The sequence below is a fragment of the Pituophis catenifer genome, unplaced genomic scaffold (assembly GCF_029215685.1).
Source record: "Pituophis catenifer annectens isolate HBS135680 unplaced genomic scaffold, rPitCat1.0.hap2 SCAF_3, whole genome shotgun sequence".
In the NCBI taxonomy this organism is placed as follows: Eukaryota; Metazoa; Chordata; class Lepidosauria; order Squamata; family Colubridae; genus Pituophis; species Pituophis catenifer.
The window spans coordinates 201,212,318-201,500,675 of record NW_027256883.1 but is presented as its reverse complement, the minus strand read 5'-3'; the positions used below and the strand labels follow the sequence as shown (position 1 = coordinate 201,500,675).

Below are 288,358 nucleotides of genomic sequence, written 5' to 3'. Positions count from 1 at the left end.
ATGGGCATTTAGGATTGGTTCAAGATTTGTTGCTAAAATTTGTTGCTAAGAATTTCTTTAAACACTGCTAAGTAGTTTGGATTGGATTCAGACATTACATGGAGAGCCAGTTGTGTACAGTAGATGGACTTAATACTGTGTTTTCCCCCAAATAAAACCGGGTCTTATATTAATTTTTGCTCGAAAAGACGCATTATGGCTTATTTTCCAGTTAGGTCTTATTTTGGGGGCGGGGGGGAATACAGTACTAAACGCCTCCGTCTGCTGATAATCTTAACTGGGGCTTATTTTTGGGGTAGGGCTTATATTATGAGCATCCTGAAAAATCATGCTAGGGTTTATTTTCCAGTTGGGTCTTATTTTTGGGGAAATAGGGTAGGTTAGTTATCTAACCTTCCTGAATGGCTGGGCTTGATGCAAAAGGAAATCTCTGGGATACAAGACAGTAATTTGCAATATTTCACATACAGTAGTGCCCAAAATTGTGGAAACCTTTTGGGAAAAGTGTATTTTCTAAAACTAGCTAATAATGCCACTTTCTTTTTAGTAGTACCATAAAATTATATATCAATGGAAAGATAATTTAATCAAGAATATAATGCAATAACTTTTATAAAGGATTTTTTTATTAGAATAGCACTTACATTATAAAGAAGAAAAGTGAAACATGTAGAAAAAAATGAGATAAAAAAATTATCACTATAGAAAAAACGAGATATACAAAAATTATCACCATGTCAGTTAATACTTAGTTGGGTAACCTTTCGCATGAATTACGGCCTTACAATATCTTCCCATGGAGTAAACCAAGTCTTTTAGTTCTGCAGCAGTTATAATGTGAAACCAAGATTGAATGATTGCTTCTATTAACTGGGTTTTATTGCTGGATCGTTTCTGACTAACAAGTTTCTTTATTCGGCTCCATAGACTTTCAATTGGGTTAAGATCTGGGCTATTCCCAGGCCATTCCAGCAGTGGAATATGATTATCTTGAAACTCAAAAAAAAAGTGGTGTTATTAGCCATCAAACCTCAAAAATACACTTTTCCCAAAAAGTTTCCACAATTTTGGCCACTACTGTATATATTGGGAACTGCTGAAAATCACCCAACTCTACATTGCTATACTAAATTGTTATACTTATCATACTACTGTACATTGTTAATGGCAGACTGTGCTGTGAGCAAATATTCAAATATTTTTGTTTCTAAGTAGCAAATCATTGACCAAACCTTTCCGTGGCCTTTTTACAGAGGTAGAACAGATACTTTTCTAAGAAAATGTCAAAATCCGCTTGCCTTCCTGATGTTTTCCAGGCAACAACAATAACAGCAGCAGCATTTGGAGAACTGCTGTCAGAAACGAGGGAAGAGAAGCATATGAAAAGCAAAACAAGCCAAAATGCACGGAGGTTGTACCAAATTAAGACTTGGACATGTGGACCATTGAGCCCTGTTCAAGAAATGTACAGGTAGTCCTCGACGTACAACAGTTCATTTAGTGACCGTTCAAAGCTACAACAGCATTGAAAAATGTGACTTATGATCATTTTTCAGTTATGACTATTGCAGTATCCCTATGATCACGTGATCAAAATTCAGTCGTTTGGCAACTGGTTCATTTTTATCACGGTTGCAGTGTCCTGGGGTCATGTGATCTCCTTTAGTGACCTTCTGACAAGCAAAGTCAATGGGGAAAAGCCAGATTCACTTAACAACTGGGTTATGAACTTATCAACTTCAGTGATTCATTTAATTAATTAATTAATTAATTTAATTAATTAAATTTATATGCCACCCCTCTCCGAAGACTCAGGGCGGCATTTAACAAGAAAAGTCGTAAAATGGGGCAAAACTCACTTAACTACACGAAATTTTGGCCTCGGTTGTCATAAGTCATAAGTCAAGGACTACCGGTAATTTCCTAGTAGGAAAATTCAGTTCCATGTTATTGTTGCCTACAGACACAGCATTGTTGCTGGGGGAAAATAGGAAGAAGATGTGCTGAATACGTTTGCCACCTTGAGTTATTTTTAAAAATAATAAAGGCAGGATACAAATAAAATCTAACAGCTCATCCTGCTGATATCTTTGTAAGTTAATAGTAATAGCACTTAGACTGTCCCATTTTTTTACAGCACTCTCTGGTCAGTTTGCAAAATCAGTAGGTCATTGTCTTCCAGCCTAACCCTCCTCTCAAGATAGAATAGAATAGAATAACAGAATTGGAAGGGACCTTGGAGGTCTTCTAGTCCAACCCCCTGATTAGGCAGGAAACCCTACACCACATCAGACCAATGGTTATCCAACATCTTCTTAAAAACTTCCAGTGTTGGAGCATTCACAACTTCTGGAGGCAAGTTGTTCCACTGATTAATTGTTCTAACTGTCAGGAAATTTCTCCTTAGTTCTAAGTTGCTTCTGTCCTTGATGAGTTTCCACCCATTGCTTCTTGTCCTGCCCTCAGGTATTTTGGAGAATAGCTTGACTCCCTCTTCTTTGTGGCAGCCCCTGAGATATTGGAAGATAGGGTTTCTCAAGTTCTTACCCACAGGCAATTATTCTTATGGAAAGGGCGAACCAGAAATATCAAGAAATATGCAGGCCAGGACTCAAAACATTGGGATATGTGGCTGCCTTTTCTATTGTTTCCCTACAAGATAATTCCCCAGGCATTAACAAAATTTAGCTCTTTTGAGTTACTACATAGGAGGCAACCTTCAAGAGTTTTAGGCATTATTAAAGGTGTGGTGTGAAAACTTAGATGGCCCGAAGAACTTAATCAAATATATATTAATGCAGAGGAACAAGTTAAAAGCCCTAGGACACATTGCCCAGGAATATTTAGAGATAGCCAGGGAAGGCTGGAAAGACACTATGATAAAGATAGTTTTGAGATTAAAATGTGTATGGAGTGTTAATAATAATTATAACAATAATACAGTCTTAGAAATTTGTAAGAGGAAATGCTAAGGGTTTTTTTTAATTTAGAGATTACCGTGGAACACGACAAATGAATCTAGAAAGCAACACATAGGAAGGATATATGAGTAACTGAACTAGCAACCACAAAATTAGCAGATTGTAGCCTTTTAATTCTAGGAGGAGATCTTGGGAAGGAGAGTAAACACAAATCTCCTTTCTTCTCTCTCTCTCTCTCTCTGCTTTTCTATTTGTCCGGCTGAAGTTGCTCAAGAGCTTATTAATTGGACCACATACTGCTTTTGGCACAGTCCCATTTCCACGGGTCACTTCAGGGAAGGGAAAGGGTTTGAAAAGCTGGGGAGGGGGAGAGCAGGAATGCTTCAGAAGTCTTGTCAGCGAGAGAAAAACAGAAGCTTCTCTTCTGCAGCCAGAAGCTGGAGGTACCTGGGTGGGTGTTGGCCTGGAACCATTGAGCAAATGCAGATGTTAGCACATGTAGGTATGCATAGCTCTGTGGAAGAAGATGCCCATGGATGACATAGCATGAGGGAGTGCACGAGTGGAAAAGAAAAACACGGAGAGCGTGTTAGATGCTTCATTTGGGACCTTTCAACTGGCAATGCCGTTCCAGATCAAAGGACGTTGATCTGACAAGGATCACTGCCTTGCTAGACAATATAGACAATCCAGCCATTCATTTTATGAGTCCTGGGGCTTGCAAGGCAAAACAATTACAACTTCAAAGTCCAACGTTTTCACTACTGAAGAGGGAACTAAAGGCCAAGTTTAGTGATGTCTAGACGGGGAATTCTGGGAGTTGCGGTCCATAAAACTTAAAACTTGCTGAGGTTGAAAAACACTGATCTAGTCTCTTACCTGCAGTTTTAGAAAACAATTAGCAAATTCATAACCAAACTATTCTTCTTCTTTGCAAAGCCAAGAAGCCAGGATTATTTAGCAGTTGCCCCAACTTTTGGGAACAATCTGTTTCCTAAGATTTAAAGGTGTAAAGGCCATCATTTTTTTCCATTGGAGCTTATGAATTCTTTAGCTGGGCTGATTTTCTAATTTTCAATCTATTTCATAGTTAATATCATGTTTATTTCGATTCTATTTTTTGGCACACTTTAATTGTTGACTACTATCATGTCAATGACCCACAGCCTGTTGAACTGCAGTGGGATATTTATTCATTAAATTCTTCTTTCTAGGAGATGAGAAATAAAATAGAGTCCTTTCTACAACGCAGCATATTCTTATTAGTCTTTAATTAGTATGCACTTTTGTGATTCACTTTTCTATATTAGTTAATGGTTTGATAATTAAATAGAAACCCTGAGGCTAAATTAAAAACAATTTTGGAATGTTACATCCCCAGTTCATTGGGATGGCACTAGGAAAGGTGTTTTGAGATCAAAGATAGCCCACCTCTGAATATTTTGAACAGATCTAATCAAGATCGATCCATCAAGATCCATTCCAACTCTAATTCTTGACCTCTTGGCATGTCTGTGAAAAGAACATGATGTGAGGCTTGACCTTTAAAGATGTGAAACTGGGTATTTAGCAGCTGGAGAAACACTGAAATGTTGTGTCTCACGAAACAGACAGTCCAAGGTGGGCAACTCAGTATCTTCCAGATGTTTTTGGATTCCAACTCTTACAAGTTTCTGGTAAGACGGTCACGGATTAAAGGATGCAAAATCCAAAACTTCAGTTAGGTGATTGCATTCTAGCCATGAACAAAGAAAAGGGAAAAATTCAGATCTGTGCAATGATTTTAAAAAAGAGAAATATTTTAGGGCAGAATTACCCAAATTCTGGTACCAAAATTACCCCAAATCATTCAAATTTAGCAGAGATGAGTCCTCAACTCATAGAATTTTCAGCTCACTGAAATGAAAGACCACATACCTAGGACCCAAACAATCAAGCCGAAAACAATGCCCTAAATATACCAATGACAAAATCACAGCCCTACCAACACTGGCAGGGTCTATATACAGCTACTGTATATAGACAGAAAGCAAATCCCACACTCACTAGCACTGATGAGGTTACCTAGTTGGGTAATGAAATGTTTGCAAAGAAACAACCAAGGTCAGAGAGTACCAAGGACTCCACAGCGCAACCCTGACCTATAGAAATTCTTTTCTATTAAAACTGTTTTTGATAAAATCTTTATTGGACCATTTCAAGGTCATAAACCATTGTGCAGGTTCTTCAGAAACCCTTAAAAGATGGACAAAACAAAACTAAAACAAGTGGCTGTGAGGAGGAAGATAAATCACTGATGTTTAAACCACTGGATAGACGTCTGCCTCATTTCAGTTTTTGTAAAGAATGTAAAAGTAAGTTATAGACATTCAAATTGTTTAACTTAAGTTCTGAGACAGTTTGCAGTTGCACTTAAGAAAGGATGCAGAGATAAATGATGTTTGTTGCCTTACTTTTGAAAATATCAGAACCAGTTGTTACTTGGCATTAAATTCTAGTTGGTTTTAAGTGTTACATGCAATTTTCCTGGTAGGAAGAAACAGAAATTGAGGAAAACTAAGACACCTGCCTTTTCTCAGATGGTGCCAGCCCTGCTTATCTATTTCACTTACTTAGGCTGCAAATTTATAACATTGCTCATCTGAGAAGTCCACTTTTAGGATCTTACTGTTAAATTAGACGTGTGAACCAGTGGTGGGTTTCAAAAATTTTTACTATCAGTTTTGTGGGTGTGGCTTAGTGGGCGTGGCATGGCTTGGTGGGCGTGGCTTGGTGGGTGTGGCAGGGGAAGGATACTGTAAAATCTCCATTCCCTCCCCAATCCAGGGGAAGGATACTGTTAAATCCCCATTTCCTCCCTATCAGCTGGGACTTGGGAGGTAGAGAATAGATGGGGGCGGGTCCAGTCAGAATTTTTACTACCGGTTCTCCGAACTACTCAAAATTTCCGCTACTGGTTCTCCAGAACTGGTCAGAACCTGGTGAAACCCACCTCTGGTGTGAACCTTGCTGATCATCATTTGATCCTTCTATCAGAAAAGTCACATGCCCTCACCCACAAGGGTGAGAGGAGTGGTCTTTTTCTTCCAAGTTCAATGATAGAGATGACCTTTGAAAGTCTCAAGCAGCCAAGCTGAACAGCAGAGGAGATGGAAGATTCAGGTTCTATTTACACAAACGATCACATTTCACATCCCACCCGTGGCAGGAACCAAGAGGGGAAGGGAAATAGTTGATGCCGTTTCACCTCTCCAATTTCATCTGTCTTCAAATGAAAAATAAAAGCATTGGGAAGGCATAGAGGCTAACAGATTACAAATTATTTTGTAACTGAATGCCTTTGCTGCGACCAGCACTTATGCTGGAAGAGGGAAACCCATAGGCTTATGATATAGTGGAAACAAAGATTGAAAATTTATCATTAGAGTACAGTAAAAGTCTGTAGAAAAAACAATTGCTACCAACCTGCCTTTCATTGAGGACCTGTATACTGCACGAGTCAAAAAGAGGGCTGAGAAAATATTTACAGACCCCTCGCATCCTGGACATAAACGGTTTCAACTCCTACCCTCAAAACGATGCTATAGAGCACTGCACACCAGAACTAGACACAGGAAGTGAACGCTATCACTCTGCTAAACAATTCCCTCAACACTGTCAAACTATTAACTAAGTCTGCACTTTTACTAATTTGTCATTGTTCCCATTACCCATCACCCATGAACATATCTTTTCTTTTATGTACACTGAGAGCATATGCACCAAGACAAATTCCTTGTATATCCAATCACAGTTGGTCAAAAAACCTATTCTATTCTATTCTATTCTATTCTATTCTATTCTATTCTATTCTATTCTATTCTATTCTATTCTATTCTACTCTACTCTACTCTACTCTACTCTACTCTACTCTACTCTACTCTAGAGAAAGCCAGTTTGGTGTGGTAGTTGAGGTGTCATCCTAGAAAACAGGAGATTCTAAAAGAATGCAAATGACCAGCTGTCTGCAAGGAATATAAATCCTTCCATTCCCCACCATCCAGTCAGAGCTGAAGAAGCGTCTTGGATGAGAAGCAAAACGTCTTCAAAGGAGAACAAGAAAATCCAGTTGCCTCTTAAAAAAGTATCTTTGGGACAACCATGACTTGGATGACTGAGAATCTCCATAGACAGGAGACTGAGTTCTAGTCCCACCTTAGGCTGGGTGATGTTGTGCCAGTCACTCTCTCTCTCTCAGCCCACCCTACCCCAACAGGAGTGGTTATGGGGAAAATAAGAGGAGGAAGGAGAGTATTAGGAATGTTTGCCATCTTCAGTTACTTATCAAATACAAGTAATGAAGGTGGGGTAAAAAAAAATCTAATAAAATTAATTGGGTTTGTGCCACATTTAGACTTGATGCACCTATGGTTTTGCTGTACGTCTTTGTGAGGAATAGCCTTCTTGACTACAACCAAAAGTTCTCTTTCTTAAGAGAAGAAAGCTAGCTATATCTCAGGAAATTTGACGAAGAAGGCTCCCTTCAACTGCCTTTCTTACAACATCTACTATTCAAAAATGGAGGTGATTAAAGCATGAGTGATGGTGAGCAGGATGGAGCCCCTTCACTTCATTCATTTGCTTGCGTAAAGAGAGTCCATCAATATTAAAACCCCATTCCCATTTAGAAGAAGTTATGGAGATAGGTCTTCCTTATTTCTTCTTCTTTACACTGCTGGCTAGCCAAAACATCTCCTTTATTGAAACATCTTAGTTAGGGATTGTTACACGATTTAAGACCTCGAAAAGCAATATCCAAGAATGATCTATTATGAAGAATTACCAAACGGAACAAAGGAGTAGCTAACTAACTTATCTGCATGAATGTAGCTTGACAAATTGTAGGGCAGCATCCATGCTAAGCTTGTGAAGATGTATTACTTGGAACTCATTTCTTTGCCCTCCTGGAAGGAAACAGGGGTGGTCTTGGGTGTATTTCTGGAAGGAAGCAACTTGTGTTTATTATTCTTCTCTGTAGAAGCTGAAATTAAAACGAGATTAATTTTTGTACCGTGGATGTGAAAAATCCAGCCGAGTGCTTGAGCTTAAATTGGAAACACTACATTCAAATTTTTATAAGGAGCTGGGAATTTTACTAGTTGTAGTTCTTTTATGAATTTATGAATGAATGAGAATTCTTTAAACAAGAGCATTTTGATCAAATATTTCAATGGGAATAGGGGAAGTCAACAGCAAACCAGAAGCAAGGAAATTGTTGAGCTCTTCCACACCATGGCCCTTTGGATTTTGAAAACTGTTGGAAGCTGTTTCCCAACAAAGGATGGGCTTCCTCCTCATCTTTTCACTAAGTGTGGCACGCAAATCACTTTCCAGTCAGAGCAGGGGTCTCCAACCTTGGCAACTTTAAGCCTGGTGGACTTCAACTCCCAGAATTCCCCAGCCAGCAAAGCTGGGAGTTGAAGTCCACCAGGCTTAAAGTTGCTAAGGTTGGAGACCCCTGTTTCAGAGGATACCAGGACAAGCTGTAAGGTAGGGGCCGTGATGAGGACACAGGCTTCTCCATTCCAAAACTAGAGCCAGGAGGTATGCTCACGTGTATCCTGTGGTTGCAGAGCAGCCAGAGGTTTGGGCTGCTTGTAAAGTCCCATCTCTAGATTGAACAGACAGCTGCTAATGCAGGAAGTGGGAAACTGTGAATGAGGAGAATTTCCTGTATCTGACAGACTCATTGAGCAAAAAGTGAGACCACATCAATGAGTTGGGAAATTCTCGAGTGTGTCCATTTAGTTCATTTTCAGTTAACAGTTTTCCCCATGGACAACTGACGGCTATGTGTGGGTTGAGAAAAATATGTATATCTTAAGAAGACTTGGAGAACAATAACACTCTTCCACTTGTTCTCTCCAGCAGATGGAATTTAAGCCACGTTCCCTGTGATTCAGAAGAACAGAATCAAATCTTGTTTAGTTGCCATTTGCAGCACAAAACTTCCATGCATTCATTTAGCTCAGGGGTCTGCAACCTTAAACACTCAAAGAGCCATTTGGACTCTTTTCCCACAGAAAACACCGGGCGCCACAAAACTTTTCCCGTGCCTATTTCTTGAGCGGCCACAAAACTAGCATATGTAGTTGAATTAAATCAGGGATGAAATCTAAAATTTTTCGCTACTGGTTCTGTGGGCATGGCTTAATTAGTGGGTGTGGCTTGGTGGTAAGGTGACTGGGTAGGCGTGGCTTGTTGGTAAGGTGGGCATGGCCAGGTCGATGTCACTTCTTTGCCCTTTTTTAACCTACAAAACACAACACAACACAACACAACACAACACAACACAACACAACTGGCTCACACAATGTAAAAGCAACTGTGCTAGACCCAAAATGGCCCCTGCAACAAGCAGGAACCTCACACAGACACAAAAAGTCCAAAAAACCAACTTTCACACTTTACACACACAAAATTCCACATACAGGTTTGTGAGATTTTATATGTTTGTGTAGTTTGAGTGAAACCCTACAGAAACACACAAAATCTCAGAAACCTGCACAAATATTATTTTATTTTAATTTTATTTTTATATAAAAGCAGCTAAATTTAAAACTTCCTAAACTTTAAATGGCTAGGTCTAAAAAAAGAACAACTAAAAAAAACCCCAATTAACTATTTTATTAAAGCTCCCAAAGGGGAAACAAACTTACCGGGACAAGGCAAGTAGGCAGGCAGGCAGATAGAGCTGCTCACCGATGAACTTGATTGCAGGTAGGGAGATTCAGTTGCTTGCTGATGCAATGGATTGCAGGGATTACAGCAAGCGAAGCAAAGCAGGCGTTGCGACCAGCAGTAAGGTAAGGAAGCTGGAAGCTGGGGGGAAGGGATTTTTGCTACCGGTTCTCCGAACTGCCCGCCATCGCTACCTACTCGCCTGAGCCGGTCCAAACCAGGAGCATTTCACCCCTGAATTAAATGTTCTGTTTTCTTCTGAAACTTTTCTTTTCTTGGATTTATTCATGGTTGGCCTACCGGGGGTTGAAAAGCTCAATAAATTGCGTGCCAGTGGGTGTTGCACATTGGCGGTTGTGACGCATATTTTAAATGACAGGAAGCCGCTGCAGAGGGGTGAAAGAGCCACATGTGGCTCCAGAGCCGCAGGTTGCTGACCCGATTTAGCTCTTTTTGAAGCTCTTTGAATGAATGCCCACCACCACTTGAGATGACAGCAGAATAAGGTATAATAAAAAGTATAATAATTTATTTTTATCAGTCTCAAATCCCTTCATCTTAGTTTAGATTTTTTTAGAATAGAATAGAATAGAATAGAATAGAATAGAATAGAATAGAATAGAATAGAATAGAATAGAATAGAATAGAATTCTTTATTGGCCAAGTGTGATTGGACACACAAGGAATTTGTCTTAGGTGTATATGCTCTCAGTGTACATAAGGAGAATAAAATACATTCATTAAGAATAAAAAGACACAACACTTAGTGGTAATAAGCTATCAACTCATACTCGGAAACAAATAAAAACAGTATAATTGAAAGATACAAGCAACATGGTTATAATAATAAGTAGGAAGAGATAGATACTAGTAAGGAAGAGAAGAATAATAGTAATACAGTTTTAGTAAATTATTTGACAGTGTTGTGGGAGTTAGTTGTTAGGCAGAGTGATGGCATTCGGGAAAAAACTGTCCTTGTGTCTAGTTGTTTGGTGTGCAGTGCCCTATAACGTCTTTTTGAGGGTAGAAGTTGAAAGAATTTATGTCCAGGATGTGAGGGGTCTGTAGATATTTATTTATATTTTCCACATGTGTGATTTTATACTTCTATATCACAGCACATCTAATTTGCACTTCCTCCATCTCATTTTCATGGAGTGTGATGGTGGCTTCACCACAAGCATTCTTTGTACTTAGGCGACATGTCAGAGTAAGTTAAGACACGAGCAGCCATGATTCCAAACCATGGTTCTGACATTTCTCCTTGATCCTAATTTAATCCACGGCCTGCCTCTGGATAACCCTGTCAACCAAACCACTGCATGACTTAGTGTGTTGTGCAAATATGCCATTGAAGGTAGAAGCTGTTTTTCAGCCTATTTGTCCTTGATTTTATTGCCCTGTACCGTCTGCCAGATGGTAATAGTTCAAAAAAAGGGTGCCCAGGATGAGATGGATCTTTAAGAATGTTTTGAACTTTCTTAAGGCAGCGGGAGCTATAAAGCTCTTCCAAAGAGGGGAGAGGGCAACCAGTGATCCTCTGGACAATGATGTTAATCCTCTGGAGTGCTGTCCTATCCGCCACTGTGCAATTGGCAAACCATACACAGGTGCAGTAAGTTAAAATACTCTCTATGGTGCAGCGGTAAAAGGTCACCAGCAGTTTTTCATTCAGTTGTTGTTTCCTGGGAAGTCTCCGGTAGTATAATCTCTGTTGGGCCCTTTTGACCAGTGCTGCAATGTGAGCACCCCAGGTCAAGTCCATTGAAGGAGAACTTTTAGGATGAGCAGGCAGAGGAGGTGGCTAGCAGAAAGAATCAGAGGCCGACAATGTTCCTCAAAGCACTGAGCACTTTTAATAGTCGTTTGGCCCGCTGAGAAGATGGCACTTAACCTAGCCCTGAACTGACATCATCTCTGCCTCTTCCCCAAAACCACAAATATATTTCTCATCCTCAGCTATAAAAAAGGACGCTTTGACTTTTGTGCTTGGAAAGATGTGATGAGCTCAAGAGGCAGGAAAAATCTGTCATTCAGAAGGAAAGCCAGGCCAGAGTTTTATTTTCACATGAGTTTTTAGAAGATTGATGGAGGGAGGAGTCAGAAGAAATACATATCTGATGCTCGCTGTGTCAGAATGGGGTGGGTGAACAAGCACCTCCAGCTTGGTGCACTCAAACCAGAAATATAGAGCTTATTTTCTGCAGCGGACATACATCTTTGGCTGCCTTGGGAATTTGTACTTTCTGTTACATCTCGGAGCTACGACGCCCATGATAGAGCACTTTCCAGCAGCACCAAGAAGATGTAACTGCAAGGTGAAGATGAGAGCGATGCCTTCAAATCAGTGGTGAAATCCAATTTTTTTTTACTGCCGGTTCTGTGGGCGTGGCGGGTGTGGCTTGGTGGGCGTGGCAGGAGAAAGATACTGCAAAATCTCCATTCCCACCCCACTCTGTGGCCACCCAGAGGTGGTATTTGCTAGTTCTCTGCACTGCTCTAAATTTTCGCTACCGGTTCTCCAGAACCTGTCAGAACCTGCTGGATTTCACCCCTGCTTCAAATTTTTATTTATTTATTTATTTTTCATATTTGTATACCGCCCTACTCCCGAAGGACTCAGGGCGGTGAACAGCCATAATAAATACAAATACATATAGAAGTTAAAAACTATTAAGAAACAGATTAAGTAATTTAGGCAAAAATTAAATAACCTGGGATGCCTTCATACTATTCAGCAAAACCCTCAGTATGTTTTTATCATGGGAAACATGCTAAGAGAGGACTGGGCAATTAATTTCTTTTACGTTCTCAGAAGTTATCCCTGGAGATGTTCGTGAGCAATGAATGTCATCTGTGAAGAGGCTGCCTTTTTCCTCCAATAATAAATGGTGCCCTTTAGAGAGGCAGGGAGGCACACCTTTCCTTTGTGTGCCTTTGTTCCCCTTCATTGCACTTACATCGGCCTTGAAGAGCTGCAACGTGATGCAGATGGCTTTCGGGTCTATAAATTCTTATTGAAACCATAAGGAGCCAAGGACAACCAGGAATTTGTCCAGACTTGTCTAAGACGGAATAATCTCCAGCTAAGCATGTTAACAATATTTTGAGTCCTTTTTAGTATCTAAACCAGTGTTTCTCAACTTCGCAGCTGCCATTGACTATTGTCAGCTGTTGGATGTTGTCATGGCATGTTTGTGCCATAGTTAGAGGTAGAATTGGTATACCTTAAGGTAGGGGTGTCAAACTCAAGGCCCAGGGGCTGGTGACCTGGCCTGTGGGGCTGCCCTGGAAACAGCGAAGGATTGGCCCACAGTCCCTCTAACAGAGCTTTGTTTTCTCTGGCAGAGGGTTGCAAGAGGCTGTCGCAGCCGAAAACGGAGCTTGTGAAGGCTGTGTGAAGCTCTCCCAATCTCCGTTTTCGCTGGCAGAGGGTTGCAGGAGGCTGTTGCAGCTGAAAACGGAGCTCGGGAGCCCTTTTCACTGGCAGAGCGCTTGGGCCACCAGAGGCGCCCCTGACATCTGTGGCGTCGAATTGGCCATGTCCACCCTGGCCACACCCACCCCGGGCCCCCAAGGTCAAACACAACCCTGATGTGGCCCTCAATGAAATCGAGTTTGACACCCCTGCCTTAAGGGCATTAAAGTGCAGGGCTGCAGCTAGAAAAAACTAGGCCCAAATCCTCCCTCTTCCAGCACTTGCTCACTCTTTCCCACCAAATGCTAGAAGAGTGTGGTGGATATTGTAGTGCAAAAAACGAGTTTGGTCTAGTGATTAAGACACCAAGCTAGAAAGCGGGAAACTGAGCTCAGGTTCTGCTTTAGCCATGAAAGCCAGCTAGGTGACCTTCGGCCAGCCATTCTCTCTCAGGCCAACTCACCTCACAGGCTTCTTGTTGTGGGGAAAATAGGAGGAAGAAGGCGTGTTAGATATCTAACATACCTTCCTCCTTCTATTTCCCCCACAACAAGCCTGTGAGGTGAGGCCTTTCCTGGAGGCTTCTGATGGCGAAACAGAGGCCAGGGGCGCTGCATGTGAGCGGCGGCAAAGAGCCGCAGAAGAAGTGGGCCGGCTTCTGCTGGGTGGGGCTATTGATGTCGCCGCAAGGTGAGATAGTGAAAGACATCCCTCGAAAATAAGACCTAATGCCTCTTTTTCCCTTGGTGGGGAAAAAATAAATAAGACCGGGTCTTATTTTCGGGGAAACGTGGTAGTAACCTCTGATCCAAAATTGCAGAATATATATAGTCTGAACCATCTTTTCTGGCATACACTCTTACACTTGTGAACTTGTGGCCTTCTTGATTTATCAGGAAAAAATGGTGGACCAGTCTATGTGAAATTAAGCAGAAGAGACTGACTGGACCAAACTTAGAGAAACCATCACGGATTGAAATCCTGTCAAAAATACAGAGATCATATCTTATCTGCAGTGTGGAATCAAGAACACAAAAATAATACCCTCATCTCCTCAAATTAATCAGATTTCACAAATTATAGTGGTTTAATTATGGACCAGTTTGGGCAAAACCATGTCTAATGAAATTCTGCATGCATCTGGAATATTTGAAGACACAGGAAAAAAACATTAAATTAAAATTAAAGCCATCTGAGTGACCTGGAAAAATATAATCTCTAGCAACTGTGAGTTCAGTGGTAGTCTGCAAGGAGGAGACACCATATACTTGTATCTTGATAGATTTCCAGCTTTATTCTCCCCACTTCAATTGGACATGGTCTTAACTGTTGTTGTGAGAAGTTACTATGTGTATAGCTGCTGTTCTTTAGCTTCGTCTATCCGCCCATCCATCCATCCATCCATCCACCCATCCTCCACAAAATGTGTATGAAGCTTTTTCTTCTTGTATGAATTTGTGAGCCCTTCTGAAACATTTGTGTTAAAACTAAATGCATACATTCTGATTCTCCATTAATAATAACCACAAAATAATCATAGTAATAAACGGAGGAAAATGGCTGCAAAACATCCCTAAGGAATTTCACTGCTGAGAAGCTCTATTAATTTCAGCTCACAGATATCATCGGGAAATGTTGCCTGGGAAGAATCAGATGCAAAACGTTGAAAGTTGTTACAAAATCATTTACTCTGTAATTTTTCATAGTTGATGTACTTAATTTCTGGATCTCATTAAAGTTTGGGAGGGCTCCAAAAGGAATAGATTATGTTTCCTTCTGAAAGTAACTTCATTTTCTAACCACATTTTGATGGGCATTTTTTTTTCAGGAGGAGAAGGAACAAGTAGTCTGAAGCCTAAATTTAATTACCTACTGTACGTGAATGGTTATAAGAAATTATTTCATTCCTGAACACTGTGAGGGTTTTTTTATACACTGTAATTCTCCATGAAGCATTTACAATTCTGCCGGATCAATAAAAGTAGGCTTAGTGACACATCTCAAAATGTAACTGAGAATGTGGGGTGGGCATTAAAATATCCAAGTTATTTTATCCTAGCTTTAATCCTTCATCTACCTGGAAGAACCTTGGGACATGAATGATTATAATGTTTCCTTTTATTGGAAGAAAAGAAAATTGCTTTCCATTCTCCTTTAGTCAATGCTGTATTTTTAGCTGGTGCCAATAAGCAATATGAGTGTGTCTGTCTTTCTATCTGGGCAGGAAGGCAAGAAAAACAAGCCAGATCCATTTAGTGTCATGTCAAGAACTGATGACATCTTTCTCAATGCGTTTTCTTTCCAATGAGGCCGATTTAGGTCTTTGATTCAGATAATTTTGCCTACTGAGAATGGCGTCAGACAGAATGAAACTTAATGGAGGAACCTGGAAGAGGCCACAGTGAGGAGACTTTTATTACAGTCTCAACTTCAATTTGGCTCACTCTTGAATTTATTGGCAGATATGGTCATAAAAGAGTTGCCAACCCATTACCAAGGTCAGAACAAACTAACTGGAAGATTTTCTGGGAGAGATGAAAATGTTTTTCTTTTTATATATATAGACACCACTGGAATGTATTGGTGCCTTCCAATTCATATTTCTAGCCAGCACCCAACCTTATATGGTTCATCTACTCTATTCTTCATGCCTTTCACTACATTTAGTGTCTACCATTGGTGATTTGAGTAAAACAACACGATTCATGAGAGAAGAACAATCAGAACTGGATCATGAGCAAGATGTTGTAGGTCCTAGGATATTTTCAAATGTTTTATTGAAAGATACTGGAGAAACTATGAGATGATTTGCTGCAGTAGAATATTCTGTTCTTGTAAAGTTGTGGGGAATGGGGGTGGGGGTGGAAGCTACCTCAATGCACTGTCAAAAATAAAAATATCACCTGACTCTGATCATCTAAGACAGGATGGGTGCTGCTTACATGTAAGGCAAAACATGAGATCTGGCCTAAATTGCTGCCATTTTCCTAATAGTCTGATATATCCCAGGGAAACTTACTTGTGTGAGCTCTATAATAGAAAATCTCTCCTAAGGATTGAGTTGCAATTGTACATGTAAACTAAGAAGTAGGCCGCCTTAGGTGAAGCCATGTAATTGTTGGAAGAAATGTCCATCTAGATTCAGTTCCAAGTGAGGAGAAAGACACTGGAAACATGGTGGCTGTTTGGAAAGATGGTTTAATGGTGGACAGGACCACATGGTTTTGAGGTCCTGGGCAAAAAGGGCAGAGATGTTGAGAGTGCCTGGATTTTATGCCCTATCTGGGCTTTTGAATTTGAGCTTCTAATCTGATTGGTTGTCAGACTCCCATGGGACCATGCAGGGGCAACTTTGTAGGTTGTTTGGGTCCCAGGCTTAGTTGAGCCTTGTTGGGTGATGATGATGTAATGAAGGGGCTTTGGGCAATTCCTATTATGGCTCTGCTTGAAGGAGGTAGATCTTTGTTATGTTGAATAGACTGGCCCAGGCCTTAATGGCCCATTGACAAAGGGCAGGGGGGGATACGTTTCTGCCTCCCTTTTAGGGGAAATATTCTGTCCTTTTAATATTTCCTAAAATATCTCATTTTCCTAGGAGAGGGACGGGTACTAACTTCCTACATTTTGCATACCTGGTGCCATCCAGATGCATTGGACTAATTTTATAATACTCAAACAACAAATCTGGCTTGAGTTTTGGGGGTTCACAATTCAGCCCAACTGGAAGGCACCAAGCTATGAAACACTGTTTTAAATCATCCCCTAGTTCTCGTGTGTAGGCAGCAGTAATATTTCTCTTTCATGGAAAGCCTTCTTTCCTTCCATTGCTTATCTCTGTAGCCTCTGGGCTTAGACCAGGGGGGAAATTCAGTAGGGTCTGACAGGTTCTGGAGAACCGGTAGCGGAAATTTTGAGTAGTTTGGAGAACCGGCAAATACCAGCTTTGGCTGGCCCCCGAGTGGGGTGGGAATGGAGATTTTGCAGTATCCTTCCCCTGCAATGCCCACCAAGCCACGCTCACAGAATTGGTAGGGAAAAATTTTGAATTTCACCCTTGTCTTATACACACTCTTCGTGCTGCTTCTAGATCAGCTCTATACTTCTCATACCCAAGACATTGGCCCATCTTCACAGCTTAGTTGTTTTTTTCTGGAACTGAAGCAAATCTGGGGGGTTCTTTTGGGAGGGGGTGGAGAGGGCAATGCTGTCTGTTTCTCTACTGACTTTTCTGATTCTATCCACTGCCCTCAGCAAGATAATCATGCTCTGAAAATAAGAACAGAATGGGGCTGAATTTGGATTGCTAGGTAAAACAATTACTGAGACAGAAAATGGACCGGTACCTTTGATGGCTGCTGCTGCTAAAAGCTTGAAAACAATTTCAAAACCCATCTTTTGGGTTTTTTTAAAAAGTTATTTAATCATAAGGAAGGCTGAGCGCCAAAAAATTGAGGCCTTTGAACGATGGTGCTGGAGAAGACTCCTGCGAGTCCCTTGGACTGCAAGGCGATCAAACTGGTCAGTCCTAGAGATCAACCCTGACTGATCTCTAGAAGACAAGATCCTGAAGATGAAACTCAACTACTTTGGTCACCTAATGAGAAGGAAGGACTCACTGGAGAAGAGCCTAATGCTGGGAACGATTGAGGGCAAAAGAAAGGGACGACAGAGAATGAGGTGTCTGGATGGAGTCACCGAAGCAGTAGGCATGAGCTTAAATGGACTCCAGAGCAGGGGTGAAATCCAGCAGATTCTGACAGGTTCTGGAGAACTGGTAGCGGAAATTTTGAGTAGTTCGGAGAACTGGCAAATACCACTTCTGGCTGGCCCAAGAGTGGGGTGGGAATGGAGATTTTGCAATATCCTGTGCCTGGAGTGGGGTGGGAATGGAGATTTTGCAGTATCCTTCCCCTGCCATGCCCACCAAGCCACACCCACAGAACCGGTAGTAAAAAATGTGGATTTCACCACTGCTCCAGAGGATGGTAGAGGACAACGTTGTCCATGGGGTTGTGATGAGTCGGACACGACTTGGCAACTAACAACAACAACAATAGTTATAAAATCATCCAACATAGCAAAACATCCAGGATAGGCATCCACCCTGCATTTCTCAGTGTACACATAGAGGCAAACATACACAGGCACATTTCTTGGTTACCCAGAAGGAAATATGGTACCTTTGATGGCCGCTACAGTTATTTATTTATTTTTAAAAAATTAAGGACCAATTATCCAACAAGTACAGAGTTCCTCCGTATGTTTTAGCCTCCAGTCCCCCTCATCATCCTGGTTGCTCTTCTCTGCACTTTTTCCTAGGAGTCTCAACGTCTTTTTATTATTATTATTATTGCGCGGTGACCAAAACTGGACGCAGTATTCTAAGTGTTTGGTCTTACTCAGGCTTTACTTACCAAGACCTGGCTGACCACATTCCCGCCTTTCGTGTGTGTGTGCGCGGGAAATCCGGCGGGACACTTTCCCCTTCTCCGCCTGCTGGCGTGGGGCTGGGGGGGGGTTGGGGGAGAGTTTTGGCGACGGCGGCTCCCCGCGCGCGTGGGGCGTGTGCAGCTGGGGGAGTCTCCACCTCTTCTGGCGCGGGCCCGGGGAACTGCCGGAGCCGCCGCCTTGGAGCTCTCCTCAGACGGGGCCGGAGGCGAAGGAGCGCGCTCTGCAAGCCGGACGAGGCGGCGGCGTTGGCGGTCTGCAATCGCTTTTTTCTCTCTCTGGGAGCAGCGTCCGAAAGAGCGACCCTCGGCGGCCTCTTTTGGTAGCGGCCTCGGCTCCATGGACGCCAGGTGGCTTTTCTGCCGAAGCAAAGCGCGCTGAGCGGCTGGGCTGCTCTCGCCCATCGGCCGATTTTTTTTTTTTTTTTTGGTGGTGGTGGTGGGGGGGGGAATCGGCTCGTTTAAAGAGAGGAGGCTCCGCTTTGGCCATGCTGCGATCGTGGGCGCTCGTCGGGGCGGCTTTCTTCTTAGGTGAGAGTTCCGCCCGGCTCGGCTGCTGGGTGAATTTGGGGAAGCGGGTGGGGACGGGAGTGCGGTGGTGGGACTTGGGTGGCTCGGCGTTCCCTGGCGCCGTCGAAGTTTCAGTCGGAGCTATTGAGGTCTTGCGGGAAAGCGACGTCCGCTCCCCAAGAATGGGGTCCCCCCCACCCCCAGCCTAGCGAGCTCCAGGAATGGAGCCTTGGATTTATTTGCCCCGGACAAACGTTAAAACGAGGGGTCCTTGATGCTCTCTCTGAACTTGCTTATTTGCTAGCACTGATGAGGTTACCTAATTTGGGTAGTGAAACGTCTGCAAGAAAACAAGCAAGCTCAGGGAGCACTAAGGACCCCCCCCTTCTTGTCCACCCAAATATTCTCCTTTATTGAAATGTGAAAGTCAAAATGTCAAACCGAGCGCTTCGCACACGCAGTTCGGGATAGATACGGGGCTGCCGTCGAAGAGACGGTGCAAATCGCGCTGCGGAAAACTCTTTCCTTTAACGCGGGATCGTTCAAAGTCAACCCTACGATGGACAACGCGCTGCCAGAAAAAGCAGCGCCGTCTATTTCTCGACCCGCTTCAAAAGTGAAGCCTCCGCTAGCTTGATTTGTACCCTGCGACGGGTTTGGAAATTTTTTGAGGTTCGAGGGTGTTATGAGAAACTAACCGCGGAATTACTCTTGGGTTGCAGGGGAAGGTGGTCAGTTAGCTGGAAATTAAAAAATAAAAATTAAAAAAAAATAAAAATCAGGAACAGCAGTACCGTAAAGGGCATGTTTAGTAGCTAATCCGTGAACGCTTCTGCTAAAATGTGTTGACCTTTTAAAGCTGCCGCAAAAGCTTTTACTAATTTTGTTTTGGTAAACTCGGAGGGCTCTCCTCAACAAAGAGAAGATCCACTCCCATCCGTGTTTTAATGTTGCGATCAGTAATAAAGATACGGTGCAGTTAAGGAAATAATTGGTTTTTCTTGATCAATTCAAAGGACTTTGTTCCATGTGGGGCAAAATGGCTCAGGAGATTCTCATTCATTCCAGCTCATAGTTGTCCCAAAGGAGCTTTTATTTTAAAGGCAACTGAACTGTCTGGTTTATTTGTTTGTTTTTTTTAAGTCGTTTCCCTTCTCACCCAAGAAGCTGAAGAAGAGCTGAAGAAGCTTCTTGGATGAGAAGTGAAACGTCTTGAAAGAAACATCCGACAGTTTGGTTGCCTTTAAAATAAAAGCACCTTTGAGACCTAATGCAGTCAGAAGTGGGAGAAACTGAATACACCTGTTTGCAAATAAAAAACCCCCTGAGTTAGCATATTGGCTTACATAAGGATGAACCAATTTGCATGTTTGGTATTCTTTTAATTAGCCTAAGAGGAGCAGTTCCCCTGGTTCAGTGTTTCTCAATCTGGGTATGTTTAGGATGTATGAACTTCAACTCCCAGGATTTCCCAGACACTAATATATATAAAGAAAGCGTGGGAAACTGCTGACTTTCTTGGCTTTTTGAAAAAAGTAAATTCTGCACAGAATGAAATAGCCAACGAGTGACTGTTGACCACTTTACATTGAGAATGTATAGAGAATGGAGAACCATTAATGGAGAACCATTAATGCAGTGTGAAAGTTAATCACAGGCTGCATTCTCAAGAGGCAATTCTGTTTGGAATAAACAGACTTTCCTTCACCAACTTTTTAAGAAGCCAAATTGTTTCTTGCTTTTTAGCACACTGTCTTTTTTTTTTTAAAGGATGCTTCTTCATAATATTACGCTCTGGAGAATATGGGGGAATTCTCTCCAAAAGTAGCATAACGTGTGAGACTTAATAAATCTGTTTCCTGTGTGGGCTGAACCACCTGGGCTCCTATTTGTAATGCAGGATGGACAAAAAACCAGGAAAAGCATCCAAATACTCCTGTCAGTTGCCCAGAATAGATGAGGCTTCCTGTGTCTCTTGTGCCCAAAATACCAGATGGTGAGGGTGTGTGTGTGTGTGCTAAATCTAAGACAATGTCATATTCAGAATCCTTCTGTTCTTTCTTCTCCCTTTCCATATTCTGGAATTGACAGCAGGCTCTGTGGGTAGCCTGGTTGAACCTTGGCTCATGCGTTAAGCCAAGTCTGTCCTAAGGCCAATTCCAGAAGAGTGGCCACAATAACCAATAGTAGCTAATATAGCAAAGAGTCTGGAGGTGGCATCAATACAAATCCTACTCCTCTATTTTTTTTTTTTTTTGTCTTGTTTTATAGAAAAGAACTTCTGTCACCAGATGGATATGTTGGCTGATTTTTTTAAAGTGGGAAAAATATTATTTTCTTGTGCTCTTTGGTCTTTTTCCTTTGAAATCACAAGTCACTGATCTCTTGGCTTGCAGATGTTAGACTGTAACAAAAGGGTTTCAGACACACGCAAATCATGTGTTAGGTTTCTGCTTCTGTTTGCTGGGACTGGGATGGGTTCAGAAAGCAGCTCCCTTCTCAAGCAAAACTAATAAAATATCAGATTCAGTAATGAAGAAGAGATGACTGCCGAGTTTATTAAAAACATCTAAAGTTTGCACGGAAGAATTTTCTGAATAAGAAGACCGTTTGGTGGGGGTGAATGGGATAAGGGACATTACTATCATCCTTTCCCATTATTGTATGATATTGAGCGGGTTTAACTGGATAAATGAGGATTTTTTAAGATTGGGGATTTGTCCTTCTCTTTGTGAAAGTTTTTCCCCTCGGTCACTTGCACACTCTTCCAGCGCTTGCTGCATTTGCGTTTTATAGCTTTCAACGGCATGCAAATATTCTTGGTACGATAGCAGAATATACAAAAGACATGCCAATCTATATAAAGAAGAATATTTGTGTGCACACAGTGGGCCTTCATGAAGCAGAGAAGAAGGATTGCTAGTTGCTCAAATGGTGATGAGAGTTGACATTCGTGTATATAAACATGACATTCCCTGGCAAGTTTTGTAAAATCTGAAGCCACCCAAAATCTGAAGCCATGGCTGACGTTCATTTACTTTATGGAAAAACATCTGGAAAGTCAGGTATAGTGAGTTCACTTGTTGAGATGGGTAGCCATACAGATTAAATTAATACATAAAATAAATCAAATGATAGACTTCTGCACCTGTGCAGAATGTGAAGCTACTGATATTCACATCCTACAATAGTGTTTCTCAACCTTAGCAACTTTTAAGATATGTGGACTTCAACTCCCAGGATTCCCTAGCCAGTCATATATGTACTGTTTGGGGAATTCTGGGAGTTGAAGTCCTTATATATCTTAAAATTGCCAAGGTTGAAAAACCTTAGAAGCTAGAGTTCAACACATTTGACCGATAGCTAAAAGCAAAACATTGATGGTGTAGTGGACTAGGAGTGCAGAAATCTAAGCTCTGCCCTCAGCCATGGAAGCTGAGTGGGTATCTTTGGGGCAGTCACACTTTTTCTACCCAGCCTACTTCACAGGGTTAGTGTTGTGGGGAAAAGTTGGAGCATAATGTAGATTTCATTGACTTCTGGTACAAAAGACCGGATATTAATTTAATATCACATGATTACCAAATGTCATATTAAATCCAAGTAGAAGGTTAAGATGGGCTGAGATTAAAAGGTCTTTGTTTTTAGGGTTATAATCCACAGTAGCAGATAAAGCAATAAATAATACAGCTCTGTCTTCTAGAATGCCTAATCTTCTGAGCGATCTGCTCAGTTTTTCAAGTATCAAAATGATTTTTTCAACAGCAGGGACTTGAAGCTATCAAAGCAGTTCAAAATCAGGTTTATATCCTCACACTCTTCTTTTTGCAATGTTTGGAAATGAAGAAATGAATTTGAAATGAAGCAGTGGCTTCATTTTCTTCCTTCTAAAATTAAATCTGGAACATCTCAATCCCTGCATATAGTTAACAGGTCTTCTGTTGTAAACCATGTCTACCTGTCATAGACTTCACCCTAACCTGTAAGCTTTCACCTTTTTAATTTTTGAAACAGAAAGCTTTTTTGTGTGCACTCTCAACTACATTAAGACAGGATCTCCGAGGGACTTGTTGGTAGACTCTTAAATGGCTAGGAACTTAAGCCGCTCAACTAAGTTGGGGCTATGCTTGGCTGGTCCCCAAATAGAGCAGACATTAAAATGCTGGTACTGAATGTGTTCAGTGCATAATTCCTTTTTGTCCTGGTTGAATGTATATGCTAAGCAATACTTCTGCTGGCTTTGTTGTACTGAGAGTGATAGATTTAAGGGCTTCCTGCTATACTTTGCTGGATAGATAGATATGTTCACTCATCACCCCTCTTAAGACTTAGAATAACTTTATTGTCACTCTGAATGTACACTAATCGGCATACAATTCATGGGTGTCAAACTGGCGGCCCACAGGCCGGATGTGTCACACACAGGCCATGCCCCCCCAGCTCCACGAAGAGAAAAAACATCGTGAAACACCTGTGGCATACATTAAAATGAAATTTCGTTGCATACAGCTCTCAAAGAGTCTCCACCTCCAATGTACACTACATAAACATGACAAAATAAATAAATAAATAAATACAAGATTATGCATATACCCACATATATTATATGACACGGAGAAACAACACAGTTTAGATCGGACATATACATGTACATGGCAAGAGAAACAAATCTTGCGAGTTTACTAGACGGATGGCCTTTATTTTATTTTTTTATTTTTTTTATTTTTTTTTATATGCCGCCCTTCTCCGGAGACTCAGGGCGGCTTACAATGCGTTAAGCAATAGCCTTCATATTTTTGTATATTTTATACAAAGTCATCTTATTGCCCCCACAAACCGGGTCCTCATTTTACCCACCTTAGAAAGGATGGAAGGCTGAGTCGACCTTGAGCCTGGTGAGAATTGAACTAGCAGTAATTGCAGGCAGCTGGATGTTAAATGCTGCCTTAGTAGGAGGCATTAGCCTCCTACGCCACTCAGGCTCCTCATTTGGGAACCCTCATTTATGGATGAGGGTTCCCATTTTCACTGGCAGAGGGCTAGCAAGACAAACTAAAAACAAAACAAAAGGAGAAATGTTTCCCCTTTTGCATTTGAGCATGCAAGAATGGACAGGAAAAGAGAAAGGGAAAGGGGGAAGGACAAAGAAAAAGAAGGGAAGATAGGAAGAGAGCAAGGAAGGAAAAATAAAGAAAGAGGGGAAGGAAGAAGAAAGGAGAATGAAGAGGGAAGGAAAAAGAAGAAAAGGGAGGGAGGGAGGGAGGGAGGAAGTGAGGAAGGAGATTATAATGAGAGTGAGGTAGGGTCTGAAGGAAGTTTTGTCTTAGCACTTGGCCAGCACAGGTGCCCCTGATACAAGTGACGTTGAGCTGGCCATTCCCACCCTGACAACCCCCCCCCAAGGTTAAACTCAACCCTGATGCTGCCCTCAATGAAATTGAGTTTGACACTCCTGGACTAGAAGACCCTTCCAACTCTGTTATACTGTTACTGTTTCCCTAGACCACCAAACCAACAAAGAATTTAGTCTCCAAAGTGCTTCAGGGGGTGCCTGAATGGCATATGAGTTGCTGAGGCTTAGTCTTCTAAGAGGAACTTTGAGGCATCAGGGCAAGAACAGAAAGTGATTGAAGAGAGTCATGCAGAAGACTAATGGGCAAAGTAATAGGCAGTCAGATATTTAATAGAACTTGATTTACAGGAGTTATTGCTGTTAAGGGTAACCCTTTTTTTAGGTTAAAGGTGGGCACTACCTTTTCTGTTGAGGCAGATGCATTGTATGCTACTGGTCAGGGTGGATTTGATTTAAATTGAATTGATTTAAATCACAATTTAAATCATGATTTAAATCACTAGTAAAAAGGCTTGATTTAAATCAACTCGATTTAAATCATAATTTTTAAAGAGCAACTGTCATCTCTGCTACTCCTTTGACCCACTGTTGACTCACCGATAGTCCCAGTGTTGCAGAATATACAGCCTCATGCTACATACAGTATCTAAGCTCCATTTCATGCTGAATAAACTAAATTATTTATGTATCTTAAATAGAAACTATCTTACGATAGATTTTTACCCCAAAAGTTTTTTATTAAAATAAATTCGATAAAAATCAAAAAAATCCAATTTAAATAAAAAAAAATCTGATTTTTTTTGATTTTTTTAAAAAAAATCATTGATTTTTATCCACCCTGCTACTGGTGAATGCAGCTGAAACAAGCAACTGGTTGTGTGCATCCATCTCACTGTTGCAGGACTGAGCCTCTGGTATATTACTGTAGACGAGAAAGCTAATCAAATCACTTGTTAATTTTCTTGGTCTATGCAAATGTAGACAACATGTTGAATTTTTAGGCTTCCTCTCCCCCAGCATGCAAAAATGTTGTTTGACATAAAAGATCCTTGAATATGTACCAGCCTTCAATGTGGGTTGTTTTAAAAATATGGGACCAATATTACGCTATGCAGTTTCTCTGCCTGCTGTCTGAAGGAGTATTAGCTTGTTTTCTTTTCTTAGCATCTATGTTGGGTCTTACTCCATGAAACTTTTTCATAAGGAGGTGTGTGGTTAACTCCTGGCATTCAGAAGGGCTTGGAAGAACCGTGTCTCTCAAATAGTTTTTAAGTGATGTGATTTTTATTCTACGTGCTGCTGTACGCTGCGGTTTGTGCTAATTATTTTGAGCTGGCTGAATGTTAAAATAGAAGTTCATTGTTTCAGGGTTTTTTAAAAAAACTCCTCCTTGTGTTCTTCAGCAATAGATGGAAGAAACAATGGCTTGTTTGGGTTGGGATAAAGTGCTGTGCTAAAGTTATTTGTATTGTGGATTGTGGTTCATTGTGTTGTAGGGCTCGGGTTTTGTCGTAGCATGTTATGTGAACCAAGTCATTGTCTTAAGCTATGATAGCGTGTTGAGTGATCATAGGAATTACTCTTTCATGAGCTGAATTTAAGAGTGTAGTGCAATATTTCTCAACCTCGACAGCTTTAAGCATGGCTGACCAGAGAATTATGGGAGTTGAAGTCCCCCCATCCTAAAGTTGCTGAGGTTGAAAAACACTGTTCTATAATGAAAAAAGGAGTCAACATAGGAGCAGAAGTCACAGTGTTGGTGACTGGTCCATTTGAAGCTCCTCTCCTTTCTATGTGACTCCTTGTTATGTGACCCAGTGCAGACCATATGCAAGCATCTTCTACTTCCCAGTACTCATATTGACATAAATATACATACATTAAGAGCCATGGTGGCGCAGTGCTTAGAATGCAGTACTTCAGGCTACTTCTGCTGACTGCCGGCTGCCTGCAATTTGGCAGTTCGAAGCTCACCAGGCTCAAGGTTGATTCAGCCTTCCATCCTTCCGTGGTGGGTAAAATGAGGACCCCGATTGTTGGGGGCAATATGCTGACTCTGTAAACTGCTTAGAGAGGGCTGTAAAGCATTGTGAAGCGGTATATAAGTCTAAGTACTATTGCTATTGCTACATGCAACACAAGGGAAACAAAAACAGACAGGAAACACCTATGCAAACTCCCTGATCAGAGCCCCTCCCCAACATGCAGAAGACACACAGAAAACACATGTACACCCACACTCTGATTAGACCCTGGGGAGGAAGTCTGTACACAAGCACATGTACACACACCACACACATGCATGCACAAAAAACATTTTGCTACATGAAACAGAAGCAAATGCAGAAGCCTCCTATGGTGGTTGCTGGTACAGAACATGCTCTGCAGACTTTCCTTGCCTTCCTTTAGGATTCATAGAGATTCAGTGGTGGAAGGGCTGGAGAAAATACCAAAATAAATGTACTTTAACCATTGAGATTTGCTGGTGGTAGGAAAAATCTCAGTCCTTTGTAAAATAAGTTTCATGGGGAGGAAGGAAGGAAGGAAAGGAAGGAAGGAAGGAGATGGGAAGAATGAAGGGATGGAGAAAGGTGGTGGATGGAAGGAGGGAGGGAGGGAGGGAGGGAAGGAAGGAAGGAAGGAAGGAAGGAAGGAAGGAAGGAAGGAAGGAAGGAAGGAAGGAAGGAAGGGATTCATTGTTTTTTCCAATGTAGCCCCCAAGGTATGTGGAGGCTAGCAATTCTTTGAAAAGAATCTGATTGTGGAAGGCTAATAACTCCCATTTTCCTCCATTTCACAAAGTTTGATATGTATCAGTCTGGAATCTCTTTAAAGCCACAATTCAAGTCCTACATGTGCTGTATATGCATTATAAAGAGGAACTCTTCTATTTTTCCATTTGGTATGTTTAAAGTTGGAGCCATACACCTGTCCTGGAATTCTCTGAGCCTGGGAATGGACATTTGGAAACTATTGCAGGCCCAGCAGAGATCTTTATTCCTTTGCTCTTTATCCAGCAAATGGCTAACAACATCTCCCCTGTGTCAAGAAGCAGTCAGGAGGAGGATCAGACTCATCAAGAAACCTGTGCCTTCACATACTCAGTGGAAAAAGGGAAGCTATCTGGTTTCCAAGATTTTGTAACTTAACTTGTTTTTCATGGCAATAAATCTGATTATTGGACAATGCAAAGAGTTTTCTCCAGATACAGGTGTTGTCACCGTATCGTAAATCATGGGAGAACTGGCATGAGATACTTCACCTTCTCTCCACCATTTTTAATCATGTCATTTTACCCCATTGCAAAAGTCCAGTCCTGGATAAATATTTCTAGGAGTTTCTACGGAGATTCTTGTTGTGGTTCACTAGCAGCCTGCGGAGCTGGCAGCGGATAGTGAGGAGGCTGGGAAGGACAATGGGCCAGTCCTGCAGTCAGGGGAAGGCCCGGACGAGGGCTCTGCGTCAGAGGCAGAGATGGGGCCAGGGCCATCTGGGAACGATGCGCGGACTCCGGAGCCTCCAGAGGCGGACAGCAGAGAGGCAGAGGAACAGGAGGAACCTGTTCCTAGTGCACACATGCGAAGAGCTGTCAGAAGGCAAGAGCAGCTAAAGCAAAAAGGACGACTCAGGAGCAAGGCCAGGAGATGATTGGCCCCTCCCAGAAGACTTAAAAGAACAGCAACGGCTCTTGGGATCTTTGTAGGAAAGCAACTTTGCTACATTTGTTTCTTGTCAGCGTCTCTTGCTTCTGAACTTTGTGGAGTTTTGCCAAGAAAAGCCTTTGGCAGGGTGCCAAGGAAGACAAAGGTTGATGATAAGACTGAAAGATTGTTTATGAAGAATTTGTTTTGGAATTAATTTGAACTAAGCTGAGAATGAAGCAGGGGTGAAATCCAGCAGGTTCTGACAGGTTCTGTAGAGGAAATTTTGGACAGTTCAGAGAACCGGTAGCGGAAATTTTGAGTAGTTCGGAGAACTGGCAAATACCACCTCTGGCTGACCCCAGAGTGGGGTGGGAATGGAGATTTTGCAATATCCTTCCCCCAAGAATGGGAAGGGAATGGGGATTTTGCAGTATCCTTCCCCTGGAGTGTGGTGGGAATGGAGATTTTGCAGTATCCTTCCCCTGCCTTGCCCACCAAGCCACGCCCACCAAGCCACATCACACCCACCAAGCCACGCCCATAGAACAGATTGTAAAAAAAATTAGATTTCACCACTGGTTGACACCCTCTTCTTTGGGGCACCCCCTCAAATATTGGAACACTCCTATCACCTTCATGGTGAAGCAGGAAAAGTCTTTCTTTTCACTAGACTGTATTTCACCAAACTTGGATTTTATGGTTTATCTTAATAGTAAGAGATTATAATTTGGTAATTATAATTGTTAACGTATATATGATAAATTTTTACATGTATAGTACCCATCTCTTTATTCACATAGTAGATCTTTTTTGCATACTCTACATTTTTTTTCTTTATATGCATCTTGGACTTATGTTAATGTAGTTACCTGCTATTGCTTGGGAAAAAACTACCTAGCTTGACTTAACTTGAAGGGCTCACAGTTTGGTTTTATATGTGAAGGCAATAGCAAAAGTTGGCCCAAACCTGACTATTTCAGGTTAGAATAGCACTATCTTAATTGAACCAATTGAACCCAGACAGCTCAACTTTACAGCTCGTTAATATGGATTACAGCAGAAAGTTGAACAAGAATATCAACTTAGCTAGGTAGCATCCTAGGTCAAAGATGTCATATGATTGGATCTGTGGAAAGCTCCACTCAAGACTTTCAGCCACTCTTACCAACATACCATTGTTGGCACTAGAAAGCTGAGCTGACTTGTGGCTGGATTGGGGTTTCCCACAAATTGCAAGATGTCCCTTTCACACATGGAAACACTGGAGCACCACATAGCTGAGGAACAGGCCATTCTCATTAGAAGGAATGCCTTCAAATTCCTACCTCCAACATTTTTGGCTTTCCTTTTTCCCTACAACTGCTAAACCTGTATGGCACCATGGTGTCCTTTGCACTAAGCTTCAGAACAGTATCAGGCAATTTGCAAATGAAGCGAACTTCCCCCACAACAAATGCAGCAAGGAAAAGATGAGGGCTCCCATTTTAGCACTCCCTGGAATAGGGATCCCTAACACCTGGGCAATGGACCAGAACAAGTCTGTAGCCAATTAGGAAAGCAAAGCTTCATCTGTGCATACACGGGATCTAGATCGGGTGAAATGCTCCCGGTTCGGACCAGATCGCCCGATCTGGTAGCGATGGTGGCGGGTGGTTCGGAGCACCGGTAGCAAAAATCCCTGCGCCCCCCCCCACCATGCTCAGCTGAGCCGCATGATCATCAGAGGCTTTTTTTTTTACTTTTAAAAGCCTTTTTTCTACAACCTCTTCCGACAAATAATGCTTTTAAAGGTAAAAAAAAAAAGCCTCTGATGATCGTGCGGCTCAGCTGGGATCGTCGGAAGCTTTTCAAAGCATTTTTTTCTGCAACCTCTTCGGCGGAAGAGGTGGTAAAAAAAATTCTTTGAAAAGTCTCTGACGATCCCAGCTGAGTTGCCTGATCGTCAGAGAGGCTTTTCAAAGCATTTTTTGGCAATCTCTTCAGCTGAAAAAATGCTTTGAAAAGTTAAAAAAAAAAGTTGGTCACGCCCATCCAGTCACATTACCCCCCCCCAAGCCACACCCACAGAACCAGTAGTAACAAATTTTACATTTCACCCCGATCTAGATAGTATATGAAACCACGCCCCCCCTCTCGTCTATGGAAAATTTTTTTCCACAGAATCAGTCCCTGGTGCCCAAAATGTTGAGGGGGAGGGGGGGTTACTGCCCTACACAACTCAATACCTTTGGAGTTACAAGTTACTAATTACAGGCTGAAGTGAAGTGTTTTGACAATAGTGCCTGCAGCTACGTAGATGTGCCCTATATAGGTAAGACAGAAATGAGATAAAAAACCAGGGGTTATCAAACTGGTGGCCCACGGGCAGGATGCATCACGCCAGGCCATGCCCACCCCAAAAATGTCGCAAAATGTAATGTGATGGCAACGTGACACCATGAGTTTGACCCCCGTGAGATAGATAGTGTTCTTCGTGTAGGAAATGTTCTAACTATTTAATTAATTAATTTAATTTAATTAATTAAATTTATATGCCCGCCTTATATTTATCACTTATGCCAGGAATAATAGCAACAATTCTCTGCAAACACAGATCACCTGACAGAAGACAATATCTGAGTCAACAGACCTCACCCTAGTCTTGCTTGCTCTGATCTTCTCTGTGTTGTGACCTAGGTTTACTGAGTCATTACAGTACAATACAATACACAATTAGTCCCCAAAAAATCTATTTTATTGTAACAGCTGAGAATTACGTTCATTCTCAGCTGAGTCCCAATTAGTTGCAAAACAAGTCCTTCGAAAGAAGTCCTTTGGGATAATCACCAACCTTTATCTTCTTTGACACCCTGCTAAAGGTCTTACTTGGCAAAGCCCCATGAAGTTCAGAAACAAACAAGAGATGCCGATTGGAAACAGAGTTAGCAACGTTGCTTTCCTGCAAAAGGCCCAAGTGCCTTTCTCTTTTAAGCCTTATGGGAGGGGCCAATCATCTCCTGGCCTTACTCCCGAGTCATCCCTTTTGCTTTAGCTGCTCTTGCCTTCTGGCAGCTCTGCGCATGCGTGCACTAGGAACAGACTCCTCCTGTTCCTCTGCCTCTCTGCTGTCCGACTCTGGGGGCTCCGGAGTCCGTGCATCACTCTCAGATGGCCCTGGCCCCATCACTGCCTCCAACACAGAGCTGTCCCCAGACTCCAGGACTGGCCCATGTTCCTCCCCAGCCTCCTCACTGTCCGACTCTGCTGCCAGCTCCACAGGCTGCTTTTTTTTTTTTTTATAAAGTCTTAGTTTGAATTACGAAAGAAGGCAAGTATATGTGTCCCAGAATAATGTTGCAGGATCTAATCTGGGTCAATCACCAGAAGAAGATGTTTAGCCTTCTGAGCTATCAGACACGTGCTAGAGCCCATCCTTAGGCAATTTTTCTCTGTCACTAGAAGTTACCAGAAGTTCTTAGTTTGACCCCTGGTAGGTGAATAAGAGGCTACACACTGGATTATTCTTTACCTGTCCTATCTGCTGAATTGCAAATCTATTTAGCCCTTCAAAAAAAATGCTAAGTGTTTTGGGCCAGCTTTCCCCAACCTGCTGTCTCCCAGTTCTTTAACGTTACAATTCATACCATCTTCAAAAAATCTTGACCGTGGTTGGAATAATGGTTGTAGCCATCTCATATACTTTCAGGGAATCAGACCAGTTCCAAGAAGGCTGGTTAGCCTCATCACCTTTCTGAAGCTAAAGGTTTCCAATACCTTTTTTTTTTTTTTAATTTGATTTAAAAGCCGCCCTTCTCCGGAGACTCAGGGCGGCTTACAATGTGCTCAGCAATAGCCTTCATCCTTTTGTATATTTTATACAAAGTCAGCTTATTGCCCCCACAACTGGGTCCTCAATTTACCTACCTTAGAAAGGATGGAAGGCTGAGTCAACCTTGAGCCTTGGCGAGATTCGAACCTGCAGTAATTTCAGGCAGCTGGTCTTAATAACCAGCTTAATAACAGGGTGCCTTAGACCACTGTACTACCAAGGCTCTTTGAGTTCTTGATCCTGTAGGGAGGTTTCAGATCAACCAAAGCACAAAACTCTTTTTTGGAAATAAGCCCAGTCTATTTCAAAAACCATTAACTTCTTTTTGAGTTGAATATATATCTGTACTATGTCTCCTTGAAATCCAAATACTCATTGATCAGTGACAATTTCCAAGTACCACCAGGGAAAACCCACAAAGAATGACAGAATCGTGCTATATTTCAGTGATGATGGATGGAAAAGCTATGTAAACATCCCACATAACAGCAATAACCACAGCTGGGCAACTTCTTAGAAAAGACGCTTTGCGATATGTGGGAGATCCCACAAAGTACTCCATTTTGAATCGTGAAAGCAGTTCCATCTTTTCCTGAGGTAACACATCTGTTTTATGGACTCTCTTTCTGTCTGTCTCTGTATGGGGTGTTCATGCACAGGAAAGCTGCTTAGCTGGGAGAGAAGTCAAGTTCCAAAACACCTATTTCATAGTATTTGTATAGCCCTAGTAATAACAACTCTAATGTCGCCAGTCTTCATTTCTTGTTCAGCACTTAACCACTCTTTGTTGGAAACATCACCAGAGACATGGCCAAAATTCTACCTACTCTTTCATTAAGTAGTGGAATTCCAGTGCACTATACCAACTATTTTTTTTTTTATGCAAGCCAGACCATCTTAATATAAAAGAATCCACACTGTTTATTTAATCCTTATAGTTTCGTGTCTGAAAAACATTGGCTAGGAACTGGGTTAAGAGGAACAGTTGTGCATAATTATTTCATGTGGAGAAGAATTAAACGAAACAACATTAAACAAACAAATCACATCTAATAAGTAAAACGCATACTTTCCAACTTCTGCTCATGTTTAATTTGGAAGCCTTTTCTATTCATCTACTCTACCTTTTAAAACAATATTTCATGTAGAGAAAAACATGAAATGATGAATGGACTTCCTCGGGATCTTCTGATCTGAAGCTGCTTGTTCTTCAAGTCTTCATCCCAAGAATAGAGATACAGGTTTGTTTGTTTTTTAAATAGTATTCCTATAAAGTAGATTGGGAGAAATGTGAATATATTGCGGTTTTTCTGTTTTCTCCCACAAATGTAGATCGATGAGTAAGTAGATTTTTAAAAACCAAAAATTGCTAGGGGGAAAAATACTAACACTGGAACCCTATTTAAGGAAGGCTACATCTGGCAGGACAAACGCTTGGAAACTGATTTGGCTCTTGCTGACTTCCTTAATTTCCCGAACAATACAGACCATATCATATTAATACTGAACTCATTATCTGCGTTTTTATCTCCATGTAGCCAAAACACCACTATTATAGACTGGAGGAGGTGTCAACATGCTGGATGGATGGGGGCAGTGGTGGGATTCAAATAATTTAACAACCAGTTCTCTGCCCTAATTATTTCTTCCAACAACCAGTTCACCAAACTGCTCAGAAAGTTAACAACTGGTTCTCCCGAAGTGGTGCGAACTGGCTGAATCCCACCACTGGATGGGGGCCATCTTTCTGCTTGGGGGGAAGAAAGATTGTGGAAAACTGATGACGGCCTGAGAAGCACAAAGGGGAGGGAAACTGGACAGCACAGTGTTTCTCAACCTTAGCAACTTTAAAATGGAAGGTCTTTGCTGGCTGGGGAATTTGGGGCGTTGAAATCTTAAGGGTGCCAAGATTCAGAAACACTGGTAGCATATTCTAGAAAAGAGCATGGTAATAAATTGGCATCCTGAGCAGAAGTGGGTTTCAACAGGTTCTGACCAGTTCTGGAGAACCACTAGCGGAAATTTTGAGTAGTTCGGAGAACCGGTAGTAAAAATTCTGACTGTCCCCGCACCCATCTATTCTTGCCTCCCAAGTCCCAGCTGATCGGAAGGAAATAGAGATTTTGCAGTATCCTTCCCCCGGAGTGGGGTGGGAATGGAGATTTTACAGTATCCTTCCCTTGCCACGCCCACCAAGCTACGCCTACCAAGCCATGCCATGCCCACCAAGCCACACCCACAGAACCGGTAGTAAAAAATTTTGAAATCCACCATTGATCTTGAGTATTGTATTCCCAGGAATATAAATAACCAAGCCAGGTATATTTGAAAAGCTGAGCCCTGCTTGGAATAAGAAAATGTGGATCAAATACAGGCAGGTTTGGTATTCACTTACCTTCCCTACCTGTTTGCAAATGTGAATCTTCCACACATGCGCAGGGCCTCGAAAATGTGGAAAAATGGGATGTCCAGGCGGGTGGGCAGGGCATCCCGCAGTCTCCCCTATCGGTTCGCCCGAACCGGATAGAACTGGTTGAATACCACTACTGAATACAGAATCCTCAACTTACAACAGGTTGTTTAGTAACTGTTCGAAGTTATAACGGCACTGAAAAGTACCATATGGTTATTTTTCACACTTTCGACCACTGCAGCATCCCGATGGCCACGTGCTCAAAATTCAGATGTTTTTGGCAACTGACTCATATTTATGACGGTTGCAGGGTACAAGGGTCATGTCACACCATTTTGCGACCTTCTGACAAGCAAAGTCAATGGGGAAGCCAGATGCACTTAACAACTACCGTATATTATTAACTTAAGAACTGCAGGGATTCACTTAATAACTGTGGCAAGAAAAATCATAATATGGAGCTAAATTCACTTAAAAACTATCTCGCTTGGCAACAGAAATTTTGGGCCCCATTGCAGTCGTAAGTTGAGGACTACCTGTAAAGGAAGAGCTATGAATTAGTACAGCCAACAAACTCACACAAACATTTTTCCCGGTCTTGTGGCACTTCAGCAACCAAATGGAAATGGCATCTTTCTGTCCCAACATTCCCTCTTTGTACCAAAAACTCACATTAAACTACTTAGTTCCCTCGTGTACGGCTTTACCGTTTCATTTTTGGTTGAATGTATTCTAATTGCTATCTTCATGTTTAGCTAAATAGGCAGCTTAGTTCATATTTACAAGTAAGGGTCATTTAATTGAAATCAGCCTGTGTACTCTGCTGTGGTTGAGCCACAGCCGGCATTAAAAAATCCAACATCTGTTCCAGCAATGGCAAAATGTCTATTTGTCTCTCAAGACTAGCCTCAAAAGTCTGAACAGTATTTCCACTTAATCCATGAGAGCCAGTATAGCAGTGTTTCTCATCCTTAGTAGCTTGAAGATGGGTGGACTTCAACTCCCAGAATCCCCCAGCCAGCAGCGCTGGCTGGGGGATTCTGGGAGTTGAAGTCCACCCATCTTCAAGCTTCCAAGGTTGAGAAACACTGCAGTATAGTATAGTGGTTAGAATGTTGGACTAGCTGCACAAGACCCAGGTCCTAATTCACCATCATTCACCGACAAATGGTTATCTGATCTCTTCTTAAAAACCTCCAGTGATGAAGCACCCACAAAGTCTGAAGGAAAGTTGTTCCACTGGTTAATTGTCCTCACCGTTAGGACGTTTCTCCTCAATTCCAGGTTGCTCCTCTCCTTGATTAGCTTCCATTCATTATTTCTTGTCCTGCCCTCAGGTGCTTTGGAAAATAAATTGACTCCCTCCCTCCTCTTTGTGGCAGCCTCTCAAATACTGGAATACTGCTATCATGTCCCCTCCAGTCCTTCTTTTCTCTAGACTAGCCAAACCCAAATCCTGCAACCGTTCTTCGTATGTTTTAGTCTCCAGGCCTTTGATCATGCTAGTTGCTCTTTTTGCACTTTTTCCAAAGTCTCAGCATCTTTTTTGTAACATGGTGACCAAAACTGGATGCAGGATTCCAGGTGTGGCCATATTAAGGCTTTATAAAGTAGTACTAATATTTCCCTTTGACAATCAATGATTGTATTAGCTTTTTTGGCGGCTGCTGCACCACACTGCTGGCTCATGTTTAAGTGATTGTCCACTAGGACTCCAAGGTCCCTCTCACAGTCACTGTTTCGGAGCCAGGTTTCACCTAATCTTTGTACCTTTGGTTTGTGCCTTGTGGAATATCTTTCAATCCTGCTGTTTTAGTCCAACTAGAGACCAGAAGTACTATTCCATATATAAGATAAAGAAAATGAGTACCACTGAAATATGAAACATTGAGAGAAGCATACAGGTAGTCCTCAGTTTACGACCACAATCGAGCCTAAAATTTTTGTTGCTAAGCAAGACAGTTGTTAAGTGAGTTTTGCTCCATTTTATGATCTTTTTGCCACGGTCGTAAAGCAAATCACTGCAATTGTCAAATGAAATGTGGTCATTAAGCGAATCCAGCTTCCTCCATTGGCTTTGCTTGTCAGAAGCCAGTTGGAAAGGTTACAAATGGTGATCACATCACCCTGGGACAGTGCAACTGTCATAAATACATGCCAGTTGCCAAGTGCCTGAATTTTGACTATGACTATGACTATGGGGCTGCTGCAACAATTATAATTGTGAACCAGTGGTGAAATTTAGCCGATTCTATCCGGCTCAGGCGAACTGGTAGTGCCGGCGGCGGGAGGCTCCGCCCACCCGCCCGGACGTCATCACGTCCCGTATTTGACCTGTGCATGTGCAGAGGTGTTGCGTGTGAGCATAGTGCGTCAGCGCCCATACTCACATTTGCGAACCAGTAGCGAAGGTAACTAAATTTCACCCCTGGTGTGAACTGTATAATATTCTGAAAACCATCCAGTTTTGGTTACCACATTATACAAAAGATATTGAGACACTGGAAAAAGTGCAGAGAAGCGCAACGAAGATGATTAGGGGCCTGGAAGCTAAAACATATGAAGAATGGTTGCAGGAATTGGGTATGTCTAGTCTAGTGAAAAGAAGGACTAGGGCTGACATGATAGCAATGTTCCAATATCTCAGGGGCTGCCACAAAGAAGAGGGAGTCAAGCTATTCTCCAAAGCACCTGAGGGTAGGACAAGAAGCAATGGACGGAAACTAAGGAGAGTTGCTTCTAAGGAGAGAAGCAACTTAGAACTAAGGAGAAACTTCCTAACAGTGAGGACAATTAACCAGTGGAACAGCTTGCCTTCAGAAGTTGTGGGTGCTCCATCACTGGAGGCTTTTAAGAAGAGACTGGACAGCCACTAGTCTGAAATGATATAGAGTCTCCTGCTTGAGCAGGAGGCTGGACTAGAAGACCTCCAAGGTTCCTTCCAGCTGTATTCTATCCTAAGTAACTCCAAAGTCCTTTCCAACTCTGTTATTCTGTTAACTGTTCTGTTCTGTTAACCCCATCCTCACAATCAAAGATGAGCCCTAAAAAAATGTACAGTTAAGATGAAAAAATTTATTCAGTTGTTCTGTTTCTATAATGTATTTCTATGTTCAGATTCCCAACCCTTGCGGTTAATAGCTTTGATGAAGCAGATCTCCAAGCCAGCTTGCAATGTGCGAGGGAAGTGGGACTCTGTGTTGAGTGCATATATAAGGGTGGGAAAGGATGGCTGTTTCCTTCTTTCTAGCTTGCCACTCTCTGATAATGTTATTTTTGAAACTTTCAGATAAAAATCTAGAGCTTGTAATGAAGTGCGAGGCAATAAGGTCCAGCGACCAACGATCCTGTTGGATGGGCGCATTCGGCTTAGTGTAAGCCTGTCTTTGATCTTGCCTTCACAAATGTTTCTCTTTGAATGCAGCCCAAAAAAAAAACCCAAAACCCCTTTAAATGTCAACTTGACAAGCCAGTTAAAGCTGAAAATTTACGGACTGCACTTGCCATCCATATTGTTTTCTAAACACCATTTCACTACTGCAGTTAACGCTTTCCAGAAAATAACTTCCAATGCAGATGTCTAAAGAAACCGAAATTCAAATATTACTTAAACTTAACCATTGCAAAGAAAGCAGTCACTTCGCCTCTTAGAAGAAGAGTGATTTCTCAGTAGTTTCTGCTGATAATTGCCATATCATCAGTTTCACATACATAAGGCAAAAGATGATGTCCACTTGCATAATGTGCTCTCCTAAAACCAGATTTTGGGAAGGATGGACAAGTCAGCTCATACCAATAGCTTGCTTCCCTGAAGGTACATCTCCATTCCTAGAAATCCCAAAGGTGGTTTTCCAAAATGCAACTGGACATCCTTGGTTTTTACTTTTTCCTTGAAAACATTTTACTTCTCATCTAAGAAGCTTCTTCAGTTTCTTCTTGGATGAGAAGCGAAATGCTTGCAAAGAAAAAAAAAAGCCAGTTGCTTTTTGGAAAACCACCTTTGGGACAACCATGACCTGGATGATGGAGAATTGTTGTGACCTAGGCCCAAGTAGTTATTACCAGATCAATCCTAAACAAACATATTTTATTAGAACAGCTGAGAATTACTTCATTCCAGTGGCGAAATCCAATTTTTTTTACTACTGGTTCTGTGGGCGTGGCTTGGGCGTGGTGTGGCTTGGTGGGCGTGGCAGGGGAAGGATACTGCAAAATCTCCATTCCCACCCCACTCTGGGACCAGCCAGAGGTGGTATTTGCCGGTTCTCTGAACTACTGAAAATTTCCGCTACCGGTTCTCCAGAACCTGTCAGAACCTGCTGGATTTCACCCCTGGTACGGTATAGTTGGATCACCTGACCACCAGAAATGTAAAAAAAAAACCCAACTCTTTTCTTACAACCTCTCCAGCATTTGGAAGAATAATTTTGGTATATCTGTGCCAATCTTAACAGGAATCAATTATGCCAATGATGCATAATTTTTCACTGCAGTTCTTGCATTGAAATTGAGGTGAACCCACCTGGTTTCATAACTGCCAATTTGTCTCCTGTATGAAATTACCAAGATCCATATTTCAAACTTCCTTTAATCCATATGGTGGATTTCCTATTACTATATTACTATATATTACCTATTTCTATATTTCCTATATATTACTATAATATCCTATACATTTTTGAGATTGTTCCTTTTGGTGGTTTTGAATAATGAAGCATTAAATGCTCAAAATTTATTACAAGGCTGTATTGCTGAAGCTCTAATATTTTATTGCCCAAAAGAGGTTAGAGTTGGTATTAAAAAAAACCCATAGGAGCTTATTGCTTATTTGTTGCTCTATTTCAAGGGTATCAAACTCAATTTCATTGAGAGCCGCATCAAGGTTGTGTTTGACCTCGCGGGGGGCAGGTGTGTGTGTGGGCACCTGTGTTGGGGGCACCTGTGGTGGCCAAGTGCTAAGGCAAGACTTCCCTCAGACCCTCCCTCACTCTCATTATAATCTTGTTCCTTCCTTCCTTCCTACCTTCCTTCCTTCCTTCCTTCCTTCCTTTTCTTCTTTTTCCTTCCCTCTTTCCTTATTTTTCCTTCCTTGCTGTTTCCAGTGCAGTCCCACAGGTCAGATCTAAGCACCCCGTGGGCTGGATCCGGCCCCCGGGCCTTGAGTTTGAAAGCCCTGCTCTATTTCATCTTTATTGAAAGGTTCATCATTATTAAAAACATATTTCAGTCCAAAAAATGATATGCTCTCAAAGATTTCATTTTAGTCAAACTGTAGTAATTATCCTGATGGAAATAGGTTATCAAAAGGGTTAAAGGAAAAATATCCTTTATTAATTATGTTAAATTAAAATTAAATTAAATTAAATTAAAGTTAAATTAAAATTATGTATTTATTCTTCCAAATTTGAAGCATTGTTTTAGTAAAACATTTTCAATATTATGTTTTGGAAAAATGTTTTGGATTTTAAAAAACCACTGGTTTATAAGCTTATTTGACTCAACATAGTTTCAATTTGAATCCATTGTTTAGAAGAGTCTTCATAATAAATGGAATCATATGTCCTAACTATGCTGCCTCATAACATATATATATATAAATTGGGCATGTTTATGAGGTTTATATAGAATCCTTCTATTTACTGTATTTTTTTTCATGAAAGCAAAAGCTTTCTATTCTTCCTCCCTCCCTCCCTCCTTCCTTCCTTCCTTCCCTCCCAATGCCTTTAAGCTTGTTCTAGAATTATCACTGGGATACATTGCAATAAAAAGTTAAGTTACACAAGAATTTTCATCTTTACTGCTGCAATTTGCTGTAATATACTGAAATGTTTTGAAGCCCAATTTTTCATTTCCTTATTTAATTTCTTTCATATTGGTATATAGTTATTTGTAAAGATTTTACTAATATTTTAGTAATAATACCTCTACACCGGAAGCAGTAAAAGCAGTAAAAGAAGTAAAGAACAAGAAAAAGAAGACCAAATATTTTAAAGATTTATATACTATTGGAATCCTTAAAATTATAGACATGTCCTTTTGAATTTTGAGGGGAGTATGAAAAAAAATATCAGATATGATTTGTGAAAATTGACTGATAGTTAATTCTGCAAATTCCTCTAACGCCTTAATATAGTTAACTTAATAAGAAACTTTCAAGAAAATTAAAAACATATCATTTTCCTCACACAAACCTGATCATTGGATGTAACTGTTATTCTTGACATCTCTATGGATGGGTTGAAAAGATAAAGGACAATTCTGTTTGCTACTGCTTAAAATCCTAAAGGGATTTGAATCATGTCTGTTAAATCGGATCTGGGTTTTAGTCGTTCCACAAATATGTTGAATCATCTTACAAAAATCAGCCCCAAATTTAAATTTAATTAATATTTGCTTTAAAAATAGCATTTCCTGAAAATCAAAAGCTTTAAATATATTTAAAGAAGAAATGGCTAGGGAAAATTTATTAATTTCATTAAATTATTTCCTATTTAATAATTTCCTGATAGGGATAGATATATTTCAATTTGGAATAAATCCAGATTGATACATATGAGTCATTTTACCTATAATCACTTATAGTCAATTAATTAACAGTGTAATATGCAGTTTAAACTCCATGTTAAGGCTATGTTCTTCACACGGCCAAGCCAGGAAATTGATACCACAAGAACTCTAGGGACTCTATTGATGTAGTGTTTCTCAACTTTAGCTTTAAAATGGGTAGACTTAAACTCTGAATATTAAACATATATTAAAATTGCTGAAGTTGAGAAACACTGCTGTAGCAATGGTGAAATCCATTTTTTTTTACTACTGGTTCTGTGGTCATGGCTTAGTGGGCGTGGTGTGGCTTGGTGGGCTTGGCAGGGGAAGGATACTGAAAAATCTTCATCCCCACCTCACTCCAAAGGAAGGATACTGCAAAATCCCCATTCCTGGAGGAAGAATATTGCAAAATCTCCATTCCCACCCCACTCCAAGGGAAGGATATTGCAAAATCCCCATTCCCTCCCCACTCCTGGAGGAAGGATATTGCAAAATCTCCATTCCCACCCCACTCTTGGGCCAGCCAGAGGTGTATTTGCCGGTTCTCCAAATTACTCAAAATTTCCACTGCCGGTTCTCTGAACTGCTCAAAATTTCCACTATCGGTTCTCCAGAACCTGTCAGAACCTGCTGGATTTCACCCCTGTGCTGTAGGGTATAATAACAGCATCTTGAAAGCCTGTGAAGAAATTGTGTTGCCTCTGCTTATACCAAAGAGAATGAAGGCAGGGTTATTTTGAGTCTCTTTCTCTTGCTTCTGCCTTTCCAGGGATTATGTTGTGATTTATATTCTTCCCTATTGTGTCTTAATGTTTCTCTGATGCTTCTCGCATTCTTTTTCAACTTTATCTCTGCATTCCACTACACTGAGGGAAGATTTACTGATGGCATGGAGTTGTTCTTCAGGGAATAGTGAGCCACATGAACCACAATTGCTGAGTTTAAGTCAGTTAAGCCAAAACCACACATGTCACAACAGAGAACTTGTTAGTTTAAGTGGGAAGGCAACATATCATACACACAGCTTGTTTAAATAACTGTTGCCCAACACTCTTCCTTGTTGCCACCCATCTTTGTAGAGCTGGTCTGGTGGACTCTTTGTGCTGATCCTGACTGATGAAATCATTAACCTTTTCAAACTACTTTGAATCTCTCTATGATGCAGACTGTCAGTACTTGCACTGGATATTAGGACAGTGCCTTACCTGACGATCAGTCTGTGGTGGAATATAATCTGGATTTCCAGGAGGGAGGGTGTGCATTGATGTCAGGTTCTGAGAACCAAGAAAGACATGTTGAGGTTCTTCTAAGCAGTTTACTTTTTTGGAAATTTATAGATACAAATCCTGCCAAACTAAAACAGAATATTTGCACCAATAAACATTTACTGTGAGAATTCCTGTGGGAAGTTGTCTTAACTCTCTTTCTTCCATACAAACTAACTATACTTTGCTGTCTTTTGCTTCTCTGGAATTCCCTCCCTCCCACTTAGAAATCCAGACTAATTCCACCACACAGACCTCTAAGGAAGATAAACATCAAAACCAAAGATACTAATACTATTTTATTATACAGATATAATTATTATTAATCATAATAATAATGAGAGAATCCATAGTCTGAATGTGCTTCTATCCTCCTTTATCTTTATGAGAACTAAGGAAGGTCATATCTGAGCCAATTTCTCAAATTGCATTTCTGCCCTGGGCTCAAATCCCTGACTATTGTCTTGATTGTGACTTCCCCCACATTCCTCAAGGTTATTCATTCTTCCCATTACATCTACATGTTTTATATGCATACATTTTGTGAATTTGAAGTAACCATGATTGCAAGGAAATTAAGGTCCATTAAAATAAAGCATCATTTTTTTTCCTACTCAAATAAATGAAATTTAATCCTTTGTTGTAGATTGTTTCATATGGTATGTACAAGTACCCTATCTATACATTGCTGAGAATCCTTAAGGATTTGGCAGTCTGCATTAACAGCTACAACAACTCCTTTGAATTCTGAGATTCTAAGATGTTCCAAGGTGTTCCATGAATTATTATGAGATTTTTCTTTGCTTGGATAGTTTAGGCTTTTTGTCCTTGAGTGTTTCCCCAAAGTTGTTCACAATGTTTAATTATATGGTGTCTAGAGAGACTGTTCCTTTTAGCAGTGGTTCTTAATTTGTCTCGAATAATTACTCTTACACAAAAATGAGAGTCTTTCGTTTCACACAAGTATCTCAGCAGCAGCATCAACTCTGCCTAACTTGACTTACAAACAAGCAATTATACCAATTGCTCCTTACCCCCAGGATATGCCCAAGTTAATATCTATTTAAGAAGCACTGGCTTACAAGTTAGCATCTTGTATATTCTTTGATAGGAAGAAAGTAAGGTCAGTAGAGTGAATCACTTGATGTGCATGCTAAGATCTCACTTTCAATTTTGGGACTTTTTAAGCAGGGATGAGAAAAACATGTTGATTAAATTCTGGATAATTTCTTCCAAGCAGTATAGACAATACTAAGATACCTGGACCAAGATCTGATTTGTTAAATGGTAGGAATCTGTGTGTTCTACATAGAAGAGAATAGAGCTGGAAGGGACCTTGGAAGTCTTCTAGTCCAGCCCCCTGCTCAAACAGGAGAACCTGTACCATCTCAGACAAGTGACTGTACAGTCTCTTCTTAAAAACCTCCAGTGATGGAGCGCCCATGTTTTCTGGAGGCAAGCTGTTCCACTGGTTAATTGTCCTCACTGTTAGGGAGTTTCTCCTTAATTCCAGGTTGGAATACATAGCGTGGAATATCAAGTAATAGGAAATGATTCATTTATAATTTATGTAGGGGCAAGTAAACTTCAGGTTAATAAGGCTGCCTTTAGAAAGAACAACCATCCAAATTCCTACACTTCAACAGATGGTCCTTGATTTACAACCATTCATTTAACAACTATTCGAAGTTGCAACAACACTGAAAAAAGTATTTTGACTGGTCCTTCCACTTACGGCTCTGACAGCATCCCTGTGGTCACATGATCAAACTTTGGGTGCTTTGCAACCACTATGTATTTAAAGATGGTTGCAGCATCCTGGGATCACGGGATTGCCGTTTGCAACCTTCCCAACAAGGAAAGTCAATGGGGGAAGCTGGATTCACTTAATGACTGTGTGATTCATTTAAGAAACACAGTGATTCACTTAACAGCCATGACAAAAACTGTAGTAAAATTGGACACAACTCATTTTAACCATTGCCATGCTTAGCAATGGAATTTCTGGTCCCGTTGTGGTCATAAACTGTGGATTACTTATATTTCTAGGAAAATATGTAGTTCTGAAATTGAGTGACTCTGATAAACAAAAGTGAGAGTTCTTACTTTTGATGTGTGATATGGGTGCTATGATAGGGATGATATGATAGCAATGTTCCAATATCTCAGGGGTTGCCACAAAGAAGAGGGAGTCAAGCTGTTTTCCAAAGCACCTGATGGTAGGACAAGAAGCAATGGATGGAAACTAATCAAGTAAAGAATCAACCTAGAATTAAGGAGACATTTCCTGACAGAACGATTAGCCAGTGGAACATCTTGCCTCCAGAAGTTGTAGGTGCTCCAACACGAGACTTTTAAGAAGAGACTGGATAGACACTTGTCTCAAATAGTATAGCGTTTCCTGCTTGAGCAGGGGGTTGGACTACAAGACCTCCAAGTTCCCTTCCAATTCTTTCGTTCTGTTCTGTTCTGTCTGATTTTAGCATTACCTGGTAGGCCTGGACAATCACCTGTCTATCTTAGAAGGTAAGAAGGATCAGTGGCCTGATGACATACCGATCAGCTTTCTACGTGTTCATGATATGTTAGTGGTTTTCAAAACACTTTTTCCTTAATATAAACATATTTTTCAATTACTGAATGACATCCTCATTCCATCAAAAACAGGCCACCTGGAAAAATCAATGCAAAATCTAAACGAGAGACTACATTTGTGATGAGGAAGTCCTAAACTCTGGTATAATTTCAGGGCGCACAGCTTCTGTGATTAGATTACATTCAAGGGAGGTTGAAGTTTAATTGAAATGTCTGTCAGTGACATTTGAGGGAGCTGGAATGCATCAAGAATGGCCACCGCTGGCAGGCAAAACCGGAGGCTGAAATTTCAGACTATCTAGAAACCTCACCCTAATAAACAGTTTGCCTCTTGAAACAAATTCAGTTCTGTGCTTTGATTGAATAAGCGTTTTTCCTTGTAGCCCGTTGTTGAGTCAAAGTGAAACATGTCCCGTCTCTCATTTATTTTGGTTTATGTCACTGGTGCTGTGGCATGTATCACTTTAATAACTTTCTAAACCTAGCTTTTTCCTTGGTGACCTTTAAAGGGCCTTGTGCATAGTGCACATTCTGAATGGAAATACTCTTTTGCTGTTCCCTTGCTGGGTTAACAGCAAGCATGAGAAAGTCTTAAAAGAGATTTGAAGAGGTCTTAAAAAGAGCATGCAAACTCTGAAAACTCTGAAAACTCTTTCAGAATGGTGCTACTTAACCGGTAGTCTTCACTTACCAACCACTTCATTTAATGGCCCTTCAAAATTAGAACAGTGTAAAAAAAAAAACCATAGTTTTGTGACCAGTCCTTACATTTATGGCTGTTCGAAGAGAACAAAAAACCAGAGTTGGAAGGACCTTGGAGATCTTCTAGTCCAGGGTTCAGCAATCTGCAGCTCTGGAGCCGCATGTGGCTCTTTCACCCCTCTGCTGCGGCTGCCTGTCACTCAAAATATGCATCACAACCACCAATGTGTGACACTCGCTGGCAGGCGATTTATTGAGCTTTTCAACCCTCGGTAGGCCAACCATGGATAAATCCAAGAAAAGAAAAATTTCAGAAGAAAATAGAACGTTGAATTCAACTACATATGCTAGTTTTGTGGGCACTCAGGAAATAGTCAGGCATGGGAAGGATTTTGTGGCTCCTGGTGTTTTCTTTTCTATGGGAAACAGGTCCAAATGGCTCTTTGTGTGTTTAAGGTTGCAGACCCCTGTTCTAGTCCAACCCCCTGCTCAAGCAGGAGACGCTTTACCATTCCAGACAAGTGGCTGTCTTATCTCTTCTTAAAAGCTTCCAGTGATGGAGCACCAACAAATAACTGTTCCACTGGTTAATGTTGCAGGGTCCCGTGAATGCCATCCAGACCCTTCACAATCAGCACACATCTTAGCATTTGCAACCATCGCCGTGTCCTTGGTTCATTGATCACCGTTTGTATGCTTTCCAGCAAACTTGTGACAAGCAGAATTAATGGATAACATGGAAATAAAATCATAAATCAAAGTCACATGATTTTCCCTTTAGCGACAGTTGCAAGTCCCAGTTGCGGTTACTAAGCGAGGTTCAAACAACACACAATGCTGAATCAGTTTTAAGCCGTAGCATGTTATGCAAAGTAATCTGAATAAGAATTCCAAATTTAAGAAACAAAAGCTTTCAGATTTTATTAAATGTATGTGTGCATATGGAGGTAATCACTTCCATTCTCCTTTAGAACATGGGAACTAAAACTAGTTAAAAAATTAATATCCTTAAATTTCATTCTTCTTTATTAAAACTCACGCTCCTTCGTCTGCCCTCATGATGTAGTGATTAAAGAGACCCAAAATGTACCTCACTGTGTGACTTGGAATCAGTCATTGTTTTTCAACCCAATATGTCTCTCAGGATTGTTACTGCAGGAAGAAAAACTGAAGGAGGGAATATGTACATGGATTTGAGCGCCTGGAAGAAAGGCAGGACAGACAGGAAATCTAACAAACAGATATGGGCCTCTCATTGTTAAATTAGCTAAGCTTTAGTTGATCAAAATCTGGAATAATGAAAAACTGATGTAATCTCCATCCATTTGCTTGTTTTTTGTTTTTTTTTCCATTTTGAATTTGTTGGGAACATCGTTTGCAATTTTATAGAGGCTGGATTTAAAAATGTTTAAGGTAACTGAAGGAGAAATTTCCTGACAGAACAAATAATCAGTAGAACAAATTGCCTCCAGCAAGGTTGTGGGTGCTCCAACACGGGAGGATTTTAAGAAAAGGTTGGACAACTATTTGTCTGAAATGGTATAGGGCAGGGGTGGGCAACTGTGGCCCTTTTACAACCTGCGGACTTCAACTCCCAGAATTCCTGAGATAGCCAAGCTGGCTCAGGAATTCTGGGAGTTGAAGTCCACAGGTCATAAAGGGGCCATATTTGCCCATCCCTGGTATAGGGTTTCCTGCCTGAGCAGAAGGATGGACTAGAAGACCTTCAAAGTCCCTTCCAACTCTGTTTTCTGTTATTCAGTTCTGTTATGGGTCCCATCTAGCCTAGTTTTATCTGTTTAAACATAGCATAATCCCAATGTTTTGTGGGATTTGGGTTTTTTCCCCCTCAACAAAAGTGGTGAAAAACAGTTCTCCACCTATACTGTATTTTTGCAATTATCTATGTTATTTATTTATTAGATTTTTATCCTGCCTTGATTACTTTATAGGTAACTCAGGTGACAAACATACATAATACTCCTTTATTCTTCTATTCTCCCCACAGCAACAACTCTGTGAGGTGGGTTGGGCTGAGTGAGAGGGACTGGCCCAACGTCACCTAGCTGGCATTTGTACCTAAGTTCGGACAAAAATCCCAGTTTCCTGATGACTGGCTTAAAATCACCCAGCCGGTGTCAAAGGGAGCAGAGCAGCCCTCATCAATGATCTATCGTCCTAGAGCAGTGTTTCTTAAACTTTTTCTCTTAGGATCCTTTCCCATTTTTAAAAATGATGGAGGATCCTAAAAGAGCTTTAGTTCATATGGGTTGTATTTATCATATTAAAAATTAAAATGGACAATATGCTGCTGCTACCATGTTTCATGATTGTTTGATGGGATTTTAATATTGCATTATTTTTTCAACATAGCTGGGTGATTGATTTTGACTTTATGGATCTCTGGGAGAGTCTTGGAGAACGCTGAGGGGTCCTAGAAGCCATGATGGCGCAGTAGTTAGAATGCAGTATTGCATGGTAACTCTGCCCACAGTCTGGCGTTTGATCCTGACAGAGCTCAAGATTGACTCAATCTTACATCCTTCCGAGGCTGGTAAAATGAGAACCCAGATTGTTGGAGGCAATGTGCTGACTCTGTAAACCACTTAGAAAGTGATGTAAAGCGCTATGAAGTGGTATATAAATCTAAGTGCTATTGCTAAACACTGCTCTAATATAACCCAACAAAAATGCTTGCAAATCTTTGGAGGCCCAGTCAGGATCAATGCTCCTACTAGCAAAATTGGGACAGCCTTCCTTGCATCCACCCTTTTCTAACATGTTTAGCCTCTCTCTAGGACTGTGTTGGGAGTAGCATAAAACAAAGTAGAAAGTAAATTCTTAGAATGACCTAGTTTTTGTGAGGTTCCTCTAGGGTCGTGTTTTTCAATTTAGTAAGTTTAAGATGTGTGTACCTCAACTCTCAGAATACCTCAGAATTCTGGGAGTTGAAGTCCACATATTTTAAAGCTGTCAAAGCTGAGAAACATTGTTCTAATTTTCATCTCTATGCTGATAGTGGGAAGATAAACTTAACCTTTGGTACTAACTCACTGTGGAAATTAGCTTAATCCAAACAATCCTGGGGCTATTTGTGGCTAAAACAAATTTGCTCTAACCCCACTATGAGTGGTTTTAGCAGTTTGCATGACAAGCTCCTTTTCTGACCTAGCTAAGGACGTCCCATGAACAGCCTTATTCCCGGTGAACATTTTAAACCGGGGTTCATTTTCTGACTCATACTCCCAAATCAGATTCTCTTGCAGTTTTTCTCTGAGATTTGGCAGAGGGAATGCATATGATATTCCTTTTATTCAGAGAGCATCTTGCCTTTTGTAATTCTATCCTTCTGGAACAGTTTCTTTCTGCCCTATTAAAAAAAAAACCCACCATTATTTTAGGATTGTAGCCTTTGAATATTTATCAGTTTCCATCTCATGTGCTAGTCAGACAGTTCATATTGAGTTCTTTTCAGTTTAGCTAATATCAGAAACATTCAGTGCCATCTAACGAATCTTTTTGCAATCCGTTTTACTTTTTTCACTGTTAGTTTTCTGTCGGTCAGATGAAACTTCTCATTTACATTTACTATTCTGTGGTAGCTGCTCCTTTTACTTTAATTATTTACACACAGGGAAGGGGTTTTTTTTGGAAATCTGATTAATAGTTGCACTCTTCAAAATGCTGCAGAGAAAGAAGGCAAAAAGTGTGCTTATGTCCTTATAATCGAAAGACCACAACCACCACTAATATAGACTTCCATCCCTGCATATGCCAGGATGACATATTTAATTCCAGAATAAGCAGCGTAGTCTCCCTTTGATGCTATCTTTTCTGCAAGGGAATGGAAGTCTGGGAACATCATTTAGTGGAAAGGTTAGTTAACCACTTTGGTTTCAGCTGCCACATTGGAAATCATGTCTGGTAACTTGGCCTCCCTTCAGTTGGCAACGACGAGGTATGTTTGGACTTCAGCTCCCGGTTCTTGCTTCCTATTGGCAATTTCCCAGGTCTACAGATTCAAAAGGCATCATGGTCTGATTTCACCATGAGACCGAGGGGCAATAAATGCAATTACTCCTTGCTTTCTAGGAAGACCATCATGGCAAGGGGAGCCCAGCTGCATTGGCCCCAATTGCAGCAACTAGAAGAAGCTAGCTTTGCTCTCTCTAATAGAAGAGAATAGTTGTAGCTCTGGGTTAAAACCGTGAGGTCCTTCGTGCTCTCTGAGCTTGGTCTTCTTGCAGATGTTTCATTACCAAACTAGGTAATATTATCAATGCTAGAAGAGAGTGGGGTTTGCTTTCTATTTATGTACAAGTGGCTTACACTGTGAGGGTTACAGTAACAGTAAGTAACAGTAACAGAGTTGGAAGGGACCTTGGAGGTCATCTAATCCAACCCCCTGCTCATGCAGGAGACCTGTAGTAGGGATTCGAACCGCCAAACTGCCGACCTTTCTGATCGACAAGCTCAGCGTCTTAGCCACTGAACCACCTAGTCAGATAGTGTTCTTGATGGTTCCTTGATTAGACTACTTACAGTTTGATTGTTCGTCTGAGTTGGTAGTTCATTGATTGGGGTATTGTTTAATGCCTGATCGTTGATCTGACAAATTTGGAGTTAATCTCTGGGTAATGATTGCTGTCCAGGAGCTATTGTGGTCTTTCAGCTTTTTGATTGACTCTTTTTAATAGTATGTAGATGTTGTGCTTGTTGGTGGCTAATTTGTCTGAGTGCCAGGCTTCCAGGAATCTAGCATTTTTGGACTTGGTCTAGGATGCTCCCAGCTTTACAGCTGAAGCTATATAACAGTGATGGCTAACCTTTTCCGGTCCAAGTGCCCAAAGTGCGCGTGCATGCACGAATGTGCACAAACCCCCAAAATGCAATGTGCACCCTACTCCCCTGCATGCGCCCCGCCCCACGCATACACGCACACACCCGCACAAGCCCCGCCCCTGCACATGCGTGTGCAGCCCCGCATGCATGCCCCATGAATGCACACATGCCCCCCCACCCCTGCGCATGCGCGGCAGGGACCCAAAGACCAGCTGGCTAGCGGGAGGTGCGCATGCAAGCGCAGCGGAGCTGAAATGGGGCGACGGCTCACGTGCCGTCAGAGAGGGCGCTGCTTGCCACCTCTGGCACACATGCCATAGGTTCGCCATCACGGCTATTTAAAGTCTGTCTATATGTTGTGCAAGTAAGGAATTTTCATCATCTCTTGTGACTGCTGTTTATTCTACATAATGGCCATTACAGTCTTTATTGCCCTCTCGTTGTAGATGAAACCCATAATTGTTATGGACAGCTTTGTTTTTAATCTATCTGTCAGAGATGTAGAACCAGGGGTGAAATGCTCCTGGTTCGGACCGGATCGCCCGATCCGGTAGCGATGGTGGCAGGTGGTTCGGAGAACCGGTATCAAAAATCCCTGACTCCCCCACCATGCCCAGCTGAGCTGCACGATCATCAGAGGCTCTTTTTTTTTTTTTACTTTTAAAAGCATTTTTTCTACAACCTCTTCCGACGAAAAAATGCTTTTAAAAGTAAAAAAAAAAAGCCTCTGATGATCGCGGGGCTCAGCTGGGATCATCAGAGGCTTTTCAAAGCATTTTTTTCTGCAACCTCTTGGCCAAAGAGGTGGTAAAAAAATGCTTTGAAAAGCCTCTGACGATCCCAGCTGAGTTGCCTGATCGTCAGAGAAGCTTTTCAAAACATTAGAAAAAATGCTTTGAAAAGTTTAAAAAAAAAAAAAGTTGGCCACGCCCACCCAGTCACATTACCCCCCCCACTAAGCCACGCCCACAGAACCGATAGTAACAAATGTTACATTTCACCCCTGTGTAGAACCATCAGTTGCTGGTAAAAGAACAAGGTGAGCAGAAGAAGAACATCCTAGGTCCGTGATGGCAAACCTATGGCACGGGTGCCAGAGGTGGCACGCAGAACCCTCTATGTGGGCACACGCCATCGCCAGCTGCTCTTCTGGTTTCCGTTATGCACATGTGCGCAGGCCAGCTGGTCTTCGCGGGCACCAAACTGCTGGAAAATGGCCTGAAAAATGGCCTGAAAAACAGGCATGCGCACGCTGGCCAGCTGGTTTCCGGTGCTCCAGCCTGTGCAACCAGCTGGCTGGCGTGCATGTATATTCTGGAAACCTGAAGACGAGTTGGCCAGCACGTGTATGCGCACCGGCCAACTGGTCCTTGGGTTTCTGGGGCGTGCACATGCATGTGCATGCACGCGCGTGCTGGTTGGGGCACTCGGTGCCAAAAAGGTTCGCCATCACTGTCCCAAGTGGTATAGAAAGAGCAATATTTTGCTCTTCCCCTCCCCCTCCGGTCTTGAAGAACTTCTCCCCTTTCATTACTTCTCCCCATTCATTGTGAGTTTTGCATTTTTTTTTATGGTAAACCTAAGAGCCTGATTTGTCTGTCTATTTCTTAAATAGTACAAGTAGCTTTGGAAAACAGCTATTTGGGGGGGGAGAATGGGATTAAAGGGCAGGAAGTAAACAAATGGTCTGAAATTTCTACTTGGCCTTTGGTCTGCAGACTATCAATATCTCTGATTGGAGAGCTATTTTTACACAACATAGGATTGCAATGGTATGTGGGAATGATCTTGGGAGATAGGAGGAAATGCTACGGACCAGGCATCTGTTATGCAAAAGGTATCTCAGCAAGAGGAAAGGAAGGGAGAAATATCTTCAGAGTTGCAAAGTTCTGTTAATGTACCTTACAATAAAGCTAGAACTACTATTCTTTGTTTCATTCCTTTCAGGGCTTCAAAGCAGTGGTGGGATTAGATTTTTTATACTACTGGTTCTGTGGGCGTGGCTTGGTGGGCGTAGTGTGGCTTGGTGAGTGTGGCTTGGTGGGTGTGGCAGGGGAAGGATATTGCAAAATCTCCATTCCCATCCCACTTCAGGGGAAAGGATATTGCAAAATCTCCATTCCCACCCCACTCTGGGGCCAGCCAGAGGTGGTATTTGCCGGTTCTCTGAACTACTCAAAATTTCTGCTACCGGTTGTCCGAACTACTCAAAATTTCTGCTACCGGTTCTCCAGAACCTGTCAGAACCTGCTGGATTTCACCCGTGACCCTAGGAGAGAAACATCTGCCACTATCTAGGATTGAACTCTCAACCTTCCTAGTGGGAGATGAGAGTCTTCACCACTGCACCATTACTCTGCTCATGGTCCTCTTTCTTAAATTCATCCTTAGGACACCCAATTAACACTTATCTTGATGGTATGTTCTTAAATAGTGCAGGAGATGACTAGGTGGAGCCCGAAGGTGGAGTCAAATGTGTCATCAGTTTGGAGTCACTACACTCCCATAAGAGACCTAATTTCAGCATCCCGTGAATTCTATGGACTCTCATATGGCACCAATTTTCCTTGAACTACAGTAGATCAGTTTTTTGTATATAGGTAACATGTAAGAAACCTGAAGTGCTTTGAACTAAACTCCTGTTCCTGGTTACTTGCACCTGACAAAAAGGTTCCAACACATAAACTCAGTGAGCTTTCTTTTTTCATCCAGGGGTCCGGCTTTCACCACATTTTGCCACTGTGGGACAATCATCCCAGGCATTCTGCGGTATGGGAACAGAGAAAAGCACGAAATCTTTAGCTAAATAAATAAATCTAGTCAGAGTTCTTGCACTTAACTACTTCTCATATATCACAATGGTACTCCAGGTAGTACAGTAGATGAGTTGTGGGTCAGTAATTTGTTGCACATAAATGTACACAAAAACCCTGATTGCTGGTGGTTGTGTTTCTACTTCTGGAGAAGCAATTTAAGAATAGAGAAGTTAGAGTGAAGGGGGTATAGTGTAATCTCCTTGGTTGCCTGAGGCTTCTCCATTTCAAAATAATAATAATAATAATAATAATAATAATAATAATAATAATAATAATAATAATTTTATTTCTATACCGCCCTTCTCCCGAAGGACTCAAGGCGGTGTACAGCCAATTTAAAAACACAAGACAAAACAATGATTAAAAATTAAAATAATTAAATAGATTTGGCCCGGTTTAAAACCCCGAAAATTTAAAATATCCCAATTTAAAATTATTATGTTGATAGCCCGGCCTGGCGGAACAACAGGGTCTTCAGTGCACAGCGAAACACCCGGAGGTCGGAGATCTTACGTATTTTCGTATTTCGTATTACGTAAAATCAAAGTCTCTCCAAGGAGCCCAAATTGTTTTTGTGTTAAAGAGTATTTCTTAGTAGAATTATGTATACAATATCAGTCACAACACTATAAAGCCCAATCATGGTATAATTGGGGAAAAAATAACCCTTTGTAAACCCAGACAGAAAAAAAGACATCAAAAGCTAGCATAATTCACATATGATTGAAAGCTATTAAACATATGATAAAACATATCATATTTTTTTGGAGTGTAAGACGAACCTTTTTCCCCCCTAAAAGGGGGTGAAAATTTAGGTGCGTCTTATACACCAAATGTAGCCCTGCCCACCCGCTGGCCCCCACCCTTTAGCCTCTGCCTCCCAGCAATTTACCTCCTTGCAGCAAGCAGCAAGAAGAAACAGCGCGTTTCAGCTTCAGCACAGTCTAATTAGCACAAGTTGATTGGATCAGCCTCCCGACTCTCAGCTGTTTTGCTCTCAGCTGTTTTGCGCAGGTCTCTGCTGCTTGCTGCAAGGAGGTAAATTGCTGGAGCAGATTTTTTTTTCCTTGTGCTAATCAAGCTATGCTGAAAACGAAAATGAAAGTAAAACAGGCTGTTTTCTGTTTGCTGCAACACGGCAAAATTGCTGGGAAGCAGAGGCAGTTTTCTTTTTCTTGTTTTCCTCACCAAAAAAGGTAGGTGCACCTTATAGTCCGGTGCGTCTTATACTCTGAAAAATATGGAAAATTTCTTAAATACCTGCTTTAAGAAATCAGGAAGGGATTACCTAAATCACCATGTCACTATTGGGTGAAAGCTTGATGCAGCTACCAAATAGGTCGGGATGCTATGGGTATGTCCAAGGTTGAAATCTAGCCGGTTCTATCCAGCTTGGGCGAATCGGAGGCAGCAGTTGTGGGAGGGATGTCCCACCCGTGCGGATGTCATGACATCACTTTTTTGCAACATTTTAAGCCTCTGCACATGCGCCGCGCATGCATTGGTGAACCAGTAGGGAAGGTAGGTAAATTTCACCCCTGGGTATGTCTAGTTTGATGAAAAGAAGGACTAGTGGTAACGTGATAGTAGTGTTCCGATATCTCAGGGGCTGCCACAAAGAAGAGGGAGTCAAGCTATTCTCCAAAGCACCTGAAGGCAGGACAAGAAGCAATGGCTGGAAATTAATCAAGGAGAGAAGCAACTTAGATCTAAGGAGAAATTTCCTGACAGTGAAAACAATTAGTCAGTGGAACAACATGCCTCCAGAAGTTGTGAATGCTCCAACACTAGAAGTTTTTAAGAAGAGTTTGGATAACCATTTGTCTGAAGCAGGGGTGGGTTCTACTTACCTTTACTACCGGTTCGCAACAGGGCCGTGTGCGCTTGCTTCGCTCACCCGTGTGCGCTCTTTTGCGCATGCGCAGAAGCATCCTGCTGATGTCGAGGTCCATGGGTGGAGCCTCCCGCCGGTTTTACTACTGGTTCTATAGAACCGGTCTGAACCGGGGGCAACCCACCACTGATCCTCTTTGTGGCAGCCCCTGAGATATTAGAACACTGCTATCATGTCACCCCTAGTCCTTTTTTCCATCAGACTAGACATACTCAATTTGAATCACATACTCTCATCAATTTGATGAAACAAATTGATGGGAGAAGGTGATTCTTGATATAGCACACTCTCAAATTATTTATAAATAATGATCTGATGTTTTAATTGGCAGCATATATTAGGAGTGAACTCTGAGAGATTGGCCAGGATTAGTATAATAAGATTTAAAAAGCAGGCATCACAAAGTATTCTGATCTCCATCTGTACCAGCTGTATATTATTTAAAAGAAGGTCCCAGAAAAAAAAAACATTGCATTAAGTCAGTATATTGAATTATTTCCCAGGATGTTGTGCTAATGGCCTGATTTTCACTATACACTTTTAACAATAATGGATAGTGATGATATTCATGACGTGTATATTTTTTCGCTATTCCTCATAATTATTTTTTCCATTTTCTTTTTATCCTCCTGTACTCCAGAGTAAAGTCTGTTTATAATTTCTTCCAATTCTGAACGTTTTATATTGGTGTCAAAGTGTTTTTAAATAGCTTAATTCTTTATTTGAAATCCAGTTTCGTAAACTGAGGTTTTGTTCCATGGCTTTTCTAAAGCAACACATTTTATTGAAACCTTATGGACTAGACTCCTGATCTCCCCATGTTCTATTTGTTTCTGTTCTGAGCACTTAGAAATGCTACAGTTAGAGATAGAATTGAATGTTGTTTCCAACAAGGAGAGTAAGTAGGAGTTGAGGTTGAGTCTTATCACTCAAAGAACTGTAACTTTGGAGGCATTGTTAGGAAGCAGTCTTGTTTTTATTTGTCATTACTCTCCAATTTAATGTTCAGGTTAATTTTTCAATTATCCTGACAAAAGTTCTGTGTTGCTCATTTTCAACGTTATTTTGGAGGTGCCCTCATGTGGTGGAAAAAGGAAGTCTGTGTAAGTTTCTAGCTATGACTGCAATAGAAAAGTACTTCTTTTTTTCTCTTAGAATCCCTTCCTGCTTTTAAAAATTATGGGAAACCTCGAAGGAACTTTTGTTTGTATGGTTTATATTTATCAATATTTACTGTATTAAAAATATTTGATGGGATTTTATTATTTTTCATCACAGGCTGGCAAATAATTTGATTTTGCAGATCCCTGAAAGGGGCTTGGGGCAGCCCTAAGGTTTAGAAATAGAAATAGAATAATAGAGTTGGAAGGGACCTCGGTGTAGGGTTTCCTGCCTGTAAACCAAGTTGAGGTTCTGAGCTGGCTTGAGCTGGGAGCTGAGGAGCAGAGCAGGTTTTGAACGCAGAGAGATTCGTTCCAACCTTCCCAAAATTTCCAAAATTCTTCTCCATCCGCTGTGTGTGAAATCTAGGTCAGAAAATGAAGTTAGAGGGGAAACCATGATAAACATCATCTTTCTCCTATGGGGAGCCAGACAGCCAGTCTGCAAGAGTCAATATTTAATCTAGCTCAGTGACTTTAAGCTGTTGCCAGAGCACAACCTATTCTAAATCGAAGCCCTCCAGATATGTCAGGAACATGTTTTCCAGAATTCCTAGGCAACGGAAAACTGGCTGGGAATCACATTAGGAAAGCTTTCCACAGTTTTCTTCTTAGATTGTTTCCTTCTGTATTTGTTAACTTCTCTTTTTTTCAATTACAATCCCTTAATTGTTTTTTATCTCTTCCTTGCTCCTCTTAGCTTCCTTTGTGGAGTTACTTTGGCTTTAAACTCTCCCCTTTCTAATTTCCCCAGTCGTCTTTGTAGTCCCTCAAGACTATTCCTACCACTCAGGGCATTCTCTGTGGTTTTTAGTCCCTGAGGTTTTAGAATTTAGATACTCGCTTTTTTCTTTCCTAAAGAAATTGGACCTCATATGTTTTCAGAGCTTTGTTCTAACAATTAGAATGTTTATGAACACCAATAGGTTTGCAATAAGGCCAAGCACTTATTTCAGGATTCAAAAAAACATAAGACAGGGTCTTATTTTCAGGGAAATATGGTATTACTATGTAAAAATAAAAAGTTGAGGCTGTATGTTATTGTCTAATTTTACTGTGTTCTAAAGAGTCGGAAGTCAATGATTTTCTTTCATTTTCTCCTTTTCCTCTACACTTTTTCCTCTTTCCTTTTTCCTTCCCTATTTCCCCGCTATTTTCATTTATATTGTATATTTTGATAAATTAATTTAAAAAATGGAACTGGGAATGTTTATGAACACCCTTTCCTACCTCGTCCCATCAATGCTGCTTATTTCGCTCTCAAAGTCCGTTCCACAGACATTAAAGCATCTGAATAGCAGTGCTTTTCTCTTTTCTCTTTCCCCTTATCTCTAATTTTTCTAATTTAGAAAAAAGGCTTTTAAAAAAAATGTGTTAGACTCCCTGATCTTTTTTTCAAAGCAGCTGGGATATAAAACAATGTTGGCTTGATGCATTTGCCAAGGAATCATAATAAGGATTCAATCAAAGTGCAGTGGCAAATACCAGTTGAAATATGTCACCGTGCATATAGTTGGGTCATAAGCCATCAGTAGACAGCTAAAATATCTACACTGATTAAAGCATTTACTAATGTAAATAGTGGTTCATCAATGATTTCATTAATACATTAATGTATAATAGTTAATTTCATTAAGTATTTCATTAATACTTCATTTTCAGATGTTACTAAGATGATGTGGCTCTTCTCTACAATTCTTAAGAATTTGCAATCAACTCAATGGCTATTCTGCGCAGGATTTTTCTGAGAGTTATTATCCTAAAATATCTGCAGAGAACTTGATTGAATAGAATAGAATAGAATAGAATAGAATAGAATAGAATAGAATAGAATAGAATAGAATTTTTATTGGCCAAGTGTGATTGGACACACAAGGAATTTGTCTTTGGTGCATATGCTCTCAGTGTACATAAAATAAAAGATATGTTCATTAAGAATCATAAGGTACAACATTTAATGATAGTCATAGATTACAAATAAGTAATCAGGAAACAATATCAATATAAATCATAAGGATACCAGCAACAAGGTTACAGTCATACAGTCATAAGTGGGAGGAGATGGGTGATACGAATGATGAGAAGATTAATAGTAATGCAGACTTGTGGTGGACATGCGTAGAAGCAAGGAGATATTGGACTAAGATACACATGTGGTTGGAAAAAATGATAAAGAGACATATTGACTTTAAACCAGAGATATTTTTATTAGGGATCATACCGGAGATGAATAATAAAGAACTGCAATACTTAATTGTGAATCTTTTGACAGCAGCCAGAATTGTATTTGCTAAAAATTGGAAAGGAGAAAAGTTACCTAATGATGAAGAAATTATTAAGAAAATGATGGAATGTGCTGAGATGAGTAAATTGACATTTGAAATAAGAGAGCAGGAAGATAGACAATATTATTTGATATGGGATTTATTTTACCAGTGGATAGAGAATAAGAATTGGAAGTAATTATGATATAAATGGATGTTGAAATCTTTGGAAATAAGCTAGCATGTTTAGTGATAAATTGAAGAGAGGAGGAGCACAAAAAATGCCACCAACTGAAATACTGTCTTTGATTGTATGGAATGATAATGTTTTTTTATGTTCTGTTTTGTTTTTGTTTTTGAAAAATAAATATATATATATATAAAAAATAGTAATGCAGACTTAGTGAATAGTTTGATAGTGTTGAGGGAATTATTTGTTTAGCAGAGTGATGGCGTTTGGGGAAAATAGCTCAACAGACAGAGCTCTGTAATTTAACACCAGCTGTCTGCAATTAAAGTAAGATCGAATCTCACCAGGCTCAAGGTTGACTCAGCCTTCCATCCTTTCTAAGGTAGGTAAATTGAGGACCCAGTTTGTGGGGGCAAAACTCTTCTTGTGTCTCGTTGTTCTGGTGTGCAGTGCTCTATAGCGTTGTTTTGAGGGTAGGAGTTGAAACATAAGTTGAAATTGTAAGGTCCTGTGTTAGATCTATAAGGTCTTCAGGAATGGGATCACACCCAGCACCCTTCACAGCTGCTGGACAACTCACCTCTAGAGGGGCCCTGAAGCTTTTGGGCCACACAATGGAAGAATGAAAGTTGGCTGGCTCTCTGTTCTGTGTAATTGTGTAATTGTGCCTTGGGTTTTTTTCTCCTACCATTATCTACTGCCCCACTCAACAATGCATTTTGTCCTGGAACAAATAGCCAGAGAATTGAGAGAAGACAAAGATGACCAAATCTCTTAGTTGTCGTACCTCATTTGTTGATCAGTTCTCAAAAGATGTAGACTTCCTATTCTGATTTGCTTAAAGGGAGTTATTCCTACTAAAGTGTTGATACAGGTAAAGTCAAATTGTCGGTCCATTGATCAGTTGATTGGTCAGTCGGTAGCTTGGAGAAAGAAAATAATACAACGGTAAAGCATGTCCATCTGCAACTTGGAACGGCAGTGTTTTGTTGAGACTCATAATGCCTATTTGGCATCTGTAGCATGGCTTTTTTGTGAAGCGGACAAGAATCCAAGATTCTCTCTGCGCTTTCCTTTCCAACTCTCCAGATGAAATTATTGATTCCATCGTTTCAGCCAATCTTGAGACCAGACATAGAAGCATGAAATCTCAGTTGATTTACTTTCATTTCAGCTGCATTGCAGTCGAAACTGCTCTAAAACTAAGGTGGTTTTTTTTCCCCCTGAGATGCTATGGCAACTTTCCTGAGGTAATTCTTGCCTCATCTCATCCTTTTGACTCCTGAAATTCAAGCTTTCAAAAGGAAATGCTAATTTGAAGGCTTTGCAGCTCCCCTCAGGAGCGCACAAGAATTTTGTCAGATTCCCTTCAGCACTCCATGAGCTCCTGTAAAATCCCAGGCTATTTGCTTTCCTTGTTTTCATTTTGTGTAGGATGAGGTGAAAGACTTTGATTTGTTGACTTGCAGGAACCCATTACAGGACAATGATTTCCATTCTGTGTTCATGGCATTTCACACAAGTAAGATATGAAGACGATTACAGATTACCTTCCAGCTATAGGTGGTCCTTGTATATGACCATATGTTTAGCATCCATTTGAAATTACAGTGGCACTGGAAAAAGTGACTTATGAAGGTTCCTCGCGCTTATGACTTTTGCAGCATCCCCATGATAAGTTGATTAAAACACTTGGGCACTTAGCAATAGGAATGTATGTATGACAGTTGCAGCATTCCAGGTTTGTGTGACTAAAGCCATTTAGGACTTTCTTAGCAAAGTCCGATAAGCGAACTCAGTGAGAGAAGCTGGATTCACTTAACAACCAAATAATTCACTGAATAACTGTAGTTAACAATTGGCAAAAAAAGCTGTAAAATCAAGTGTAACTCACCCATCAACCGCCTTGCTTAACAACAGAAATTCTGATCCCAATTGTGGTTATAACTCAAAGACTACCTATATTTCTGAAGATTGTAGAGATTGAAAATGGCGGCAGGGTAAATCGCCCATAGGCACTTCTAGCTTTGAAATCTGTATTTCTCCTCTAGTTTTGCAACTTTTAAAATTTGGACATCCTCTTTGCTCTTAGATAAATCAGGAGTTAATTTTATCTCTTAGATCAGGGGTGTCCAACCTTAGCAAGTTTAAGACTTGTGGACTTGAACTCCACAACATGCTGGCTGGGGAATTCTGGGAGTTGAAGTCCACAAGTCTTAAACTTGCCAAGGTTGGACATCCCTGGTCTAGACATTGTTTCTCATTATTTCCTAGCACTATTGAGGAAGGAATGGTTAAATCCAGGGGTGGGCTTCAAAAATTTTAGCAAGGGGTTCTCTGCCCGGTTGCTGGGTGGGCGTGGTGATGGTGGGTGTGGCCTAGTCAGCCTCCTGCACCATGGCGGGGGGGGGTGTTTTTGCCCTCCCCAGGCTCCGGAGGCTTTCCTCGAGCCTCTGGGAAGGCAAAAATGGCCTCCCCAGGCTCCAGAGGCCCTCTGAAGACCAGAAACGGGCCTGTTTCCGGCCTTCCCAAACTTCCAATAGGGCTGTTTTTCACCCTCCCCAAGCCTCCGCGTGTGCCCTGCACTTACCTGCATCCAAAACGGGTGGCATGGGAACTCCTGGGAGGGGCAGGATGGGTGGGATGGGGCAAGCCAGGAGTGGGATTAATTCTTACTCTCCAGAAAGGACACTGTTAATTCCAAATCTTGATTCCATATGTGTTGTGGTTTGGGCTGCCAGCGTTTTTAGAAACATACCAGTGCTTGGTAGGAGCCATGTATAAATTACCAGAATTGATGACAACAATTGCAAATGATCAAATAAGGATTACAGAGTACTTGGGAGCTATTACACAAACTATTGAGCAGAACACAACAATGTAGCCTCTTCTAAACTTATTTTAGCTTCTTTTAGCTCTATTTTTATTTGAGATGTGTATTTGTCTTGCTTAAATTTCCAGCGAAAAGCTGGGAGATTAGTGGATAAGATTATGCTGAAACACTATTCACATAATTATCCATATCTATTTTGGAATTTGAACTGTTAATTATAATCAGTGATGTTCTTTTTCTTTCCTCTAACTCTAATTCATTTTTGGAAAACGTGTCCAAGTTTTTGTGGACTTCCGTGGAGATCTTTGCACTGCATCTTTTGAGATGTAAAAGAGACTCTAAAGAGCAAGATATTTACTTGGGTGAATTCCATGAGCCTTAGTACAAAGTATTGTGGATGTGTTATCTTCCCTGCTGAAAGCTCAGTTGTATAGCTTGGGGAGGGGGGGGGGGGCTGTCTTAAATTTCATAGACCTCCTAGAAGGCCAAGAGATGCTATTGTCCAGAAGTGCCTTTATTCAAGCTGCACCTGGTGAATTGGATGCTATTAACGTTTGAGGAAAAAAAACATCTGGCTACATTGATTTGTCCTTAATCATTTTTCATCCTAATTACAGGAACGCACACACAACTCTATACAGAGCATTTTGATAAATGTACTGAAACTCCAGTTCTAGTCAAATGTGGCAGCTGTATTTCATCAATTGCTTGGTAGATACATTATCCTGGTTATGATAATTACTTCTCATTTGTCTCTGAACCTATCTCAAGTTACTGGCTTTGTAAACCAAAGTCCTAAAAGATATCAGAATAACAGAGTTGGAAGGAACTTTTCACTCTCTGGAGAAACCAATTTGGTAAAGGTTATAGACAGGGCCTTTTCAGTGGCAGCCCCTCCCAGATGGAAATTGCTCCCAAGGCCGATGGTGTTATCATTCATTCTGCCAACTGTTTGGTGGCGGCAGAAACACGTATCTCCTAAATTTCCTAAGTAGCGAAACTAATGTTTGAAGTGAAAGTGGCACAGTGGGGCCTAAGCTGTGGACATTGTTTTTCCAATCCTTAAATTCTTTATTTTTCTTTGAACTGTGCTATATTTCTGATCATTTCACTTGCTCCTTCCAATGCTTTTTTCCTCACTCTGTGACATCCTTGGAACTTCAAAAGAAAAGAGGAAAGTTTTTCTGGGGTGAGTCAAGTCAATCAATCTCTTCCTCCCTCCCACCCCGCCCAACTTTTATTTGGCATTGGGATCAACACCGCAGTCCGTTGGGCCGAGTCTCCAGTGATAATATAGGGTGGAGACCTATATAATATAGGGTGATTTCCATAATCCACTCATTAATATTTGCTGTGATGGGTGGGAATAACAAATTAACAGAGTTGGTAAAGATATTGGAGGTCTTCCAGTATAACCCCTGCTCAAGCAGGAGATCCTATACCATTTCGGGACAAATGGCTGCCGACTGCCAACAGTTCGATTCTGACCGGTTTAAGATTGACTCAGCCTTCCATCCTACTGAGATCAGTAAAACGAAGACCCCCATTGTTGGGAGCAATATGCTGACAATTAGAGAGAGCTGTAAAGCACTGTGAAGCGGTATATAAATCTAAGTGCTATTGCTATTTCTATGTTCCTCACTGAACACCAGAACACCAGAAAATTACTTCCTGTAAATAGAACATGTTAGTTGGAAATGGATGTCAGCAGACTAAATTTTGGGCCTCTTGGCTAGACCTCCAGAGCAGTGGTGGGTTTCAAAATTTTTTACTACCGGTTCTGTGAGTATGACTTGGTGGGCGTGGCTTGGTGGGCATGGCAGGGGAAAGATACTGTAAAATCTCCATTCCCACCCCACTCCAGGGGAAGGATACTGTAAAATCTCCATTCCCTCCCCAATCCAGGGGAAGGTTATTGCAAAATCCCCATTTCAGCTGGGACTTGGGAGGCAGAGAATAGATGGGGGCAGGGCCAGTCAGAATTTTTAATACCGGTTCTCTGAACTACTCAAAATTTCCGCTGCCAGTTCTCCAGAACTGATCAGAACCTGCTGAAACCCACCTCTGCTCCAGAGATAAAATACTATTAAAAAAGGAGAGATTGATTACAGGTTTGCAGGCGGTGCTGTTTATGTCATTTTTTTCACTTTCCACTTGATAGTCCTTCAGCAAGAGTTGGTTTACATGTGAGGCTTACTAAAAATACAAATTAAATGTAACACTCAAATCTTGTTATTATTCAATTTCATTTCGTTTCATTTCATTTCACTTACCACTTCCATCCAAAATAGATGTTGGAGAGTTCATGGATAATTAGTATTGCAAAACCATGCTAATAAATAATACCGCATAATACAGTACCTTCTACCATATGTGGTGGACGTGTCCTGAAGCAACGAAATATTGGAGAATAATACAAAAATGGATCCAAGAAGTAATAGAGGAAAATATCAATTTGGCACCAGAGATCTACCTCCTGGGAGTATTAAAAAGGGTATATAGGAAGGAAAATAAATATTTAATCATACACATCATCACAGCCGCTAGATTAACATATGCAAAACACTGGAAAGAGAAATGATGCCCAACGGAAGAACAGATAATCAGTAAAATACTAGAATGCGCAGAAATGTGCAGATTAACACATGTGCTAAATGAGAAGGAGGACTCGGAATTCTACACGGTATGGGAAATGTGATATAGATGGTTGGAAAATAAATGTAAATGTTAACATGAATTAAGAAGGGTAGTATCAAACTGTGTATGTAACCTATATATCTTAAGCAATAACATGCATTATAGTGTATATTATAATAGTTTATAAGTATTTCATATCTTAATTTTAAAATATTTATGTAATCTACTAGATACCACTTATATAAATATATAGCATGACTACACGTAGCCAAACCAAAAACGTTGAATTGTACCATTATGTTATTCAATAAAAAAATAAAAATAAATACAGCATTTTACATTTTTTTTTAAAAAAATCCTTCCTTTATTATTTTTATAAATAACTCAACGTGGCAAGCATACCTAACACTTCTTCTTCCTCCTATCTTCTCCACAACAGCCCTGTGAGGTGAGTTGGGCTGAGGCTGCTAAACAATTAAATCTTAAGCAAGTAATACAGTCACATGTTCATATGATTAACAGCATTAGCTCAAAAGGAAAAATAAAAGAATATGAAAGACAATAAAACTTTGCTTTGTTTTTTGACAACACATGCTTGTAATATGCATGACAGAAGAGACTGGATCCTCTTGGCACTCTGGAACTATTATTATTAAATTGTGACAGTTTAAAAGTTATTCCTATTGCTATTTCAGTTCTCTAACAGACAAGCCTTAAAAATCTTCATGATAGTAAAATGGACATCACAGTGACTTTTTATGCAATCGCAGAGGAAAAGTGATACCTTGTAAACCTCCTTCTGTTAACAAATGCTGTCACTTCTTTTTATGAACTGAAATGCTATTTCCCGAGAGTTCTCTATCCCTGTATCCAAAAAAAAAATAAATCTAATTTTTCTTTCAAGCCTTTGCATCTGGAAAGAAAATATGGGATGTCCCCAGAGCACACCTCAGCCAGATCAACTCAGCAAAAGTTCGGTGGGAGCCTCAGTGCCAGTACCAATTGCGCCACCTTCAGGATGGTGTCAGAATTTCAGCTGTTCTACCGGCACGGTTAGAAGGTCATTGGATCTCAACAGGGTATGTATGTATGTATAGAATCAAAATGCAGAGGTGCAGAATAACATGACCACTTACGTCTGTGTAACACATTCAGTGCATTTGATTGTCAAGGTGGGCTTTTGTTGGAAATGTGGAAAGTATTTCTTATTAACGGGTGTGGGTGGGAGTGAACATGTAAAAGTAGCGTCTTTTATAGCACTTTAAAAATCAATATATAGTTGTAGTAATCAGTGTCTTTAAAGTCCTCCGGTTGGGAAGGTAAGAAAAAAGATATATAAAACTGCAAATTGCTTTTTTGACATTACCTAGGATTCCAAGTTTTAAAAAGTATCAGCTCAGATATATCTGCAGATTGTTGAATTACAAAAAAGTTCTAAAGTTCTAAAAGTTTCTTGGATACCTCTTGGATTCATTTCCAGATAACTTTGTGTGGACCTTCCTGTCTTAGTGCAGAATTGTTAATGCTTCTCATGAAAACTAGACACAGAAGAATTTCCCTAACCGCACAGCCCCAGTTTATGGTACTATACTATAGTACAGGGGTCTGCAACCTTAAACACTCAAAGAGCAATTTGGACCCATTTCCCACAGAAAAGAAAACACCGGGAGCCACAAAACCCTTCCTGTGCCTGACTATTTCTTGAGCAGCCACAAAACTAGCATACTTGAATGAAACGTTCTGTTTTCTTCTGAAACTTTTCTTTTCTTGGATTTATCCATGGTTGGCCTACCAGAGGTTGAAAAGCTCAATAAATCGTGTGCTGGCAGGTGTCACACATTGGCAGTTGCGACACATATTTTGAGTGACAGGGAGCCGCAGCAGAGGGGTGAAAGAGCCACATGCGGCTCCAGAGCCGCAGGTTGCTGACCCCTGCTATAGTACTATAGTGCTATTGATAATGTAGGGTTCTCCAAATTTGAGTCCTCAAGATGCAATGGCTTGCAAATGTCTCAGATTGCCCAGTCTGGTCTGACATCATCACCTTTATAAAGCAGGAAATCAGAGCTCGCAGAACTACCCTTCCCATTTTTAAAATGGTAAAATGGAACATGTTTATCTCATCTTTCAATCCAGAAGGCCACCTATATTTTCCTTAAGCCAACCCTGCAGACTTGGCAGATCAGACTTTTTATAAGAAAAATGGGACGATGCCAGATTTTTGATAGCTCTGGAATTCCCGCAGTGATGAATTTCTCGTTCCAAATAGTGACTTGATCTTGTTCTATAAATTATTCCTTTGTTTTATTTCTGTCAGGACAGGAGATTTGGAGACTATTGGGTGCATGGCATGCCCTCACGAAACAGTACCACAGAATTGAATAATTCACAAAATGGTTGCCTTGGTAACTGTGGCCATTCACAAAATGCCCATTTACCAGAAGGCAAATGAGCTATCGAGGATATTTTTTCCCTTTGCAGTGGACCTTTGTGAGATGAAAAAGTGTTCTTATAAATAAATATGCTGGCAGAGGCTGATGCTTTGCATATGCCTCTTTCTGTTAATATTTTAAATTAAAATAACCTTTAAAAAAAGAAATCAGATGCAACTCTGGGAACCCATCGGCCCTGTCATGCTGTTCCTGAAAGAAGCAATTTTGCTATGTTCAACTCAACTGTCTAAATTTATCCTCTTAACAATTTTGTCCAGCAGCTTAGCTACTGTACCATCTTTGATATCTTTAGGTATCTTTAGATATTTTTGATATCTAACTGGTTTACTGACACGGTGTTGGTACATACTTGCTTTTGGTAACTAACAAAATAATAGAGTTGGAAGGGACCTTGGAGGTCTTCTAGTCCAACCCCCTGCTCAACCAGGAAACCCTTTACCATGTTAGACAAATGGTTGTCCAGTCTCTTCTTAACAATTTCCTGTGTTGGTGCACCCGCTATTTCTAGAGGTAAGTCATTCTACTGATTAATTGTTCTGTCAGGAAATTTCTCCTTAGTTCTAGGCTGCTTCTCTCCTTAATTAGTTTCCATCCATTGCTTCTTGTCCTGCCCTCAGGTGCTTTGGAAAACAGGTTGAGACCCTCTTCATTGTGGCAGCCCCTAACAGGAATTTCCTCCCCTTGTCTTCAGGTGTGAAGTACGCCCAGGACCTGAATTCCTTACTCGGTCATACATGTTCTTTGCCAACCGCCTCTTCAAAGCTTATCAGTTTTACTACCGTGACCCTTCCTGTAGAGATCCCACCTACTCTCTGGTCATCAAAGGGAAAATCAGGCTCCGGCAGGCATCCTGGATCACTCTAGGGGCTACAGAAGCAGATTATCACCTTCATAAAGTTGGCATTGTCTTCTACAGCCAGAGAGCCATGCTGGAAACGGTTGCCCGTCTCAACCAAACAGGAGTTCGCTGCAGTGGATTTTTGCCAGCTGGACGGACTTGGGTTCCCGGTGCCCTCTATGAGCTTCTGAGTGCTAAAGGGGAAGAGGACTGCACCCCTGGCCTTGGCTTTGCCATGCATGAGCTTAGCCTGGTACGAGTGGAAAAGTATCACCAGCCCTTGCTCCTCCAGCACAACCAGGGGAGCAGGCAGGTTGAGGAGCTGTATCTTGGAGACATTCACACTGAATGGTCAGAGCGGCTTCAGTATCGGCCTACAGGATATCAGCGCCCACTGCAGAATGCCATGGTAAGATCTATGCTTTCAGGGAATGTCCGTTGGTGTATCATTAACTTGGCTTTTTATTGTTGGGTCCCACCAAAAGTCCATAGAAAGAATAACAGAAGAACAGAGTTGGGAGGGACCTTGGAGGTCTTCTAGTCCAACCCCCCACTCAAGCAGCCAACTCTAAACCAGGCCTGTCAAACTGGCGGCCCGTGGGCCGGATACATGACATGCAGACCAGGGTGATTTGCCCCCATTTCGGACCGGTTCTATAGAACCGGTAGTAAAACTGGCGGGAGGCTCCGCCCACTGACCCGGACGTCATCATAAGTGATCTGTGCATGTGCAAAAGAGTGCGCGGGCGGGCGGGCACAATGTGAACCGGTAGTAAAGGTAAGTAGAACCCACCCCTGATGCAGACCATGCCTACCCTGGCTCCACGTCACGATCCGGCAAGTCACGTGATTGAGTTTGACACCCGTGCTCTAAACCATTTCAGACAAATGTAGAGTTGGAGCACCCACAACTTCTGGAGGCAAATTGTTCCATTGCTTAATTGTTCTGTCAGGAAATTTCTCCTTAGTTCTAGGTTGGTTGTTTCTGTGATTAATTTCCACCCATTACTTCGTATCTTGCCTTCTGGTGCTTTGGAGAATAGATTGACCCCCACCCCCCCTTCTTCTAGAATGAGGCTAGGATAGAAGGAGTAGCAAGGAAAATGTAGTGCACCATTATTCCTTATGAAAATGTCATTACTAGAGGAAATAAGCCTGAATGTAATAAACAGCAGGCTTGAAAACCCAACTCTTAATGCAGCTGAAATGTGATTCCTGTTTTTTTTTTTTGCTTTGTTTTTGCTCAGAAGCTTGGTTTCCTTCCCAGAAATGTGTATTTTTATCAAAATCATAACTAATCAATTTAGAAAGATGATTGATCTTTAAGATAAGTACATTGCACTTCAGCAGAAAAACCCTTTTGAGCATTACCAGATGGGAACAGAAGGAAAGTGTAGGGAAAGAAGGAAGAAAAACGGATTTTCCACCTATTTAATATTGCAACAACTGGGGTGATAGAATAACATACCAACAAACTACCCTCCTAAACACATGTTCAGACTGGCATTAAAGTAGAGTTATCCTGGGCCAAAACCATGGAGGTATGAGTTAAACCAGATGGTAAACAGGAATGCTTTGTAAAATTAATTTAGAACCAGTCTGAGGTGTGGTGAGATGCAGGGACTTCGTTGCAGCCCCTTAGATAATCAGCTAACAGTTCTACATTTCATATTTTCCATCCACGATATCACTGCTTGAAGAGGGTTAAATGCGGTCTATTTAAATCCAAAGAGCTTTGTTTAATTGAAAGTGAGAATTTTTTGACTGCAAGCAAGGCTTTACAAGTTTCATTTGTGCTGAAGTGATATCCTAAGGCCGTGATGGCAAACCTATGGTAAGCGTGCCAGAGGTGGCACGCAGTATCCTCTCTGATGGCACGCGAGCTGTCACCCCACTTCAGCTTTGCTGTGCATGCACGTGTGTCTCCCGCCAGCCAGCTGGTCTTTGGGCCTCTGCCGCGCATGCACAGGGGATGGGGCGCATGCGGGGGGCTGCATGTGCATGTTCAGGGGGCGCGGCTCACATGGGGGCTTATGCATGTGTGGGGGCGTGTGCGCATACGTGGGGGGATAGGGCGCATGCAGGGGGTCGCATGTGGATTGCATTTTGGATGTTCGCATGCGCTTTGGGCACTCAGTCTAGAAAAGGTTAGCCAACACTGTCCTAAGGTATCCCTAATCTTAGGATAGCAAAACTCCAGCCACGGCTTGGAAATTCTCTAAACCAGTGTTTCTTGTTTTGCTCTGTGAACTCTTTCCCAAAAGACCCCAAAAGAGCTTTTGTTTGTGTGGGTGATATTTATCGATATTTTCCAGATTAAAAATTAAAATGCACTAATTTTTAGAATACTTATCTATTGAATCTTGTAAAAAAATATAAATATTAAACATTAGATATTAATATAAAGAAAACATTTGTCATGAAAAAGCTCTGTAATTTTTCAACAAAGAAAAAATAATATGAGTATATGGTTTTAAATATTTGCAAATATCTTCAATACCTGGCAAATCATTTATATTTTGTGGATCCCCAGAGGATCCTTGAAACCATTCCTTCTGAAGCTACATGCATAGGCAAATCAAGGAGAGAACTTGAGGCAGGTTCTGGAGAAGGCCCAAAGCACAGAAAGGAACTGATGAAAAAAAAAGGAGGCACATCTGTTCTAAAAGAGAGGATCTATGGTATATGCTCTTTTGTTCTAAGTAGAGTTTCCTTTTTTCCTGTTACAGATATATAGTTGAGCAGTAAAGCACATGGTGACTGTACTCTTGTTTGCTCTGTGTGGTGCTTTATATAAACAGAATTTCTAACAGGTTTATACTTCTCGTGCAAAAGATCTCAGCTTCTCTTCCAGGCACCTGTAGTTTTCAGTAGCATTAGATAGCAGCCCTGGGAAATACATGATTTTAGGAAAACTTGCCTAGTTTTAGGTGCTGTAAGACTTTTGAGAACCTTGAACAAAACAAATGCTGAACAAAACAAATACAGGTAGTCCTCGACTTACAAAGGTTCATTTAGTGACTGTTCAAAGTCACAAAGACAAAAGGGACTTATGACCATTTTTCACACTTATGTCCGTTGTAGTATCCTCATGGTCACAGGATCAAAATTGGGACACTAGACAACTGGCATGTATTTAAGATGACTGCAATGTCCTGGGGTCATGTGACCCAGGGGTGGGTTCTAAATTTTTTTACTACAGGTTCTGTGGGTGTGGCTTGATGGTCATGTGACAATTATTTAGGATTTAGCAGACGTTCTGGTCTGCCAGGATTTTAACTGCTTGCAGAGCTGTACCGATCTACCCATTTATTTTTGCAGGCACTGGTCTACCCATTTATTTTTGCAGGCACTGGTCTACCCATTTATTTTTGCAGGCACTGGTCTACCCATTTATTTTTGCAGGCACCGATCTACCCATTTATTTTTGCAGGCACCAGTCTACTCATTTTCCACCTTGCTGCTCAGACACTCCTCAACATGGGTATAGCTCACTCCTATTTGCATGGCTGAGTGTCAATCATATCCCTCTGGAGCTGGACCCGCCCTTCTTCCTGCTCCTACGTCAGTCTTTTCACTCAGCCATTTGTCAGAGTGCTTGAGTGTCTTTTTCTTAGCTTCAAAATCTATTCTATATTGTTTAATTTCACCAAAATTTATTTTGAGGTTTCTATTTTAACCTGATCAGCTGTAGGACGGCCTTTTGAAGCCCTGCGGCAAGAGTTTAAACAGTTTTTTTCCTTCTAGCCGATCAGCTGGGACTCAGGAGGCAGCAATAGATTGGGGGTGGGACCAAATAAAAGGTAAGAATAACGCGGGGGATGGGTGGGGGCAGAACCGGTTCGGTGACGTCATATCGTCACTGCTACCGGCTCGGCGGAACTGGCCCGAACCGGGAGGAACCCACCACTGATGTGACTCTCTTTTGTGACCTTCTGACATGCAAAATCAAAGGGGAAGCCAGATTCACTTAACCGCCGTGTTACTTAACTTAAGCACTGCAGTGATTCCCTTAGAGAAAGGTCAGAAAATTGGGCAAAACTCACTTAACAACTGTCTCCCTTGGCAACATAAATTTTGGACTCAGTTCTGGTAATAAGGACAACCTGTATTCCAAGCACACAGATGCATAGGCTGGATCCCCCCCCCCCCCCCGGTTGCTAAGCTATCTTGTATTTCATGTAAATGTATTTTAGGATGTTGTGTGCACTTGGCCATTTAGGGTTAGGATTATTTACTTGTTTTTATTTATATCCCACATTTATTATTTTTATAAAGTCAAGACGGTGAACATATCCAATAACCTTTCTCCTATTTCCCCCACAACAGCCTATGAAGTGAGTTGGGAGTGACTGGCCCAAGATCACCCAGCTGGCTTAGTGGTTTAATATAAAGCATGAATCTAGTGATGGTCTTCTCAGTAGCAGGTTATTTCTACTGAGATATAAGAGTCTAATGCTCTATTCTATGTTTTCCTCAAACTTTGTTGAAATGGGGTAGTCCTACAACCTGGAGGAAAATCAGTAACAGAGTTGGAAGGAATCTTGGAGGTCATCTAGTCCAACCCCCTGCTCATTCAGGAGAATGAGCAGGGGGAATATACTAGGGATTCGAACCACCGAACTGCCGACCTTTCTGATTGACAAGCTAAGCGTCTTAGCCACTCTTCCACCAGACTAGTTGTTAGCAGAAACTTCTCCAGGACTGTTCTTCCTTCCTTCCTTCCTTCCTTCCTTCCTTCCTTCCTTCCTTCCTTCCTTCCTTCCTTCCTTCTTTCCTTCTTTCCTTCCATCCATCCATCCATTTCCACACCAACACAGTTAGACAAAAGACCCAACCCCAAATTGCTTCTATACAAAATAGCTCTTTGATTTTCCCCAGATCTGTGCCTGTTTTAACAACAACAAAAAAACCACCTTCTCCTATTTTGGGGAAATTATCTTACGTTATTAAAGAATTTCCTGCTTTAAAAGAGAACATACATATTTCAGTAACTACTGGGCTATTTAGTTATTACAGCCTGTGTAGCATCAATGCTCCACAGTGGAGTGACAGTTGCAATAAGGTGGTTAAAAATGTTCCAATTACACCAGACTTCAGTCAACATGTCAAATTGCCCCGGTGCTGAGCTAAGTACAGCGTTACTTCAATCTCCTTCCCATACAAACAAGGCTGGCATCTCTCAAAATCAACCATATAGAACAGCTCATAGCTTTTAAAAACAGATATCATTCACCATAAATCCTTTGGTGCCCACTAGGATAATTAGAACAGGAGTTAACTTCTAATGCTGCCCAGAAACGATTTGAAGGACTACATAACATCGTTAGCTATAATTCCCCAGACCAGCGAGGTTAGAAAAACAGCCTTCCTTGTTGTGAATTAAAACAAAACAAATACATTTTTATAAGATGACTTCTAAATCAGCCTTCCCAGCTGGTGTTTTGTAGATGTGTTTCACTACAACAATGATCGCTTACCTGGGCTGATTTGGAAATAGGAGAGTTGTAATTCAGCACACAAAAGGAAACATTTCAATATGCAGGCATCATATTACTTAGTCCATTAAGACGATAGTCTTGAAGCGGTTGGTATTCAGATGTTCTAATTTCTACTGTATGTCACTTTTTGTTATTTTTATTAGCTTCACAAATTCACGATATCGAAATTCAGCAGATGTCTGTGTGACGAACTTCTTTCCCCCAAAGTTCAGTAAACCTTAAGCAATTTAGGTTTTTTTTTTTGGCTTCAGAACAGTCAAGAAATGTTTTATTTTGAGGGTAATCAGAATAAATAGTGCTAAATATTAATACAAATTATCTGCTGGAATTAGGGCAGTGAAGAGTGTTTTGGCCTGTCTGGAGAAGTTTCATTGCCTATAGTTCAGTGATGGCTAACCTTTTTCTCATCGTGTGCCAAAAGCGTGCATGCGTGCTAGCACCCATAATGCAATGTGCCCCCCTGCGCATGCATGCATGACCCCCATGCTCCCCCCACCCACCCCCCGTGCATGTGCACGTGACCCGCCCCACGTTTTGGGCCTAGCAGGCCTCCCTGTAGCTTCCTGGGCCCAAAAACAGGCCGTGGGGCAGGTGTGCCACACATACTCTGCCCCCCCCCCCGTTTTGGGCCTAGCAGGCCTCCCTGCAGCCTGCTGGGCCGAAAAATGTACCATGGGGAGGGCGCCCCCCCGCCCCCCTTTTTGGCCTTAGCAGGCCTCCCTGCAGCCTCCTGGGTCCAAAAAGGGACATGGGGGGTGCGCCATGCCCCCCACCAAACCCCGCGCATGCATGCATGACCCCACCCCTATGCATGTGCACGTGACCTCCCCTGCACATGTGCTTGCATTTCCCACATGCGCCCTGCCCCCATGCATCTCGAAAATCAGCTGGCTGGCCGGAGGCGCGCATGTGTGGTGGAGCTGAGCTGGGCGATAGCTCGCGTTCCCTCAGAGAGGACTCTGTGTGCCAGCTGTGCCACATGTGTCATAGGTTCGCCATCACAGCTATAGTTCAAACCAAGCTCCGTTAATATTTCATACTTTAGGGGGTTTTTTTAGCATTCAACTGGGTTAAACAAAATCTCCCAGCATTCCTCACCATTGACCATTGTGGAAAAGGCTGTTGTGAATTACAGTTTAGCGCAGGGGTGCTGCAGATGTGATCAAAGCTCTCTCTGTGCATCACATATAAAATGCAAAGAGCATTTCAGTTGCGTATCACCAGTTCGTCAACCGTTAAAAAGCCCTCTGTTGCTTCAGATTTGTCTTTAAAACAGAAGCTCATCTTTGCTACTGAAACATGTTCTCTCCATGATAGGAAATAATGCAATTAAAACGTTGCTGTCATTTCCTTCCGCAGCACCACATCCATCCCTGCCCTGCCTGTGGGATTATATACAGAGCTGACGAGCATAACCCGCCAGTATTACCAGCCAGACCTGAGCTTCCTATGCTCTTGAGCGGCCACTGGGTCAGCTCGCGCTGCGAAGTCCGCCCAGCTGTGCTTTTCCTTACCAGGTACTTCATCTTCCACGCCAACAACCGCAGCTGGGAAGGCTACTATCACCACTACTCTGACCCTCTCTGCAAGCAACCAACTTTCACCGTCTATGCTTTGGGTCACTACAATGAGGGAGCCCCCTCCCGCATTGTGAGAGGAGGCACCGAGCTGGTCTTCAAAGTGACCCATGCTCGGGTGACTCCTATGGATCAGGTCACTGTGTCCATGCTGAACTCCTCCGATTTTGGGAGCTGCGGAGAGGCTGGATCTTGGCACATTGGGCAGGAGCTAGATGTGACCCACACCAATGGGTGCGCAGCTCTAGGTATTAAGCTCCCCCACTCCGAGTATGAACTCTTTCGCCTCGAACGAGATGGAAAAGACCGGAGCCTACTCTTTATTGGTGAGAGACCAACGGATGGGTCAAGTCCTAACACTCTCAATAAGAGGCCCACGTCTTACCAGTCTCCTCTTCTCCAATGTGGTGGGCCCTCGGGAACTTTGGCAAGACATAGTTTGCCACACGATCCAGAAAGATTAAGTGCCCAAGTTAACCACGGAGCACCAAAGACTCCCTTATCTCTGCTGGTGTTTCTAGCTGCATTGATGGTCAACTGGGATTAAAAGCTTGCTCGTGGGAGCAGCGGAAAATGCAAGATAACCTTAGCCTTCAGGCTTTGTGTAGGCCATACCAAAAAAATAAGCACACTCAAGAGATGGGTTTTTTTTTTTAACAGGTTGCAAAAAAATGTATGTTTCTTTGACAGCTATGTTTTCCGCTGCCATGCTTGCTTACCTACAGACATGTAAATTGATTTTCTTGATTTTTTGAAGAGGAAAATCGTTCCCTTTTCATTGTGTGATGCAATACATACAACCGCCTGTTTCTGAAACAGTATTTCTCAATTTCAGATATTTGAAGATGCATTGACTTCAATTCTCACAATTGAATTAAGCTGGGTGGAGAATTCTGGAAGTTGAAATCCGCACATCTTCAAGTCCCTAAATTGAGAAACACTGTTCTGAAGGGCCCAAATAGATAAGAAAGGGTTTTTAAATAAAAAATAAAAATAAAAATTCCTTCGAAGACATCCCATTGTTTAAATTTGTGTCGTGCATTGAAGAAATATTACTTTCCCTGATTTTTCTTCTTGACACTGCTTCGTCTTGATTTTATTGACACGCAGCCACCACTTTTTATGCTGCAAAAAGCTATCCCTGTTGAAATAATAAAGGATGAGAGGAATTGAATTCTAGGTGCCATAAGAAAGAACTGTGTGACGTAATGCACACCTAAATGAAGAGCGTTAGTGAGGAGGCAGTTTGCCAGGGCGGATGGTCTATCTCAGCAAGGAGAAAACGCCTTTCTTGGTAGACCAAATATGTAAGGCTGATGATGTCCCACAACTGTTCTCTTGACCAATTGTAAGCAGCTTTAAATTATCTTTGGAATAAAAATTGCATGGCTTCAGTCCTCAGGGAGAATAAGCTAAAAAAACAACACAAAAAAACAGACTTGTCAGCAAGGTCACAATTTGTGGATGCCAATTTATTTATCTAAAAAGTTCTGTATTGTGCTTACAGTAGTTGCTTACAGTAGTGGCCAAAATTGTGGAAACCTTTTAGGAAAAGTGTATTTTTTAAAACTAGCTAATAGCACCACTTTTTTTTGGAGTAGTACCCTAAAATTATATATCAATGGAAAGATAATTTAATCAAGAATCTGATGCAATAACTTTTATGAAGGATTTGCTATTAGAATAGCAGTTACAGTACAAAGAAGAAAAATGAAACACGTAGAAAAAACGAGATATGCAAAAATTATCACCATGTCAGTTAATACTTAGTTGGGTAACCTTTAGTATGAATTACGGCCTTACAACATCTTCCCATGGAGTGAACCAAGTCTTTTAGTTCTGCAGCTGTTATAATGTGAAACCAAGATTGAATGATCGCTTCTATTAACTGGGTTTTATTGCTGGGTTGCTTCTGACTAACAAGTTTCTTTAGTCAGCTCCATAGTTTTTCAATTGGGTTAAGGTCTGGGCCAGGGATCTGCAACCTTAAACAATCAAAGAGCCATTTGGACCCGTTTCCCACAGAAAAGAAAACACCGGGAGCCACAAAACCCTTCCCGGGCCTGACTATTTCTTGAGCGGCCACAAAACTAGCATATATAGTTGAATTAAACATTCTGTTTTCTTCTGAAACTTTTCTTTTCTTGGATTTATCCATGGTTGGCCTACCAGGGGTTGAAAAGCTCAATAAATTGCGTGCCGGTGGGTGTCGCACATTGGCAGTTGTGACCCATATTTTGAGTGACAGGGAGCTGCAGCAGAGGGGTGAAAGAGCCACATGCGGCTCCAGAGCTGCAGGTTGCTGACCCCTGATCTGGGCTATTCCCAGGCCATTCCAGCAGTGGAATATGATTATCTTGAAACTCCAAAAAAACAAAAAACAAAAAAAAAAGTGGTGTTATTAGCCATCAAACCTCAAAAATATACTTTTCCCAAAAGGTTTCCACAATTTTGGCCACTACTGTACAGTAAGGCTAAGCATAGTGCTTATGGAAGGGGAGATGGAACTCTCACGTCTAATCCTGTCAACAATGACACAGTATCTGCAGAGGTTGTAAAAAAGCCAAGATGGTGGTCACGATCAAAGCCCTGTCCATTTTCCATGAGTGTCAGCACTGCTGGCACATACAGGTAGTCCTCGACTTACAACGGTTCACTTAGTGACCATTCAAAGTTACAAGAAGACTGGAAAAAGTGACTCACAACCAGTTTTCACACTTACGATCATATGCAGCATTCCCCATGGTCACGTGATCAGAATTCAGATGCTTGGCAACTGACTCATATTTATGACGGTTGTAGGGTCCCAGGATCATGTGATCACCTTTTTTATCCTGATAACCAAAGTCAATGGTGATGCCTGATTCACTTAACAACCATGTTACTAACTTAGCAACTGCAGTGAATCACTTAACGGCAGCAAGGAAGGTCGTAAAATGGGGCAAAATTCACTTTACAAATGCCTCGCTTAATAACGGAAAAATTGGGCCGCATTGTGGTCGTAAGACGAGGATTACCTGTACTCCTCCTCAGGGTTTGGGCTTCATTGAAAACCATCAGGTCCTGCTCACATGTGCTACGAACAGCACTTTAAAACCACAATTACTAATGGGGCAAGTGGGACTTTGCAAGCATTTGGGTTGCATAAAGGATTTGGTCCCATGTTCTGCAGCAGTAATAATGTTTAAGAAAAGGGATTTTTTTTGGGTAAACAGAAAAGAGAATGTTCCGGAGGCTTTGTCTCCGACTTCCTCAAATTGGTAGATTTCAGACATGATGACTACAGTGGCCATAATTCCCAGTCAACGTGGCATAAAATGAGAGGCACTGGATTCTCACACTTTGATGAGGCTGTTTGGTGTCTTCTAGTGATTTACCCTATCCATCCTAAAAAAAAAAATTGGCTCGTTTTTAGCTTTCTCGGTTATCAACATCGTCTTGAGTTCTGTCAAAGAAGACAACAACGGTTGTCACACTGCTCAAAACTTTCTTCAGGCCTGTGGAAACCCAGTCTGAGTTAGCAGCTACTTCATTTTAAGCAATTAATATTTTCATTTTTTGCAATAACAATAGGCTGGCATCCCAAAGCTTAGGAAAGAACAAGTGATCCTATACAACCTAAATTAACTCAGGATGATGCATACGGGATCATACAATAAAAAGCTGCTGTAATTTTGTTTTTAAGCTCTGTGTATTAATAAGCTTTTTTTGATACGTCTTTTGCAAAACTGATATATTTTTTAATGAAAAGAACTATGCAACGACTGCAAATGATACAGTGTACTAAGAGGATTGTGATTAATATGTAAAAATGTTAAATGAGATTTTATAGAAACATCAGAGCCAAATTCATTTGCCACGGACAAAATGTAATGCTTTTCTTAATGCATAATTGTTACAATAAAGTGTATTTCAGCAGATTTAAAAAAACAAAACAAAACTCAAAGGAAAGTATTTAGATGTTCTGTACATAAAAACAATTGTTCATCTTCTTAAAAATGAGTCTTTTGTTCCTGGAACTGCCCGTTCTTTCCTTTTACTCATCAGCAATAGGACAGAGTATTAAATCTTTGCAATTTCTGACACTTACTGTTTGAGACTCTAATTTTGTATGGGCCATTAAAGGTAAAGGTTCCCCTTGCACATACGTGCTAATCGTTCCCGACTCTAGGGGGCGGTGCTCATCTCCGTTTCAAAGTTGAAGAGCCAGTGTTGTCCGAAGATGTCTCCGTGGTCATGTGGCCGGCATGACTAAATGCTGTTTGACTAAATGCCAAAGGCGCACGGAATGCTGTTACCTTCCCACCAAAGGTGGTCCCTATTTTTCTACTTGCATTTTTTATGTGCTTTCGAACTGCTAGGTCGGCAGAAGCTGGGACAAGTAACAGGAGCTCACCCCGTTACATGGCACTAGGGATTCGAACTGCTGAACTGCTGACCTTTCAATCGACAAGCTCAGCATCTTAAGCCACTGAGCCACCGCGTCCCTTACTATGGGATATTACAAAACTCCAAATTTAAATCATAAGAAGGGTGGCTTCTCTGTAAAAGATAACATTCTGCGTATGAAACTTCTACCTTTGATCTATTAAAAGGAGTTCCAGATATCAAGTTCCAGATATGAGGGAGGCAAAAATAGGCAGTGCTTAAATAGAATGGTCTTATAATTCGCAAGAAATGAACCTTTTTAAATTCGAGCTACATTTAGCTTTTGTGGAGGATCCCAGGGTTTATATTCCAATAAGCAGTTGGAAACAAAACATGGCCATTCAGGAAAACAAATTATATAATGTAGCTAAAATGTTAAACATGATTAATGTATGCCACTCTGTCTTTGTTAAAATTCCCTTCTGTTACATTAAAATTTCCATTTGGTGGTAATTGTGGGTGGGGGGTGGGGGCTAGTCTGAAGGCCACTTGTAGCTAAGGGGAGCTTTTCCACTTAATAGATCTCAGCATTTCACTGATTTTTTTTTTAAAGTTGTTGCTGGGTTTTTTTAAACAAATATTGTATGCTGTGAGGAGCTATTAATTGCAAATGGTCTCCAGACTCTTTCAGTAATTTAAGTGCAATATAGATGTGACTATAGGGCTAGTAGTTTAAATTACTTGGATTTAGAATTAAAATTAAATTAAGCTTTGGAAGAGTCAGTCTTGGGAATAAGAATTGTACTGCTGATGTAACAGGAGCAAAGATTCTGTCAGCCCTTTGTCAAAGAATTGGAGTAAAAATGGAAAAAAAATGAAGTGAAAATTTCAGAGACTGGGTTCTCTAAATATGAACTGCTGGTTCATATTTGTGACCGCTGCTGGGTCCAAAAAGGTCATGTGATCACCTTTTGCAAAGTTCGCTTAACAACCGTGTTGCTAACTTATCAACTGTAGGAATGTATTTAGCAACTGGCAGCAAAGAGAGTAAAATAGAGCAAAACTCACTTATCAAATGCCTCACTTAACAACAGAAATTTTGGGCTCAGTTGTGGTCATAAGATAAGGACTATCTGTAGTGAGCCACAAGACAGCCTATACCAACAAGTTCTAGCTTGTGTGTTGAGTACCAAACAATGAGTACTGAGACAAAATTTTTGTGTCAAAATGTGCTAAGTGCCAAATTCGATGAGTTTAAAAGCAGCTGAATACCAAGATAACTCTGTGCTAGATTGTGCTAAACCAAGATACACGTCTAGAATAGAATAGAATAGAACAGAATAGATTAGAATAGAGTAGATTAGAGTAGAGTAGAATAGAATAGAATAGAATAGAATAGAATAGAATAGAATAGAATAGAATAGAATAGAATAGAATAGAATAGAATAGAATAGAATAGAATAGAATAGAATTCTTTATTGCCCAAGTGTGATTGGACACACAAGGAATTTGTCTTGGTGCATACGCTCTCAGTATGCATCAAGACAAATTCCTTGTTTGTCCAATCACAGTCTAAGGCTAGGTATGTATGTTAAGCCAGCTCTACCTGGCCTAAGCAAGGGAACCTTGTCTAACTTTCTACTATATACACTGGGCCCTCCACTTATTATTTCTACAGCCACCACTTTGCGAACAGGCGTGACAAAATAACAATAACAGAGATGGGACCTTAGAGGTCTTCTAGTCTAACCCCCTGCTCAGGCAGGAAACCCTATACCATTTCAGAATGCCTGGCTCAAAGCCACCCAGGTTTTTCAGCTCCAGTACTGAGGCAATTAATCCTTAGGCTTAGAGGTGAATTCAGAAATTTTGCAATTATGCACCTCAAAGGAAGGAGTAAGTACAAGGTAGATCAAGTTTTACTGGTAAATTCCGCACAAGTTATCAATAGCAAGAATACCAGTCCTTACCCCCCCCCACCTGGCTAACTTTAGTTAATCCATACTGAAAACATATGTTCTCTTCTTTAAATACCATGCACATCATTCTAGTTGTAAGAATGTGTCTACTGAAAAAGTCAACAGGCTTTTACTCTTGCCCTACCCACCACAACTTGTTTTTTTAACTTTGAAAGTGGGAGTGTGCAATGTGCAAATAATTCTTCAGGTTTTGCAGTCCCTTGGAAATATCATGATCAAGTTCTGACAGTAAACAAATTAGGAGAATGAAGTGGCTGAAAAAAACTACCAAAATAACTTAAGCAAATGCCCTGATTGCACATTCCTATTTTAAACGAATCCAGTGGTAGAATTTTGGTATTAATCTGCCTACTCAAGTTCCTCAAAAGATTTGAATGCTTAAACAAGTGAGAATTTGCAACAACGCAACCAGTTGTGATAGAAACGTGAAGGACATTCATCTACCTTGCCAAATAACTCACAAATGAAGCCTTTCTCATGTAAGATTTGGATGGCCTTGTTTTGTCACAAACATGACATAAATAGAAAAGAGTGTCATCTGATAAACTGCTGATTGGGGGAAAAAAAAAAGAGGCATTAAGATTGTGGATACAAAACTCTCGTCTATCCTAGGACAAAGTAGTGTAGTCTGCTTGGAGACAAATATGAGTGTGGCTTCCCTTTCTCAATATATTTATACACCATAGCCTGTTTGTTGTGATAGTTCAGATGGTTGCCTGTCAACATTTGCCATAAACAAGCGCATGAGTCATGAGGAGCATTATTTAGAATCATGACTGCATACACCTTTTCTGTAACCCTGCCCAAGAAATCAACATCATGAATGATTTGCTGGCTGAATCACTTGTTTGTAACGTTGAGAACATTATTCTCATGGATCTTTGCTCCATCCAAAACCATAAATTACACGAATGCATAGTACTTAAGTGCTGGTTAAATTCTTGCATAATTTATTGTGGGGGTCCATGCTCATACTATTCTAAAAAAACCACAGTCACTAATTATAATCTACACAGGCCTTCTGCATTCGGGCAGGATGGGACTGGATTATTTTTATTTTAAATATGTTAAAATTCAAATCCAAAGTAGGGGGGGGGAAATCCTTTAAAATGGTCATAAAACAAATATGCCAGCCATTTCTACTTCATATTAAAGGCCACGACACCTGTTGCTACACTGATCACAAAAAGGCTACCTGTCAGACCTGGAAGCCATCTTTTGCCTTGGAGTTTCAGGCCTGCTACATTCCCTACTGTGGGAAACTAGGAGGGGGGATTGTATAGAGCAAGGGCGATATATAGCCATAACAACATTCTTTCTCAGGGAGTCAAGGACATCTTGCCCTGCACCTGGAGGGTTGGAACTGGGAGGCATCTCCAGTTGGGATGGTGCTTTGATTGGGCCATGTAGTGGACATGTGGGTGCAGGGGGGAGGGACTTGGACTTTCTTTTGGGTGAGGAAAACATCTGGGTTTTCCCAGATGTGCCAATATGACATCTCTGATAAAATGGAACTTTGAGGAAACTCAAGCCTTGGAGTCTTCTTTCATTGGGGTTGTTACTTGGAACCCTGACATTACCTGTATCCACATGGTTTTCCTTTAAAGCAGATCTCCCTAACCTTCCCTAATCTGGAAATATGGGCTTCAACTCTCAAATTTCCCATAGAGGGTAAGCTGTTGCTGAGAATTCTGGGAGTGAAATCTAGATCATTGAATGGTGTTCAGTATGCTTTTAAGAATACCACACTTTTTCTTGTTAGTTTGTTGCATGACCTCATTACTAGTGTGATGGGATAAAGCCGTAGATCTCTTAAGCAAGAACATGTGGGTTTGGCTTAGTGTGTTGTGTAAAGCCTGTCAATTATGGGTTTCTTTAGGAAAGTATGATTACAACACATGGTTTAGCTATGAATCTTATTGCCATTCCATGTGATGATGGCTGCAAATGTAGACAATTTGAAAAGAAAACTAGGTACATTTTCAGAAGAAAAATATGTCATGGAATGATTTACTATCCCTTGAATCTTGTCAGAATTAGTTTGGTGTAGTGGTTAAGGCAGAACCTGGGAGATCATAGGTTCTAGAGCTGCCTTAGGCACAATGCCAGCTGGGTGATCTCGGGACAGCTCTCTCAGCCCTACGAAGGAGGCAATGGCAAAGTTCTGAAAATCTTGTGAAGAAAACTTCAAGGGCTTATCCATCCAATTACCAAGTGTCAAAACTGACTCAAAGGCAAACCGCCTCCCCAAATCACAAACGGCCTGATTTTAAGTACCAGTTGCTGGGGAGCAATAATGAAAGATGACTATCACTCTCTAAGTTCTGCTTGTGAATTTACTAAAGGCAGCAGGTTGGAATTTCTATAAACACAATGCAGGACCTTCTTAAACCGTTCATGATTTAATATAATGTGTGAGAAGGGCCTCCCACTGTGCATCTGCAATTTTTAAGTCACCATTGAGCAGCTCACATGCTAAACCCCCAGGAGATGAAGCTCCAAGACTGCAGATTTCAAACATCAACCTTGTAATTAAAAAGTTGCAAATGTCCCTGTGAACAAATCAATGGCTAAGGGAATATTCTTTGAGAACTTCAGCCATTAATTTGTTCTGTATAAATGAGAACGATGGAAGGAATCCCATCTTTAAAGGTTTAATACTTTTTAAGTACAACTGACCTTTTAAGTTGTAACTACCTCAACAGAATATTATTTTTCACATTTACTGGACACTACAGAGAATATTTAAAGAAGAATTGGCTGCCAACTTCATTATGTTGGAAATTTAAAAAGGGTGAAAGACATTTATATAATTTGGCTTAATAACTAAATTTACAGATCAATACAGACATCAATATATTTTCAAGATATGTAAACATTTTTGGATTATATACCAAATATTTGGAATTAACGAACAGCTGTTTGATTTCTGTTTATGGATTAAATCTTTATGTGATAGGCTGATTAATATTATTCTGAATGGTTAAGGTTTAATGGTGTGTTTAAAAATAAGCTAAATGATTTCCTATGTGACTTCCTTTTTCTCTTTTGTCTTAATGCTTTTTCTTTTTTCCTCTGCCCTTTAAAAAATAATTAAAGAAATAAAAGAAGCTGACTAAAAGACTTCTTTGATCCTGCAGCACAAGTATTTTAACAATTTAGTGGCAGAATTCCAATTCAGAAACTGAACGCTGTTCAGCGAGTTTGCCAAATAGCTTCTTGTAATGTCTGGGAGAATTACAGAAAGCTCCCTGAATTTCATATTCCTCCATTAAAGTACACCTCAAACTGTTTCATGATAAATATTAGACAACAAAATAAAACTAAGGAAATTGGAATCAAAACCAGATAGTTAATTACAGCCTTTTTTTTTTCAAATTACAAACTGGAAGTAATCAGACAGGACAAAATGTATTAATTTGGGGTAGATTTATTTGATTTTTTAAAGATACTACATAGTCAAACAGAATTGGTCTTTTTTTTTTAACAGCATAGAACTAATTCCTACTAATTTTTCCCCCTACATAGACTTATTTTATATACAAAAACAGTTTTTTGACCACTGTCTTCCCCAATGTTTACATGATCAAAACTGAGAATTATGTGGTGCCCTAAGTATTGGGAGGCAGAAGAATTCTTCACCACTACAGCAATAAAAAGGAAAAATTAGTCCCATTCATCAACTCTTGAACAGGTGCCTTTTTTTTTCTTTCTTTTTGTAACCATTTATAGCAGTAGTCAAATTTTCATGACAATGAAGAAAAACATGAGATGAAATACATTAAATAAGTTAAATAAGCATACACATCTGGATATAAGGGTTTTTAACTTGGCGGCATGAACAAACAGCAATGGTAGCTTGGTCCCCTTTTAGAAGAACAAGGCATTGTTCCTTATTCTGTATAATCTGACACGCAGTCAACTGCCCAGCGTTTCCAACCTCGCAGTGGTGGGATTGCATCGGCTTCTTCTAAGCCTTTCATTTCTTGGTAAATTCACCAAACAAGACTTACCAATGCTGTGTGTCCAAACATGTCTTTCTACAGACAGGACATTAGGAATCAGAAGTGGTAAGATTCCTCCCCAGGTGGCTGTCTCCAGATCCTTGGCTATTTCAGCACCGTTGCACCACTGCCTCCCTATATGCCACACTAATAAAAAATCAGCTATTGAATCAGCTGACAGGCACAAAAAGGACGAGTTATGGTTTCACTTTCTATCTGGGCTGTTGAGAAGGAAGCAGCAAAAGCTAAGTTTATGTTAGTGAAGGGCATGCATTTAAAACAAGCCTTGTTATCTCTGGAGGATCACCCATTGTTTTTGGGTTCAGGATGGAGACTTGATTTGAAACAGCTTCAAAATAGAGATAATGAAAACAAAATGCCAAATTACACAAAGGGACGGAAGGCTATGAGCGCACCTAATGTTGTGTATGGTTAAGGCCCATGAAAATTTGCTATGGCTGCAAACACTGAAGAGGCAAGGATCTCTGGAGGATGGGACAAACAGGATGCAGAGAGAGAGAGAGAGAGAGGGAGGGAGATATTAGAAGGCAGAAGTATATGGTCCCCATTAACACTCACACCTGGATCAGAAAACAGATGGTCAAAAGGAATTTATCTGATCAGATTAACTGCAAGAGAGGAAGGGAGGGGTTCTAACTGCAATAGCCCCATATAATGCTCCCTCTTACTGCAAAGCCAGTCTGAATAAGTGCCACAGCCACACCCCCAATTCAGCTTGGAGCACTTTAGTGCAACATTTTGCCTGAAGACCACGAGTATTGGGCACCCTACATTTTCAAACCCACAGTAAGCCATTTTATTTCCTTCACTACTACTCCAAAAGAACTGCAAGTGTGCAACTGTGCCTCTCTATTTCCATTTCTCCTGATTCCCACTCCTAGACATAGTTAAAACATCCCAGAAGCTTTGGGTGATGCCCAAGCCATAACAGACTGGCAAGGACCAAGTGCAGCAGTGTTGTCAATTCAGAAGTCCTGATTCCCTTTCCTGGCCCAGGAATCTGTCCTGAGTCCTCCTCCCTTCCTTTTCTTTGTTCTATTCCTCCCACAACTGCACAGGATGACATGGGAGCTGGAGAAAGACGGCCATGCTTATATAGTTCATAATGGAATCAACACCCGATTAATGAGATACACTGCTGTGATTTGGAGACCAGACACACCCATTGGGTAGAACCGTTAGGTTTATGGAGGAGGCAGGGTGGGTTAGGTATATTTTTACAGAAAACTATCCACCTTGGCAACTTAAGCCAACTTCTAAAGAACAAAACAGATCAGCTCCTCCAAAGGACGGACGCTTATTTCTCCAAAGGGGAGAACTCTAGGAATAGATTTCAAAGTCCAAGAAAGTTTTTTTTTTTAAACAATGCACTTTCATAGTGTTAAATACATGATTCCTTCCACTCTTATCACAATCAACATAATTCCTTCTCTCTTCTGCTTACTCTGTATACAGTTTAAACGTTCTAGTAGATTATGTTATGCTAATGTTATATTTGTGCAGGGGTAAAAATTTTAAAAGGCAAGACATGTGAGATGTCATACACTTTTTTTTTTAAAACATTTGTTACGAATAAATTTAATCCAATGATATGGCAAATCCATCAATTTGATTTACAATTCTCTTGCATGCTGCCTCTACAAGGCGATTTTCCCTATAATTACGCCAACAATAAAGAACAAAACCACCAGCGCGAGTAATCTTGTGCTGAGACCCTCCTCCTTCACAGCGGTGGCAGAAGCATAGCTTGGATGGTTTGACTGGGGTGCCTTCCTCATCCTCAGTCCGTCTTCTTCCTGTTGCAAAGTTAATTTGAAGGTTTTTTAAAATAATAATAATAATAATAATAATAATAATAATAATAATAATAATAATAATGCTTTGAAGTTCATTCCAATTTAGATTAAGATACCAATCAATGCCTGCACCACACATCCTATAAAAACTGTCCCACCATCAAATCTTTTGTGCTTCAGTCTTTTAACACATTTTAAAAAAACCTTACAACAGAGGTCTTCAAACTTGGCAGCTTTAAGACTTGTGGACTTCAACTCCTAGAATAGCATAGCTGGCTGGAGAATTCTGGGAGCTGAAGTCCACAAGTCTTAAAGCTGCCAAGTTTGAAAACCGCTGTCTTACAAGAAGAGTAAGAAAGAAACTCACAGTTTGGGGTGTCTGAAATGCGGTCTCACTCATTTTGATCCCTGGATCTGTCCCATGAAGCACTACCCTCCCCTGGCTGGCCAACTGCCTCACTCATCCCAAAGGAGACTGAATCCCTGATGCACAAACCAGACTGAGAACAAGGGTTCCTTTTCCAAACAGAAAAAAAATGTGACTTATTTGGAAAAACAACAACAAGAAGGAAATCTCATGACTGGAATCATTAGGAAAGGAACTGAAATTGTCAATGTAACCACCTTATGCAGATATATGACTAGTATTAATTGGGAGTGCTGTATACGGTTCCAGTTGCTTTATTGTAAGAATAATATTATGTAAGTAGAAAAAATGCATAGAAGGGCTGGCCAAAAGTCACCAGCAGTTTTTCATTCAGTTATTGTTTCCTGAGAAGTCTCGGGTAGTATAATCTCTGCTGGGCCCTTTTGATCAGTTCATTAACCAGAAAGATGGATGGGCAAGGTGTGGCTCAGCATCATGTGAACAAAACCAATGTAGCTTCTTAATTTTTGAGTTAATATGAAGGTTGTGGTTTATAGGCTCAAGGTTGACACAGCCTTCCATCCTTCTGAGGTCGGTAAATTGAGGACACAAATTGTTGGAGGCAATATGCTGACTCTGTAAACCACTTAGAAAGGGCTTGAAAGCACTGTGAAGCAGTATATAAGTCTTATTGCTATTGCTTACATAAAAAAGGGGGTTGTTTTGGAGTTCTGTACAATTCAGGACACTATGGATTGTTCTACGAACTGATTAAAAACAGTGAATTAATTGTGAAGAATCAATAATGCCATGTATAGTCCAGCTGTGATTACATTATGATTTGAAAAAAATCCCTCACGTTGTGTGTTCCTAAATCTCTTGACTACGTAGGCAACAGATAAATAAGTTTACCTTAAATTGTTTATTTTCCTCTCGTAACCTCTGAACTTCTAACTGCAGTCTCTTACATTCTTCCATTACTTTCTTCAATTCACTGTCATCTGAAGAAGAACTTAATGATTTTGACATTACAGAAGATTCTGTCTTTGATGCAACTGGGGATATAATTTTATTTATTTCTATATCATTCTGTTGAGAGAATAGGAAAAAAGAGTAGGAAGAGTTATTTAATGGCAATTAATAATTATTCTATCTAATGTAATTTTAGCATGTAGAGGGCACCCACAACAAAATAAACAATAGGCTGTACAAAATCAGTGCTAAATAACAACATTTAGTATTGCAGTTCCAACTAAAGTTCTAAAAGGTCTTAGCAAAGCCCAAGATAGAAAGCAAGAAAGGCAAATGGACCTCTTGAAACAGCCAATGCCACAATTTTGGCATTCCTAATTAGAAAGCTGCTCTTTGCATCCTGGAAACTCTATCTAAATGCCAGTGGTCTGGTGTGAAGTTTCCCCCAATAAATACATGCACACAGAGTTCTGCAAGAAAAGATGTTTTCTTATGTGCCTTTGGCCTAGCCCTAGCCCATTTAGGATCCTGCCATATCATTCAGGAAAAGTACCCAGGAACATAATGAAGCTATAAATTATGTGTCCTGGTAGGGATGTTCTGGTAAACAATACCAGAAAAGACTCAAAAATCTTCCCAACCAGAGTGGATAAAAATCGATGATTTAATATTTTTTTTTTAAATGGATTTTTTTAAAATTTAAATCGTATTTTTTATTTTTGTCAAATTTATTTTAATAAAATGCTTTTGGAGTAAAAATCTATCTAAAGAGTTTTCTATTTAAGATGCATTAATAATTAGTTTATTCAGCATGAAATGGAGCTTAGTTATGTAGCATGAGGCTGTATATTCTGCAATATTGGGACTGTCAATGAGTCAACAGCAGGTCAGAGGAGGAGCTGCTGCTCGACAGAGATGACAGTTGCTCTTTAAAACTTGTGATTTAAATCGAGTTGATTTAAATCAAGCCTCTTTACTAGTGATTTAAATCATGATTTAAATTGACTTGATTTAAATCAAATCCACCCTGCTTCTAACCATACTTAGAAGTTACTATGAATTTTAAGAATCAGATTTTAAAAACAGTGAATGAATATAAATGTTGTTTCAGATGTAGCTATGGATAACTTAGGACCCATTGATCATTGTATGCATTTGTTCAGACCTAGACATCCATTAAAAGTAAATAATTGCACATGCTTTGGTTGAATACAAAAATAAAACAAAAATAATTGCACATGCTATGGTGCTGTTGTTAGTCACGAAGTCGTGTCCAACCCATCGTGACCCCATGGACAACATTCCTCCAGGCCTTCCTGTCCTCTACCATCCTCTGGAATCCATTTAAGCTCATGCCGCCTGCTTCAGGCAGCCACCTCGTTCTCTGTCATCCCCTTCTTCTTTTGCCCTCAAAATGTTCCCAGCATTAGGCTTTTCTCCAGTGACTCCTTCCTTCTCATTCAGTGGCCAAAGTATTTTGAGTTTCATCTTCAGGATCTGGCCTTCTAAAGAACAGTCAGAGATGATCTCCTCTAGGACTGACCGATTTGATCGCCTTGCAGTCCAAGGGACTCACAGGAGTCTTCTCCAGCACCATAGTTCAAAGGCTTCAATTCTTTGGCGCTCAGCCTTCCTTATGATCCAACTTTCACAGCTATACATTGCAACTGGGAAAAACCATAGCCTTGACTATATGCACTTTTTTTGACAGGGTATGGTAGCATCCGCCAAACTAAATACTGGGATTATAATCCTTATCCTAGGAGCAAAATTCTAGATACCATTCTCTAGCAATGTTTTAAAGGACTGGCAGTTCTGAAAATATTTGCCTTAAAATGTTTGGTAAATTAAAATACTTTTTGCCATTTCTCATTGCTGCCTCAAATTCATGGTTGGGCTTAAGTTATTAGCCTGTAAAAACAAGACATTCCTTTCATCTTAGAGGTATGGAGAATTGTTTTTGAATGGGCCGTCCACTCTCAAAGTGCTGGGGACCACTACTCTCTACCTGATGGACCTCTAGGAGTGCTGTTTTTTGGAATAGCAATAGCACTAGCACCTAGACATATATACCGCTTCACAGTGCTTTATAGCCCTGAGTCAGCCTATTGCCCCCAACAATCTGGGTCCTCATTTTACTGACCTCGGAAGGATGGAAGGCAAAGTCAACCTTCAGCTGGTCAGACTCGAACTGTCGACAACTAGCAGTCAGCAGAAGTAGCTTGCAGTACTGCACTCTAACCACTATGCCACCAAATTCTAATGTTAACAGAAGCCAATATAAATCACTGCTCTGGTGTTTCCCAAGGGCAGGATAAGCACCAAAGGAAGGGCCACTCTTCAGACCAATTCAAACAGCTCTGAGCTGATGCTCTCTAGCCACCCATCCACCTCTCCATAAAATCTCTAGTGTGACCTACAGTACTATTCCTCCTCACAGAAACTAAGTTACATTTTGACATATTGAAACTAATGATGGAAAATAAAATGTTGCTGTTACTTGCTGTAAGCCATTAAGCTTATAAAAGTTTAAATTTATGCAAGTCATTGTTTCGTGGTTCAATGTTTAAGAGAGATCAGTAAAAAGAAAGCAATCAATGTTTCTCTCTTTTTTCCTACGCCAGTCTTCTCAACTGTCATCCTTCAAATGTGCTGGAATTGTAGTTCCAAGCCTTTTGAGCAATCTTGGGAACTTTCAGGCCTGCTGGCTAGGAGTTTCTGGAGACATATTCCTAAATCAAATTAGGAAAAGGCTACACATATCATAGCTTCCATTTCTGCAGGATTTTGTACTTTTATATTCAAGATAAAGGAAGCCTGAACATTAATTCAACATGGTTTTCCAGATATGCACTATTCTAAAAGTATAAGGCAGAGATTACAATATATATGTCCCTACCTTACAGTTTTGAAAGCTGTGTGTGCATATACGCTATGATTTAATCCAAATGGAGAGATTGGAATGTGATACATTAACCTTTTTAAAAGTACTGCTGAAAATTAAGGATCTGTTCCCAATCTATATATTAAAAAAGTTTCCACATCCTTCTTTAATCCAAAAGCATTTAAAAACAGTAGGTGGCAAGCGCCAGAATAAAGGGATATGGTCTTTTTTTAATGTGATCTTCTCCAACCTTCTATATTTCAGTTGAAGTTCTAATTCCCAGTTAGTCTGCTCAAAGGTAGTTATACTCCAACGTATCTGAAGGGTTGCAGGCTGAATTTCTTACAGTCAAACTCCTGAAACTTTATTTTGAAAAGATGCCTTGCTTCTTTTTATTCTTACTATTAGAAAAATCTTTATTGCCGCTAGAATTAATGCTGTATATTTTAGGAATCAAAATCCAATGAAGGAAAACAAATAAATTGTAATTGTTTTGTTTTCCATTGTTGAGCAATTATGAACATTTGAGACCATGAAAATTGCAGCTAAATTCTAAATCAAGAACTTTTACTTGCATTATCATCTCTTTCTCACCTTTTTTTAAAAAAAAAATCACATAAAAATTAAAGGAACTCACGGGTTTATCGTTTTCTGCTGGAAGCTCAAACACACATTTAAGTTTAGAATCCATGAGCTCTTCTGGTTTTGCTTCTTTCCACTACAGCACAAAGAGAGGTAACAAAGTTATTAAATAAAACAACGTTTGGATTTGTATTAAACTATTTATACTGTGGACACTATTGTTGAGACTAAAACCTACTGAGTAGCTCTTTGACTGCATTGAGTAAATAAATAAATAAATAAATCTGGAATATGGATCCCTCCCCCCATAGCTACAGATTTTATGTTTTTGTTTAGAAGTGAGCTTCACCAATGTCCCTCAGGATTTTCCAAATGGAATGCAATATTTTATTTCAGAGACAGCTTGAATATTTGTCATGGTATATGTTTAATATCTTATTTTCTTTCAACCTCAGAAAGGATACCTATTTGCCTGACTCTCTGAGAGAGAAAAAAGGGCCAAATTATACACAGGTAGTCCTCATTTAACAACCACTCATTCATGACTGTCTGAACTTATGATGCTGCTGAATGAGTGGTACTTGTGACCCATAACTTCTACTTACTTTGGTCACAGGGTTCTGCAGGAGCCATTTGCATCTTTCTTGGCTGGGATCTTACTAATGTCAGTGGGGAAGCTGGCAGAGGATCAAAATTACAACCCTGTAACATCCTCATTTAATGACCAATGGTGACTTGCTTAACAGCAGAAAATGTAAATGGCTGGAATTTCTATTGCTAAGCAGCACAGTCATGGGATGTCACATTTTAGAACTGTGACACTTACCAACAGAAATTCCAGGCAAAATTATTATGCCTATATTCATAATCTTCATCATCTCCTTTTAACAACCCCATAATCCCTTGCGGGGTGGAGTCTGGGCAACTGAACAGAGCTGAGTGTTTACTGGCCGGATACCCTTCCTGTCACCAATGTGGAGTTATATTCAGCAGATATATTCTCAACATGCCATGAGAGAGAAATATGTCCTCTACCTAGGATCGAACGCACAGCCTCATGATTGTGAGGCGAGAGCCCCATGTCTAGGCCACTGCACCATTCTACTGCCTATATTGGAATAAACAGGCATAAAGTCAGATAGCCTCTGACAGTGTATAAGAGGTCAGCCAACAAACATTCTGTCTGGGGCGGCAGATAGAAAACCATTCTGGCTCCCAACTTTTTTTAACGCTGTATAGATGGGAAGGGAGCATGTAAGCAATATCAGGGAACCCAACCATTTCATCAGCATTTAATTTGGAAGGAGACTGAAGATAGTTTGACAGCTGAATGGCTATTGAAACTTGGCTGTCTAATTCAACTGGATCATTTACCTGCCTGTAAACATGGGAAGCACATGTTGCTTAACCCTTTGAGCAGTGGCACCTATCTATGCATGTTTCCATGTAAGCTCTTTACATGGGAAAGCCCTGAAGAAGCAGAGGGATTTTTTTTTTTTCTGAAGAAGAAATGCAACTAAAAAATAATAATAATTGGCTACGGAGCTCATCAAAATTTGCAGATCTCTGAATCAAAATGGGAAGAGTCAAACAAGAGTATTCCAGAATGTTAATGCAGGTGAGTCAGTCCTATCACCAGATGGATAAAGGCAAATTACAACAATCGGTTCTCTTTAATACTGCTTTATTCCCTATATGGTGAAGCATGCTTAAAAAGCAGAAATACAGTAGAACGGTGATTAACAACCTGTTCCACCAATTACACTTAGTTACGAGTTAATGCTCTGATAACAATTCAGAAAGTAGAAACAGCATGCTTGGTTAATTTAGACTTAAATATCACATATACAATTAGAACATAGTTCAAATTCTCCACTCTGAAGAGTATATTACATCAGTGGCAACCATGCTATGAAATCAATTGACCTCCTCTCCCACATATTACTGATTTCCAAACCTATAAAATCTTTTCTGTAGGTATTGATTTATCATAAAAAGTTCATTGAGGAGACATAATTGCACCATTCCCGTAACAAACCACACATGTGTTTTAGTGTGGAGGTACCATCCTATTATGCAAACATAGCATGAGGCCAAAGTCAGATCTCTATCTCCCTCTAGTTCACTTGCTTAATATGCTTCAGAAAATGGCCAATCACGTTAATATATGTAAGGGTTGGAGATGTGATGGTTAATTGTAACTGGGCTCTGATTGTGTAATGCTGGAAGAAAGAAGACTTGCTTATTATTGAAGAACGGATAAGAAAGAAGTTGCATCGATTACTTTTAAATAATAATTGGTTTAAATAGTTATATTTAGATATGAACAAGGGGAGTTAAAGTTTTTTTCCCCTTTTTTTTTTAATATATGTTTGTTAGAAGCTATATCCTGTATTTGGTCTGGGAAGTCCGGGGGGGGGGGAGAGGGTTGGGGAAGGAGGGGGGAGGAGGGAAGGGAAAATATGTGTAAGGAATCTGGAGAGGTTCTTGGAGTTTACGTAACTGTTTTTTTTTTCTAAAGAGGTTGTTAATTTACAAATGTGATTGTACAATCCACATATGGAAAGATGGCAAACGGTTTATGTTTTTCTTGTAAAAATGTTTTTTTTGTCTTGTAAAACTCTTTAATAAAAAAAAAAAAGAGAAGAAAATGGCCAATCACAAACTATATTTTAAGAGAAAAGATGTTCATGAACATTGAAAAGCTTCTAATACTCACTACTGCTTCCATGTCTGAAGTATCAGGTGGTGCAAACATCGACTGGACCATGAACTTATGTTTACTTTTCTCATTAGGGTCATAATCAAAAGGCTGTAGCATCACTGAAAGAGAAATCATTGCTGTGTCAGGACACCTACACGGTTGTCATATAGTTATGGTTGCCTGCCCAGCATACTTATTGTCTTTCCTGGAAAGCTGAGAAAAATCTGGCCTTATGTACCAAAGTGATTTCCCAAATGGATCGCTAAATCAATGCTTCGTTATTCTCCCAGCTCCTGTTAGCTTTGCTAGCATTGTAAGCCAGCCAGGGAATGACTGCACTGTAACATGGTATACCTACTACTTGCCCACTAAAATAGATGATTCAGCAGAGGTGGCACCACTGAGTCATGCAAAGCAATGATGCAGCACAGAACTGGATGTAATGCAATCTGATCTAAGGACACTGCATGCCATACCAAACTCGTAGGCATTTCCCAAAAGTACATCCAAAAAGCATCTCAAATTGCTATGGACTTGATCTATTGTCTTATACACGATACAGTGGTAGATCCTTCAACACAAATACATCTAGTAAATGAACAGCATGCAACTTCAGAAGATGTTATACCACATATGTCTAATAGTTTTCTAATTTAATATTATTGGTTACATTTTCTCAGAAGATCTCAAGATAATCATTTCTTTGCCCAATCTTTCTGCAAACCATCCTGTGAGGTAGGCTGGGCTGAAGAAGGAAAAAGAAGCTGGCTGAGAGGCTGGCAAGATAGCCTGAGAGAAGTTAAGTGGTCCAAATTCATCTTATGTGTTTCTATAACTGATGGTGCACATAAGCCTGTGGCTCCCTGGTTTCCTAATTTTAACTAGTTTTAATAGTAAAGAACATGTGTGACTAAGGACTGATCTGCTAAGTCCTTGATGTTTTCTGAACCTGGCTGTTTTTCTCCAGACATTTCATTACCAAGGTAAGTAACATCATCAAGGTACTGATAGTGAAATATCAGCAGGGAAACAACGAAGCTCAGAGAATATCAAGAATACAATACCCGGATTATTAAGTATTGTTTTAGAGAGCTAATTTAGAGAACAATTAGTGGATAAACTTTCTTGAAAAATTCTACTCCAAAATATTTCATTCTTATTGATCAGCTTTGCTGTGGCTGAGGAATTCTGGAAGTTGAAGTCCACAAGTCTTAAAGTTGCCAAGGTTATAGATCATATAGAACAAGAGTTTCTACACATCGTAGACATGAGAAGAACTCCTTAGGTAAGGAGCTATATAAAACACAGACAGCTTTAGGTTTGCTTGTTCATTTATGCTAATCCAATTGTGCAGTATTTTGAGCAGCCAACATTCTCCAATTCAGTAACACAATTGAAACATAAAACAAGACAATTATTATCAAAGCACCTAGAAACAATCTCCAATAACAAACATACAAGGACACATTCCTGAAGCAGGAGAAAATAAACTTGAATCAAAGATGACCAATACATCAAGTGACCATGAAAAGGTTTCCCTCCTGATCAGGAATGGTTGCAACTGTGTAGATATAATTGTGCAAATGCCCCCCCCACATCTCCCCCCCAAAATCTGCTCTTCAAGCAAGAGCTATGAGCTGCACTGGCTCCCGGTGGTCTTCCGGGTGCACTTCAAGGTTTTGGTTACCACCTTTAGAGCGCTCCATGGCTTAGGACCTGGTTATCTATGGGACCGCCTACTACCACCAATAGCCTCCCACCGACCAGTACGCTCTCATAGAGAGGGGCTCCTCTGGGTGCCATCGGCCAAACAATGTCGACTGGCGGCCCCTAGGGGGAGGGCCTTCTCTGTGGGGGCACCTACTATCTGGAACGAGCTCCCCCCGAGATACGGAGGATCCCGGATCTGCGCACCTTCCGCCGCGCTCTTAAGACCTTTTTATTCACCAGGCGGGCCTGGCCTAATCTTTTCCCTCTTTTTAATTATGCAAATTTTAATCTGTTTTTAAATGATTGGGGTGTTTTAATCTGTCTGGACCAAATTGTTTAATTTGATTTTACTTTGTTTTTAACTTTTGTATCTATGTATTTTTACTGTTTGGCTGTTCACCGCCCTGAGTCCTTCGGGAGTAGGGTGGTATATAAATCCTTCGGGAGTAGGGTGGTATATAAATCAAATAAAGTAAGTAAGTAAGTAAGTCCAGGAGGACCTAAAATTATGAACTAGTTCAGCATAGGGGAGTCTGCTACTATCTACAATGCAGCTTGGCTTCTGAACCTGCAGCTGCTCTGCCTTATTGAACTGAAATTTTGTTCTTCATGCCTTAATAGTATGCATGTAGCAACATCCAGTATTTGGATGACATAAGAAAGCTTTGAAAGAAATCTAAAGGGAAGATACTGTTTATCATCTATAAATCCCTATTTGACACAGGATCATATTTTCAGGGCTACCTCTTCCCATGAGAGCACGTTCCAGAAGCTCTAATAGGGCAAAGACAGGGGTGGGCTGCTGGGGGTTCAGAGGGGTTCGGGAGAGCCTCTAGATAAGATTCTGTGCAGTTTGGAGAACCTCCAAATCCTGGCTGGGCCCGCCCCTCCCAGGAGTCTCCACGTGGCCCGTTTTGGATGCAGTTAAGTGCAGGTTGCGCGCAGAGGCTTGGGGAGGGTGAAAAACGGACCTACCAGAAGTTCAGGAAACGGGCCGATTTCTGGCCTCCAGAGCCTCGGGAAGCCATTTTCGTCCTCCCGAAGGCCGTTTTCACCCTCCCAGAGGCTTGAGGAAAGCCTCGGGAGGCCTGGAAGGGCAAAAAGCCCCCCCTGCTGTGGTGCAGGAGGCCAACTAGGCCAGGCCGACCATAGCCACGCCCACCCAGCAACCGGGCAGAGAACCCCTTGCTCAAATTTTGGAAGCCCACCCCTGGGCACAGAGACTCTGGGATTCTTTCCTGAAGCAATGCCATCTGATGGGACTTAAAGACGCATGTCTTTTCTGTTGTGGCACTTGCTCTTAAGATGTGCCCCTACATTTTTGGACATTTAGAAAGGTATGAAAAAAACTGGTGGTTTTTGGGGGTATTGGGTCACTGGATGGCTGGAATTTTTATTAGAAAGAGGACATCCCAATCATGTACTGTTGTTGTAATTTCTTTTCAATATTTCTCTTTCTATATGTCTGACAGCTTGGCTTTTACTCTTTTTAAAATCTAACCTTAAAATATTTAAATAGAATTCCAACTGTCCATAAATTGATTTTTTAAAAATACCTGCATCATCCTGTACTGTAATCTCGGATTTTAAAATAACTACAACTGAGAAAGCCATGCACTGAATTGGTAAAAGAAAAACACTTCAAAAGTCTGAAAATTTATCAACAGAACCAGTTTTTACTAGCTTATAATTTTGTTACATCAAAGGAACATGCAGTAATGCTGCTGCTATAAACAGCAAAGAGAATTCATCATAAAAGTTGTAAACAGCATCTGCTTGTTCTCCTTATTGAAAGTACAAATACTGACTCTGTTGTCACAAACAACGGACAATTTTCGCAAACATGAAAAATCAGCTGATTTTTCAGCTATGAGGCAGTTATAATGTTTAAAAACACAATGTGTCCATTCTTACTTGATTACAGATATAAACATCGAAGTAACTTTTCTCTCTATCGAGGTTCTGTGAAAAGTTGCTAATGGTTCCATAATTGAGCCCAAAATTTCCACTGCTAAGCAAGACAGTTGTTAAGTGAGTTTCACCCATTTTATGTCCCTTCTTGCCTTCTTGTTAAGTGAAACAGTGCAGTTAAGTTAATACATGGATGTTAAGTGAATCAGGCTTCCCCGCTGACTTTACTTGTGAGAAGGTGGAAAAAGGTGACCCTGGGACACTGCAATTTGTCATAAATACATACTGGTTGCTGAGCACCCAAATTTCAATCATGTGACCATGGGGATGCTACAACAGTTGTAAGTGTGAAAAACTCTGATTTTTATCAGTGCTGTTGTAACTCTGAATGATCACTAAAGGAATGGTTGTAAGTCGAGGACTACCTGTAATTTAAAAAAAAAAGAAAACTAGATTTTTTTAAAAAACTTTGTACACTGTGCAATGCTAGTACTCGTAGTGTTGGGGATTTTTACTTACCCCCACAATTGGGAGCAAAATTTCTATTTCTAACAAAGGCAGTTGTTAAAGTGAGTTCCACCTGATTTTATGACCTTTTTGCCATGGTTATTAAACGAATCACTGCACTTGTTAAAGAGAATCACGTGATCATTAAGCAAATCTAGCTTTCCCCATTTGTCTGTCGGAAGCCAGCTGGGAAGGTTGCAAATGGCGATCATGTGATCCCGGGATGCTGCAACCACTGTAAATATATGCCAGCTGCTACATTCCTGAATTTTGAACATGTGACCAAGGGAATGGATGTAGTTGAGGACTACATATGGATTGTATATATGAGAAGTGAACTGTATTGTGTTATTTTTATGACTTTTATGCAGGTGTTCATACTGGGCTCCAACCCTTCATAATTATTTGTTAGCAGGGCCAAAGGATTATAGTAGTTGAAGTCCAAATATAACTGGACAGCAAAAGTACTGTCATTTTTAAAACTTTTCATGTTTCAAGGTAGATACATGCAGGAATTATCTTCCCTGATGGTATTTGCCAGTTCAATAAAGTCTGGAAGAATATTAGACTACCATCTTAATTAGATATTGCATTAATTAGAGCCTCTTCAGAGGTCACAGAAAAGTATTTTAGAAGTGGTTCGCCATTGCTTCCTTCCTAGGGCTGACACAGAGTAACTGGCTCAAGGTCACCCATCTAACGCAAAGCTATTGAGTGGACATTGAAAGTTGAGCAAGAATCAATGTCTACTCTCTAAGTGAGACACCGTAAACAGAACTCTTCCAAACAGTAACATTTTCTTACATATATCAGTTGTGCTCTGTTTTTATTTCAAACGTCTTATTAAACCCTCTCTCTTTTTTTTTTTAAGTATTTGCAAATTGATCACACACTTCCTCTCAGGCTTGACCTTCTTTTCCTGTGATGGAAATCCTATTAAATCCATTATAGCTCAAGCCGAACTGACCTTCCGCCCAGTCTCTGCCATTCTTTGACAATGCTTCAGCCTGCAGGACCCCACCCTTCCCTGCCAGTGCATTAGGGGAAAATGAGAAGAGACAGTTCTAGAAACAACAGCATAGTAAAATACTATGAAAGGAGAAAAATGGCTGAGTTAAGCAGTTCTGTAATGAATCACATGAACAGGCAAGGAAATGCTGATGAGGCCTTACAGGACACACCAGCCATTTCTTAAAAAGTGAGGACTGTGCTACACAAGAAACCTCAGAAGACTGAAGTCAGAAACTCCCTCTTTAGCAAACTGCATTATATTAAGGAAAAATTCTCTGCTTCTTTGCACATTGAATAGATATCCTTCACTATCATCCCCAAATATAAAGCTATGGTAGTTTCTGTCTGTGGTGACTGGGGATACTTGGGATGTGATCCCTATTACAGATAAACCTCAAGCTCTTTGTTGATAGAGGAGGTTGTATAAAATCCTTAAAACCAGGGAACAGCAATAGCAATAGCACTTATACTTATAGACCGCTTCACAGTGCTTTTCAGCCTTCTCTAAGCAGTTTACAGAGTCAGCATATTGCTTCCAACAATCTGGGTCCTCATTTTACTGATTTCGGAAGGATGGAAGCCTGAGTCAGTCTTGAGCTGGTGAGGATCAAACTGCCCGCAGAATTCGCTTGCAATACTGCATTCTAACCACTCTGCCACCACGACTCTTAATAGGTTATTATCATAATCATCTGCCACTTTTTCCTTAATGCTCACCATGGATTTTTAAGACTATTATTTTCTCACTAAGCTTAAACCATATGTATTTATGTTTGTGATGATGCAAACTGTGGATAGAAAACCAATGGAAGAGAATATTTATAGCTCAGGATTGAACTGCGGGATCACTGGTGCTCACTGAGCTTGGTTGTTTTCTGGCAGATATTTCATCACCAAACTAGGTAACATCATCAGTGCAGGTTAGAAAAATTGACCAAAATTTCCACTTTAATTCTAAATCTGAAGTCTTTGTCTCACATCATATTCCCTCCCATTAAGCAATTAGCAGATGTACAGCTACAAAAAGTTCATTTAAATTAAAACAATTCACTGCACAAGTACTCTGAATATCTCTTTAGAAATGGTCCCTTTGCAGGAAAAAAAAAAAGCTGTTTAGCAGTTGGCCTCTTTTAATATTTATGAAATGGATACCATGCTCTGCATTATTATGACAAGCTCTTGAGACACTGATAACATAGTTTTCTGGGACATTTCAGTCCTAAATCTAGAGAAGACGGATTTAGGACCGAAGGGAGGTAACAAAACATTCCTGGTAATTCTCAGCAGTTATGAAATCTCATCCTCCTTGAATTTTGTCAAGGCCAAACATTGGCCACCCTTTCCTATCAGGCCATTAAAACAAAGAAAGGAATGATCTTCTAGCCTGGCTTGTAATGAGTGTGATTCAGCAGAGACAACAGTTGGCGCTCTTAAATATTTGATATTCACTACTTTTAGTTAAATGCTTTATCATTCCAAGTTTTAAGGTCTCATCTATGAGCTCAAGGTAGACAGGCATGCAGGATAAAAGGAAACATGCTAATGAAGACATTTAAGATCACACACTGATGAAATAAGCAAAATTAAACTGGCGACACTGATGAAAAAAATCTGCCCAACTGTTCTTTCAGCTGCCATCTTCAGAATCTCTCTCAATAAAAAGGAACAGATCAAAAACCATTTCCTTATAAAACTAAGTACCCTGGCCAGCTTGATTTGGCAACACATGTGTTTCCTCGGCAAGAGGGACTTATAATGACTGTTTGAAGTTACAGCAGTGCAGAAAAGAAAAGTGACTTATGAGCAATCCTTGCACTTATGACAGTTGCAGTCTCCCCATGGTCATGTGATTAAAAGTCGGGCACTTGACAAATGGTATGCATCACATGATCAGCATTTGCAACTTTCCCAGAAGTTTAGCACTTCAAAAATCTGGATACAAATCTCTGACCTTTATAATCAGTTAAGAGTTTGAAGGCTCTACAAACTGTTCCATTTCATGTTTTGTACAACTGAATTACTAATCATTAAGTATATCCATTTTCCTTCCTTAAATATTCTATTTCTCAATAAATCCCAGCAAAGGTAATCGAAAACTGTTGGAAAATGAATCACCTAATAACCAGTAAATCAATGCAAATATCTGACCAAGATATTAAAAAAACTAATTTAGTGTAATTACACCATTGTCTATATTCTATGCACAATAGATAGACTGGGAATATACCATATGCCTTTTTCTTCTGTTTCTTGAAAAATATACTCAAAATAGCGGGTTATTAGTTCTCAGAAATATGAAATTGAAATTTTACTTTAAAAGACCGATTAGTTATTAAATGTCTGTCATCATATGACCACAGTTTCGTAACATCTGGAAACTTTCCTAATCATTTTCAGCAAATTCTATCCTTTTCAGCAAATTCTATACTTCCCCAGCCTGGTGCCTTCCAACTTGCAGGGGAAAAAAATCTCCAGAATCCAAGATAGTGGAGTCCAAAACCAGAGATTCTGGAAACTGTATTCGCAACAATTTAAAAGTACAAAGTTGCAGAAAGTTGTCTTACATAAGATTAGAATGACAATTTTTCAACAGACTACTCTTTCCAAGTGAAACTGGCTAAGAAAGTACCAAAGCCAGAAGCTGTGTTATGTCGTTTGCTCAGTCATCTCCAATTATAATTCCATCTGAAAATAGGAGAAATAATTCTGTGTTGACACTGAAACAGTTCTGTAATTTTTAAAGAAACTTTGCAGAATATATATGTCAGCTTTACACAGGCCGTTTAACATCTGTTTATTCTCTTCCAGATGTACTCAGAACCAAAATGATTGTGAGTGGGGGAAAGCAGATGCATTTCTGAAACAAAAACAAACAAACAAAAAAAAAATTGGATAAACTTACCAGAGACATTAATTGACGTTCCAGCATCTATAATACCACTATTGGGTCGTACGCAATACCTGCGTGGAGCCGTAGTCTTCACTTTGAAACAGACATTTTTTTGTGTAGAGTTGCCAAGTTTCAGATTTGTGGTGACAACATCTGTGAAGGGACCTAAGAGACAGAATAAACACAACTTTGAAGGTTTTCATAACTTCACATAAATGTATGTACAACATGCAAAAATATTCAAGCCTGATTAGAACAATCCACTTAAGCCACACTTTATCCAACCTGAGGTATTTGAAGGTGTTGGGACTCTCAATTCCCAGAAAGTTTACCCTACAACAGGGGTGTCAAACTCAAAGCCCGCAGGCAAGATCTGGCTCGTGAGGTGCTTAGATCTAGCCTGTGAGGCCATCCTGGAAACAGCAAAAGACTGGCCCGCGATGCCTCTCCCAGAGAAAACAGAGGTCGGGAGGGCCATGTGGCCCTCATGAGGTACGCTTTTGCTGACAGAGGGTTGCAGGCCATCCCAGCCGAAAACAGAGCTCAGGAGCCCATTTTCACTGGCACAGCGCTAGGGCCACAGGCGCCCCCGACACGAGTGACGTCAAGCTGGCTACGTCCACCCTGGCCGCACCCACCCCGGCCCCCCGAAGGTCAAACACAACCCTGGTGCGGCCCTCAATGAAATTGAGTTTGACATCCTTGACCTACAAGGAATTGCAAAGACAATACATCTTGAGAGCCCTAGATTAGGGAAAGGTTCGGTTTGGCTCGGTCTTATTATCCAATTACTTTTCTACTAATGGCTTAAGATAGCGTTTATGGTCTTGCTTTGTTCACCTCTTCCATTTTATCTTTCCTGGAAGCTACATTAGGATTGCTGAGTAATCCACTTACATTATTTTCTTATAGTAATATATTAAAGTTTATAATAATTTCATTAAAATTACAATTGCAAAGATAAAAATTAATATAAACTAAAGAATTAAAAAAAAATAAAAAAGATGCAGAAAAGGGGAAAAATAGAAAAAATAAGAACACAGCAATGAAAAAACTTCATCACAAATATAAACAATTTTAGTAATTTATCCTCTTCTTATAAAATATAAGAAATAATGTCTTCCCATATTTCATCTCTTATCTGTCAACAAATTCTTAAAGTCTCCTTCAGTCCTGATCAGCAAAAGTCTATTAAGCGTTATCAGGGATAATAATATGTCTATTTTAAGTTAGATGAAGTAAACCAATTTTATATTCCTTCCTTTTACTTCTAACAATCTTGATTTTTAATCCCTTCAAATAATGTCTTAGAACTTGATTTTTTTTAAATTTATTTCTTTGTCCCATTTCACAATGTTCTTCAAAGCTTGAACAAGTTTCTGTTGTAAATCCAATATAGGAAAATTATCCAGTCACTCACTCTCTTGGTTTGTTATTTGTCTATCCCTTTTCATTTAAGACATCAGCTGGTTTCTCTTGTATATCCAGTGTAGCGTTTTCCTTCCTATCATTCTTGTAACTTGACATTTTTAAAGCACATTCTGATCAGCCTCAATCTTTTCAGGTAAAACTTGTTCCTCTTTTACAACATCTTTTAAACACAGTCTACCTATTTACAAAGGCGAATGCTCTTAAAATTAACTTCCGGGGTCATTGTTCAAAAATATCCCAACATTAAAATATTTGGCTTCATTCTGTATTGTAACTTCGAACAGGAATGCTTTTTAAGTTGAAGACTACCTGTTAGGATGTTGGCATAATGAAACAAACAATAAATAGCAATAACTTGTTAGAATATATCCAAGAAATAAAGCGGCCATGAGGGAATGGTCCTATAACGGTTAAGGCATTGGACCAACACTGGGGCAAAGTCCACACTTAGCCATGGAAATTTCCGGAGTGATCCTGGGCTAGAAACATCAACTTGAGTTTCAAGGGAAGGCAGAATTATTAACAAATAAACACATATATCTGTGAAAAATTGAGAAAAGATGCAACTGCCCAACTTCAGAAAGAAGAAAACTGGTAAAGCAGAGTTTATGCACAAGGGGCTTACTTTGGCTCTGTCCTTTAACCCACACACTACACTCTACGGAAAACTATTTTGTGGCATTAACAGTAAAACGAGAACTCTTAACACCTGTCTCTGCTGTGAACATCTCAGGAGAGCCACAAGGTATACAGCACTGACACAAAACCTTTTATTTAACAAATGGTCATATATTCCTGGAAAGTTGAGTGTGCATCAGATCTAAAGACTGGCCAAACAAGACTGTCAGGTCTTGGCCTTTAGGTTGGCTTTAAATTGATGGAATAGCACAACTGGCTGATATGGTCTGGCTTTAGTTTTCTGTTTAAAAATGAAACCTAAAGTTTTGTGAAATATGATTGTCATTAATATTGATGTATAGTTTATTTTACTGTTACGAGCTGTCCAGAGTCACTGAGAGCGGGGTGGCATACAACTTTAATAAACAATAACTGCTGGTATTTTTTCATAGTTTAGATTAAAATGAACAAAGACCGCATTCAATTTATATCACTGGTTCAATTGGGTAAATAAAACTTTATTTTTTAAAACACGTTCTTGTACAAAATCAGTTTACAATTCAAGATGGCTTTTTAATTGCTACTGCATCTTACTTGCTGGCGCTGGTACTGCAAAATCTATGAAGAGGCAAAAGGGAATACATTGAGACTCAAGACTAAGATTGTGGCATCTTTAATGCTACATTTAAGCTCCATCTCTCAAACAGGAAGCTGCAATGAAGCAAATTTGCTACAGAACCTACAAACAAGTGTTGCAGAGATTGGACGTTGTCTTACCTGAACGTCCTTTTTCGGAACGCTGCGTATACACTCCAGCATAGGGTTAAATCCTCATTTCTGCCAGCAACTGAGAGAACCTTTATTTAAATAACTTCCTACTCTGTGCTCTCACCACGCCCCTTTTGCACACAGTTCCCCAGTCTTGAACGAAGACACAGCGTGTTAAACACAACAAGTTTATTAAACCAACCAGAAACAAAACACACAAACCAACAAAAGAAACCAAATGGGTGGGAAATGGAGTGTATATGCAGCGTTCCGAAAAAGGACGTTCAGGTAAGACAACGTCCATTTTCCAGAACGCTGCTACTACACTCCAGCATAGGGACATACCCAAGCCTAATTCCCAGGGCCGGGCAAACCACCACTCCCCTCAGAGGAGCCAGAAACCACAGTTTGCAGCACTCTCCGACCAAAAGACGCCTCCGCCGAAGCGTAAGCATCAATGCGATAGTGCCGAATGAACGGCGACAAGGAAGTCCATGTGGCTGCTCTGCAAATGTCTAACACCGATGCCTGGGTAGCCCAGGCCGCCGAGGTGGCAGCACTCCGGGTCGAATGAGACTGAATTCTCGCAGGCACAGGGCGCGCCTGCCTCTCGTAAGCCGAGGAGATGCAGGCCTTAATCCAACGACCAATAGTGGCCGACGACACCTTCTTCCCCATCGAAGCTGGATGAAACGAAACAAACAATGCCTCCGTCTTACGAAAAGACTCCGTTCTGCGAATGTAGCGCCTTAGAGCCCTGCGCACATCCAGCGTGTGCCAAAGAACCTCACGGTGATGCCTGGGCGATGGACAGAAGTCCGGAAGAATCAGTTCCTGCGAGCGGTGAAACCAAGAGTTAACCTTGGGGGTAAAAGCAGGATCCAGTCGAAGCACAACAGTGTTAGCCTGGAAAATGCACAAATCCTTCCGTACGGATAAGGCCGACAGCTCCGATATGCGCCGTGCCGACGTAATAGCTATCAAGAAAGCCACTTTGAACGATAGAAATTCAAAGAAATAGAACCCAGCGGCTCAAACGGTGAAACAGTAAGGGCCTGTAAAACCAGCGCCAAATCCCAAGAGGGATAACGGTGAACGGTGGGCGGCCGCAGGTTTGTAGCTCCATGAAGAAACCCCCTCACCCACGGGTGATGGGACAGGGATGTGTATGGAGGAAAGGAAAGCACCGTGGCCAGGGCCGCCACCTGACGTCGAAGGGTAGCCGGAGCCAGGCCTTTGCGCAACCCCGCTTGCAGGAAACCCAAAACATCCTGGATAGTCGCGGACGTCGGATCCACATGGGCCCCCGCGCACCAGCAGCAAAAGGCCCTCCACGAGGCTTCATAAATCCTTGTTGTAGAAGGCCTACGGGCCGCCTGAATCGTCCCAATCACCTCGTCTGGCAAACGGCCCTTCCTCAGGATAACGCGTTCAAATGCCAAACGGCCAACTGGAACCGCTGGGGCTCGGGGTGTCGAATGGCCCCTTGACGCAAGACAATCCGATGAGGAGGGATTCGCCACGGCGCCGACGTCGAAAGTTCCACGAGGTCCGCGAACCACTGTCTGCGCGGCCAGTACGGCGCCACCAGCAGCACCTCCGCCCTCTCCACCAGCAACTTCCGGATCACTCGCTGAATCAATGGCACTGGCGGGAAGGCGTACAGAAGGCCGGCCGGCCAACTGCATCTCAATGCATCTGTGCCCTCTGCGAGCGGCGTCGGAAATCGCGAGATGAACCTTGGGAGTTGCGCGTTGGCCGGGCTGGCGAAGAGGTCCACCACCGGCTGCCCGAAGCGAAGTGATGCTTCCTGAAACAGACTGGGAAGCAGCTGCCACTCGGCCTGATCGATCACTTCTCTGCTGAGCCAGTCCGCCCGAGTATTGGCTATCCCGGAGATGTGATCCGCTCGGATCGATGCCAGATGAATCTCCGCCCAGCTGAACAGACGCTCCGACTCGTGCATCAGTCTCCGCGACCTCGTCCCTCCTTCGCGGTTTACGTGCGCCTTGGCGGACGTGTTGTCCGTGAGTATTAGAACGTGACGGCCGCGAATCAGGGACTTGAAGTGTATCAGAGCGAGGCGGATCGCTCGTAGTTCCAGCAAGTTGATACTGTGAGTGCGCTCCGCCGGAGTCCATTGTCCCTGCGCCACTTGTGCCTCCATATGGGCTCCCCAACCATGGAGACTGGCATCCGTGGTGATCACGATCCGGTCTGGCTCCAGAAAGTTGCATCCCCTCCGAATGGCCGTCGACTTCCACCAACGTAGCGATAGGCGAACTCGTGGAGGGACCAGCACCCTTCTTGACGAATTGGAGCTGCGGTCTCTCTGAAAGGGGAGCAGGAGCCATTGCAATGGGCGAGAGTGTCTGCGCGCCCATGGCACAATGCGGAAGCACGACACCATCTTCCCCAACAACCGGGACAATGTCAGCAGTGGTACCGACCTCTGGGCTAAGATCTGGTCCAGGAGTGCCAGAATGCTTCTCACTCTGTCTTCTGACAGGAAGACCTGCCCCCTCCCAGAGTCTATCACCGTCCCTAGATGCAAAATCGAGGTTGAAGGAACTAGGTGGCTCTTGTCCAGATTGATAGTGAAGCCGTGCTTCCTGAAGGCCGAGATCACCTGCTCCATGTCTCGCACTGCCCGTTGTCTGGACGAGGAAAGGACCAGCACATCGTCCAGGTAACAGAGCGCCCTGACTGGAATGGCACTGAGTGTTGCCGCCACCACCGCCACCAACTTGGTGAAAGTACGGGGAGCCGAAGAAAGACCGAACGGCATTGCACAATATTGGTAATGACCGCCCGCATATTCGAAGCGAAGAAATTGACGATGCGAAGGCAGCACTGGAACATGCAGGTAGGCCTCCCGTAAATCCACCGACTGCATCAGGTCCCCTGGACGAATCGAAGCCAGTATCGAGTGAAGGGAGTGCATTTTGAATCGACGGTAACGCACCGTACGATTCAAATCTCTGAGGTTGAGAATCCCTCGAACGCCCCCTGAAGATTTTGGCACCAAGAACAGGACCGAATAGAACCCGGTTCCTCGTTGATCCACCGGCACCGGTTCTATCGCCCTGATCTCCAAAAGGTGTGAGATCTCCTCCTCCATCAGGGTGCGACAGTCCATGGACAGGGGCACGGGGCATCTCAGGAAGCGTCGAGGAGGTCGATCCAAGAATTCTATCGCGAGTCCGTCTGAAATCGTGCGACGAACCCACTCGTCCGACGTGGACTGGTCCCACTGGCGATGAAAGGATTGAAGTCGCCCTCCGACGGGACCTGGAGTCGGTGAGTCATTTGCCCCTGCGATAGGGCTTGGAGTTGGCTCCGCGGTAGGGACGCTTAGAGGCAGGTTGAGGTCTGCCACGGTCTCTGAATCGTTGCCTGTCTGTGAAACGTTCTGACTGCTGGAACGGAGGTCTGTAAGTGGAGGGGCCTCCCTGCCCCGAGTAAGACCGAAAGGGCTGACGCTGCGAGTACGGGGTATAGCGCCTGTCTTGCTTGCGAGAAGAGGAAGGCATAATTTTACGTTTGTCTTTGTCCTCCACCAGGACCGGATCCAAAGCAGCGCCGAACAGGTGGGAGGCCCTATACGGAGCCGCCGCCAGCTTCCACTTGGCTTTGATGTCCGCCTTCCACGGGCGAAGCCAGAACAGACGACGTGAAGTAATGGAAGCTGCCATCGCCCGGGATGCAAATTTGACCGAGTTCAACGAGGCATCTGCTGAGTATTCCGTGGCGGCGATGATTTTATTGATATCATGCAGCATACGCCGCTCCTCTGGCGGCAGCCGTTCTCGGAGCTGTCGCAGCCAAATCAGAGATGCACGATTGAAGAACGACGTAACCGTGGCCGTCCTGACCGTCCAAGCAACTGCTTGATGAGACCTGCGGAAAGCCAGTTCGGTACGCCTGTCCTCAGATTTTAGACCTTCAAGAGGATCAGACGATACCATTGACTGAGAAGTGAGACTAGCGACAGGGGCATCCACAGCGGGCAAGTCCAACAGTGCATCCAACTCAGGTGCCGAACAAAACAATTTCTTGTCCAGGTTACTGGGCGCGGTAGACGACCCAGGTTGGCCCCAAGGTGCCTGCAACACATCCGTGAAGAGTTGGGGGCACGGAATGAAGTCCTTTTCCTGCTTTACTTGTTTGAACAAGGCGTCGTGCGGGCCAGGCTCGGGTTGGGACGCCGGGGGTTGAGCCCCCACCGACCCCAAATTGGTTGTCTGCCGGGCCTTGTGGAGCAGGGATTTGAATAATGCGGGCCGGAACAAACCCGTGAAAGCCGGGGAGTCAGGAGGTAGGTCTTCATCCTCCGAAAACTCGAGGTCCTCTGGCGCCTCCTCCTCCTGATCCGAAGTTTCAGACGAATCAGAGTCCAGACGGGACGGGGAGCGGGCCCTGCGAGAACCCGCAGTCCCCAACCCCCCAGAGGAAGTCCCCGCAGGGGAAGTCAGTGCTGCTGTTTGAGCGCCAGCCGCCATAATAGATGCCAGAGCGGTGGAAAGCATCGACTGGAAATCATACTGAGGAGGGGGCGGTGGCTGATCCACAGGGCGAAGCCCCGCAGCCGTAGGTGTGAAAGTGGCAGAAGGTTGGCGTCGTGGAGGCGGTAGAGAATCCAGACCCACTAACGAGACGTCCGGCATCGACTGGGACACGCCTCTCTGCAACGCCAAAGGCCTGAGTTGGACCGCCCTTCGCTCCGGATCCTGGGGAGCGCAAGAAGACTGAAGCGCGAGCCCCGCGTCCCGGCTTGACGAGGAAGCGGAAGCCAGTCTGGCCTTCTCGTATTATTTCTCCAAGGCCTTATGACGACGGAGCTCATCTTTGTCCGCTGAAGAAGACTTAGAAGACCGGGACTTGTGGCCATCTGCCTTGGACCGCTTGGCCGGCTGCTTTTTGCGAGATTTGCTTGCTCTGACCGGGCTGGCCTCCTGCTCCACGTCAGAGGAAAATGATGAATCCGCCATCATAGAAGCCAGGGGCCCACCTATGTGACCAGGGGGTGTGGCTTTTTTTTTTTTTTTTTTTTATTAATTTATTAATTTATTAATTTATTTGGTTAATTAATTGCACAGTCAATCAAAACTCTCTGGCTCAAGGAGAGAGAAAGTGACTGGATAGACCACTAACAACTTGGGTCGCAGCGCGCTCAGACACTTCAGGGCCCTAGCCCAGGCCAGGCAGGAGGGCTGGCTTTGTAGGGCAGATAGCCTTAAAGTCGCCCCCCCCCAGCCAACAGGGGGAAACAGCTGGTGGGGCCAATTAAATCTCCTTGACTTGGGAGAAGGTGCGAGCGGTGACACGCCTGTGGACGCCCCAGAATGGGCCCTCTGAAGGCGAACAAACTTATGGGAGTCGGGCCGCTCCACGCGGTCAGACAAAATGGCTGCCGCCCAACAATCAAAATGGCGGCCGCGCGGCTACAGCGCGGGGATGCTGCGGTCCCACGCGCTCTCCAACGGCCTCCGCTGCACCCCTGGCGCCTCTCCCTAGGTCGCCACGTGGAAGGGGTCTCCGGCCGCTTGCCCAGTCACAGGAGGGTGGCGAGCGATGTTCCGCCACGCCGCGCCCTCCGGAAGCCTTATAAATGCCGGAACGGAGCCCACGCGGCAATCCAACGGCTGGCCGAGACGCCGCCCGCAGGCACCTGACGGGACGGTCGTCTGAAAGGCTCCGTGGCGGTAGCGCGCCCGCTAACCGCCGTTTGCGATGCCCCGCCGCTCGGCTCTCTCCCCAAGCAATCGGTGTGGGGGGGGGAGCGCAGCCCTCAGCCGACTCCACCGGCAGTTCTTAATCAGCCGGATCCGCCCCGAGGGGACAGAAACCGGCAGCTGTGAGCGCACGCAGGCGCTGGCTGGGACGACCTGGATCCCCAGGCACGAACCCAGCTAACAGCAGGCAGGCAGGGAAGCAAAATAAACCAATTTACAAAAGGGGAAACCCTACCAAACCGAAAATAAAGAAGGGGCTAATCAAAAATAAACAAAGGCCTAACGCTTACCTCGGAGCACAGAGAAAAACCCTCTCAGTCTGGCAGCAACTGAGAGAAAGACTGGGGAACTGTGTGCAAAAGGGGCGTGGTGAGAGCACAGAGTAGGAAGTTATTTAAATAAAGGTTCTCTCAGTTGCTGGCAGAAATGAGGATTTAACCCTATGCTGGAGTGTAGTAGCAGCGTTCTGGAAAATTGCTAATTTATGTACTGATGCAAAGGTATACGTACAGTATTTAACACATACAAATCTTATTTTATCACCATGGCAAATTGGTATCTAAGGTGTCAGACAAACAAATAAAAGGTTAATGGCCAAAGTGGACTTCTATTATTCCTGGAAGTAAGGCAGGGATTCACACTTATATTAGCAATATTTTACGGAAATAATTACTATTTTGCAGCTGGTGGAAACCTATGACCTTTTAACTTGATGATCTCAAGTTGTATTTTACCTGTACAATTTTATTATATTAGCTCTTACTACCTCCACCAGCCAGAAAGAGGGAAAAAAATGTTCTCATTGCTAAGTTGTTTCAATCATTTGGTCATCCAGGATTATTCTTTATTTGTAATTCACTTCATAGAGTATTGTAGGATATTCTACAGTATTTGTTTTAGATACGGTAACCAGAACTGCATGCAGTATCTTGAACGCAAGGACAGCACCGATTTGCATGAATGGATTATAAAACTACAGTTCTATTTTCAATTCCTTCTCCAAGGGGTTCCACCACAAGGCATCTGCACACTTGAAACATGATTCTGTCAATCTGTCTGCTAAGTAACCTTTCCTTTTCCAGCAATGAATTCAGACTCCATTACCAGATATGTGAAATTAACATATTTGTACCAGCTGCACACACTTTTTTACACTTCCTTTGAAGTGCACTTGACATTTCATTGCCCATTCCCCAACTTGAGTTATTTTTTTAACATTCTTTATTATCTCTTTTGTTTGAAGCACCATAAACAATCAGAAGTTAATACTAAACTTGGTCATTTCATTGCCCACATCTCTTTCTAAGCTCTTTACAAACAAGTTAAAAGCACTGATTCTCAATTAAAAAAAAAAATCCTTTGGAGAATCCTCTATTTACATCTCCTGAGTAGTGCCCTTTCTTGCTAGACTAACACTATTATATTTGTCCAGTGCTCTAGCAAATGTTTTCTCGTACAGTGTTAGGCATATTAAGTTCCAGCTTTAAATAGCAGGATATGAAAAGCCTTGTTAACACCACTTATAAATAGCCCCTTAGCAAACTGTATTATATACCAGCTTGCAAATTCTTAAGTTTCTGATGCTATTATGGGCACAAATGAAAGGTCAAAGGTTAATAGCTTCTCTGGTCAATAGCAGAAATAAGTTATATGTGTAAGCTATGAGTTTAGATTTTTCCTACCCTTTACTTCTTCACATTTATACATTACTTATTTAAAAGATGTTTGAACAAGAGAACACATATGTAATATAAAAAGATCAATTTTAAAATAAGTGAGATATTATTACGTGAGATACCTAGAAGGCAGAAATGAAAATCAAAATTACCCCAAGTGATTGGAAGAATGATTAAAAAAAAATAACTAAATAAAATGTAATAGAGACAAAGTTCTTTACTTAAAAAACAAAGAGCAAATGCATGTATAGGAAATAGCTGTCTTGTTTGGTAATAATGCTTGAGAAAAAGATTTTGGAATGATAGTTGGCTGCAAACTGAATATGAGCCAGCAGTGCAATGCAGCTATAAATGCAATGTAATAGAAACGTGTTTCTGTTGTGACCCTGCCTTGAGTACTATATCCCATTTTGAACAGTTTATGAATTGAGAGAAACTGGAACAAATTCAAAGAAGGGCAAAGATGATCAGAGGATTAGAAGTTCCTTTGAATGGAATTGAAAAATGGTGTTTTCCTTGAGAAAGGAACACTGATGTAAATCTCTTGAAATAATTGAAAGGATGTCTCACTGAAGAACAGGACCTGCTTGTTATCACTCTAGAATTCAGGATACAGAACAGTGTTCCTAATTTGCAGACCACCAGAGTTCAACTTGATAGCAGGGAGAAAACCTGGCAACGTAAGAGGAATTCCACTGTGAAATGAGATGCTGGTCTAACCTTCTGTGTGAATTCCAATAGAAGCTGGTGAGTTATGGTCCTTTTATTTGAATACCAACATAGAGCAGGGAGTCAGTTTTGATTATCTAAACCCACCTGTGATTTCACTTAGCTTTCTCTTAATATTCTAAGTTTTTGTGCAAAGGTGGCCACTGAGAAGCATAAAAGATCCACATGTACTTAAGTGCAAGATCATGTCTTTTCCTCTTAAAAAGCTCAGGGGGATACCGATTGGATTCGTATTATTATGAATGATGTGGAGTTCCTGCATTATTCTCCCATAAATTTAAATTATGAAAGAGAAATTATATAGAACTCGTGAAATTACAAACATGCATACACAAACACAGGCAATAGCACTTAGACTTATATACCGCTTCATAGTGCTTTTACAGCCCTCTCTAAGTGGTTTACAGAGTCAGCATATTGCCCCCAACAATCTGAGTCCTCATTTTACCTACCTCGGAAGGATGGAAGGCTGAGTCAACCTTGAGCCGGTGAGATTTGAACTGCTGAACTGCAGCTAGCAGTCAGCTGAAGTAGCCTGCAGTACTGCACTCTAACCACTGTGCCACCTCATGTGTAAAACGTCTACACATCCCTGTTAAAATGCCAGGTTTTTGAGACGTAAAAAAATCAGACCAAAATAAATCACTTCAGAATTTCTTCCACTTTAATATTGCATATAGGCTGTACAATTCAATTGAAAAAAGAAGTTTAAAACTTTCAGGGAGAAAATAATAAAAATGTAAAATAATGTGGGTGCGTAAATGTACACATCCTTAAACTAATGCTTTGTTGAAGTACCTTTTGGATTTTTGAGTCTTTTGGGGTAGGAGCCTGTTAGTATGGAGCATCTTGCCTTGGGAATCTTTGCCAATTCTGAAGTGGTTTATCTTGATCATTTTTATTTTTTTTTTACATCTCAAAAACCTGGCATTTTAACAGGAGTGTGTAGACTTTTTAGTGTGTGTGTGTGTGTGTGTGTAAGAGAAAGAGAGAGAAAGAAAGGAGGGAGGGAGGGAGGGAGGGAGGGAGGGAGGGAGGGAGAGAGAGAGAGAGAGAGAGAGAGAGAGTGAGAGAGAGGAATCAACTTCAATCAGCTGCAGCAATAACATTAAAGAATAGTCCCGGAACAAGCTTTTATGGACTGCAATCCATTTTCCTTTGTTGTGTAAGCAGCTTTTAGCTAAGAAAGAACTTAAAATTAGCATACTGGTCCACAAATGAGTCATGATTAGGTGCTATCTCAATATTAAAGAGAAAACTTTTTCTAGACTTCGATTATGGAATTATTTCCAGGATGTATGTATGTATGTATGTATGTATGTATGTATGTATGTATGTATTTATTTATTTATTTATTTATTTATTTATTTATTTATTTATTTATTATACTTATATGCCGCCCTTCTCCCAAAGGACTCGGGGCGGCTTACAGAAATCAAAACAATGAAAACAATAAAAATAGCTACTGAAATAATCAATTAAAATCTCCCTATTAAAAATCACCCATCAGATCAGCAAATTTGTTGGAAAAGCCATGTCTTCAGGTCACGGCGGAAAGAGCGGAGATCGGGGGCCATCTGGAGCCCCGTGGGTAACCTATTCCAGAGGGTCGGTGCGCCCACAGAGAACACCCTCATCCTGGGCGCCACCAGCCGACATTGTCTGGCCAATGGCACCCGGAGGAGGGCAGTCCTATGTGTGCGCATAGGGCGGTGGGAGGCCGGCAGAAGGTGGTCCTGCAAATACCCCGGGCCCATGCCATGCTAATATGCTTTCAGTCATGCCTAAAATGTGACAACTATTGAATCCTCTCTCTTATCTATATGAATTTGGAAACTTATCCAAATAGCAATCCCAGCTAGATGGGTTGTATTTAGACAACTTAGTACAAATTCAGAATTGTATCCAGATTTGGACATGGTCAAAATTTGAGAGAGACACCACCAAAACACCCACTAAGCTATGGGCAAGATTGGGAAATTTAAAAAAACAAGAACAAAAAAATGACAGTGGCAAACCACTTCTGTACTCTTATTAGTACAAAAAACCTGCATGGATATGTCTATGAAATCAAGAAGAATAGAGTGTGGCTCAAAGAAAACTCTTCACACTTATTAAGCTTACGTACAAAATACTGGGCCCAGTGGGTTCTTATGAAAATAACGAATGTCATATAGTGGCTGGGAATCACTGGAGTTGGAATGTGACATATCTAGGGAGCATTACACGGGAAACAACATGTCTAGTTATTTGAAGATATCAGTGGTAGCTTTGGTATGATTACAACACAAGAATCGGACCATAATCTGCTTTGAAGAAATCTGGACTATGATACCATGCTAGATTGTACTGGCAAATGCTCCTTCTGCTTGGACATATTACTCCAAGGTTTCTTAAAGTACCATGTTTCCCTGAAAATAAGACCGGGTCCTATATTAATTTTTGTTCCAAAAGATGCATTAGGGTATTTTCTGATTAGGTCTTATTTTCGGGAAAATACGGTACTAAATGTGTCTGTCTGGCTGATGATCTTAACTGGGGCTTATTTTTGGGGTGGGGCTTATATTACGAGCATCCTGAAAAATTATGCTAGGGCTTATTTTCCGGTTGGGTCTTATTTTCGGGGAAACACAGTAGGTTTCAATGAACATCAGCATTCCCCAATCTATTTCATCCACTATGAAATGGTCCAATAGACTGAGAGAATGGGTTTTTTTCTACGGATTTTGGATCCATTCATTTGATTAGCCAAACAAGTGTCCATCCCACATTTGTCATTGAAACAAATAGAAAGATTTGAAAAACAAATAGATGGTTAGAAAATGCCTGAAAATGGTAATGTTTTGAGATTTAAATGAAAAAGTGTATTAGGTCAGTCTTGACTCCTGGAGATTGCCTAGATCAGGGGTGTCAAAGTTGCTGCCTGCGGGCCAGTTGCGTCACATGCTGGCCCCGCCCCTGCCCAGTTTAGCAAAGGGGGGAAAAGCACCAATATGCCATGGGATGCTGCTGTGACAATGCGAGTTTGACACCCCTGGCCTAGGTGAATCCCTGCAATTTTCTTGGCAACATTTTAAAAAGTAGTTTGCCATTGCTTCCTATGGCTAAGAGGGAGGGATTGGCCTAAAGTTATCCTAGTAACATGCCTGTCTCCTGGTTTCTAGCCTGGTACTTTTAACCACTACACCAATAGTTTAGAAGCTCATTGTTTCCTTCATCATAACTTTGTGAAAAGCAGCTTTTCAGCAATAATACAGTCACACTGAAACAGGCTAAATGTTATGCCACTGCCAAGGCTTTTAAAAAATAAATCTTAATCTTATTTATTTATTTATTTATTTATTTATTTATTTATTTGTTCAATTTATATGCCGCCCTCCTCCGAATCTCTAGCAACTAATGAAATATTCTGTCATGTATAAGCTCACTTACGCTATTAAGATTTATAATAGATGCATTAAATCTAAGGGAACATAAATGATTAAAACTTGTTTTACTACAGAATTTTATTTTTAAAAAAAAACTATGAAGAGTGTTCATTAGTACAGTATTCCATTGCCCTTCAAAAGTTTAAGAAACACTACTGTTCTCTATTAGTTACATGAATAAGAGTTTTAGATTCAAGTACATTTGGAAGTATAGCTATAATCATAAGTGATACTATCCAAGAACCTATTGTTTTGGTCCACCAGTGAAATTTATGTAATTCTGGTAATGTAGTGTATTCTCAATGGCTAAAGAATGAAAAAAAAAAAATCAAAGAATAAACTCAGTTTATATTTATATATTGTAATACCCTTTCACAGGCTTAAAACAGGCTTCATAACTATTTGCTCCAGGTAGTTCAAGTAAGTAAATGAAATTCCATATTGTAGGTGAAACTATAGCAGGCAGCTTCCAAGCAAAAAGTTCAAAGTTTGGTGAGAAGTAAATATTAGGCCAGATGGGAGTCATGCATGTATTATCCATTCATTAAATCTGATTTAATTGTACATCTTTAGCCATGTTTAGGTGCTACAAATTCTTAACATTTTAATAGGTAACTTTCAGCTAAAGTAGCTTTTAAAATACACAAAAACTCTCACCGCATACAGTATTAATTGAGAAATTACATTTTTTATTTTTATTGACCACTCTGAATTTGGATTCCTTAACCTTCAAATTCTTCAATGTTACAGTAAAAACCTTGCAGTCAAGCACAAGATTCTTGTTGTTGCTCAGATTTCTTAAGGCCCCCCATTTGACTTCACATTCTAGGATGTCTGGTTCGAGCTCAGTGACTACCCCATCGTGGTTATCAGGAATGTTAAGCTCGTTCTTGTGTAGTTTTGTGTAATTTTGCCACATCTTCTTAATCTCTTCTGCCTCTGTTAGGTCCCTGCCATTTTGGTCCTTTATCATGCCCATCTTTGCATGAAACGTTCCCTTCATATCTCCAATTTTCTTGAAGAGATCTCTGGGTCCTCCCTATTCTATTGTTTTCTTCTATTTCTTTGCACTGTTCATTTAAGAAGGCATTTTTATCTCTTCTAGCTTTCTCTGGAATTCGGCATTCAACTGGGTGTTATCTTTTTCTCCCTTGCCTTTCGCTTCCCTTCTTTCCTCAATTATTTGCAAAGCTTCCTCAGACATCCATTTTGCTTTCTTGCCTTTCTTTTTCTTTGGGATGGTTTTAGTTGCTACCTCTTGTACAATGTTGCGAACCTCCGTCCATAGTTCTTCAGGCACTCTGTTTTATCAGATCTAATTCCTTAAATCTATTTGTCACCTCTATTGTATATTCATCAGGGATATGATTTAGTTTATACCTGAGTGGACTAGTGCTTTTCCCTACTTTCTTCAATTTAAGCCTAAATTTTGCAACAAGAAGCTCATGATCTGAGGTACAGTCAGCTCTTGGTCTTGTTTTTACTGACTGTGTAGAGCTTCTCCATATTTGGCTTCAGAGCACAGTCAATCTGATTTCTGTGTTGACCGTCTGGTGATGTCCATGTATAGAGTCATCTCTTGGGTTGTTGGAAAAGAGTGTTTACTATGACCATCGTATTATCTTGACAGAATTCTAGCAGCCTGTGCCATGCTTCACTTTGTATTCCAAGGCCAAACTTGCCTGTTATTCTGGTTATCTTTTGACTTCCTACTTTAGCATTCCAATTCCCCATGATGATAAGGACATCACTTTTTGGTGTTAATTCTATAAGGTGCTGTAGGGCTTCATAGAACCGGTCAATTTCATCCTCTTCAGCACCAGTGGTTGGGGCATAGACTTGGATTACTGTGATATTGAATGGTTTACCTTGGATTCGAACTGAGATCATTCTGTCATTTTGGGGATTGTATCCCACTATTGCTTTTCCTACTCTTTTATTGATTATGAAAGCTACTCCATTTCTTCTGACATATTCTTGCCCGCAGTAGTATACCTGATGGTCATCTGAATTAAATTCACCCATTCCTGTCCATTTTAGTCTGCTGATTCCTAAGATGTCTATGTTCAATCTGTCATTGAAATACTATGATATAATTTATGTGTTGAAAAGAAAAAATTTTTTTTTGCAAGGGGACAAAAGAAACATTGCTCTTAAAAAAAAAAAAAGCCATGGAGTAAATGATATAGCTATATTCTTGGTTAAGAAATCACAATTCTAGAACATCTGGAGGGCACCAGGTTGGAGAAGCTGATTAGAAAAGAATTGTGTGGCCAAGGCAGTACTTTAAACAAAGGATGAATCATAATGGAGGAAGGGGAAGGGAGGTGAATGTTTTCCAGTTAACAAGGATGTATGCTGCAATGATGGAGTTGTAATTAAAAACTTAAGCAACAATTTTTGTATTAAAACCAGAAAGGGAAGCCAAAAGCCCTTAATGTGATTAAAAGGCACAGACGCCAAAAATTCAAAATGCTGTGCTTTGTTCTACAGTTTATTTATTCTGGATAAATTAATCCTATTCACTGAAATGTGTTTGTGCAAGGCCTCTGATTATGAGGAAACACCCTCTACTCCTCACTTCTCCCCTACTCAGGCATGGAAGTACCAAGAAATCTCAGGCTAGAAACTGGGAGAGTGTGAGTTTTAGTCTAGTCCTGCCTTAGGCACAAACCCAGCTGGGTGACCTTGGGCCAGTCACTTTCTCTCAAGCCTATGAAGGAGGCAATGACAAGCCATATCTGAAAAACTTTGCCAAGAAAACTGCAGGGACTTGTCCAGGCAGTCTCCAAGAATCATACACAATTGAACAAAAGAAAAAAAAAACTAAAACACATGAATTTGTAATACAGCTTTGAGTTTTAAAAGAAAGAAAGAAAAGATTGAAAGACTGAAATAAAGCTTCTTGGTTATATGTAATGCGAAACAAAAACCCATTAAAAAATGAAGAACATTTGCATATAGTCCTCGGCTTACAACCAAAATTAAGCCCAACATTTCTATTGCTAAGTGGGACTCGCCACATTTTGCAACCTTTCTTGCCGCAGTTGTTAAGTGAATCACAGCAGTTGTTAAGTTAGTCACATGGTTGTTAAGTGAGTCTGGATTCCCCATTGATTTTCCTTGCCAGGTTACAAAAGCTGATCACATAACCCCAGGACAAGGCAACTGTCACAGATTCCAGAAGCAACACAAGAGATTTGATAGCAAAAAAATAAATTGATTATCTTGCATATTTAAAGTGTCTGTTTCTTTAGGTCTTGGTTCAAACAACAACTGTTGCTTGCTATTGACAAGATTGACATTTAAAAGTGGATTCTCTAAGTGGACTGTTTCATCTGAGCATAAAATACACATATTATAATTCTACTGTGGAATTCTATATCAGCCAAAGGAGACAAATATTCTGAATGGCCCTCCATTGCTTCCAGCCCTGTTTGGAAGAGGCAGCAATGAGAGTCAGTGTTTCCGCCAAATGAAATCTTAAGAGAGAATTTACGGGAAAGGATGGCAGGCATAAAAACATACTAGGGAGCAATGAAACAGTACTTGTCAGCAGAAGTGAACTTATAATTTTGACACATACTAGCCCAAATTTGATCAGCCAACTCTTTAAAAATCACAGGTTAGCCTTACCAAGAAAATTTAAAAGTCCAGTGTCCAGCCCTGTGGTCATAGAAAAGAAGTTGCAAGGAAAAAGATTAAAGCACCTAAAAGTAAAAGGTTCTAGTTCTCTGCAGTAAAATAAAAAATGTTAACATTTATTATTAAATTCCAATATGTTGCAACTTGATAAACTTAAAGAGGGTTCTTGCTTGGGAAAAGCTGGGCTGTGACAGGGGTTCCCAGGGCAGAGTTCAAAATTAATTACCAAAGTTTAGACTGACTGCAACATTAATTACAGGATCTCTTTTATTTCCTGTACTATGGACAAGGTGTTGGTACAATCTACATAGCAATGCACAGCACTACTCAAGCATCATAAAAAGATTAACAAGTTGCCAAGGAGTTGTATAACCATAAATATCTTTATGGCAATCACCTGCCCTTTCATTTGTGGACAGAGAGATGCCTTCTGCATACATCAGATGATGTTGATGGTAATGGAAAACTTCATGTCACAGAAGAAAAGCAAATGGACTAGCTATGAAATCTCCTTTTGGTTGCAGGGGAATGGGCCTGAAGAAGAAAGGATTCCTCTTCTCTTCAGTGAGAAGGCTAGGCCATAACAAAAAAATGTTCCCGTCCCTATCAGGAGACCCTCTTCAGCCTAGAAACTTCCTGTTGTTTCCAATTTCGGTAGTGAACCAAGGAAAAAAAAAAGAGGGGGGAGGAGCTTTGTTTTTCTTTGCACATCAAAACACAGTCTGTAGATATTCTTAGTCATCCGGGTCATGGTTGTCCCAAAGGTGCTTTTTCAGGAGGCAACTGGACTTTCTTGTTTTTCTTTTGAAGACATTTCGCTTCTCATCCAGGAAGCTTCTTCACTCTGACAAGATAGTGGGGAATGGAAGGATGCAAATGACCAGCTGTCTGCAAGGAATATAAATCCTTCCATTCCCCACTTTCTTGTCAGAGCTAAAGAAGCTTCTTCGATGAGAAGCGAAACGTCTTCAAAACCAAAACACAGATCGAAGAAGGCAAATTCCCAAACAGCAACTTACTATATCAATGATGAAAGCTGCTTCCTCCCAGCTTGTTATGCACTAACCAACTAAGGAGTAAGGTGTGGGAGTAACTAATGATGGAAAAGCCATCAGTAAAGGTAGAAGCCAACATGATCCTTTTTTTTACTAAGCAGCAAACTGCAATGTTCCTCTGGCAATTGTAACTCAGCAACTACCACAGTAATGAGGAAGATCCAATTGTATCCAGCAACACCCACCTTTTTCTCATAGATACGGAGGTAAAGAGTAGAAATGATGCCATAGACCAGGAACTCTTGCAGAAAAAAAGCCATTATCTGCTAAACTGTAAGGCTTGATCATCTTTAACTGGAAGCTCTACCCTTGCTGCAATGGTGTGAAAAATTGTCATAAGTTACTATTTTCAGTGCCACTGTAACTTTGAATGGTCACTAAACAAAAGGTTGTTAGTTGAGAACTACCTGTACTAAACTATTATTTAGAATTATATCTCAATTAAGACTCCATAATTAAGTAGCTATGAATCAGATGACTACATAGGTGAGATATATTTTATGGACCCATGTCTATGAAAACTATTCTTCAAACATTGAACCAAACGAAGTATTTCATGAAATGTACAAGAAATGCACGTGTGTGTAGAATTATACTATTAGAGAGCTGGAAAGGAACCATTCAAGCAAAGATGTCCAACTTCCTATTTAGTCCGGGAATCCAAATTAAAACATTCCAAACAGATGAATCCTAGCCTGTTTGAATTCATTCACTGAAGTACAATCTGCTTGTCTAAATTATCTTACTGTTAGGAAAACCATTTAACATTTAATCAGAATCTGTCTTTTTATAACTTCAGACCACTGTTTCAAGCCCTACACTTTGAAATAATGGAGAACTGATCTCTACTTTCTTATCTGCAATATTTCTCGAGATTCCTGAAGAATGGTATCATATCTCCCGAAGTCAATGTTGCCCTGTGATTCAATCAAGTTTGAACAGCAAATCCTGCTCCTTCAACCAGGTCTTCACAATTACCTAGTGCAGAACATATTCTGGGAGCAAACCAAATGGAAGGTATAGAGTATAAAGATAACTTTGAAGAAGAAACATAAGAACCATTTAGTAACCATTATACTAAGGCAACGTTAACTCAGTCCTGGGAAGGAAGAGGGGGTGAGAAAGAAGCTTAAGATAACTCTGGCTTGATTCTGTTTGGTATGAAACAGGCAAAAGGAAACTTTTGTCAAATTCTCAGTATTGTGTTATTATACTACTCAACAATAAAACAACATTTCAATAGTCATTCTGGAGTCCATTTCCTGATTTGGACTACATCAAAGGGCTGACAAGATGGCATTATCTTTTGAACACATTGGCAAAGGTTGTCTGGCACCTGTTGCTGTCCTTGGCAGGGGAAATCATCGAATGAACCAAAATATAAGGGTTCTGTATTATGCAATTAAGGGCCCTAAATTGAATGTGCATACATTTTGATCGGATGTTCATTATGCTTGAGAACTTTGCAGTGTAGATAGTAGAAATGAAGAATTTGATTCCTACCACAGAATGACATAATCAGAAATAGTATCTCCTTCCCCTGTCATCTTCCTAGAAGGAGTAGGGGAGAACTTCTTCATCAAGATCCAGAGGTTGGTCCTTATCATGATCCTAACTACGCTCAGCAGATTGTTACAATTAAAGAATTATGTTCGCATTCAGATCTGTTGCCCACTAATGCCAGTGGGAGTTTCCCCAGCAACACTACAATTTCTGATTATAGCAGATGTACATTCTGTATCACCTTTTACTAGATTGCAAGATGGTTTTCAGTCCAGTATATGACAAACTTTAAACCCAGCACAGCTATATAATTCAACTGTGCATTCAGGAACTAAATAACAATAGATACTTTAAGATGATGGTACTGTACTGTTAGGTAAGATCCTTTAACTTGCAGATAAAACTTCCTGGTTCCTAATTATTAAACCAAGCTTAGTAACCAAAGCTTGGAGAGCTATTTGATCAAAGAAAAGAACAGGTTCTGGTCTGATGGCTACACTTTTATTCCAGTCTGAAAACCTAGCAACCAAATACAAGGTCAAATACCCAAATCCCTGTTCTGTCTCCAAAAGCCATCCAAGCTTTGTGAAAGGGAATATGAGAGGTACGGTTTGCTAGCAAGAACTTTCTTTATACTTTAAATGTCTAATTAAGAAACAAATGACACTAAGAGGAATATATGGAGGGACTGTCTTGCTTTCTTCTGTAAGAATAAAAGCCTACACTGATACAAAAAAACATTTGCTTCCATTACAAATGCCTCTTTGCGACACTATTAATTGTAAAAACTTTCCTAATTACCGAAAGCTGGTATTAATTTTTGAACCTTGATACAAGTAGAAATTGTGAAGAATGTTTATAGCCTCAAGTTCCTTCCCCGCCTTTCAGAATAAAACTAACCAGCAAGCAGGAATTTGTAGTAAAAAGATTAATGACTGAGTCTACTGTAATCGTTGTATCTTAGTGAGGATAGTACAATTATAATCATTTAGCAAATTCTTTTCATCCAGCTAAGATTCTGAAGGACACATACAAGATCTCAAGGGAGCTCATAAATTGGTTGTCCTATTCCCTTAACTGTAAATGCTTTTTATATCCGCCCCCCCCAAAAAAAATGTTTAATAACTTCATTACAGACCTGCTGCTGGAATCAAGAAGTCTCTTCCATTGTAGAATTTGAGCAAACGTGGAAGTTAAATGTGTATATTAAGTAGCTGCCTCTTGAAAAATTGAAAATAGCAAAGAAAGAGAATGCAATATGGATTTTTCATGTACTAAACATTGTATAGGTGGTTCTCCTCTTACCTCTCGGGTCGTACGCAAGCGATGTTGGCGGGGGAGCAGAGGTCAGAGCAGAGGTCGGCTATGAGCCCCTCACTTGTGGGGTGCCCCAGGGGTCGGTCCTCTCGCCTCTTCTGTTCATTTATATGAAGCTGCTAGGTGAGATCATCCGTGGTTTTGGGGTACATCAGTACGCTGATGATACCCAGCTTTTTATATCCACCCCGAACCAGCCCAGTGATCCCCTCGACATGTCCCGGTGCCTGGAGGCGGTACGGGTCTGGATGGGGAGGAACAGGCTTCAGCTCAACCCTGCCAAGACCAAGTGGCTGTGGGTACCAGCATCGCGGTCCGATCTAGAGGTTCCATCTTTGTCTATAGGGGATGAGGTGTTACCCCCCGGTAGACAGGGCACGCAGCTTGAGTGTCCTCCTGGATTCACGGTTGAGTTTAGAAGATCATATAACAGCTGTGACCAGGGGGGCGTTTGCCCAGGTCCGCCTGGTGCGCCAGTTGCGCCCTTATTTGGACCGGGATGCCCTACGCACAGTTACTCATGTGCTAGTCACCTCCCGTATTGACTATTGCAACGCTCTCTACCTAGGGCTGCCCTTGAGGACCATCTGGAGGCTTCAACTGGTACAGAATGCAGCCGCGCGGGTCGTGATTGGTGGTTCCCAATACGCCCATGTTACACCTCTCCTGCGCGACTTGCATTGGTTGCCGGTTGCCCTCCGGGTGAAATTCAAGGTGCTGGTGATGACCTATAAAGCCCTACATGGCTTAGGTCCAGGATATTTGTCAGACCATCTGCAACCAGCAACAGCTCCCCATCGCCCGGTGTGTTCTCACAGGGAGGGCCTACTCAGGGTGCCGTCGGCTAGACAGTGTCGACTGGCGACCCCTAGAGGCAGAGCTTTCTCTGTGGGTGCTCCCACCCTCTGGAACCAACTTCCTCTGGGGCTCTGGTTGGCCCCTGACCTCCGCACCTTCCGCCGCGACTTAAAGACATGGTTGTTCAGCCTGGACTGGGGGGGTGGGGTTAGCATCTATTTTAACATGCTTTTATTTCGATATTTTATTGTTGTGAGCTGCCCTGAGTCCTACGGTGATAGGGCGGCATATAAATTAAATAAATAAATAAATAGGTAATCCTTGATTTACAACAGTTCATTTAGTGACCATTCAAAGCTGCAACAGCAATGAAAATAGTGTTTTATGACAGTTTTTCACAGTTACTGTATGATCTTTCCCGTATCCCCATGTCCATGTGATCAAAATTCAGATGCTTGGCAACTGGTTTGTATTTATGACCCTTGCTGTGTCCCAAGGTCATGTGATCATGTTTTGGGACCTTCTGACAAGCAAAGTCAATGGGGAAGCCAGATTCACTTAACAATTGGGTTACTAACTTATCAACTGCAGTGGTCCACTTAACAACTGAGGCAAGAAAGCTTGTAAAATGGGGCAAAATTCAAATCTCATTTGACAACAGAAATGTTGGGCTCAATTGTCGCCATAAGTCAAGGACAACCTGTAGTTGCCACCACCCTCAGCTAAAAAGATGTTCCTCCTTTGCTTTCATTAAAGGCAGGATGTACAGTATGAGTCAAGCATGTAGCATTCAAATTCAATTGCCTAACCTGAAACAAACAACATGAAGCCCTTGTTGTTGTTTTTCAGCCAAATTGCTGTGCTACTGGAAATGCTAGTTGGAGCTGATGAAACCTGCAGTCCAAGGTATCTGAGATAGTATCAGGTTGCCTATGGTATATTTTGGTAAAAGAATTCAGAGAGGTGCATATATATTCCACTTTGGTTTTATATGGTCAAGACACTTCATTATGCCTACAGTTCTTTTCATGTTTGATAATCCCACCCACTCCATTTGTCAGATTGGGAAGGAGATTGGATGCTCCTACAGTTCACAAGGACAAACCATAATCTGACATATTTAGATTCCAAGTATTTGTGGTTCCCAATATCACTTGTGTCATCAAATCCTAGTGGATAAAAATGGGAAAAAATTGGTGGGATTACAAACTGCAGTTCCTCCTAGAATCATACCCAGTGTCACAGATTTTAATATATAAGCAGTCAACATAAGATATAAACTTGTATCTATATATATATTTGCTACTTGTGGAGAGTAGGAAAGATGACTTGATGGGGAAATACATCTTAGTAACAAAGGTAGGCAGTTCAGCGGTTCGAATCCCTAGTGCCACGTAACGGGGTGAGCTCCCAGCTTCTGCCAACCTAGCAGTTCGAAAGCACGTAAAAATGCAAGTAGAAAAACAGGGACCACCTTTGATGGGAAGGTAACAGCGTTCCATGAGCCTTTGGTACTTAGTCATGCTGGCCATATGACCATGGAGACATCTTTGGACAAGGCTGGCTCTTCGGCTTTGAAACGGAGATGAGTACCGGCCCCTAGAGTCAGGAACAACTAGCACATATCTGCAAGGGGAACCTTTACCTTTACCTATAGTTGAGATAGAGATTCAATTATAAAATCTATCTTGGAAAAGATCATCCAGGAGACCATAGGCATCAACCAAAGAAATTATTATGTTTGCTGTCCATTTTATTCAAACATGAGGAAGTGTAGGAGAAGGATAAAGATTATTGATGTTGAGATATTTAGTAACAGCAGGAGAAACATGCTTTCTTGTCAAATTAAGAATTCAGATTTGTACTTGCATACGCAGTTCATCCCAGTAAATGGTACCTATCAAAGCAATAGAATACAAATATGCAAAGAATGTCATACAATCTGGCTTTTGTTTGGCTGGCTGATGTTGGCATGTAGTAAAAAGTAAAAACCACAAACAAAATTAATCCAATACAGTTAGCCATGAATACTAACTTGTATTCATTTTTACTCTTTCCACAAATATTTACTCGTTCCAGAGATATTCCTCAAAGATTTTGTACTTATCAAATTTCAAGGCTGTTTGTCACAAACTTCATCTTCCCTCTGTCAAAACCATTGGAACTGATCAGAGAATCACACAATATCATAAAGACTCCACTTATAGTCTACCTTTAGAAGCATTATTTTTTTCAGCAATGACAATTGTAACAATTAAAATGAACAACATGGATGATATAACTTCATACAAACATTCATGCATGAGCAAAGTAGAGTTGGAGAAGATAGATCAAAGTGTTCCCTATTTGTGAGAGATGTACTACCAGGTTGGGAAAGGAAGTATAGAATATTCCTGAACTAAATTCCAGAGATGAATTGTGACGTGAATTGCTCTGCAGCCTCACATAAAAATTATGTTAAGGCAGAAAGTAGGTTGTATTTTCATTAAAAAATACTCTTCAGTTAGACAGGCCTAATTTAGCACTCATGGGCTGGAAGCAATAATCTTGGCATATACCTCTCCCAAGTTCATGGGTATCATCTTAGATCGGTATCATCTGCCAAACTAGCAGTATCAAAAACAAAGCAACTACAACTAAACTCCATCAGGCAGACTTTTGATTTTTCTGAGAAAACTGTTCTGCCTCGCATTAAACGAAATCAATACATTGCTCTTTGTGAATACATGAGTTTAGGATTGTTCTGCTAAAAATAAAAGAACAGCAATATCTCTATCAAATTAAGCTCAACTGTGGGCAATTTAATGGACACTTCCAAACTGTTTTCTTGGCAAGAATATGTGGGTGGTTTCTTGCTGCCTTTTTTTCAAAATATTTTTTTTCAATTTCCCAGTCTAAGCAATAAACTGGAGACTTCCTGATGCCTCTCCTCCATAAACTAAAAAGTTTGATCTTGCTTAATTTTCTGAAATAAAGAAAGATCAGTTAGGTATACCTATCCAGTGTTATATCTTTGGATAATGACAATATGAATTTTGGTTCCTACAAGCCTTATTATGTAAGTAGTGCAAAAAATACTAATGTGAATGTGAATCATTCTCAGAAAGAACAAATGAGTAAAAATATATGTGACAGAATGAACTAGGTTTATTCTTCATGGATCTTCCAGGTCTACCAAAAAGGCAATCTATAAATGCTAATCACAGAAATGTCCCAAAGGAGCTTTTTCAAAAGGCAACTGGGCTTTTGTTTTTTTGCTTAAAGACGTTTCGCTTCTCATCCACGAAGCTTCTTCAGTTCAACAATTCATTTCTAATCACAGAAATATTTCAAGGCAGTCCCTTTACATTATACTTGTACACTACACTATTTAGTTTATTTGCATCAAAGGCAATGGGGAAAATGTAGTGTTAGCATTTTAATGATTTCCAATTGTGAAATTTCAAGTCACAAAATCACCAAGTTGGAATGGGCCATTTAGGATATCAAATCTAACATTCCTCCCTGCTTGTTACACTTTGTTGCAATAGTATGAAGTTTAGTTCAAATATTTTCACACTGAAGGATGTTTAATCATGGTTTGATGGATTAACCAATGCTGAGAATACAGTGACAATATTACTCTGTCTCTAGAGATTGCTGACACTTGAATGTTCTTAACTACAACATGAAAAACAAAAACATTCAAATAGTTCTATAACCTTGGCTGCCATTATTATGTAAAAACTCAAGCCATGGTTTCAGATGGTACTGGCCTTGAAATACTGGCATCGCTACAATTTCTGGCCTTAGGAGGAACTGCATTTTGGAGTGATTAAATAATCTGTACTTCATCAGCAATCACCTTACTAATTAAAAGGAAATGTATGCTGATGAGTTATTCAGTGAAGTAATTAATAAGCTACTCATGAAGTATTTATATGGATATATCATAAAAAGAGTTTTCAGTTCAGGAGCAATTCCCACCTCCCCCTTTTCAGTTTCTTAGCTGTTGGTTACTAAACAATTTAACCTCTTACTTTGGTTAGATTCACAGAGTAAACTGATCTAGGTTTCACAACTATGATTGGTCCAAGGATCAGTGGACTTTGTATGGTATTTTGATAGCTATATCTGAAATGTAGATAAGGTCAATTTATTTATATTGCATCATTTTTTTCTTTATTACATGCAGTTATTTTATTATTAACCTCTTCTATTGACTGAACAAAAAGCAGCTGGTTGTTATGGCATATGAAAAGGATATGCTCCTATCTATCCCATGCTGAGGCCACTGGGAAGAAGTGTGTGTGTGGGGGGGGGGGGGGGGGAGGAGACACCATTTTACTTTCTAGTAGTACAGGAGGCTAGAAAGGTCTTAGTGTCACTGTTCTCTTTTTTACTAACCTTTTTTAAGAATTATTTTTAGAATAAATATCATGGCACATTTTTCTTTTCAAAGGGGTAGAAAAGCAAATAGAGACACCTGGGAAACCTCATACAGAAATGGAAAAGGGCATATTCTGGCTGGGAAAAAAGTAGAAAAGCCAGACAGAGATGGAGAAATATGCAGGATGCCAAGGGAATACAGTCAGAAGCAACAGAAACCAGATAGGGGAACCAAAGGGAAAATCAGCAATAGGATGGTTGTGAATGGCAATATAATAATGTATGCTCAGAGTTGAAGAGAAGACTGATGGATGTGAGAGAAAGAGAAAAACAGTAATCACAGGCTGCATTCAGCATCCTGACAGGCCAATACTACTCAACAAGGAAGACGGGGAAAGGGACAGGCAGGTGAAAGCAGCAGTACTAAAGGAAAAGACAGAGGTAAATAACCACAAAGGTCTATTCAAAATTTCTCATGCCCAAAGCCAAAAATAGCCCAAAGGTTCTAGATTTCATTTAATCCAGACCAAACTGGCATGGCTGAATGCTGAGCCACAATGTGTTTGCTTCATGCACAGAACAAGTTTTCCTCTTTGTCTGAAGACATTCAGACCATAGCTGCATTGGTATAACATGGTTGCATGACTGAGAAAGTATAACAAACTAAAGAGATGAAAATTTTATACCTGCTTTCCTTAAAGTCTGTGGCATAATCCAATTGTGTCTCCTTCTGGAGCCAAATCCAAGCATGAATATATAATTTAAGAGATCTAATCACAGAGTCTAATATTTTATGCTTCTTTCATTTTCCCCCCATTACTCTATGATTAACTTCGTTAATTTTCAATCCTTTAAGGAGTGGACCATTCCATTCTTTGCAAATTGTCAAGTTGAAAGGATGATGTTATACAAAAAGCACCAAATTGATAAGAGGCATAATTAAGCCTCACAGACATTGTTCACACTTCTACTAAATGGTCTTGATAATTGTAATCTTTAAATAAACACTATGTCACTGAACTTTAGTTTCTGAGAAACTGCTTAAGTTTTCATAATTTCATAATATGACAAAAATTAACAAAGTTCCTTTTTTTATTGCAGCAGTCTAGAGGTTAAATGACTATTATTTATGAGATGATAATTTTCTAGAGTCGGGAGGACTCTGCATTCCCATGTGGATTTCCTCAACCTGCAGACAGTGGTAATCCATTTTTAATACTATTTTTTCCATAACTCCAAGGACTTTTGAGTTATGTATCCATTCTCATCAGTTCAAAGCTGATGGTAGCATTTTTGGAAATCATCCTCAAGATAGGAATGGATTTTAACTGTATTATGATTCACAATGTTGATAAAAATATTAACTGTTCAGGACTTTGAATTATGTTCATGAAGTCAAGAAAGTTGCCAACCTCTATGAAATTGACAGACCTAACTGGATAGAAGGAGATAAACTCAAGTCTCCCATGAGCAGCAGGCCCTTTTAAACTTAATTTGTTGCTTCAGTGACAAGTGATATCTCGAAATTAGAACTGTTAAGCTTCAAGCTGTATGGTCACCTTGACTTTTGGAATGGGGATAGGGAACAGAGACTGCTGACAAGATTAAAAGCCGATTTAAACTGCAGAGAATTCCCTCTCCTCTTTTTAAAAAGAAATTAAGCTATATTGAGAACTGTAATTTTCTTACACATAAGGTGACACAGATCACATGGTAAACAACTATCATCTCTCCAAGTTAAGAATCTGCATTCTACAAGTACAGCTGTTGCCAAGCAGGTGCCAACAGAATAGACATTACTGAGTACTGTAAGTTTGTTCATGATAAAAAAAAAATATTTATGACAGGCATTTTTCACCAGAATGTCTGTGGAGAGCACCTTTGAGAATTCCACCAGAATGTCTCTAATGTAAGCCAAGTATTTGAACAGGGGGAAAAGGTCCTATAGGTTCATACCACTAAAAGTAAACCACCTCCAAATGTACCAAATTATATATGATCCTATTCACTGACAACTAATAGCAGGTATTTCTGGATTCAACTGCTTGAATCCATTTGTGCTGAAAGAAAATGGGTTAATACTTTTAACACAAGAGCTGTTTATTGCCTCTCTGATTACTTTTGGAAGGTTCTGTCTTTAAGCATAGGAAAAGGGCTGATAAGGGCTGCAATTGCTGCATGTCAGAAATCAACACTTAAATAAGATTGAGCTTCTCCCAGAAGGAACTTAATTTTTCCTTCTACCTCCATAATATACAGTACATAAGACTACTGAGTGGATTATTCTCTAATATTCTGTTTGAGATAACATTGCACGCTAAAGCTAGAATTTTATGGTGGACTTATATATGTCCTAATATTTTCAACATAAACTATTTCTATCTAATGCCTGAGTAGGTTATTGCACAACAAAACAGGACGGATGCTAACTAATCCTTTTACAAGCATTTTTCAAAATGGACTATTATGCCCATGGACTGTTTTATATGCTGGCAATTTATGTTAAATGGTTGCATGTGGCAATTAACAGGAAGGAAGCCAGTGTACCAAATTTCATATATCTGCTATCTGAAGTCATTTATTCCGTTACAGATCAGTGTTATAACTGGCTATTAAGAACTCTATAACACATTCAAAGAAAGCTTCTATATTCTTTATTGATACAACTGTCCCTTTACAGACTACCTGGCATACTGCAACTGAAAACTCGGGTTTACCCATCATCTCTTTCAATAAAATCAAGTCCTCCCTCCGTCAAGCTTGATTCCTCCTGCTACCTGGACATGGACCTATTATTTCCTTGGCAACTATGCATAAGTGATTTGCTATTCACTTTTTGCAACTTATTTTTTGCCATTCTAGTCTCTGCAGTTCTCTGATTTCCTGGTGGTCTCATAACCAGATCAGATTCTGCTTAGCTTCTCAAGATCAGTCTAGGCTGATTAGGTGCTGCCATCTAGTTCACCAACTACTCTTTTGCTTTTAAGGAACTCAGATCAGTTAAAAAGAGGAAGAGAAAATGCAAAACAAGCTGATCTTATTCCTGGTTCATTATGCTTCCCTATGCTTCCCTTAGAAAGTTGCCAGTGTCTCTATTTTCTAAAAATATCTATGGGGCTCTGAAATATTATTGCAAATTAAGATAGCTAAATTTAAATGGGAATTTATTAAAATAATTCAAAATACACGACGGAGAAATGTCCAAGGGCAATCTCCAAGGTGCTGCCTACCTTTCTTTAAAAAAAGATTCCCAAAATAAAATCCTGTCTTTGGAGTCATGGGGCCTCCATTACTGGAGATTTTCAAGCAGTCGTTAGAGGCTTTTCTGGCACTGTATGAATATTCCTGCCCTAGGCAGGAGACTGAAGTAGATGATGTCCCAAAAGGTCTTTTAATTCCATGAGTCTGTGAAAAAGTCTATAGAAATCATCAGAATTAGGGATGGCTGGAGAATTATAGCCAAAGATAATATGATTTTTCAATTTTAGAATGTCAAGAAAAATAGTATAGGGAGAGAAAAAATACATAGGAACAAAAATCAAACAGTTCATAACTATCTGTAAAATTCATCAATGTAACAGATTAACAGAGTTGGAAGGATCTTGGAAGACTTCTAGTCCAACCCCCTGTTCAAGCAATAAATCCTATACCATTTCAGACAAACGGTTCTCCAATCTCTTCTTAAAAACTTCCAGTGCTGGAGCATCTACAACTACTGGAGGCAAGTTGTTCAATTGATTAATTGTTCTAACTGTCACGGAATTTCTCTTTAGTCCTAGGTTGCTTTTCTTCTGGATTAGTTTCCATCCATTGCTTCTTGTCTGGCCTTCAGGTGCTCTGGAGAACAGGTTGACCCCCTCTTTGTGGCAGCCCTTTAGTTATTGGAACACTGTCACCCACTGTCACCTCCAGTCCCCTAATCATCTGTTGCTCTTCTCTGCACTCTCAACATCTTTTTTATATCGTGGTAACCAAAACTGGATACAATATTCCAAGTGTGGTCTTACTAAGGCAGGTGTCAGCAACCCTCGCTCCAGAGCCGTATGCGGCTCTTTGGGCCCTCTGCTGTGGCTCCCTGTCCCATCACTGGCTGGTCCCGCCCCTCGCCCTCCCCTCCCAGTCACTCCTCGCCTGGCCTTGGAAATTTGAGATACAGAGGGGAGGGGGGAGGGAGCAAAAGAGACATACAGAGAGAGATACAGAGGGGGGGGGGAGAGAAAAGGGTTTTGTAGTTCCCGGTTTAACAACCAGTTCTCGCCCCAATGACCAGCTGGGTAGGCGTGGCTGGGGGAGGGTCATGTGCCTGGGTGGGAATGAGTGATGTGGAATTGGCCATGCCCACCCAGGTTTTTTTTTTTTTAATTTGATTTATATGCCGCCCTTCTCCGGAGACTCAGGGCGGCTTACAATGCGTTAAGCAGGTTTTGTGGCTCCCTGTATTTTTTTCTGTGGGAAACGGGTCCAAATGGCTCTTTGAGTGTTTAAGGTTGCAGACCCCTGTATTAAGGCATTATAAAGCGGTATTATCACTTCATGTGATCTTGATTCTATCCGTTAATGCAGCCTAGGACTGCATTAGCTTTTTTGGCAGCTGCAACACACTGCTGGCTCATATTTAAGTGATTGTCCACTAGGACTCCAAGATCCATTTCGCAATTACTATTATTGAGCCTGGTACCACCTATTCCATACCTTTGCATTTGTTTTTTCTTGCCTAAACTTTTTTCACCATTGAATTTCATTTTGTTAGGTAGGGCCCAGTATTCAAGTCTGTCAAGATCCTTTTGTATCTTGAGCCTATCTTCTGGAGTATTGGCTATTCCTGCCAAGCTTGGTGTCATCTGCAAATTTGACGAGTTCCCCCTCTATCCCCTCATCTAAATCACTGATGAAGATACTGAAGAGTACTGGGCCTACGACAGAGACTGGGGTACCCCACTGCATACTTCCCTCCATATAGATGCAGTTCCATTAAGGACTACACATTGAGTGTGGTTGGTCAGCTAGTTACAAATCCATCTGGTGGTGGTGATGTCTACCCCACATATTTCTGTCTTGTCAAGTAGTAGGTTGTGGTCTACTTGATCTAATGCCTTACTGAAGTCCAAGTAAATTATATCCAGTGTTTTGGTGGTCCACTAATTTTGTCACTTTGTCAATGAATGGCATAAGATTTGTCTGGCATGATCTCTTTCTGAAAAACCCATGTTGGCTTCTAGTTATGACTTTGTTTTCCTCAAGGTGTTCGCAAATTCATTGCTTGATATGATTTTTTCTGAGATCAGAACAAATGCCAATTCCTTCAGAACCTTGGATATAATCCATCTGGTCCTGATGATTTGAACTTGTTTAGAGTGGATAGGTGTTGGCTCTTACCATTCTCTTATTTTGACTTGGTACTCCTAGTCTGAATTTTACAGTATTTTTTTAATAGCTAGGATTGTTTTTTCCTTTTGTGTCAAAACAGATGCAAAAAACGAGTTAAGCAATTCTGCTTTCTTGCTTCTCATCCACCTTCTTGCCTTTTTCATCCATTAATGGACTAATTGTTTCCCTGACACTTTTTCTTGGTTTTTTTAAACATGCTGAAAGCAGCTTTGTTATTTGTGACTTTTGTCATAAATTCTGAGCCTTAGCTTTCTTGAATTCATCTTTGCAGGTTCTGTTATTTGCTAATATTCTGCCTTAGATATGTGCCCCTCTTTCCATTTTTTATCCTTTTTGTCTTTCAGTTTATCAGAGTTCTTTGTGCAGCCATGCTGGTTTCTTTTGAGATCTATTTTCTTCTTTATTGGAATTGTGCTAGACTGGGTTTTTATAATCTCACTTTTCAAAGTTCCCAAGCTCTTGGGTTGTTTTCCTCCTTAGGATTCTATCCAAGGAATCCTTCTCAAGCTCTTTCCAAATTTCCAATCAGTTTTCTTGAAATGCAAGATTCTAATTTGACTTGGTTCCTTTGCTTGAGCTTACATAATGTTGAATTTCAATACTGCATGTCCCTCCATAAGGTTTCTGTTACTTCAACCCCTTCTATCATTTAATCTGTTAGTGAGAATTAAGTCCAGTATGGTTGACCCTCTAGTTCCCTTTTCTATTGTTTGGGAGACAAAGTTGTCTGCTAGATTTGTGAGGAATCTGTTTGATTTTCCACTAGGTACAGAGTTTGTCTCCCAGTTGATGTCAGGTTCCTTAAAGTCCCCCATTAATATTGTGGTGTGCTTACTACATGTCTTAATTAACTGATCAGCAAAAAGTTCACATATTTCCTCTGATTGGGTTCAAACCCATTCACTGCATTCAATGTTTTTCATCATTGTTCTGTATTTCTGTAGAGATCTAGTTATTTATTATATATAGCACAATACCACCTCTTTTATTAAGTCTGTTTCTTTTAAACAATTTAAATCTTCAAGAACATCTTCAAAAGTATGTGTTTCTATATTGCAAGTTGAAAAGGAAGAAAAGGATATTATAAAGGAGGAGTGATATGCAAAATTGTGTCTGCATGTTGTTGTTCTGAGGACAGAGACTTTATTTTTAACTGCAACTCACCTCACAGTGCTTTAATTTGAAAATGAAAAAGAACACATGCAATATATGAATGGAAAGAGTCCCAGGTCACCAAGGAAAACTATACATAAATAGCCTAGAACTGTGTTAGGAAAGACAAAGTTCAGAATGAGGTGAAGCTAGGAAACATTAAAAACAACAAAAATGGTTTATTTAGATATGTTTGAAATAAAAATGAAGAGGTAGCATAATGGCCAATTATGACAAAATGCTAATATCAACTGAGGAAAAACAGAACTTTTACTATTAGTATTTTGATGATTTGAATAAAGAAATTGATAATTTATAAAATTTGCAGGCAACAGCACTGAGCAGAATAATTTCCTAAACCAAAATAAAATTCAGAATTGCCAACTGCATTCTAATCTAGTTTATGGTATAAACTCAACCTAGCTACATCTGGTTCTACTTCAATGTGTTACAGTTATGAGAAGCCATAAAATTGGGTAAATTATGGTTTAGTTGCCCATAGGTAAGGATGTCATACAATTCCCCCCACCCACCTTTCCAAGATTTCCAAAACTTTAAATTCTACCTTTAGTACTTTGTATGAAATATGTGCCATTGACTGACTGAACTGCCATTTGTTGTGTCCTTATGTGAGGACATCTCTAGAAGAGAGAGATGAGAAGGAGGACCACTACATGATCAAAATAAGTCCAACTATCATGGTCATTCTGCCCCTGGATCAAATATCAGAAGCCAGAAAAGCAATGAACTGTTTGTTTGCAAGATGATACTTTAGGAATAAAAGTCTACTCAGCAGTAATTCTGAGTCTCTGTATAAGCCTGCCTGGTTAGGATTACCAAACACCAGCTGAGTTAAGGTTGTTAACATAATACATCTGGATGGCCTTCAGCCAGATCAGGCTTAACCAGATGAATCAGGGCAGAGTAATTGCAGCCTCCAGTTTTTAAGCTTTCTGCTGGAGGATAACTCATGATTCTAAAGTTATGTGGTCACTTGCCCCTACATCCTGATAGAGCTCCTTACTGTACAAATGCTTCACAATCTGGAGCCTGACCTTTGATCTCCTGTCTTTGTGTTGCAACTCATTTGAAAATAGGCTTTATCATATTATAACTATGGTCCTGAGATTTCCTGACACAGAGCATAGAATCACTTTAAATTATATACAATGGGTGGGGAGCAGACAATAGCCTAACTTAGACTTTAAATTAGCAATATTAGCTACAGTAATATAAGAAATTTTATATATACAAGTTAATAATGCTCAAATGATTGATAGTGCATTACACAGGGCTGAAACTCATCAGATGTTGCTCAATCATATCAAGTCCTAATAGCAATGCAATAGCAAATACAAATGGCTGTTATCTCATGGATGTTGTCATACAAGTTAAGCTTTTAGGGTATGCCTGGGGAGAGTTGATTGCATCTTGATTTCTTCAGATGAAAGACTCCTCTATTTGGTGTACAAGGTATTTTAAAATCTCAATATTGGTTTTGAATCTCACCTATTTATTCTGAGCACAGGGATATGTGTATTTATCCCTCTGATAAAACACAATGTGGATGAAGAAATACCATCCACCTCATTGTATCAACTTTTTAACTACCATTATGCTTAACAGCAGTATTCCTCAAATATGCTAACTCATGTAAAAATGAAATGGGTGGTTATATAAATCAAATGATTAAACAAATGTATAACAAACTAAACAATTCAATATAGTTAAATGCAAACCTCCCTCTCTAGCAGAGCTAAACTAGTATTGTAAGCAAACATATGAAGGAGATAGCCAAAACAAAGTACTATTTATAAGTACATGTTTAAAGAATAAGTATAAGTATTTGACATTTATTTGTTCTAAAAAAGTTATGTAGTTTAAAACAGAGCTAAAGTTTGTTATTAAAATACCTGCAACAATATGCCAAGTAAAAATATTTTAGGTGCACTCATTATAAGTGAAGACTGTTTAAATTTTACCAGCAGCTCTTTCCACTGTAGGATCAGAGGTTAATGTTTCATTTCTGAAGGGCATAACTAATAACAAATCTCAATATAAAATTAAGAGATCGTCTCTGAAATACTCTTCCAATTCTAAGGGGGTTTGCTTTCTTGCATACAAGCTAACAAAGGACAAGAACACAAGCAGCATGTCTAAGGAAAGAAATTACATTATAAAGGGTGTTTGAATTCAAGGAAAAATAAAAGGAGGCATTATAGAACTATTTAAAATTGTGCAAAAGATGGTAAATATAAACACAGGGGAAGAAGGACCAAATTACACAGGGAGCAGCTTATAACAGAAACACTGTTACACAAGCCCTAATTGAATATGGAATTCAAAGCCACAGGATGCAGCAAGGCCTCCAATCCGGACAGCTTTGTAGGAACATTATCAAGTCCATTGAGGATAAGGCTAACAATAGCTAATAGTTATCTTCAATATTTGAGACAGTAAGATTCAAACTGTTCTAATAATTGCTTGGGGTTACAAAAAGCTTGGTAATGAGTATATGCTGCTTGTAAGCTAACCAAACACATGCTTGGTGCTGTTGGAATGGAAAGCTGGATTAGGTCACACCTTTATTTCATCCAGCACAAATGAAACAAAAGTTGCAAGTATGTTATACATTAGATAATTACAGAAATCTGAAATATAAATAAATCCAGCTCTGCATGCCCAGGTCTACCATATGACCTTTATAAATAAATCTTAATATTTTAGATAGCTGCATGACTAAAATCCGGCAAAACACAACAAAATTGTCTCTTTATCTTTTAGCCAAACCTCCTTTCTCACTCCCAAATCCACAATTTCTGGCACACCTCCCACCCACCCCATTTAACTTGTGGTGGAACTTGTGAGTAAAATGCACATGACTGCACCAAGTATCCATAAAGTAACACAACAAACAGTGTATAAATTCAGTTTAGGGAGACATCAGACTAGCGATTTCCATCCCTTTTTTTTTTTTTTGGAGAAACCTAAAACACTGCGATTCTAACCACACTGATCTGAAAAGGTTTTTCCTAAAACTTAATGCTCTCTTTCCTTAAGGAAACCTCATCAGAATCAAAGCTAATGGATTCCGCAGGAGCAACAGAACCACCGCGACCAAAAAAGACCAGCGTTATTTAATTTTTTTATATATATAAAAAATTCTTTAATACGTTCAGAAGGAAACTAAGGACCAGCCTGGGAATAAATAAATCTCCCTGGCGGTAGCTTGCCAAACACATGATTATGTGCACAATTGTTGCACAATCCGCTTTGGCTGTTCTTTTTTTTTTTTTCCCTCCTCCTTAAAAATAATTTAAAAAAAAAGGGCGACATCGGCAGCGTCTCTCCCTCGTTCCGCAAAGAGGGACCAACCTTTCTTTCAGGTCACGTTAAGCGAGATCTGGACGCTCCCCTTAAGAAAGAAGGGGGAGAGGTTGGGTCCCAAGCCTTGCGCAGACTGCCACCAAGTCGCCCCCTCCGCCCACCATCTATCTCTCCAGGCACCCGAGGGGGGCAGGTTGGATCCGGGAAGATTTTTTCCCCCCACTCCCATCCGTCCCAAACAGCACCCAGGCCCCGAAGAGGCGAAGACGCTGATCAGTCCCCGGGTCGTCGTCCCCTCCCGTCAGCGCTCCCGGCCAAAAGAGGCGGCTTGCCGGGGTGGACACAAGACACCGCTCGGCCGCTCTCTCCAAGCGAAGGGCGTTTTGCCTCAGCGAGCCCGTCGCGGCGGCAGCAGCAGCGGCCCCCGGAAAATGGCTGCCGCTGGAGCCGAGCCTTTCCAGGCAGAGCAGTTGCGGCAGAGCGCGTCTCCGGACTCTCCAGCGGCTCCAACCCGGCGGCTGGAAGCATTAGGGGTGTGGGGGGGCGGAAAGAGACGCTTCTGAGGCGGAGGGCCGCCTCCCCTTTACCTTTGAATTTGAGCTCGTGCTGCGGCTCCAGGATCAAGACCTGCTCAGTTTTCGCCATGTTGGCTCCCGCTCCTCCTCCCTCCTCCTCCTCCTCCTCCTCGGCGGCGGTTGAAGCACCAAGCGGGGCCGGAGGGAAAGCGGAGCAAAGGCCAGTAACGGCCCCTCAAAAATAAAAAAGAAGAGGAGGGAGGGAAGGAAAGGAGCCGAGACGGAGGCGCAGCCGGCGGTTCCTTTCCCGACGAGGCAAAGCGGGGGGCGAAAGAAAAGAGGCGCGGCGAAAAAAGGGGGGAGATTGAAGCAAGGACCCGCTGGCGGCTTGAGGGGGGGAACGGCCGAGAGAGAAATGAGCCGGCGCGCGCCCAGCACGCAAACTGACGCTTCCCACCCCTCGCCAAGAGGCGGGGAAGGACGCTGCAGCACGGGCGGGCCTGGCCTGGCGGTGGGAGAAGGAGGAGGAGGAGAAGGAGGACGCCGAAAGGGGACTGCAAGCTGACGTTTCCCGCCGGCCCGGGCGGGGCCTTAAGGCCGCCCTTCTCTTTCGTCAGGGGAAAGGGAGGTTTTGCGCGTAACGTGGGAAGAGGTGTTAAAAAGGCATAAAGGGGGAGGCGCGCAGGCGCTGCGCCGGTTTGAAGGCGCGCCGGGCTATCGTGGCGCGCAAGTGGTGGTGGGTGGGGAGTGGGAAAAAAAGGTGGTGGTGGCGGGGGAGGGATCGGCTGAAGTGAATTAGGAGGGTGCTTGTATAAAACGCCGCAGTCCCGGTGAGGGAGAGTTAGAAACGAGTCAAAGGGTACGGCAGTGGGGCTTTCTCTCCCGAAAAGGGATGAAAAGTCGGGTTTTTGCATAAGGTGACCCTGGATGTGCAAAGGCGGACTCTATAATCTCCTGGGGAATAAAGGAAAACCCTCAAAGGAAAATGGGGGAGGGAGGATTACAGGAGTCGTAACAGTAACAGAGTTGGACCTTAGAGGTCATCTAGTCCAACCCCCTGCTCTCACGCAGAGGAGACCTATACTAGGGATTCAAACCGCCAAACTGCTGACCTTTCTGAACGACAAAGCTCAATGTCTTAGCCACTGAGCCACCTAGTCAGGTGTAATCCTCGACTTATGGCCACAATTGAGCCCAAAATTCCTGTTAAGTGAGTTTTGCCCTGTTTTTGTGACCTTTCTTGCCACAGTTGTTAAGTGAATCACTGCAGTCGATAAGTTAGTAACCTGATTGTTAAGTGAAGCCTGTTTCCTCATTGACTTCGGTGGTCAGAAAGTCACCAAAGGGGATCACATGACCCTGGGACCCTGCAACCATCATAAGTATCAGCCAGTTGCCAAGCATCTGAATTTTGATCACATGATCACAGGGATGCTGCCAAGGTCATAACTCTGAAAAATGGTCATAAGCAGTGGTGGGATTCAAATAATTTAACAACAGGTTCTGTGGGCATGGCTAGGTGGTCATGTGACTGGGTGGGTGTGGCCAATTCAACATCACTCATCATGCCTGTCCCGCCTCCCAGCCTCAACAAGATACAATCTCTATTTACTACCACTGAACATCACTTAACAGTGGCAAGGAAAATCACAAAACGGAGCAAAACTCACTTAAATCTTGCTTAGCAATGAAAATTTGGGCTCAATTGTGGCCATAAATTGAGGATTATCCCTAATGAGAATGTAGGATAAGTCTTCTCCTCCTTCTCAGCCTTTAATGTACACACACAGCAAACATGCACAGACCTCACGCCGCCGGAGGTACTCGCCCACGCACCTCTCTCGATTCTTGGGCAGGTTTTGGATTTCATTGTCTCAGCAGGCCATAAAAACCTCAGACAAATAGCTCCATGATCCCACACACTTGTAAACCTCTTCCCTTGCCGATGCCCTCCTCAGCCAGCTGTGGAGAGGCCGTGTCTTCTGGGAGCAGCAAAGGCAGCGCTCTGGCAGGCTGGAGAACCACTGGGAGGGAGCAGGGCAGCTGACAGCATTCAGAAAATTGTATGCTTCCCGAGGTGGCCCTTCAGCCAAGCGCCTTACCTTCGTGGGCAGCTGCGGTGAGCGGCCGAGGCGGGGAGATCAGCTCGGCTGTGGGGACCGCGTGATCTGGGCAAGCGAGCGAGCAAAGGAGCCAGAGAACAGCTGGGCTGCAGGCATGACTCTAGCCACTGGCCAAGGCAGGCGAGGTGAGATAAGGAGTGACTGAGAGGGGCGGGATGGAGAGGGGCGAGGCCAGCAAGTGGTGGCATTTGCCAGTGCGCCGAACTGCGCATAATCTTTACACACATCCGAACCTGTGCGAACCGGCAGCAGCCCACCTCTGGCTGCCGGCAAAGGCAGGCAAGCAGTCTGGGTCACATGGCCACGTGGTCGAGGCAAGGGAGCTAAAGAGCAGCTGCGGCTATGCTGCAGTGTGACTCTAAGGCACCAGCCAAGGCGTGCAAGGCCAATAAGTAGCGGTGGGGTGGGGTTGGGGCAGCCAGCAATTTAACAATTGGTTCGGCCAAAGTGGTGCAAACCAGTTGTATTCCACCACTGGTCATAAGTCATGTTTTTCAGTGTCGTTGTAACTTTGAACAGTCATTTAATGAACTGTTGTAAATCGAGGACTACCTATATTCTTGTGGAAAGGAGAAAGGCCAGCCTCACTGAAGAAGGAGATAGATTGAGCCATTGCTGCAGAGAACATTTTCTGAGCCCATTAAGTAGTTGGGTTATAATTCCAGTTCTTCTCAAACCTCGAAATGTGTTGACGGCATCCCAGAGAAGTCTCTGAATTTACTGTTGGGACAATGACTTAAGAGTATATGCACCTTGTTCCTTGTAAGATATTGTTTGCACCAGAAAGAAAGGATAAAGGGGATTTTCCAACCTTATTCCACTGGACCATTGATTCTAATTGACCATTGGCATTTATCTTTGAGGTGTATGAAAAAACTGCATTTCTATTCGCCTGATTTTTTCTGTTTTATTCTTGTTCACTGTCCAGAACTTTGATGATTCTTTATTTTCTGTTCACTGTCCAAAACTTTGATGATTATGGCAATCTACAAATATTTGCAATAGTGATTTTTGATATTTATGGCCAGGTTGGTGATGGAGTTTTCCAGGCTGATGGTCCTTTAGAACTTCAACTTCCTTGGATGTGGAGTAAGAGGTGGCTCAGGACTTCATGGTCACCATGACACCCATGGGTCTGACCCAAGTCATCAACGTCCTGTAGGAAATTAGCACTCACCCCTCTCTTAGGAAAATGAGATATTTTAGGAAATATTAAAAGGGCAGAATATTTCCCCTAAAAGGGAGGCAGAAACTCAGCCCCCCCACACCTTTGTCAATGGGCCATTAAGGCCTGGGCCAGTTTATTCTACATAACAAAAAATCTACCTCCTTCAGGCAGAGCCATAGTAGGAATTGCCCAAAGCCCTTTCATTACATCATCACCCAGCAAGAGTCAACCAAGCCCGGGATTCAAAAGACAACCTACAAAGTTATCCCTGCATGGCCCCATGGGAGTCTGACAACTAATCAGAACACAAGCTCAAATTCAAAGCCCAACAGAGGGCATAAAACCAGACACACTCAGCATCTCTGCCCTGTTCTACCCAGGATCTCAAGCCATGTGATCCTGTTCATCAATAAACCTTCTTTCCAAGCAACTTCCATGTTTCTAGTGTCTTTTTCCCCACTTGGAACTGAACCCTTTCGAGGTAGGTAAAATGAGGACCCGGATTGTGGGGGCAATATGCTGACTTTGTATAAAAAAGAACACCGCTTAGGGTGGCCCGAAAGCCCTACTAAGCAGGTATATACAAAAGTATGAAGGCTATTGCTTAATGCATTGTAAGCCGCCCTGAGTCTCCGGAGAAGGGCGGCATATAAATCGAACCAATAAATAAATAAATAAATAAACCCAGATAGACATTCCTTCCAACAGTCTCAACATACTCAATAGTCATATGCTAAATCTGGTTTTCTTGTTGGAGCAGTGTCAGTGTGATCGAAGGTGAGGGAGACAGCTATCACTCCTCTATTATGGAGCTAGAAGTCTCTGTTGGCTCTGAAATTCTGTTTCTACTCCCATGCTGTAGGGAGGTTGGCAGTGGTAGGATTCAATATTTTTTACTACCGGTTCTGTGGGTGTGGCTTGGTAGGCGTGGCATGGCTTGGTGGGCATGGCAGGGGAAAGGATACTGTAAAATCTCCATTCCTCCCCACTCCAGGGGAAGGATAGATACTGTAAAATGTCAATTCCCTCCCCGCTTCAGGGGAAGGTGGCTGCAAAATCCCCATTTCCTCCCAATCAGCTGGGACTCGGGAGGCAGAGAATAGATGGGGCGGGGCCAGTCAGAGATGGTGTTTACTGGTTCTCTGAACCACTCAAAATTTCTGCTACCGGTTCTCCAGAACTGGTCAGAACCTGCTGAATACCACCTCTGGAGGTTGGATTTCCTTGATTGGGAACTGGTAAACCAGCAAGGTTACAGAGGGAACTTGGGGTTTCCTGAAGGTCTATTGTATTGTCCAGCTGAGGACTTAGTTGCTACCTGGAATGTGAGAGAGGGACTTTGGACTACATTATTTCTGTGTGGTCTCTTTTCCTGTGGATCCTAAATTTCCCTTAGCGTACTGAGGAGAAAGAGGGAGGGAGAGAGATGTTGAAAAGAAACTAAGAGTGCCACAGGAAGACGATGAGGAATAAGCAGGACTGAGCATCAGCTAGAGATGCTATTGGGGCCTACGTTGTGATGGATAGGGAGGCAAAGTGCCAGTATCTATATTGCATCCATAATCACGCAGAAGCACTGTTCAAGGTAATGCAGGCTCTCTAGGGAAGGATTGAGATTTACTTGGAGGGCCACTGTGAAGAATATGCACGGAATCTATTGGATAAAATCACTCTAATTAGCATGTAGAACCATCCCCTCACACACAAAGCTGAAAACATTGGGGAACTCTGTGTTAGAGGAATGGATTGTGGATGTGAGCAGGAGAGAATCTTTGCACAACTTGGTGTTGTATTGTAGGAAGTTAGCACCCCGCCTTTCCTAGAAGAATGAAATATTTTAGGAAATATTAAAGGCAGAATATTATGTTTCCTTGTATGAGAAATGGAGAAGCATGTTTTAAAGACAAAGCAGCTCCCACCTTCCTGCCCCCACCCTTTTGTTAATGGGCCAGAGGCAGAAACTCAATCTTTGACAATAGGACCCATCTGCAACACAATAGCAACAGAAACTAACGCAATGGGACCCATCTAGGACAGAAACCACATGGCACCTGGGAAGATTACATCAGCCAGCAAGTTTAGCTAAGACCCCCCACCCCCTGGGAGTCTGACAACCAATCAGGATACTCTTTCTGGGCCCCAGGAAGTTCAAAGCCAGAGAGAGCATAAAACTCAGAGACTCACTGTATCTCGTCCGGTTTTTTGTTCAGGAACTCAAACCATGTGATCCTGTCCACCATTAAACCATCTTTCCAAGCACTCTCCATGTTTCCAGTATTTTTTTCCCCGCTTGGAGCTGAACCCAGAAGGATATTTCTTCCTACAGTATATTACTTGTGCCCTTTATTGGACTGAGAGATTCTGCTTTCAGTTAGTCATGCCTTAGCATCCTTTCAGTTGGGCTATTGCAATGTTTTCTACAGAAGGCTGCCCTTGAAGAGCATCTGGAATCTGCAGTTGGTATAGTATGTAACAGTGAGAGCTGTTATCTCAATCTGTGCACACTACCCCTCTGCTCCACAAGCTGCATTGGTTGTGGTGAGATGAGTGGCAAATACTTTAAAAAATAAATAAATGTACTTCTCAGTTTTTGTTATTTTTTTAAAAAAAATGTTGTTTAGCCACGCAGAATCATTTGATTGAGATAGGCTGCCATATAAATTGAATAAATATATAAATTTAGCTGCTTTTTTTTTTTTTTAATAATCTTTATTTACATTTTCGGTTAAAAAGAAAAGACAACACAACGTAAAATGACACACAAAGAACAATACAACAATAAACAAGCATACTTCTATGTAGTGCCTTAATAAACAAATATTCGGTACTATAACTCTATATTATAACCCGGAGAAGACAGAACAGTTTATATGCCTTAATACATCAATTAGGTCTATCCAACCTCACTTATCTTATATAGTATAAGTTTCTCAATAGATACCATTCCTCATCTAATGTGGGTTATAGTTTCCTCTTTTCTAACCATTTATAAAATTTTTCCCAAGCTAAACCTACTTGTGTTTGCTCTCTATCCTTTAATTTTTTAGTTAGCATATCTGCTTCTGCACATTCTAAATTTTTTTTTATAATAGCCTCCTCTGTTGGGATATTTTGATTTTTCCAGAGTTGAGCGTACGTCAATCTCGCCGCTGTAATGATATGTAGTGCCAAATACCATAAATCCCTTTTTATATTTTCCGGCTTGGAACCGAGCAGGCATGTCTCTGGTCGCCAATCAATTTTTAACATTAAGATCTCATTAAATTTAGCTGCTTGTGATCTTTATTCCTCAGGTGTATCACTGCATCTGTCCAAATGGTTTGTTTCAATTTTATTTTGGACACAAAGCCCCCTTCAAAATGTTTTTTTGAACATTTTTGAACAACATTACCACATAAAAATGCAACACTACAATATGATTTTTATTTTTATAAAAACCTGTTTTTCAGTACTGCAGTCAAAATTCATACTTGGCTTTTGTCTTGCAATGAAGTGAAAAAGCTTTAGCGGGGTAGATCTGCAGTTGTTCCCACCATCCTTTATTATTAGCCAGGTTGCCTGGGGCTGAATTGACTTGCAGTTTGGGGAAAAACATGGGAGCCTTTTGATACGCAGAAATAATATTGAGCTTGACACATTGTTGAATGTACAGATGACATAAAATTGGATGGGATAGCTAATACTCTCGATGACACAATGCAATATGATCTTGGTTGGTTAGAAGGAAAATAATAAAATGCAACTCAGCGTTCTTCAGTTTGGCTTGTTGATGATATATTTGAAAATGATTTTGGAATTGTATTTTATGGATAGGATGTAAATGAGTAAGCAGTGCGATAATGGCTGCAAAAAAAGAAGACTGAAAATTGCTTCCAAATCATGGGCGATACTACTTTCACTCCTACATTGCATTGGTCAGATGCTACCTTAAGAGACGGGGAGGATGTTTAACCTTGAACAAAAAATGACCATAGGAAGCGTAGTTGCAAATTTTTAGCTCTGCAAAGAAAGGCCACACAGAGGAAAATCAAATCCTATTCATGAACATCTCATAGTTCCAGTCGGGGTTGGTACCTGGAGAAGGGCAGATTCTATTTTCTAATCTAAAAGTAATTTGAAAACTCTACAAATTATCTCAGAGATGGTTCCTCTGTGTTGCATGTGTTCAAGCATCAATTTTTTTATTTTTATTTATTAGATTTTTAAAAATCTCACTTGTATTACTTTTATAAATAACTCTGGGAAGCAAACATGCATAATACTATTTTCCCCATAACAACAACCCTGTGAGGTGGGAATAAGTGATCAGCCCAGTTATCTAGCCCGCTTTCATGCCTAAGGTAAGACTAGAATCTCCTGGTTTCTAAATCAGCACCTTAACCACTACACCAAACTGGCTCTCAGTTGGACAGCCATATGTATGAATTTAGCTTTGTTTGCTGGTAAGTGACTGAAATGGAGGCTTGGCTTTTTAATTCTGGATTCTTGCATTAAGCATGGGGATTGAATTTGATGGTCTAAATCGGTGGTCCCCAGCCTTTCTGGCTCCACAGACTTGTGGGGGATGGTTTCACGCAGGCAACCTAATCCCGCTCATGTGCAAATGAAACTTTGCACGCTTGCCTGCCTGTTACATGGCCCTGTTTCCAAAAGGCCATAGACTGCTACCGGTTCATGGCCCAGGGGTTGGGGACTCATGAACTAAATGGCCTCTTCGAATTCTATAACTCTGTGAAAATTTGTGTTTTGATATATACATTTTCATTCACCCCCTCATATCTATTCATTCTCTTAGAATTGTTAAAACAGATGTTATAAGGGGCCTTCATTTTATATATATACTCTCTGTAGCATCGTCTATGTGAGGATCACAAAAATGCAGCTGGAAATGCCTCAAGCTATTGCATAGTGTAGGCTGCAAATATTTTAAGTATTCTGCTTCTTAAACACCCTTTTAGAAAGATGTTTTGCTGCAGAAGAAATGCTTCCCTATTCTTCTGGTTGAGGTTGCGCCAGAAGGTATGATGAAATGACCAGGTCATAATTAATTGCAGACAGAACAAAATTAGCCCCAGACTTTCAGCGTGGGTGACTTTTTCCCTGTAGATTCAGCCTGGAGAATTATCTGTCACCACAATTAACGATTAAAAGATGTTGACAGTTGCCATTCCTTTGAGGGGGTGGGGAAAATGTGGATTGGTTTTATAACACCTTTACAAGTGGTTTTTGCAAATTCAGTGCTGTTGCCTGATAAGATCTTTGAAACCGAGGACTTAAAGCATACAATAATCAATGAAATAGAAAATTCAGTTTAAAGCCAGGCAGTATGCTTGTATTTTATTCAGAAAAAAAATAAGTTCTGCCTTTCAGCTTAACGGCAACTTTATTGCACCCATTTATTTTCCTACCTTTGTAGAGGAATTGTTGCAAAACTAGATTCTTGGATTTGTCTTTGGGATAAACAGTTGAACTGAAGTATGCTGGCTGTGGGAATTCTGGGAGTTGAAGTTCAACACATCTTTGTTGAGGTTGAGAAACTGCTCTATAGTAATAGCAGATTTATGTATACATCAGTTTGGAAGTGAAAACAGATACTCCCTCCCCTTGGTAGCAGTTATAGAAGGCAGCAGATTGCAACAGAGAGCTTCTAAAACTCTTTGGAGTAATATTGAGCTGTAATTCATTTCATTTCCAACCAGTCTTGGAGAAGATAGGAATCTATCCAGGGATACAACAGACGAACAGAATTTGGCCATCAAGAATAGAAAAGGCTAGAAACATAGGAATGTGTAGCAGCTTAATATATAATATTGAGAATGGCAATGTTGCAATATCAAAATTAGGACGGTAGTTATCTTTTGCTTAAATACATGCTTGTTTAATGTATCTTTCCTCAATCTGATGGGGGGGAAAGGCATGCTGGACTATACTATCCATTATCTCCAACGTGTGCCCTCTGGGAATAATAGTAGTTGGACTTGAATATTCCTAGAGTGCATCAGTTTCTTGTTAAAAAAAAAAGGGAGGGGGAACTCTGAAGATTGCAGAGTTTTTATCATGGCTGGCCACTTAGTACAGCATAGTACATACATAGAGCTAGGAGGAGGCAGCAGCTACAAAATTTGATGGTCAATAAATTGCCCATTCCTGTATATCTCAACATGATGTGTAGTGCTATAAATTGTACAATATGTAACTAATTGCCTAAATCTGTTGTTAGTAAAAAAATAAATGTTGAGTGCATTGTCAGAACTCGTGATAACGTAGTATTTCTATCACATATAAAAATAAAGGACTGTTATTGTAAATGTAAAATAATCCCACACATGTGACTATTTTATCCAGTTTACTTGGGATGCCTAGATTCATAGATTCAGCTCAGTGTAGTGGTTAAAGCATCAGGCTAGAAACCAGATACCATGAGTTCTAGTCCTGCCTTCAGCATGAAGGTAGCTAAGTGATCTTGGGCCAATTGTTTTCTCTCAGCCCTAAATTGGAGGCAATGGGAAACCACTGTCAGAAAAGCTTACCAAGAAAATGGTAGGGACTTATCCAGGCAGTTGTCAGGACTCCTCCTGACCTGAAGGCATTAAACAACACGTATACACACATGCAAGCCTCAAGAATGAGGATGGGAATAATTTCAGAATTCATTAAGAACTACAGATCACATTGAAAGCATGTGTTACAAACATTTTTATTAAATAATTTACAACTTTTATCTTGCACAATACATCCAGCTTGTGAGTTAGGGTACTGTTATACTATAAGAGTACATTTTTTAAGCTGACACAAGGCTTTTTAATATGTTAAAATCAATGTTCCCTCACAAAACTATAACTATGAGAAGGAATGACCAAAACAAACCCCCCACCCTTCCAATGCCAAGATATTAGAAATTAGGAATTCTCTACCTTACTTCATCATCCTTTTCACATAGTCTTAGGACCAGCCTAAGAACACATGCACACGTATACACACACACACTCACACACACTCAACTCTTCAGCCTTCGCTATGCTTGGCAAATCATGGTCAATGTTTTACCAGTTCAATATCAAGCTTCTTTTCATGCAAATACAAGCAGCTCCCTGACACCCCTCCACTCAGTGCAATCCACTGCAATGTTACCCCTTACAAGCCTCACTGAAATTAATCCAGAGTTAAGCAGGCCAAGATTCTGTTTCTCACAGCCCCTTTACTGATGTTTACATTTAGAGGAAAGTTTGTACCCTTGGACTAACAACATGTTAATTTCAGTAAGACAGTTCAGTAATTTGTGACATTTCAATTTTAGGGTGAAGAAAAAAAAAAGACTTCTATAGCAATATTTTTTTCCCTTTTAATGCTACAGAAAAAAAACCATGCACTTAATTTCTGCACAGCAAAAGATTAAGCCAGGAATTGGAGTAATTATACTCAAATCCGTGCTACAAGAACGTTTCTAAAACAGACCTGGGTCACAGGGGAAGGCCCTTGGTACCCCTAAGGGAGTGCTTCAGTACTCTACCTTCTCTATAAGAAATAACGGGAAGAGGTCATCCCTTGATTTGCAATAAGGCAGCATTATTAGGGCAGATGATACCCAGTTACTGTATACATCTCTACCCCGGACCAAATGGAAGAAGCAATGGAAGCCCTTGCTTATTATACTGGTTGAAAAGGGAGAAGCAAATTCAGGTTCAACTGAAGCCAAACAGAAGGGCCATGCATTCAGAAGGCCACTGATTCTGTGATTATTACATCTTTTACTCTTCTGAAAAAAGGAGACTGCAATCACTGCAATATCTGAAGAGGCACAATCTGTTCTAACTTGATCTAAACAATTCCTTAACTATAAACTATATTTCACAATCCATTTTACTGATGAACTGATATGTCATTTAGAAATATTATATATCTTGGAGTAGGGTGACTAATCATTTTGTAGCAGAAAATAGGGAGTGTCAAATATCAATTTCAAATGACACTGCCTCTCTCTTTGCACTTCCAGGGGTTTAGCAAAACTTCCCTCCTTTTTTAGTTTTACAATTGTCAACATACCTTTCTCCATAATCACTTATTACCTAAGCAGACATAACCAGTTTCCCTCCAAAAGATTTATCCCCAAGATTTTATCTTTTGAACCAACCTTTCCAGTTTGTCAATCTGCTTCTTTAATTGCACTACTCAAACCTGAGAATGCAATTTGAATAAAATCTAACAAAATATCAAGTCCTTCTCAAGTTGAAGGGCCTGTCTTCATCTGTGTACTTTTATAAGGCAAAATTCTTCTTTTTACCCCATTTCATCCATAAATGATGTTTTCCAAACTCTCACTCTAAAACAGACTTCTGTACAGTTCTATCCACCAATTTGTACTTATTTGACACATCTACCTTTGCAGAATTTCATTTTCATATTGTCTATCCATGTCCCCATGGGGAGACATTTTTAAGATTTCTACTAAATGGATACATACTAACTACCCCTTATTCTATTATATTAAGAGCCTTATATCCCCATAAGGTGATGTTCAAAAGGCAATTGAATTTTGGTTTTTTTCCCCTTGAAAACATTTCGCTTCTCATCCAAAACGCTTCTTCAGTTCTCAATGAGAAGCAAAACATTTCCAAGGGGAAAAAAACAAAGTTCAGTTGCCTTTTGAACAGCATCTTTGAGACAACCATGACCTGGATGATTGAAAATCTTCACAGACATATCCCCACAATCATATTTTCCCCCTATCCTTGCTGCCTCTGTTTTCCCCACAAACTGCATAATAAATATAGTCCACATGAAGAATGATGATGATACTAAGTATTGGACTTAGAGACCTGTTTATAAATTGAAAAAAAGAGCAGTGCTCTTTATGATATATTTAGTATTTTTTTCCTTCACTATAAGTACAAATGCTAATGCCATAGGTGTTTCTGAATTACAGTGCTGCTCAGTCTCTGTAAATCTAAAATGAATTCTGTATGATCTAAATAAATGGAGTGTACACTTGCAACCATAATTGTTTTTAACTACAGTGATTCCATGTACACAATAATTTAGCAGGCTAAAAGTACATGTGATCTGAATAGAATTGGTGCGGCAAAAAGATTCACTGACTACTTTTGTCTTCCATATAGATTACTTCTAGAACCAAGACAAAAAAATTCCCAGGATCCACAAGATGCAATTGTGAATCTTGATTAAATCAGATCTGTATAAATGACTTAAAGGCCAAACCAGATGTGTCATTAAATGTGTTAATGAATTTATACACGGGGCTTTTTCTAGTGTAAATAGCTGCAATCATGCCTGATAGTAATATTGGCTTAGTGAATACGGTAATCCCTATTAAATTTAATGAACCATTTCTTTTCAATGTAAACAATATTCTTTTCTCTTGAAAAAGAAAGGATGGAGTCCTTACCCTACAGTACTGCTTACTATAATCTTGCAAAAGAAGTCCAACACCGCACTGAGAACCTTCTTCTGAGTTGTAACCACAGAGTATATAGAAAAGTAACATTTTGAGTTCAGCTACTGCTACTATAATTAAACTATTATGTCTAAATACTTTATTTATAAAACATTTCTGCCAGATAAAAAGCTTCTGAAGGCTAGTCTTTTCACCAGTTCCATTAAATGTAAGATAATACATTTAATGCTGCACCAAGGTAACAACTTGCCACATAGCTATCTGCAGGGGATAGAGTGGATTTGGGACAATGGGGATGTAAGATAATATATGACATCATGCAAACGATGCAACTTGTACTGTGTCAGGCAGCATGGCACAATTATATAATTGTTTTTTTGATGTCATCATGGTCTGTTACTGACACCTATGGCTCCCCACAGAGATGTCAAGGCAAGCAAAGGCTAAACTGAAACTACAAGAAAAATCTGAAAACGGAACCAGAGCAACTCCATGAGCAGATGAAAGTAAGTTTCTTTAATGTAGTTCTGCTATTTACAAAAATTCTGCCAGACTAACTGCATTCTTTAGGGAAAAGGGGAATAAAAGGTCCAGGAGTCTGGCCTCTGTTGCTTCCCCTAACAGAGAAATTTTAAGCTAGCCACCCTCTTTATTTCACCCTCCACTCTAGCTAGAGATCTCAGCACAATAGTTTAGCAATAGAAAAACAAAAAGTAACAAAAATCACCCACCTTCTGTATTAACACAATTTATCTACTGATATAAGAACATTTTATCTGATTGGTGTGGCTCTCCAGAATGACATGCAATTTTGGCTACAAGCGTTACTGTTATTTTGCATGAATGAGGGGCTCAGTTATAGAACCTATATTTTGTATTCAAAATGCATCAGGTTTAACATCCAAGACCCTAATAAAAGCTAGGCAATAGGCAATGTAAACTGTTATGTAGGCTTCTTAGGATTTTAAGGACAAATTTTTTAAAGGAAAGGTTTGTTTCTTCTGACAAGTCTATAATAGCGTTCTTGCTATACAGGAAGGAAGAGTATCATTATGTTTTGTTCTGATTTTTTTTTAATATGCTGAAGTGATTTAATTCTGGATGCAAGCTTCTCAGGGTACAAGAAATTGAATGCAATTATATATGGCTCATGTAAGAGACAGAATGAAAATATCCTGTTGGTTAAGTTCAAAGGAGGAGAAAAATCAATTGAAGGCAATTATTTAATGCTTGCCTGTGTCTCTCTCATGGAAGAATGAGTTATTAGAAAATCCCCAAACCTTAATCATAAAATCTTGACATTCCTCAAAAAATATCTGCTCAAGGAAAAAACATTTTTACCCAAAATGACTACTGAAAGCTGGGTACTTTTGAAATATAATTTCACTGGGAAATGTCCTAAATGTGTGTAGTCCTTCTTGCAGCTATTTATAAAGTGAAACCATAGATGAGGAGTGGTGGGTTAGGCAGTTCAAATGGCTGCATGCCTGCTGTAAATTAGAATTCCCCCAAGATCATCCAGAGGAAGATTTGCTGATCCAAGCTACTAAAAATAAAACCTATCCTGTTCAGCAAACACGGTACAGAAAAAGGACATTCCAAAAACATCCACTGAAATGCAGGGCAATCAATATGACACACTAGATTCCAGTTGAAGCGAGGCACACCCCATTGTGACCTAAACTAAATAATTCTGCTATTCATAGCAAGAGTTCTCTTTCCTCCAATCACTGCAGGAAATACTCTTACAGTAGCAAAGGCATAGCAGTCCAGCTTTGTTAATTCCTTTAAGAAGCAGAAATTAGTGTAACGATGAAGAAAGACCAACAGAGTAAAGAGATGAGAAAATGCTAAGACACATTTCACCTTCTTTGCTTTAAAAGCCTAAGCAGGAGCTACAGTAGATGTTGATCACAAAGTAAGATGAAACAGAATGCTTTTCCGTATTTGGCTCACCTATCTTCAGTGGCTGACCAAACAGTTATTTCCCTTAATTTAACTTCTATCATTTCCTGCAGTATATTTCCTGTTGCTTTCAGGTTGGAACAGTAAGGGGAATCACTACAGCAAGGTCAGCTGAGGCCTAAAGACTGTCAGCAGGTCCTACATATTTAAGAAGAAAGCAAAAAATAATTTGCCAGAAATGTTTCCTTCTGATTGACTAGTAATATTATTTGCATCATCAGTGGTGGGCTGCTGCCATTTCGGACGAACCGGTAGTTGCAACCTAAGGGTGGGCCCGCCTCCCCGACCAGGTGCTATGCCATCCTATTTAGCTACATTTTTTAAGACGTGTGCATGCATGCAAGCCACATGCGTGAGCAAAGCGCATGTGCTCACATTTTTGGTGCTGGGCAAACCAGTTGTTAATTCATGTCCCGCCCACCTCTGGTAATCCTCTACACTGCAGTGCTACTTGACTTGAAAGAACTCTTTGAACTCATACTTCTGAATATAGAATAACAACATGTAGGTTCAATTAAATTCCATTGGGCAGCCTGAAAGGTATGTATATGTTTATTAATCTGAAAGCTAAATCTTGACAAATGGACCTTGGAATATTTCTGACAGACTCAAGCTCCCATTGGAACTTTGAGGAGTGTATTTTGAGATAATTTTGGATATGCTTTCAAAAGTAACTCTGCCCTTCCCCTAATTAATGTCTCCAGTCAGAGAAACGTATTTACCTCTTTTAGTCCTGACTGTAGCAACAGAGATCTGACACTACCAAAAGGTTATTTTCAGTAAAGTTATCTGCATTATCTTTTCAATCACTATTTAAAGCAAGATAAATACATTTTTTCTTTATCTATTGCATTTTGCGTATTAAAGCCATGTTTTTAAAATGTATGCGTGGTGACTAATATATTTTAGATATGCCACCAAATAGTAAGTTCCCTACATAAATGACCTAAATTTTACTGCAGTGTCCAAACCATAATTTATAGGAAAGGTGGAATGATACCTGATATTGGGAGAGGTCTTTAGGCTTGCTATTTAAAGTATATGCATATCAAAGCCATAATCCTATGTGCACTTACAGGGAGAAAGCCCCAATAAATTGTTTCTTTGAGAAGATGTCAAGCAGGCTGTTTATTGCAGGTTATTCGCCTGTATGAGATTTCACATGGATTTATGTGCTCACTATCTCCCAAGTAATTGAAATCTTATCTTCAGCTTTGTTTTAATTTATACTGGAATAAGCACGATGCTGAATGACAAGAGCAGTATCTTCTTACCGGATGCCTTTCTATTAATTCTTACAAGATTTGTGCTGTTACATGAAACTAATACATTGCAACATATAGAAAACAAAAGAGGATATGCTCTCGACTTTTTTGTAGGTGCTATAAAATAAAGGTTATATACACCAGATCTCTCCTCCCGCCTTCCAGAAAAGCCGTATGAATGAGATCTAGGATCAATGCAAGATTGGTGGGTAGATTTTTTTTTCTTTACAAATAACTCACGTGATACAAGGGATGCTGAAGCTCAAAATTCATATTAATTTGCATAGCAATAAACAGATAGCACTGAGGTACTGTAAATAACCCCCATTCTCCAGTAATGAGTAGGGATTTAGATTTAAATTATCTCAATACAAATATCTGATTAAGTACTGTACATCCAGGGAACTTTTAAGGCAGGCTAACCCACTGGCAGTGAACTCAATGACTTGGGAATTTCCTGCAATACAGCCAACGCCATAGCTTATGCTTGAAATGTCACTCTGCAGAGCCACATGTTAACACAAGGTAACACTAAAGGTAGCCCTCAACCTACAACTATTTGTTTAGCCACTGTTCAAAGTTACAATGGCAGTGGAAAAAGGTGACTTGTGACCAGTCTTCAATTTACAGCATCCCCCATGGTCACATGATCAAAATGCAGGCACTTGTCAACTGGCATGTATTTAGAACAGTTACAGTGTCCTGGGGTCATTTGATCACCATTTGCCACCTTCTTAGCCAGCTTCCAACAAGCAAAGTTAATGGGGGGAACTGAATTCGATAATGACCATCTGATTTACTTACCAACCATGGCAACCACCTTACTTAGCAACAGAAATTCCAGCCCCAATTGTGGTCATTAGTCAAGGACTACCTATAGCAGTAGCTTCAAAAGATGCAACTGGTGATCTATTAAAATATTCTGTTTACAGAGAAGGTGAAATAAAAAGAAACCCTCTAATTATAGGTAATTGTAAGAAAGTAATATCACAATGGCATAAGTGAATGATGAAAGCCTTAAATAGCGGAAAGGTGCTACTATCATGCAGAGATAAAGTTGGCTGCTCCAGACGTGAGTAATATTCTCCAAAATAAGCTTTGTGCTTGACCTCTCTTTATGTGTGGCATTAACTATTTTAAAGACTTATTTAGACTAACCAGTAAAGTATCATCAAGAAATGGAATAGTTTCTTGTGATTATAAGAAGTGATTATAAAACAGCCATGTGAAGAAGTTTTGATAACAGTTTGGATAAACATATAACCACTGGCATTCCAATATTATATCTATACAAGGCTGCCCTGGAGGACAATGATTTATCTGATAAGAGGAGAATATTTGTAGCTCAGGGTTGAAATGGGGCTGGGGGTGGTTCTTGGTGCTGTCTGAGCTTGGTTGTTTTCTTGCAGATATTGCTTACCCAAACTAGGTAACATCATCAGTGCAGTCTGTTTCTATTAATATGTAGCCTAATTATCTCCAATTCATTAAAAGGGGGGGAGGGGTTAACTAACATGAGGTTAAACCTAAAAAGTTGTTTTAAGCACTAAAGGTCCTAAATGTGTTTACCAGAGATTTTTGCTTTCCTCAACCCCATGGTAGTTCCTTGCCAAATTTCAAAGGTCTCTGAAGCAGCACAGAGTTTTCATGGGAGTTTCTCAGGCGTGGTACAATGCTAGAAGGAACTGACTGCTAGATTCTTGCTGAAGCCTAATAAAAGACTTGGGGAAAAAATCCTTATTTGACTTCAGTTTAAAGTACTGAGCAAACTGCCTTGAAAACACCCCAGTAAGTACATCCATGACATTCTTTCTTTCACACATTCAGTTCCACATATGTTGCCGGACAAACATTATATCCTTGATAAAACAGTGAAGAGTAAAAGCTATTGGATTGACTTGTAATGCCAACCTCTCCAAGCTTCAATTCTCAATAATTATTGCCAGTATATGGCTCTTTGGACTAGGTGACATACATGTCCTCAAGCTGATTCTTGAAAGTAAAATTCAGAACTAATGACATAAACAAGTCAAGATATGGAATGAACAATACATTTCACTATTAATATACAGATTCATAGTCTGGTTAGTGGGAATGCCAAATACTCCATAATTGGCTTTTTCTTTTCAGAGAAACTTCTGATAAAGCATACAACATACTACAAAATTAGAATTTTGAATTCTTAGAAAAATTCACATGGGTTTAAATATCCTGACTCAATACTTCCAATTGCATTGGTTAACTATAATAACTCTCCCAAGAGTAATGCTGAATTATATGGTATAGAATAAAAAAGTATAAACTGTCTATTTCCAACGTAACCTTTGAAATTCCCTTTTAAGTGGTGAATTAAGAGCAAGCCACCAGACATGTTCCACCGAATAGGAAATATCAAAGACTGATAGCTTCTTTTATGAATTTATCTGCGTATGTTTTAAAGAGAAAAAACATGGGGTATGTTTGCTCTATTAGCAACAAAAATAAATCATGAGAAATCATATGATGGGGCAAGATTAATTTATAGTTTAAAATAAATGGAAAGCACAACCAAAGAAATAACCTGTTTAAAAGAGGATGAGTTCAACTCGACACTGTCCCAGACAGTTAGCTCTGAATGCCATTTCTAGATTATTCGGTGATTTGTTCCCAAAGGAAGCCTCAAAGTACTCTAGCAGCAACCTCTACTGGATAGTGAGGGAAATCTTTCCCAGTGCTATTCTAGAGGACGCCAACTGATTTAAGGCTCATTGCTCAGGCTGGAATTCCCGGCAATTGTTTGTAGGACTCTCTTTCACAATCCACCTCATGGATGAGAGAGAAATAAACAAGAATCCTATCTTTAGCAATGGCACTTTCATAATTTATATTACTTCAGACACTGGTTTCATAAATAAGTATAAAATGGTTTATGCTAAGCAATTAGAAACATTTCTCACCTAACATGCTTGTTCTAAGGCTACTGACAGCAACTGATACCTGTCAGTTGTGGTCAAATTATTTTCATCTATTTCATCTAAGCTTCTTACTAGTATCTTAACTGGAAGTTATTAAGAGGAGTCTACATCTATTGAATTATAAAATAATTAAATATAACAAGCTAAGATTGTCTAAGGCTACACTTTTTGTTTTTTGTTTTGCTTAAAAGCAAAGTTCTTATTTATATTTCTATAATAATATCAGAAAATAAAAAGTGCAAGTTAAGATTGGGTACTGAATGGGCTGATTTGGTCACTCTTATCAGTATCATTATTCTGGTAGCCACATCAATCATCTGTTCCTTCTAGTCTTTCAAGAAGCAACAATGCAAACATTAAGGCTTATAATAATAGCAAGGAGGAGTGTAGAATGGCACTAACATCAAGCCAAACCTTTCTTTTCCATATTCTCTAACCCACTCCCTCCAAAATCCATAAAAAGTGCTAGTTTCACTTCCCCAATTACAAAAGCATGGCAATGTTTTTCTACAAAACTATGAAATATCAAGGCTTATAATCTGTACATTGGATTCTCCTCTTCAAAGATTAAAGCAGAATGAAAGGCAATTCCCTTTGACTGTAAGAGATTAGTCTGTACACTGCACATGTGGGAACAGTCTTGACAGCAAGATCTCCACAGAATGTATGTAAGAATGCCAGAAATGGTCCATGTTGGGGTCTTTGAATTTCAGGCAGATCAGAATCCAGTATCAGTAATAGATACTCAAAATAAACCCTTAACGTTTAAGGCCAAATACTTTATAAAAGCTAGCTTGTTGGGTCTCAATATCAACAACAGCTGCGTTTTGTCACAGAAGGCTGTCTTCTAAGTTTGAAACCCTTACCAATAGATGGAGGGTTGGCATCGGTGGATGGAATTCTACGACCTGCAGAGGTAGGGAAAAAACCAGCATTAAAGAGCATTAAAAGAGCAATTGAGGAAGACTGTAAGTAAAATGGGAGGCTATACTAACAGGATAAATAAATAGAGACTCCTTCCTAAAGTCTAGCTCCATTACAAGACATTCATAATTTTGGTAATACATAAAAAAAGAGAGAAGAATTTTCTCAAGACACCCATTAAAACACAGGTCATACAGATAAAAATTTAACCATTAATGCTGCAGCTATTGTTCAGCAGCCTTGAAGTCAGGCTAACCTTTCTTCAAATAATAGGATTAAAGGTCAAGGAAAAAAAAATGATAACATACTTTTTTTTAAAAAAGACTAGAAGCCTTAATATGGATTTTTTGATGAAAGAAATATTGATGATTTATGGATATGGGGGAAGGGTTAAAGAAGAAGGGAAAAGAGTAAGATGGCAATTACTCAATAAAAAGAAGGGCGGAATTCAAAATTCTGTTTTCTCTTTTTTTACTTCTCTTTGTTCTTATTTCATTTCTTTGTTCTTATTTTTCTTTTCATGTATTATAAATTATAATAAAAATATTACCCCCTCCCCCCAAGTACTAGGATTATGTTTCTTGAATTAAACCAAAAGTACTGGTAAACTACACCAAATAATTTATTCAAACTGCTTGGAATTCATCTTACAAGATGAATGCTTAATGATTAACTTGGAAGCTCACTTATAAATTTAGCATTTCAAGTTTATTTACCGTATTTTTCAGACTATAAGATGCCCCAGTTTATAAGACGCACTTACCTTTTGGGGAGGAAAACAAGAAAAAAAAATCTGCCTCTGCCTCCCAGCAATTTGCATCCTTGCAGCAAACAGCCTGGTCAGCTTCAGAACAGCCTGATTTAGCACAAGTAGCTGATTGGTGATTGGATTGGCCTCCCGGAATCCCAACGATCAGTTGTTCCAGGCTGCGGGGATCGCCGCTGCCTCTGTGCGCCCCGTTTTCGGCCTGTTCCAGGCGGCGGGGATTGCCGCCTATTGCCACTGAATGGGATGCATGGAAAATGAGATGTGCGGAGACCGAAAACAGAACGTGTGAAGGCCGAAAATGGGGCACATGGAAGAAGTGATAGGTGGCGGCGATCCCTGCAGCCTGGAACAGCTGATCGTTGGGATTCCGGGAGGCCGATCCAACCGCCAATCAGCTGCTCATGCTAAATCAGGCTGTGCTGAAACTGACCAGGCTGTTTGCTGCAAGGAGGCAAATTGCTGGAGGCAGAGGCCGAAGGGTGGGGGCTGGTAGGTGGGCGGGGGCTTCGACAACATTCGCTCTACAAGACACACAGACATTTCCACCCAATTTGGGGGGGGGGGAAGAGTGTGTCTTATAGTCCGAAAAATAGTAATTAAGTAAAAGTATCACACAAAATTGCCAGTGTCATATCAGATTAATTACATAACATTAATTATCAGATATTGATAATTTCTTTTTCTCTCTCTCCATGGAACTAAAGGTTATCTTACATAATAAACTGGTAATTTTCTGGTGCAAATAAATAAATTACACACACACACACATATGTTAGTACAAATTATCATAAAATACACTATTAAACATGATACTGGATAGCTTAAATGAAGCTTAAACATGTTCATAGCAACAGTTGCATATATAAAATAGTAAATAAAAAAAATTAAACCTCTAAGTTTAAATTCATTTCCCAGGAGAGAAGTGTATTATTTTTCTTACACCACCACAGAAACTTGGGAACAAGAACATCTGTTTTAAATGTGGCTACTTGATACATTTGAGGAGAAGTGCTTTTCTCACATCAACACAATGAAGTACTGATTTCAAAAAATTTGCACAGCTCTAATGCTTATTGTATATTCCATATCATCGCCTTCTAGTGATATGAAACAAACCCACTACCTATTGGTTAGCAAAGTTAAGACATTTAACAGGATGAAAAATGTTAATGCCGGTACTTTTCCCATTCTTCTGCCAAGATATGATTTGAAAGATCAAATTAACCTCTGCATCCTAATGATGAAATGATAATGATGCTAATTATGAAGAGAGTGTACAACTAGTAGAAGCAGAGCATGAAGCTAATATAAGATTCCTTTTTGTTAGTAACTAGGAACTCAAGAAGAAAAATATTAGTGATTTACTGACGTTGAATACTTACTTATTTCTATAAACAGTTCATTTATGTTTATTGCATTTTTTGCACTAGTCTCTACAAATATTGCATGGATGGAATCTGCATAGTCTTTAGCATCTTTTTCAATAACTTCTCTGCAGGGTGGGAAGAGAATACATACTATAAATAAACAATAATTTACCTTCATTTTAGGAAAGAAAATTGATTGCAAATCAATGTAGATTATCAGTTATTTCTACAATTAAGCCAAACTCTGTAACACACTTTATCTGAGAGATGTGGAAATAGAATCAGTTTTTGTTTAACACAATTTGTAGTAGTAGTACATCTCTCTAGACTGCCAAAACATTAGTGGTTCAATATAACAGGTAGCTGCCCAGAGTCATTGATTGAGAGTGAGATAGGCAGCTATAGAAATTGATTGATTGATTGAATAAAATATAGCAAGAAAAAGGATGTGGATAATTCTGCACATCATAAAACAAACCTTTGGTTCCATAACGATTTACTGATAGTTAAAAGCCAATAATTTTTTGTGATGTATGTCCAGGAAAGCATGGATGGCATTTAGATGTTTAAATGAAGATGTCAACTTGCAAAGCTTTCAAGTTGCCATGAGCAGGAGGGAGGGAGAACTGATAGAGCTGATTAATTTCAGCATTCCTACATCATCTCAGCATCTGCTTTCCCAGCATCTGCCTTCCACTCAACCAATTATTTAGGAATTATGTTCTGTTCTCTCCTTGTCCAAACAGGATTTAATCAAATGCAATCATAGTTTAATCATAGTTATATACAGTTCATGCTGCATCCCTTCTACCCTTTGTTATTTAACAAATAGCCCAATTTTCATTCAGTGCTTTGATTAACATAGTGGCCGGTAATAAAAATGAAAGTAAATTACAGTAGTGAATATTAAAAACTTAATAAAATTTGTTTTGAGACAGACTGTTTCTTGCCTCTTCTTCAATGTATTAAAATTAATTAAGGATTAAAGTATCTATATATTTTGGGGAAAGAAAGTATAACAAGAGATTGTATTGGTAGGTTTGTAATAAAATGTTACCAACAGCTGGATAAGACCCTCTTTAATTTACCTTACATCATTAAGATCACACTTATTTCCAGCAATTGCTACAACAATATTGGGTGGTCCATGCTGGCGAAGTTCTTTTACCCAGTTTTTTAATGTTGAAAATGTTTCCTAAAATGGAAGCAACAAGATCAGTAAATCTAATAAAACAGCCAATTTGTAGATTTTGCAAATGCATTTAATTTACCTCTTTTGTAATATCATAGACTATAATAGCTGCTGCAGACCCTCGATAATACATTGGTGCCAGAGCACGAAACTGTAAAGAGAAAGAGCACATAAAAATGGCTTCTGTGCCATAGTAATCATATCAAATATTAACAGTTCAGTGGATTATATGTACCTAGAGCACTCTGAACTCTTAACCCTTTAACCAATATAAAACATGTTGATGCTCTGTGAAGTTTTAAGTAGCATTCATAAATTGCGGAAGTGCAAGGAGACAGTATAGATTATATCTTCATTTCAATTATTTTATGTTTTTTTAAAAAAATAAAGTAATAAAGATACTGACATAATTTATTTTCCATTTCTAGCACAATATTACATATGTATAATATCCAGCACATTGATGGGCATTTTGCTAGAATATGAGGATACATAATGAATCCATTTATGATGTATCCATATAATTGCTAGATTTATAATAAAGCAACTAGAAATACAAAAAATAGTATATGATATAGAAGAGCCGTGGTGGTGCAGTGGTGAGAATGCAGAATTGCAGGCTAACTCACTGCTCACTCCAGGAGTTTGAACAGCTCAAGGTTGACTCAGCCTTCTGTTTTTTCCAAGGCTGGTAAAACAAGGACCCAGATTGTTAGGGGCCATATGCTGATTCTGTAAATCACTGACAGAGGGCTGTAAAGCAGTATGAAGTGGTATATAAGTGCTAAGTGCTATATGACATGGGAAAAAAACTTGCTCTCATTTTATATGCAATTTAAAGCAATTTAAAACTTCAGGCAAAACATATAGAATGCATTATTTAGACGTAGTGAAATAAGAAAATCAATGCAAATCATTTTTCAAACTGATTAGGTCAAGGCTAAGTGGGAAATTGAAGCTGAATGTTCTTCATTCTTAGTCATACTGACCCTTTCTATAGTTGCTACAAAAGGGGAGGATCACAATTCTGAGTCACAAAGCTAACAATAAATACATCATGTTATTTTTGTTGCAAGAGCTGCAAGTTTTACTCAAATAAAAAGAACATCCTCTTTTTTTTTTTCAAACATTGCAAAATCAGCTACATATAGACATATTTAAAAAAAAATAGACTCTAAAGTTTATTCTGTTATTCAAACCTGCAGATTGGTAAGAATTCTGAGACAATTAACTACTGGTCTTATGTAAAAACCATACTTTTACCCTGTATTTCATACTTCAAAATCACAAAATATCTAGCAAACGTTGAGGCAAGGACACACCTACTCTTTAGGGACAGGTGATTTACTTGTTTATTAAATTTCTCATGAAATTTATGAAAGAATTCAAAACACAAAAATAAAATCGAGGACATTCCAAGCAATAACATTACATATTACAGCTGTGCAAAACACTGAAAGAAGCACTTCTTAAAGTGTGTTGATGCAAATAGAAAGTGTGTGTGTGTGTATATGGAAGTATCCCTCCTCAAAATGCTGACATGACACTGTCCTCCAGAAGGCTGGAGGGGTGAGTGTGGGGTTGCCCATAATGTTTTTGCTAGCAGTTCTAGTGGACTACTGTCTAAAGGTGAAGGTTCCCCTTGCACATATGTGCTAGTCGTTCCTGACTCTAGGGGATGGTGCTCATCTCCATTTCAAAGCCGAAGACCCAGCACTGTCCGAAGATGTCTCTGTGGTCTTGTAGCCGGCATGACTAAATGCCAAAGGCGCCCAGAACTCTGTTACCTTCCCACCAAACGCAGTCTCTATTTTTCTACTTGCATTTTTTACATGCTTTCGAACTGCTAGGTTGGCAGAAGCTGGGACAAGTAACGGGAGCTCACCCCATTACGTGGCACTAGGGATTCGAACCACTGAACTGCCAACCTTTCGATTGACAAGCGCAGCATCTTAGCCATTGAGCCACCGCATCCCTTGGACTACTATCTACACATACACAAAAAGATCAGGGAAAAGGCTCCGAAGCAGCTCTGTATTCAAGAGGAGCCAACATATTTTGTGAAGTGCCTCTTCAAATGCTTTGCATGCAGTCTTCCAAGAAAGTCACAGGTTTAAAGCCATACATTTGGAGGTGGGGGGGAAGAGCCCTAAGTGGACAAATATTAATGCAGCACAGAAAAAGGCTTCCTCAAGAAGAAATCATTTAAGGAAGGTTTTTTTCCTAGCAAATATAATTACATCAACAAGGGGGTGAAGCTAAAATTTTGATCCTGTTTTTTACTGGCAAATGTTAATTCGCATTGGAAATCACATTTCCAAGAATGGGGAAGTGAAAATTGTAATAATTTTAAAATAGCAATCTTAAGAGGAAAAGTATTCATCCTTCTTTTATGAGTCTAAGTTCCCATGTTATACCATTCCCATGTTATACCATTCCTAGGCTGTCTTATCATCAAAGCCTCATTAAAGTTTCTGAAATACAAGAGATAAACTGACCCAGAATACATAGAGCCTAGCATGGATCCATGCACTATAGAGTAATTACTAGTATACATTTAAATAAGGATATCTTTTCCTATGCATTTTCTACTATGCATCAAATTGTTTTCCAATTCATTGTCTCATTTTATCTTAATTCATGGACATATTAGAATAAGACTATTTTCTCAAATTTGAAAAAAAAGTACTGAAAGGTCAGTGAAGCAGGGACATAATATATCTACAAAGACATTTATCTATCCTTTATCTCAGCGTATCATCTCACAAAACAATGACAATGATACTGAAATTCCCTGTTACGAAATCTACATCTATATTATATCTAAATGATTCCTGCTAATTAAGATGAGCATTATAAAAATCTCTTACAATAACAGCCAACTATAAGTAGGTCACAGAGAAAGATATCATCAACCCCCATGTAAAAATGCTTTATCTACTTACTCGTTCTTGTCCTGCTGTATCCCATATTAGGAATTTATGTAATTCATTCTGATACTGTACTGTCTTGGTCATGAAAGATGCTCTGAAAAGAATGTTATCCATGAATGTACCGTAAAATAAAGAAAACCCTGAACTGAAAATCAACATATTTCTCATAAAACATATTAAGGTTTAGATTAATTTTATAACTTTAAAGATGAAATGGAAGGAAAAATGTGTATATTTCATGTTTCTTTATCTAGAAGTAAAGAGAACACATGAGAACAGGATAAATGCTTTAGACCAGCGTTCCCCAACCTTTCTGGCTTGGTGGACCGGCGGCGGGGATGGGTGGGGGTGGGGGGGGGGCAGATGGTTTTGTGCATGTGCTGCTTTCACAAATAAAGCTTTGTCTTTGCACACAAATGTGCCCTCACCCACCACTTCCATGGCCTGGTTCTGATCATGTTGTGCCCTGGCACCAGGCTGCGAATCAGGAGTTGGGGACCCTTATTTTAGCCAACTAAAATTGATTGAAGTATCCATTCCATTTTCTTTTCATAAGATATCTTAAAGAGGGAGGAAAGTGCACAAAGTTCAAGTTGCTTCATTAGTGTTTATATTACAAAATAGGTTGCTGGACTGGCTGCTTTATTTTATTACTAGGAAAAGCTACATGGGACAGAATTTTGCTAAAATTGGGCACAAGGAACTGAGGCTTATTCATTTTGTTAAAAGCCTCTACTTACGCCATTTCAATTCCTACTGGACCTATTAAGCCAAAGACACAATACATCTACATGCTTTGTTTAGTAAAACAGAGAGATTTCATTTTATTATCTAACACAAACATTACCCAATGAAAACTTTAGCAAAGTTATCCTTATGCAACCAACACAAAACAAAAACTGGAATCAGAGGGCAAAATAAATTGATATAACATACTTTTAATGTTGCAATTTATACCACAAGAATGGAAGGACTGCCATTCTCTACCAATTATATAATGGTTTGAATTGCTTCTCATTGCATACTTGAGCAAGCATTCAATTACTCAGTGTCTAGAATGGAGGAGGGTTGTTGAGTAATTTTGTCTGAATATACTACTATATAGGTTAAAAGGTTCACTTTCTTTTCTTTTATACAAATTGATTTAACTAAACAATCACATAGTATGATGTAAATACATGGTTAAGACTACTTAAATAGGCCATGAGTGATAAATATTAACACAAATTCTTGTATTTTTATTTTCTTTAGCAAATAGCAACATTAAAAATCCTAAATATGGATATCGTTTTATGTATCATTAATCAGAACAATATGGTTATTATTGGTATCGTTTGTGAAATGAAAGTTTGTTTCTTGGCATTGTTAAAATGTGAGCAATTATCCTAAGGATGTGAATAGCTTCAAACTTCATTAAGTGGTTTTAATTGCAGAATTACTAAGCCACACTTCAAATGTTGAACAAAATTCCTGATTTATGAAGTGATATGAGTTTGGAAGGAAAAAATCTGTAACCACAGTTTTCAAAGTCTCTGATGTCTTCAGCTGAAGGAAAACAAATGTGCAGGATTGCCTATTGTTTAGAAGGCATTTGGAAAAAAACTGATACCAATTAGTTATATGGATTTTTGAAAGGTCAAAAATAAATGGTTTAATTTTTCAGAATTCAGGATACAGGATACACAGGATACAGCATATACTAATATAGGATAAAGGTGGGATAAAAATAAAATAAATTCAGATTCTCCACATGTATGTGTACTGCGACTGAATGTGGAAATAAGATGGGATGGGGTGGATACTGTAGAAATAGGCACTTGTGGTTGACCATACAGGAAGCCTTTAAGTCTTCATGTAAGCTAAAAAGTGGAAACCCATCTTACATTAATGGCATTAGAGTACAGGATGTTACCAAGAAAAACAGAAGTATTCCAAATATTAAATTATGTTAAAATTAGCACTTTTAAAAAAAGGAAATTAAATAGTAAAACTGGCTTTATATAGAATGCAAATTTAAGATTTAACTTTTTCTGAAATCTTAATGGCAATGTTTGTAAAGTAATAGAAACAGCCACTAATTTGCATTCTCAATCCATTTTCCAAAATAATTTTCTGTACCGCTCCCAAAAATGGTTTAACAAATATTCAATTCAGTTCATTGAAATTATTTATATATGGCTACTCAACTAGCAGATTTAATAACAAGGATGTAAATAGAATTAAAAATACAAAGTAACTAATAAACTTAAAAATCAACAAGAAGCACAACACAATATATTGTAACACAACCAAGGTCGTACCATAATCATATTAACATTTAGAATGGACTCATTCAAAGTTCTATCTCAATGCTTTGGGGGTAACTCAGATTTTCAGGGTCTTATGGAAACCCAATAGAGTTAGAGCCACCTTATTCAAGGAGGGGGAATTATTTTGTTCCAAAGGGCAGACATAAAGACAGAGAAGTCCTGCATTCTAGGTTCTACTGCATGATGCTGTTTCATCAAAGGAACATCATGTTCATCCTATTAGGCCTTATGGGACAGGTAGAAACAACAGGAGATAGATGTTCTTGCAAATGTTTCCTTATTTAATGTATTCGCTCATTACCTATGTAAATTAAGCAACCTCTAATTTGCTATTTGAACCTTATATTTTAAAATTTAGGAATAAGTTTAGGATAATTGTAGATCCTTAAAACCCACTTTTTCCAGCAAGCCGGGCTGGCTTAAGAAGAAATTTTAAATGTTTTAATTGGTTTGTATTTTTAATTTTGGGCCAAATTTATATATATTTTAATTGTTTTTTAATATTTGTATTTTATGTTTTTTAATTCTGGCTGTACACCGCCCTGAGTCCTCAGGGAGAAGGGCGGTATATAAATTTAAAATAAATAAATAAATAAATAAGCCATTAGAGAAATATTTGTAAATTTTATTTCCTTTTTTTTTTTTTTTTTCCAGTAAATGAGATGTGGCCCTTGAATTCCTTTGAAGGTAGCATGTTTGGGGGAACATTTATTGAAATAGAATAACGTATCTATGGTATAAGTCAAAAAAGCAGAATGTGCAGACCTACCTAGACTCTACTGGTCTGTAATAAAGAAAACATTTGTATAATAGCCTGACAATGTAAAGGTGCTTCAGTTTGTGTTGAATCTGCAGTAGCAGTCTGACAGTACAACTTCAATACTAAGTATCTCCAAAATAGGAGGTGGCAAGATCCATAACCAAATAGACCAAATATACTAGGTTATAGTAATCTAAAATGTGTTATGGCATCATCATTTCTCAAAAACGATGAAATATCAGTAATGAAGTTATTCTTTCTAGGAATATTTGTAAATATTATTTTCATTATTCTTACAGAAGGTAAAATTAACAAGTAACCCATTTTGTTTTTTCAAGGGAATTGTTCGAGATCTCACTTATTCTTCAGTTAAAACTTGATCCTTAGCAACGAATGATTTATCACAAATCCTGAAGAACTCTATATGGAAATATTATTTCATAGCATTTTATCCAACAATCATAGTTAATTAGTAGTAAAAGTCATCTCTGTTGAAGTTGCACTACCACTGTTCAACTCTTTTATCATTATTTTTTAGACAGATAATTGACTAGTTGTGCAGGATAACTGACTCCAATATAACACCTGGCCAGTTTCATTCAGTGCTGATGGGATGAGAGGTCACATTATCAGCCTCTGATTTGTGGGGTGCAATAGGACTTGACACTCTGCCCTTTGATTAACATCGACATGAAACCCCTGGATAAGGTCAATGTGGTGATGATACCCAATTACACATCTCAATCTTGACTTGACCAGATTACGCTGTCCTGATCCAGTGCCTGCTTGTAGAGGCCTGGATAGAACAGTCCTGAGTTTAATTCTACAAATCAAGCAATTTTTCTTCTTTGACATACCCTCCCTCTCTTGTTCTGGAGATTTCTATCTAGTCATTGATTATATTGAAGTTCTCCATAAGAGACTATTGTGGAATCTGAGGGTCCTCTTGGACTCACAGCTCCTGGACAAGAGCAGATGGCAGTCGTGGCTGAGAGAGCCTTCACATGTTTACTTAGTGTGCCACTTGCACATGTTCCTGGACTGAGAAGTCTTTCAGATAGTCACTGAAGTGTTAGTTACCCTCGATTGGACTATTGTAATGCACCCTATATGCAGGGATGGGCTGCTGGGGGTTCAGGAGAACCTCTAGCTAAGATTCTGTGCAGTTCAGAGAACCCACAAATCCCATCCTGATTGGCCCCGCCCACCCGGCCCCACCCCTGCCAGGAGTCTCCATGCGGCCTGTTTTGGATGCAGGTAAGTGCAGGGCATGCATGGAGGCTCTGGGAGGGTGAGAAACAGGTCTACCGGAGCCTGGGGAGGCCATTTCGCCCTCCTGGAGGCTCGAGGGAAGCCTCCGGAGCCCCGGGAGGGCAAAAACGTGCCCCCCCCCACCGTGGCGCAGGAAGCCTACGAGGCCACACCCACCCTGCAACCGGGCAGAGAACCCCTTGCTAAAATTTTTGAAACCCGCCCCTGCCTATATGTGGCTGCCCTTGAAGACCACTTGAAAAATATAGGTGGTCCTGAATGCAGTGGTATGTGCAATGATGTCTCTCTGCTGCTTTGAGAGTTGCACTGGCTGGCAGTTGGCTTCTAGGTGTTATGGAAGATTCTAGTTATCACCTATAAAGCCCTTCCTGCCATACAGCCTGGCTATTTGGGGGACCATCTGTCTACATGGGTCTGACGATGCGGTGGGATTAGCAAGTTTAGTTTACATTTGCTCTTATTACTGTAACTAAAATCCTTAATAAAATTATGAAAAAACCCACATACTTTATATAACTCTTAGCTTCCTAGCTCATGAAACTTCTATTTTTTAATATTATTAAACTTATAGCTGCCCATCTTGTTGAGATGATTCTAGGCATCTTATACTCGTAAAATTAAAATAGGATAGAAAACCTTAAAACAATAAATAAAAACCAAATATTTAAAATTCATATAAAATTCAATCAATCAAGATGGGAAGAAGGGAACAAGGTGTGCATGGGGAAAAGGTGGGCGTCAGTCTAATCCATTAACCACCTCCAAGATGCCACTCCCCTTTGGGGCCCCAGCCCAGCAGGCAGAGGCAGGTTTTAGAGACTTACCCAATTGTTGGATTGATGTTTGGATCGAAGCTGTCTTCTACAAAGCGCCATACAATGCTTGATTTGCCCACGCCTGTGTCCTTAAAGAGAAACGAAACAGGTAATTTTAAGTTTCAATCTTCCTATCTGTATTTCTAGGAGCAGCTCTAGTTTCAGCATTTTCCATCCAACTATTATGAATTTGGATGAATCAATTTCTTTTTCCAAAAAGTATCTTAATCTAAACATTATCCATTGAAAATAAAAATGCCTTAAATCATTTGAAACAATTAAAGAGATAAAGGATTCTTAAAATCTCAACTAGTAATTTCTTAATATCTGAACCAAAGACATTACGGGTAGTCCTAAAACTTACAACAGTTTGTTTAGTGACTGTTCAAAGTTTCAAGAGCACTGAAAAAAGTGATTTATGGCCATTTTTCACACTTAACTGTTGCAGCATCCCTATGGTCACCTGATCAAAATTCAGGTGCTTGGCAATTGACTCTTATTTATGGCGGTTGCAGTGCCCAAGGATCAAGGTATTTTTTGGAAAAAGAAATAACCTTTTGCAACCTTCTGACAAGCAAAATCAATGGGGAAACCAGATTCATTTAACAACCATGCTATTAACTCTATAACTGCAGTGATTCATTTAACAATGGTGGCAAGAAAGGTAAAATGGGACAACATTCACTTAACAAATGTCTCACTTAGCAACAGAAGTTTTTAGCTCAATTGCGGTCATAAATTGAGGGCTACCTGTACCTTATTTGAATCTACTAAAATCAACAGTCTAAGGCTGTGATGGGGAACTTATGGCACTCATGGCAGAGGTGGCACGCAGAGCCCTCTCTGCTGGCACGCATGCCATCACCCCAGGTCAGATCTCTGTGGTGTTTCTTTTGTGAGCTTCTGTTTTCCTGCAAACGATGAAAAAGAAGCTCATGAAAGAAAAAGATCTTACCTCTTGCCGTGCTGCCGGTGTTGGGATGCCCTGCCGCCCACCGGCCAGCTGGTCTTCGGGCAGGGGTGGGTTCTACTTACCTTTACTACTGATTTGCAATGGGAGCGCGCACGTGCTTCTGCGCAGATCACCAAATATGACGTCAGGGTGGGTGGAGTCTCCCACCATTTTTACTACCGGTTCTCAAGAACCGGACAGAACCGGGAGCAACTCACCACTGTCTTTGGGTCTGCTGCGCATGCCCACGCATGCACGTTTGTGCATGCATGCGCGCATGTCCACGCATGTGTGCGTTCACGTATATTTCAGTTTGGGCATACACGCACACGCAGTTTGGACACTCAGTATCTAAAAGGTTTGCCATCACTGCCTTAAGGTAACATAGGGTAATGATTTTATTTATTATTATAAATTAATAATAAATAAACGGTAGAGCAAAGTTACCATACTATAGAACTTTCTGAGTAAATATACATAATCGTATTATTTCTGTCCAAAATGAACAAAATATGGGCTCTAAATGCACTCATAATTAACCTTACTCAGTGAACCCAACTTTCTGGACCACATAAACACAAGGGCTATTGAACTGATACTTCAAAATTCCAACAGCAGCAAGTAGTTAAATGGCTTTCATATTGTCTATTGCTAGTGTTTTATTTTATTTTTATTTTATTTATTTATATTTAAATTTCTATACCGCCCTTCTCCCGAAGGACTCAGGGTGGTGTACAGCCAAGATAAAACCCACAAATATGAAAGTTAAAAGCAAATTAAAAGTTTTAAATAATTTGGCCGAAACTAAAATAACATAAAACAACCCATTAAAATAACATTTAGGCCAGTCTTGCCTGCTGAAACAAAAGTGTTTTGATAACACAGTAATTCTATGCTTTCTGAAATAAACATTTGCCATGTAAACATAGCAACATACTTTACCAGAGACTACTTTCAACAGCTATACAATGATTCCACCCTAAAAATATGTATACTAAACAACTAGGATAGGAAAGAAGGTGTTTTAGGTATTTCAAGAGTGTTAGTAAAGGGTGTTGTTATTCATTCAACCTCTCCCTATTTAATGAAAGGCTATGTATGCATTTGTAAACCTAATGAGGAAAAACATTAAGCAGGTATGGTTTAAGTATTTGAGAAAGTATAGTGATGTTTCTGTAATCATTTCTTTTTGTGTACAAACATAGACAAGTTAAACTGGACAAAAAGCCTATTTTTTCCCCACAACTGAATATTCAATGCTCATGTTGGATCTATGACTTCATTTATTTATTTAGAGAATTTGTATGGGCACCCACTCTTTCAGTGACTCTAGGCGGCTTACAAAAAAACCTCCTCAATATACAAAGAGTAAAAACAATAACACCCCCCCCCCCCCATCATTAACAGTAATGCCATGACTTTGGCGGAAATGGCTTGAGCCTGTGGTCAAAATTCATGCCAAAGTTAAAGTTTTTTTAAAAAAATAAGGTTTAAGGTACAGTAGTTAAGGTGATAGGCTAGAAACCAGGAAACTGTGAGCTGCAGTCTTCCCTTAGACATGAAAACCGGCTGGGTGACCCTTTTAATCCAATCCATATCACATGATTGTTGTTATTGGGTAAACAGGAGGAGCCTTGGTTATATATAGAAAAGGCAAGACAAAATAATGATATCAACATGAATACATTACAACATTCTAGGTTCTTAAGGAGAACTTGATGAGTATGAAGGCCAACACTAACTAAAGAACTGGCAGCTGTGACTTCACATTTTTGTAAACAGATCATAATAATAGCTTTAGCTGAAGATTCTTGGATTCAGTAATGCTGGTACAGCTAGTCCTCAATTTACAACCACAGTTGAGTTCAAAATTTATGTTGCTAAACAAGGCAGCTAAATGAATTGCACCTCATTTTACAACTTTTTGCCACAGTTAAGCAAAAGACTGCAGCTGTTAAGTGAATCATACTTTCATTAAGGCTTCCCCCATTGACTTTGCTTGTCAGAAGCCAGTTAGGAAGGTTACAAATGGTGATGCATGACCCACGTGCAACTGTCATAAATATATGCCAATTGCCAGAATTCTGATCACTTGACCATGAGGATGCTGCAATGGTTGGCTGATAACCAATCATTTTTTTTTCAGTGCTGTGGTCATTAAACTAATAGTTGTTAAGTCAAGAACTACCTGTATTTCTAAAGAAAAAGGAAAGGTATCTTTGTTTGTTTGCATGTTCTTAAAAACATGCACATTCTTCTCCATTTAAGTGCAAAATATATAAAATATTCTGCCTTGTTCTATACAGGTAGTCCTCGACTTATGACCATAATTGAGCCCAAAATTTATGTTGCTAATTGAAATATTTGTTAAGTGTGTTTTGTCCCATTTTAAGACCTTTCTTGCCACAGTTAAATGAGCCACTGCAGCTGTTAATTTAGTAACAGGGTTGTTAACTGAATCTGGTTTCCTCATTGACTTTGCTTGTCAGGTTGCAAAAGGAGATCACATGACCCTGGGACACAGTAATGGTCATAAATATGAACCAGTTGCCAAGCATCAGAATTTTGACCATGTGACTACAGAGATGCTGTAGCAATGTTTTGTGAAAAAACGGTCCCATGTCCCTTTTTTCAGCACTGCTGTAACTTTGAACAATCACTAAACGAACTGTTGTAAGTCAAGGACTACCTGTATCAATCATAGGGCACAGTGAATATTGCCTAACTCCTTCATTCACAGAACAATTCTGCTTAAACAGAGAATATTGGTTTTCAGGAAAATTGTATATTTTTCTCCTATAAACCTCTCTCATAATTGGGCTTTAATTCAAATTACGCTATTCAGATCTTATTATTTTATAGTGAAATCCTGTGACTTTCTCCTCAGAAAAAAGATTCATCCTATGCAATGGTCCTGTAGTCTTGACCATTACCCTGTTTCCTTTAAGATAAAGGATTTTGTTACATACCCTTTAAAATGAGTATGCAACAAACTCCTCTCAAAAATCTGTCAACCAGGAGTTTGGACATATGTTTTAAACACTAAACTTTTTCCCCCCCAGAAATATTGCGAATAATTATTGTGGAATTGGTTGGAGAACAAATTACGAAATTATCTTTCCTTTCCAAGAAAGAACAAAACCTCTAAAAGTTGCAGCCCTGAGCACATTATTTGGAAAGAAATCTTACAGAGGGAGCTCAGGCTAGACTCTCAATAAATGCATTATGAGGAGCTGCTTGAAGTAAAAAAATAAAAAAATTAATTAAAATAAAATAAAAAAAGGAGCGTCACAGCCCAAGTCCGTATTGCTTTCAGAAGTCAAAGGGCTGTCACAGACGATAATCCTAAAAAGACCGACTTGGCAATACGCCTTTTTTTGAAACCTGCCGAGAATTGGGGTGAAGTCGTTCAATGTTTAAATGTTAAAAGGTTCGGGGGGGGAGGGAATGCAGACGACCCCAATTCTAAGGTGCGATTCCCTCAGCCCACAAAACTAAGGTAACGATGACCAGAGCCGAGCTCCATGGAGAGAGCAAAAAACCCCCCCCCCCCGTCCTTCTTCCGAGGAAGGCGGCGCCGCCGAAATCCAAAACCAACTTTTTAAACCAGCCTGAAACAAAGGAGAAAAAGAGAAGCCGCGCTTGTCCTCCCCGCCCCTTCCAACTCACCCCAAGGAGGCAAACTTTCAGCTCCCGCAGAGCCATCGCTCGAGAACCGAGGGGGACGCCGCCAACGCCGCTTTTAGGAACCGCCGCCGCCGTCCGGCCACACCATCACCCCCCCCCTTCGCGGGACTCACATGGAAAAGCCGCCCCGCAGAGTCTCCGGAGAAGGCGGCCGAAAAGGGGAAAAAAAAAAAAAAAAGGAGGAGGAGGAGGAGGAGGAGGCCTCCCAAGGCGGGGCCCAAAGAAAGAGCCTTGCGCCCTGCCTCGGCTCCGGGCTACAGGTGAACGCGCCTCTTCCTTCTCCTCAGAGCCCACAGGCCGCGCGCCATCTTGGACAGCCCCGCGTCGCCGCGTCACGTGACGGCCGCCCCGCCTCCTTTCCCAGTGACCTAATCCGGGGAGGGAGAGAGAGGGAGAGAAAGAAGGAAACGCCCATCTTGGCGCACGCACGCACGCGCGCGCGCGGGCTGCCCTCCGGCTCTCCAAGCGCGCCTCGGTTTTTTCGCGCAGTCCTCGCCTCAACGCCATTAGATTACTCCCCTCCCCCCACACCCCCTCCCAACTCTCCGCCTCAGGACTGGGGAGCCGGGCGAGGAGGAGCGGCGGGGAAGAAAGGTTCTCCTTCACGGAGAGACCGCCATTGACGTTTTGACTTCGGGGGCGACACCAAGGCGTTGCCCAAAAGGCGACCGGGATAAAGCCGGCAGCTCCTCCTTCTTTCGGCAGTCCTCTCCGGACCCCAGTCTCCTCCCCACCCATGCGCCTTTCAAAATGGCTGGTAAGCGCTGGGGGTGAGGGAGGAAGGGGTGGGGGGGCGACCTGCTTACCTGGGTGTCTCTCCTCCCCCCCCCCTTCCTCACCCCACTGCTCTCTTTTCGCCAGCTTTTAAAAATGTGGTGGTCTGCTGCTTGGCGGGTGGTGGTGTTTGAAGATGGCGGTGCCTGGTTGCCTGTTTCATGTGCTGCTCTTGAGGCTTTCATTGATTTGTGTGTTTTATCGCTGACTTCCCCCACCCTCTCACCCCACCATTCCCTCCCGGGTCTTGTGGGGCAACAACAGCTACACAACACCCTCCCTCCCTCCCTCCCCCCCCCCACCCCCGCGTGTCTTCTCTCTCTTTCTTACTCTTGTTTTCATTTGTAGGGATCCCTTTGTATTTTGTGGATTTGCAGGATGACTTAGATGATTGTGAGTAACTTGTTTTCAATTTTTCTTAAAAACACACACAAACACACAAAAGGAAAGGGAAATGGCAGTGAGATCGTGGTGGTGGTGGTTGTGGCTTTCTCAAAGGAGCGCTGACTTTGCTTAGCTTAAAATTTCCTCCCAGAGAAGAGGTCGAAGAGGATTACAGTATATAAAGATTAGGATGTCAATCCTTCTTCTTCTGTTTTTTTTTCTCTCTCTCTCTCCCCGGCTTAGGAGAGTTGCTATTTGTAGAAAAAGCTATAGGTTAAAAGTTGTAGCTTTGAATGATGCTGGAGGCTTTTGGATTTGTGTAGCTTGACTACTCCAGTTTGAAACCCATAGCTGTCAGTGTCATTGGCTGAATGGAGCAACCTAGCTTTTTGAAGCCGGCCCTCAGTGAGCGAATATATGGAGTTGCAGTTCTTATGAATCTTAGCCTCCTGGAAATTGTTGGGGATTGTAAGCACACATATCTGAATGGCTATCTTTTGCAGTTTCGTGAGATCTGAATAAAGATACTGATATATTTAAGTAATGTATGATACTGGTATATTTTGCAGTTTTCTTGAAATAGATAAACAACATAAAGCAGTGTAAATCCTTATAGTTTTACAGTGGAGAGGTGACAGAAAGGTTTTGGGTCAACAGCAAAATACTAAAAGGAAAAAAAAGTATCCTTATATTTGGGATACTGATATGCTTGAATCTACCTCTTCATGTCTACATGCTTGTTTCTGTTTTGCTTTCTGTGACCGATTGGTAAAAACAGTGGTCGCAGCATCAATTAAATTTAAAGAATAACTTGCAGCAAGTAATTGTGAATTGAAGGTGCTGGCATTAAAATGCAGCCCTGGTAGATTTGTACTGAGTTTGCTTTTGAAAGCTTGTTGATTTTTGTGAACATATAGCATTGTAAAGTAAAATAAGAAAATTTTAAGGTAAGATAACCTTTATTGTTTTTTTCTGTGACCACACTGCTATACATTAAAAAATGAAATTCTGATGCGTGCTCTCGAAATATATATATATGTGTGTGTGTGTGTGTGCATGCACACACATACATACCTGTGTTTCTCCGAAAATAAGACCAGGTCTTAATTTCTTTTGACCCCGAAAAAAACAGCTAGGGCTTCTTTTTGGGAGGGTCTTATTCCCCCCTCCCATGTACCGGTATGAGGCAAGGGGGACAAGCAGCCCCTTGCATCAGCTTCCTGAAGGGTTGCAGCAAACCATCCCACCATCCATGAAACAGCTGCTTCGCGGGTGCTGTTCAGGCTGCTGCCTCCAGCAAGCGTGGCCACTTTTGCAGCCGCAAAAGCAGCAACAGGCCAAGCGACGCATCACATGCGTCTCTTGGCCTCCTCGTTGCTTGCCGTGCAGACAACACGAGGTGGGGGAGAAGGGGGGGAGGAACATAACCCACACGCCCTTACCTAACGGTTGCACCTGCCATCCACCCAAAACAGCCTCGCAGCGGCCACTCCAACAACCATGCCTACCAGGCCGCTTCTTTTGTGGCTGCAAAGAGTGGGAGGCCGAGTGACCCGCCCCATGCGTGTAGTGCTGCCTGAACTAACATTCGTACAAGCCATCCACAATTTTTTAACAGTGTTTATTTTGTCCCAACTGATGTTGCCCAGCGCAGCAAAGAAGAGCTGCCTTTTCTTTGCAAAAAAGGTCCCTGGTTGCAGGTGGTTTTGGATTCCATGCTCTTGGCTGGGATATTTGCAACCTCTTCTTTCCAACTATCCCACTGAAACAAAAGTGACGTATGCCCGTTTTTTCACCCAGATGCTCATAACAACATTGCCAGGGTGTCACATGGTCAACATTCAGTAGAGAGAGAGCACATCGCTGCCAACCCTCCAAGGTTGGATCAGATCTGTCTGTCTGTCTGTCTGTCTGTCTCTCTCTCTCTCTCTCTCTCTCTCACACACACACACACACACACACACACACACACGAACAGAGGTCCGTCACACACACACACACACACACACCCTCCAAGGCAGCCACATCCCTTCACTAACCTGCTTTCCAGCTCTGTTCTCTGCTGTGCGTGCAGGGCAAGAAATCTGTGGGATTATGGTAAAAGAATACCATAGTTCACACCTTTCAACTTCTCAGGAAAAAAAAAATCTCGCTAAGTTGGAAGGTTTCAACTATTTTTTTTACTGTAGTTGTGCGTGTGTGTGTGGGGGGGGGAGAGGGTGTCCTGTGATCCCAAATAAAGAACGATCGGTAGGAAAATGGGGGGGGGGATTTTCCTGTGCAATCCTGCGCAAGAAAGGAGGAGGTTTGCTCCTAAGCTATGGCAGAGCATTGCACTTGGAGGCCTCCACGGGTAATACCGGTATTGAATTGCACGTCTTGCTCCAGTGAGAGGGGTGCAGGCAGGGGGCTCGGCGGCCATGAAAGATGGGGTTTCAGGGTGCAATGGAGGAGGGGGTGATCTCCCACTCCCTCCTGCTGCAGGGCCACCATAGAGCTTGTGCTGGTGAAGGGGCCCTGGCAGTTGGAGAAGTGCTCCGGAGATCTGGGCTGAGTTGCCTGGCCCTCGCTGGCTTAGCTGATCCGCGGGCCGCAATTAAGGGGCCGAGCCTCCATGAGGTGACCGGAGAAGGGAAGGGCTGCCTCCTGTGCTGGCCACGCTCACCCCTTCACTAGGGCTTATTTTTGGGGTAGGTCATATTTTCAGGGAAAGACAGTACATCGGTGTGTGTACGTACACACACATACCCATAACCATACATGCAGATGCATGAACATATACATATACATATGCCATACACACACACACACACACATACACACATATTAATCACAGATCATTTTGAATATATAGCAGAAAAAGTCTTGAGAGTTAAATTTTACATTCTAAATTAAAAGCTTAATTGTCAAGTTTTTATATTGTAAGCATGACTTAGACTTTATTTTCAGATCATATTTGTCTAATACACTTCATCTTAACAATAAGTATTCTTTTCTATATGAGAAAATGTGTACATCCTTTAAGACAGAGTTCTCAAAGGATGTGTTTCATCTCTAGGTCATGAGACAGGAAATGGGGGGGGGTCACTAGTGAGTGCTGACTTTGATTCTTTACAATAAGAGCAGACTTATTGTATTAGCTTGATGCTAAGGAATGGGACAGTTCCAGGTTCTGTACTGTGTTTGCGTTTCAAAGGCAGAGTCATACCTGAAGGTGTGAGATTTCCATGGAAAGCTCTGACCCTCAGATGTGATTCTCATTTTCAAGATGACAATGAGAGGAAGGGAAACAAGGTGCAATTATCTCATTGTGGGTATGCTTGAAGACAAGGCACCCAAAGCAAACCCTAGCTCCCAATATTTTGAAAACAAGCAGTGTAAGAGAACCTAATTTAAAGCAATAGAGCATTGTGCACGTATACAATAGACACAGTTGCATGCATATATGCATGTAAATTCATATTTAAACAGTGTGGGAAAGGTATCACCAGGTATTTAATTTTTATTCTTTTATAGTTTGATCTCATAATTTCTCTCTCAACCTTCTATTAATAGCAGTGGCACTTAGATTTACATACCGCTTCACAGTGCTTTACAGCCCTCTCTAAGCGGTTTTACAGAGACAACATATTGCCCCCTACAATCTCGATCCTCATTTTACCGACCTCAGAAGAATGGAAGGCTGAGTCAACCTTGAGCCTGGTGAGATTTGAGCTGACGGTCAGCAGAATGTCTTTCGTTTCCTGCTGCAACAGCCCCCTCCTCTTTGAGTTCCTGTGAATCTCTCCCTCCACCGGCAGGAGAAAGCAGACCCCTCCCTGCCTTTGGAAGAGACCCCCCCCCACCAGAATCCTCCCACTGAAAGGGAAGCCTGCCTTCTTCTTCTTCAGAAGGAAAGAAAAATTTTAAAAAACAGACCACAAATAATTTCCTGGGTGATGAATGGAGGCCTCTGCCATGGAAAGAGACCCACCTTGGGGGGGGGGGGTTAAAAGCAGAATGACATACAGGTACTCCTTACAACGGTTCCGTTTAGCGACCACAGCTCTTCCTGTTTCATTTGTAACAGCATGTTTGCAACAAAACAAACTGCTCATTTTTGCTGATTTAATGAGAATGTTGTGACTTGAAGAATATAAATTCTTGGATCCTGTTTATGTTGATAGTAACAAATAGGCTGCAATTACAGGATTCAGGTTAAAATGCTAACCTAAGCTTAAAATCCATGGGTTTTGTTCTGTATTTATGACCCTGCACATGGCTAAATAGCTGTATTTAGTTGTGACCCCAAGGCTGTCATAGATCATAATTGTCAGTTGGAGTTGAACTGCTCAACTTGCAGATTCATCTTTCTCTTTAAACTTTAAGAAAGCTGTATTCATTGTTTCATAGAGAAAGAAAGAGTCTATAGATAGGAATATACATTTAAACTTCCAGTTTAGTAGACATTAGGTTAGCAGGCTATACTGGTAGTCCTTGCTCACCGGTTGTAATTGGGACTGGGAATTCCATCACTAGATGACACAGTCATAAGGTGTGATGTCACATGACTACATGTATTTAAGATGACAGTACCAGTTGGTATTGTTAGGTGAATCCTAAGTGGTTGTAGTCTTTCGTGGTCATAAATTACCATTTGCAACCTCCTGTTGGTGTCCCTATTGACTTTACCTGTCAGTGGAGAGACAAGTGTAGCTTTTGCTGGGACTCCCTCTCCCACCTCCCTGAGGCACCTTGTCCTCCTTACCTCACCATTCAGGGACTGAAATCCTTTGACAAGCAGCTCTTTCACCCAACATCCAGACCCGAATGGGAGTTATCTTCGCAAATATCACCATTTGCAAATCTTACTGCTGGCTTCCCAATTGAATTTGTGGGGAATCTGGCAGGGCATATTGAAATAGTGATTGCATAGTCACAGTGTGCTTGGCAACAGATCATAAATGCGAACAGGCTGCCAAGCACCCAGATTATAAACACATGACTATGAACATGTGTGCAATCTTTATGATAGTCAGAAGTAAAGCATCCTTTCTGAGTCTGTCATTAATTCAAAGCATCATTAAGTGAACGGTTATAAATCAACGATTACCTATATAGTAGCTTGCCCTCCCAGTGCTGGAGGGGATGTAGTTTTCTCTTGGTAGCACCTTGTTTATTGCTTATTTGACTACTGGAGAGGATATGTTCTGATGTTTCTCCCCCTTAACTTTTTGTTGTCTCTTGAATGGTGTGTAATATGGTTTATTTCTGTGTATCTATTGGTGACTGATTTGTCTGAATGCCAAACTTCTGGGAAATATTTAGCTTTTTTGGATTTGGCATAGTCGAGAAGGCTCACAGTTTTCTGGCTGAAAATATGATTGAGTGTGTCCATGTATTGTGAAATTAAGGAGTTTTCATTATGTCTTCTGACTGCTAGCTGGTGTTCATGCATGTGCTGTGGTAGTTTTCTGCCTATTTCCCTATATAGTGGCTGTTGCAGTTTTTTATTTTTGGATTACTGGGCTTTTTGGTTTACTTATGATTTAGCATATGATGAGAACATGACTTGATGTGTATGCTATGGTGATGCCATGTTTCTGTAATAGTCTGTTGGTTATTTTTGATGTATGGTAATGTTATCCTTTTCATTGTGTTGGTTGTACTGTAGTGGGTTGAGTGGTCAGGCACTTTTTGATAAAACTGCATGGCTATTCATGTTGTTGGAAGATGTTATATAAGCTGTTTCCTTTTTCTGGTGTTCCTGCAGTGTGTTTGTGCTCTTTTGAATAATATTCTTACACAACTGTTCTCATGGGAGGTTGGATTGTTACTTTAGTGATGGACCAATTGGTTAGTGTGGGTTGTTCTTTGTAGATAAATTGTGTTTCTAATTTGCTGTTGTTTCCTTTAGTGATGAGGACATCCAGTGATGTTGTTTTCTTCCCATGTGAATGTTATTCCTTTAACGATGTTGTTGAATGCTTCATGAGTCTTTTCTAGTTTCTTTTTTTATTATGACAAGGGTTGTATGTGTGGAAGTGCTATAGTTTGGAGATGCTGCATTATAGTCTCTGCTGTGAGTCTTGAGAGAGGGGATCCCATGGGAGTTTGTCTGATTTGTTGGTATATCTGTCCTGGAAGTAGGTGATAAGGCAGAGTTGATGAAGTCCATAATTCTGGATACAGGTAGTCCCTGACTTACAACCACAAGTGAGCCCAAATTTCTGTTGCTAAGTAAGACATTTGTTAAGTGAGTTTGCTCCATTTGAAGTCCTTTTTTGCTACAGTTGTTAAATTAATCACTGCAATTGTTAAATTAGTAACCCAGTTGTTAAGTAAATCTGGCTTCCCCATTGACTTTGCTTGTTAGAAGGTTGCAAAAAGTAATCACACAACCCCAGGATACTGTAACTGTCATAAATATGACTTAGTTGCAAGTATTTGAATTTTGATCACATAATCATGGAGATGCTGTAACAGTCATATGTATGAAAAACAATCATAAGTCACTTTTTTCAGTGCTCTTGTAACTTCCAACAGTCACAAAAGGAACTGTTGTAAGTTGAGGACTACCTGTATTTTGTTTCTGTTCCTTTGAATTTTACAGGTTATATACCACTGACTTATATTTTTGTACCTAATGGAAAAAGGTGATTTTAAATTAATCGGTGACCAGAGCTTTTTAAATTCTTTGCCAAATAGTATAGTTCCAATCTCTTATCAACTGATAAAATTATTTTTATGGAAATGTGAGATTATCACAGCTATTGGAGGGTCTGGATGATGATGGTAATTATTAGATTTATATGCTACTCAGACTCCAGTTACTGTCTTTCCTTTAACTGTTTCTCTGCACTTACATTTTTGGAAGTTGGATGGTTCTCAATAAACTGAGTTAAGTACATAGTTTCCAAGGTTAATCAGGAGCTCCTGAAATGCCTTTGACCTCAAGCCCAGGGCAAGTAATTTAAAGTCCCTCAGTGCCATAGGTCTAGGCAACTCCCCCCCCCCAACTTGACAGTATGAAAGAACTCCAGTAGGGCAAGCCACTCTATTGCAGGGTAGTACATGCGATAACATCTATTCCCAGGAGCCTAACTATACAAGCACGGTCTCATATCCAGTTAATCTGCCTGGCAGTATCTGTAAGCATCACCAAGGACTCTCGAATGATAATGGCCACTCCATCTCCCTTGCCTGAGGTCACGGCTGGTGCCATACTTGTAATCAATTGGTCACTTTTTAAAGAAGGGATTACCCCATCTGCACCCAACCAAATTTTTGTAATATACACCAGCTTGGCTCTCTCCTCCACTATTCAATCATGGACGAGGGAAGCCTTATTACGGAATGAGCTGGAATTCAATAGCAGCAGCCAGGGATTCTGGCCACTGAAAATCAGATGATCAGCCCTTGGGAATAAGTATAGGAGGCTGGAATGTGAAATAAGTATAGCATGCTGAATCCATTTTCCCCAAGAGTGGTCCACTCCTTATGTCCCACCATAGCCCTTTGTATCCATTATCTGTCACAATAACTTGCTCCTTTTTCCACACACTTATCAGCTCCCTCTTGACCTCTCTCATTCCACTCTCCAGTCAAAACATTTCATGTTATTACCTGGTAACACAACAAACAAAGTGGATTATCAAATCAGATCTTTTGGATGCTTCTGCCCAGCATTCAGTCCCAAATAGCAGGCCTTCCCTCTCACCACTCATAAATGTATCAGATGCCTTCCCCACCCAGCATGTTCTCACTGTGGTCACTAGAGCTCTGAACTATACCCACAATCCCAAGGAAAATCATTCTCAACACGGTAGCCTTCATGACAGCCATAGAAAAACAAACCAGGATTCCTGCTGATGCACTGCCTATTCCAGTTGAATGCAGCCCTGTCACCTAGGTGCCTGTACAATATTGTTCAAAATAGGCAGGTATCCCTCGTGACTGTCACTGCTCAGATAGAGAAGCAGATCTGGCCAGACGTGATGTAATGGTATCTATCTTGCATCATCCCAACCTGTACTGTGCCTCTTGCACACCTTCTTGGATCCGCACGGTGCCTCTCTCACACACTCCTGCATACTCTCCAGCCTCTTATGAACTCTGAAAAGATAAATTTACAATTGGCCTGTAGTGGTGGATTGTTGATATGTGTGGATGGTCAATAATCTAAATTGGTTTCTCTTTGCCTAGTTAAGGAGAAGGAAGTAGACTTTCAAGTAACCTACTCAAATTTGGAGTTGTTTCATTCAGTTAAATTTCCAAAGCTTTTTTTGATACATGTAAATCTTATATTGTATTACTAATGTTCATGTAATGTAACATTTATGTAATGTTATGCACAGTTTAGTTTGTCAGGTTTTTAAAAAATTACCAATTTATCTTTTTGTTCAGGAGTTTTAAGATTTTGAATTAAGTGACAAGGTGTTGAATAATCACTATATTATTATAACCTTCTCATTTGGAAGAACCATCTGACCAGCTGTATGTTTGGAAGAGACATGCAATATTCCAAAATTCTGTAGAATGTTCAATTCCCACAATGGCAGGTTTTGCATAAATCAACTGACTACAAAGTTAACAATTGTGGTGTGCCAACAGAAAATGGCCATATTGTGTTTGCACATTTCAAAAAACTGCTTGACTGACAGTGCTTATTCTCAATCTGCAAAGAACCTCTCTCTTTCACCTAGAAGCAGTATTGATAAACCTTAAGTACTTTGGAAAGGGAAACAGAAAATGAAGTATTGGGGATTATACAGGTAATACTTGCTTAAGGACCATTCAAAAAATTACAACAGCACTGAATGAATGGTACTTACAAGTTAGCACACTTATGGTCACAAGATCAAAATTTGGGCACCTGGTAGCCAGCCTGCATTTATGACTACAACATGTCCTTCAACTCTCCCACCTGCGTATGCCCCCCCCCCTGCCTTTTTGGCCATCCTGCTCTCTACTGGCATTGCCTATCCTTGCTGCCCCTCACTGACTTTTGTGCCACTGACAAAGAAGGAAGAAGATGGTAAAAGTCAGCGGAGGGAGGGTGGCATGGGTACCCACAGAGACACTTTAGATGGGGGAGATGAAGTGACAAGGATGAGACAAGGATGGAAGGGCAGAAGAAGTGTACGTTCCTTGCTTAATGGCACAGTCCTCACTTAATGACTACAATCACGATTACCAGAACTGCTATTGCTAACTGCTATTGATGCGGTTATATGATGTTTCACCTACCAACCATTTTGCTTGGGGATGGAAATTCCAATGCCAATTGAGGTTGTTAAGTGAGGACTATCCGTGAGAGGTTGTGTAATTCATATAGTTTTCTCCGCCCTCTTTTTAAAGCAAAAGTGGAGTCTAACATATCTGTTCAACAATGTTACAAATAATGTGTGCATATTCTTAGGTACTAATTTGTCTTGGAAGACTTTCTTTAATGTTACTTTTTAATGCAACTTTACTAATAACAAATCTTACCACTTTGTGTCTTCCACCAAAGGACTATGCTTCAATCAATCACAATCTGAAATTTCTTAGATTGTTCTGGTTGTACTGTGCCACTTTCAATATTATACTGTATTAAGTTTCCTTGCATATAGTTGTATCTGAATTATCTGGTTTATCATTTTTGTGATCACTTACGACAAAGTATATATGTTTTGGTCCCAATGATTGTTTTAGTTCAGCTTTAGGGTGACAGTTGGGTAGTCAATTAATTTTGAGACAGCCATTGTAAACAGTCTTTATTTTTCAAAGCCTATGTTTTTGAAACAAAGGAAATACACTTAAACAAGTTACTCAAAGCCACCCTTTTGCAACTAACTGCTGCCCTTGCATATCACCTGACAAATTTAACTTCTTTTTAACCCTTTCTATTGAGGCATGGAAGTGAGCACACACTTACAGAAGCAAAAATTGCTGTCTGATAAAGGAAATGCAGCCACAGGTGCATTTGCAAATTAGATTGGTGTTGGATTCTCCCCCACTTTCCTTTCATGCTGACATGTCATTTTTCTTTCTTTTTAAAGTTGGGTTTGAAGACTATGGACCAGATTGTGAGAGCATGAGGATAACTGCTTTCCTGGACATTCCAGGGCAGGATAACTTAACTCCACTTGGACGTTTAGAAAAATATGCTTTTAGCGATAATATATTTAACAGGTAATATAAAAATAATTATTAGTATTTTGTTGCATTTTTTTTTTAAAATCATGAAACTGGGATAGGCAATTAATGCTGTTTGGATATTTTGAATAACTTTTGGTTTAGATCCTTTTGGCTATGCTTTCTGGAGCTGATGAAAGTTGGCCCAAATACTTGAGGGATACAGGGCGTTTTGCTCTTTCATGGACCAACTAAGTTTTAGATCAAATCATGTATGCATTGTTTCAAATAAAGTATTAGAGAAAGTTTTGATATTGCAAAATCTATGGGTTTAGAGATTTTTTGTCTCTGTGGCGAGATAAAAAAATCTAAAGAGAATTGTATACAGGTATTCCTTGTTTAATGACCAAAATTGGCACTTGCAATTCTGTTGCTAAGTGGAAAATTACGTGACCACAACAGGCTTACGATCTCACTTTCTCTTCAGTTGTTAAAGAAAAAATGACTGAAACTGCAATTGTTAAGCAAAACATCATGATAGAGACATGGTTTTACTTCTGCCTTCTCTATTAACGCAACTTTTACCAAGCCAATTGCAAAGTGCACAAATGGCATCTGTCCCTGTGGGACACTAATAGTCACAAATGCAAGATTTGTCACTGGGTTTTTTAAAACATTTTTGTAACTTCAAATGCTTGCTGAATAAGGAAGTTGGTAAATGAGGACTACCTGTATAACGAATGAACAGCATGGTATATTCTCTCTTTGATAATAAACAGCAGTACCTGAACAAAATGGGAAAAATTGCTTTGACTTTACAACAATATTACTATAACAATTAATAACTACGATAATAACAGAGTTGCAAAATTCTGCTTGTAACATAGCCATTTAATTGCTTTAATTATTAATCTTATTTGTCTAGGACTTATAGGTGCATATTCAGTAATTTATATAGACATATCATTGTGTGCTGAAATGAAGGAATTTTACCTTCTTTTGCATGTTGAAAGCAGAGAGAAAAATACTCAAAAAGCTGAAATTCATCAGTTACTTAACTCTTAGATGCTGTCTTGGCCTATCTCTCAGTTTAGAATTCCTTTAGGATTTTTTAAAAGGAGACTTTGATTCCCAGTTGCTATTACTTTGTATGTTATCCTCTGCCAGCAATTCTCTGAGTAATTTGGAAAAGTGGATGAGTCCTTCAGGAGAGTCACCCTGTGTTGAACATAAATAAAACATCTGCAGTTGAATTAGACTGTACCCGTAATGGCGAACCTATGGCATGCAGTTCAGTTCCTCCGCACATGCGCTTGCACCTCCCGCTGGCCAGCTGGTCATCAGGTCTCTGCCGTCCATGCGTGGTGGGGGGGCGGGGCTCGCACATTGCATTTTGACGGATTGGGTGCATGTGTGCGCTTTGGTCACTCGGTCCAGAAAAGGTTAGCTATCACTGGACGATATTGTTGTTAGTTTGTTCACAAAACTGTAATTATGAATTAATATTTCAAACAATAACTACATGTGTATATTTGTTGCTCATGCAGGCAAATAATTGCCAGGGGTCTACTTGATGTCTTTCGAGATTTCAATCATAATGAAGAAGATTTCTTGACAGTTATGTCAATAGTGGTCCGGCTATCTGAAGATACAGGTGACTCTTCTGGTCTTTATACTCTCATTAATTAAAAATGTGTTCTTTCTATTAGTGTATTTGAGTATAAACTTGTGCATACGAAATCTAGTTTATGACTATAAACACTGGCAGGGTTCTACAGATTTTGAGAATCAAATGAAAAAAATTACGAATTAATTATTTTACCTGATTTGTGGTGACAGTAATTATCAGCATCTCAAAAAGATCTTGTAAATTCTCAATGATAATGTGCATATCTGATTTCCAGTTTGGCTGCAAAGGTATTATGCCAAAATAAAATTTTAAACTCCTGAGATTTTCAGATTTTTAACGTTTTTGCTTGAAATTTCAAGAGATTTTGTTGTTCTTGTAGAGATTATGAGAAAGTGATAAATTACTAAAATTGTTTATACTTGTGAAGGAGGAAGTGATTTCTTCATATATTTATTACATGATTTTGTTTCTATTTTTATCAGTTTATAATGCAATATAAGTTGCATTTAAACTGTTTTCAGTTTATTGCCCTCCAGATAAGATACTATATTTCTGGAGAAAGCATAAGGAAAAAAACTAACCAAATGGACAGGAATAGCTCCTTTGTTTAGTTTAAAAAGTAGTTTTGTAAAGGAGGGAATACTTTAGAGAAATAATCATGCACGATGTGAAAAATATTGATAGAGACAATTCCCCCCCCCCCACCTTTGAAGTATTAGCATTGGAATCAGTTACTGAAACTGATGAAAATTTTGAACAATAGAAAACTTTTTACTTTTTTCTACTTTTTACACTATTACTAGTTAAACTGTAAAAATTGCAGCTAGCAGATATTGTGATGTCCATCAATTTATTAAATAGTATTAAAAGATGACTAGAAAAATTCATGGAACACTATTTTTAATAGTTTGATGGCTACATGTTGCCTTTTTTTTTATTGGAGGCATTATGCTCAATGTGAGAGCCAGGAAGAAACAGTGAATGAAGGCTACGACTTATTGGCTTCCTAGATCCATCTTCTCAGCTGCTAATGGGTTACAGAATGTTGGCTTAATCCCAAAAGTATATTTTAAATTTTTTAAAATTTTAATTTCTAGAACCTACTGTACGGACAGAATTAATGGAACAGATACCACCCATTGCCATTTTTCTACAGGAGAGTAGGCCAAACTTTCCTGCAGCATTTTCTGAATACCTTATGCCTATAGTGGTGAGATACCTCACAGATCCAAATAATCAGGTATTGTTTTCTGAATGGAATGTATTGTTCACTTAGTAGTGGTAATTTTTTCTTGTAATATTCAGTTAGGTACTTTGATTTTGCTTGATATGCAATGTGATTTGTGCTTATATGTTCACTTATCCTCCTGTGACATAGCTTTGAAAAGACATTAAGAGTCTTTTCTTTCTATTCTAGATTAACCATACCTTATAATACCTAAATTTATATGAATTGTGTTTAATCCTAATTATGTTTTATTGGAAGGAACCAACAGTTTATAACATAAGATTAAAAACATAAAGCCAATTCATACTTAAATAACATGAAGTACTGACTTAGTCATTTATTTCCAAAAGGCCATCCAGAACAGTTCCATTTTTAACAGTTGATGGAAGGCCAATCTAATTTTGGGACACATCCCCAATGGGATCCAATGGGGTGTCAGGGGACTGCAATAGAAAATCATTGCTTGTGATCTCTGTACCCTTTCACCTCTGCTATGTGGGGGACCATTAAAAACATTGGCAGAAGGTCTACATTTAAAGAATTGGGTGGACGAGGTCTAGAGGTGGTAAAGCTATAAGTACCACAATTGTGTTCTGAGAATTACCATCTTAATAAAACCAAATTAGTATGTGCTGCCCTTGTTCTCAGAAATCTAGGATATGGATAAAACATGTGCCCATAAAACCATATTTTTTCTCTCTTAAAAGCAATGCCATGATGTATAATCTTGTGATAACGAGATTATAACAATGGAACCTAACTGTTCCTCAAGAAATGTAATCAATTTCATGTATGTTGATCACAAAATATTATTCCCTAATATATTTTTATTATTTCTCTTTTGCACATTGTTAGGTTAGAAAAGCAAGCCAGGATTCACTGCTAATATTACTGGATCAACAACTTATTGCTCAACATGATATTGAAAATAAGGTGTGTCCAATTCTGTTGGAGCTTTCTGCTCCGGAAAGTGATGATGAATACAAGGTGGAGGCAGTCAATGTAGGTATCTCATTTATTGTGATTGTTTTTTTCTGAATTGATAGTAAAGGCATTTTAATGTCCTTTATATAATTATGTAAAACAATGTTATTAAATTTCACCTTTGTTATTGGCATATTCAGCAGTTTTCCAAATATTGACCTCTTTTTATGTCATTTGTACAGGAAAGTGTTCAATTTATTTTGGTGTCTTACCCTCTCAGCAGAGAATCTCATTCAAAATTTCATTGAACCAAATGAATACCTTTTGTACATCTTTAAAAATTGGATTTTGGAATGGTATCTGTTCCTAAAGCTTGAGATGAAAAGCTAATTTTTCTGTAACAGACTTGGTCATTTTATAGCCAGCAGATCAGAGTCCCCCAACCTTTATGGGTTGGTTGTCCAAGGGGGAAGGAACAGGCGCCTTTATGTGTGCAAGCACCCATGTGAACAGGACTGTAAGTGCCTGCGCAACACTCACGCCCGCACGTCACTCGCTACGACTCTTCCGCGGCTCGGGGGCCAACAGGCCACGGCTTGGTAGTGAGCCGCGGCCTACAGGTTGGGACCCCTGTTGTAGATGGTCTGATTCTGGCCCGTGGCATCAGTGGGGATGGAGCATTGACAAGGGTGGTGTTGGCAGGGGCAGGGGAGCAGCATCAGGGGCAGGGCAGCAGCGGAGAGTGGGATAGCATTGGTAGGGGGTGGAGCAGCCCTTCACAACAGTCCCAGTTCCTCATTTGGTGCCTTGGGAAAATTAATTGCTCACCCCTGTTCTATATCATAGGAAATTTTAGAAAGGCAAACATGTATGTAAACTTCAGGGAAAGGAGGCTTTTGTGGGTAAGCAAGCAGAAGGAATGTTTACAACTGCTATTATTGTTTCCTGTATTTTCAAAAGCAGTCTCCAGTCAACTTCTACTCATGGTGACTTCAAGGATACACAACAGTACAGAAAGGATTCCCCCCCCGCCTCCCCCCCCCAGTCAAACATTGTATGATTTATACTTTATTTTCTCCCATTTATACTTTATTTTTCAGCAAACATTGTTCCCCAAACTGCTTACAATCAAAAGCCATATAAAAGTATAACATGATTAGGGATGTGTTGATTTGTGCTAATGGCAATCTCTTCTAGCTTTCTGGCTTCCTTCAGTGACGCAAACCAGACTTTCTCCTTCCTTCCAAAGAGGAAAACCACAAATATACAGAGTCATGGTTATTGTAAAAACATCAGTACACAAGAGCAGCTTTATTTTTGCTGGATGCCATCTGTTGTTGGTGGAATTCTTTGATTGTTTACTCTATTTATAGCACTTCTAGTATGAGATCAACTAGATGTAGTCACTGTTGTTTTAAAGGAATTGTATTTATGTGTTGTATCTGATTCCATGATGGCATCCCTTAATACCTATGTACCTGGTGAATTTTATTCTTGAACTGTAAAACTTCCCAAGCGAGTTACAACTTTTAATGCACTTTTCATAGAAATGGTAAAAATCTAAAGAAAATGATAAAGGGGAAAAAAAGGATTTTTTTTTCTCTCAATAGATAATCTGCAAAATGGCATCTATGGTGAACAAATCTACCCTTGAGCGTTTGCTGCTTCCTCGATTCTGTGAGCTTTGCAGTGATGGAAAACTCTTTCAAGTTCGGAAGGTTAACATTTGTTGATTTTATACTAATTTAGTCATCTGCATTGGAACATACCTTATAAAATTTTGGAATTAAATTAACTTAATCTGTAAGTACTATTGAACACCCCCCCTATTTTAAATTTCTTTTATATAAGTGCCAAAACAAGTATATCTTGTTTTACATTTGAACTGCCACTCTCATTAAAGTGGCTATTATGAAGTATAATTGACAACTGGCACCATCTAAAATCAACCCATAGCCAATACAAATCAATTGATGCACATTTGAAGGCCATTGAAGGGCTTATTGTTATAAATATTCTAGTGGGGTTAACTGAGATTATATGCATACATGATGCATACAAGAAACTGTCTGATAAAAGTACAGAACTGATTATATCCAACAAATGACTCCTACATGTTTACTTTATGATATAAATCCCACCATTCTGTGTTCCCATTTTGACCTGTGAAGCAAGTAACATGAAACATAGCATTTTAATCATGACACACATTTTCCCACTCCCACTCCCCCATCCCAGCCCTGTGCATGTTTTTGGTGTAGCATTCATCTTTTGTTTATGAAGATTCATAATTAAGTTAGTGTGTATGTATAACAAAACACAAAATAGATTAACATGGTAGCAACAAAGCAGCATTGTGCTTGTTTCTTTTGCTTTAGGTCTGTGCAGCCAGCTTTGGTGATATATGCAGCGCAGTTGGGCAAGAAGCCACAGAAAATAATTTGGTATGTTAAAAACTGAGTGTCAAATTACACACCTTGGAATTTCATGCTGTTAGCAGCCTATGTCATATAAAGGATACCAAATTAATGTCTTCTGTGTGTATATACAAAGCAGACAACTTGTTGAGGGTAAAACTACCCTCTGCAAAGTAGTGCAACGGACCAGACAGCGAATAGATACGTTGCTTAGCAAAACACACAGATACTCACAGACTCTGAACGTTTAAAGAAAAATAAACAGTCTTTACTTGTAGTAAAAAACAAACAAACTTGGCTTCTCTAAACAAAGATAACACTTCTTCAAATAATCACGGTTCAACACAAAAACATAGTTTGCTTACAATTCCAGTTCTCTTCAGTAACACAGACACAGTTCCTTTCAGCAGTTCAACCTTCTAATAGCAGGAGCAGAAGTGAATGAATTTCTTGCCTTCTTTTATGTCTGCTTAGCACAGCCAATTAGTTATCTTGTAGCAGTTAAAGTTACAGAACATAGTTTTCTATATATTATCTATCCAACCGTAGGATAAGCATCCAACACAACTCCTCTGAAATGCTTGGATTAATGGGAAAACTTTACTGGAGACCCCTCCTTCCAGTAATTGCCAGATCTTAATACATGACACTACTGTAGAATGTAAAGTTACTACAACTTGTTCGATCTAGCTGAACAAATATTTATTTTCTCCACTATTAAGTAATATTCATTGCTTCCCACAATATGTCTTCATTTTAAAATGTTGTTCTTGAGTTTCAGCCATGGCTGAACCTTTTTGGGTTGGCAAACAAAACTATTGCCAGAAAAAAAGAAGTTTCATTTTGTTGACCCCAAATCTCATTCCTAAATTCAGAAAAGAAAACGTCTCCTTTAATTCAGCTTTTCTTAAATTGCTGCAGCTTGCAAGACACTGATAGGCTGTATGTTGGCCATTCTGGTCCACTAAGGAAACTATTTTTTTCCTTCCAACTTGGTGCTTATAAATTGCACACAGACACCCTTCCTGTTCTTTTCTCTTCAGGCTAAAACTGCAGTATGCTTGTTCTTTAGTTAGATATGATAACTTCATTTTACAAGGTTTATCCTTCAATGTTAACATTCCTTTCCTCAGCTTTGCTAAAAGGACATGAATATTTTTAAAGTTCTCCTGTCAGCTTCTCATCAGAGACTCAAATTAGATTGACATTTTCAAAGAACTGAGCTTTCCGTTATACCATTATACACTTTATTGTTGTTGTTAGTTGTGGAGTCATGTCCGACCCATTGCAACCCCATTGTCAATGTTCCTCCAGGCCTTCCTGTCCTCTACCATCTTCTGGAGTCCATTTAAGCTCACGCCTACTGCTTCAGTGACTCCATCCAGCCACCTCTGTCGTCCCCTTCTTCTTTTGCACTCAATCTTTCCCAGTATTAGGCTCTTCTCCAGTGAGTCCTTCCTTCTCATTAGGTGGCCAGAATATTTGAGTTTCGTCTTCAGGATCTGGCCTTCTAAAGAGCAGTCAGGGTTGATCTCCTCTAGGACTGACCGATTGGATCACCTTGCAGTCCAAGGGACTCGCAGGAGCCTTCTCCAGCACCATAGTTCAAATGCCTCAATTCTTTGGTGCTCAGCCTTTCTTATGCTCCGACTTTCACAGCCATACATTGCAACTGGGAAAATCATAGCCTTGACTATACACACTATTATATACTTAGAAGTATGAATTGCACTAATATAGTGTCAGCTAAGTATAAGACTAAGTTGATCTTGCATGTGTTCATTCATTTGTGATTAAACCATTCAAAACATAATTTACTCTTTGCTACAAACTACTAAATGAATGTTTTGCCTGCTAATCTGATCAGTGTTTGTAAGTAAACATTTTCCACGTAAACAAGGTAATGTATACAAACAAATAAATTGTTCTGCTGTGTCTTTATTTTGGCAGATTCCAAAGTTTTTTGAGCTCTGCTCTGATAACATTTGGGGTATGCGGAAAGCTTGTGCTGAATGCTTTATGGCTGTTTCCTGTACTGTTTCTCCTGAGGTTCGGAGGACCAAACTGTCTCCCCTCTTCATCGGTCTCATTAGTGATCCTTGCAGATGGGTAAATAGAGTTGAATTGTTTACCTTAAATTGCAGTGATTCCATAAAAGCAATAAAAAAATATTTTGAAAAATGCCATGTATGATCATGCTTTGATTTAACAGCAACGTTGTTAGCTCCTATCAGCATCTCCTATATCTCTAAAATAAACTTGAGTAGTTTCCATGTATTAAAACTCAAAGGAACTACTGTTTGGGCAAATAGATATTTTCTGTTCAATTTTGTATACATGCTTGCCTCTTTAAATTTTGAACAGTTGAGCTTAAATCAATTGTTCATTGCAAGCAATATTGCAGATTTGTGGAAATATTCTGATCTCTTTCATTATAATAATTTATCACTCAATTTTTCCTCTAATCTTTAAAAAATTTGCAAAAATACAGTAGAACTCAGTGCTGTCGAAGTGTCATGCAGATACAGATATTATGATGATTCATGTTAGACAAAATTCCAATCAAAGCTGCCTATTAATAAAGGCTAGGTTTTTTTTGCAATTGTCCATTTTTTTTTTGGTCATGGCCTGTAGCCTTAAAAATAAAATATGCACATTTGAAGCAATTATATTGTTCTTACTAATATTGATTGAATACAGTCAGGTCCATAAATATTGGGACATCGACACAATTCTAACATCTTTGGCTCTATACACCACCACAATGGAGTTGGAATGAAACAAACACAATGTGCGTTAACTGCAGACTGTCAGCTTTAATTTGAGGGTTTGTACATCCAACTCAGGTGAACGGTGTAGGACTTACAGCAGTTTGTATATGTGCCTCCCACTTGTTAAGGGACCAAAAGTAATGGGACAATTGGCTTCTCAGCTGTTCCATGGCCAGGTGTGTGATATTCCCTCATTACTCTAATTACAATGTGCAGATAAAAGGCCGAGAGTTCATTTCAAGTGTTCTATTTGCATTTGGAATCTGTTGCTGTCAACTCTCAAGATGAGATCCAAAGAGCTGTCACTATCAGTGAAGCAAGCCATCATTAGGCTGAAGAAACAAAACAAACCCATCAGAGAGATAGCAAGAACATTAGGCATGGCCAAAACAACTGTTTGAAACATTCTCAAAAAGAAGGAATGCACCGGTGAGCTCAGCAACACCAAAAGACCTGGGAGACCATGGAAAACAAGTGTGGTGGATGACCGAAGAATTCTTTCCCTGGTGAAGAAAACACCCTTCACAATAGTTGGCCAGATCAAGAACACTCTCCAGGAGGTAGGTGTACGTGTGTCAAAGTCAACAGTCAAGAGAAGACTTTACCAGAGTGAATACAGAGGGTTCACCACAAGATGTAAACCATTGGTGAGCCTCAAAAACAGGAAGGCCAGATTAGAGTTTGCCAAACAACATCTAACAAAGCCTTCACAGTTCTGGAACAAGATCCTATGGACAGATGAGACCAAGATCAACTTTTACCAGAGTGATGGGAAGAGAAGAGTATGGAGAAGGAAAGGAACTGCTCATGATTCTAAGCATACCATCTCATCAGTGAAGCATGGTGGTGGTAGTGTCACGGCGTGGGCATGTATGGCTGCCAATGGAACTGGTTCTCTTGTATTTATTGATGATGTGACTGCTGACAAAAGCAGCAGGATGAATTCTGAAGTGTTTCGGGCAATATTATCTGCTCACATTCAGCCAAATGCTGCAGAACTCATTGGACGGTACTTCACAGTGCAGATGGACAATGACCCAAAGCATACTGCAAAAGCAACCAAAGAGTTTTTGAAGGGACAGAAGTGGAATGTTATGCAATGGCCAAGTCAATCACCTGACCTGAATCCCATTGAGCATGCATTTCACTTGCTGAAGACAAAACTGAAGGGAAAATGCCCCAAGAACAAGCAGGAACTGAAGATAGTTGCAGTAGAGGCCTGGCAGAGCATCACCAAGGATGAAACCCAGCGTCTGGTGATGTCTATGTGTTCCAGACTTCAGGCTGTGATTGACTGCAAAGGATTTTCAACCAAGTATTAAGAAGGGAAAGTTTGATTTATGATTATTATTCTGTCCCATTACTTTTGGTCCCTTAACAAGTGGGAGGCACATATGCAAACTGCTGTAAGTCGTACACCGTTCACCTGAGTTGGATGTACATACCCTCAAATTAAAGCTGACAGTCTGCAGTTAACGCACATTGTGTTTGTTTCATTCCAACTCCATTGTGGTGGTGAATAGAGCCAAAGATGTTAGAATTGTGTCGATGTCCCAATATTTATGGACCTGACTGTATGTACCATCAAGTTGATTTCAGCTCTTAGCAACCACAAAATGAATTTTCTTCTGGAGGATCTGTCCCCAAACTGGTCCATAAGGTTTTCCAGCAATACATCCACGGTTATAGTTGAGCCTTTGTTGCTCCTGGTTCTATTTTTTTTTATCATACTAATACAGCGAAATTATAATATTTCTTCTTCTGCAGAAACTGAGCATCTGTTCCCTAGAGTTTATGAATTTTGTAACAAGACCAAATAAGTGACATTAAAGATGCCAATCTGAATTGATGATTTCACTTTTGAATTACATGTAATTCATGAACATTTAACTTTAATAGCAAACAGTATCAATGCCATTATATTCTCTTATGTTTCCAATATTCTAGGTTCGTCAAGCTGCTTTCCAATCACTTGGTCCTTTCATTTCTACTTTTGCAAACCCTTCCAGTGCTGGTCTTTACATTCGAGAGGATGGGACGCTCAGCATCCGGCCTTGTAGTCCATGCCCAGACCACAGTGCAAATGTAAAGCTATCAAGGTATAGTGATTTGGCATTAAGGATAACTTGGGTAGCTTGAAACTAGAACTCTCTTTTTGATCCAATTGAGAAATCATTAATGGGGTTATTGTATTTCTCAGACGAAGGATTCTATTTTTGATAGCTCAAAATTCAATATTCATTTCAAAAAGTATTTTATGTAATAAAATATTATTTCTTTTTTTTTTTTAATTTGATTTATATGCCGCCCTTCTCCGAAGACTCAGGGCGGCTTACAATGTGCTCAGCAATTTCCAACAGCTTTATAATTATAAGAGTCTTCAAAGTGTGCAATGATTACTATAACTAGTGAGGTAACTATACATTTCAAAATCCATATTATTATGGATCATATTATCCATATAACATTATAACATTATAAAATGAAGTATTGAAGCTTGTAATGGTGGATAGGCTTTTACCTTGCTTTAGCAAGTTTATTCAATATAAGCAAGTATCTTACGTGCTGGTTTTTCAGAAGTTGTTTACCATTGAATTGAAAGGAGTATTTAATCATAACTTTGAAAACCAGATTTTAAAATACGAGACAACTGCAGAAGTTCTTCTTTAAAACAAAAACCCAGTAAGTGTAATATTAGAAAGGTAAATGACTGAATGTCCCCTAAAAAAAATTGGAAATTTACTTTATTCTGTCTCATATTTGCTTGGATATAAAATTTTTTTTTTATTTCTCCAATTGTTTCATCTCTTTATGACGTACAAAGAAAACATGGTGGAAATAAATTGCATATATCAGATTGGAGATAAAGTAGTGATCATAAGTTTAAGACACATTTTTACAGCAAGACAGTTTCAAACAAATTATCTTGTGGCAAAATTTGAAAAAAAATATTTCAAACTTTAATCCAGAATTTCAGAGGCCATTTGACTTCTGTTTTATTACTTTCCTTCTCTTCTGAATGTGGTGAAAAAGCCCCAGTAGCGTGATAAAGCTTTTATTTGATCTTGGGATCTCCTTGATCAGACAATTTAGAATTCAGTGTCAATTTCTTGACCTCACAGCAAATATGATTTGGAAGGCCAAGTAATTAACAAATAACTGAAATTACTTAAACAAGTTAAATTTAAGCTTGTTTAATCTTATGAAGCAACAGTGTTTTCAGAAGCAGGATTAATTTTGAGAGAAAAGCCATGACTATCATAATTGATGAGCTTAAATGGTCTCCAGGGGATGGTAGAGGACAGGAAGGCCTGGAGGAAAGTTGTCCATGGAGTCGCGATGGGTCGGACACAACTTTGCAACTAACAACAACAATCATAATTTAAACTGTATTTAAACCACTACATTTAAGTGAGCTCAGTTTATGTTGGCTTTATTTTTTTCACTGTTGTTTTAACAGTATTTCTCTTCTCAGATCAGAGAACTCAGTGGAAAATAAATTGGAATCTCTGGCAGTGGAATCTTCCTTTACCCCTGTGGTTTGTTCTGAAATGTCACACCTGGATGCACAGAATCAATGTTCAGCCATACACATCAATTTTGGACTAGATCAGACTATATTACCTCAGGGAGATGAGACTTTTTTAACTAACGATATTAAAAACTGTCAAACCAGCGAATATCAGGAAATTAGCTCAAGAATCCAGTCCGGACAGGATGTGTTTAATACTTTCTTATACTGGCGACCTCCTCTTCCTGATATAAGCCAAGATATAGAGCTTCTTCAGGGCAAGACAGAGATACATGAGAGCAACTCTGTATCACAGGCACTTTATAATAACTGCGTTGCCAGCAGTGAAATTAAAAAAGTTCTGCAAAGTTTGCAGCAGCACATGGATGACCCCGATGTTCAAGGCAAGTTTTACTAGCGGCCATCCTGGTGGTGGTGTCTTCTTGAAATTTCTGCTCTTAGTTGCCCAGTGCTTCTTTACAAAGAAAAAGCATTTTCAGAGCGCTCTATAGTTCCCCTGACACTCATAAAATTTTTCATCCTGAGCCATCGAAGACAGAACTGTCAGGAACGTGTCAGATAGGCAGGGCTAAATTTTGGGCATCTGATGGAAAACACCTTTCCCAGCTCCGGTTTAGCTCTGACTTCTAATTGAGAATACCTTCCCCCCGCTCCTTTCTTCACCTGGTCTGAGAGAGAAGATTCTGCATCCTGTATTTTTTTTCTTCCAAAAGAGACAGTAAAAGTGGGGGAAAACAGTAAAATGAACCCATTTGTGAATCAGAACTTAAGCTTATTAAGATTATAATATTTCCCCGTAACACACTTCTGTCTGGCTTCCACTTCCACCATTATTCGCCTTTTTTTTTTTTTTTAAATTTGATTTATATGCCACCCTTCTCCGGAGACTCAGAGTGGCTTACAATGTGTTAAGCAAGGCTATAGCCTTGGCAGATAGCTTGTTCCCCAAAGGTCTTATTTGCAGAATCTCAGAGTATTTTGACCATGAGAGAAACCATAGATTAACGTAATTTAAAACAGAGGTCTCCAACCTTGGTAACCCAGGGAGTTGAAGTCCACAAGTCTTAAAGTTGCCAAGGTTGGAGACCCCTATTTTAAATTACGTTAATAACATCAAAAGGGCTTTTTATGCTTGTTATAGTAAAGTGTCATAAAACTCAGGTCCCTCTAGTGGACTTATACTTGTATGCACATTTCTTATATTTTCATGCCCTGGTACACCCTAACTGGGAGATATGCAGAGATTGGGGGCATCGCATAGATGATACTTGCATGCACAAACTGGGGCTCTTCCAATAGAGATGTGTACAGCTTGTCCTTTTATCATTTATTAGCGTCCATCACACATTCTTTTCTATGTCACCTCAGCCTTTCATTGGCATATCAATTTGCTGGGTCAAATATGACATTACATGGCAGCAAACTGTTAATTTTGTTGTGAATTGCTGTTCGCTGGTTCTTGTCTGAGCTTGGTAAATTAATTCCTTGTGACTTCTTATTCCTAGTAATTGGTGTCCAGATTTCGTGTGGTGGGTTCCTTGCTTTTTCACCATCTTCTGAATGTCAAACATTTTTTTCTTGGGCTTATAATTCAATTCATGTGTTTTTCCCAATATTTTATTTTTGCAGGGGACATAAAAAAAAAAAAAGAATAAGCAAAACCCATTTAGCATGAGCCTCCAAACTTTATTCGCTTCCATGGGAGAATAGGGCTTATATTCCAACTATATATGGATTCAACTGTTGCTGAACTGGCAGATGTTCTCATATTTAGGACAGTGGTCCAGAAAGAGGATAGTGAGAATCTGACAGAGGGCAAAATGGTTGAAAAGAGTCATGTTCCTTGGTTGAAAAGAGTCCTGATCGTCTCTACAGCCATGAAAAAGTAGACTTGTGACTATACTCCAATATTAGGCAACTAAAGGATAATTTGGCTAAATTTCCTAAATAGTGGAGTTGGTTGCTTGTACCATCTAAACAGTGGTGTAAATTGTGGCAGCGCTTGACCAGACTAGATTTTACAACCATTTTTACAATGGTTGTAAAGCAAATCACTGCAGTTGTTAAACAAATCACATGGCTGTTAAACAATCCATTCATTTGAATAGGTATTTTTGCTGAAAACTGGCAAAAAGTGTCACACATAATGGTCAGAAGACTGGGATGTTTTATCCAGTCATAAATGTGAACCAGTTGCCAAATGCTTAAATACAGTCATGTGATTGTGGCATGGGGGATGGCAGTTGTAACTTCAAGGCCTAGTCATAAGTACCAATTTACAAATCTGTTATAACTTGAAACAGTTGTTAAACCATTAGTCATAAGTCAAGGACTACGTATAGTCCCATTCTTCCCAGACATAACCAGCCACTCTGTCATACCAATTCATTACCAATTTCCCAGTCTTCAGGCACACTGACCTATTTAACACATTTATATGGCTGTCCATCTGTCAAATGTACTCAAAATAAACAAAGATGAAAGCAAAAACAAAGCCATAGTCCACTAAAGCAGGGGTCCCAAACTGCTGAGCTGCAACCCACTACCGGGCCATGGCTGGCTCGAAATCAGGCCTTGTGGGCAAGTGCATGTGTGTGAAGCTCTACTCGCGCAAACAGAGGTTACTCACGTGAATGGAGCTTCGCGGGTGAACACAAGTGCCCTTCGCTCGTGTGAGTGGAGCTTTGTGAGCGCAAGTGGAGGGCGTGCACATGCCGCTCACACAAGTGGAGCTGTGTGTCTGCGCCTGTCACGCCCTCCTTCCCCCCCCCCTTGCCAGGCCAGGCCAGGCCGCCAAGCTAGAAAGGTTGGGGGCTGCTGCACTAAAGAAAAAACTAGTTAAGGCCCTGGAAAAAAAGTCCAGTAAAAGGGTAATGTGCATATCACACAGCCATTAATGCCCTAACTCCAGAACTTGAAATAATAGCGAGGTCTTCATGACTTTCAGAAGACTAACAGGATTGGAATTGTCATCTTTGAAGGGAGCTGACCAGATGACGGAGAAGTCATAGTACCTAAGACCATCAGTGCCACACATTGATTGATGGCACCCATAGCATCCCTCGGAGGGTAGAGCCGAGGATTTTGTTCAGTATCTGTATGACAAAATCACTCAGATTCGGGAAGATTTGGACTCCGACTGGGTAGTCTCAGGGGGAGAGACAGGGGCAGGTCTTGAGAATGTTATCTGGGATGAGTTTGATCCTGTGACCCCTGAGGACGTGGACAGGATTCTGGGTAGACTGAACGCGACCACTTGTTTATTGGACCCGTGTCCTTCCTGGTTAGTACTGGCTTCCCGGGAAGTGACACGAGGCTGGCTCCAGGGGATTATAAACGCTTCGCTGAGTGAGGGTGACTTTCCCGCCGCCTTGAAAGAGGCGGTGGTGAGGCCTCTCCTCAAGAAGCCTTCCCTGGACCCGGCAATGTTGATAAATTATCGTCCGGTCTCCAATCTTCGCTTTGTTGCGAAGGTTGTTGAGAGTGTGGTCGCGCAACAGCTCCCCCAGCACCTGGATGAAACGACGTATCTGGATCCGTTCCAGTCGGGCTTCAGGCCCGGGTACAGCACGGAAACGGCATTGGTCGCGTTGGTTGATGATCTCTGGAGGGCTCGGGACAGGGGGTGCTCCTCTGTCCTGGTCCTGTTAGATCTCTCAGCGGCTTTTGATACCATCGACCATGGTATCATGCTGCACCGGTTGGAAGAGTTGGGGGTGGGAGGCACTGTGTTGCGGTGGTTCTCCTCCTTTCTCTCTGACCGGTCGCAGTCTGTGTTGACAGGGGGACAGAGGTCGACCCCGAGGCCCCTCATATGTGGGGTGCCGCAAGGGTCGGTCCTCTCGCCTCTCCTGTTCAACATTTATGTGAAGCCGCTGGGCGAGATCATCCGTGGTTTCGGGGTGGAGTACCATCAGTACGCTGACGACACCCAGCTGTACATCTCCACCCCGGATCACCCCAACGATGCCCTTGAAGTGATGTCCCGGTGCCTGGAGGCCGTACGGATCTGGATGGGGAGGAACAGGCTCAGGCTCAACCCATCCAAGACTGAGTGGCTGTGGTTTCCGACGTCCCGATATAGTCAGTTGACGCCATCACTGACTATTGGGGGTGAATCATTGGCCCCCACGGAGAGGGCTCGCAACTTGGGCGTCCTCCTGGATTCACGGCTGTCTTTAGAAGAGCACTTGACGGCCGTGACCGGGAGGATTTTTCATCAGGTTTGCCTGATTCGCCAGTTGCGTCCCTTTCTGGATCGGGACTCTTTACGCACGGTCACTCATGCCCTTGTCACCTCCCGCCTGGACTATTGCAACGCTCTCTACATGGGGCTCCCCTTGAGGAGCACCCGGAGGCTCCAACTGGCGCAGAGTGCGGCCGCGCGGGTGGTAATGGGAGCGACATGGCGTTCCCATGTAACACCTCTCCTGCGCGAGCTGCACTGGCTCCCGGTGGTCTTCCGGGTGCGCTTCAAGGTTTTGGTTACCACCTTTAAAGCGCTCCATGGCTTAGGACCCGGGTACTTGCGGGACCGCCTACTACCACCAATAGCCTCCCACCGGCCGGTACGCTCCCATAGAGAGGGGCTCCTCCGGGTGCCGTCAGCCAAACAATGCCGACTGGCGGCCCCCAGGGGGAGAGCCTTCTCTGTGGGGGCACCTACTATCTGGAACGAGCTCCCCCCAGAGATACGGAGGATCCCGGATCTGCGCACCTTCCGCCGCGCCTTAAAGACCTTACTATTTCACCAGGCCGGCCTGGCCTAATTTTCCCCCTCTTTTATAAAAGATTTTTAAAATTTTAAATATCTTTTAGTATTTATATATTCAATTTTAAATTGGTTTTAAAAGTTTGGGGTTTTAAATTTGTCGGGGCCAAAATTATTTAATTTGATTTTATTCTATTTTTTAAATTTTGTATTGTATGTGTTTTTATTGTCTGGCTGTGCACCGCCCTGAGTCCTTCGGGAGTAGGGCGGTATAGAAATCTAATAAATAAATAAATAAAAAAATAAATAAATTCTATCTGATCTTATTGGATGGAAAGAAACCATTGGCATTCTTGATCTGTTGCCCAAGTATAATTTTTATTGAGGACATGTATTCCTATTGAGGACATGTATTTTCATGAAGTGAGCATCAATGCCACTTGTTTTCCACTCAGTCAGTTACCTATAATAGCTCCAGACTCCATTAACACAATCACTTTTAGCATAAATCATTTCATTAAGCAAAACAATATCAAACGATCAACTTATGATTTCCAAATAAATATTTTTAAGTGCCAATCTTAAGTATTTTTATTCAGCAGGCAACCTCACTGTATTTAATATTTTTTATGACTACTAAGAGTGCTCAGAATGTCATTCTTACTCTGTGACTCTTTGTAGACCTCTGATTTCAAGATACTTTCAGCTTACGTGTAGCTTCCATGAAATGTTTATATGTGACTTCCAAGGTCATCCTGTCTTTATAAACATTTCTGGATCTGAACATTCCCTATGGCCATAAATAAACCCACCTTCATTGATTTAAGAACCACTGTATACAATATTTTCATTATCCATAGCTGTTTTATTTAAAGTCTTATATGTTTTTAATATTTTGGAAAATGAAGTACGGTATTTGAAAACTTAATGGGACTTATTCCATTCAATCAGCTCAGGTTCAAGTACTGTCTGCTGCACTCAGAGCTGCCCATCTTGATTCTGTCAGTGGCTGTGACAGCAAGCAGAATGTGGAAGTTAATGATACCTATCAAGAAGACATCCCAAATTTGGTCTGTACTTCCAGAACAGCAGATGTGAATATCTTATCTTCATTGCCAAGTCTGGCTGATGTGATTAAGCTACCTGAGCCAACTATAATAAAAAATGCGGTAAATATGTGTTGTGGGAAAGGACAGGTGGTGGTCAACCGTCCATCAATCATTTTCCATAATTTTGGTTTCTTTGAATTTTAGCCAGGGAATTGGATTGAAAATTACATTAGAAAGCAAATGCAACTTGAAAGGTTCACTCAGTTAGACATATGTTAAAGATAACCTAAAAGCTATTTACAGGTGGTCCTCAGTTTACAGCTCATAAAGCACTATCGGCCATCGCAAAATGTTGCTCCACTATGCCCATGATCACATGATTATGATCTAGATGCCTGGCAACGTTTTTGCACTTATTATCAAGTGCCCTGCGATCATGTGATAGTCATTTCTAATCTTCTCTACTGGCTTCCCCAGAAAGTCAGTGGGGAAACTGGCAGGAAAAGTTGCAAGCTGTTGCCACCTGTTGAGTAGCTGAAATTCCCTCCTGGCAGGCAGCTCTTTGAGAGTAAAAGGGAACTCTCAAAGAGAGTTATGCACCAAAGGGAACTCCTCTGATGGGCTATAGAAACAGAGATAAAATCCCTAAGATCTAAGCCCTGTTCCTGAAGCCCTTCAGAGGAGTTCCCTTTGGTGTATAAACGGAAGCTGAAATCAGTAGGCATCTATTTCACTTCACTTAACAGTACAGGAGATAGCTTAATGAGCACAACTCGGAGTGTCAGGATTATGGTCGTTAAGTGATGCGTTCATGTGGGCTTCTTACTTTACTACTGTTTTCGCTCTATGACTGAGATCAAATTGTGGTTTCAAGTTGAAGACTACCTTTAATTACTGAATCTTGCAAGTTCTCCCAATAAATACTTAGATTGGCAAAGAGTTACAAAAAGGAAGCTTGATAACCTGCAGATAGGGCACTCAAAGATCTTCAGTGAATTATTAGAAAAATGTTAAAAATGGTATCCCAATGCTGACACCGGAAGAAAAATAAATGTTAAGCTTGAAATTTACTGCTTTTTGAGCCAAGCCAAATGGAACAAATGTTTATTGGTTTTCTCTACACTTGGCCCAATGTTCTGTTTAAGTGGAATGTAGAAGCAATATAATACAAAGATACTTTTGGCCTTTTTTTAATCACAGTAATTTAGTTCTTAGAAATAGATTTTTTGTTACATTTCAGTTGTATTGCATTTTAATGATGTATATTTTATTATTATGCACTTTTACAGAAGTCAGAAGAACAACACAATGATGTCAACAAAGCTTTAGAGGCACAAGAGAATGATCCACATCTTGAAGAAGATAAATCAAAATTGCAGGTTTCCAATTTTTCTGATATTCCTGGTCATAATTGAGATCTTTAAAAAACCTGTTCTTAAACTAACTCTTGTACTTCAGTGCTGATTGATCCATATTTTGATTACTATGTAAAGAGATTTAAGCTTGATAAAACATTATTTTCAAACCTGGCCCTAGGCATTATTTTGAATCTGCATCCAATTCATACTTCTTGTCTCCTTTTATTACAAAAAACATTATGCTTAATCTAGATTAACCCAGGTTGAATATTTCACTTATCCTATTTGGAATTTTCTTCAACCTTGGATTTTATTATAAAAAATAAACATAGTTTGGCTTGAACAGTTTATTCATTACAATGTGAAATACATTGATTTACAATGTATTACAATGTGAAATACATTGATTTCTTGTAGCAAGTTCAGAAATGTAAAAACTATATTGTGTAACTAATGTTAAAATTGAAACCAAACACTGAAATATCAAAGGTTGATTCACTGCCATCAGTGTTGTAAAGATGTATAATTTTATAATACTATATACACAAAATGTGTCTATTTCTGGTTTGTAACTTATTTCCAGTTCCTTTTATCTAGTTCATTGGCCTTGCAGACTGGTGTGACATTTAGCATATGTGACAGTGTAGAAGAAGCTGATTATTCCCTATTGAAGAACTGATTGTGTTTGGCCCATTGTATATTTCTACACTGGCATTATGTGGTTGCCATCTGGAGGAAGAGATAGAATGCTATACTAAAAGAACAGGTGTCTTTTAGCAGTAGTATAGCCTTACTCTTGTTTAATTTATTGTTATCAATAATTTAGTATTTTTTTTTAATCTTCAGGACATTATACCTCAGCCTTTGTTGGAGCAGTATTTATCTATGACAGACCCTGCTCGAGCACAGACAGTTGATACTGAAATTGCGAAACACTGTGCATACAGTCTTCCAGGTGTGGCCTTAACACTTGGCAGGCAAAATTGGCATTGTTTGAAGGACACCTATGAAACTTTAGCATCCGACGTACAGGTAAAATACAAAGCAGTCGGTATTGCTTTGCGATGCATATAAGCTATGCATATAAATGTGTGAGAAGCATGCAGTATTTATTATTAACCTCTGCTGGTTTGTTTAAGGTAATCCCTTTCAAAGTAAATTCCCTTAAGTTTTAAGGAGGTAGATACTTCAGAAAATTGATACCTTGTTTGTATGTTTTTTGTTGGGTTTATATTAGCAATGATGGCAGCATGGCTGCTTCTGAATGCCATCTGCAGTGGGTTGGCCTCTGTGAGAATAGACTGCTGGAGTAGATGGATCCAGTAGGGCTCTGCTTAGGTTCTAAATGCACTGAGTCATATACATTTATTTTGTGTATAAATGGCTTACTTTTATCACTAGTCTGTTTTTTTTTTTTTTTTATTTGATTTATATGCCGCCCTTCTCCGAAGACTCAGGGCGGCTTACAATGTGCTCAGCAATAGCCTTCATCCTTTTGTATATTTATACAAAGTCAGCTTATTGCCCCCACAACTGGGTCCTCATTTCACCTACCTTAGAAAGGATGGAAGGCTGAGTCAACCTTGAGCCTGTACCAGAGCTACAGTAAATCAGGTTAATGGGGTAAATAAGGTTAATGGGGTAAATAAGACACCACCTAGCCCACTTGGAATGTTAGTTTATATAGTAAAAAAATTATATTTTTCCAGATTTCCTGGAAATAGTTAATTGTGGAGTCCTTAGTGCTGCCTGAACTTGGTAGTTTTCTTGTTTCATTCCCCAGTTAGGTAACATCAGTACCTAGCATTGACGACATTACACAGACGGGTAATAAAATGTCAACAAAAAACAACCAAGCTAGGTGAACTCCAAGGACTCCAGAGTTCAACCTTGAGCTACACATATTCTTTTCTAAATAGTTAAGTTTTGGACCGAAACCTCTATGAAGAGAATATCATAAGAAAAAGACACATCTGCCCACCCAAAAAAGACCAAATAACATAACATTCAGGGATGGGGGATGGCGGTTACATATTATAACACTGAACAGTTACAGCTAACAAACATAACTGCTTCCTCATCGGGCAGGCAAAGTAATGTTGGTAGACTTTTGCTATTTTTTTTATTTTAGTATGAACTAAAATAATAATTTTGTGACCATTTCATTTAGTTATCAGGATTTCAATATTTTTTTAGGTGGAAAAGTTTATCCTTTGAAATTGTTCACTATTTAGCGCCATTGAATTATCTTTGGTTCTAGTCCTGAGAGAAAAGATTTATTGGCAATTTGGTAGCATTGTAAATTTGCATACCTTAGATTTTGCTTGTTTAAATATTCTTTTAACCTTACTGTGCTTACTCAACTGTGTTCTGTACTGTTCTGCCCATTTATGTGAACTATTTTCAGTGGAAAGTCCGTCGCACGCTTGCTTTTTCCATTCACGAGTTGGCTGTAATTCTGGGAGATCAGCTAACAGCAGCCGATTTAGTGCCTATTTTCAATGGTTTCTTAAAAGATCTGGATGAAGTACGCATTGGAATCCTCAAACATCTTTATGATTTCTTAAAGGTAGGGATAGTTCACATTTGCTCCACCTACCTCTCTCCTGAGAAAAGACCCAGATTTAGAGACAGCCTCACAACGGTCATTCATGCTCTGGCAATTTCCTGGTTGGGTTATTGCAGTTGCTGAGGATGGGTCTGCTTTGAAAATGGTCTGGAAACCTCAGTTCACAATAGGAATGCTCACTGGGATTGGCTGATACAAACATATATACACATCCCAGCCAAAAACGGAGATTGGGAGCCAGTTTTCTCTGGCAGAGGCACCATGGGCCGATCCTTCACTCTTTCCAGGGCACCCCCATGGGTCGAATTTAAGCATCTTGCGGCCGGATGTGGCCCCCGGGCCTTGAGTTTGACACCCTGCTTTAACTGAACAACAGAGTTGGAAAGGACCTTGGCGGTCATTAAATAGGAATAGCATGGATCCTTAAACAAGGATCCTTGAACTTTCAATTCCCTGTTGTTTTCCTATTGACTGCTTGTGCAAAGCCAACGGGATGTGCAAAAATCATGATTATATGACTGCAGGGGCTCGTTAAATATACTTGTCAGGGTTCCAAGTAACATACCCATAGCAAACAAAACTCTGAGTCAGGTACTCAAAGAATAATTTTATTGGATATATCATATTGGCACAGGCCGGTGAAAACCGACTCTAACTATTCCCGCAGTTTTCACCTAATTAAAATTAAAAGTTTTTCACTTTCTCAAAACAATCAATCACATGGTCCAATCAGGACGCTGTCCAGTTGCTAGATGACTCCAGGCCCCTCCTTCTGAACAACTGCAGGAATGCCCTTGGTTCCCAAGAGAAAGTATTTTATTTGATTACAACACCCCAACTATCTCTATTCCCCCCTCCCTATCCCTCTTCTCCAGTGTGTCAGTGCTGAAGTCTCAAAATGGCCTCAGTCAGGCCAGCTTCAGGATTGACAATACTATTCATTCAGGACCATCATAACTTTGAATAGTCGCTGAATGAATTGTTGTAACCCGAAGGCTACCTGTAGTATTAGTTCTTTGCTGATTCATTTCCAGGCCCATTTCAAAAAGTTGGTTTTGATCTTTAAAGCTCAAAATGGCTTAAGACCAAGTTACCTGAAGGAGCACTTTCTTCCACATTTATATTCCTGGATTTTATGCATGTTTAATGATCCTTGTCCTATACAGACAGGTTTTTCGGTAGCCATCTTACCCAAAAAAAATCCCTGTCACTTTTTTCAGTGCTGTTGTAACTTTGAATGGTCACTAAATGAATTGTATTAAGTTGAAGACTACCTGTACTGCGAATGAAGTATTTCTATGAAATAAGCATTTCATGTTTCACAGATGTTACATTAACATCAAACATTGTGTGTGCCTTCAGGCAAAAGAAAAATCAATTGCCAGACATATTGTTTTTTATTGTTTTGTTTTTAGTTGCTTCATGCTGAAAAAAGACGTGAATACCTTTATCAGCTTCAAGAATTTGTGGTAACTGACAATAGCAGGAATTGGAGATTTCGTTATGAACTTGCAGAGTAAGTTAAGATTCCTTTGATTTTTCCATAAGCTTATTGTTTAATGGATGTGTTATTTACCTTGAAGCATAGAAGGCATAATTAAAACAGTGTCTTGGGGGAAGCAAATTATTTGGGCCTTTTTCAGTGCTCAGGCCTGAGCTTGGTACTGAAATGGCATTGGTCACTCTTTGTCAGGACCTGGATGGAGATCTCCTGGGTTTACTAAATCCCTCAGCAGCCTTTGATATCATCGGCCAGAGAATCTTGGACAACCTGTGAGGAATGGGGATTGGAGGTATTAATTTCAGAAATTTTGCTCCTTCCTGTATGGATTATTCCAATTGGTATGGTGAATGGGGGAGAAAAGAGAAGAAAAATTGCTGCTGTAAGGTTTGATTTTTCTCCCCCCACCCCCCCAAAAAACATTTAATGTCTACATGAAGCTGCTGGGTGAGGTCATCCAACAGTTTGGGGAATAGAATCATCAATATGCTGATGATACTTAATTATATATCACTACCCCAGGCTCAGCTGAAGATGCCGTGAGATCTTGTCCCAGTGCCTAGAGATTCTTAGGGTCTGGATGGGAGAAAACAGGCTTCAACTGAACCCAAGCAAGACGAAGTTGCTATTTGTTCACTGTGGCCCTCGGTTAGTTCCAGTGGTTCTCTCAAGGGAGTAGCCCTGCCCCTTTGGGAGCAAAGGTGTGACTGGGGTTCTTCTTGGACTGATAGCTATTGCTGGAGGTAGGTGCAGGCTACGCCCAGGAGGCTGTTTGCCCAGCTTTGGCCCACTTGCCAGTTCACCCCTGCTTGGAGTAGGAGGACATGTGCTGTCCTCAGTACTTGCCTGGACTACTGCAATGCACTTGACATTGGACTGCCCTTGGAGGCTGCTGCTCAGAAACTGCAATTGCTCTAGAATGCAATGCCCTGCATGTTAGCATGTGCTCAGCACTATGATTATATTACATTAATGTTCAGTTCTTCGACAGTTATCCAGATGTAATTAAAAGTGCTGATTTAACCTACAGGACCATCCCACCAACTAGATTTAATCCCCTTGGGGTGCATTTTTCAGAAAATATTGCTGGTAATGTCACATTTCCTGTCCGGTATGGGATGATGTGGGGTTCCTCAATGTGTTCTGTTCTCATGGTGACCCAAGGCTTCTGGAATAGCCTCCATTGATAAGTCAACACTGAATTATTGTTAACTGCCAAAAGTCGTATAATATGGCAGACTATTAAATTACAACTACAGCAACAAATTTTATTTTCTCATATATATATATTTTTTTGCAAACTTACTTGTTGTAATATAAACAAAATTCAAAGAAACAAAAAATACTCCATTGAATTCTGTTGTGTGAAGCTAAATAAATTCAAATTTTGTAAGTGAAATAAGTTTCTTCCTTATGTTCCAGTACCTTTGATGCTACTGTTGCATAATTTGGTTAATTTTGTGTTAACTGCAAATGAATGTTACTAGTCTGATGGTGTAACATATTGTAACATCTCTGACATCTAGTGGCAAAACCTTGTAACATTTTCTTTTATGTCAAGTGTTGCCCTCTTGCATTAGTTTCTCAGATTACTGTAGTCAATCACTTAGTAAATGTATTTATTAGTAGGTGCCCATATGGCGCAAGCATGGCCTTATATTTCTTGCAGTAGCAGTGAATATATGTAGCGTAATGTTGGCAACTTCCATTGTTGTTCAAGGTTGGTTTTTGAGTTGCAGGTATTTCACCAGTGAAAAATACAAAATTAAAAATATATATAACCAGCAGTAAGGAGAATATAATTCAAGAATCTAAAGGATATTAAAATTGTTCACCCATCCATCCACCCACTCACCCATCCACCCATTAAATATATATATGCTGCACATCTCAGTGAAAAGGCAACTCTGGGCAGCTAAAGATCGTAATTGATCTGTAAATGATTCTTTAAGCAGAAAGTTCAGAAGAAGCCACTGCAAAATGCTGAGTTCCTGTTGATATTCCTTAATAGTGTTATTTTCCAGACTTATCTGTATTTTCAGCTAAAAGCTAGAACGTATATAATTAATTTTTTTTCTTTTTCTTTCAGGCAGCTCATTTTGATACTTGAACTTTATAATCCCAATGATGTGTACGACCACTTAAGACATATTGCACTAACGCTCTGTTCAGATAAAGTTTCTGAAGTCAGGTGGATCTCCTTCAAATTGGTAAAGCACCAGTCTTTATCTCCTTTTGTTCTACATGATATAGTCATTTGACGTAACAAGTCTACTTTTAAATGCTCTTCTTCTTCTTCTTGTGCCATATCTGTCATTGGACGTTGGCGATCATGTTAGTAATTCTATTTTTATTAACAGCTGCACAAAAAAGTGCTGCTGAGTTTTGTCCAAACCAATCCCTTAGATTTTGAAGACATGTTTTTCTTCTTCCTGGACCTCGTTTGCCTTCAGTCTTTCCCAGGAGGATTAAATGAAGTATTTTTCCAGACGTTGCATCACATGTCCAAAATATTCTAACGCTAGCTTTTTAATGGTTTTGATGATTTCCCTTTGCTTTCCCAGGCGGCTTATCACCTCCTCATTTCTGATTTTGTCAACTGAGCTTATACATAACAGCCGCTTGTAAATCCACATTTTAAATACTTCTAGTCTCTTCAAGTGGCTTTCAGTCAGAGACCAACTCTCCACTCCGTAGAGCAGGATAGAAAAGATGTAGCATCTGAAAGCCTGATTTTCAATCTTAGGCTTATGTCGTGACTGCAGAAGACATTTTTCATTTTGAAGAATGCTGTTCAAGCTTTCTCTACCCTTCTCAAGGTTCATAATAATCATATTTATTTATAGAGATTCACAGGAAACAAATGTGTAATGAGTGATACTTGCTGTGGGAATGGTATTTTATAACTACTGCTGTCCCTGCTCCTGCTTGATTATTTGATATTTTTGCAGGCCGTAGCAATACTGCAGAAGTTCTATGCATACAATGCAACCTCTCTGGGATTAAATTTCATTAATGAGTTGATTATGAGATTCCGCCATTGTTCCAAGTGGGTTGGTCGACAAGCATTTGCCTTCATCTGCCAGGTGAGTCTGCGTCTTGCGGCGTCTGTGATGTGAGCAAAGAGCAGAGCTCTCTGATGCAATTTCGATATTAAGGCTAATCATACCCTAAGTCCCCTGCGTGAGAAATTTGACTTGAAATTTGAGGAGAGAACCTGTAACTTTAAAACATGAAAGGTACCCTAAGGAAACTTGTTCTGGTTATCTAGGCTCAGGTGTGTAACCAAGAAACAGTAGCAAACTACTTCTAAAAAAACCTTGCCAAGAAAAATGCAGGGAGTTGTCCAGGCAGTTTCTGAGAATTGGACATCATTGAAAGGAAAGGGGAAAAAAATCACTTTCATATACTTCTGAGGTTATTTTCAGAATATGAATATAAACAGACACACATGATAATGCAGGTGATTTTTTTTCTTTTTATAATTCTCTTCTCACTAGTTTATTTGGGGAAGATTATTTTATACCTTTAGGTAGTCCTCAACTTACGATGGGAATCTATGTCGCTAAACATTGTGATCCGAAAGCATGATGACACATACCTGCATTGCTTACCAATGGCAATCACTCTTTGGCTGTTTAATTTTTTTTTTTAAATTAAGTTCTTACATTTCTAGATAAAACTTTTGCTAAGGATTGAAGGAAATTCATGTAGTACCAAGCAAATTTATTTTCTGGCTTTGTAAAGCTAATTTGTCAACTAGTAGCTTAATAACTCTTCATTTCATAGCTTCTGTGGGCGTTGTGGATACTACAGAAGTCAGAACAGCTTCCCACAGCTGCTATTGTATAAATTGTGATACATTGAAATTAGGTCTGTATTTCATTAAACAAAACGCCACGTAACTTTTTAAATAAAACCAAATAGCCTTTGCGTACAGTTTCTCAGCCTAAGCTCTTTTGCATTAATATCATGTGAACTAGATTTGATATAAGGTTGTGTTAATATCAAAACTGTTTGCAGAAAAGATAAAACTTCCTTCTGAGTATCAAACGGATCAGAAGCTAACCTGTCTCTTGTGTGATGTGTGCTATCTTTTATACCTTGCATGATGCTGAAGAAAGTTAAGGAAGTCTTTAGTTCCTTGTTCTACATCTAATTATTTTTTACGTAATTGTACTATTAAGCATTATAGCTGTAATCAATTTCTTCCATTTTGCCTGTACAATATTAATATTACTGAACATTCAGTACCACCACTGTGTTGTACCATCTGTCAATGGGATGGACTGTGTTCTGCTTTTTAGGCTATTTTTAGAAGTTTTGAGGATGCAAGATGATTTGACTTGCAATGTGCACGTATTAGAGCGCATAGATCAACAAAACTTCTCTGCAAAGATCAGCAAGAAATTAGCTATTTTGGATGTAACTGCTGAGTAGAGTATCCGGCTGTTTTGCATCTTTAGCACATCTAAAAAGACCTGTTAGCATGTCTCAACAAACAGCCATTGTTCCAATCCCATGTAAAATTCATGTGGTTACCCACGTCTACAATCTGTCTGACATGCTAAATCTGAATAGACACAGACAGACACATGGGAATACATAGCATATTACAATTGTTATATCTATGAAGGTTAGCTTGGTCAGTAATGTATTTTATTTTCGTTAAAGGCAGTGTCTCATAAGGATAATTATCTTTTAGCTGTAGTTATAGTAATACATTTATTTGCAACTATAGATTTTAGCAAAATTTATATATAATTGCAATAATCCATATCAGTTCACTTGAACCCCTCTAAATACAGGTAGTCCTCAACTTACGACCAAAAATTGAGCCCTAAATTTATGTTGCTAAGTGAGAAATCTGTTAAGTGAGTTTTGCACCATTTTACGACTTTTCTTGCCATATTTGTTGAGTGAATCACTGCAGTTGTTAAATTAGTAACACGGTTGTTAAGTGAATCTGGATTCCCCATTGACTTTGCTTGTCAGAAGGTCATAAAAGGTGATCACATGACCCCAGGACACTGCAACGGTCATAAATATAAGTCAGTTATCAAGCATCTGAATGTAAACCATGTGACCATGGGGATGGTTCAACGGTCATAAGTGTGAAAAATAGCGATAGCATTTAGACCAGTGGTTCTCAACCTGTGGGTCGGGACCCCTTTGGGGGTCGAACGACCCTTTCACAGGGGTCGCCTAAGACCATCGGAAAACACATATTTTCAATGGTTTTAGGAATAATTTTATGGTTGGGGGTCACCACAACATGAGGAACTGTATTAAAGGGCCGTGGTATTAGGAAGGTTGAGAACCACTGATTTAGACTTATATACCACTTCGTAGTGCTTTACAGCAGGGGTAAAATGTAAAATTTGTTACTATCGGTTCTGTAGGCGTGCCTTGGTGGGGGGGGGTAATGTGACTGGGTGGACGTGGCCAACTTTTTTTTTTTTTAAGCTTTTCAAAGCATTTTTTCTAATACTTTGAAAAGCCTCTGCCGATCAGGCAACTCAGCTGGGATCGTCAGAGACTTTTCAAAGCATTTTTTTTACCACCTCTTCAGCCAAGAGGTTGCAGAAAAAAATGCTTTGAAAAGCCTCTGACGATCCCAGCTGAGCCACGCCATCATCAGAGGCTTTTTTTTTTTACTTTTAAAAGCATTTTTTCGTCGGAAGAGGTTGTAGAAAAAATGCTTTTAAAAGTTTTTAAAAAAAGCCTCTGATGATCGTGTGGCTCAGCTGGGCATGGTGGGGGTGGGGGCGTAGGGATTTTTGCTACCGGTTCTCCGAACCACCCGCTGCCATCGCTAGTGGATTGGGCGATCCGGTCCAAACCGGGACCATTTCACCCCTGCTTTACAGCCCTCTCTAAGTGGTTTACAGAGTCAGCCTATTGCCCCCAACAATCTGGGTCCTCATTTTACCGACCTCGGAAGGATGGATGGCTGAGTCAACCTTGAGCCTGGTGAGATTCACATTGCAGACAACCGGCAGTCAGCAGAAGTAGCCTGCAGTACTGCATTCTAATCACTGCGCCACCACAGCTCTGGTCATAAGTCACTTTTTTCAGTGCCTGTTGTAACTAAGCAAACTGTTGTAGGTCAAGGACTACCTGTAGAGCTTTTTCCTATTTTCTGATTAAAGGCAGTAGTTGAAGAAGAATGCATGCCCGTGGACCAGTTTGTTGAACACCTGTTGCCCAGCCTTCTAAGCCTGGCTTCTGATCCTGTGCCAAATGTACGGGTTTTGCTTGCCAAAGCATTGAGGCAGACATTATTGGAGAAAGGTATGCTTAGTCCTTTTGTAGGCAAACAGATTTCAAATGTAGTTGAGTTCTGTCAACAAGTAATAGTGGTAATATGCACTAAGTGGTCCTCTTTAAAATTATATAATCAGAATAGAGCTGGAAGGGATCTTGGAGGTCTTCTAGTCCAACCCCCTGCTCAGGCAGGAGACCTTATACCATTCCAGACAGGTGGTTGTCCAGTCTTTTCTTAAAAAACCTCCAGTGATGAAGCACCTACAATTTCTGAATATAGATAATGCAAAACTTAAGAACAAAAGAATTACATGAGGTTCAGTTGCCATAACATTGCTGCCTTGTGCTCTCCTTCTACCAGAAATTGATGGTTACGTGAACGGGTTAGACTCACCTGGCCAAGCTGAGCTCCTTTACTCTGAATTAGAATTTCGTTCATCTAAACCCAATATTGTTGATCCTGATTAGCAATGACATTTTGGAATTTCAAGAGAAGAATTGTTTCCAGCTTTGCCTCAAGTTTTTATCTTTTGTTTATGCATTATGCATAGAGTGACTTTGATGACACGGGCAGTGTAGAAATTTAATAAATAAATAAAATAAAACATTAAGAACTCTTAAGCTTGTTAAAATAAGCAAAACATGCCGTACAAAAATAATTTCCCCTAATATAATCCTGCCTCCCACAATCTCAGCAAACAATCAAATTTGAAAAACAAAAAAACAAGAAGTCATCATCAGAAGTCATCTGGGATCTTCCTGATTGCAAGTGTGTATTCTGTCATTGATCTGTTGAATCTGTGTAAGTGCAGATTTGCTTATTGGTTCTTCCAACCCTTCTGATATATTTAAAGTGAAATGCCTAAGATGTGGTACAGAATAAAATTGTCAGTGGTAGCAAGATTGTGGAATTGTCTCCATAAATGACTCAGTTTGCCCTTTTCTTACAGCATAACTCCCGCCAACCTAGCAATTTGAAAGCATGCAAATGCGAGTAGATGGGTACCACTTTAGTGGGAAGGTAACAGTGCTCCGTGACATCTTACTGGCCACATGAGCATGGAAATGTCTTCGGACAGCGCTAGCTCAATGACCTTGAAACAGAGACGAGGACCACCACCAAGAGTCGGCAACAACTAGTGGAATAAAATCCACAGGGACTCCTTTTTACAACATGGTATAATAACAGACTTGTGCTGCAGTTGCCAAAAAAAGCCAACACTGTTCTAGGCTGCATAAACAGAGAGATAGAATCAAGATCACATGAAGTGTTAATATCATTTTATAATGCCTTGGTAAGGCCACACTTGGAATACGGCATCCAGTTTTGGTCGCCACAATGTAAAAAAGATGTTGACACTCTAGAAAGAGTGCAGAGAAGAGCAACAAAGATGATTAGGGGACTGGAGGCTAAAACATAAAGAACAGTTGCTGGAATTGGGTATGTCTAGTTTAATGAAAAGAAGGAATAGGGATGACATGATAGCAGTGTTCTAATATCTCAGGGGCTGCCACAAAGAAGAGGGAGTCAACCTATTCTCCAAAGCACCTGAGGGCAGGACAAGAAGCAATGGATGGAAACTAATCAAGGAGAGAAGCAACTTAGAACTAAGGAGAAATTTCCTGACAGTTAGGACAATTAGTCAGTGGAACAACTTGTCTCCAGAAGTTGTAAATGTTCCAACACTGGAAGTTTTTAAGAAGAAATTGGATAACCATTTGTCTGAAATGATATAGGGTTTCCTGTCTAAGGGGGTTGGACTTGAAGTTCCCTTCCAACTCTTTTTTCTCCTATTCTATTCTATTCTATTCTATTCTATTCTATTCTATTCTATTCTATTCTATTCTATTCTATTCTATTCTATTCTATTCTATTCCATTCCATTCCATTCCATTCCATTCCATTCCATTCCATTCCATTCCATTCCATTCCATTCCATTCCATTCCACTCCACTCCACTCCACTCCACTCCACTCCACTCCACTCACTTTCGTAGGCTTTAATTACCTAAACATCTCTGTGCTTTTCCTTGCTATAAAGACTTTGAGTAGTATTTTCATTTCCTATTCCTTTTGTTTGTTCACTTTGCATTTTATTGTTGGTTTTTCACTGAACATTTAAAAAAAGGTAAACGAATGCTTTGATGCTGAATAATATTCTCATATTAATTTCTTAGCGTATTTTAGAAGTGTCGGGAACCCTCATCTGGATGCTGTGGAAGAGACTGTTTTGGTTCTCCAAGCGGATAGGGATCAAGACGTTTCATTTTTTGCCACCATCAAACCAAAACTCAGTAACATGCATATCACGTTACTTGAAAAGCAAAATTAACATTTTTTTGTGCATGTAGTCTATGAAATTACTATTCAGCTAACAAGTTCCTGCTATGACTACTAACCAACGTGGTAGAAGAGGATTCTTATCAAGGAAATAATGCAATTCGCAAGAAAAGGCCATGTTCTTAATCCTGTTTATTAAAGTGAGAAACATGTTTGTCCTTTTATGTACATGCCACCTTGATATGGAATATTTGGTTTTTTTAATTTTTTAATATAATTATGTTCTTTCATGAATACGAGGAGTACTGCTTGTCTATCAAACATCCAGCTATATGTTCATATGGTTATGTGAGCTTGTGCATATTTGCAGCTCAAACATCATTCCACAAACTAAGAATGCCTTTCACGCTGACTCAAGTTACAGTGACAAACCAGGACAATACTTGGTTTGACTAAAATTAAGAGCATTGTTGGTGAACCTAAAACACGTGGGCCTCTTGCTTATTTTGTTCTTAATTGAACCACGGGCATCCCCATTATATTGTATTACATTATTTAAAGCATGGAAATGTGCTCTTTGGTAAAGAGTTCAGAAAACAAATCTGTAACTTGAAAAAAGATAAAGTAAAAGTGCAGATTAACGTTCTCTTTAAGGTGATGGCAGACAGTTTCATGATCGTTAGCAGAGTGTGGGAAATTAAATGAACTATTCTTTGTCCTTCCTATTCACCTGTTATCTTTGGATGGTGCTGGTCTGTCTTGTGATAAAAACTGCTGTTTTTAAACAGCTACATCTGAAGAAATCCTTACATATTTTCTAGGGTATATTTCATAGGAGACGGTTTGATGCTTGGGTCTATAAACCGCAGGAATAGGACTGACATGTTTTGGGGAGTTTCTCAACATTTGCTCAGTAAAAGGAAATTAACATTTTCTCTTAGGAGAAAGAAGCTAGGGATATGAGATAGCATAAGTCTGAAGTTCCAAGAATTGAGTGTGTATACTGGGAATATTCTTTTTTTCCCAAGATTGACAGAAAATTCAGTATAAAATATTTTATCTAGCAATCTGTATAGCCCTTGGATTTTGCAGAACTCCCCTAATTGTGTATTCCATCATCAGCTATGTCTGAAGATTGAGAGACCTTCTGAAACAGCTTTCCACTTAGTATGGGAGGATCTCCACTTAGAGGGCAAATGGCCCTGATCTTTCTATGTGCATATGAGGTCATATTAAGACCACTTTGATCCCTGAGCTTCTTCCTGAAGCTATAGAGTAAAATAATAGTTTTTCTTAATTGCTTTGGACAAGATAAAAATGGAAAAAAAATATAAATCAGAAAAGGAAAGGGAAAGAGGTAGATCAATGTTTATCTTGATTTTACATTGTTAAAATACAGTAATACAAGAGATTTGGAAAAACAATGAAACTTTGGTCTGTGAAGTGTTTCCCAACTTTGGCAACTTTTAGATATGTGGACTAGCTGGCCGGGGAATTCTGGGAGTTGAAGTCCACATATTTAAAGTTACCAAGGTTGAAAAACCACCGTCTGGTGAGAGCTGCTGGACATAGCCTTCCCACCTTAAAAATTATACTGTGAGTCCCCTAGCTCTAGATAGATACGAACATTTAACTTATACAAAGAATTTACTATATCTACTAGTGTAAGAACTAATCCCCCACCCCCAAAACAACCCCCTTTTACAGCATGATTTGTTTGGCAGAATGAAAATGTATGTGACATAAGCACCTCCTAGGAATCATTCACGGAAATAAATGATCATTGCTTGAGTTAATGGTTTTTTTAGTTACGGAACAATATTCTTAAAATGTTTTTAAATTGTGTATTGAAATAGACAAGGTTTTTAATCCCAAAAATCTATAAGAAAGATTTTAATTTTGGGATAAACATAGTGGAATCACTTTAGAAAATCTGTAAAATATGCTTTGTTGCAAGCCTGATTATTTAGCTAATATCTTAAATGTCCTTGTTACAAATAAGTAGCTGTCCTGTGTATTGTCTGTTTGTGTCTTTTTTAAAAAAAAAAACTACAATGATTTAATTTATTAGAATTGTTTAACACATTTTGGACACAATGCTATGAAAAATTGTGTTCCAGGTTGCGAAACAGTTTTTAGATTTTATAATAATCTTATTTACTTTGCAAGTTTCTAAAATGTTTTTTGAACATCTAAAAATATGTCTTTGGTATTTCAGTATAAAAATGTGTAAACTAAATTCTGCAAGCTGATTCTATATTTAAGTGTTTGAGTAAGTTTTAAACAAAATGCCTCTTCAATGCAAATGATTTTTTAATGTCTGCAGTTATTCTGCAGTGACAGTTCTTTTGTAGTTTCACTATCTTTTTCTAACGCTAGTATCCTACAAATATTTTAATACCGGTAGTTAAAATTTTTCTAAAAAATTGTTCAATTTTTGCTTCTGTAAAAAGTTCATTTTTTTCATCACCATGTTTTTGAATGCATGTAGAAATGTCTGAAAAGAACTGTGTATATAATCTGCTGTTTAGACATTAAAACAGTTGTTTGATGGCCATGTTAATTTTAGATTAGAATTATTTCCCGCACTATCCAACTAAATATCAAAAATCTGCGTGGAGGACGTTGATGTAGTTTTCATGAAAATACTTTAATTGGCATTATTTATGCATGAGTAAATGGCTGAAAATTTTCACTGAAATGACAAATCAAACTTTTCATTAATAATTACCACCTTTTCTTAGATCTGAGGATTTTTAAAAATTAAACAATTTTCGTTAAAAATTTTTGTAGAATGTTTTCAAACTCTATAGTTGCATGCAGTAGAGGAAGGAAAAATTCTGGACACTCCCAACTTGCTTTGGTTCCCCATATATTTTTGCATTCAGTTTATTATTTAGCTTTGGGTTAAATAATTGCACCAATACCATTCATTTCACAATGGCTGTTAGACCCACTTATAAATCAGCCCTGGGATCTGTGCAGTACAGTAGTCTTATGAACTGTTTACCTGTAATAAAAACTGCATGGCAGGGTGATGGTACCTTCCAGATTACTCTGTAGGTGAAAAAACACCAATGGACACTTGAGGATAGTCACATGCTCTTTTTCAAATAACGTAAACGTAATTAAACCTCACAGTTAAAGCTGATACATAGTCACCTCTTCTTACAGAAGCTGCATAGATTTCATTTTGAAATCAAACCTGGTGTTGCCTGTTGCAACATAGTTACAACTCTTTAGTTGCAATTCTGCTATAGTAGTTAAACCTGTCAAGAATGGTGGTTAGAATCCAAATAGTTGGATAGAGTCTGAATGTGCCACTGATTTTGTAAGAATCTATGTAACTTTCTATTCTTATTTATATCAATAAATTCCACCACTGTTTTATCAAACTCTTATTTATTGAATGTACTCTTATTACTGCATATTTTCAAACATCATTTGGCATGCAAACAGCACAGCATTAATCAACATCGCATATCATTTATTTATGATGATAAACATAAATATCCCACATTTATTACTTTTTAATAAATGGCTCAACATGGCAAACATGTCCAATACAGGTAGTCCTCAACTTACGACCACAATTGAGCCCAAAATTTCTGTTGCTAAGTGAGAAATTTGTTAAGTGAGTTTTGCCCTATTTTACGACTTTTCTCACCACGTTTGTTAAGTGAATCACTGCGGTACTTAACTTAGTAACCCGGTTGTTAAGTGAATCTGGCTTCCCCGTGGACTTTGCTTGCCAGAAGGTTCAGAAAAGGGGATGATATGACTTGGGGACACTGCAACCGTCATAAATGTGAGAGAGTTCTCAAGCATCCAGATGTAAATCACGCGGCCATGGGGATGCTGCAAGTGTGAAAAATGGTCATGTCACTTTTTTCAGTGCTGGCGTAACTTTGAACAGTCCCTAAATGAACCGTTGTAAATCGAGGACTGCCTGTACTCTTGCCTCCTATTTTCTCCCTAACAACAACCCTGTGAAGTGAGTTGGGCTGACAAAAGAGGGACCGACCCAGAGTCACCCAGCTGGCTTTCACAGCTAAAATGGGACTATAACTCATTTCTAACTTGATCCCTTAACCACTAGAGTCCCAGTGTTTCTCAACCTTGGAAGCTTGAAGATGGGTGGACTTCAACTCCCAGAATCCCCCAGCCAGCGCTGCTGGGGGATTCTGGGAGTTGAAGTCCACCCATCTTCAAGCTACCAAGGTTGAGAAACACTGCACTAGACCAAACTGGCTAATTACTATAGGGTTCTGCATGAATGAGGAAAGCTGACTTGATCTTGATTCTTTGGAGATTTATAATATTGGGATTATTTTGAATCGTATATTTGTTTTACCTATGCTTGCTGTAAGAAGTTTGACCCCTCAGTTGGCATTTTCCAAATGTGTGTCCTAGCTGCATCATGACATCACATTGGCTACGTCCTAGTGACTTGCCTGGCAGGCATTGTTCTTCGGTCATGACATCATTGGTTCAGGTGGAAAGTGTCAATGGGGATTCTCAGGTGGAAAGACACTAGCGCGCCACCTTCTTCCTAGGATGCAAAGCAAAAGAAAACCGACACCTGGCACAAATCCTCAAACCAGAGCTGGAACGAGTTCACGTACATTATGGCAACGACAGTTGCGTTTAGGAGAGCTTTCATCCCCGCAGTCACGGCTTTTCAATATCAAGTTACAAATAGTTGAATCTGAAGAATATTTTTCGTTACCCGAATGTCATCGGGATTTAAGTGTCGGAAAACTGAAGAATCGACTTGAGCTTTTTGTTGGGATCCCAGTAAATTTCCAGCGAATTCAATATCTGGATGAAGGTGAGCCCTCCTGTCTATGTGGCAGCTATGTCCCACTTAACCACAATGTCATAGTCCTCCGAGTAACGTAAAATTACTGGCTGAGCCAGGAATTTTTTTTTTCCTGAATATTGGACAGTTTCAAGGGTTATTAGTCAAAAGGGTCTCCCGAGTAAATGATAAAAATATATGGTTATAATATGTAGCTATATTACATCATAGAAGACTAAGTTTGGATATACTTAAATAAAAAACCTGTACAGTACATAGGTACTCCCAAATTCTGTGCTAATGAAATCTGTGTTTATTGTTAAGTCCATCAGGTCATTTAATTTAGACAGAAACGTGTATCTTCTAGTTCAGGGATCTTCAACCTTGGCGACTTTTAAGACTTGTGGACTTCAACTCCCTAGGAGTTGAAGTCCACAAGTCTTAAAGTCGCCAAGGTTGGAGACCCCTGTTCTAGTTGATTAGTCAATCGCTCAGGGCAGCTCATTACCTAGTTGAATAATGAAATGTTTGCAAGCAAGCAACCAAGCTCAGAGAGCACCAAGGACTCTGCAACTCATAGAAATTGTGTTTTTTTTAAACAATATTATTGGCATGTAGTGTTTTAAACTTACCAGAAGATACTACTACTACTTTCAGTTTGCTTCAGTGATGGTATTCAGCCGATTCTATCAGGTTCGGGAAAACTGGTAGCGGCAGCTGTGGGAGGCTCCGCCCACCCGCCGCTACCAGTTCAGGAGAACTGGTGGCGACTGCAGGGGGCTCTGCCCACCTGCCTGGATTTTATCATGTCCCATTTTTGATGCTCTGCACATACGCAGAAGACGCACACTCACATTTGCTAACCGGTAGTGAAGGTAAGTGAATACCACCCCTGGTTTGCTTCTATAGTAGATCTTGAGGATGAGTCTACATTGAGGAAACATGAAATCGTCCCTGGAGGAACTCTCACTATGCGAATTTGGCCAGAAGATTCTTGGGGACAATTGGTGGCTGCAGCTGCAAGTGGAAAGGTCAAGAAGGTTAGTCTGAAAGTTTTACAAGTACCTCGTGCTGTTCTGTAGAAACCACGACGAGTGCTTTTTGAAGGGCTGCCTTTGAGGCAAGGAATATTTCAGTGGTAAAAGACGAGAAACAGCGAAATTTGAGCATAATGCCAAAAAAAACCCTGCTAGAGTAATGGTTCTCAAGCTGTGGTCTGTGGACCCCTAGGGAGGCCACGATGTTGTCACGGGGTCTGTGGAGGATTGAAGAAATGTTATGATTTAAATCTTGAATTAAGTCTTCGGGGGTCCGTGGCCACAAAAGCTATTTAAAAGGGGTCCACGGTAAAGAAAAGGTTGAGAACCACTGCGCTAGAGAATTCCTGGAAGATGACAAATTGATCATCAATAGACACACAGACACAAACAACACCTACTTACCATTCAAAAGAGACAATCAACAAGTCAAAATGGGAACAAAGACCAAAGGACCTCACCACCAGCAATCAACACCCAGATGGAAATAGATTAACACCAAGATTAACATCAGACCCACAATCAAGAAGTAAAACAATATCCCAATAATTTGCTTTCAGAAATCTTGATTAATTGTGGTTCTGAACGCTCACACTTACATAACAGACTCAATTGAAACATATCAAAATTCAAAACTGAGGTGTTAAAAGGAATCTTACCTGACCAGTCCCTCACAGAGATCTAGATCAGGGGTCTCTAACCTTGGCAACTTTAAGGCTTGTGGACTTCAACTCCCAGAATTCCTCAGCCAGCTGGCTGAGGAATTCTGGGAATTGAAGTCCACAAGCCTTAAAGTTGCCAAGGTTGGAGACCCCTGATCTAGACAGCCCTGGCTACTTCAAGATTTTGAGGCACACTACAAATTGAAACAAAAGGCACCAAAACAAAGTAAAATTATCTGAATAATAATTCAGAAAATAAATCGGGATTAGATATGGTGAGTCCTCGACTTGGAATTCATTCAGTGACCATTCGAAGTTATATCAGCAATGAAAATGTGACTTATGACCATTTTTCACACTTTTGCATCCCCATGGTCACATCGAAATTCAGATGCTTGGCAACTGACTCAGGGATGGGTTCTACTTTCCTTTACTACTGGTTCACAACAGGATTACGCACACGTGATAGCTTCGCTTGCTCGCGGCCTGCTTCTGTGCATGCGCAGATCAGCAATGACAACATCTGGGGCGGTGGGCGGGGCTTCTTGCGAACCGGTCTGAACTGGGGGCAACCCACCACTGAACTGACTCATATTTATGGTGGTAGCAGTGTCCAAGGGTCATGTGATCACCTTTCATAACCTGACAAGCAAAGACAATGGGGAAGCCAGATTCACTTAACAACCGTGTTAGTAACAGCTTGCACTTCACTTAAGAACTGTGACAAGAAAGTGTCAAGTGCTGAGGAAATCAGGGGATTCAGGCAGTTCGATTATGTTTCCTTTTCCTGCTTCTCCATACCGAGCCTTTAACATTTGCTTCTTTATTGCCAGTTGCAAACTGTAGGAGTCACACAGACCTCCTCGTTCAGCACTGCAAATTCGAGGCTAATGACGGAAGAAAAGAGGAATGACTGGTTAGCACACCGAGCATTTGTGGCTTTATTTATTACAGCTCACAGAGGCCACACGAGGGCAGTGGAATATTTGCTCCAAAATGGTAGCGTACTAAGTTCTGAAACTGATTTTTTTTCCCACACAGGTAGTCCTTGAATTACAATCATTTGTTTAGTGGCCGAAGATAAAACGGCACTGAACAAAAGAGACTTATGATGCCCATTTTTCACACTTACCACCATTGCCGTATCCCCGTGGTCACGTGATCAAAATTCAGAAGCTTGGCAACTGGCTGATCTTTATTTATTTATTTATTTTTAAATTTGTATACCGCCCTTCTCCCTGAGGACTCAGGGCGGTGAACAGCCAAGTAAAAACATAAACTACAAACATTAAAATACAATTAAAAAGATATATATAAATTTGGCCCCATGATTAAAAATAATAACAGACAATTAAAAACATTTTAAAAAGTGTTAGGCCAGCCCGGCTTGCTGGAAAAAGAAAAAGAAGGTTTTAAGGGCACGGCGGAAAGCACCGAGGTCTTGGACAGTTGCCGGGTCCCCGGGCCGTGTGGATCACCTTTGGCGATCTTCTGACGAGCAAAGTCAAAGGGGAAGCCAGATTCGTTTTACAACCAGGTTAAACTAACTTAACAATTGCAGTGATTCACTTAACAACAGTGGCAAGAAAGGTTGTAAAATGGAGCAAAATGGTCTCATTTGGCAATGGAAATGCTGGGCTCAATTGTGGCCATAAGTCAAGGACCAGTGGTGAAATTCATTTTTTTTTACTACCAGTTCTGTGGGCGTGGCCTGGGTGTGGTGTGGCGTGGTAGGCGTGGCAGGGGAAGGATACTGCAAAATCTCCATTTCTACCTCACTCTTGGGGGAAGGATATTGCAAAATCTCCATTCCCACCCCACTCTGGGGCCAACCAGAGGTGTATTTGCCGGTTCTCCAAACTACTCAAAATTTCCACTGACAGGTTCTCCAGAACCTGACAGAACCTGCTGGATTTTACCCCTGTCAAGAACCACCTATAATATTGAGGACTACCTATCATTTAGTAATAATTCTGCTAAGTTAAAATTAAAACAGCTTAAGCCTAGAGAGGTCACTTCTATTCAATACTGGGCTGAGGGAAAAATGTCTCTTTTTTATTTTTTATTTTTTACTGATTTCTGTTTTCAAGCTTGGGGCTTCCAAGACTGGCATCTTCAAAAATTTCTGTGTCCAAAAAAAAAAAAAAAAAAAAAAAAGCTTTGGAACTTTCCTTTCTCAAATCAACCCCTCCTCCATGCTGGCCATATTGGCAAATCTGCCTCCAGCTGATCCAGCTTCTCTTCCATGAGCCCAGAACTGCCCAACTTCCAACATCAGATGATGCGCAGAGCGATAAGGAACAGGCTGATGTAGCTAAACCCATTTTGTGCGAACGATGACATGGGCAACTTAAATCTCTGCTTAAGAGGAAAGAACAACTCAGGTTAGAACATAGAATAACAGAGTTGGAAGGGACCTTGGAGGTCTTCTAGTCCAGCCTCCTTGTCGAGCAGGAGACCCTATAACAAGGGTGTCAAATTCAATTTCATTGAGGGCCACGTCAGGGCTGTGGTTGACCTCGGGGGGCCAGGCGGGCGTGGCTGACTGGGTGGGTATGGCCAACTTGATGCCACTCACTGGATGTGGCTGACTGGATGGGCATGGTCAATTGGGTGGGCGTGGCCATCTTGACGCCACTCCCCAAACTGCTGGCACGTTTCCTCTTTGCTCTGGGTAGACCGGGACGAAGCCATGCTGGCCCGATGTTTCCTCTTCACATTGAGTAAACTGGGATGAAGCTACATTGGGTAGACCGGGCTGAAACGATGCAGGCTGGCCCTGCACACCGGATCCGACCATATCACGGGTCAAATCCGGCCCGCGGGCCTTTTGTCTAACACCCCTGCCCTATACCATTTCAGACAAATCTGTTAAAAGCCTCCAGCTTTTAGAAATGAGCATGAGAAATGTGGATAAAAGAGGATAAAAGAGATTCTATCTCTGATTGCATTTTATGCAAAGCAAATGTAAAACCAGGAGTGAAATTCAGCAGGTTCTGACAGGTTCTGGAGAACTGGTAGCGGAAATTTTGAGTAGTTCGGAGAACCGGCAAATACCACCTTTGGCTGGCCTGAGAGTGGGGTGGAAATGAAGATTTTGCAATATCCTTCCCCCAGGAGTGGGGAGGGAATGGGGATTTTGTAGTATGTGTAGTCCGCCAGCAGCCTGCGGAGCTGGCAGTGGAGTCGGACAGTGAGGAGGCTGGGGAGGACAATGGGCCATCCTGGAGGCTGGGGAAGGCCTGGATGAGGGCTCTGTGTTGGAGGCAGAGATGGGGTCAGGGCCATCTGGGAGCAATGTGCGGACTCCGGAGACTCAGAGACGGACAGCAGAGAAGCAGAGGAACAGGAGGAGCCTGTTTCTAGTGCACACATGAGAAGAGCTGCAAGAAGCCAAGAGCAGCTGAAGAAAAAAGGACAACTCGGGAGTAAGGCCAGATGATTGGCCACTCCCATAAGGCTTAAAAGAGCAACAATGAGCCATTGGGCTCTTTGTAGAAAAGCAACATTTATTTCCCGGCTTCTTGTCAGCGTCTCTTGAACTTTGTGGGGTTTTTGCCAAGAAAAGCCTTTGGCAGGTTGCCAAAGACATCAAAGGTTGGTGATAAGGCCGAGGAACTAATTATTAAGAATTTTGTTTTGGACCAAGCAGAGAATGAATTAATTCTCAGCTGTTTTAATAAAATAAGTTTGTTGAGGACTGAATTGTGTTTGGCAATCACTACTTGGGCCTTGGTCACAACACAGTATCTTTCCCCTGGAGTGGGGTGAGAATGGAGATTTTGCAGTATCCTTCCCCTGCCACACCCACCAAGCCATACCATACCCACAGACATGCACACAGAACTGGTAGTAAAAAAAATTTGAATTCCACCATGGTTAAACCCAGTCTTATTGAATCCCAGATATACCATATTTTTCGGAGTATAAGAAGCACCTTTTTCCCCTAAAAGGGGGTGAAAATTTAGGTGCGTCTTATACACCAAATGTAGCCCTGTTCACCCACTGGCCCCCACCCTTTGGCCTCTGCCTCCCAGCAATTTACCTCCTTGCAAGCAAACAGCAAGAAAAAACAGCTCCTTTCAGCTTCAGCACAGCCTAATTAGCACAAGTTGATTGGATCGGCCTCCCGACTCTCAGCTGTTTTGCGCAGGGCTGCTTGCTGCAAAGAGGTAAATTGCTGGAGCAGGGTTTTTTTCCCTTGTGCTAATCAAGCTATGCTGAAAACGAAAATGAAAGTAAAAGAGGCTGTTTGCTGCAACGAGGCAAAATTGCTCAGAGGCACAGGCAGAGGGAGATTTATTTTTCTTCTTTTCCTCACCAAAAAAGGTAGGAGCGTCTTATACTCTGGTGCATCTTATACTCAGAAAAATACGGTATGTCTTTTATTCCTTTCCAGGTGCTGATGTGAAACTTAAAACCCCCCTGGGTAGAACAGCCCTCCACGTTGCTGTCACTTCGGGACAGGTTGAATGTATCAGTATCCTCCTCGACTCTGGAGCCAGGGTCAGCGATGAGGACAATGAAGGGCACAATGCTGTACAATTGGCCCGGCTGTGGAAACAGAGAGAGAGCGAAAGGAGGCTTTTCCGGCACAGGTGGATGATCCGAACAGTTAGAAGCAGCCAACACCAAAACATCAAATAGAAGCTGGAAGTCAACGCAGATTTTTTTAAAAAATTGCACGACTGATGTAGGGATTAAGAACACTTTCCACGTGAATTTTCCTTCAGAAATGTATGCTGTATTGAAATACAAGACTTCATTTCTCCACAGAGGTTGTACCCAACTGTAAATGAGATAGTTATAGCAATGATAGAAAGTCTTAAAATTCCTCCATGGTTACTAGTGTAAGGCATGTGCTCCTCAGGATTGAGCTACAGTGTTTGGGGGAAATCTTGCTACTTCCATCCTGTTATCCCAACAACCATCAGACACTTATGGAATAGATGAGGCTGGTAGAAGAGCCCAAAGTCATCCAGAGAGCTTTCATGATTGAGGTGAGCTAGAACTAAGGTTACCACAGTTCTAGATCAACCCCTTAACCTCCATACCATACTACGTCTCTTATCTCCCCTGATGTAGTTCCACTATTATATCTAGAAGGTACCTGACTGTATTAAACTGTGTATAATGTGTTGGGTCAATCTTACTCAAGTTTGTGTTCAGATCACCAAGTTAGAACACCTATAGGAGTTCCTATAGAGGTCTAGTTGTTCCTGTTTACATTACAAGATCGCTGGATTGAAGAAATCTCAATTAAATGGTTTGACACCTTAATGCTCCACACTAAATGCTTAGTTCAATTAAAAATTATCTTGAGAAAGTAGATCTTCATCTGTTTTTTTTGCCATCACCGTTCTTTTTTCTCTTGGCTCTTACAAATAATCTGTGTTGCAACTGCAGATCAATTTGGGAAAAGGAGATTTTTCAAATGTCAGGATTTGCAAGTGGGAATACATGATGCCCTCCCAATGTTTCAATTTCACACTTATACGTCTGTAGCTCTGTTTCCTGTATCAGGAACTTAACATTTTTTAAAATCAAGGTACCAGACCTAGGATTTGTGTTCATTATGAAGAGTATGAATTTTCATCCTGTGAGGAAAACCACAGCTAGTTTTACTCACAATAAGTGTAATATCAATCCATCTATAAGTAAACCTATGTAACTGAGCTGGGATGTATTTTTCTCAGTGAGTGCATATGCTGTAAATTTTTCTTGCTTTCGTTGGAAGTGAAATAAGCTAACTGTCTGCACATTTGCCACCTGAGCAAAAGTATTTAATAGTTTACTTTCGGGTAGAAATTCACGCTTTCTTGTTTGAAATAGTTTGTTATGCATTTCAATCAGTGTTGGGTTCCTCCAGGTTCGGCCTGGTTCCGCCGAGCCAGTAGCGGTGATGATATGACATCACCGAACTGGTTCTTCCCCCCCTGAGAGTTTGTCAGGTTCCAAGTAAAGACTGGAAAAATAAACCTCAGCACGCAAAAGCAGTAACCAAGTTTGTTTATCCTGATATTGGTACTGACTGGCCACCTTAAAGTGTTAGAGAAAGGAATCTTTGTTGGAGCTGACACTCCATGCTCCCCATCACCTTTAAAGCAGCATACAGCTCCACCCCAGTGCAATCACTCAATTATCCAATTAACCGGTATCCTCCCTCTCCCTCCCCAATCCATCACAAGCTGCTTCAGTTGTTCGGCATTGCTCCGTCTTTCCTTAAAGTGATAGATGGTGATAAACTGCTTCAGTGCATGACCCTGACGTCATCTAGCATGCGGCTGGGAAGTCGAAGTGAGAGGCATGCCTCGGGGCTGACGACCCAGGACATCAGGCACACAGCAAGGGTCGTCGGTGAGTGTGCAGCAATGGAATGGCGATCCCCACACAAATGGTGGCCCCAAGTACCGTTGCAGAGCTGGGGCTGACACAGTTGTTAAGTGAGTTGTGCCCCATTTTATGACATTTTTTTGCCATAGTTGTTAAGCAAATCACGGCAGTTGTTCAGTGAATCATGCGGCTGTTAAGCGAATCTGGTTTCCCCATTGACTTTGCTTATAGGAAGCCAGCTGGAAAGGTTACAAACGGTGATCACATGACCCCGGGACAGTGCAACTGTTATAAGTACATGCCAGTTGCCAAGCGCCTGAATTTTGATCACATGACCATAGGGATGCTGCAATGGTTGTAAGTATGAAAATTGGTCATAAATCACTTTGGTTCAATGTTGTAATTTCGAATGATCACTTCGAAGGTCTCCCTGTAGTACAGAGGAATGGAGAGGTAATATTTTCAAATTTTTTGGTACAAAACTGTAACTGAATAAGCAGGTATATTTATTATTAACTATATCTCCATTCTTCTATGGAGCAAAAGGCAGATAAAGGATCTTTAAATATTTCCCCCCAAGCTCGGCTAGGCCAGCTATGTTTCAACAAAGTTATTACATTCCAAACCATCCATATTGTGTCTTGAATTATTACTGAATTGTTCACCCTGGTTCTTTATGGCCTCAGCTAACCACTAAATCAGAGGTCCTTCCACCCCTAATTTTAAACTATATCACTACCGAAGACAAATCTCCTTTTTTTGAGTATCTCTTCCTGCTTGAGCAATCAGACTGTCATTCTATCAGTGTCCACCAGAGGGCGAGCAAAGACTGGATATCAATCCATAAACATGGGCTTTTGAGAGAGCAGGAAAACCTTCAAAATTGGACAGAAGCAGGTTTGGCTGAAGAAATGACAATGGCACTGAAACAAATGAATCCCAGTTGTGTTCTGGGTTTTAGCTACCACTGGATGGTTGTAATTACGGGGCAAGGCAAGAAATAAGGAAGAGCTCTTCGGCTACCACAATCTTGTCTCCTGCTTTGTAAAATACTCAGGTATATCTCTACATTCATATGTACTATTTTGTAAGCCCCAATTGCAAAAACGTCCATATGCCTTCTGTGATTTGTACAGCCTGTTTTCTTCCTTTAAAAAAAACAAAAAACAACAAAAAAACCACACATCCACCCACCCAAAAATACTGCTTTCTAATTGTGGTAGTTTGCAACATGTTCCTGACAGATGTCGGAGTTATTATCGAAACATTTATTGCTTATTGAATATTTTGCAGATTGAGGAAAAGGAAGTCACTTTAAAAAAAAAAATTGTCTAGACTGTTGGTGTTGGGGAGGGGTGAAACTAAAACAAGGTGAAGAATTTGGGTCTCCTTTCAGACAGGGGAACGTTCACTTGTCCCGTTTGAGGCGAACAAAGTAGCCCATTGAGAAGGAGAAGAGAAGTTTGTCTCAAAGACTCTAGCAACAGTTTTTCCTCATTCCTGGCAACTTTAAGTTGCTTGGACTTCAACTCCCAGAATTCCCCAGTGGGAGAATTCTGGGAATTGAAGTCCAAGCATCTTAAAAGTTGCCAAGGTTGAGAAATACAACTCTACAATTGTCAGTTTGGCTCCGTAGAAGAGTTTAGTTTCTTATCTATGGAGGTTTTTTTCATTTACTAAGGAAAACAGTTTTATCTAGGAATGAGCAGAAGCCCTGAATTTTATCTTTCCGAAAAGTGGGAAGCCTCCTTTGTGCATACTTTGGACAATGCCTTGCAGGTGGCTGATATCTCAGCATCTTAGATGCTATGGTTGAATGGCTGTAACGTACTCCTGCTTTGTTTCATGAAGACATCTTTATGTCAAAACCGGTTCCTTGAAAATCAGACACTTTTTCTTTGCTGGGTTTTTTCTCATCCTCTGAAGAACTCAAGAGTGCCTGCTGCTGCTGCTTTCTGACTGCCGCTAGGTCCAACGAAGTTATTTTCAAATGTGGATTTTGAAGGGTGCCATCATCACTGCAGTAAAGTACACAACACTGAAAGATAGCAAAATATTTATTTTAAACGATCAGGGGCCTGCCCTTAGACAAGTGCGTATTTAAGAAGTAAGGAAAAAAGGAAAAGCAAGGAATTAATATGAATAAGGGAAGTTAGGAACATGCGCACAACATATATTTACCGCTTTTCTGCCTGCATACAACCATTTTAAATGTGCAAACGGATCTTAAAACTATACAGCGACACTTGTAGCTGTCATTTATTGTCACAACACAAATTATGTGCAAATGCTCAAGTGTTTTTTTTTTTTTGGATGAAGTAGCTTAATGTGTAATTTTGGTATTCTCTTTTTAAAGCTGTTATTTGGTGTTATTTTTGTTATTACCTAAATTCCTGAGAAGAGACTGTCAAGGTTTGGGAATTTATTCTGTTGCAGCTCCTTGTTCTAAGAGGCCACTGATCTTCAAGATATTATTTCTGGACTTTTTTGTTTATTTGGACAAGTGGGGGAGGCAGCCATAAGGTTGGAAACAGGGGTGAAATCCAGCAGGTTCTGACAGGTTCTGGAGAATCCAAATTTTTTTATTACCGGTTCTGTAGTAAATTTTGAGTAGTATAGAGAACTGGCAAATATCACCTCTGGCTGGCCCCAGAGTGGGGTGGGAATGGAGATTTTGTAATATCCTTCCCCCAGGAATGGGGAGGGAATGGGGATTTTGCAATATCCTTCCCCCAGGAATGGGGAGGGAATGGGGATTTTGCAATATCCATCCCCCAGGAATGGGGAGGGAATGGGGATTTTGCAATATCCTTACCCCAGGAGTGAGGTGGGAATGGAGATTTTGCAATATCCTTCCCTCAGGAGTGGGTTGGGAATGGAGATTTTGCAGTATCCTTCCCCTGTCACGCCCACCAAGCCACACCACGCCCACAGAACCGGTAATAAAAAAATTTTGATTTCACCCCTGGTTGGAAGTACATCTACTGTTTGAACTTTATGTGCTTTGCCAGTACGGCAGCAACTCTTCTCCCTTAACAGCCTGGGGCACACTTATTTCGATATACCCCACCCCAAGTTTTTAATTTTTTAATTTCTTTACAAACATATCGATGCGTAAGCAGTGTGGCACCTGGGTGTCATACATTCTAATGCAAATAAAACTAGTAGAATTAATCATAGTTATTGCATTCAATCAACTTATATATTTCTAATAATAATACACATTTATATTAAGCTGCAGTCTGTCATTATTCAATTATTCCATGTTTTCTCTTGTTATTGCTTTTATTTTATTATATAAAAGTGTATACAGTAATATTCCCCCGTTCTCTTATTTCTATCTCTTATTCTAACTTTGAATCATGTCACCTTTTATTAAAAGATATTTTCTTTCTGTCCTACCTAACTTCTAGTCATGCCACCTACCTAAAGAGGCACACTTATTAAGAGGGAAGAAAACCTAACGCGATCTCCCTTCCTCTCTCTCCTAGCACACACACACCTTGGCCACCATTAGCATCCCGACCAGGCACTGTTTAATCCAGGGATCCCCAACCCCCAGTCCTTGGACCGGTATTGGGCTGCAGTATCCCAGAAACCGGGCCGCACAGACAAGAAAGCCCCATCCATAGGATGCAGGCAGCACATGAAATCATGCCCCCTCCAGTCGGTGGAAAAACCTCTCTCCATGGAACCTGTCCCTGGTGCCAAAAAAAAAAAAAAAAGTTTGTAGGCCACTGGTTTAATCAGCTGCCTTCAAGATTATTTTGGGGGTGGTGGGGTGGTGGTCTCCTCCTGAGAGTGACACATTGTATAGTGTCTCTTTGTTGGTAGACACTTCATGACGGGTTGTTATGAAGCAGAGGAGCAGAGAAGGAAGATGTTCTGACCCGGCTCCGAAACACGACAAACCCTCTGTGGTTAAATAAATGATTCCTTTATTAGGAGCGCCAGCTGCCTCTCTCTCTCTCGCAGCAGGCTAACAAGTCTGTCTGGCAGGGCAGTCTGTCTGTCACATCTATTCATCTCTGCCCCCTGCCTTTTATCCCCAGAGCTAGAGTGGGGCTTCGCTAGCAGCGGTGGTTCTTCCTTCCCGAGGATCGGCCCACGGATTTCCCCTGCTCTCCTCTCCTCTGCCTTCTATGCATCCGCGCATCAGGCACTGGACCCAACTGTTTCTCCTCTTCCTCATCAACCACCTCCAGACCTGGGGGCTGTTGACTCTCCATCTGAGGGTTGATGGATAGCCCAGGCTCTACCTCTGTCTGTCTCTATTGCAGCTCCAGTGGTGGGTTGCCCCTGGTTCAGACCGGTTCGGAAGAACCAGTAGTTAAACCGGCGGGAGGCTCCGCCCAACGCCCTGGATGTCGTCATAGGTGATCTGCGCATGCGCAATCCCGTTGCGAACTGATAGTAAAGGTAAGTAGAACCCACCCCTGAACAGCTCCATTCCTTCTTCCCCCTCGGAGCTCTCAGGTTGCCTTGATGCTGGCCCTGACTCCCACACCGCCTCTTCATCTGATTCGGCTGCTGGAGGGGCCGGCGGCTGACAGTCCATAACAGAAGGTCTGGAAGGCAACTGATGAGTTAATGGCCTTAATGCCACATTATCATCCCTGGATCGGTCTCACTGGCTGACAGGTGTTTTATTCCCTTCTTCTCAGTTTTACTGCTGAAATTATCAGAGCGAATTTTATGGCAAGAGCCTTCAAACTCCCTTTAGATTCCGGTTTGCGGAATCTATCACTTGTTTTAGCAGATAGTGTGAAACCAAACTGGATCATATGCTCTTGATTTGTTCAGCGTGGCGAGAACACAAGAATTGTGTATCTAAACCTACTTTCAGTGCGATGTGTGAGCCAGATCTTTGGATTCTTTGGAGGACTGGACAAGTCAAATCCATGCCCCACCTCCAGCCACTCCTCATCTATTACTTGTGTCCTGTAAATATGCAGCAGCCAAAGAAGCTAACACAATCCTTGGTTGTATAAACAGAGGCATAGAATCAAAATCACATGAAGTATTAGTATCCCTTTATAAGCCTTGGTGAGGTCAAACCTGGAATACTGCATCCAGTTTTGGTCACCACATTGCACAAAAGATGTTCAGCCTTTGGTAAAAAGTGCAAAGAAGAGGAACTAAGATCATTATAAGGCCTGGAGACAAAAACATATGAAGAATGGTTGCAGGATTTGGGTTTGGCTAGTCTAGAGAAACAAGGGACTAAGGGGGACATGATAGCAGTATTTATGTATGTATGTATGTATGTATGTATGTATGTATGTATGTATGTATGTATTGGTTCAATTTATATGCCGCCCTTCTCCGGAGACTCAGGGCGGCTTACAATGCGTTAAGCAATAGCCTTCATACTTTTGTATATACCTGCTTAGTAGGGCTTTCGGCCCCCCTTAAGTGGTGTTCTTTTTTTATACAAAGTCAGTTTATTTAGAACTTGATATAAAACCAAGTCAATACAGCATGGAGAAGTCAGCAACTGGGCTATCAGTCACATTACACTTCGAGGTTATCCTATCATTCCCTTCTGAAGATAGTTTTGGCAGCAAATAAGGAAAAAAAGAGGAGCCATCTTGCCCCAATGGGATTGGCCCAGAGGTGGAATTCAGCCAGTTTGGACTGGTTCGAGCGAACTAGTAGCTCCGACGATAAGCTGGCCCTGCCCACCAGTCCCCGCCTTATCTTGTCCTTTATTTCCTGCTTTCTAGCTCATCTCAATCGCACGGCACAGCTGATTTCTCCCCCTCACTGTTCTACTTACCATTGCTGACTTGGAAGGTAAGCAGCTGAGCTTCTAAATGCTCCATTTTCAGCACGAAGTGCGCGCTCACCGAACCCGTTGTTAAACCGGCAGCATTCCACCACTGGATTGGCCCATCATTCTCCAACAAAAGAGGCTGTCTGCCAAAGAATTTTGGCTGATGGAATCTAGGAGAAGAGCCTTTTTCTGCTGTGGTCCCTGCCCTTTGGAATATTTTCCTGTTGGAGGTGAGGTCAGTCCCCACATTTCTGGCCTTCTGGTAGAGCCTTAACTCCTGGCTCTGCCGGCTGATCTAGGGCTCCTGTAGGGGCACTCGCTGCTGGGGGTGGTTGAGGGAGTAGGGAGAAGATCGACACCCCTGGGTTGTTTGTCCTCTTGGTTTTTTAATCTTTATTTAATCTTTCTTAATGTTTAACTGTTTTGTATAATCTCTTTATTATCCTATAAGCTGCCCAGAGCCACTGTTCGCTCTTGAAAGGGGTGACATATAAATTTAATAAATGAAAATAAAATAAAAAGTGGAAGAAATGGCAAGAAAGAAAAGAAAGAGAAAGAAAGGAAAGAAAGGAAAGAAAGAAAGAAAGAAAGAAAGAGGGAGGGAGGAAGGAAGGAAGGAAGGAAGGAAGGAAGGAAGGAAGGAAGGAAGGAAGGAATTAAGGAATTTTTAGTACATTCCATAGGTGCCTCCAAGCTCTTAGAATTTTGCTGAAAAAAACAAGACTTTTATGAAAATAGCTTTCAGTATGGTAAATTAGGAAGTACAGAAGAAGCAATAGTGAAATGGTGACAAACAAAAGGTGATACCTCAAAGATCAGCAATGTTTTTTTCCTCCCAAGCATTATTGTGTACTCTTATATAACTGAACTCTTGTGAGCTGATAGGTCTTCTTTTTGCACAATAGAAAAATTTCATAATGTCTAGGTTCCGGGGACCCACTCACAGCATTTAACAAAGGTATACTTCTGGCTGATTGTTGCAATGCCCCTTGATGACTTCTGTAGGAGCATCCCAAGGTGAGTAATGGTTAGTTATGATTTTGGGGGCTTCTGTTCGTCACTTCTGATTAGCTTTTCATGTCTACTTCCAGATGGATGGAGGGAGAGAAAGAGAAAGGAATGTTACATCTGAATTCCAGGTTGTGTCGAGTTAATTTGTGAGTAATAAACAGGATAAATAAATCAGATGTGTGTGGATTCAGGTGCTGAGACCCGAAGAGCATTTAAAAGCAGGCATAGTGACCTTGAGCAAGATGCAATTTCAAAATTGACTGAAATGTGCTGAGGATACAAAACAGAATCGCAAGGTTGGGTTGGAAAGGAGGAGGCTACGGAAAAGAGCGAACATCCTGAAATAATTTGACTATATTGGAATTAGGGTCTGGTGAGTGATTTATGTGGGCTATAACAGTGAAACCAAATAAGGTAACAAGGCTAGGGAGAGAAGCAGAGCTACAAAAGTCATTTGAGAAGTACGTAGGACGTAGATCATACTGCCACCGAGAAATGTACTTAACTGTATGAAACAGAGTAAGGCGAATCAACCTTGACCCGATGCAAATTGTCAGTTCAATTTCAAAGCGTTGATTTCATTCACGTCCTCAATTCAATGGAGGTCAGTTCCATTCAAATCCAATTGTTGCATTTATTTGGAACAAATAATGCCTATGGAGATTCTCTCTCAAGTCATTCAGGTCATGGTTGTTCCAAAAGGTTCTTTCTCCCCGCCTCCCCTTAAAAGGCAGCTCTGATCAGAATTGAAGAGGCTTCTTGGATGAAAAGCAAAAAAGTTTTCAAGAAAAACAAAAAAATCCAGTTGCCTTTTGAAAAAGCCCCTTTTGGAATATTCAGATCAAATAGTTTAAAGGTAAAGGTAAAGGTTCCCCTCGCACATATGTGCTAGTCGTTCCTGACTCTAGGGGGTGGTGCTCATCTCCGTTTCAAAGCCGAAGAGCCAGCGCTGTCCAAAGATGTCTCCGTGGTCATGTGGCCGGCATGACTCAATGCCAAAGGCGCACGGAACGCTGTTACCTTCCCACCAAAGGTGGTCCCTATTTTTTCTACTTGTATTTTTATGTGCTTTCGAACTGCTAGGTTGGCAGAAGCTGGGACAAGTAACGGGAGCTCACCCCATTACGCGGCACTAGGGACTCGAATCGCTGAATTGCCGACCTTTCGATCGACAAGCTCAGCGTCTTAGCCACTGAGCCACCACGTTCAAATATTCAAATAGTTTCAAATTCAAATAATAGTTTGAATGGGATTAATTCAGTTCAAGATGACACAGACTTGAAAACCCTGCTTCTGGGTACCTGGATTAGAGGTGCTATTCAGCAGGTTCTGACAGGTTCTGGAGAATCGGTAGTGGAAATTCTGAGGAGTTCAGAGAACCGGCAAATACCTCTTTTGGCTGGCTCCAGAGTGGGGAGGGGATAAGGATTTTGCAGTATCCTTCCCCTGCCACGCCCACCAAGCCCTGCCCACAGAACTGGTAGTAAAAAAAATTGAATTCCACCACTGGCCTGCATTCATTCAGGGATTCCAATTCGAATCGGGGATTCAGTTCAGAAAGAGATGATTTGGTTTGGAGAGTTAATCTAATGGGCTCTAAAACTGAATGTTAGACTCACATATTAGCGCATGCTAGGGAACGATACTAAGCTTTGGTCAAAAACATCAAGATAGGGGTGCAGATAAAAAATACATTGGGGTTGCTAAATCTGACCTGTGGTGGAAAAATTCCTGCTCCAAGCAATGAAGAAAGCAGCTCCATATTTGACTAAGGACAAATCTGCCTTTTTTTTTTTTTTGCTGCAAACTTGGAAGCATACAGTTAGTCCTTGACTTATGACTAGAATTGGGCCCACAATTTTTGTTGCTAAGTGAGACAGTTGTTTCTTGCCACAGTTGTTATGTGAATCACTAGTTGTTAAGCGAATCTGTTATGGTTTATGTTATTGCTTATTTATTAATTTTATTTATTTATTGGTTCGATTTATATGCTACTCTTCTCCGGAGACTCAGGGCGGCTTACAATGCGTTAAGCAATAGCCTTCATACTTTTGTATATACCTGCTTAGTAGGGCTTTCGGCCCCCCCTAAGCGGTGTTCTTTTTTATACAAAGTCAGCTTATTGCCCCCACAATCCGGATCCTCATTTTACCTACCTCGAAAGGATGGAAGGCTGAGTCAACCTTGAGCCTAGTGAGATTTGAACTTGCAGTAATTGCAGGCAGCTGGTGCTACTTAACAGCACTTCAGTCTGCTGCGCCACCAAGGCTCTTACTTATCCAATATCCTATGACTATCACTAAGTGTTGTATCTTATGACTATGACGAATGTATTTTTATGACTATGATCATGATTTATCCAGGGGTGGGCTTCAAAAATTTTAGCCAGGGGTTCTCTGCCCGGTTGCTGGATGGGCGTGGCCTGGGTGGGCATGGCCTAGTCAGCCTCCTGCACCACGGTGAGGGGGAGGGGCTTTTTGCCCTCCCAGGGCTCCGAAGGTTTTCCTCGGGCCTCTAGGAGGGTGAAAATGGCCTCTCCAGGTTCAGAGGGCCTCTGGAGGCCGGAAATGGGCTCGTTTTCGGCCTTCCCAAACTTCTGGTAGGCCTGGTTTTTGCCCTCCCCAAGCCTCCATGCGCACCCCGCACTTACCTGCATCCAAAACGGGACTCCTGGGAGGGGTGGGGTGGGGTGGGGTGGGATGGGCGGGGCCAGTCAGGAGTGTGATTTGGGGATTCTCTGAACTGGTCCCCTTAGAGCAGGGGTGTCAAACTCAAGGCCCTCAGGCTGCATACGGCCCGCAGGGTGCAGATCTGGCACGTGGGCCCACGCTGGAAACAGTGAAGGACCACCCTGCAGTGGCTCTGTCAGTGAAAACAGAGCTTGGTAGGGCCATGTGTGGGCCTCCCGGGCTCTGTTTTTGGCTGCGATAGCCTCCTGCAGCCCTCTGTCAGTGAAAACGGCCCTCCCGGGTTCCTTTTTCACTAGCAGAGGGCTGCAGGAGGCTGTTGTGGCCGAAAACAGAGCCTTGATGAATGATATCAAGCTGGCCATACTCCCTGGCCACGCCCTCCCCCCCCCACGTAGCCCCCCCCAGTCAAACACAACCATGATCCGGCCCTCAATGAAAACGAGTTTGACGCCCCTGCCTTATAGATTCCAATACCCAAGTGAACCCCAAAGAAGGACTCCGAACATTGTCCCAAAGGTGCTTTTCCAAAAAGCAACTGGACTTCCTTGAGTTTTTTTTTTTCCTTGAAAACATTTCTCTTCTCATCCAAGAAGCTTCTTCAGTTCTTGGAGGAGAAGCGAAATGTTTTCAAGGAAAAAAAACCCCAAAGGGGCATCTCCAGTTGCCTTTTGGAGATGCCCCTTTGGGATAACCATGGCCTGGATGATTGAGAATCGCCATGGAGACTCTGGACATTGTTTTAGATTGCTGTGCCGCAACAAACATTCACAAGTTTAGTTGGTTTTGCTTGCCTCCTGGTCTTATTTATCTTATCTGTAAAATGAGCTTTGGCTGGAAAGAAACGTGCCGAAAATAATAATTTGCTATTGTAGAGCTAAGACACTTCTTTGCCTTCTGCTTTCCCAAGTGCAGCAGGTACCAGAGCAAATTTACTGCTTTTTATTACCCTGGGAGAAGCAGATAAATAAGGAAACATTTGGGAAAACATGCCCGGATTAATTCTAGCAATGCCTGCTCCCCACCCTCCCAAGAGTCAAAAAATAGCTCCCAGGTTTTTCTTTCACTTTCATTTTCATAGAGACAACCCCCAGTTGTACAATACTGGGATGGGGAGATAGATGAGGCCAGTTCTGGCTCTGACAGGTAATGTTTCCAAACAGTTGGGAGGGGAAATTAGCTACTAGAGATTTAATTAAAGATAACAAGTTGCTCTTCTTCTCCTACAAATCTGAGCAGTGCAAGTCTCCTTGGGTATAGGCAAAGACCAGTCAAGGGCTGAGCAGGAGGAACGGAGTTGTTTTGTGCGAGGTGTACAAGGTAGCCCTCAACAGTTCATTTAGTGACCGTTTGAAGTTGTAACAGCATTGAAAAAGAGTTACTTATGGACATTTTTCATACGACCATTGCAGCTTCCCCATGGTCACGTCTGTTGTGGCCTGTCAGCTGCCAGAGGAGTCAGACGAGGAAGAGGTGGAGGGGAGAGCCTGGGCCAACTTCGGAGCCTTTGGAAGGCTCTGATGAGGAAGCAGAAACAGAGACACAGGCAGAGCCAGGGCCTTCTATCCTCCCCCAGGTGGAGAGGCAGCTGTCTTTGGGGCCTGAGCTGAGTGAGGGGGAGGAACAGATGGGGCCCATCCCAGGTACGCGTATGCGCAGAGAGGAGAGGAGAGGAGAGGAGAAACGGAAGGCAATAAGCTGGCTATCAGGGAGAGGCAGACGCAGACGGTAGCCAGCCCCTCCCTGGCTGGGAAATAAATAGGAGGGGTTTGTGAGTGGCCAGTTGTCACTGACAACCATTCGTTTCTAGTATACAGCAAGCAATTTGAATTTCTTGGTCTAACCCAGGTTTGTTGGAACTAATTACGTTCGATTTTTTGTTTATCCCTGTGAATAAAAGACTGTTACTGCCCTGTCATAAAAAGGGGTTTGTTCTACTCTCAAGTAAACGTCTCATCACTACTTGCGAAGGCCGGGTCAGAACAAGGTCATCAAAATTCAGACGCTTGGCAACTGATTCATATTTAGGACAGATGCAGTATCCCGGGGTCATGTGATCCCAGGATACTACTCTCCAAAGCACCTGAAGGTAGGACAAGAAGCAACGGGTGGAAACTAATCAAGGAGAGAAGCAACTTAGAACTAAGGAGAAATTTCCTGACAGTTAGAACTATTTATCAGTGGAACAACTTGCTTCCAGAAATTTTGAATGCTCCAACACTGGAAGTAGTGTTGCCAGGTGTCCACTATTTGAGCGGACAGTCCGCTTTTTTCACATTATGTTCACTATTTTTTTTCACAAAATAGTGGACATTATTTTTATTCAAAAGCTTTATGATGAAATTAAAATGTAATTTAATATTTTACATATTATTATAATATATTTGATGTTTTGAATTTTAAGTAAAGTTTTGAAGTGATTATTTTAATACGTGTTAAAATGTTTGTAAGAAGATATATAGTTTAATTGTAAAATTTTTTTTTATTTTTTTACTACTTAACCCCCCCCCCCCCCCGCTTGTCTGCTATTTTTTGGAAGCAGACCTGGCAACCCTAACTGGAAGTTTTTAAGACAATGTTGGATACGCATTTGTCTGAAGTGGTGTAGGGTTTCCTGCCTAGGCAGGGAGTTGGACTAGAAGACCTCCAAGGTCTCTTCCAACTTCTATTCTATCATTTTTTGCACCCTTGTGGCAAGCAAAGTCAATGGGAAGCCAGATTTCCTTTACAATCGTGTTCCTAACTTAACAACTGCAGTGATTCACAGAATAACAGAACAGATTAACAGAGTTGGAAGGGATCTTGGAGGTCTTCTAGTCCAACCCACTGCTTAGACAGGAAATCCTACACCACTTCAGACAGATGGTTATCTAATCTCTTCTTAAAAATGTCCAGTGTTAGAGCGTTCACAACTTCTGTAGGCAAGTTGTTCCATCTGAAGAGAATTGTTCTATCTGTCAGGAAATTTCTCCTTCGTTCTAGGTTGCTTCTCTCCTTGGTTAGTTTCCATCCATTGCTTCTTGTCTTGCCTTCAGGTGCTTTGGAAAATAGGTCAACACCCCCTCTTCTTTGTGGCAACCTCTTAGATATTGGAACACTGCTATCATGTCACCCCTAGTCCTTCTTTTCACTAGACTAGACATACCCAATCCCTGCAACTGTTCTTCATAAGTTTTAGCTTCCAGCTCCCTAATCATCTTTGCTGCTCTTTTCTGAACTCTTTCCAAAGTCTCAATATCTTTTTTATAATGTTGTGACCAAAACTGGATGCGGTATTCCAACTGTGGTCTTACTAAGGCTTTGTAAAACTGTACTAATAGTCCTTCTTTTCATTAAAGTAGGCATACCCAATTCTACCAACTGTTCTTTATATTACTTAACAACGGTGGCAAGAATGCTCGTAAAATGGGGCAAAATTCACTTAACAATGTCCTGCCTAGCCACAGAAATTCTGGGATCAATTGTGGTTGTAAATTGAGGACTACCTGTAGTTTGGTTCTCATCATGGAATGACTCTTAGCTGCAACGGATCAGTACCTCATTGGTGTCCTCTAAATTCAATCCTTTACTTAGCCTTTCTGTGAGAGCAGGTCCTAGTTGTCCTGAAATTAGCCTAGTTCTGTTGCCACCCTTGTCATCGAACACTTAACCAAATACCCCTTCCTAATTTTATCCTTTATTTCCATGCACAGTTAATGTCCTCAGTCATTAAGCTGAGAAATGTTAACCTTGTCACAGTTAGTGACTAGAAGCAGAAAAGTCCATTTAATTCCCAGGGGAATGAATTCTAATTTTCTGCCTGTCAGACGTTGACATTTTACATATTTCCCTCCATCTCCCCACCTCCCACTTTGCTTAGTGCTAAATTTAAATGTGTGTCATAAGAAAGGACCCTTTTTATTTCCTCTGAAGCCCCCAGGGATTTGGCAGAGAGCCAGGAGAGACTTGGCGCTGACCAGTGGCCGCCGCTGGAAAGGGTTTTTTTTTATTTGCCGAAGAGGCCGTGAAGAGAAAAAGGTGAGGATGCAAAGGGCCAGTAGAAGGTCACAGCAGAGGTAGCATTAGCGTTTCATGTCAAAAGAGATTTGCCCACCCCTTTCTCAACCCCCCCCCATGCCCTCTTGAAAACAGAAGGAAAAGGGGGGGGGGAAAGGAAGTGAACTGGAGGTTAAAATAAATAAATAAATTCGGAGAAGCAAATTATGTTAATCAAAAAGACTGGCCTTCCAATATTTGTCATTTCGGATGTGGCAATTTCTACTTGATTCGCCTTTGGAATATATAAATGGGATTTCTGCGCCTGTAGAAATCTGTATAGAAAGCACGTCTCGTCAGCAAACGACAAGCGGACGGTCTCTGAGCTGACAAAGGCGAGAGAGATGCAGAAGGAGCTGGCAAAGCTCTTGGTGCTTTGACTGGGATGGATCCGGTGCTGGGCCTCCTGGTTGCACGGAGGGGATGAAATCCTCCAGAAGAGAGGTGAGAGACGTTTAAAGGACCAAAGGCAATGTAGGAAACTGTAAGGGGGAATGGCATAAACTCAACCAAACTCAAAGGTTTGGAAAAAAAAAAAAAGAAACACCTAGAAAGCTATGGAGAATAGAATAAATTGTGTTAGTTTAGGCTAGCTTTAGCTACCTTTCCTTTCCTTTTTCTCCTCTGGTATTTTTAATTTCTTTGACTTACTCGCTCTTACTCCTATTCTGCACTTGGCATAATGTCACTTGCTCCCAAAAGATAGAGTAGGATGAGCGTGTGGGCAGATAGGTCTGTAAGAAGGAATGAAACCATTGCACGTTGGTTTATTTCTTCATAGATGATAAGAAACAGGGGTGAAATGGTCCCGGTTCGGATTGATTCAGCCGAAGTAGTAGCGATGGTGGCCGGTGGTTCGGAGAACCGGTAGCGATGGCGGTGTGAGGCTCCGCCCATCCACCCGGTCGTCGTTACTTCCTGGTTTTAACCAGGAAGTAACCTGTTTTTTACCCTCTGCGCATGTGACACGCGCACACTTCCAAACCGGTTGGGAAGGTAAGTAGATTTCATCCCTGATAAGAAGATGATAAGATCAGATCAGATCAGATCAGATCAGATAAGATAGGATAACTTTATTGTCATTTTTTTTTACTGCGAGAACACTGGTCCACATTACAAATGAAATTCTGTTGCCTGCACTCGAGAAAGTGTGTATCTATCCAAACACATACATGACACACATATACACATGCTATCTACATAAATAAAAACCTGCAAAACACACACACACACACACACACACTAATCACTGTCCATTTTGAATGTACATAGCAGAAAGAGGAAACTTGAGAGTTTACTAGGTTGATGCTATCGGTATATGGAACAAAACTGCAGCTGAATCTGGATGTTCTGCTTCTTCCCAGAAGGTAACCAGGAAAACAGGTCATGAGGAGAATGAATAGTGTCCCAGACAATTCTGCGGACTCTGCTCAAGGATCGCTTATGTGCCATGTCCTGGATAGACAGAAGTATAGATGTCAACCCTGAAGCTGACCTGACTGAAGCCATTTTGAGGCTTCAGTGTTACCACACTGGAGCTGAGGGATAGGGAGGGGGGAATAGAGATAGCTGGGGTTTTGTAGCCAAAATAAACTACTTTCCCCTGGGAACCAAGGACATTCTAACACCTGGTCAGAGTGAGGAGGAGTGACGTTACCAGGTGACCGGATGGCACCTTGATTGGACCCTGTGACTGATTGTTTGGGGAAGGGGAAAAACTTTTACTTTTAATTAGGTGAAAACCACGGGAAACTTCAGAGTTGGTTTTCACCAGAACTATGTCAATATGATATATCCAATAAAACTATACTTTGAGGAATCTACCTGCCTTGGAATTTTGTTTGCTATGGGTGTATTACTTGGAACCCTGACAATAGAATTGCTTAATGCATTGTAAGCCGCCCTGAGTCTCCGGAGAAGGGCGGCATATAAATCAAATTAAAAAAAAAAAGAATACAATAGAATGAATGAGTTGGAAGGGACCTTGGAGGTCTTCTAGTCCAGCCCCCTGCTCAACTTCAAGCAGGAGAACCTATACTATTTCAGATAAGTCCCGGGCTGGCTGGGAAGTGGGAAGGCACCGCCGAGGGATAGCAGGGAGGGCTGCACTGGCTCTCCTAACTGCTGGCACCCCAAGCTGAGCCCCAGGAACCCCAGCGCCCCTTTCCTCCGAGGCGGGGAAGGAGCTCTGGCTTTCCCGTGCAGGGAGGTGGCATTTCCCACCCAACTTTCCCTGTCCAGGGCTGTGGAACTGGGTGGTCGGTGGAGATATCCCGCCATCCCAACGGGGACAAGGGGGGTTGGCAGGGAGGTGCGAGGACCCCCAAAAGGCAAGGCGGAGCTGGCACATGCGCACCAGACAATTGGTCTTGTGTGCAAATGCGCGCCAGAAACCGGAAGACCAGGTAGCCGGCGTGCATGCACGCACTGGAAACCAAATCATCTGTTTTCCTGGTTTCCAGTGTACACAGCGTTCTCCCGTTTTGGCACTCGGTGCCAATCCCAACACTGCAGTATAAGGACCCCCTTTCATTCTGGAATGCAAGATATGGAATAAAAATGGTTTAATATAAAGTGGTAGATTCCAGTTGAACTTCAGGAAAAAAAAATTGTGGCAGTAATGACAGTTCCATGGTGGAACTGCTTACCATTGAAGTAGTGAGCTCCTCTTCATGAGCTTAATCAGAAGTTAACCTATTGTCAACAATGCTTTAATGTTAGTCAGCTCTGAGTAAGAGTTAGAGACAGTGGTCCAAATGCCCCTTTCAATCCTGATCAATCAGAATAGAGCTGGAAGGGACCTTGGAGGTCTTTTAGTCCAACCCTCTGCTCAAGCAGGAGACCAGTGGTGGGATTCAGCCAGTTTGCACCACTTTGGGAGAACCGGTTGTTAACTTTCTGAGCAATTTGGCAAATTGGTTGTTAACTTTCTGAGCAGTATGGCAAATTGGTGGTTGGAAGAAATCATTAGGGCAGAGAACCGGTTGTTAAATTACTTGAATCCCACCACTGCAGGAGACCCTATACCAAGAGTGTCAAACTCATGGCCCATGCATCACGCGCTGGCCACGCTCATGCCTGGTAGCGAAGGGAAAAGTCATGGTATGTCACATGACACTGCCGTGACAACACGAGTTTGACACCCCTGCCCTACACCATTCCAGACAAGTGGCTGTACAGTCTTTTCTTAAAACCCTCCAGTGATGGAACAGCCGCAACTTCTGGTGGCAAGCTGTTCCACTGGTTAATTGTTCTCACTGTTAGGAAGTTTCTCCTTAATTCCAGGTTGCTTCTCTCCTTGATTAGTTTCCATCCATTGTTTCTTGTCTTGTGGAAAATAAGTTGACCTCCTCTTCTTTGTGGCAGGCTCTTGATAGGCTTTTCTATGCTCTTCATGAGAGCCCCTCATTATGACTCTGTGAATTCTGATTCCAATCCAGAATACTGTTCATAATAAAGAATGGGATAAATGATTGCCAGGAATTATTTTAGTTGAATCCGGGAGTTTATAACACAATAATGAATGAATGACTCAATGAATCGATCATTGAATCTATCAATCTATTCAGTAGGTTCAATTGCAAGCTTGCCTACTGGCATTGTTTTGTTTTTTTAAAAAAATTTCCCCTTACCTATTTATTCTTATATCTGTACTATGAGTACTAGTCCTGCTTTATTTTACATCTCACGGTGAAGCATTAAGAGAATCTTGTTCTGATTAAGAAACTTAACTAATAACAAGAAAGAAAAATATGCACCCATAAAATTAACGCGGAAACCTTCGTTCCAAATCCTAAAGATGATCTTTAAAGGACAAGAACCAAAGTCACATGGGAATTGGTCTTGATGCTTATGCCTAAGATAATACATCAGATTTACTTACACTGTTGTGACCTTGGCAATTGTGTGGCCTTTTAAAGCACTGGTGACATTTATGTACCCAGTTGGATTCCAATAAGGAGGTTAATTTCCATAGATTAAATGCCAGGTTTCATAGCTGGAGTGATTAAATACTTGGATGTTGCCTGTTTGCAATTCACTAGCCAGACCTTTTTATCACTAATTTGTAACTGTGTTTGAAGGTGACTGTTATTGTTGTTATCTCCCCCTTTTTTTTAATAATAATAAAAAAGAACATCCATCCGGGAGGACCATGTTAGAGAGATCTGGTTAATGAAGAAATATATTTGAAAATTATTGACTGATGAAAATGGCCAAATGGAGAGATCAAACAATGGACACACACACACACACAGCAAATTTTTAAAACTGCAGAAAATCCTCCACAGCTTAAATTATTTGCAGCCCAGTCTTAAGTACCCTGGACCACCAGTTTAAAAGAATGTCTGAGTGGCTACAAGCTTCTTTTAAGTTTGCAGTTGTAATAGGCTCACTGTCAATCTGCAAAACGACTTGACTTGAAGCCATACTTACTTCTGCTTCATTTCTTGGCTGCCATTCGAGGGGAGGGAAGGAGAGAGCGGGGGGGGGGGGGCGCTCAGGAATGTGGTGCCTCAGCTGGCTAGCCATAACATCTACCAGCTGGCGTGACAACCAAGGTTATGTCAATGGACACTTGTCAAAATAGAGTGGGAACCTACATCTGGACTGATTGGCCCATGTGAACTGAAAGGGGTAGTGGGGTGGGGAGGTCTCACTCTTTTAACTATCCCTAAGCACGGGAATAATTTAGAGCTAGCTTCACCTTTCTAAGTGCTGATATTGTCAGGATTCCAAGTAACACCCCTAACGAAAGAAGACTCCGAGGCTTGAGTTTCCTCAAAGTTCCATTTTATTAGAGATGTCATATTGGCACATCTGGGAAAACCCAAATCTGAAAGTTTCCAGGTTTTCCCCACCCAAAAGAAAGTTCAAGTCCCTGCCCAGCACCCACATGTCCATCACATGATCCAATCAGGCAGCATCCAGAAGTGGAGATGCCTCCCAATCACCTCATCACAGGTGCAGGGCAAGGTGGTCTTGACTCTCTGAGAAAAGAATATTATTTTGACTATATATCACCCATACTCTATACAATCTTCTCTCCCATTCTTCTACAGTAAAAAATGTGGCAGGCCTGAAGGCCCAAATGTAAAAGATGGCTTCCAGATCTGACAGATATGATGTACTCAATAAAAGATTTCTTGTACCTGAAGAAAATGTTAGAGTTCTGACTTCCCAGAGTTCATTACTCGGAACGATGACACTCACCTTATAGTTTTAAGTATAATTATCAGCTATGAAAGTTTTGGGTGCTGGGTAAACCAGGCAGGAAACCCAGCTAGAGGAACATTTTTTTCTTTATTGTAAGATTAACAGAATGTTATAGGTTTGAAAGTACAGACTTCCCATCACCAATTTAACTGCTTGATCCATTAGCGTGAATCCTTCCTAAGTTTCTTCCTCTGTCTGTTGAGTCACAGGGGGCTCCTGCCTCTCTTGTCTAATTGCTTTCTATGCAGAGAAAGAAACTTTGGAAGGCGTTTCCTAAATCTCTTTCCTTCTCTTCCCCCTTTTCCCCCAAGTTCATTCCCACATTTCATTACAGGTGCTCATATCTTCTAGACTAGCGGTGTCCAACCTTGGTAATTTTAAGATCTATGGACTTCAAACCCCAGAATTCCCCAGGCAGCCATGCTGGTTGGAGAATTCTGGGAGCTGAAGTCCACAAGTCTTAAAGATCCAAGGTTGGACACTCCTGGTCTAGACTTAGTGAGATCAATGTTATAGATAAGTCCTTTGTGGAACTCAAAAGGTGAAAGTCCTGTGGAGTTCAACTCCCAGAATTCCCCAGCCAGCCATGCTGGTTGGAGAATTCTGGGAGCTGAAGTCCACAAGTCTTAAAGTTCCAATGTTGGACACTGTTGGTCTAGATTTAGGAAGATAGATATCAGAGATAAATCCTTTGTGGAACTCAAACAGTGAAAGTCCTTGTTTGCTTGAAATTCCACATCTAACTTTTTGCAAAGAGCAATGTTTTAATGAACTTTGAGGTGAAATCCAATTAGTTTTGTACTGAATGTTTGCGTGCATGTCCTTACTATATGGAAAAAATGGTGTGCAATATATTGATAAATTATTACATCTGGGGAAAATCAATATTATGCAAAGCTCATATTATCATTGAAAGACACAGTTAATTATAGATGTTGAGGCTCTGATTAACAGTTTGTAGTGCATGGTACTTAGCAGCAAATCTCCCTGCATTGTTGTCCAAAGCCTGATGTTAAAAAAAAACCATACATGGACATAGACATGCAATATTTTTAGTCTTAACATCATGTTTCATTGCTATATGTCATTTAAGTAAAGGGCGTGCATAAGAGCACCAGCGTGCCTACGGTCTCTGTCCTAATGTTTCCTATATTTGTATCTATTTTATGTATTCAATTCATGCTTTTACTTATATACAATATATTACCCAATATGTTCTTGACAAATAAATAAAATAAAAATAAAATAAAATACGATTCATTTCCAGATCTGAACCTGAAAAACATTATTGTTCTTGGAAAAGGCATTCAAAAGCTTACACAGAAAAGCACTTTATTTGTAATTCTGTAAAATCTTATTTTTTGCTTCTCATTTAAAAAGTTATTTTCCTCAATTGTAATTCCGAAAGCTTTTTTTCAAGCCACATTTAACCTCAGGAATGTGGGGGGGGGGGGGGTAGGGCTGGTCAAAGTTTTACCACACAAATCTCTGTTGCAACCCATGGTAAATGAGCTTTTTTATGCTGTCTGAGGAATTCTCTCCACTAAAGAACTCTTCTGGTAATGATCAACTCCTGGTGACTTCGCGGACACATTCTTGTAGCAATATGGAAGTGGTGCCATTGACGTCTTCTGGGTTCTTTTTCAATTTCTTAGCCTAGCCCATGAATTTTCTTGTCTTCTTTGAATAATCTAATCTACTCAGCTTTTGAGATTGGCAAGCCCAGCCAAAACTACCGTCTATCTCAATATTGTTCATTTACCTAAGTTTTAAAGACTTAATTTTATTGATTTACTCCATGTCTCACTTTGATAACTGCCTGAGTCCCACCTGAGTTATGCGTGTCACTGATTGAGATCACCAATTTTAGAGAACGGGCATTTAACCCTCTGTTTGCTGAAGTTTGATATATTGAATTTTAAATTCTTTACCTGTTGTTTGTTCTATGTTTTCGGGAATCTTTGATCAAGTTGCTCTTGGTTGGCTCACCTCTTTCTCACTTCTATGATGTCCATTTTCTTTTTTCCACAGTTCACGTGCACATTAGATGACAACCAATTTTAGCAGATCTCAAGGAACTGAGCAAAGCTGAATCTAATTAGGACTCAAAAGATCACAGCAAAATCTAATGAAGCCCTGTTAGACACTAGATGGGTTCATACAACATGCTTTGCCAACTCACTTATTGCATTCACATTACCTCCCAAGCTCACTAAGTATTAACCTGGGTTAGAATTGTTGTGGCTCTCCATGTTGTGCAAACCAATATGATTGTGATTCAAGTTATTTAAGTAGGTTAATACAAAGTCAGATTAAACAAATTGTATGAACACAGCCACGAACAAGAACAGAAACTACACATTTTGGTCTACGAAATATAAATTATCCAAGATATAATTAATAAATTTGTTTTAATTTTCTGTATCTTTTTGATTCCATTGAGTAGATGCCTGGAGTTTGGTAGCCCAGATCTGATAGCATTATCCCTTTCCCCACCATCTTCTCTCTTAAAAGGTTTGTGAAGCTCTTTTTATTGAAATAATCATAATTGGCTGAGCTCACACAATCTAGACTTACACCACCATTTGTAGATAACACTGTATGACACAAACCAGCAAACCATGTTACAATTTTAACGTAGAAGTAGAAAACTTTCTGATGGCTGCTCTTAGCATTTTTGGAAATGCCAAGACTTCAGAGTGAGTAGGATTGCTGTAAAGTACTGTAGACGGAACCACATTTCATTGATGAAAAGTCTAAGAGTTTTCCTTGTTTTGGAATAGGTGTTTGTTTTTTTAAACTACATTAATTTTATTTGGCTCTTGTAGTACTAGTTTGGTGCGTGTCCCACCTCAAAATGGCAGGAGGCATGTCAATTATATCTAAAGTGAATTTGGGGTGGGTGGGGCAGTTTTGAAGGTCATATGGATCTCAATGAACATCCCAAGCATTGTTTCCTTTGCTCCATTCTGCTAAAAATCTTCTGGGGGTCTCCAAATTGTTATGAAGAAAGAGGACCGCTCCGGTAACAAAACAGTAAAGTAACATAACACATTACACAGAACTGGTGTTTAATACTGCTGTTACTAGGCTACGCTTCCTGTACCGTAATTAATTTTAACCCCAAGCTTTGCAAGGGTGACGCACAAACAGGTTACTAATAGCAAGATGACTCCTTAACAGAAATGGCAGCTGAAAGATGCTTAGGAAAGGAAGCAAAAGAAACCAAAGTCGGCCTACGTACTGGGTTGAAGTCAGTCGGTTGGTTCATTTGGCCATTTCAAGTCCTTGTAAAAGGCACCTTTGCAGCTTCTGATCTGATAATAACGCTCAAGTTCTAAGCCTGGAACGGAAGATCTCCAGCCGATAAAACCTTGGGTTGTTTGTGGAACCGGCGGGGATGGAACAATCTGGAAGTGAGGAGCACTTGTTTTATTTATAGATTTAGGCTCTTGCAACCTGTTTTTTTTCTATAATCAATCAAACTCGAGACAACTAACTATCCAGACAAATTAAAAGGATCAAATATAATAATTGTAATAGCAATAGCAATAGCACTTAGACTTATATACTGCGTTACAGTGCTTTACAGCCCTCGCTAAGCGGTTTATAGAGTCAGCCTATTGCCCCCAACAATTTGGGTCCTCATTTTACCCATCTCAGAAGCATGGAAGGCCGAGTCAACCTTGAGCCTGGTGAGATTTGAACTGCCAAATTGCAGGCAGCTGGCAGTCAGCAGAAGTAGCCTGCAGCACTGCACTCTAACCGCTGCGCCACCGTGGCTCATAATGAAAAATTACCATTGAATCTGGTGTGCCCATATTATCGCAATACCACTTAAACTTATATACCACTTCACCATGTTTTACAGCCCTCTCTAAGCAGTGTACAGAGAAGAAATGTTCTTGCTACAGGTAGTCCTCGATTTACAACAGTTTATTTAGTGACTGTTCAAAGTTACAACGGCCTTGAAAAAAAAGTGACTTATAAACCATTTTTTCACGTTTACATCCCCATAGACACATGATCAAAATTTCTCAGTCAACATTTTTTTATTGAATTATAAACTATTATAAAATACAAAATGCAAAAGTAAATAGAAAAGCAGCAGGAGGGAAAAGGGGGAAGAGAAATGAAGAAAGATAAGAAAAGAAAAAAGAAAAAGAAGTATTGACTTGTGACTCTCTCTGTTACAGTAAAATAAGGCATTAACATCAAATCACCTGTCAGCCTTGGAAGCCATATTAGGCCGGAAGCTTCAATGCTGCCAGCCCCTCATGTGTGGGAAAGTAGGAGGGGGGATTTAGGAGAGGGGAATTAGTAGACGTAATAGCGTTCTTCCTATCGGTCAAGGTCAGGGTGAGCCAGCATCTGGAGGAAGAGTGGTCAGGGGCTGGCTTGAGGTGGAACGGACGATAATTGGAGCATGTGATCGATTGAGGAGAAAGGGGGTGGTTTGGGGGAGCTTTGAATTACTGAAGGAAAGCCTGGGTTTTTCAGATTCGGGATTTCCCAGATGTGCCAGGTTACCTATTTCTAGTAAAGAGAACTTTGGAAAATGCCTGTTTCAGTGTCTTTACTGGGAGTCGCACGTTTTCTGGAACGCTGACATCACCACGTTTTGCTTTTTCATTAAGAATATGAACAAGCCATTTCTATAAAGATCTATCTGTCTAATCGGTAAAACCCAAAGTCAGATTTTCATTCTTTTCCACATCAAGCACGAAGTTCAGAAGTGATCAAAATGTCAAAGTTTCAATGTTGCCTCTGCTGCAATCACAAGACTGAGCAGTTTTGGGCAATCAGCAATTGGCCCACTTTTATGGCTGTTTGTGGCGCTCTGTGGTATCAGGTGCAAATAATCAGGAGTATTTGTTGAGTTCAAATCACAGAAGAGTTTATTATTGCTACCTGTACACAAGGATCTAGTTAAATAATGGTTAAAGCTAAACTGGCGCTAAATAAGGGTCAATGGAAACAAAGGGGACTGGACTTGGATCTCGTGTGGTAACACAATGACTCTAAACTAATGAAACGTTTAACTCTGCCTTCCAGTTCAGCCTGCTCTTCTCCTATATATTATTATTATTATTATTATTATTATTATTATTATTATTATTATTATTATTATTATTATATTTCTATACCTTTCTCCCGTAGGACTCAAGGTGGTGTACAGTCAAGAAAAACATAGATACACAAACATCATAAAATTGCTAATTAAAATTATTATTATAACATAGTTTGGCCCAATTAAATAGAACCTAAAATTAGATAACATTTTAAAAACATTCACATGTTCATATGTTTAGCCCCGCCTGTTGGAACATCAGGGTTTTGAGGGCACGGCGGAAAGCACGGAGATCAGGGATATTTCGTATCTCAGGGGGCAGTTCATTCCAAAGGGTTGGAGCCCTCACAGAGAAGGCCCTCCCCCTGGGAGTCACCAGTCGGCATAATCTGCCTGACGGTACACTGAGTAGTCCCTCCCTGTGAGAACGAACTGGTCGGTGGGAGGCTATTGGTGGCAAAAGACGGTCTCGTAGGTACCCAGGTCTTAAGCCATGGAGGGCTTTAAAGGTGATAACTAACACCTTGAATCGCACCCGGAAGACCACCGGGAGCCAATGCAGCTCGCATAGGAGAGGTGTTACATCGGTGCAACGAGCTGCGCCCATAATCACCCGCGCGGCTACATTCTGGACCAGCTGGAGCCTCCGGGTGCTTTTCAAGGGGAGCCCACGTGACCATGATTTATGATGGTTTTGTTAGAAACCAGTGTTTATTTCAAGTTTCCAACAAAAACTGGAGAAAAATGGGTTTGCTTAACATCTGCAGTGTTCGCTTAGTACAGAGGTGTCAAACTCAATTTCATTGAGGGCCGCATCAGGGTTATGTTTGACCCTCGGGGGGCCAGACTGGGCATGGCCAGGGTGGGTGTGGTCAGCTTGACATCACTTGTGTCGGGGGTGCCTGTGGTGGCCTGAGCACTCTGCCAGAGAAAACAGGCTCCCAAGCTCTATTTTTGGCTGAAATGGCCTCCTGCAATTCTCTGCCAGGGAAAACAGATCGTGCGGTCCTCCTGAGCTCTGTTTTCTCTGGCAGAGGCACCGCAGGCCAGTCCTTCACTATTTCCAGGGTGGCCCCATGGGCCAGATCTAAGCAGCCCGCGGGCCTGATCCGACCCCCAGGCCTTGAATTTGATATCCCTGGCTTAGTTACTGCCATCTTTGCTTAACAACTGCCACAAAAAAAGGTTGTAAAAATGGGTCTAGTCACATGGTGACTCACTTGATGACCATCACAACTAATGACTGTAATTGCCAGGCTCAATTACGGCCATAAGTCGAAGACTCTCTGTATTTACTTTTCATTAAGTTTTACACGATATTTTTGCTAGAAGCACCCATGTTATTGTTGAATGTATTTTATTAAGAACAAGTTAATTATAAAAGCCCAACTTTTGATTATGATTGCTTTATTTTTACATTTGTTCAAGGCCTCTACTGAGTTCTCTTGACAGGACTGGTTGTGCCAATTGCTGGTTGAAAAGTTTCAAGTAATAAAATATTAAAAGATTCAGCTCTGTAACTTTAGGAACCGAGGACTGCATCTCACCCTGGGAATCAAAGATGAGAACGTTGGAATGTTAAAAATGTTGTGGGCTGTATTTTTAACCCATATTGATTATGGTCAGTTTATCAAGCATTGCTCTTTGGCGTATTTATTTATTCATATATTTTTTTGTTTTGCTTGCATGTTAGAAATAATTGATTTTTCAATAAAGGTCTAAGTGATTTTTATAAATCTTGGTTGTCAGCATGCAAGACCACATTTAATTAAGTAGGTCAGCAGCATTTTGTCAGACCCACAAAAATATATAGCTAAAAATCCCTCTGTAGGTGCTCTTGGGTCTCTGCTTGAATCTATTTCCTTTCCTCCAAAAGAAATTGAATGGTGACAGAATATATATTAGGGCTGCATGCGCCTAAAAGGTATTAGGAAGAAGCTCTTCAAATCTCTCTGCCATTCTTTTCTTGACTTCTGCATGAACCCATGAATAACGTGATTCTTAAAACAACAGCAATTTTTCATTAGAGGTACAGGGAGGGTGGGTGGGTGGGGAATGCAGATTTGTTTTTTCAATGACATATTCTGCGAAAATATAAAATAGTGCCAGAAATTCTCCCTTGATAGGCAAATGACATCTGAAAAGAAGATGATGGAAACACAGAATCCAGGGCCAGTACAGGTAAACCTTGGCTTACGAACACGATTAGGACCAGAATTTCTGTTGCGTTCGTGCAGGGTAGCATTCGTCTCTAGTTTTACTGATTTATATTCAAAAGCAAAGATATTGGAAGGGTTTATTGTGCACAGAACTACCATAGCTGGAGTGCAAAACTACAGATGGCCAGTAGGCCATAGAAAAAAAATTAGAATTTTCTGGATCTTTTTGTCATCCTGCTATAGCTCCCAGATCCCATACAGGACTTAGAAAGAGTTTCCTAAGAAGGGGAAACATTTTTCAGGTTAGTAATAGGAAAAATTAAATTCTGACATTCTCTGAAGGCTTACATAATTATCTGTAAAAAGAGTCAAAAACATTTGTGGCAATTATGGGATCACATTCTAAAAAGAAAGAAGAGGAGGAGGAGGAGGGGTGTTTGGTTTATTGCCATTTTCTCCAGAAACAGTAAAGTTGCAATCTCAATTCCTCTCTTTGGGTTGGGGAAAGACTCTATTGAATAGAAATAGGATAGGGATTGAATAGAGAATAGGGACAGAATCAAGATCATGTGAACTATTAGTACCGCTTTACAAAGTCTTAGTAAGACCCCACTTGGAATACTGCATCCAGTTTTGGTCATCACATCATAAAAAAGATAGAAATAGAATAAGAGAGTTGGAAGGGACCTTGGAGGTCTTCTAGCCCAATCCCCTGCAAGAAACCCTACACTACTTCAGGCAAATGGTTATCCAACATCTTCTTTAAAACATCCAGTGTTGGAGCATTTACAACCTCTAGAGGCAAGCGGTCCCACTGATTAATTGTTCTAACTGTTAGGAACGTTCTCCTTAGTTCTAATTTGCTTCTCTCCTTAATTAGTTTCCACCCATTGCTTCTTGTCCTACCCTCAGGTGCTTTGGAGAATAGCGTGACTCCTTCTTCTTCGTGGCAGCCCCTGAGATAGTGGAAGACTGCTATCATGTCTCCCATAGTTCTTCTTTTCATTAAACTAGACATATCCATTTCCTGCAACCATTCTTCATATGTTTTAGCCTCCAGCTCCCTAATCATTTTAGTTGCTCTTCTCTGCTGGTAGGACTTTGAAAAGAGTACAGAAAAGAGCAACAAAGATGATTAGGGAGCTGGAGGCTAAAACTTATGAGAATGGTTGTAGGAACTGGGTATGTCTAGTCTAGTGAAAAGAAGGACTAGGGGTTGATGTGATAGCAATCTTCCAATATCTAAGAGGTTGCCACAAAGAAGAAGGGGTCAACCTATTTCCCAAAGCACCAGAAGGCAAGAAAAGAAACAATGAATGGAAATTAATCAAGGAAAGAAGCAACCTGGAACTAAGGAGAAGCTTCCAAATACTGAGAACAATTAACTAGTAGAATGGCTTGCTTTCAGAAGTTGTGGATGCTCCATCACTAGAGGCTTTTAAGAAGAGACACAGACCAAAAGTGGACAGCCACTTTTCTGGAATGATACAGGGTCATCTGCTTGAGCAGGGGGTTGGACTAGAAGACCTCCAAGGTCCCTTCCAAGTCTGTTATTCTGTTATTCCGAATCTTCAAGATTTCCTTTTGCATAGATATCAATAAGACAGCAGTCATATGGCACTAGGATGCTATCACAGAACATCAGAAGTAGAGAGAAAATGCTCCGGCAGGTAAAGAGGAAATTTAATATGAAATTCCCTTTGATGCCTTTGATGCCTCCTTCTCAGGTTCTAGGACTGGCTATTCAGATCGAGAAATATCAACATTGGGGAGGATCCATCAGGATCTTGTGGGGGGGGGGGAGGGTTGTGAATTCGAAAGAGCTAAGCATACCGACCTTTTACCATGCCCCCGGTGTGGAGAGGAATGTAGGTCATGCATTGCAGCAAGCTGAATTAATTCCTGAGCAGTGGGAGAGAATTAAAAATAATAATGGCAGGGAAGGCAATGCACATTATTCCACCCTCAATTTTATCCTGCCAATCAAATAACAAGGGAGTGTTGACTTTATCAGAATGCTCTGAAAAGGCAGCCGGACTGCTCTGTAAAACTAAGGCTGAATATCCGGTGTCAACCTTGTTCATGTTTAAATGCTTAAGTACATAAGGGCTCCTAAATATCCTTAAACTCAACACGTTCTCCTCTGACTTTCCCCTTATTTGTGTTCCTCTCAGTCCAGTTGTGCCTTATTTCAAGTTCCCCCAGTGTGGGGAAGTCTAACACATCTGGAAACCATTGTTGTTTTATCATATGAAGAAAGAATGGATTTGGGAGCAGGCAGACTGTATCCAGATGATTCCAATTTAGGAGCTAACTATGCTAGAGAGAGCCACCACAATGAAAGACAATGGTTTCACATTCTATATAATCCATTTGGCGTAATCTTAAATTGACTCTCCTTCTTTCTTCTCATCATGAGAAGCAAAAGGACATCCTTGAGCCACCTGGGAACTATGGACTTACCGTATTTTTCAGAGTATAAGATGCTCCGGAGTATAAGACACATATTAGTTTTTGGGGAGGAAAAAAAAAAATTCTGCCTCTGCCTACCAGCATCCATTGGTATTCATCTGGCTAGCGTCCTTGCAACAAACAGCAAACAGTCTGGTAAGCTTCAGCACGTTATTGCAGCCTGATTCAGCATGAGCAGCTTATTGGCAGTTGGATCGGCTACCAGAATACCGCCAATCAGCTGTTCCAGGCTGAGGGGATTGTCAGAGCCCATCACTGCCTCCACGTGTCGTGTTTTTGGCCTCTGTGCATTGCGTTTTTGGCCTTCGCCACCTGGAACCAGCCAAAAATGCGATGCATGGAGGCCAAAAATGGGGCGTGTGGAGGCCAAAAAACACATTGCAAGGAGGCTGAAAATGGCTGAAGGGTCGGGGCCATCGGATGGGCAGGGCTTCGGCAACATTCGGTGTATAAGATGCGCCACAATTTTCACCCACTTTTGGGGGGGGAAGTGCATCTTATACTCCAAAAAGTATGGTAGATCACTAGCTGGTGTCCATCAACTTGTTTACCAGTTATATTCAAGTGATGACTCACAACTGACCTATACAGTGAACATTTAAACTCAACAGCAGAAATGGAAGTCAGTAGATGCAAGAAAAATATAATGTTCTCTTCAAGTCCCAACAGATGTGACATGAAAGACAATGGGAACATTATTCCCACAAGCAAGCTTCCTTCTCATAACATGCTTAACTCAGTCAGCCACTAACCCAGTCAAATTTAGGTAGAAGATTGTCGAGAACATATCCATGAATAGTCAGAAGTTGTAAAAGCAGAGCTGCTTAACTCATTCATTGCAGCAGTCTTCACGCAAAAAGAAACTATAGCTCAACCTACCAAAAACAAAACAAAACAAAACTGTAAAAGACAGACTAGAAATAAAAATTAAAATAAAGAAGAAAATGGTAAGAGAGCACCTGTCTGATCTTGATGAATATAAATCACCGGGACCTGGCAGATTACATCCCAGAGTTCTGAAGGAGCTGGCAGATGTTATCTCAGAACCATTGTACCATGTCTTTAAAAAATCCTGGAGCACCAGGGAACTACCAGAGGATTGGAAAAGAGTCTTGGTAGTACCAGTGGTCTAAGGCACCCTGTTATTAAGCTGGTTATTAAGACCAGCTGCCTGCAATTACTGCAGGTTCGAATCTCGCCAAGGCTCAAGGTTGACTCAGCCTTCCATCCTTTCTAAGGTAGGTAAATTGAGGACCCAGTTGTGGGAGCAATAAGCTGATTTTGTATAAATATACAAAAGGATGAAGGCTATTGCTGAACACATTGTAAGCCGCCCTGAGTCTCCGGAGAAGGGCGGCATATAAGTCAAATTAAAAAAAAAAAAGAAAGAAAAAAAAAGAAAGAAAAAAAAGAAAAAAAAAGGGTGGTGGTGGGGGGGGAACAGACCCAGAAATTACAGACTAATCAGCCTAACATCAATACCTGGGAAGATCCTGGAAAAAATAATAATAATAAAAAGCCAGATCTGTGAATATCTAGAAACAAATAAAATTATAACTAGTAAGGTAGCATGGGTCCGTTAAAAACAGATCATACCAAACCAAAGTTATTTCATTCTTTGACAAAGTGACTAAATTAGTAGACCAGCGAAACATGGACATAGTATACTAAAAATTTAGCAAGGCATTCAACAAAGTAGACCACAACCTACTTCTTGATAAATTAGAAAAATGTGGGGTAGACAGCATCACCACCAGGTGGATTTGTGGAGGGAAGTAAGCAGTGGGGTACCGCAAGATTCTGCCTTAGGCCCAGTACTCTTCAATATCTTCATAAAATGACTTAGATAGGGAACAGAAGGGGAACTCATCAAATTTTCAGATGACACTAAGCTGCCAGGAATAGCCAATACCCCAGAAGATAAGCTCAGGATCCAAAAACATCTTGACAGACTTGAACAATGGGTCCTATCCAAAAACATGAAATAAAGCCTTAATACGACCACACCTGAAATACTGCATCCAGTTTTGGTCACCACATTACAAAAAAGATGTTGAGGCTTTGAAAAAAGTGCCAAAAGAACAACTAAGATGATTAAGGGCCTGGAAACAAAAACATATGAAGAACAGTTGTAGGAATGGGGTATGGCCAGTCTAGAGAAAAGGAAGACTAGGGGTGAATTAAGGAGAAACTTTCTAACAGTGAGGACAATTAACCAGTGGAGCAGCTTGCCTTCAGAAGTTTTAGGTGCTTCATCACTGAAGGTTTTTAAGAAAAGACTGGACAGCCATTTGCATGAAATGGTGTAGGGCAGTGATGGCTAACCTTTTTGCCGTTGCGTGCCAAAAGCAGGGGTAGTGCGGAGGTTCAAGTGCGTGTGTGGCCACACCCATAATTCAATGCGCCTTGCCCTCTCACGCATGCGCACGGGACCCCTTTGTGCTCCCCCCACTTTTGGCACGCGATGGCACAGTGGGCCCAGTAGGCCTGTTTTTTGCCCTCCCCAGGCTCCAGAGGCTTTCTAGGAATCTGGGGAGGGCAAAAATGGCTCCCCCCCCAGAGGCCCTCTGGAGGCTGGAAATGTCCCGTTTCCCAACTTCTGGTGGGCCCGAAAATCAGCTGGCCAGCACACACATGCGTGCTGAAGCTCAGCAAGGGCAATGCTTGTGTGCCCACAGATATGGCTCTGCGTGCCACCTGTGGCATGCGTGCCATAGGTTCGCCTTCACCGGTATAGGGTCTCCTGCTTGAGCAGGGTATTGGACTAAAAGACCTCCAAGGTCTTTTCCAGCTCTATTCTGATTGAAAGTTATCATGGTGATATGAAACTGCTTCAACTTCCTAGCAGATTGACAAATTTCAGTTAGGAGACTGCAGACATTTTAGCCCAAGGCTGTCCAACCTTGGCAACTTTAAGACTTGTGGACTTCAACACCCAGAGGTCCCAAGACAGTTCTCTTTTGAATCAAGCCAGATTCAAAAATGCAAGAGAATTCCTTGGCACTCTGACAAATCAGCCATTAGCAGGCAAGCTGAGATAAGCTTCATCTGCAGCCCGTTGAAAAAAAAAGGAATCTGCCAAAGGTCAGAGAAAGGGGCTCTAACAGCTCTAAGCAGCCCCTTCCTCAAGGCATGACTATTAATTAACCACCAGCTCAATAGGAAGCAGCATCAGACAAACAGCACCAATCAAGGAAGAAACAATACCCCATTCACACAGGAATAAATGAAGAAACAATATCTCATTCAGAGAGCAATCAATGAAGGAACAATCTCCCAATCAACAATGGTAGGACAAGCGCCACATATAAACAGCCGGACAATTACCCCTATCCTGGACATGATAGTTTTTACCGCCTTGCTTTCTGCGAAAAGCTTCTAACATGCCATATCCCAGCATTTCTCAAACTGTGAGTTGAGATCTCCCAGGAGTTCATGTCCACTTAGAGCAGGTGTCAAACTCAAGGCCCGTGTGCCGAATCCGGCCTGTGGGATGCTTAGATCTGGCCCTTGGGGCTGCCCTGGAAACAGCAAAGGACCAGCCTGTGGTGCCTCTGCCAGCAAAAATGGAGCTCACGAAGTCCTCCCGAGCTCCGTTTTCGCTGGCAGAGGGTTGCAGGAGGCCGCTGTAGCCAAAAACAGAGCTCAGGAGCTCGTTTTCGCTGGCAGAGCGCTTGGGCCACCATAGGCGCCCCCAACACGAGTGATGTCGAGCTGGCCACACCCACCCTGATGTGGTCCTCCATGAAATCGAGTTTGACAACCCCTGACTTAGAGGGTCTTTGCTCATTGTTTTAATTCTAGATGTGTAAACCTCACTCCAAGCTTTGCTCCCCATTTCGCCTTTCAATGGTTCCACAGAGGACAATCGCAAACTTTGAGAACTCCCCTTGTGTCCAGGTAGTTCTGTATGACCACAATGGGGACCAGAATTCCTGTTGCTGAGCAAAGGAGTTGTTAAGTGAGTCGCACTCACTTTTATGGTCTTCTTGCCACAGCTGTTAAGTGAATCATGTGATTGTTAAGAGAATCCAGCTTCCCCTATTGACTTTATTTATCAGACGAAGGTTGCACATGGCAGCCACATGACCCTGGGATGCTGCAAACTTCGAAATACATGCCAGTTGCCGAGTGCCCAAATCCTGATCAGGTGACCATGGAGATGTTGTAATGGTCATAAATATGAGGACTGGGTACATTTTTCAGTGCTGTTGTAATTTTGCATGGTTAATAAATGAATGGCTGTAAGTTGAGGACCACCTGTGTACATGTTAACATTTCATTATTAAGACAAGGAATTATAATATTTTGGATGTATTGTGCAAAAGCTGTCTGTAGAAGTTTATAATGCTGGAAAAGTAGTGAAAGAGAAGAAGAAGATGACCAGCAGTGAAGAGGACAAACTTGATTATGATGACAATGGATCCATCACTGGTAGAGCTGAAGGCCCAGGCTAGAGACAGATCACCCTGGAGAAAGTTTATCTATCTTTCCATTTATTATATTCATTGTGACTTCTAAGGCTGATTGTTGCACTTGTCATTAGCTTGTTCTTCTTTTTATCTTTTGTTGTTGTCATTCAGTCACTAAATCATGTCTAATTCTTTGGGGATAGGCGCCCCTATCCTCCCCTGTCTCCTGGGGTCTGCGCAAAATCATGTCCACTGCGGCGATGACACTATCTAACCATCTCATTCTCCCGTCCCCTTCTCCTTCTGCCTTGAATCTTTCCCAACATCAGGGTCTTTTCCAATGAATCCTCTCTTCTCATTAGGTGGCCAAAGCATTTGAGCTTCAGATTCAGTATCTGTCCTTCCAAAGAACAATCTCGGTTGATTTCCTTTAGGATTGGCAGATCTCCTTGCAGTCCAAGGGACTCTCTAGAGCAGGGGTCTCCAACCTTGGCAACAGAATTCTGGGAATTGAAGTCCACAAGTCTTAAAGCTGCCAAGGTTGGAGACCCCTGCTCTAGAGTCTTCTCCAATCCCACAGTTTGAAAGCATCGACTCTTCGGCACTCAGCCTTCCTTATGGTCCAATTCTCACAGATATACATTACAACTGGGAAAACAATAGCTTTGACTATACAGACCTTTGTTGGCAAGGTGATGTCTCTGCTTTTTTAATATGCGGTCTAGCAAGGAGCAAGCATCTTTTAATTTCATGGCTGCAGCTGCCTTCTGCAATGATCTTGGAGACCCAAAGCATAAAATCTGTTACTGCTTCCATTTCTTCCCCTTCTATTTGCCAGGATGCGGTGGGACAGGATGCCATGATCTTAATTTTTTTTTTAATGTTCAGTTTCAAGACAATTTTTGCACTCTCCTCTTTCACCCTCCTCTTTAGTTCCTCTTCACTTTCTGCCATTAGAGTGGTACCCTGTTTTCCCCAAAATAAGACATCCCCTGATAATAAGCCCAATTGGGCTTTTGAGCACATGGCAATAAGGCCAAGAGCTTATTTCAGGGTTCAAAAAAATATAAGACAGGGTCTTATTTTTGGGGAAACATGGTATCATCTGCGTATCTGAGGGTTGTTGATATTCTATCCGGCTTTTTGTAAATAAACCAGTATTTCCCATTCAAACAAATGTTTAAGTAGGTCATAATCTACTTTCCACAAGTAGTAAAATCTTCCTTCAACATGTCAGGACAATCAGTCACAGTGATATGGAAGCAAGGACCCCATATGAGAATGGGGTTCTTTGTTGATAGATAGGAAACATTAAAGCTCTTCTACAAAACAAAAGTTTATTTCTTTAGGGGGGCAGGAGGAAATTAATGAGCTCTAAGAACAGAAACAAGGAAGATTATTAATTAAGATGACTTCAGCATGAAGGATAATTAATGCAGCCTAAGGGCCTTCCCCAACTGCCGTGTGAAAGAGCTATCCACTCATCCTTGAATTGGCAGAGAACGATATGGCCATGAAATTGTCTATCCTGATTGCTGATCCTTATCCTGCTTCTGGTGTGTCTATTCTGACCCACTGCTAATGGAGCTGTCCTGATTTCGCGTGCAGTGCATGATAAGGAAAACAATTGTTTCCTCCAGCTTTGCTGCCCCTCTTTCTTCTGCCCCTCACCAGCTTGCAGGAAAGCATCTGCCAACTGTACTGTTCCAGCAGCGATGGGGTTCACCTGCCTGCAATATTCTGACCATTGGTTTAGGTGTCCTCTGTTAAGGATATTGTTGTGTTACCAACCAGCAGAGTGTAGAGCACAGAGAAACGTTGCTGAGAGCAATGAATAAGAGATGTGCAAACTGGTTTATCAAAAGCTTACTTTATAGGGAAAAAACAATCTCATAGTCTTTAAATCAATCCAAGTCTTTGCCAGTTAAATCAGTCCAGGGATACAAAAACTCTTCTTACCACACAAACAGTAGTTGGTTAGAATAACAAACTCACTCTGGTTCACAAACCACGATGGTAGCAGATCCATCCAACGATGATAGCACAATGGTAGCAACTCCACGCACAATGGTAGCTTATCATCAACTGAATACATTACAGTACCTTTCTTAAATACGTTCACAACCAGTGATTATCTAATTACAGCATAACTCAGCATTACAATGAATCAGCAGTAAAACTTTAAAGTCACACAATACATATTCATATTAAAGTCACAGAACACATATATTGCCTGGACAACTTGTTAGGCTCAAACCATATCCTAATATGGTGGGGGCAACCCACCACTGATACCTAGTTCCTGCAACTGTTTAGCCTCTATTCCCCTACATCCTCCCTGTCCATCAAATTGTTTCTTTAACAGTACAGAATAGAGCAGGGATTATTTCATTACCCAAGTACGTACCCATGTTTCCCCGAAAATAAGACCCTGTTTTATATTTTTTTGCCACCAAAAAAGGCACCAGGTCTTATTTTTGGTGTGTGTGTGTGTCATCCACTGACTTGCCTCACTTGCGCATGTCGCCCCCCCCGGTCTCCTTTTCGCTGTCAGAGGCCTTCAGGAACTTCTTCTGCAGCCGGCAAGGCTGGCAAGGCTTTCCTGAAGGCCTCTGGAGCCGATAACAGAGCTCCAGATTGATCCGGAGCTCTGTTATCAGCTGGCAAGACAAGTGTCGGGTGTGTGAGGCCTGGCTGCAACTGTCCAAAGGTAAGTAGTAGGGCAGCTCCACCCCCCTTCATCCCCACCCTATCTTAATTTTTACCTGTGCACCCTGGAGTGGGTGGGATCTTGATTAGGCCTTATTTTGGGGGGTAGAGCTTATATTGGGTGGTGTAAAAATCAAGCTAGGACTTATTTTCAGGGTAGGTCATATTTTTGGGGAAACACGGTAATATTATCAGTGCTCTCCTTTATTGGTATTTTTTGCTAGTCTAACTGAGTGGTGTATGTGCTTGCTTTAATTGGGATATAAAGATTGGCTGATTGACCACTGAATGAAAAGCAGCCTATAGTTATTTTCCAATGGTTTAACCATTTCAACTGTTTCATTGTTACACAATTCTATTTCAGCCTTGCGCTAACCTGACAAAGACCATGGAATTAAAGCATTTATACAACCATTGTCCAAGGGAGTCTAGCACTATTTATGCTATTTATGACAATTTTGACATGCCACTGGCAAACTGTTGCTGGATCCAACTCTTTAGGACTATTACCATAGCGGCAACAAAGGTTGACCAAGGATCAAAGGGGAGGCTGCTGCATAACCACAATTGGTCACCTTGCCAATAAGTACTACATTACTGATAATCAGACAATGCTCCAAAATAAAATAAGCACAAAAGATTTTACATACTTTGTGGTGGCTATTGGATGCTCTAAGTTTGATGGGAGAAACATGACATTTCCTGGGATTCAGCTAGCACTAGACTTATATACTGCTTCACAATGCTTTACAGCCCTCTCTAAGCAGTTTACAGAGTCAGCATATTGCCCCCAACAATCTGGGTCCTCATTTTACTGACCTGGGAAAGGATGGAAAGCTGAGTCAACCTTGAACCAGTCAGGATCAATATGCTGGCAGTCAGCAGAGTTAGCCTGCAATAGTGCATTCTAACTACTGAGCCACCACAGCTCCTAAAGATGACTTTAGCCTTTGTCATTCTTGGGGCAGAGTTTGAGATGGTGCCTAGCGATTACAGACCACAGAAAAATGATGTTATCAGGCAACGTTTGGGCCATGTTGAGGTGCCAGTGAGCAGAGGCTCTTCCTCAACGGCATGGCAAACTCTGGGGAGTTTGTGCTTCATCAGTCGAACACACCTGGAGCACATCAGCTGGGGAAATGTGCCGATCCCTCAATTTTAGCAAACATGAAAGGGGTTAATGGATAATCTAGAGGAGGGTGTGGGAGGAAAAGGAGGCACGGAATAAAGATTGAAGAGCCTTCTTCATCTCAGCCCCCGCTTGCTGTGCTTGTTGGGTTGAATTACTTCCATAATGCATGTGGAATGTCCTCTCTCCTGTAACACTTTTAACATCTGGGGACTTACCCTGCTCCGCAATCCACCGCGAAAGACAGCAATGTTTTGGTTTGTTCTGTTGCCAAGGCCCTTTTGGCTTTGTTCCCGAGCCAAAGCTAAGAAAATGTCGGCGATATTCAAGGTGGAGCATTTCCCTTTGAAAGGACGGCCTCGTCTTTCTTGTCCTCCTCGTGGCCACGCGTGCCACCCACAGAGGGGAACAATGGAGGCAATTATGTCTGCGTGCCTCCACGCTGCTCTACATCCGAGGAAGCACAAAGGGGCTGAAGCATGTTTTGCCTAGACCATCCAGGGGAAGGGATAGATGCAGCTTTCCATGCTCATAAGAGAAAATAAATTACGATGGCAAGCCACAGCTGTTTAAACGGATCGTATTGTCCTCCATCTAATCTCCAAATCCATGTGGTTTTTTTTGTTTTCTTTTGTTTAGCTTTTTTTTTTTTTTTTGATGAGCAAGCTATTTCTTGCAAACGATGCACAGAAAAGCTGAGGTCCAGATCCCTTTATTTACAGACTGCCAAGCGCACATGTGATACCAAAGAAGCAAACTGCAGATGCAACGAAGGGCAAAGAATGGCAGGCAGGTTTCCTATCCTTTTGGGAAACATGAATGTGCCCGTAGGCCTTCTTTTCTGGGTCTCTGGAATTCCCTCGTTGTAAACACAGTGGTGCAATAAAACACAATGAATCTCTACAGATAGAAAGCTTTTTTTCTTTTCTTTTCTTTCTTTTCTTTTCTTTTCTTTTTTTTTTGCTTGATTCTGGGGAATTATTTCTCAGAAAACCTGATGGGATTGCTTTAGTTATAAAATATATGATCACTTTTCATAAAAAGCTGTAATAAAAAAATTGTAATAAATCTAGATCGGTCTTTCCCAAAATGGTGCTCTCCAGGGATGCTATTCACTTACCTTTGCAAATGTGAGCATATGCAGGGGGTCAAAAACGGGACATGATGATGTCCGGGCGGGTGGGCGGAGCCTCCCGTAGCAGCCGCTACCAGTTTTGCCCGAACCGGATAGAACCAGCAGAATACCACCACTGGTGTTCTCCCAGCGTGCAGCTCCCATAATTTTGAGATAAATAACTTCAAAAAACATTCCCACTCTGTCTTAAAAAAAACATGCTAACACTAGAAATTCTGGAAGTCAGAATCCAACACATTTGGAAGGCGTTGGAATTGCTGGTCTATGAAATGCAACGTTAAAGTGAGGAATGCATGAAAGCTTGGGGGGGAAAAATATCTTGTTCCTTTTCTATTACTTTGTCTATTTTGTGCTCTCACCAGTTCTTGCTTGCAGGGAAGTGGTGTATTTCTTGCAGATTTTCCCAATGCGCTACTGTTACACTGATGAACTGGAGATTTTGGGGACTCCTGGTTTAAACAGATCTGAAAAAAGCAACTGAAACAGACAAGGACTCTCACCCTCTGATCTTTTTTCTAACACGATGAGGTCAGTAAGCCATGATACATAAAACATTATATCTTAGAGCACAATAACTTCTTTGCATCATCTAAAGCTGTGCAATGAAATCTCCAATAATCAGAACACCCAAATGCAGTTTTTCCTATCTTGAGTGTTTTAAAACTTGTTCTTAGGATCTCAACCTTTACTTTCAAATTTAAGATGGCGTCTGAAAAAGTACTGTTATTATTATTATTATTATTATTTTTACAAATGTGCTGTCATTTGAAACTACTTCACAAATATCTAACCTTAATGTAGTTTTCCACTGGTGTCACAGGTCGGATCTGTAAGTGTTGTGGAAGCGGGATCTTCGCCTTAGCAAGTTGTTTCTTTTCATCTTTTACCAACTAAAAATAGAAAAATGTAATAACATAAATTGGCACTCCAGGCTGAGTCATGCTTTGTGGTAACGTAATAGTTCATATCCATCTAGATATTTATATCTATCCGAGCAGTACCTGAAGACCTAGCACTTGGCACTCTGATACTATACAAGGATATTTATTATGTATCTTTGGATGTTGTTAAAATTCATCTTTCATATGGAAAAACCAGTTCTCATTTTAAAGCTAGCAACAAAATCTGGAGGACAGATTTAAATAATGTAGTAGAGCTTAAAGTAATGTAGCTTACACTATACTATACATCTTTATAGGTAGTTCTTGACTTACAAACGGTCAGATACAGTAGTGACCATTCGAATTTCTGACAGGTACCTTATGACCCAGATTTGAAATTCCAACAGTTACTTCCTCCCCTGGTCACATGACCACATTTCGTATTCTTGGCAACCAGGCCATATTTACAGCTATTTGCAGCATCCCGTGATCACATGACTAACATGTTTTGCAATGGTTTTGCATTTGCTTCTGCATTTGCTTCTGGTTTTCGGCAAAACTCCATCCATAGTGAAACATTAATGCACATAATCAAATCAAATCAAACCAAACCTTTACTGTCAATGCAAAACATGTGTACAATGAGATTATATGAGCCTCCCTTGGTGCAGCCCCCTCCCGAAACACAGAATACATCTCAATAACTCAGAGTAAACTCAAATAAAAGAAAAGAAAATCCCTGAACCCCAAAAAGTAATAACTAACACACATTCCCATATACATATATGTATATAACATCATACTATATTACATTATTATATTACTGGCCCTGCCAAGTCTATCGTATTAAACCTAATTATGATGTTATGTTGCATTCAGAAGTCTGACGGCCCACGGATAAAAGCTATTTTTCAGCCTATTTGTTCGGCTGGCTATGCTTCTAGATCTCCTGCCCGGCGGTAGAAGAGTAAAGAAGTGCTGACCAGGGCGTGAATCATCCATGAGGATTTTCCTCACTCTGCTGAGGCAGCGTGTCCTGGCGATTTCGTCCAGTGAGGACAGGGGGCAGCCCATGATTTTTTGTGCCGTGCTCATCACCTTCTGTAATGCCTTTCTGTCAGCGGCTGCCAGGCCAGGATACCATACCGTCACACAATATGTGAGGACGCTTTCTATTGTAGACCGGTAAAAGGAAGTAATCAGTTGTTGTTCCACCTGATTCTTCCATAAGACCCTAAGGAAGTGGAGTCTCTGTTGAGCCTTCCTGACCACCTGGAGCATGTTATTTTTCCAGGTGACATTTTGGCTAAGGTGGACTCCTAGGAATTTGAAAGAGGAGACACTCTACACATGCCTCCCCTTGATGTAAAGTAGAGCAGGTTCTCTGCTTCCGGAAGTCTAGCACCATCTTCTTTGACTTGCTGGTGTTTACGTGCAAGTTGTTTACTAAGCACCTTGTGGATAACTTCTGGACATCTTCCCTGTATGCTAATTTGTCTCCTCCATTGACTATGGAGATTCTCAGTCATCCAGGTCATGGTTGTCCCAAAGGTGCTTTTTCAAGACACAACTGGACTTTCTTTGTTCCTCCTTGAAGCTGTTTCACTTCTCATCCAAGAAGCTTTTTCTTCATCCGAAGATGAGAAGCGAAACGTCTTCAAAAAAAATAAAGTCCAGTTGCCTCTTGAAAAAGCACCTTTGGGATAATGACCACTGTGTTCACTTAATGATTACAGCAAAAAAGGTCATAGGATCAGGTTGGTCATCTGAGGGACCTGCTTTATAACCATCATGAGTTACAACCATGACGGGCAGGCTGCATTATGGTCATAACTTGAGGATTACTCATATTTCAATGGGATTTTCTCCCAGGGAAATGAGAATAAGATTACAGCTAGCAGACTGAGAAATATGATTGGTTTCATGGAGAATGTTATGGCAATCTAGCCAGTGATGTTCGCAGGGGGCCCAACAGCATCAAAATGGCAGAAGTAATCAGTATACTCAAGGCCCACTTTTTAAAAAATTTGTGCAATGCATGTTCTTTTAAGTATATCTTTGATTGCCTGCTTGACTCTAACATTTGACACCTATGAATGTCCCTGAACTCAGCAATAATGGTTGGTAAATTAAGATTTGTGATATTGTGTGTAGTCTCAATCCATGAATTTTGGATTATTCCTAAAATATGGCTAAACTAGTACAAAATGCCTCACTGGTACATATCTAACATACTTAGATATTGTTGTTGTTATTATATTACACTTTAAAATTCTTTAATTTCACAACATATAGACAGATTTAACCATAGTTTCAATTGGGAAAATGTGACAACCTTAGATCAGGCCAAGTCGAAAAATGCCAGGGAATTTCTAGAAGCCTGGCACTCTGACAAATCAGCCATTAATAGAGACATAGACATTAACAACGTCTATAGACTATGCAAAAGAGACAATCTACCAGCCTAAAATAGAAAAAGGTGGTCCTCTCCACCAATAATCAGCACCCAGATAAGCATAGATTAACTCTAAGGTTAACTTCAGACCAACAATCAAGTAAGCCAGGAGTGGGTTCGACTTACCTATACTACCGGTTCGCAACGGGGTCGCATGTGCGCCCTTGCTTTGCTCTCGGGCGCGCCTTGCTTCTGCGCATGTGCAGTTCGCTGATGAGGACATCCAGGGTGGTGGGTGGAGCCTCCCACCGGTTTTACTACCGGTTCTTGCGAACTGGTCTGAACCGGGGCCAACCCACCACTGAAATAAGCAATACCCCAATCAAGAAACTACTAAGGAGCCATCAATAAACAGCCCAATCAAAGAATCTCTAAGATCACCCATACCCACACAGACAGGGAAGACACCAAAATATAAACTGACAGCAAACAGCACTCCTTACTAGCACTGATTATGTTACATAGTTAGGGTAATGAAATAGCTGCAAGAAAACAAGGAAGCCCAGAGAGCACTAAGGACCCCTCATTTCAATCCTGAGCTACAAATATTCTCCTTTATTGATACTTTACACCTTCAAAATAAGTCTTGTAATGTTCTTAAGCAGGGGTGAAATGCTCCCGGTTCGGACCGGCTCGGGCGAGTAGGTAGCGATGGCGGCGGGCAGTTCGGAGAACCGGTAGCAAAAATCCCTGCCCCCGCCCCCCATGCCCAGCTGAGCCGCGCGATCATCAGAGCCTTTTTTTTTCTTTTAAATGGCTCTGACCAGCCAAACTCTGAGGATCCCAGCTGAGTTGCCTGCTAATCAGGCAACTCAGCTTGGATCGCCAGAGCCATGTAAAAGAAAAAAACTTTTTTCCTTTTAAATGGCTCTGACGATCCCTCCCCCTCCCCGCCTCAGCTTGCTTACCTTAGCTGCTGGTTGCAACGCCTTGCTGTAGTCCCTGCAATCGATTGCATCAGCAAGCAACTGAATCTCCCTGCCTGCAATCAAGCAGGCAGGGAGTTGTGGACTTCAACTCCCAGAATTCCTCAGCCAGCAAAGCAAAGCTGGCTGAGGAATTCTGGGAGTTGAAGTCTACAAGTCTTAAAGTTGCCAAGGTTGGAGACCCCTGTTCTATTGGGTAAGTTTTTTCCCCTTTGGGAGCTTTAAAAAATAGTTAATTGGGGTTTTTTTTAGTTGTTCTTTTTTTAGACCTAGCCATTTAAAGTTTAGGAAGTTTTAAATTTAGCTGCTTTTATATAAAAATAAAAATAAATAAAAATAAAATAATATTTGTGCAGCTTTCTGAGATTTAGTGTATTTCTGTAGTGTTTCACTCTAACTACACAAACACACAAAATCTCACAAAGCTGTATGTGGAATTTTGTGTGTGTAAAGTGTGAAAGTTGGTTTTTTGGGCTTTTTGTGGCTGTATGATAAGGTGACCAGATTTTAACATTGGTAAAGAGGGACATTGTGGGCGTGGCTTATTTTGTGGGCGTGGCTAGCTGGTCATGTGACTGGGTGGGCGTGGCTAGCTGGTCATGTGACCGGGTGGCCATGGCTATGTCTATAGGGTAAGGTGAACAGATTTTAACATTGGTAAGAAGGACACCATTGTGGGCGTGGCTTATTGTGTGGGCGTGGCTTGGAGGCCATGTGACTGGGTGGGCGTGGCTACCTGGTCATGTGACCGGGTGGCCATGGCTATGTGTATAGGGACTACTCAGAGGGCTGAAAAGTCATTTCTGACAGGTCCTCACACTTTTGACTGGTCCTCACACTTATGACCATCCTCACATTTATGCCCGTGCAGCATTCTTAACAACCATGTCACTCATTTCACAACTGCTTCTCTTCAACAAGGTGACAAGATAGGGCAAAAATGTAAAATGTGAGGACAGTCGTAAGTTCGAGGACTGGTCAAAAGTGTGAGGACCAGTGAAAAATAACTTTTTCAGCCCTCTGAGTAGTCCATATGCACAAAAGGACTAACCAGAGAGCTGAAAAAAGTCATTTCTGACAGGTCCTCGCACTTTTGACTGGTCCTCACACTTATGACCATCCTCACATTTATGCCCATGCAGCATTCTTAACAACCATGTCACTCATTTCACAACTGCTTCTCTTCACCATGATGACAAGATAGGGCAAAAATGTAAAATGTGAGGACAGTCATAAGTTCGAGGACTGGTCAAAAGTGTGAGGACCAGTCAAAAATAACTTTTTCAGCCCTCTGAGTAGTCCATATGCATTAAAGGATTACAGCAATAGAGAGGGATGAAGGAATGGAAATTAGAGTAGGAGTGAGGGTAAGAGAGGGAGGAAGAGAGGAGGAGAAGGAGAAAGAAAGAGGAAGTAGGGAGGAGAAAAAGAGGGTGGGGGGAAGAGAAAGTAAGAAGGAAAGAAAAGAGAGAGGTGGTAGGTTTGAGGAGAAAGATTGCTGTACAATAAAAAAGATGAAAGGGAAGAAAGCCAACCCCAAGCAAATATAAAGATATTAAGATAAAGAATGAATTGTTAAACTTTAAAGAATAAAAGAGAACAAATATGAATAAATAGCAATAATTAGAAACACACATACAAACATACAATGTATTTTCTTTGAACAGAATATTTGGCTGGTTCACAAATTTAAACAGCGTTTAGTCATTTCAATTAAATTTACAATTTCTATATTTCCTTTTTGCCATATTTATTCCTCATCTATTTTTTAAAAAAACCAATATTACCCTTCATCCTCATCTCTAATCTTAATCAAATTCAATTTTTCCCTTCTATTCTATATTATACCCCTTCCCATTGTCATCTATTTTTATATCCATCCTCACATTGTTTAATTATGTAATTATGTAATACAGTTGTTTAATACAAATTCAACATTTTAATATAAATCAATTAGTTATAAAACTATCTTTTTTGTATATTAATCAATATGAACATGAATATTCCAATTATTTCCATGCAATCCAATTTCTTACAAATCAATTAATTATATTTACCAATAATAATAAACCAAATAATTTCTCCCATATATTCCTCCGAACCACAACTTAACCATTTCTGCTTTCAACACAATATACAATTAATAGTATCTCAATTATTACAATTCCCTAGTTAAATACAGCTTTTTTTCCTTTGTGTTTTAAAATCTTGAACTCTCCTCCTAAATTTCCCATTGTTTGCAGTTTTTCACCTACCTTTTTTGGGGAGGAAAAATAAAAATAAAAATAAATCTCTCTCTGCCTCATTTTGTCACGCTGCACCAAAGACCCTGGTTTCGGTTTCGTTTCTGAAGCTTAGCTAGGGGAAAAAAAAACTGCTTTACACTGATTGCCTGTAGGGCGGCCCTTTGAAGCCCCGGGCAAGAGTTAAAACAGTTTTTTTTTCTTCTAGCCATCAGCTGGGGCTCAAGAAAAATCGGGACTTTTTTGAAACGCCGCGGGACGTGGGACAAATTGCTCAAAAGTGGGACTGTCCCGCCAAAAGCGGGACGTCTGGTCACCTTACTGTATGAGGTTCCTGCTTGTTGCAGGGGCCATTTTGGGTCTAGCACAGCTGCTTTTACATTGTGGGTGAGCCAGTTGTATTCTGTTGTGTTTTGTGTGTGTAAAGTGTGAAAGTTGTTTTTTGGGGCTTTTTGTGGCTGTGTGAGGTTCCTGCTTGTTGCAGGGGCCATTTTGGGTCTAGCACAGCTGCTTTTATATTGTGGGTGAGCCAGTTGTGTTGTGCTGTGTTTTGTAGGTTAAAAAAGGGCAAAGAAGTGACATTGACTTGGCCATGCCCACCTTACCAACAAGCCATGCCCTCCCAGTCACCTTACCACCAAGCCACGCCCACTAATTAAGCCACGCCCACAGAATGTTTTATATAGAGTTTTGAAACAGTACTTAGACAAAGCAAAAAACTTAGGCCTGGGGAATTCTGGAAGCTGAAATCCACCATATCTGGAAGGCATCAGATTAGGAAGGACAATATATACTGCGAACAGTACTTTCCATAACTTCCAAGTAATACATGCCACTGAAGGAGGATAGCATGTTAGTCAAAGTTAGCCAGATTTCAGAAGGTTTCTGCATTTTCCGGCTGTCAAGGTCCAAACTCCAAGAAAGACATGTTCCCATTCTTCTAAGCAAATTTCTTTACTGTTTCTTACCTGTACACTGAAATCTTGGCAAACTAAAACAAACTATTTGCACTATGAAACATATACTCTGGAAACTATTAGGGAGGAGCCATCTTCATCCTTTTTCTCTCACACAAACTATGTACATTTGCTCTTGCTCCTCTGGAATAATTCCTCCTTCCTGGTGTGGGAAGCCCCCCCCTCCCCCCAAAAAAAAGAATGAAATATTTTGAGCAATATTTTAAAAAGGCAGAATATTATATTTCCCTAAAGGAGAAATGGAGAAACATGCTCTTAGAGACAGAAAGCAGCCCCCACTTTCCTAAATAGCCCCAGCAGATACTGAGGCTAGCTTTTAGAAATGCAGATTTGGTAATTCATTCAAGACAGGATATTTTGAAACAAAGGCAGAATGGTAGGATTAGAAGCAGCCATCACTCAAGATCCAACACAGGGCAAAGCCATTAAGCCACAATCACCTTCAGAACAGTCCAAACTTCAACCAAACTTAGCTCAGACAAACACCTAGGATTTGTACTTTGCCTATAGAGCCAGCTATGACCCCTACATAACCCCTATTTGGCCCCATGGGAGTCTGACAACAGCCAATAGAATACATGTTCTTGCACAGGAACAGGAAGCTCAAGTGCAAAGCTCAAAGAAGGTATAAAAACGCCTCACTCTCAACCCCATTTTGTCAGCTGCACCAGAACCCTGTGCTTGGTGGTTCTGTTCATCATTAAACTCTCTTTCCAATCAGCCTCCATGTTTCCAGTGTGTTCCCACACTGGGAATCTGGATAACATTCCATCACACTTACAGATGTTATTAAAATTTATTATTAGTTTATTAACAGCATTTATCAATCTGAAATGCTGCTATCAGGCTCCTTTTGATGTTCAAATGATACACAAATGTAGCTAGGATTGGCATACAAAGCAACCTGTCTTATCACTGAAGTCATGCAGTTAAATCCAACTCCCTTTTATTTTCTTGCAGAACAAATTATTTCAATTGCTAACTCATTGCCCCAACTACCTTGAGGCCGTTTGCCAAGGCTGTGAGAGAGTATTCCTTTTAAAAAAAATACAATGACATCTTATCCCATTCTTCTAGCATTAAGCATCCCACTTGCTATTCAACACAGGTCATGAAATATATCAATTCTTCATATATGAATATTACCCAGAAATAAATGTTACCTCTTCAAGCGGGGTCAACAGAAATCCCCAGCGCTTGGGCCATTTTCGGGCAGCTTCCCGCTCTGTTTCAATGTGATTCTTCCTATTTCAAGCAAAAAAAAGTGTTTGTAAAACTTGGCAAAGTCATCTAACAAAACCCTTTAGATTGCTTCCCTGGTCAAGCAGAGCCTCAAAAAATATTGGTTCCTAAGTTTGAGGCTATACTTGCATGCTGTACTGTAGATATTCCCCCCCCCCCCCAAGTCCTTGAGAAGAATTTAGTAGATTAAGTCCACTTGTTACTTTCTGCCATCAAAATACATCATTCTGATCGGTGAAGAAACAACCATATATAAAAAGAAGTCTTGCAAGTTTTATTAAAATACCTTTTCTTTGCCCATGTGTGCCTCGTTGCAGCAATTCACAGTTTATTAAATTTAAAGCAATTGCATGAAACATTTTGAAGTAAGCCCTTAGCAGATTGTAACCATTTCCTCTGAAGTAGGTTAACTTCCTGACCTAGCATCCAGTTTGGAGTTACAATTTTTGTCTTTAATTTATATCTGACTTCGCTTTGTTTGAGTAATGGTGCAAAAGCAGCTTCGGCTGCAGTTTGAAGAGTATTTTAGGAAATATGACATTAGAAGTAGATGTTATTTTGCTTCTGTTTCTCCTGATTCACTTAGAGCAGTGCTTTTTCAAACTTGGCAACTTTAAGAGGTACGGACTTCAACTCCCAGAATTCCCCAGCCAGTATTTCTTTCTCTCTTTCACGTATGAGAGAGCATGAAGGAGGCTCACAAAAATAAAATAATTATTATTATTACTTAATCGTTACTACTCATCATCTATCAACAGTATCAACAGTAGAGTCCTTCAAGTTTCTTAGGTTCTATCATATCTCAAGACTTAAAATGGACACCTAACATCAAAAACACCATCAAAAAAGCTCAACAAAGAATGTTCTTTCTATGCAAACTCAGAAAGCTCAAACTGCCCAAGGAGCTGCTGATTCAGTTCTACAGAGGAATTATTGAGTCTGTCATCTGCACCTCCATAACTTGTCTGGTTTGGCTCTGCAACCAAACAAGACAGACACAGACTTCAACGGATAATTAGAACTGCAGAAAAAACAATTGCTACCAACCTGCCTTCCATTGAGGATCTGTAATACTGCATGAGTCAAAAAGAGGACTGTGAAAATATCTATAGACCCCTCACATCCTGGGGACATAAATTGTTTCAACTTCTACCCTCAAAAAGATGATATACGGCACTGCACACCAGAACAACTAGACACAAGGACAGTTTTTCCCTGAATGCCATCACTCTGCCTAACAACTAACTCCCACAACACTGTCAAATAATTTATTAAAACTGTATTACTATTATTCTTCTCTTCCTTACTAGTATCTATCTCTTCCCACTTATTACTATAACCATGTTGCTTGTATCTTTCAATTATATTGTTTTTATTTGTTTCCTAGTACGATTTGATAGCTTGTTAGTAACCTTGACTATCACTAAGTCTTGTATCTTTTTATTCTTGATGAATGTATTTTATTCTCCTTATATACACTGAGAGCATATACACCAAAGACAAATTCCTTGTGTGTCCAATCACACTTGGCCAATAAAGAATTCAATTCAATTCAATTCAATTCAATTCAATTCAATTCAATTCAATTCAATTCTATTAATTTGTTGAAGAAATTATTTCATTTTTTTCTTTCCCATCTGCTTCTGATAAAGGATAGGTTCCCAGATGTAAGAAAAACATTTTTTTAATGCTTAGAGTTATACTCAAGATAGTATTGCCAACTTGGCAGCCAGATAATGGATTAAGTGGATGGATTTGTGGAACGTATGAGAAAAACAGGATGGAAGGTGTTTGCTCATCTTCTGACAGGGACATGCTCCTGAAGTAACAAATGGCGGTAGAGAAGGAGTATGGCTTTTCAAACATTAAGCAAAGCCAGAAAAATACCGTGGGAGATGACCAGGCTGAGCCTGAGGGAAAGGTCAAACACATCATCAGCCTGAGCCATCGCAGTGCATCTACAAAGGAAAGGCCCCACACAGATTTCATTCAAGAAGTCTTCTTTATAAGTAGATCTATGAGATGCTTGCTCATACTCAGATATGCTGTGCTTCGTTGAGCATTTGCCTTACATTTTTATCCAAACTACAACTGGGCACACATGTACTAATTTAAATAAGTCGGTAGAAGATGACCAGGCTGAGTCTGAGGGAGGAATCAAATGTGTCAACAATCTCGAGTCCCTGCGCACCCACAAAATAGCCAAGTCCATCCCACCTTGAATTCCATTGAGTCTTATCTGAGGACCCAGATTGTTAGGGGCAATATGCTGACTCTGTAAACCACTTAGAGAAGGCTGTAAAGCACTGTAAAGCGATATATAAGTCTAAGTGCTATTGCTAGTGCAATTATCTACCACCAATTTGCTTTGACCGTTAGTAGTTCAGATTCTTACAGAGAGCTTTAAGCAAGGCAGTTGTTAAATGAGTCGCACCCAATTTTACCATCTTTTTTTGGCTATGGTTGTTAAGTGAATCCCTGCAGTTGTCAGGTGAAACATGCAGTTGCTTGTCTGGGAAGGTCTCAAATAGCTAATCACCTGGGATCCTGGGATGTTGCAATGAATGCATGTTGGTTTTTGAACACATGACTGTGGGATGCTGCGATGGTCCTAAGTATGAGCAAGTAACTTTTTTCGGTATTATTGTGATGTTGAATGGTTGCTATACGATCATCTTCATGTTGAGGAATATCTGTAATGTCATGACACAAACACTGCAATTTATGTACTTATGTCAAATGTCAATACATAATGGCAGAATTTGCATCATGACATTGCCATGTGTATGTTCGGTGGGGGGTTGCCCCCGGTTCGCACCGGTTCTATAGAACCAGTAGTAAAACCAGCGGGAGGCTCCACCCACTGACTCTGACATCATGAAAATGCTTCTGCGCATGCATGCGGCCCTGTTGCAAACTGATAGTAAAGGTAAGTAAAACCCATCCCTGTGTATGTTGTCATGTTGACTTAACCTTGGTTTGCATTTAGTGGCCATGCAGAGGAGGAATGTGTTAAAAAAACCACAAACCAGTTGTTTTAATAGCACAGCTGGGCACATGGCATGTTGGTGATGAGATGTTTATTCTAGGTATCCATCACACAGTTCCTTTTTGGGGTAAGCAACACAGATAATCCTCGACTTTTGACCACAATTGAGCCCAATATTTCTGTTGCTAAGCGAGACATTTGTTCAGTGAGTTTTGCCCCATTTTACGACCCTTTCTTGCTACAGTTGTCAAGGTAATCACTGCAGTTGTTAAATTAGTAACATGATTGTCAAGTGAATCTGGCTTGTCCCATTGACTTTGTTGTCAGAAGGTCGCAAAAGAAGATCACATAAGTGGTGGGTTTCAATTTTTTTTTACTACCGGTTCTGTGGGTGTGGCTTGGTGGGTGTGGCTTGGTGGGCGTGGCAGGGGAAGGATATTTGTTCTGCCCCAGGTACGGACCCCAAAGAATGCAGCACACACAAAGTCTGTTCATACCTTAGTTTACTGAATTAACCAGTCTTTTACAACAACGGCTGTTAATTAATTGCATTAACAGCTGCCAAGAATTCAAAGAGTAATAACTGAAAGCTTACTGTGGTTGGCAGAATGCCCAGAAGCAATTTGCAGGAAGCTGATAAGCAAGACAAGACACGAAGGTATGTGAACTAAGTTGTTCCCTGCAAATTGCTTCAGTCGGCGTTCCTCCTTAAATAGGCTAAGGGAGTGGCCAATTAGCCCCAAGCCTTACTCTCGAGGAGACCTCCTCCTGAGGAGCCACTCCTGCCTTTTGGCAGCTCTGCATGCCTGTGTATTGAGAAGAAGCTCCTCCTCTTCGTCCTCTTCACTTAAAGGAGCTTCTGGAGGTTCTGAAGGCCCTGGCTGAATCTCTGCCTCTGGCACCACATCTTCTCCAGACTACTCATTGTCCGACTCGAGTGCCAGCTGCACAGGCTGCTGGCGCAGTACCACACCAGCCTCCTCGCTGTCTGAATCAGCTACTAGCTGCACAGGCTGCGTATGGACCACAACAATACTGTAAAATCTCCATTCCCACCCCAAACCAGGGGAAGGATACTGCAAAATCCACATTTCCTCCCGATCAACTGGGACTTGGGAGGCAGAGAATAGATGGGGGTGGGGCTAGTCAGAATTTTTACTACCGGTTCTCCGAACTACTCAAAATTTCCGCTACTGGTTCTCCAGAACTGGTCAGAACCTGCTGAAACCCACCTCTGGATCACATGACCCCGGGACACTGCAACTGTCACACATATGAATCAGTTGCCAAGCGTCCGAATTTTGATCAGGTGACCCTGGAGTTGCTGCAATGGTCATAAGTGTGAAAAACGATCATAAGTCACTTTTTTCAGTGCTGTTGTAGCTTCGAACAGTCACTAAACAAACTGTTGTAAGTCGAGGACTATCTGTATTAAGCAAAGCACAGAAAGGTGAGAAGCAGTGGAAAAAAGAAATTAATGTCAGGAGATAAGAAAAGGAAAGGAAAGGAAAGGAAAGGAAAGGAAAGGAAAGGAAAGGAAAGGAAAGGAAAGGAAAGGAAAGGAAAGGAAAGGAAAGGAAACTAGCTAAATTTATGGGCTATGGATGAAATGAAAGAAATGTCATGAGCACAAGCAAAAGAAAAAAAGAATTACTGGGTCATATTTGTGCTGAATTAGGGAGATGTGAAGGTGAAATACTGAAATACTTCCAGATTTCCTTTACCTTAGTTTCATCCCAAATCATTGAAATCTGTTTCATTACTTTCACTCTTTTGGAGGCCCCTGGCAAACTTGCAAAACTATGGAACTCTGGAAACTTGCAAAACTATGTTATATTTCCATCAGAATCACTTTGCATTTTCTTTGCCTCTTTTAAACTTTGCCTCTTGTCTTTGTTCTATGCAAATCTGTCTTCTGAACCCGTTTCAAGATTTAAAAATGGGAATACGGTGCTACATTGGCTTCCTTCCTTCCTCCATGGCTGTTCCCAGTTGGTATTGTTGGGAATGAGAGATTATAGCCTAAGGCTCCTTACATTATGGAAGATCTCCAGGGCTCAAGTCTCTTTCTGCTCTTAACACCTGCTGGCTCTCTTTAAGCTTCCAGGTGCATTTTAAGGGTTTTGGTTATCCTTCTTAAAGCCTTTCATAGCACAAGGCTGGGTTACCTGTGGGACTGGCTGTCTCTACTTGTCCTATAAAATCCAGCACAGCAGTCATGCTTCAGGTCACTTCCATGAAACAATGCCACTTAGTGAGACCCAGGAGTCTATCTTCTTTGTCACCATGCCTCCTTTATGGGATATCTCCCAAGATTCAGACAGTCCCAACTCTTCTATCTCTTTGGAAATCCCAAGGAACATCCCCCCACAAGCATTGGACTTCAATGTAAGATGAGCTTCTATAGAGCATAAAATCCTTGAATGAGATATATGTGGATGGGTCTCAGGTGCTATTATTATTTTGCTTATTCTGTTGGGTTTTCTGTTTATAGCTTTATTTTTAATTCTTGGCTTTATATTTTTATTGTAAATTGCCCAGGGTTGTTCTGGCAAATTGCATAAATTATATAAATCTAACAAATTCTCACTCTTCTTCTCTATATACTTGTAGTATATAGATATTGTACGTATCCTGCACAATAGTTGTAGTCACCCTAATGTTTTTACAACATTCTCTTATACACATTTTTCTCTCTCTTTCTGTCTCTTCTACTGTATCATTTCCGCTATTCTTTTTTTTATAGTCCCTATTAGGCTCTTTCTATACAGTTCTTTGGTAGCTTCCATATCAACATTCTTTATATGCACTTTGCATTTGTTCAGTTGGAAGAGTCATCTATTCCAGTCAATCCATGTATTTATATTCTAATAGTTTTTCAGACATGATCCATATTTTTTCTTCCCACAACCTTTCTACTTTTCCCCTCATTTTTTCCACTTCTTTTTCTTCTATGTCCATTTCCTCCCAACATATACTCTACCAGAGTAGAGTCAGTCTTACATTCAGCAACCTTTCAGCATTCTTCTTTATTAATTCTCTCAGCCAGTCATCACAAAAGTTCAAATGAATCATGCTTTCAGATTTAGACTTCTTCCTTTGCCAAGTGTACACATGAACAGAATTTACTTAAACCATGTAATTGAAAGAGACCTTTTCCTAAGTATGGAGTTCTGTGTGAAACCTTAGTACTACTTTTTAAAAGTAGATACTCACCAATGACTTAAAAAAAAAAACTTTCTCACCTTGTTTCCACCCATCAACCAAAATAACCTTTTTCTCTTCCATTAATATGGAATGTGGCATATTTTTCCATAAATTGCTCGTTGTTATTTTTCATTACCATTATACAGTCTATAATCTTCTACTTTTAGCCATACTCCCAACAATATAGATGATGCTAATTCATACTTCCTGACATCATTCAGTTGATTCACTCTTAATTAACCTTATAGCTTCAGTACATTTTGTATTATTGTATGGTTGAATCACACAAGATCATTCGCATTTTTCCTTCCCCTTTCTCTCTCTTAGAAATGTAATGTTTTTATGAAACTATTTCCTTTGTCTAATTTCCTTTAATTCATACTCTTCACTACATACTCTTTCTACACTTCAAGTTACAATCTTCCATATACCATGGTTGTACCCAGAGAGCGCCATGGATACTGATCTCAATTGCTCATCATGATTTGGAGCAATTAAGACTTTTACATAATGCCTTTTACCTGTTGGCTAGGTTACCTGTCTCAAACATACCCATGCCTTATGTAGCATATACTAGGATACAAGAATATTCTTGTATTGATAGTGATTATCAATGATAGTGATATCAGTTCTCTCCAAGCAATATACCAAAAAGTATATCAATATATCAAAAAATATACCTTTAATTATCAATAAAAGCAATAAGCAGACAAAACAAAAAGCCTTAGTAAATTGAATTATTTAAAAGTACCAATTTGCAATGATCATAAAATACTCTATAGCAGTGTTTCTTAATCTTGGCAAGTTTAAAGATGTGTGGATTTCAACTCCCACAATTCTCCAGCCAGCATGACTCCCCTATAGGGAATCTCTATAGGGAATCAAATAAACTGAGGATACCAGATTTTAAAAAGTGGCTCTAGTTAGAGGCAACAGAGAGAAATACCATGTTCTGTCAGGTACAAGCTAATTATTCATCCAATTTTTATGCCACCCTTTGAATAGAAGTACCTTCTTGAGCAAATATATCTATATAATAGAAATAGAAAAGAACAGGTGGATGATTTAAAAAGTGGGGAAAAAATGAACTCCTAATATTCCAGACTTTTCAATTTATTTCTCTTCAATACAATTCTTAAAAAGAAAGTTTGATTTGAGTGTCCTTCTGGCTAAGGTTTTAGACTGTTGCCTTTTGAGATTTATAAAAAAGAAAGAAACTATGACAAGAGCTCTTAAAACACTGAGGCTGGAATCTTGAATGTAGAGTCAGCTTTTGAATTTGGCTGTCCCTGTGAAATGCTGTCAGTTTTAAAGACAGCTTTTTGCCTCTTGTGATAACTATACTTTTGTGTCATAAAACCAACACTGCTAGAGCAATACTACAAAACTGTGTCATATTCAAGCACTTTCTTGTTTTCCTTGAAAAGTCATCCAGATTTTTGTGAGAAAGGACATGAGTGTATGTATTGATGTCTGTACATATAAAAATTCTGTGGCTTTGGGAAATTCTGTGATTGCTAGATGTTCAGATTTGGTATGGAGCATAAATAAACTTGGATTTCCCTAATCTGCAGCCAGCACCTCTGAAAGGTACCTTTTTGGAGACGATATTTGTGGCATCAATCTTTTGGGAAGTCTAAGATGACACCGGAATACTGATTCCTCAGTCTGCATTAAAACCTTACTGTCTTTCACCATCCTCTTTTTCACAGACATGTGGTATCTTCTCACATCTCAGTCCAATACAAATTAGCCACAAGGGAGTTAGAATAAACATGGGAGAGAGATACACTGGAATTATTGGGGTTCCTGAGTAAATATCTAGAGCTTGGAGACTTCCACTATGGTGGGAGTTGGCTTTCAAGATGTTCCTCAAGATGTCCTCAGATATGTTGGACTTCAACTCTCAGAATCCCTAATCAACACACCTGGAGGTCATTCGCTCCATCAGAATATGTTGCCCCACCCTTGGCACCCTGAAAGGACTTCAACAACTCCCCAAATTTTGGCAATTGCTAGGATGCCTTGGGAATTCTGGGAGTTGAAGTCCACATATGAAGGCTGATACTGGGGAAAGACAGTTAATATCCCCAGTTTTGGAGCAATTCGGAAAGGTGGGGTGGGGCCCCGGGAAGCCACCCCATAGCAGAACACGGGGGAAATTTAAAAAAAAAAAAATAAAAGAAAAGGAGGCGATGGGGTGGAGGAGATGGTCCAGCGGCGACTTTACCAGATCTGAGCTTCAGCCACGAAGTTGAGCTTGTTTTTCTGGGACATGGCCGAGGCTTTCTCGAACTAGCCAACGTCTGTCTCCGGCCAGGAGGAAGACAAACGTCCCACTCAGTTGGGGTCGGGTCCAGGCACAAGCCGGCGAGGCACAGGGCAGCGACGAGACGCGCTGGCGGGCTTGCTTGCGCCGGCTTCCGTTGCCAGGCGACGGCTGGGCAACGAGGAGGGACGGAAGGTGGAGGCCGGGCGCTTCTGCCAAGGATGGCTGGATGGATGAAGTTGCTCCAGAGGAGGGCAGGGTCCTGGCTTCACGCTTGAGATAAGAGGGAGAACGAACAGTGGTCTGTGTGTGTGTGTGTGTGTGAGAGAGAGAGAGAGAGGGGGGGGGACAGAGGGAGGGAGGGAGGGAGAGAGATAAGGAGAGAAAGAGAAAAAATGAAAGAGAGAGAGGGGGAGGGAAGGAGTGTGAGGCAGAGAGACGGAGGAAGGGAGAGAGAGAGAATGAGAGAAAGAATGAAAGAGAGGGAGAATGAGAGAGAGGGAGAGAGAGGAAGGGAGCGAGAGAATGAGGGAAAGAAAGAATGAAAGAGGGAGAGAGAGGGGGACAGAGGGAGGGAGGGAGAGAGAGATAATGAGAGAAAGAGAAAAAATGAAAGAGAGAGGGGGAAGGAAGGAGTGTGAGGCAGAGAGAGGGAGGAAGGGAGGGAGAGAGAATGAGAGAGAGAATGAAAGGGAGAATGAGAGAGAGTGGGAGAATGAGGGAGGGAGAGAGAGAATGAGAGAAAGAAAGAATGAAAGAGAGAGGGAGGGAGGGAAGGAGTGTGAAGGAGAGGGAGGGAGGGAGGGAGAAAGAGAGAATGAGAAAGAAAGAATGAAAGAGGAAGGGAGGGAGGGAGAGAGAGGGGGGGGAGAGAGACTGACTCTTAGCCTTTGTCCTGTGTTTTCCTAAAGACAGTTTTTATTAGATCACAGGAGAACAGCTAAGGTCCTGCTTGTGAACAACTTTTTCAGAACATCATCTTGTATTGTTTTAAAGCAGTTGGCCCTGCAGATTTAACACTTTTATTGCTTATTTAGCTGTGCAGAATTATCACATTTTCTGCCACGTAGAAATGTTACGGCAAATTCAAAATAATAATTTTAAATGCTACATTCTAGCACTTAACTTTATAGCTCACAAACACATTTTTGTCATGCGGATTAAGATTCTATTGCTTACAAAACTTTTTTATTCCATCCTTCACTTCTTACCTTTCTATGCTCAGATGAATCATACATTTTATTAAATTCCTGTTTACTTCAAATAAACAGATGTTATAAAGAAGCTTAACTTCAAGATTAACATAGGATTAATAATAAATGAGAACTGTTACAGTTTATACCAGGGATGGGGGGGACTATGGCCTTTGTATGATCTGTGAACTTCAACTCCCAGAATTCCTGAGCTAGGAATTCTGGGAGTTGAAGTTCACAGATTGTAAAAGGACCATAGTTTCCCAACCATGGTTTAAACGAAGCCTGCCTACATTTCGTGCTGCATTTACTTATATACTGAGTAAAAGTTGCCCCACAGTATAAATCAGTGCATCACTGTGTTCTCAATAGAAAACTGTTTTAAGAAGAAGGTGGATGGTGGACTATTTAAATGAAAAAGACAGTTGGCTTCATTTTTTGTTGTTGAAATGTTTTATACAGCC

The 288,358-nt window shown here is 40.7% G+C and overlaps 6 protein-coding genes across 7 annotated transcripts; 3 read left to right on the top strand and 3 right to left on the bottom strand.

The window, feature by feature from the left end:
- The first annotated feature begins 18,994 nt into the window (after positions 1-18,994).
- APCDD1L (APC down-regulated 1 like) lies at positions 18,995-74,897 on the top strand. Its single transcript, XM_070941122.1, has 4 exons — positions 18,995-19,037; positions 64,886-65,060; positions 67,126-67,681; positions 74,133-74,897. Exons 1-4 carry the CDS (start codon positions 18,995-18,997, stop codon positions 74,895-74,897), a joined length of 1,539 nt encoding a protein of 512 aa, XP_070797223.1.
- Positions 74,898-84,126: 9,229 nt separating this feature from the next.
- On the bottom strand, positions 84,127-140,029 carry VAPB (VAMP associated protein B and C). Its single transcript, XM_070941767.1, has 6 exons — positions 139,582-140,029; positions 102,069-102,221; positions 94,043-94,146; positions 91,379-91,459; positions 87,798-87,974; positions 84,127-86,518 (listed from the first exon to the last, which is right to left on the bottom strand). Exons 1-6 carry the CDS (start codon positions 139,637-139,639, stop codon positions 86,360-86,362), a joined length of 732 nt encoding a protein of 243 aa, XP_070797868.1. The 5' UTR covers positions 139,640-140,029; the 3' UTR covers positions 84,127-86,359.
- A 2,583-nt stretch (positions 140,030-142,612) lies between these two features.
- On the bottom strand, positions 142,613-175,462 carry RAB22A (RAB22A, member RAS oncogene family). Of its 2 annotated transcripts, XM_070940087.1 has the most exons (9): positions 175,359-175,462; positions 170,747-170,826; positions 165,594-165,675; positions 162,728-162,799; positions 162,545-162,651; positions 161,472-161,581; positions 159,263-159,304; positions 155,582-155,593; positions 142,613-142,804 (listed from the first exon to the last, which is right to left on the bottom strand). In XM_070940087.1, exons 1-9 carry the CDS (start codon positions 175,392-175,394, stop codon positions 142,734-142,736), a joined length of 612 nt encoding a protein of 203 aa, XP_070796188.1. In that variant the 5' UTR covers positions 175,395-175,462; the 3' UTR covers positions 142,613-142,733. The 2 variants fall into 2 exon arrangements, with proteins under 2 accessions (XP_070796188.1, XP_070796187.1); XM_070940086.1 differs by lacking the exons at positions 142,613-142,804; positions 155,582-155,593 and having other exon boundaries at positions 159,092-159,304.
- Positions 175,463-176,503: 1,041 nt separating this feature from the next.
- Positions 176,504-220,821, top strand: LOC139314453 (serine/threonine-protein phosphatase 4 regulatory subunit 1-like). The gene is made up of 19 exons (XM_070940085.1): positions 176,504-176,543; positions 186,557-186,689; positions 188,180-188,286; positions 189,360-189,502; positions 190,346-190,492; positions 192,025-192,132; positions 192,793-192,858; positions 194,782-194,940; positions 197,550-197,701; positions 199,078-199,517; positions 204,797-205,014; positions 206,184-206,273; positions 207,099-207,284; positions 208,660-208,821; positions 210,237-210,337; positions 212,412-212,532; positions 213,274-213,408; positions 216,475-216,616; positions 218,767-220,821. Exons 2-19 carry the CDS (start codon positions 186,592-186,594, stop codon positions 218,919-218,921), a joined length of 2,730 nt encoding a protein of 909 aa, XP_070796186.1. The 5' UTR covers positions 176,504-176,543; positions 186,557-186,591; the 3' UTR covers positions 218,922-220,821.
- A 2,605-nt stretch (positions 220,822-223,426) lies between these two features.
- Positions 223,427-230,016, top strand: ANKRD60 (ankyrin repeat domain 60). Its single transcript, XM_070940084.1, has 4 exons — positions 223,427-223,700; positions 224,580-224,710; positions 226,203-226,368; positions 229,769-230,016. The coding sequence occupies exons 1-4, from the start codon at positions 223,427-223,429 to the stop codon at positions 230,014-230,016; spliced, it is 819 nt and encodes a 272-aa protein (XP_070796185.1).
- Positions 230,017-253,679: 23,663 nt separating this feature from the next.
- CIMIP1 (ciliary microtubule inner protein 1) lies at positions 253,680-286,709 on the bottom strand. The gene is made up of 4 exons (XM_070940082.1): positions 286,663-286,709; positions 278,158-278,239; positions 270,304-270,402; positions 253,680-253,835 (listed from the first exon to the last, which is right to left on the bottom strand). The coding sequence occupies exons 1-4, from the start codon at positions 286,707-286,709 to the stop codon at positions 253,680-253,682; spliced, it is 384 nt and encodes a 127-aa protein (XP_070796183.1).
- Positions 286,710-288,358: the final 1,649 nt, after the last annotated feature.

Coding starts and splice junctions, on each gene's coding strand:
- APCDD1L (XM_070941122.1), top strand. CDS start 18,995: ATGCTGCGATCGTGGGCGCTCGTCGGGGCGGCTTTCTTCTTAG. Junction 65,061..67,125: donor GGTCATTGGATCTCAACAGG/GTATGTATGTAT, acceptor CCTTGTCTTCAG/GTGTGAAGTACGCCCAGGAC. Junction 67,682..74,132: donor GCCCACTGCAGAATGCCATG/GTAAGATCTATG, acceptor TTCCTTCCGCAG/CACCACATCCATCCCTGCCC.
- VAPB (XM_070941767.1), bottom strand. CDS start 139,639: ATGGCGAAAACTGAGCAGGTCTTGATCCTGGAGCCGCAGCACGAGCTC. Junction 91,460..94,042: donor CTTCAGACATGGAAGCAGTA/GTGAGTATTAGA, acceptor TTTGTGCTGTAG/TGGAAAGAAGCAAAACCAGA. Junction 87,975..91,378: donor CAGCAGAAAACGATAAACCC/GTGAGTTCCTTT, acceptor TTCTCTCAACAG/AATGATATAGAAATAAATAA.
- RAB22A (XM_070940087.1), bottom strand. CDS start 175,394: ATGGCTCTGCGGGAGCTGAAAGTTTGCCTCCTTGGG. Junction 165,676..170,746: donor AACATCAATCCAACAATTGG/GTAAGTCTCTAA, acceptor CATTCTTTTCAG/AGCATCTTTCATGACCAAGA. Junction 162,652..162,727: donor TCTATGATATTACAAAAGAG/GTAAATTAAATG, acceptor CTTCCATTTTAG/GAAACATTTTCAACATTAAA.
- LOC139314453 (XM_070940085.1), top strand. CDS start 186,592: ATGAGGATAACTGCTTTCCTGGACATTCCAGGGCAGGATAACTTAACT. Junction 213,409..216,474: donor CATTTGCCTTCATCTGCCAG/GTGAGTCTGCGT, acceptor TTCTGATTAAAG/GCAGTAGTTGAAGAAGAATG. Junction 216,617..218,766: donor GCAGACATTATTGGAGAAAG/GTATGCTTAGTC, acceptor TTAATTTCTTAG/CGTATTTTAGAAGTGTCGGG.
- ANKRD60 (XM_070940084.1), top strand. CDS start 223,427: ATGCAAAGCAAAAGAAAACCGACACCTGGCACAAATCCTCAAACCAGA. Junction 223,701..224,579: donor AATTCAATATCTGGATGAAG/GTGAGCCCTCCT, acceptor TTGCTTCTATAG/TAGATCTTGAGGATGAGTCT. Junction 226,369..229,768: donor GGAATATTTGCTCCAAAATG/GTAGCGTACTAA, acceptor ATTCCTTTCCAG/GTGCTGATGTGAAACTTAAA.
- CIMIP1 (XM_070940082.1), bottom strand. CDS start 286,709: ATGTCCCAGAAAAACAAGCTCAACTTCGTGGCTGAAGCTCAGATCTG. Junction 278,240..286,662: donor GTGGCTGAAGCTCAGATCTG/GTAAAGTCGCCG, acceptor TGCTTGAAATAG/GAAGAATCACATTGAAACAG. Junction 270,403..278,157: donor TGTTGACCCCGCTTGAAGAG/GTAACATTTATT, acceptor TTCTATTTTTAG/TTGGTAAAAGATGAAAAGAA.